Genomic DNA, 288358 nt, shown 5'->3' with positions numbered 1-288358 from the left:
ATCCACAGGGATCCTCCAGTAGCGCATATCTCCTGGCGCGTAAGACCCCAAACCACTCCTCATAGGAAGGCTAATTTCAAATAAAGGATTTCAGCTTTATTACTACTGCGTTTTACTGCTTTTTAATGATCCATTTACCACACTAAGAACAATACAGAAGTGTTTACTAAAGAGCCTGTGAACTATTTCATTACTTCCTGGGGTATGCAGCTCTTCAATTCATCTGTGGATTGTTCTTCTTTCAGGCTTCATCTAGGTTTGTGTCAACACAGTAGCCAAACTATGTTCTCCCACACAGTTTGAGATTTCTAACATAGAAAACAGAATTCATTCCAGGGTGGCATGTGCGCCCCAGGGCTGGCACCATGCGAGGAACTCCAGCAGCCACAGTCAGGCTCCCCTGCCCATGACCTGCTCCCAGAGCCAGGACGTGAGCATCAGAAGTTCCTGAATCATCATGCACCCTCCTAGCCTGTCCCACCGCTTCAGACAGCAGCCTGTGTGTGGCAATGTGCTTCTCCCTACACCCCACACTCCCTCCAACATGACATTTGTTTCCTGTAACCCTGCTCAAGTGACAACCAGCAGTGGCAATAGATGTTTCTGGGTCATGATAGCCACATCCAACTCAGTTTGGGGAAGATGGACAACAACACAACAGCCAAGGGCTAATCTGAGTCATCTGAGCAAAAAGCACCCCCTCATTTCCCACCCAACCACATTGCTGGTCAAGGTCTGACTCAAACTAGGTTTCTTGCACACATGTACCCCTTTAGACATAGTCCTGGACTTGGTCAACAGTTTAAGTTTGGATCCAGCTGCACCTCGACTGCTCTCTGAGAAGGAGTTTAGAACACAAGAGGGTCCTTTCTGGTCCTTTTGACTCAACAGGAGGGTCTCCCCACCAGTTTAGTCTGACCTTACCTTCTGTGTAGTAAAAACCCAAGTGCACTTCCCAGTCAGACATCACCCTGGTTAGAGAACAGCACAGGAACCAAAGTGGAAGATGCAGTAAATGTGGGGTGGGGGAATAGACATGTTCCTTTTACCATCTTGCTTTTCTTGCTCTCCTCCGTAGTGATAGAGGATATATTTAAATTAGGTATCAGGAAGAAGTTGTTCCCTGTGAGGGTGGTGAGGGGCTGGCACAGGTTATCCAGAGAAGCTGTGGCTGCTCCATCCCTGGCAGTGTTCAAGGCCAGGCTGGATGGGGCTTGAAGCAACCTGGTCTAGTGGAAGGGGGTTGGAACTGGATGATCTTTAAGGTCACTTCTAGCCCAAACCATTCCACAAATCTATGATGATTCTATGACACAGTAAGTGTAAACTCAACATTAGCAGACTGAAGGTGTCTTAGTCCCCAAGGACCCATTTAGAGTTAATTTAACCATTAGTAAAACCCAGAAATCGGGAGTAATTGACATTTTGCAAATCCACTTGGATTTCCTCCTCTGAGTGAGGCAATCTGATGCACTCCTTATGCATCACGTCAATGCTTCTGTAAAGTTGGTCCATGTGCTCTCAATAAACCACTTTGTAACACTTAGATACTGGGAGCCTTATTAATTATATCTTCTGAAGGCTTAAACTCAGTCTGTCTGTCAGGGCAAGAGCCAGGTGGATTCTTAGGACCATCACTGTCTGATGGAAGGCCAAGAAAAGCTCCGTCAGCATGCCTGTCATGCTCATCCCTCCTGCCCAAACTAAGCCGGTGGGTTGAATACAATCTATGTAAGAAATTTTTAAGAAGTGACAGGGGTTTCTTTAATCCCCATTGATTTGCTGTGAAACAGAAAGCATCAGAATAGCTTCTGTGGAGACGTGGATTATTTCCTCAAATCTGTCCTGCCCTTCAGTTAAGTCTGGAGGGGAAAAAAAGAAAAAAAAAAGAAAAAAAAAACCCAACAAAATCAGTCAGCCTTTTTTCTTAGAGAAGGAAAGTTTTCAACCCGTACAGCTCTAAAACAGTTTCTTTCTCATACCCTTTTCTAAGGTGAAATTGTTGACTCATCACTCACTGCCTGGCTGGGCATGAGATGAAGAAAAGAAATTAATCACTTCAAGTCCTGCCAGTGCACTGCTTGGGCAGATCACACAGTGTTTCTGCAAGGCCATTAGGTTGGACTGGGAGTAGGCACCTCATCCGAGCCTTGCCAGAGCCCTGCCGCCTTTCCAGTCATCGTGCCTTAGTTTCCCCACCTGTCAGCATACTTGGTGACCCTGTCTTCTTTCCAAGGGCATGCTGGGCTCTGCAGATTAACAGTGCCCCACAGGAGAGAGTTTCCTTCTGTAACCATATGGCACATTTTACTTCACTGCAAAGGAAATAATAAAATGCAAGTTTGAATATTACAGTCTCCAGGAAAGCAAAACTTTGCTGATGCTCTGTACAAGGACAACTCAAGACCCACATGGTCCAGCAGATGTTGGTCTCAGGTGAGGCTGCCCAGGGGAACACTGGTGCTCCATGCCAACGATGTTCCTGCAGCCAGATGCTGAATACGTGCTGCTCCTTGACCCTAGCACTGGGCAGAGCAAGAGGTTTGTGCCCAGGGACATTGATCAGGCCTGGGGGAACATGCACATCTCAGAACAGAAGCAGTTACTAAGCTCTGTCTCTAAGAAAGCAGCAACATGGATTCCTGTGTTTGTCTTTCCCAGAAAAGGCTGAGGAGGGCTTAAAGGCTTTAACTGGTCCCTTGAGGCACCTGCTGGCAGATCAGCTGAATCACAGGACTGGTGAAGATCCCCACACACCCTCCTGCTCAGTCTGTCCCAACCCAGCAGCACAGAAAGCTGCCTCCCTCCTCTAAGGAAGAATCCAGAGCCACAACACTGAGGGCCCAGCTCCTGTGATTAGACTCCAATTTCTGCTTAGATAAATTGTGGAGAGAGAATTCCAGGGAGAAAAGCATGGAAACCCATCCAGTCAGTGAGACAACCACAGAGTAGCACCTTAGAAAGACAGGAACAGAAGGAAAGTGAGAGCCTCCAGCTTAAGGCTTCTTGACCCCAGGTGAAGACTGACTCATCTGTTTCATAAGCCTCAGACATCTCCAAGCCAGCTTGTCCCGTTTCATCCAAGCAGTTCAGTAAAGATGCTTCAGTCACCCTCAAGCACATCCCACATCCCCAGCTAGCAGCTCTGGCAGAAAAACGGGTGATGATCAAACCCAAGACCTTGCAACCTGGCAGTTACACCCTACGCTACACACCACACAACTTTACCAGCTGGAACAACACACTATTTCCAAATGATGGGAAGTATTTCCCTAAGCTTGGGTAACCCTAAGACAGAAGCTGTCACCCATACCCAAGATAGCAGGTTCCTACATTCTTGTTCCATCACACATGCAAAGGCTTCTTCTCTGTCAGTACAGTTTAGCAGTGCTAATGCTCCCCAGCAGATGAGATTTTTAACTCTCAGGTATCACCCAGGTCTTGACACCCAAAGGCTTCATTTGCTGACAAACTGCCCAGGCTGAAAACAGGTCTTTATGGCTCTTACTAAGAATTTGAAACTCTAATCACAGTATAGTCACTCTCTCAATAAAAAAGCCAGGTCTCTGCTGATGCCTGGATTTCCAGAGTGCAGTTATGACAGAGATGTTCTTGCCAAGCTTCCTTAAACCCAATTCTGCCTCAGTAGCTGCCTTTCATTTGGTTAATATAAACACCTCAGTGTAAGAGGAGAGGGTAGGGGAGGTAGATTCATGCACACAACTAGCCCACTGCTTATGTAAAAGGCAGAGAAGTCACAACTTACATTTCTTATCAATAAAAGCCTTCTGCAATTAATACTATGCAGTAAAACACATGAAATGGTTGGGCTTTTCTAAGGGACCATCCTTTGATATTTAAGCTGATTTAAATTTGTCAATTTTCATTAAAAAAAAAATACGCCAGTGAAAGCAAGGCTTATTTTAATGCCAAATCCTAAAAATATTTCAAATCTCTCAAGCAATATTTACCTGTTTAGAATAATATTAGAAATGATTATGCTAATAAAAATCAATGTGTGACAATTAGTTAACTCCTACCATTCTTGGAATTAGAAATTCATGTTATATTTTCTTCTGCATCAAGTAATTGATTCTCATATGAATTAGAGTTACACCAGCTCACAAAATCCACAGACTAATTGAATAGTTAACCAAGTGTTCAATAGACTTCACACCTTAGTATCATGCCCTGCTTAATTAGATTCTGTTCCTTTTATAAAGAGCTGTAAATGGAGACAGCTTACTTTCACTTTTCATTTAACTTTATTCTCAAAGCACATTAATGAAAAAATTCAGTGCTTATCTGATTTCTTTACTTTTTCTACAATATAGTGCTGATTGCAACAGCTGAGAGGTTATAAAATATTTTTAAGTCCTTACCAACTGGCTCTACTACAGCAAAAGTCCCCACGAGCACAGAACTTCTAAACTTAGACTCTGCTCTGCAAAACAACTGCTCAGCCCCTGCTTAAGCTGTTAGTTATATTAGTTAGGAAAAGCACATTTACAGCATCAGGGATTGCAATGGGCTTTATTCCTTAAGCCTTTTGAGGACTTTACCTTCTGTTCTCCATATCCACACCTTATCCATCCCTGTAATATTTAATTTACCATTTAAAAATTTATTATATGATGTTCTCCTTCCCCATTTACTTTCATTATTATTTGAGCGGAAAAGTGTTTGTGTAGTATTTGGGGTATCCCCACTGGCCCCCATCTTTCCACCAGAAGACAGACAGAACAATTCGTCTTTTCAATCTACAGTGGGAAGGTCTCCGCAAACTCAGGCAGACGCATTCCTATTGGACACCCCTGATTACCCGACTAGAAATTTAGCTTTATAAGCTATTCATCTTAACAGCAACACAAGCCATACAACCACTCATTTTGAGTTTTGACAATCTATTTTCTCCTATTATTTTTCTCCTGAGCTTCTGGGTTCTCCAGACACTGGGTCAGGCAGTGGAGATGGCCAAAGAACCACCAATGTTCAACAGCTCAGCCCAGGCAGTGAATTTGCCAGTGAAGTACGCTCCACCAGGAGATAAGTATGTAACACCGAAGAAGCAAGCAGAGCAGCAAGCAAAGCTCCTCACCAGTTTGACCAGAATTAAACTTTCTCAGCCCTTCTGGAAGTTTTCACAGGACACGAAAGCAAGACCAGCCAACCCAACAGCTAAAAGTCTGCGTTACCTCAGTGCTGGGATCCACACTTTCCCCTCAACAGACATGGGTGCTTCACAAGAAGGCTGGGTAGAAGTTAAAGCACAGAACAGAAACCAGCATTCCCCTGGGACAGGAGTCCCAGACTCCTAGCTGAAGTCTAGCCCCCCATGCCTGTTCGCACTTCACAGGAGCGCATCAGCTTCACAGCATGGCATGCTCCTTCCCATCCAACCCTACTATCCAGCCTAACAAAATCTGTACACAGCCTTTACCTGCATCTCTGACTTCATCATACACCAAGACACTTTCCAAAGGGTCTTCCAAGCCCACACACTGACACCAGAGTCAATATGGAGCCACCTCCTTTCCCATACACTTGAGAGAGCATCACCAAGTTTGCTCACCCCCCCAAAAGCCTTCTCACCCAGGCTGATGAGGCAGACAACAATTAGCAGAGAGGTGATGACTGCCCAGAGCCTGACCTGTGGCCACACTGAGCTGCAGCACAGGAATTAGCCATAGTCTGAGGCTCATCTCTGCTAAATGCTTTGTCAGGTGTTATGTTTATTATTAAGTACTACTCCTCCTCTTAGTTTTGACATTCGTCAATAGTGTAACTGGTATAGGAGCCTCAAAGCTATTAGCTCTTTAGGGAAACCATTACAAATTCACTTTCCCCTAACATCTTATAGACATTGCTCACATTAGGTATAAAAATTTTAAGGAATGTACTAAGTTGGTGCACACACCAGCAGTTTTTCAAACATATACATCTTGGACACTTTAAAGATATTTCTGAAGACCAAGCAGCATTTGGTCACACTGAGAACTGCACGCCAGGAAAATAGATATTTCAATTAAGTTTAAAAAATGGTCAAGCACAGCTCTAAAATAGGTTTCGAAACTAGACGTATATTGATTTTTTTAGCCTATACAAAAATTCATTGTGCAAACAATGTGCTTCTGATATAATTAATATTGTATCTTTCTAGGGTATTGATATAGCTGCTTCAGAATAAAGAAGTTAGTAAGGAAGTTGGAGTGGGATTCACTTACACGCTGAAAGCTGCAGGAGGCATCACCAGGGCAGCACGCAGCTCAGGGTGCTGGTGGCATCACAAGGAGACCTTGGGCAAATACCACGCTGATGCCTAACAAGAATACCTGAAGTTTCCACCATGCCTCTGGGTGGGAGCAAGTGTTAACATAGCCTGGGGTGCATTAATTCACCACAAAGCAGCTGGCCACTCCCTTGTCCTCTCTGCAGAGGGCACATAGATGTGTGCACTATGGGTTGTCTCAGTGAAACCTGTGTGTCTGCAGCTCCTCTGTGCAGGAACATACACAAAAGCTAAGTGTTAAACACAGTTTGAGGTGAATAAATCAGAGCACTCTCAGTAACAGTGTGGATCTCCTTGTGTAAAAGTGTTTTAGTGCTTTTAGCTCATGTGTAGCTTAATTCTCCAAATCTATGTTTGAACCTTTTATCTTCTTATTTTCTCATGCCTCCACTGTTTCTTATTCTCTTTCAAGAAGGATTTTGAAGAGATGCTCAGCCTTGGTCATTACAAAATCTTGCATGCAAGAATCCTCAGAGCTTTGTAGCAAGGTGAACAAAGTTGATTTTTAGGACAGCATATTGCCCTGAATAATGATATCAACTGGATGCATCCTCTCCCCTCCCCAAAACCAGCCCCAACTCCCTCTCCAACTTCAAAGGGGTCTGTAATTGCTCCTGGATTTCTTACTGATTTTTCACATCTGTTCTTAATGAAACTCAGGAAGTGCCACCCATGTGCATGGGCTGGGAGACGAGGAGAAGTCAGAGCTGCAGAGCATAGAAGCGGCAGGTACTAGGGCACCAGAGCTGTAGAGGATGGAGAAAGCCAGGTTCCCTTCACTCCTCTATGGGTACAGATGGGCAGCCCAGGATGTGCCAGCCTCTGCAGCACAAAGCCTTGCTGTGATCATCACGCAAAAGAAAGCGTTAAGACTGATAAAGGGCACAGTAACTGCCCCTCCTTGCAAGTAATTACAGTCAGCAATAGAGGAAGGGCCCAGGACCCTGAGCCTACAGAAGCACCTTTAAATGATACAAGATTAGGCACTGGAAGATATAAAGTGAATACTGAATGTACTCAGGAATGGTGAGGTAGGGCAGAGCAGTGTCAGGGTGGTGGGTCCCTTCTGCGGGCCTGCCTCATTGGGAGAGCTGGCAGGGGACAGGGCACATCCTGCCTGCAGAGCTCAAGGGGAGGTCTTGCATGGCACCTAACCCACCTGAGGCTGAGGAGGGTCTGGTGTATATAAAAAGCAGCTGGGAGGGTGGGCAGCATAGGGCTGTTTTGCTCTGCCCTTTTTTGCACTTGCTCCTTTGCTTCTGATAGAATAAAGGAGTTTGCTTATCCATCAACTAACCCTGGCAATAAACTGGCACAGTTTCAAGGAACCCTAGCTATCTGGGAGTGGCAAATCCCTGCACAAGCACTGCCTGTGGTCCTCGAGACCCTTCAGGAGCACAGTGCAAGCCCTGCTGCTAACACCAGGTTAGACACAGGAGATGCTCAGGGACATACCCCAGGGGACCAGCATCCTGTCAGACAGCCAGGCGTGCTGTGCTAGCAAGCAGTGAGGACGTGAGAAACAACCTCCTCCAGCACATGCCATTTTCAAACGGCTGCATCACTGTGAACAATCTCAGCCTGATAAGGACGTGGAGTCTGCACAGCACCCAAGAGCAACCAAGGTCTCATGCAGGGACTAAGCTGAGTTACACCTCTGCCCATCAGTTACGCTATCTCTGCTCAACCCATATTTTTTTCATATCTACATTTCAGTAAGGAGTGAGTTTATTTCCACTCGCAGCTTTACATTAACATTCCTAAAATTCCACCTGTTCCTCCTGCAATCTGAAATGATCAGCAGCGTCAGTGGAGGGAATGGTTAAACCCTGCCATGTAAATCAGCACTGCAGATCACTTTTTCCTGATGCCTGAGTGACCTTTCTCAAATTGGAAATATTATCAAAAGTAATGGGAAGTTAAGTGTGCAGCTAGTTTCTGCTCCCAGCTGGAGAAAGGAAAACAATTAGCCCTGGAAGCTTTTTTTCCTAGGGAGAAGTATCCTTGGCTCCTTTTATGCTGCCAGTAATGAGTAGATTTATATACAACAGCATGTGTTAATGACAATAACGATAACTAAACAAGTCTGGTAACACTTGACCAAAGCTGGTGAGTGCTCAAGAGATGAGCCACACCAGAGAGAAAGAGGATCAAAGCCAACTAGTGTGTCTATTTACTAATTTCATGAGCTTGAGTCAAAGCCCACTAAGCCAACGCCTTTTCCTACTGATTTGCAGTGATGCCCACTGAGGATAGAGTGAAAAGAGGCACTAATTAATTATTTTAGTGTGTTTCTGTGAGAAGCTTACCAGTGGGTCCCCCTATGAGCATCATGAGCACTGGGATGGGACACTAAGGGGACCTTTTTCCCATGCTCTCACAGTGCAGGGTCCCACCAGCTGTCACGTCTCTGGCTGTAGGTCAAGCAACGCCACTGATGGGGAGGCTGAAAGTGTCCACCAGACCATTAAATATGAGCACAGAGAGTATGCTGCCTTTCTGCTCCTGCTGCCTTGCCAGAATGGTCCTTTGTCTGCTCCAACACAGCAATTTTAATGTCTTTCTATGTTGGAACAGCAGCCACCAGATCCAGCTGAAAGAGCAGTCTGCCCTTCTCTATCATTTCAGGAATATTGTACTTGTTTATGAACCCAAAACAAAATCAAAGAGTAAAGAACAGGGTATTCTTCTCCATAAGATATGCTAGCATTGATTACTGGTTGTGTCCTGTATTAAAAAGGATTACTCAATACTGCCAGTTACAAGCTTTAGGTGTGCTGGGAACAGATCATGGGAAGATGAAAGACATCTGAGCAAAAGGTAAAAGATGTTAAACGAAAGAAATAAGGTATTTAATTTTTTACTACCTTGCTTTCCTGAACCCCCTGCACAGCAAATCTGGTCTAGTGGAAAGTGTCCTGCCCATAGCAGGGGGAATAGAACTAGGTGGTGTTTAAGTTCCCCTCCAACCCAAACCCTTCTGTGATTCTATGAATTAGTTGATATCTACACTTAGTTGGTGTAAAACACTTTATCCTGCAACTCACTTCCAGCAAGTGCAGCAAGATGAATATGGTGATACCAGGTGGTGTAATGGGGTTTGGATATGGGAATATGTATTTGGATATGGGACAATATGTAAGCAATCTTGGAGATTACGTTGGAAATATTTCTTTCCCGAAGACTTCCATAGAAAATTTTGAATGCTTTGTCTGAACCTAAAAGACAAAGAAATGATTGAGGGAAACAACTGGCACAGAAAATATTCAGTTCACAGAGTTAAAAATTTGCAAGGAAAACCAAATCTCACATTGAAAATGTTGACAACGATAATGCAAAGCTATGCCACATGCCTGAGCTACAACTTCATGCAGTTTTACAGAAATAAATGTAATGAGTTCTTTTCCTATCCCTTATACTTTGGAACAGCACTTTTTTATTTCTTTGTCTTCTTTCCCTCCAGATTCAAGCCAGAAGCCACTACATATATATAATATATATAGTCACTACTATATATATACACATATAAATATGCTACAGTTAATAACATGAACATGTAAGGGCAGAGAAGACAAACAGTACAGCACCCTGCCACATATAGTATACGAAGATTAAACATTTTAAGATTAAAAGTAGTATTCCGGTTAAAAATCACCTCAGAGTAAATACCCGTATCATAGAAGCATAGAATCACAAAATGGTTTCAGTTGGAAGGGACCTGAAAGCTCATCCAGTTCCAATCGCCTGGCATGGGCAGGGACACCTTCCACTAGACCAGGCTGGTCAGACTGATGTTTAACCTGGCCTTGAACACTGCCAGGGATGGGGCAGCCACAGCTCCTCTGGGCAACCTGTGCCAGTGCCTCAGCACCCTCACAGGGAAGAACTTCTTCCTAATATCTAATCTACATCTCCCCTCTGTCAGGTTAAAGCCATTTCTCTCATCCTATCCCTACAGACCCTGGTCAGAAGTCCCTCTCCAGCTTTCTTGTCAGCCCATTTTGGTACTGGAAACTGCTCTAAGGTCTCCCCAGGCTCTTCTCTTCTCCAGGCTGAGCAAGCCCAGCTCTCTCAGCCTGTCTCCATAGCAGAGGTGCTCCAGCCCTCAGAGCATCTTCGTGGACTCCTTTAGACTCAATCCAATAGGTACACATCCTTCTTACATTTGGGGCCCCAGAGCTGGACACAGTTGGTGTGGTCAGTGGGGTCAGTATGAGCTCGATGGCTATGCCATCACCAGAGACAGAGAGATTCCCTCAAAAGCTGCCTTGACAGCAGGCAGGCAGATTTCCTTCAGCATGGGCATCAGGCATGCCACAAGCCCCACTCCTCTACATTCAGCAGACTTGCATCAGGAATGCAAGTTTCCCCCATACCCCACAGAAATCATAGCTGGTATCTCCCTGGGCGTATACAGCCCTGTGTCTTGCCCCAGGCTAACCAGCCCAGAGAGCAGACAAGTAGGAGGAAGCCTTTACTGAGTCCCTGCCTCTGCACTGAGGACAGTCGTTACCTGGGTCAAGAGCTTTTTATGGTGCTGGAGGCTCAGGTTAATTACCTCTTCAGTGAGCCGGTGGAGGCAAAGGTCTTAAAGACAATGTGATTAATCATTAAAACACGTCTAACCTTGGAACGTGCCTGCAGCTTTCCCCAGGTTGCCTCACGTGGTGGTTGCTGCAGGAGGAGTCCCAGTGCATGCTGACCCACAGTGCTCAGAAAGCAGCCACTGATGAGAGATACCTGTCTTGGACTAACAGAGCCGTGGTCCAGGCCCTGCTGTGAAGCACCCTGTTTCATCTGGGGCTTCCAAAGCTATTTCAGAGGAGACCCCTACTTGTACTAGGCCTCAGGTAACAGTGCTGTGCATCACACAAAGCACAGATTCGTGTCTTTTCCACAGAGACTGTTATTCTCCTGCATACCTTCTGTATTCTCCATCAACCAAAGCTGTCCTGTCCTAATCCTCGTCCCTCACTCTTTTACCAAAACGTTCTCCTGAAGAGAAGTAGCTGCTCAGTACGCCATCATCTGCTGTAACACCCCTCAGAGTAAATTTCTCTCTACAGCATCAGCATATCGGAAAACACACTGCAGGCAGCTCAAGGTATGTTCCTTTTAAGTGTTTCACTGCCATCAGTAAGACTTTGTTTATATTTCCCTTGCTATTAATGCCCAAAATCAAACACAAAAAACAAGGGAATTTTTCTTTGTTTTAAGCTTTTCTTTTTTTCATTTCTGCAGCTGTCTCAATATGGCAACATAAAAATTAAGCGAACACCTTATTAATCAGAGTAGCAGATGCAACAGAAAGGCCTAGGCAGTACCCAGGTGGGAGATGGGGAGTTTGTAAGCTGGTTTGATACCTCCTTGATACCAAGGAGGTATTAGGAGCCTGGTCCTGCCAGCACTGGGAGCACCCACACTGCCACCCCTGAGGTGCAGGCCATCTGCTGACATGCAGAGCTCCACAGGCTCCCTCCAAGGAATCTGAAGATGCTGTAAACTTGTTTTACAACCTTAATTTGCTACCACACTGGCTTCATAAACACCCTGCCCTCAACATAGGGAAACTGCACATCTTCTCCATCTGTATTTCCTAGAGACACACTGATGGCTAAAGAGAAAAATCTTGAGAAAGCCTGCCTCTACCTTCATTAAAAGCTCCAGAAACTTCACATACATAACTTGCACAAACAATTCAAAGAAAGAACTCAATACTCATTGCAGACTATGCTCAGGGAATAAACCCCACAAAAGCTAGTAAAACCTATCCTCAGGTGAAACCCCTAAAGAACCGCAGAGGGGAAAACCTCATCTAGGGCAGAGATATCCTGCAATACTCAGAGCAGAGACATGAAGGGTACTGGCCTAGCCTACAAAGAGAACAACTCTGGATTCAACCAGGGCTCTACATGAGGGACAGGGAAGTCCAGACTCAAGGGTTGACGGTTGGTGCAGCAACAACTGTTTCCAACCCTACACAGCTCAGCCCAGCGTGGTATTGCAGCCTTGCCATTGACAGCACGTTCCATGTGTCAGAGGGACCCAGTCTGGAGCATCAGCAGAGCTGCAGCCCAGAGAGCAGATCCTGCTCTTGACAACCACATATCTCCCAGTGAAGCAGAGAGAAAGGATTAGAAAGTAATGGGTGGCTTCACTAAAGAGGAGAACCTCAATGCTAGACACTCCATAAACAGACTGCAGAAAGGCAGTCTCCATCCTTAGAGAGTTTATAGTAACATATGGCCTGGGAGATAATGCCTGAGCATGGACAGAAGCAAAGAAAGCACAGGAGGTTTACTGATCAGAGTCTTGGGGCACTCATCATCAGTCTTCTGTCAAGTATTTTTGTAGGGATCACTGTCCCTGTGAAGGATTGGAAAGAAAGAAAAAGCTGCCCAGACACTTCTAGTGATGTCTTCCCTTCATGGGGGAAAAGGAATGAGTGGAGAAGTGCATCTCCATGAGTGAGCAGTTCAGCAAAGCAGCAAGCCACATGGGACTGAAGAGCTGAGAGGGCATGTGGATGGGACTGAAGCCATATACAGCACCAAGGTTAAAGCCAACAAAGTGCCAACAAGGGCAAACAACTGAGAGACCAAGCACTTCCTTCTACTCAATGGTCTGGAGGAGCTAATGCCCAAAGCACAGACACAGGAAATGAATGGGAAAGCTAGACAAAAATTTTTGTAGCTAGACAAAAATTTGCCCACTTGACATACACAGCAACACAACAGGAGTATGAGGTATGACCGGTTCTGTAAAGGCTCTCAACTTTCCATACAAACTCTAGAGACAAAGTTGGAGCCCATTCATTCCCAGGCCCCTGGAGAACCATCAGAGAACATCAGGGACTGCTAGAGCATGATTCAGATTTTGGATGGCCTGAGTTGCCCTTGCCTGGCCCCCAGTTCATTGTGGCTTGCATAGGAATACAAGGTGACCAGTGTCTTTAATTAGTCCACAAGTGCCTTGAGACAAATGAGACAAGTCTGCTCCTTGACACTTGTGGGTAGGAACAAGCCTATAAATGTGTTACCAAGGTATTTCTTAGGGCTTGTTCAGGGCTCAGTTATGGTAACAGACTATAAATCCAAATCCAGTCCCTCTTTTCTTGTTCTGCTGCCAGCAACACACAGCAGGAGGGTAGTAATAGAAGTTGCTTAGCTGATGGCTAAGGAAAGCAGACAGCCCAGTGCAACCAGCAATCAAATCAGTATGATACACTGGGAAGCATGTCAGACATCACAGTACTGCCAAACCAAACCCATAATAGTGACTAAAAAAAGGATTTATAAACCATTTGAATAGTTAATTTTTTTATTACTTTTTTTTTTTAGTTCCATTTTGGTTTCTGAGCCTTTTATCTGTACAGCCCCTGAGGAGAGTAAAAATTTGAACTGCCACCTGTATGAATTCAAATTTGTATTTGGAGAAGAGTCTTAAATTATCCCATGACTAGAACATCAGGATTTCAGAAAAACAGGTCATAGTGTTGTATTCATGAAGGAAGTCACCCATGAAGAACACTAGAGCCTTTGGATACACTTTGCTGGATGCATTTTCATGCAGCTAACCTTCCCAGATCTTGAAACAATCTCCACATTCCTGTCAGGCTGCAGTGGGGATACAGGTTTGATGAATGGGTCTTGGGTTGGACTCAATGCTCTTGAAGGTCTTTTCCAACCTAAATGATCCTGTGATTCTGTGGGTAATCAGCTGAGCAAATGACCTGCAGTCTGAGATGAATGCCTTCCACTATCTCTTGAAAAAGCACACTAGCATTGGCTGAGTTAGAGAAATGTTTGTACACGTAAATGTACAATCACAACAGAAAGCAATGCTGGTGGACGGACTGCAGGAGGTCACCTTGTCTGTCGCCCTGCCTAAGGCAGAAGCAGCCACAAGCCAATTTCTCCTAATGCAGGTTTCTCAGCAGTCTGCAATAGTGACGACCATGCTGCCCACAGGCAGCCTGCTCCAAGGCTTTGTGCACTCTGCTGCTCTTTCTGCTTCTGTACTTTCAGCCCTAACCACAGCAGAACAGATTAGTCCTGAGAAAGCACATGACATTTTAAAATATAGGCTTCAGAAAAAGAAACAAAAAAGGGCAATGAATCACGACACCAGTTTGTTAGAAGTCTGATTTACACTTCAGCACAGTGGGTGGATTATTTTTGGAGAAAGCTTCCAGCAGTCAAGACCTGCAACCACTTAAAACTTTTTACTGGCGAAACGAATCGACCTGCCAACATTAAGCACAAGGTATTTAACAGCATTAACCACCCCATTATCCATTTTCTCACTTATCATGTTCACTCGTATATAGAGTTTTATTGTGCTTTTGCTTCCAGCTCCATTAAATGCTGGTGAAATCACTGTCTTTGAGATCGAAAATGCCATGCTGCTAAGGACACAGGCAAAAGGAACCCAGATTATATTTAACTCACTTACAAATTTGTCATTTAAGCTGCTAAGACCATTAATTTGAAGCCATGATATGCCCATCATTTTAATTTTGGTTCATTTAAGCTACGTGTACATGAAAGAAATAATTCCCAGGCTTTCCTTCATGTTATCACACAAATGCACTGCAGAACCAGTGCTAAAAGGCTACTAGAGCAGGCACCCCTTAACTTTGCTGTAATGTAACAGAGTGATAATTAAACTCAATCTCATAGCATTAACTTGCTCTATGTGATGCAAAATAAATTCTGAAAATAGCATTACTTTTTAACAAATTAATGGTAAAAGTTTGAAGTCGGCTTTACCACTGGAACAGCCATGCCATGGCACTGACCCTGAGGGAAGAGGAGCACCCTCCTTGCTGCCCTGTCTGTAATGCCAGGCCACGGAATCGCCCACTGCCTTCCCTGAAATATGTTCAAAGGTGTTCAGGGTTTACACCACCCCACCATGAGCTCTGGGAGCTGGGCTGGTGCTCCTGTTGTTCTCTATAGCCCTCCAATAGTTACAACTCCTGGTTGTACAACTCATCCATACACCAGTGCATGAAGGGCCACTTCTAGAGAGCCTTTTGGGTCAGAGAAGATGCCTTAAAGGTGGAGCTGAATTACTCACATCTCAGCTACAGGGAACTTCAGCAGGATGCAAACTCCTCAGGTGAGAAAATCACAAGCCAAAAATATAAAGAATTACTGCAGAGCACTACTGCAGAACAAATCCTTCCCCACCTGCCTTCACACTAGAGCATTTCTTTCAGCCAAGACCAGAAATTTGTTTTATGTTATAGGTTCGAGGCCTTGACTGGGAAGGTGTGCAAGAAGAGCTGGCTGTCTCCAGCCCTGGTTGCAGAAGAAAGTGAACCTTAGGCACTTCCCCTGCAACCTGGCCAACCTTGATGCATCCTTTTTCTCCCTCTTGTTATCCAGTGTGAAGACAAAATCCTCCTCTAATGCTTCTGCTTCCTCTGAACAGCAGACCTTTGAAATGACCATTCGTATAAGCAATGCTCCAATCACTATTCATGGGAAACTCTTTCAGTAAAACCATAGCTACAGATATCCTGCAAAATTCTAGGAGAAATCTGACAGTTGTTGATCCATTTCTTAATGTCATGTGCTGTCAATACCAGATGCACACTCTGCCCTGATAGACGTTGGAGGCTGCAAACATCAATCACTTCTTACGGCAAACTGCCAGTAGCTTTTATTGAAATGAATCCTTTGATCACAGTAAAACTTTTCTCTCTGTGTGGATCATTTTTAAATTAAATTTAAAATAAGGTAATTGCCCACTTCAGTTGTTAAGATTCTCTGGGGGACACTTACAATAATAACCACAATTACCTAACATGGGGATTGCCATATGCAGTGTTCCAGATTGATCCACAACGGGGCACGTTAAACATCAAAACCCAAGGAGAGATTACTGTTCCTTTGCCAATTTAACATCTTAAAATGACTGTTTAGAAACTTCTAAAGGTGTAATGAGACATGTGCATTACGGCTGATGAAATAAAAGCTAACACAAATTGTTAGATGGGAGGAGTATAAAGTGGTCTGGCAGAAGTAGATGGACCCCAGTCCCAGCTGACAGGTAGACCAGGCACAAGATCTTCAGTTTCTTGATCTCACTGCCTTCCACCAATGACTTTCTACCAGATACCAGCAGCTGGTTTCATTTGGAGGGTTTCGTATGAGTACTGCAGTGGTAGTCAGAGGAGCTAGAGCCATGTGCGGTTGCAGTGACTCCAAAACTGGGCTGTTGCAAGCTCAGTGAATCTGGGAATACACAGGGTTTTAGCAAGGAGATAATTTGAACATCCAAACTCCATTTTATCAGGGTGTTATACAAGAGAATGAACTAGAGCCCTTCATAACTTTGCAAGAACCTAGGATCAACAAGCTCTGCCTCCTGCCCCTCTGCTTCAGGTTGCTCTTCAGAACATATACACCACAAGTAGCTAAATTATTTATTTCCTTGCTATGTGCAATCAATCTGTAGCACCATCATTGATAAAAAGTACCCAGAAAAGTAGGTTTAAGAGTACCAACACTGAGAATGACTACTTAGGCAGTATATACAGCCTCATGTCTTCAGTGCATATCATTCCTTCCTATTAATGTTACGGTAACGCTAACAGAGAAATAATGGAGTTAAATAGTCCTATCACTGGAATCAGGATTTTTGGTGCTAAGGAACACAAAATATAATACTTCTGCTCTACTTCTGAACACATAACACTTTTGGACAGAGCACTTGAAAACAATATGAAATACAGAAGATACCTTCATGTCACCACATCCAATGCCTGTTCTGAACTGGTACCACCCCATTGAAGCTGAGAGCAAGTAACTGAGTGATCTTGATAGATTACAGTGGAATAAGGCACACTTTCAGTATCTCATGTACTGTTTGGTATTCACATGAACCTTCTCCAGTATGAAACCAATAATTTTGAAAGGCTTTCCACCAGAGTGCTGAGGCACACTCCTACAGGCTGTGGTATCTATATGCATGTGCTCACTTCTCCTTGGTTTCAACATGTGAAAAATCAGCACTCACATGAAGAAGAGTATCTGAAAAACAAGAACCAGGTTCCTAAAGGGGAGAGGCTGTTTGGGTCCCTGACACCTTCTCTGCTCCTCTTGTTACGCAATAAAGGTTTGTCCTGGGTTCAGCAGTAGCAGTCATGTTTCTCCTTCTTAGTAGCTGCAGCGCTGTGTGGTTTGGCTGCTGTGGAGATGGCAGCCTACGAAGAGGTTCGAGCTGCTTCGGAAGTGATTGGCACTGAAGCGCCCCTCCTCCTGGCGCCCTGGTTGCCCGTGCTGGGTGGGATGTTCAAAGGCAGGGTCGCCTCTACGCATCATGCAACCGCTGCTACATGGAGTAAGTGGGCTGCACTAATTACACAATGCACTGGGGCTTGGTCTATGCTTACAGAGCCCTGTTCAACACTATCCAGCACTTTCAAAGGGAAAAAAATATCTCTGGATCTGATGGCAAAGTAATAGACAACACAGCTAATCCAATTCCAAGCACAGCAGCTACACCAACCCCAGTGACAAGTACAGCACCTACCCAAACCCCAACAACAGATACTTCAGCCACTCCAACCACAGTGATAATCACTGCAGCTAAACCAGAGGACCAATTCGTGCCAATATCGGTTGCCCCTGTACACAAGGGGAAAAGCAAAAACAGAGGCAAGAAAGACGAAGCAAGATGAAGAAACAATGAACTTACTACCCAGGACAACATCTGATCAGGAGTTATTGTTACATGAATCAGAGGAAGAAGAAGAGGTGACTTCTTGACCCCGGACCTCAACAGAGCTACAGACTATGTGAAAAGATTTTACCCATCAACCAGGGGAGCACATCATCACCTGGTTGCTCCAATGCTGAGACAATGGGGCCGATGGTCACGAGCTAGGAGGTAGGGAAGCCAAGCAGCTGGGATCACTTGCTAGAGAAGGGGAAATTGACAAAGCAATTGCAAGAGAGAAACAGTCCCTCAGCCTTTGGAGGTGACTCTTGGCAGCTGTGAAAGAAATGTTTCCATACAAGGATGATGTTATGAGTTGTTTGGCCACATGGAGTACTCTAGAGAAAGGCATCCAGTCTCTGAGGGAATCAGCCATTGTAGAGATGATCGATCTATCCAACTCCCCACATGTACCAACCCACGTCTCAGCTATTAACAAAAGGCGTCCTACTGCTTGAGAGAGAAGATACAGGAGGTATACGCCAAGGACCACCCTATGGTTTTACCTGCAGGATCACGGAGTAGACATGAGCAAGTGGGATGGAAAACCCACCTCAGATCTGGAGGAATGGGTATGTGAATTGGAGAACAAAGGTCAAGGGTGGTCATCCCATGAAAGCTGCGGCTTCAGTCTCTGGTGAGCAGGTTCCCAGATGGAGTGGAAGAGCTGATTTTACTCCAGCTCCTGTGATAAAAACTAATTCCTGTCAACAAGACATAAGTGACCAATGTTGTGATGACTATTAGAGGGGTCCTGCCTCCAGCCAGGTGGAGGTAGGGGAAAATCAGATTTACTGGACTGTGTGGATCAGATGGCCTGGCACATCAGTCCCACAGAAGTATAAGGCTCTAGTAGATACCGGTGCACAGTGCACTTTGATGCCATCAAGCTGTCAAGGGGTGGAACCCATCTATATTTCTGGAGTGACAGGAGGATCCCAAGAGTTGACTGTACTGGAGGCTGAAATCAGCCTGACTGGGAGGAAGTGGAAAGCACCCCATTGTGACTGGTCCAGAAGCTCCATGTATCCTTGGCATAGACTACCTCAGGAGAGGGTACTTCAAAGACCCAAAAGGTACCAATAGGCTTTTGGTATTGCTGCTTTGGAGACAGAGGAAATTGAGCAGCTGTCCGCCTTTGCTCCGTGTGAGGATCGAACTCACGGCCTTCAGATTATGAGACTTGAAGGTTTCCATCTCCAGTAGAGAGGTCTACACAGATAGCATCAAGCTGTAAGTAAAGAACCCCTAAGGTATTTAGGGAAGTAACTCTTCCTGCTCCTAATCCTGCCAACACCGATTTCAGGTAAAAAAAAAAAAAAACATAAACTCAGCAGTTTCTATTGGAATGGATTTAGTTATTATGCTAGTACGGGGGGAGGGAAACAAAAAACAAAGCAGAAAGCTAGCAGGAGGATGCATGTTTTGATTGTGACTCATGGGGTTTTCAGAGGAATAAAGGAAATTATCCCCTCCAAATTCCTTTGGGTGTGCTTTACGTTACAGCACCAGGCTATTAACTGTGTACAGAGAAGAACAGAAATGAGCTGTGCCTGTTCTAGGGAACAATTAAACAGGGAAGTCATCACCCTGATTTAGAGCAATGCAGCTAATAAAAATCATAATGGCACCATGTCTGAATTTCTTTCCCCCCAAAAAAAGAGATGGGAAACAGTAAGGTATTCCTCAAAGCTCTAAAATCCCAGCAAGCAGCAGAGAATGTAATGGTATGACACCTAAACTTGCTGGTAGAACAAAGAAGCAGTATATATAGTGTAAGGCACTAGGAAGCACCAGAAATAAAGGAATTTTACAAGTACTTAACCTGCTCTGTTGGTTTTGCATCAAAATGAATTTAATTTTGTTGGGTTTTTTTTTGGTTTTTTTTACATTTTAAGGGTTTTTTTAATTTTTCCTTTTCTATTGCCTCCGTTTGGAGCATAATCTAAATGTAGTACTGTCTACAGTTACAGAGACCATCATCAGACCATCAACCTTGTTCCGCGTTATCCCTCTCCTCCAGTAAACTGCAAAGCTGCTATATAATCAGAGAATCATAGAATAGTGAATACATAATAATGAGTTACAGAATTACAGAATAGTTTGGGTTGGAAGCTCACCCAGTTCCAATCCCCTGCCACAGGCAGGGACAGCTTCCACCACACCAGGTTGCTCCAAGTCCTGTCCAATCTGGCCTTGAACGCTGCCAGGGATGGGGCAGCCACAGCTCCTCTGGGCAACCTGTGCCCATGCCTCACCACCCCACAGGGAAGTAATCCTCAGTCAATAATTTCTGTGTGTTGATTTGAAAGCATGGGAAGAGGAATCACTCTCAAAATCTGCTGTCAGTTTTCCAATGTCACCTGGTTTCATCCCTGTCAAGCTGGAGGGGACCTCCTCACCAAGGCTTGGATCCACTTAGTGCCCTCTGTGCTACTTGTGAGTGAAATCACCTCTGCACCTGTCTAAGGGGAGTGCTTCAAGAAAAATGTGAATGCCATCACCTACAGAGCAGGAGAGAAACCCACTGCACAAACAGCAAGAACAGCTTCTCTTGTGAAACCTATAGTGGAGAGAATTGCTTAATAAAGAGGTCTCTCCTTCCACAAACATGCATGTGTTTAACTATAGTCCTGCCGCAATCAACAGCGCTTTTTGTGGATATAAAATTAAATGTTTGTGTTTGTGCCTGTGGAGCCCAAGCACATAAGCATTTATACCATCTGAAAGTTGTATTAATATGGAGATCATTGTGGAAAGCACAAGGGATATTATGCTTTTATTATATCTAACATATGGAAAACATTTTATTATATGAGACACAACATAATCATTATAATTGAATACTATCAAATGAAAAATCCCATATGCATCTGAAAACTGTGCACCACTGTAATTACAAATGGAAACTAAGAACATTAAGAATAAAAGGCTGGCAAAAAATTATTGGTTTGCTCCATTTTGTTATCTTTGTAATCCGGGCAACGTTCCCTCAGCAAGATAAGTTCTTGCTGAAAAAGCAGTTAAGAAGAGCAGCAAGGGAGTGGAAAATGTTTTATACAAGGAGGAATTTTACTTTTTAAACTCCAGATATGTGAGATGACAAGTGGCCCATCAAAACCTTGCTCTTGGAATGAAAATTTACAGTGGCAGAGGCCTTGATTATTTTATAATGAACTTACAGTCTCTTCTGTCCTTGCTCTGTTCGTTCAAAGTGATACAAAAAAACTAAAGTGAGATGGGTTTGGATCAAAGGACTAGTCTAATAATAATTTTGTAAAATACGTATTTCATAAATTCCTAGCTCAGCGTACTCTCATACCCACACAGCATAGTGGGAACATGCCCCAGGGTGATGCAGCTATGGAGTATTCTACTTACAAGTGCTGGGGTGGGAGGTGCAGCAGATACCCAGGCCCTATTCCTGCTGTAACTGCACCAAAACTATACTGGCAGAGCTCTTCTCCCTTCCCATGCATGCCAGTGGTACAGCTGTAAAGGCAATGAGCAAAAGCAGGGCAATTGAAATAATGGGAGATGCAGTTAACAGAGAGCTTGGTGACGTAGCCAGCAGGCTGGCTCTCACAAACAGTGAAAACTAAAGTGAGAACTTACTAAAGTGACACTAAGGGAGGCAGAATGTATTCATCATTGTAACCTGCACGAATACAGGGAACAACAAAATCCCCTCACAAAAGAAATGTGCCATTTAGAAGACCAGAGGCAACTGCCAGGACTGTGAAGCAGGAGTTTGAAGCTGGCAGTTTGTTTCACTCTAGACAACCTGGCATTTACATTAAAGTAGGATACAAGGTTTCCAACAGCAGGGTTTGTGCCACCTTCGGAGGTTTCTGTTTCCTCATCACTGTACTGTCTTTCTTTTCTCCTCTCAGCATGGTGACCCCAATACACGGGATTTATTCTTCAAAGATGTAAAGGTGGGAAGAAACCACGACACATCTACAGCGAACTTAAAGTATTCCCCACACCTGCATTTGGCCAAGTGCTGTTAGGAAGCTTGGTTCCAAGCAGCTATAAGGTAGGTCAACAGTGGGATGATCCAAGGTGAAGTTCAAGACATTTGGAAAACATTACATACCCTCCTCAACCTGTGCAGGCGCCTCTGCACTGCCCGTTCTGAGGTCACCCTGGCTACAGGGTAAGTGCACTCTCTCAGATGCTGGCTGAGTTCCTGTCACCTGATTTTTGCTGTTTGGGCTTATGGAATCACCAGTGGCAAGAGATCAGCTTGTCCTGTGCAGGCTTGTCCCAGCATATTCCCTCTGCACTGGCAGGGGACGGATCACTGGAGCTCCATAGCTACTCCCCAGCTTCACCAGGTGCCTACTGCTCAGGCAGATGCAGCCTCAGCTTAGCACAACCTCTGCACCCACAGGCAGGTTGGGTATTTTCACAAATCATCTGAGTTATAAATTTCATTTCAGTTTGGATACTCTTGATTACTGCTTGCAGTAAAACATAATAATTAACTGCATTAGAGAACTGTCACTCAGGCCCAGTTTTGCTTCACTCAAAGTAAAAAATGACCACTTTAAAGACAAAAAATTGGCAGGCACTTAATCTTCTGCGCTGCTGTCTTTTCCCCTGCTTTAAAAAAAAAAAAAACCCTGCTTCTCCATGTAACCAGGTAATTATGTTTCAAGAGTATTAGCCATCCTAACTCACAGTGATTTATCAATGGTGATAGAATGTTATCCCAGTTTGACTCTCTAAGAAGAGGAGGATGCCACCAAGTCTCTTATGAAATTAATAGCAACAATGTCAGCCCTAAAAGGCCTGTAGACTTTTGCTAAGACTGACCCACATCCAGAACCACTTCAAGACCACTTTCAAAGGGCACATAAAAGCTGTGCTTTTTAATCTTACAGCTAAAGCATCAAGACTTGGAGGGCACAGAGGGGGATTGTTTGAGTAGATCTTATTCCCAGAAGCAGAGCTTCTTTCAGCCCTTCTCAGCAGTAAAGGTCACTTCATTAATGGATTAGCAAAGAGGTAAATTCTTCTGCAGTGTGTGAGCATGGAGATCCACACTAACTTGTTGTGTGGGCATACTGACATTAACCAACTTTAGGCTTCTAAAAATTTTGCACTACACCATTTTCCATGAAGGCGGATGGAAATTTAAAGGAATGATAGTGCACTGATGTCACTGGATTCTGCATTTCTCTGCTGGGCACATCATTCTCTGAAGTAGAAGCTGGGTAATGATACAAGAAGAAATGTTTCCAGGAGCTGAGAGCTAATTTGCAACTTCGGATTTGCCATATCTTCCTTGAGGCCAGACATACAAACAGCCACACTTCACTTTGTTGTGTCTCCCTGGAGGAAGAACATACTGTATGTGGCATTCTACCCAAACCAAAATAGTAGAAAATTGAGTTTCACAAACAGAATTTGCAGATTCAAATCTCAAAGAAGACCATTGCTAAAATAAAAAGCTGGAGACTCATGTTGATTTTGACTCTTGTGACTCTGATGCTAAAACAGCCACTCTTCTCAATGGAACACATAATGTAGGACGTTTCCCAAAGGGAACTGTTTAAGCAGTGGACTTACTGTTAGTCCAGCCCTTTCCCTACAACCAAGGCTTCCAAACATAGAATCATAGAATCATAGAATAGTTAGGGTTGGAAAGGACCTCAAGATCATCTAGTTCCAACCCCCCTGCCATGGGCAGGAACACCTCACACTAAACAACATCACCCAAGGCTCTGTCCAAGCTGGCCTTGAATACTGCCAGGGATGGAGCATTCACAGCTTCCTTGGGCAACCCATTCCAGTGCCTCACCACCCTAACAGGAAAGAATTTCTTCCTTATATCCAATCTAAACTTCCCCTGTTTAAGTTTGAACCCGTTACCCATTGTTCTGTCACTACAGTCCCTAATGATTAGTCCATCCCCAGCACACCTATAGGCCCCCTTCAGGTACTGGAAGGCTGCTATGAGGTCTCCAAGCAGCCTTCTCTTTTCCAGGCTAAATAGCCCGAACTTCCTCAGCCTGTCCTCATATGGGAGGTGCTCCAGTCCCCTGATCATCCTCGTGGCCTCCTCTGGACTTGTTCCAGCAGTTCCATGTCCTTTTTATGCTGAGGACACCAGAACTGCACACAATACTCCAGGTGAGGTCTCACAAGAGCAGAGTAGAGGGGCAGGATCACCTCCTTCGACCTGCTGGTCACTCTCCTTTTGATGCAGCCCAGGATAAGGTTGGCTTTCGGGGCTGCGAGTGCACACTGAGGCCGGCTCATGTTAATTTTCTCATTGACCAACACCCCCAAGTCCTTCTCTGCAGGACTGCTCTGAATCTCTTCTTTGCCCAGTCTGTAGCTGTGCCTGGGACTGCTCCGACCAAGGTGTAGGACCTTGCACTTGTCATGGTTGAACTTCATAAGGCTGGCATTTGCCAACCTCACAAGCGTGTCAAGGTTCCTCTGGATGGCATCCCTTCCCTCCAGCATATCAACCGGACCACACAGCTTGGTGTCATCGGCAAACTTGCTGAGGGCGCACTCAATCCCACTGTCCATGTCACCAACAAAGATGTTGAACAAGAGCGGTCCCAACACCGATCCCTGAGGGACACCACTTGTTACTGGTCTCCAGCTGGGCATTCAGCCTTTGACCACAACTCTTTGCATGTGGACATCCATAACAGATTCCATGGTGGATGTAAGGTCCATTCAAGTCTGTGGTATGGGGAAGCTTTGCTTGAGTATGCGCTAGTTCATCCTTTCTAGGACTGTGAAAGCTCAAATAAAAATAAAGCCACCGGTGCATTTTAATTTGGGAATGGAGGTAGAGTTGGCAAACTTAAAAAGAATGTTTCTGAATAACAACATGGCAAAAGACACCAGAAGTGCAAATGATTTGCGTTAACGGTAAACATAGGGTGGCTTGAGCAACAGCCTGGAGTTCACTTATTCCCATCACCTCTCCATATATGTCCTGGGGTGAATTATTATTGAGCAGAAAGAATGAAAACAAGTATTAAACTGCAGAAAAAGGTTTATTACCCTCACAGTTGGAAAACCAATACACTTCAGAAAGGCACTTTTAACTTTAGACAGTTTCAAATTAGAATCTTTATTCATCTGTCCATTTTGCAAAGTAACTTCAGTCCATGGAAAAAACATTCAATTTCAAATGCTTCAGGACACCGTCAACAAGGCAGCCAAAGCTGCTTGCTATCTTCTTGCTGCATGCAGAAGCCTTAGAAAGCCTGGCTGAGAGCACCCCACAGTCTCTTCCTGCAGTAAGCACATAAATTGATCTACATCAAAATTACTCCCTGTTTTATGAAGTGAGGCTGTTCCGAGGATAACGTCTATAGGTACTGGTTCCTGAGGGATCCTGTGCTTATTCAGACCTGAATTTGAGATTACGGGTTAAAGGATAATTAATATATTGTTTGGAAGAAAGTGAAATGGTGCCTCTATCAAGAGAACAAACCACATGCCTTAAAACAGTGTCATTTTAGGATGATGTACTGAAGATATTTAATCCAGTATGGCATCACATTTCCTGTTTCACCTGATAAATGAGTCTCCTTCTACTTCTAATCTGCAGGGGAATTAAAAACTTCAGACTATCTGTACTACCACAAATAAATTACATGTTTGTTTTAGTGACTTTGAAATTTCCCTCTGAAAAATTCTAAAGGCATAAATAATCTCAGAAGTCTTGCAGGAAGATAAACAGTCATGCTTTAATAATCATAAATTCACAAAGCAAACAATGCTTGGCTTTAAATCAGAACACAGCATCATTCTGCCAAAAGAGGGGAAGAAGGAGTATGACAGTATCCTAAGCACATCAGGTTCACATGAGTACTAGGGTGTGCAGGATGCACCCTGAGATGTCTGGATATAATTTATGGGTCCCAGGGGAAGATTTTTGGGCAGCTCCCCCTCCTGCCAAAGCTTCTGCATTGCAGCTCAAGGGGCAGAGCACTGTGGAATGGATTGCACAACCTCAAATCAGAGCCAGCTTGCCAAAACTAACTTCTCACTAACATGACATGAAGGACTAACTCATAAAGCATCTCTTTTGGGAAATACAACCCCCCAAAAGTGACCACTCTGTCTTTATCTCATTGTCTCTACCATGAAACAGAAAAGCAGAAACAGCATCTCTCTGCTTGGCGTCCAGCCCTCCTTTGTGTATGGAAAGGTAATTAAGGACAAATTGCTCCAAAGGTTCATTATTTTCTTGCATAAGAAGATGTAAAGTAGTGTGTGTACTGGAATAATCCTACGTTTCACCCCTGGCTGAACAAGGAAAAAGAATCCTAAAAATAAGACCATCTTGATGAGCAAGGGAGAGTGCCTCACAAACCAATCCTGCAGCAACGATGGCTTTCCTAGATTGAGTACCATCTACTAGCTGAAAAGGAGAACAAAGTAATCTATATACAAAGTAATGCAAAGTACTACTATATGCAAAGTAATCTATATACTAAGTTCTTTCTTCCTTACCCAGCTTCCCCACAGTAACTCTTTCCTAGTTTTACACTTGAACATAAGATCAAAATAGACCTCACCATTTACCCTGAGGGTGGTGGCACAGGTTGCTCAGAGAAGCTGTGGCTGCCCCATCCCTGTCAGCGTTCAAGGCCAGGTTGGATGGGGCTTTGAGCAACCTGGTCTAGTGGAAGGTGTCCCTGCCTGTGGCAGGAGGGGTGGAACTAGATGGGTGGAACTTTAATTTCCCTTCCACCCAAACCATTCTCTGTCTCTATGAAATACATTTAATTCACCTTTCAAAGACACTAAAACCAAGGTGTGGGCAGATACACAAGGCTTTCAAGAGGTACTGATACTCAACAGAAAGATTGGGGCTGCAGGCTGCTCCTCCTTTCCTTGCACCTACAGCCTCCATGTCCATGGAGTGCAGGGCCTTGCTGCACACCACAAAGTGTTTGTTTGACAGAGAAAGGCATTATCCTGCTCCTGGTTTGCAGGTGATCACCCAGTGCTGTAGTCCTCTTCAGGCAGGCCGAGCTGTTGCCACGTTGCAAACTAAGGAGTCACCCAAACCAACTTTTGGAAGCGTGGCCCTCTGCTGTTTTGCCAGGAAGGAGCAGGTCTTTCCAACTGTGCCACCAAGTAAACTTGGGTTCTCCAGAGCTATAAAGCAGGAGCTACTCCTAATTGCTGTAAGAAATCACTGCTTCTTAAATAAGACCAATAACCATACAACTGAAGACACCCAGTAACATGCACAATGCAGTCAGGCTTATGAGGGCTGGCGAGGGCAAATAATTGTTTCTAGTAGAAACCAGCAGTTTTCAACATCAGTTTTTCCCTAGCCATGGTATCAACACCAGACCTTTCTTACTCTTCCATCCCTGAACACCTTCTGAAGAGCTATCAACCTTTAGTTTCAGTGAGGAAGAAGTGCAAAATGTGATAAAAAAACAAGGCTTGCCTTCAAGAGCAAATAGAAACATTCATCTTTTATTGGCAATGAAGTCAATTTAACCAAAGGACAGATTTTTACCAGGTTATTAAATCCAGAACTCATAGTATTGGATAACTCAGTTGCCTTTTATTTCTGGTTTTGAACCATCACATGGCAGAACAGGAAATGAAAATGGCTGTTGAGTCTTCCGTGGACATAATGGTCCATTAAGTAAAATTTTAAACCAACTTGTCTTTAGCTCTCTATTGCTCAACTGCAATTCTGTTGCTATCCTTCAGGCTGTTATTAACACTTTTGTAATGAGTAACTAAAATAAAACTCAAGTGAATAAATATGCTCAAGGCATTTTGTTATTTTTGCAATTAGAGACAAACTGCCACAGTAAAGCTAAAAGCATTTGGGAAATTATATTCAAGGAAACATTTACCATAACTACAGTAATCCTTGGGCTGCTCTTAGCAACTGCAGCAAATGCTGTGAAGAAGCTGGGTCCCTGTCATTAGCCACTGTTAAAGGACAATTTGTCATCTGCTATGGCACTGTGCAGGATGGCAAAATTCAACAGTGATGAGGACTGAAGTTCTGCAAAATTTTGTATTGGCACCAATATTTATAAATTGTCATGCAGTTTAAAAAAAGAACCCGAAATTATTTATTCCTCAGAAGACAAGCATTTGCTCTGGTGAGAAATGGTTCTGAAAGAGGAGAGCCCCTTAACTAGGCCACCTACAATGTCCAAGTGCAATCCCCAACACATAAAATACATACTCTGAATAAACCCCGACCTGCCAGTTGTTGAAGTTCTGACTTGTTTTATTGATTATAAATCTTAAGATAATCAGCAAGAAGATGGACTAAAGACTTTTTTCATAGAATCATAGAACAGTTAGGGTTGGAAAGGACCTCAAGATCATCTAGTTCCAACCCCCCTGCCATGGGCAGGAACACCTCACACTAAACAACGTCACCCAAGGCTCTGTCCAACCTGGCCTTGAACATCGCCAGGGACGGAGCATTCACAACTGTCCTGGGTTCAGCAGTAGCAGTCAGTTTTTCTCCTTCTTAGTAGCTGGTGTAGCGCTGTGTTTTGACTTTCAGTCTGGGAACAGAGCTGATAACATCGATGTTTTTAGTTGTTGCTAAGTAATGTTTATTCAGGCTGAGGACTTTGTGAGTCTCATGCTCTGCCAGGGACGAGGGGAGGCCGGGAGGAAGCAGAGACAGGACACCTGACCCAAGCTAGCCAAAGAAGTACTCCATACCACAGCACGTCACGCCCAGGGAGGTAACTGGGAGTTACCTGGAAGGGTACAGGCTCTCTTCGGGGGGGATCAAACTCAGTCAGCAGGTGGTATTGTATTCTTTTCCCTTGTTATTTTCTCTTATCATTATTATCATTGGTGGTAGCAGCAGTGATTTGTGTTATACCTTAGTTACTGGGCTGTTCTTATCTCAATCCATGGGAGTTACATTCTCTCGATTCTCCTCCCCATCCCTCCAGGAGCGGAAAGGGGGTGTGGGGGGGAAGGAAAGAAAGAGGGAGGAGTGTCAGGGGGGAGTGAGTGAACAAGCTCTGTGGCTCGGTTTAAACCACGACAACCTCCCTGGGCAACCCATTCTAGTGCCTCACCACCCTAACAGTAAACAATTTCTTCCTTATATCCAATCTAAACTTCCCCTGTCTAAGTTTTAACCCATTACCCCTTGTTCTGTCACTACAGCCCCTAAGGAATAGTTCATCCCCAGCATCCCTATAGCCCCACTTCAGATCCTGGAAGGCTGCTATGAGGTCTCCAAGCAGCCTTCTCTTTTCCAGGCTAAATAGCCCCAACTTTCTCAGCCTATCTCCATACAGGAGGTGCTCCAGTCCCCTGGTCATCCTCGTGGTCCTCCTCTGGATTTCTTCCAACAGTTCCATGTCCTTTCTATGTTGAGGACACCAGAACTGCACACAGTGCTCCAAGTGAGGTCATACTCCAAATGAAGTTTTGACATGATAGTGATGATGAAGACAAGACTATGCATGCAGTGCACTCTGACCTCTGGTCTGTGGGAGTTCTGAGGGGTCCCAGTACTCACCATTCTATATGTGGCTTTGAGCAACCTGGTCCAGTGGAAGGTATCCCTGCCTGTGGCAGAGGAGTTGGGACTGGATGGTCTTTCAGGTCCCTTTCAACCCTGACTTCTTGGTGACAACGTTTTATACCAGATATCAGAACTCAGTGTGGTGAGCCTAGTACTACATGCCCCCAGGGCACCATGCCAGGCACTGCAGATAACTATTGCATTAACTTAGTAATTATTTATTACAGCAAAACTCCAAGGGGATTTGTTCTTGGAAGAAAAGATGGTAGAAAAAGGAAAATAATTGGCAGGCAGGCTTTACAAAAACCTAATTTTCTTCTGTGACTAGCTAACAGGCTTTCAGAAAACAGAAGACAGTAAATGTCATTTATTTTGACTTTAATAATGCTTCTGAGACTTTTTGCATGACATTTCCAAGCAAGATAGGGAAACATGGTCTGGATGAAACAAAGAAGAGGGAGGAAGCCAGAACATCATACTGAGAGAGCAGTTATCCATGACCCAGGGGGCATGCTGAGTGTGCTTCTGCATTTCTCTTGGTCCGATGCTATCTGACATTTCCCTAACGGCTGGCGTGAGAGAAAACAGCATAAGTGTCATATGCACAGCTGAGACTGACCAGGGGCAGCCTGTAAGTAGCTTGGTCAGCCAGACTGAGGATTCAAAAGAATCATGACAACTGGAAAGCAGACTTGTAAAAACACTTAAATTGAAGAATGAGAAGTAGGCAATATTGTGCAAAGCAGTATAAGCTGCAGAAGTACAGCTTGGGGAGAAAACGAGCTAGCCCAAAGCTCCTCAGAAAGGGGCTGGGTTTACAGTGGAGTGCAAGTGAGCTACAATATTAGTTAGCAATTCCCAGTCATTAGGGAAAAAGGCTGTGGCGCAAGAACAGAAGTGTGCTCAGAGAGGGCTGTGGAGCCACCTTGGTCTCTTCAGCATCTTTCCTCTCTGCATGGTATGGCCCCACAGAAGTCTCACTTTCTTTGGCACTGCCTTCCAATCTGTGCCTGCAAACACCTGATTTTCCACCAGAAAATCTTATCAACTTGTCTAAAAAGCTTCTATCCAATAGACGCAATCCAGTTATAACTGCTGTATGCAGGTGACTTCTGTCCCTGATTCTGTTTTCAGGAAGACATCAGGAGCACAGCACAGTTGAGTCACTACATTTTTAACACATGTTGATGATGGACTCTGATTGCCTCTATAGTAATTTGGGTTGTTCTTTCATTTTATGGGCTTTACATAAATTTCCTTAGAGCAAACTGCTGTCTGGGAAATTAAAGGGCTGTTCCTTTTCTCTTTTAGATTCAAATCTTGAGTTCTTAGATTTTGCCTTCTCCCTTTGCCCTTAGCAAATCAAGCACTTTTTCAACTTTGACAGTAATTTCTCTTCAAAGGAGAAAATAATTGATCAGGAAGCCATTTGCAAATGTGTTTCAAACAGAGTGTAATCTGCATGGGAACATCTAACTGCATGGAAGTAGAATAGCAAAAGCTTACCGGTAATTCCTATTTCCCCAGAGTCAGTAAGGATGGAATTTCTGTGTGTGCCAGCCCTCAAGCTGGGTGCCCTCATGGACAGCACCCAGACATCTCACAGCTGATGCACATCTAGAAGGGATTTGATCGTTGCTTCACAAGAGCTGGTATCCTTCAGCCCTTGGATAACTCCTTAGCACTCTCCCTCTCACAATGAATACAGCTTGTGGCAGGCCCACACAAGACATGTTTATTATGGCTTTACAGGATGAAATGTCACTCATGGCAGGGCTCCCGTGAGAGGTGTACTCCAGGGTATTTGGAAGGCATCCCAGCACAGCCACAGCTCAACCTGCCCAATGCCAACCTGAGCACGAAGAGTGGCTTCTCACTCTGACAGTGAAAACAGGAGCAGAAAGGGGAAACCAAGCTGAATGCACGGGATATGGCCACGGTCGGGAATGAAAGTTTCAGAGGCTGCAAAAAGCCAGTTAGAAAAATCAAAAGAAAAAAAAATCCATTAAGAACTGTTAAGCAAAAAGATGCCATGGCTAATTCAGAAGGTCCCTAAGCCATAACGTGCTGAACGCTAAGGGAATACACTGCAAAATCATCACTATACACACACACACACACACACACACACACCCCACCATGGTTTTACCTTTTCCAAAGCAGCTCCTACTATTCTCCATTGCCAGAGGTGGGATGATGGGCTGTACGGACATTTGTCCAGGCACAGTGCAGCTGCTCCAAAGCTCTTTGGAGGTAAAAGCAGGCACAGTGCTGCTTAGGCTGCAGCAGCAGCCTGGACATACTGGTGGCACAGACACAGGGAACGGAAATGACAAGGTCTCTCCTGCATGTCTGCTAGCTAGGCTACAAAAATAGAGCAGTAACTGGTGTACATTGCTGGAAATTAACAACCACTTTTAGATTAATAACAGCTTGAAACAGGTAATGATGTTGTATTTCATGCTATGGTCTGCTGGACATAATATGCCCATGATCCACACAAAAGTTGTTTCAATAATCAGTTAAGAGTCATCAAAAGCAGCACTAATAATAAATGCATTATTTTTAGCATTAACGTATTACAGCACTTTAATCCCAAAGAATTTTGGTTTTATCACTTACAAATGAAATCCTTTTCTTTCCTTGCAGTGGTAAAACACCATTTTAATATGACAGATGTGAAATGCCCTCTGTATTTTTCTACTTACCACGTTTTTGCTGTCAGATAGAATCACAGAATCATAGAATAGTTAGTGCTCGAAAGGACCTTAACATCATCTAGTTCCAACCCCCCTGCCATGGGCAGGAACACCTCATACTAAACCATGCCACCCAAGGCTCTATCCAACCTGGCCTTGAATACTGCCAGGGATGGAGCACTCACAACTTCCCTGGGCAACCCATTCCAGTGCCTCACCACCCTAACAGTAAACAATTTCATCCTTATATACAATCTAAACTTCCCCTGTTTAAGTTTTAACCCGTTACCCCTTGTCCTGTCACTACAGTCCCTAATGAATAGTTCATCCCCAGCATACTTATAGGCCCCCTTCAGATATGGAAGGCTGCGATTAGGTCTCCAAGTAGCCTTCTCTTTTCCAGGCTGAACAGCCCCAACTTTCTCAGCCTATCTTCATACGGGAGGTGCTCCAGTCCCCTGATCATCCGCATGGCCTCCTCTGGACTTGTTCTAACAGTTCCATGTCCTTTTTATGTTGAGGACACCAGAACTGCACACAATACTCCAGGTGAGGTCTCACAAGAGCAGAGTAGAGGGACAGGATCATCTCCTTCGACCTGCTGGTCACGCTCTTTTTGATGCAGCCCAGGATATGGTTGGCTTTCTGGGCTGCGAGCGCACACCGAAGCTGGCTCATGTTCATTTTCTCATTGACCAACACCCCCAAGTCCTTCTCCGCAGGGCTGCTCTGAATCTCTTCTCTGACCAACCTGTAGCTGTGCTGGGATTGCTCCGACTCAGGTCTAGGACCTTGCACTTGGCTTGGTTAAACTTCATGAGGTTGGCATTTGCCAACCTCGCAAGTTTGTCAAGGTCCCTCTGGATGGCATCCCTTCCCTCCAGCGTATCAACCAGACCACACAGCTTGGTGTCATCGGCAAACTTGCTGAGGGCGCATTCAATCCCACTGTCCATGCAGAGACAAAGATGTTGAACAAGACCGGTCCCAACACAGATCCCTGAGGGACACCACTCGTTACTGATCTTCAGCTGGACATCAAGCCCTTGACCACAACTCTTTGTGTGTGGCCATCCAGCCAGTTCTTTATCCACCGAGTGGTCCATCCATCAAATTGATGTCTCTCTTTAGAGACAAGGATGTCATGAGGGACAGTGTCAAGCACTTTGCACAAGTGCAGGTAGATGAAGTCAACTGTTCTGCCCCATCCATCAGTTCCATAGCCCCATCATAGAAGGCCACCAAATTGGTCAGGCAGGATTTCCCCTTAGTGAAGCCATGCTGGCTGTCACCAAGCACCTTGTTGTTTTTCATGTGCCTTAGCATGCCTTCCAGGAGAATCTGCTCCAAGATTTTGCTAGGCACAGAGGTGAGACTGACTGCTCTGTAATTCTCTGGGTCTTCCATTTTCCCCTTCATGAAAATGGGGGTCATATTTCCCTTTTTCCAGTCGTCGGGAACTTCACCTGACTGCCATGATTTTTCAAATATGATGGCCAGTGGCTTAGCAACTTCATTTGCCAGCTCCTTCAGGACCCACGGATGGATTTCATCAGGTCCCATGGACTTGTGTACATTCAGGTTTTTAAGATGATCTCGAACCAGATCCTCTCCTACAGCGGGCCCAAGGTCTTCCTTCATTCTCACGGTCCCTGCATCTGCCTTCCAAGACTTGGGTGGTGCAGTCAGAGCCTTTGCCAGTGAAGACTGAGGCAAAGAAGTCATTCACAACCTCAGCCTTCTCCAAATCCTGTGTAGCCGGTTCTCCCAACAGCTTCCGGAGGGGGCCTACGTTGTCCCTAGTCTGTTTTTTATTCACTACGTACCTATAGAATCCCTTCCTGCTATCCTTAACATCCCTAGCCAAGTTTAATTCTAACTGGGCCTCAGCTTCCCTAACCTGGTCCCCAGCTTCCCAGACAACATCCCTGTACTCTACCCAGGCCACCTGTCCTTGCTGCCACCTTTTATAAGCCTCTTTTTTCATTTGAATTTTTCTCAGCAGCTCCTTATCCATCCAAGGAGGTCTCCTGGCCCTCCTGCTGCACCTCCTAACTAAGGATGCAACACTCCTGAGCTTGTAGGAGGTGGTCCTTGAATATCAACCAACAGTCTTGGGCCCCCCTGCCCTCCAGGGCTACATCCCATGGAACCTTACTAAGCAGGTTCCTGAAGAGGCCAAAGTCTGCTCTTTTGAAGTCCAGGGCAGTGAGCTTGCTGCACGCTCTTCTCACTGTCCTGAGGATCTTGAACTCGACCATCTCTTGATCGCTGCAACAAAGGCTGCCCTGGAGGGTCACATTTCCAACAAGCCCTTCCCTGTTGGTGAGCACAAGGTCAAGCATGGCACCTCTCCTTGTTAGCTCCTCTGTTACTTGCAGAAGGAAGTTGTCTTCCACACAACCAAGGAACCTCCTGGATTGCTTGTGCCAGGCCGTACCGTCCCTCCAGCAGATATCAGGGTGGTTGAAAACCCCCATGAGGACAAGGGCCTGTGAGCATGAGGCTGCTCCTATCTGCATATAGAGCGCTTCATCCACAGAGTCCTCTTGATCAGGCGGTCTGTAACAGATCCCCACAGTAATGTCTCCCACAGCTGTTCTCCCTTTAACCCTGACCCACAGACTCTCTATTAACTGATCACCCGTCCCCAGACAGAGTTCCGTACTCTCCAGCCTATCCCTAACATAAACAGCAACTCCCCCTCCCCGCCTGCCGTGCCTGTCTTTTCTAAAGAGCCTGTAACCTTCCATTCCAACACTCCAGTCTCAAGAGCCATCCCACCATGTTTCTGTGATACCAGTGATATCATATCCCCTGTAGACATGCACACACCTCTAATTTCTCTTGTTTGTTTCCCATACTACGGGTGTTTGTATAGAGGCATCTGAGCTCAGCTCCAAATGAAGATGGCTCATTTGCTGGAGTGGCTGGAATACCTCTACATTGCTCCAAGCATTTATTATAGGTGCTGGCAACTGGGACTGTTGGAATGGAATGATGCCCTCTTCCCACAATACGTCTAGTTTAAAACATCCTTGACCAGCCTGGCAAGCCTCCTACCAAAACCGCTCTTCCCCTTCGTTGTCAGACCAGCTCCACCAGCCTCCAGTAGACCTGACCTCCTAAATTGAGTCCCGTGTTCTAAATACCCAAACCCCTGACTATGGCACCACTATTCCAACCATTTATTAACCTGGCCAGTCCTCCAAGACTTTTTAAGGTCCTCCTCTGTATCCTGGAGAATTGACGAAAACACAATCTGAGCTCCAGAGCCCCTAACCACCTCTCCCAGGGCTCTGTAGTCCTTCTTTATGTTCTCCAGGCTACTACTATCTATATCCCTAGCACCCACATGGATCACTAGAAGTGGGTAATAGTCCATGGGACTTACTAGAGCAGGCAGCCTCTCTGCAACATCCCTGATCTGTGCCCCTGGTAGGAAACACCTCCCTTGAGACTGGTTCAGGCCGACAGATGGGTGCCTCTGTGCCTTTCAAAGTAGAGTCCCCTACTACTACGCCCCGCCGCTTTTTCCTCACAGCAGCAGTAGAGATCTCTACCAGTGCACCAGCCGGCTGCTTGTGGTGCAAGTCCGTTTCCTCATCAGCCCCCTGCAGGACAGCAAAGTGGTTCTGGGTGGGGACAACAGATTTAGGAGGAAGTCCCTTGCTTTTAGTTGTCCTCTACCACTTTTTTTTTTTGTTGTTGTTGTTTTTATTTTTGGTGGGGTTTTTTGTTGTTTTTGTTGGGGTTTTGTTTTTGTTTTGTTTTGTTTTTCTGTTACTATTTCCCAGCTTCCCGGGTTAACGGCCTCCTTCTTCCCTCAGTGAGCTGGAGGGGACCCTTGAGGCCCCTGCAGAGTTCGGGCCTGGAACAAGCATTCCTGCTTCCTCTCAGCTTCCCTGACATCTTGCCGCCTATTGACAGCGTCCCCCAGCTCAGCCCCTGCTGCAGGAGGACCTCCCCCAGGGAGCACCGAGCGCAGCCCTGCCCATCGTGCACCGTTCCCTCACAAGCCCAGTGCGGGCACCCTCTGCACCCCGAGCTCTGCCCTGCAGCCTCCCCTCTCACCGGCTCTGTCTGGGTGCCTACGCTGCCACCGCCGGGGCAGCCAGAGCAGAGCTCCCGGAGCGGGCCCTGGCCATGAGGCGAGCGCTCACCATCCCGCCCGCGGGCCCCCACAAACGGCCTCGTCCCGCCCTGTTCGCCGCGCTCCCTGGGCAGGTTTTTACCCGGTCAGGGCTGGTGCGGCTGCTCCTGGCTCCGCCCCCTGTGAGTCCCTGCTCGCGTCCGCGGAGCTGCCGGCTCCTGGGCAGGGCCTGTCGAGGGCTTGAGGCTCCCTCGGTAGCTCTGGCCGCTCTGAGTTGCGGCTCCTGGGCGCTGATCTCTCCCCTGCTCCGGTGTAGAAGGCGCCCTCTCTCGAGCCACTCACCTCAGCAACTGACAGACTCCTTACAGCATAGTTCCTTCAGGTATTACTGAAAAATATGCAGAAAATATCTGGATTCATATTCAATCACTCAAAATAGCCATTCCATATAAAAGGCTAGTTTCAGTTTAGGCTTTAAACCTAATCAGACTTTTTCCAGGAATCATGACTTGCTCAGGCTGTAGATGATACACACAGAGGCCATATTTGCTGAAAGCCAATGGCTAACATAAAATTCTTGAACAGTAAACTCGTATTTTCCATCGTACTGGGAATGATGCCATTGCCTGTCACCTCCGGGTTTGAACTTGCAATAGGCTGAGGCAAAACCTGGTGCAAATATGCCTAAAAGCATCACGCAGACCACCAAGAAAAGACACAGGAAAAAGGAGCTGAGTCTCCTCCTCCTAATCAACACCATTCTATGAGACCTTGAGCAAACCTGAGAGGCTCAACCACACCTGGCAGCACAACATCCAGGTTAAAGCAGTTGTCACTGGATTTACTGTTTCCTCTAGAGCATGAGGAGTGTAACTTGTTTCTGTCCTTCACTGCAACCAAGTTTGGTTTGCTGCCTATTTCAGACTGTCTGCCCTGAACAGTGATGCATGAGGCATGGAAAAGCACTCTCACTCGGGAATTGAAAGTGCTGCTCTGTTGACTGTAAGGTGTTGGAGGGTAAAGGTCCAGTAGGGGCACGCAGCATCTGCTGCTCCTGTGGTGGATGTTGCATAGAGAGATCGAAGGGACAACTCAGTGTAATAGGCAGGATCTGTATTTCCAGGGCTACATTTGCAGGGGGCTCCAGCCTTACGGCTGAAAGTTTGCAGTGAGCCAGTAAAAGGTGTGCCTGGCTGCAGCAGAGACATGCTATTACAGTCTTATGTGATGTGACATATTATCTGACACATTTTATTTGGTATGTCATACCCTCACTTGCAGAGGCTAACAAATGAAATCACAGCTGTCAACCATCCAAATTAAAAATAAATCACTCTGCTGACCCCTGAGCCCAAGCTGACAAGTCATTCCCCCACCCAACGGCATCGCATTCGCTCTCAGTTTCCACTCCTCTGCTATCATCCCTGCCTTGATTTATTTTTCAGTTCTGGCCTGGCAAAGCCAGCTCTACCCACCTTTAGCTGCCTGGGTGCAGCCTCCATGCACTGATCTGCAGCCATGGTGGGGGGGCTCCTGGGAGGTGAGACAAATGGGATGTGCTGGGACCAGACTGGAGAGCCCTGGGTCTGGGCACAGCTCCTGCTTGATGTAGGTGTGCTGTTCAGGTGGTAGTTTAGGGAGGAAGAACAAGGGGGATCCACAGAGCCAGGTGAGCCCCAGCCTAGTGCCCATGTACCCAGTGGATCAAGCCCTGCCTGTCTGGCTTCTCCAGGCAGCTGGAGAACACCATACAGACAGGCCATGGTCCTCATGGATCACTTTAAACACTATCTGCCTGATGGGCACTATGGCTTGCTGAAAGCAATCCATGTCACTTCTAGAGTGTATAAAAGATAATTCCTTGATGCAAGTGATGGATGAAATGACCAGGGTAAATGCTCTGTTGGACCTGCTATTCAAACAAGGAAGAGAACTGTCTGATGATGCAATCTTAGATAGTGACTGTGAGAGAATGTGGAGTTCAAGATACTAAGAAGAATGAGGAAGATAAACAGTGGCAATAGAGCTGTGGGCTTCAAGGAAAAATCATTTTAGCCTTTTCATGGACCTTGGCATCAGAGCTTGGCAGGCTCTGATGAGAATATGCCCCAGGGGGTAGGAGGGAAAACAGCAAAGGAGCTGAGGAGAGCTGGCTAATGTTCATGGCAGCCTCCTTAAAGCATGAGAATGGTTCATTCCAATGCACCAAAAGTCAAGCAAGTGTGGCAAAAGGCCAGCATGGATAAATGTGAAGCTCCTGACTGAGCTCAGACACAAAGAAATACACAGAATGTGGAAGTGGGGACAGGCTGGTTGGAAGGAAAACTGAAGACACAGGGATAAACACAGGAAAGCCAAAGCTCATCTGGGGTGGAAATGGGCAGGGCAGGGCAGGACACAGCCAGACAGCCAGGTTTCTGTAAGTACACCACTGGCAAACGGAAGGCGAAGGAGAACATGGGCCCACTGCTCAGCAGGCAGGGGAGCTAGGGACAAGTGATGGGGGAAGGCTGAGGACTCAATGCCTTCTTTGCCTCAGTTTTCACAGGAAAGGCTTTTCCTCAGGCCTCCCAGGTCCCTGTGCCTTCTAGTATGTTGTGGGGCAGAAGCAGTACCCAAAGCAGAGAAAGAAAGAATAGCTAATCATGTAGCCTACTTGGATACACACGGTCCATGGGACTTTCTTAGGGCTGCAGCAGCTAGTATAGACAGCAGATCCAGAGAAGTGAGCCTCTGCAGCACTTGGAGCCGCACAACTGGAGTCCTGTGTCCAGCTTTGGGCTCACTTGTGCAAAAAGAATACAGACATACCTGCTGCCAGACAACATGTACACCAAGCTTATTTCTAGTTATCTCACTTACTTGTTTGCCTTTCTGTCCTGTAGACTGATGCTCTGAAACCATAGTCACGTCTCTCCATAAATGAAGGCAACTGAGAAGAACCAATGTTTTTAATAAAACGATTTCAGACTGTATCCACAGAAAATTATATCATGGTTACAGAAGAAAAGCCTGAATTGTTTTCCATTTCAGACACATGTTTTGAGTAAGAAAAGAAACTCCTGTATATTTTTATAGTGAAACTCATCAAGAACTCATATTTTCAAGTAAACTGTTGCTAGGATGTTTAGCAGCATCAAGAAGACCTTCAAATAGACTATTTAGCAAATAGCCTTGCCTATGAGAGCTGAAAGATTTGGTAACATTTAGTAATTTATATCCTGCTTTTTCCAGGGGTAGGTAATAAATCAAAGCAGGTATTTTACCTGAAAATATGGAGAGAGAAGGTACTCTCTGCTCTTCACCTTCATTATTTGTCTTCAGCTTCAAAGCATACAGTGGTTGAAAGCTCCAAAAGGGATAGATAATGATGCCCCATAATCAGCAGAATAATCATGAGATGGCTGTGTTACATTATTCTCTCCAGAATATTAACGGAGTGAGGACATTACAGGCTGATGTACAACAAGAGTTTAAAATCCTTCCAAATGGTTTCTTAGTCTATTGTTTCTGATCCTGTGCTGCTCTGCTGTCAAGCCTGAGAACAGGAGAAGGAAGGCAGCCACATGCTATGTGCAGACCGTTGAGATGCAGTGCAGTCTGTATCTCCTCTCTGCTGCATGTCCCTTCTTCAAAGAGCCACACATACAGAATTAATCTACAAGCAACACGGTTTTGACTCCAGGACTGATCCTGCACTTGCTTAGGCTTTAGGCTCCAGCCAAGTAGCTGGAGATGAGAACATCTGCCACAGGAAGTCAAGGCATACTCTGCCAGTAGTGAACCTGTGGTCAGCCGTTGCACAAGCATCCACACCACCTTTTGAGCAGCCCCTGAAGGGCTGGGCCCTGGTGTGCCCACCTCCACATGTGGTGGTAATGGTCTGGTCATGATGGCTGCATCCGATTCAAACAAAGTAGATTCTGGGGAGACAGCACTGTAGACAAGAGCTAATGTAATCAATACACCCACCTAACTAAAGTGATAGTCAAGGTCCAACTCAGCCAAGTTTGAAAGAAACTAACATCTCTAATTGGCAGGCAAATATGACTGGGTCAGTGATCTCACTCCATAACTTACGGGCACCCCAGGGCCTGTGGAGCTGTCCTGCACAGCAGCAACTGCACATCAGGAGCCCTCCTGGAGAAGGGATGCCTCTCGAGGTTACTTCTCAAAGCTGAGAGATTCCTGACCACAACCGATCCTCAGTAAGTGACCGACAATGTGCTGGACTTTGAAATCTTGCCTAAGTGATATAAAAGATTGGCTGTGCACCTATAATCCTTTAGGTATAAACTGTTGACCACATCTGGGACTAAGTCTGGATCCAGCTGCATCTTGACTGCTCTCTGAGGAGTTTAGAACACAAGGGTGTCCTTTCTGAACCTCATGACTCAACAAAAGGGTCTCCTGATAGTTTAGTCTGACCCTGTCCTCTATGCAGTAAATACTCAAGTGCATCTCACCATCAAATCTTGTTAAACCACTGTTGCATTTACTAACAAACTCTGTTAAATTGCTGTTTTATGTTAATAAACATGTTGCTACTTCTCTCTTACCAGCGAAGTGTGTCGTTCCATCTGTGACACCATCAGGAAATCAGGGCTCTACGGGACACACTAACAATAAGGGGGATGATTCTGTGGACAAATTTTAGGTCACTGCCTTCTGTTCAGAAGCACAGGTGGTCTCCCAGAGGACATCAGATATTTTATGCACTGAGCAGATACCCACACATTTCTGCTGGGAGAAGGGGAACCATCCCCAGCACTGGGCAGCATTAGTCAGGGACACAGGAAGGTGACATGAGACTTGGGAAAGACAACCACTCTTTGGCAAAGCATCTTCACAGGTCCAGATCCAAACCACAGCTCCTTTGGTACTGTTCAGCTGTACAGCTGGAAATGCAATGGAAAAGCTACTCATTCTGCTTCTATCCCTCTGTCAGGAGGAAGAGGATGTACTAATGCTAAGAACAACAGCTGGATTATCCGTATTGTAAACTTCACCTTCACTATAGAAAATACTAATTTCAAGTTAACTTTACAGGACATAGCAACTCTTATTTAACAATAGCATACAGAAATCCACTCTAGTTACTGCAGAGCAGCAGCTGTGGTGCAGAACAGCGCAGGAAGAGCTGGGGACGCATCTGCAATTCTCCTGGTTCTGCTCATGGCTGCTGCTGTCACACTGTGTGCCATGGGGCCATCCATAAGGAGAGGGTCTGTGATGTGAGCAGGGGAGCCAAGACAAACTCACGTCTCTGTCCTGACTGCTCTTTTTCAATGAAAGCCTATTTTCAGAGATAGTATTCAGAAAAAAATTATTGGTTTATGCTGAAAGCCCTTATTCTCGCAGCATTTCAGCTGGCATTAAAGGCAAAGCATGCCAGCTAGAGCATGTCAAACAAAATACTTTCCATCACAAATGTTGCTGTTGTACTTAGTACAGCCATCCAAATACATGCTAACACCACCCCACCTATACATCAATCCCCCATGCACTATAATGCCTCACATAGGAAGAGATGCCATGAAATCCTAACAAGAGGGACTCACAAAGCAAAATGGAATATTAACCCAACACAAACCCTGCTCTTAAGAGTCAGCATGACACAACGCCCTGGCAGCTTTTCCAGCCTTAGCCAAATGTTTCTGGTTTTCAGGTTTTGACAGGAAGTTGAGGTCATCCCTTGACACCTCTTGCAAGAAACTTTTTCAATTGCCCCCCTGAAATAATCACAGAAAAAGTATTTTTTAGAAATTTATTTTTGAAACCTATTTCAAGTTAATTTGTCAGGGAGGTGAGGTTTGTGGCTTCACTGTGTTCTGGTTATTTCATTCAGTGCAATTCTCTAGGTAATCAGTACTAATAACTTTATAACTCTTGCCAACTTATTTTCTTCTATGAGTCCGAACAGGGGTGGTCAGCAGAGTAACACAGACTTGCAGGGATGCTCTCTGACCTCTTTATCTTCACTCCAGCAACATCTCTGACCTCATCTAATGTATTCTCCACAGAGGAATAAGAAAAAAAATACGAGAAAGAGCAAGTCAAACTGCTGGGGAGGCTTCACAAAGCTGAAAACCGGTCCACAGGCTCCCACTAATTGCACCTTACTGTCCTTGTCTCTTTGCATGCCACTTTGACTCCCTGACAGGAAGGCATTTGCAGAGGTAAGACAATACAAAAGACAACCCTGAATGTTCTCTGAATTGCATGTGTTGTGTCTCTGTGCCAGCAATGTGGGTGCTGCTGTGGCTGAGTGCTGTGCTGATGCCCTGCAGCCTGCTGTGCCCACCGAACCCCAGAGTCCTGCAGCAGTGGAGCTTGGAAGGCACCTCTGGAGCTCATGTGGTCGAACCCCCGACTCCAGCACATCCTGCTCTGGATGCAGAGGTGGGAGTTGCTGGCACCAAAACAGATTTCACCAGCTGAGAGCTCACATCCCCAGGAGTCCCCAAAGCACTTTCAGGCAATTTCAAAGCCTTTAAGTGCATAGAGTGAAGTAAGTGGAGCAGAGAATCCATCACAACCTACCACACTGCACTTAGGACACTGCTGCTGAGGTGAACACTGACTGCTTGTGTTGATTTTAAAGCCTGATCCCCTGTGGGATGAACACTGTTGTTTCTTCCCCAGGGTGGAAAAGGGTGGGAGGTCACCTCCACGGCATATCCTGCCCGGCGAAAACGTTTACATTAGGATCCACAAGAGGAGCTGACACACCTCGTCCCACCTGCCTTGTGGTGCTAAAACAAGTGGGAGAAACAACTATTTTCTGTCCTCTCCAAGTTGCTTCGTTGCTGCTATTAGCGTTGGTCCTGCAACTGCCGCTTGGCACTAAGCGGGACACGAAATGAAGGCTGTTCTCGCCACCTGGTGCTACTGATGGTTATTACAAGAGAGCAGTTACAGAATGCCCTACTCTGATGCTTCGCCTGCCTTCCCAGGGAAGTTGCACACGGGACTGGTCTGTTGTAAGTGCCGTCAGTAGAGCTAGATGGAGAGAATGGTGTTGGAGCCCTGTTCAGTGCCACAAAGCGACAATGCCGATGACAGTCTTTTGAGAGGAAAACAAACAGTTGCCGTTTCTTCCATTTGCATCAGTATTGCAAAGCAGATGGCCTGGGGTATGTGGTTTGGCGCAGAGGCATTCCCCAGGCTGGGCATCTGATTTGTTTTCCCAGGCAAATCTGCTCATGTGAAGGGAGCTCTGCATGTGCAGGAATGGACCATCTTCTAGATTCCAATATGCTAAATACCTTCCTGTGGTTACAGAGTGCTTTTGCTGGCACTTTGTATGTGTCTGTGTGCCCACCATGTACATTCCCATACCCATTATTGAGAAGAAATAATTTCAAGCCCCTTGAAGCTAGCAGAACACCTGCCCCTAATATGAACTGGCTCTGCATCAAGGCTCCAGTAGTTTCTGACTCTGAATTGCTCTGGGACCACAGGCCAACCCACATCTAGAACTCCTGTCTCCCTCTGCTACACAAGAAAAAACATTCCAGTATTCCTGCATGACACAGGCTTAGCCCAGGAACTGGCTATACAGCACTGTGATACACACTGGACTGTTTGCCAGTCTACCACCAAAGCAGGAGAAACTCTAGCATACAGAGACATGATTATCTGCATATAAGTAGCCACTCTCCTCCTGCCTGCATACAGCATAAAGGAGTGAAGCACTGCTGCCTCATGGCAAAGAACCACACAGCCCTTCCACCTGAAATCCTCATGTCTCCTCTCCGCCACAGCACTTTCATGCATTTGCTGTTGAAATGGCCCCTTCAAACTGCAACAAACAAATCCCAGAGTGTGATTTTCTTGGGAACTTTTACACTGAGACCTCTCAGCATCATCCCTATGTGGCTTCAGGGTGACAGTGACATCCTAAGGATTTTATGGATTCTCTGAGTTCCAGTGGTTTTAATTTCTTCATTCCAGTGCTGTGCACTCTATACCCTGACCGCAGAGCTGGGAAAGGATCCCAGGGCTACCATCATACACAGTTCAGATCACCTGCAGAAGGCCCATGAGGTGTGAAGGCTGCAGACAAGGGCGGTCTCAGGGTTGCACCACATGTACTAGCTCTCTTCCCCACTGGGGACTCTGGAGCCAAAGTGTCCACCAGCAAGAAGGCCAGCTAAAAATCAGTGCATGGAGCAGACCAGAGAGTGGACTTTGGCCCCCTGCTATTAACGCCACTGGATTTGACAGGAAAGAAAGCAGCAGACAACCAAGAGGGCAGAATCAGCATCTGGAGCAATTCGATTTGAAATTAATTACATGAATTATGTAATGAGAAAAGATTAGCTAAATTAGTGTTTCTGGGTGAACTCAGAATGCAGATAGCATGACCACAGCCTGTGTCTTGAGCGCACTCCTGCTCTGCAATAATACTCTCCCACTACTGCACACAGTATCTCATTTGGTGTATTTGGTGACTGAAATATTTCAAGTTTCAGACAAAGATAAATTGAGGTCTGCAGCATTTGCTCTTTCCCCCTGGTTAAGCTCCTGCCAAGTACCTGATGGCACCTCTGTGACACCAAGACTGTCAGTACAAGTCACTGCAGAGCTCTAAGCTCAATGCGAGTAAAGCGTCATCTTGAGCTGACACAGCCGCATAATGGCTCACCTTGGGCTGGTTCTGAAGAAAATGAATTGGCTTACAGAAGTAGTCAAGTGGAAAGCTGAAACTATCATTTTCCAAAGATATTCAAGGTAAAAAGCCTCAGGGACAATCTTTTGTCAGTTTCTGAGACTTGATTAACTGCCTTAATTCCCTATGATTAATGGCTTTCAAATCTCAGGAGACCTGAGTCTCTGTACACATCATATGGCTGGAGTGTCTTCAAAAAAGCCTGTCCCCAAAGACCTCTATTTGCTGCTCAAGAGCCACGGTCACCAGTGCCCCCCACAGACCACACAACCGTGTGCCTTCCTCATTGAAGCTTTTCTTCTGCTGCCCCACCCACTTCACAGACAGAAGGGATGCAGACAGAGATCACAGTTCACATGATCTGGGAAGAGCTTCAAACATGGACAATAGGAACATCTCTTTTTGCCAGGATCAACTCAGCCAGTACAAATGGCTACCTCAGCACCAGTCTTGCCAGGAGACGAGTTTGCTGGACTTTGGTAGATAACCACAAGACACAGCATCCCTCTATGTATAGGAACCAGGTCTCTTCTATTTTGGGAATGTCAGGTTCTCTTCTGCTCTCCAACAGAAATGGCATTAGAGTGTAAGAAAAGTGCTCAGAGTATGTCTGTATTTCCATGTCCCTCCAAGAACCATCAGGTTCTTCAGCGACCCTGGTAGGCAGACTGTTGTGCTGCCACTCCAGTTCTGCACTCATTGATCTTTAGAACCATAGCTTTTGTGTCACTGGTGACACCTGTACAAGAGATCTGTGACACAGAGCAGAATAAATAGTGGAAAGAAACCTTAAGAATTATCAAAACTCTACTGAAGAGTTAGCAAAACCCTGCTGATTACGGCTGCTGTCCTTGTGCGCAATAATGGTCAAAACCAATTTCATTCTCTTAACTGATCACTAGCGGATGCTCCGAAACAGTCAGGAGTGTGTGTGTGTGTGGGGGGGGGGCTCTGGCAATATGCTTCAGCCTTGTGGCCTAAAGTGGTGGCTAAATTACAAAGAGGAGAATATGAAAAGAAAGAAGCATTGGCCTCATCACCTCCTATGACTTGTCACATCAGCATGTGTCCTACAAATGAATAATGCCTGTTTCACAGTTCATGGTAAATCTAGTGATGTTGAACATTTGGACTTATTATTATAAGCAAGATCAAATGAATATATTGAATAAGTATGAAGGGGTTAAGTACACATGCACCACACAGGCTTTATAAAATATATCAGTAAAACACTGGTAGCTGAATCATTAATCACTTGTCAGAGGTTAAACCAGTAGGGCCTCCAGTAAAAATGCACGGTATCTTATGCAGCACACAGTCCATAATAGATAAAAAATTTATCCTGCTTCTGCCCTCATTAATAGAATGAGAACTGCATCTATAGGATCTATAAATAAACTACCAAGGCTGACTTACTTCTACTGTACTTAGTGGCAGGAAATTGCATAAAAGAGTTGCCCAGGCAGCCAGTGACCTTGAAAGTTGATGTGAAGAGAATGCACACGGGCTGACGGTGCTCTCCTGAGACGGGCTTCTGAGCAAGACTATCACAGCAACTGTAAAGCAGAGCTGCAATTTTCTCATTTGTGTTACAGAAAGTCAGAATGTAGCTCACATGAACTGAACGGAATTGCACATGGATTGGATTATTACTTGTATTTATATTTATACAGGAAATGGAAGTGCTGCAGGGATCAATAGAGTTTGTATTCTCAGAGCAAAACACAAAAACTTGTTCTGTGGAAACAACTATTGAACTTCATTGAGCACCCATTTGTGCACTCAGTTATTTGTACCGTTTTCCACTAAATGTCTCTAATCTTCTATTAAATTAATCCCTGCTGACTAAGGCACAGGGCATATAGCTTTGTAACATACAGGCAACAGCTCATCTCTGTAGTAGTGCTTCACTGCTTTGGGCACTTGTTGGACTTTCCCACTATGCCTACATATGCAAAGCAAGCAGAAATCCCAACACACTTGGGAGAAGAGCTTGAGGTTGAATTCATGATCCTTGCCTGGGTGTTTCTTGACACAGCCCCACAGTGCCCATATCTGACCCTGCTCTCCAGCAGGAAAAATATGTGATAAAAGGAGGACACCATTACATACAAGGAAGTTACTTGCTGCTTCCCCTACAGTACCTTGTTTTCATTGCTTATGCCTCAGATAAGCTTTTGGCATGTCAGTTTACAATTTCTGTGCTCAGTCAGGCCCAAGCTGATCTTTCTGGAACATTTGCACTGCAGCAAGTAGGCTATTTCTAAGAATGACAGTAGAGAAAAACATGAGGAAGGGTGAAGGCCCAAGAGCAGGCTGAGAAGCTGGGAGACGGAGGATGGGAACTAGAAGAGAAAGGAGGGAACAGGGCTGAGAAACCTGAACGGACCAAACTTATTTATAGAAAAGTGCAGGAACTGGAAGGCACCTCTGGAGCTCATGAGAAAGGATGAGGACGAGCAAAGAGAAGTCTCATCTCATCTCATCTGCTATAACTAAATCACCCAACTCATCCAGCAATTGGTTCACATGTTCCTTATTCAGCTTATTATTGCTAATCTAGTGGTAGAAGCTTTTCTTGTTGCTTTTGTCAACTCTTGCAAGTCTCAACTCCAGGTGGTATTTGTCTTTTGTGATACCACCCCTATGGCAGTACTTCTAAATTCCTCCTTTGTAGCCTAGCTCTGCCTCCACCTCCTGTGTGCTGCCTTTCTGACTCTTCTGCTTACCCAAGCTGGTCTTGTCTCCTGATGCATCTCCTCCTCTTCTGGAGATTGAGTTCCTGAGCTTCCAGTTCTTGTGCTTGAAGGGTGCCCTCCTCACAGTCCGGCCAGCTTCCTTAAACTCCTTTGTCCTTCAGAGCTGCTTCCCACGGGACCTCACCTATCAGTTACCCAAAATACAAAAAATCTGCTTTCTTTTAGTCCAGGTTCTGTATTCTGATACTCTGTCATTGCTTCTTTCATGATCTTGAATACTTCCTGGTTGGTCTGGACAAGGCTGACACTGATAACCACATACACATTAGCAGTAGTTGAGCTCTGTGAGACCTTGACCATATTCTTGACCAGACTGGAACTGCATTCACTAACAGCTTTAATGTTCATAAAGAAATAGCCTTTTTTTTTCCTTTTTTTTTTTTTTTTTTTTTTGGCATACGGTCGAGACTGTGCAGTGGCAAAGATCTACAAATGAATGCTGCTTTGTTGTGCCCATTGCAAAACCTAGGGATTCAGTGTTGCTAAAACACAAAGCAGAAAATTACAGGAACACAAACCTGAGCTGAAAGAGCTGCAGACTGTAAAATGCCATTGCCTCGTGGAACCTAGAGATAAAGTTAAAAAGTGCGCTTTCTCTCCGCTGGCTCCCCAAACTTTGCCTGTATCTATCTGCACTCCATACTGCCTGTATGTATCTACTGACTCTTGTATCTGCAGGGAACCATGACTGCAAGTCAAATTCTGCTGTTTCACTAGCAGATTCTCAGTAGCCTTTGAGACCCCAGAGGAAGCTGACACAGCACCTGATCTCCATTGTTTGCTCCAGAAATGCTATTTCCATCTGCCTTCTGCCCAACCGTGTCTTAGAAAACAGTAACCACGAACACTTTCTGCTGTTCCTACAATAGGAATGTTTCACATCAGCAGGGAAATGGCCCTCTGTGGACACCCAGAAAGATAAAGCTGCTTTCCCCTGAAGCCTGCTGCTGACTGCAGCACTGCCTGCAGGCTCCCTGAATTAGTCACAGCAACAGCTCCAGCTTCTGCAAGATCTGGTAATCTGCTGCTCTCTCAGGGCACTGTCTAATTTTGGAATGTCAGCTCCAATCCAACAACCATCTCTCAAAACTAGCAAGACAAATTTTAACCCTTGGTTAACAAATGCCAACCCTTTGCAACACAAACACTAACCTTTTAATGAGTCTTACCCCTTTAATATGGAGTGAACCTGGAATTTTTAGAATACTGTGCAAGAGCAAGGAAAAGATGTAACTTTCAGTTTCACAGATATGTGGGAAACAAAGTCATCCCCAAATACTGCATGCAGATGGTCAGTGCAGCATGGTGGGACGGGCATCGATACGTGCTGCCACTGGTCAGTTAGATGATTTTGGGATGGTCACTCTTGTACCCCTAGCTGGGCTCCTCTTCCAGAAGATAGTGCAGAAAAGGATCAGTGACACTGGACTCCCTTGCAGCATGCTGGGGGAACTGCAGATGGTGAGCACTGAGCAGGCTCAGGTTTCACTAATGCAGGGTGCTTCCAACAATGAACTGGTCATTACACTGTGCTGTTATCAAAGTCATTCCTCTTTTTCTAGGCAACACGGATCTCACAGAGACAGAAATGACTGTCCATTTGCAGTTTAGAGTTACCACAGGCTTTTTATGACCACAGCACTGCTTCCCAATCCTTGCGCTATCATGAGTTTTAGTGCCAGCCCAAATGAAACTCATTTTACAATATGTATACATTTCCCTGCTTCTTAATAGAACAATTTGGAAACGGACCAGACACTCTGAACACTCTGAACAGCACCGCTATTTTTTCTTTATGGCAACAAAATGGGTGCTTTGCCTTTCTTTTCTCAGGGAGAGCAGGCAGCAAAGGCAGCACCCCAGCTTGCACAAGGATGTATTTTTTCACATACTGATTGCACACAAACCTCATCAGCATTTTAGCACTTCCAGTCTGTCATTTTGTCATGCTACTGTCTGTTAATTACATTTATAATTCTTTATATGCTGGGGGGCAGAAATTGAATATCAGGTGAAATTTATTTTGTCTCCCATGTAGTGGGCAAAGAAACTTTGCTTATCTTATTGTAATTTCACCACACACAGCATGAGCTGGTGTAAAAATTCCTCAGTAATGTTCCTTATCACTGACATGGAGCACTGGACTCTGCCTTTAACCTTTGCTATAACCAAGGCTGTAGAAAGGCATAAGGACACATGGCTAGGAACAGAGAGTCTGTGTCTGGAAGAGAGCCAATGATGCTTCCAGGTGGAACAGCTCCCGCTTTGCTCTCCCTTCACGCTTCCCTCTCCATACCTTAAATACACCTATGTCTATTCTTTCATCATAACTTTTTACAGCTACTTCCCAGTCTTAACTGATAAACCTACTATGTGATACTCTGATGATTTCTTACAGGTATCCCAAACTATTTGGGGAGAGAGAGTACACTGAAATGAAGAGAACACAGGGACGAAATGATCTTCTTATTGTGCCAAATGTCACTATGAATAAAGACCTTGGAAGAAAAACTATCATTAATGCAACTTAGTGATATTGCTTTTGCAGGTGTGCCAGCATCAGGGGCATACACTACAATGAAGGTTGGTTTTCTCTGCTGAGGAAAGAACTCAAAAGAGTTGACAAGAGATCTTGTGGAAATTCAAATCAGATCCTTCTCATTTTGTTTCAAAATGGCTCTGTGTCCTCAGGAGTGCTGCACAGCCTGCTGCAGTTCAAATGCACAGTTCAAACAAGTCGTAACTCTGGCAGCATAAGTGGATAAACAAAAACCAGAAGGAACTTGTCCCATCATTATTTCACTCCAAAGGATGTTATTGTCACCAGAGTGATGATTCAGCTCTGACATCTGTGGCACTGAAGGCTTTAAATACACATAGACAATTTTAGCGAACAGGAGTAAGGAAAGTGATTCTTGCATTCACTTTATAGGCAGGACTAATACAGGAAGCAAGGAATCATTCAAAAGATATTTGCTTTTATGCATTAGGTTCCTGCCCCTGCCTTACAAGGCTGCTGACATGCACAGTGTGTGTACCAAGTTGTCTGTCTACTCTCACATAAAGTCCTGCCAGTGCAGAGAGCCCAGTCCAAGATTCAGACATCCCACAAACACCCTGACACTAGTCCCAGTCTCCCATTGCTCCGGGCTACACTGCTCCTGAGGACATAGTGCCGCTTATGAAAAAATATGAAGGGGCTGTTCTGAATTTCTTATCTAAAAGAACAAGTCAGAACACATTCCCTATGGACCCAGGAATTCTTCTGAGGCAGAGAAGTGTCTCTTCAAAAGCCAGTCAATCCATGTGTGATGGCTCCCAGAAGAGAAGAGCTGGCGCAGACGGATGAATGGGGACCTGCCCTGGCCGTGCTGGAAAGGCCAGGTAGCTGCAGTATCCCTCTCCACAGTTCCCTGTGGAGACTTGTGCCAGATGACAAGTGATGGCATGGGTCCCAAGCAGCCACCATCCACCGGCACAAAACAGGGTTTGTCACCTCATCTTCCAGCAGCTGGATCTCACAAATACATCATGGGTTGGACAGTCCCTGGCAGCTCCCCATCTATGAGGGGTCTAAAATGCAATGTCATTTAGCAAAGCAAACTTTAGCTTATAGTAAAATTAATGTGAGGCAGCTGTGAAGATATCCCTTAGGAGGATCAGCCACATTCACCACAGTGTTAAATCTTGCTGCCAGTGCACTGTGAAATAAGATAAAAACAGATTGGATCTGATGACAGCCAGCACTGCCTGCGTGAAGCAGTCCTGCCTGCATCCCACATGCTGAGGCTGGTAAGAGAACAAGATGGCATATTTCTGCTTCCTCAGATCTGCTTCTACTGCTCTTCATGTTTAAGAGGAATACTGCAAGTGAAAGCTGAGCTATATTGAGATTTCAGTGGTTTACAAAGCAGTAATTTCAGAGAAAAGCATGTACCATGAAGTTGCAATGTTCTGAAATCCTTCACAGCTGTGAAGGAAGGTAGCTGTTTGCCCAATTTAACTCATCAACCCTGAGGAAAGAGATCTTGCAAGGGATGCTCTCCTCTCAGTAGAAAAACATAGATTTGATCTGTCAGCATCTGTATCAATCAAACGACAGTTCATGCCTTTATTTTGCCAGAAGGGATCACTCTGAGTAACTGAAAGGGCACCACCAGACAAGTTTTAAGCCTTTGTGAAAATGAAGACCTCCTCCTTATTTCAAAAGACACCTCCAAAGAATAAAACCACTTTCAGAAAAAGGATCATTTATCACTTCCTAAAATAGAACCCTTTGGTTCTGCAGCATCTAAAAGACTAAAATTTCAGAATCTCTTTTTATACCTTTTACTAATTCTTTAAGAAGAAGCCAGAGAAATATTCAATAACTTTCTACAGCCAGTCTAATATTTGAATTCTATTCCTTTTCTTTTTTTTTATTATTTTTATTACTTTCTCATAAGCAGAGCTGATTTTGCGTAATGAAAGGGCGAGAATTAGGAGTACTCAAAAGAAATCCAAACCAGCCCCACCACAGATTACTTCATGGGATCTAAAGTTTGGAAACACCATTACAGGCTGCTCAGCACAGGATATACCCAGGACCCAAAGGATGTCCTTTGCACACTCACCCTTACCTTTACTTGAGCACTGTGCCGCAGACTCTCACCTTATATATCACACTTTGCCTGCCTCAGAGTGCACAACCTCAGCCTAATGTGTTGTTCAGGTAACTGCTGCTTTGTTCTACCTATCTGTCCTGGTTTGGGCTGGGATGTTTTCTTCCCAGAAGCTGGTGCAGTGCTGAGTTTTTGCTTTAGTTTGGGAACAATGCTGATAGCACGCCAATGTTTTAGTTGCTGATCAGCAGTACTTACCCTGATCAAGGACTTTTCAGTTTCTCATGATCTGCCAGTGAGGAGGAGTGCAAAAGCTGGGAGGAAGCAGAGACAGGACACCTGACCCAAACTAGCCAAAGGGGTATTCCATAGCATAGCACGTCATGCCAGTATATAGCTGGGGGAGTCACCAGGAAGGATAGATCACTGCTTGGGCCAGGCTGGGTACTGGTCGGTGGATGGTGAGCAACTGTACTGTGCCTCACTTGTGCTTATTGTTTGCTTTTCCTTTTCCCTTTTAGTTTTATATTCTCCCCCCTTTTTATTTCCCTTACCGTTATTATTGTTATTAGTAGCAGTATGTTGTGCTTTAGTTATTAAACTGTTCTTATCTCAACCCATGGGGTTTACATCCTTTTGATTCTCCTCCCCATCTGCTCAGAGAGAGGGGAAGGGGAGTTAAGCGAATGGCTGCATAGTGCCGAGTTACTGGCTGAGTTTAAACCACATCACTATCTCACAGAGTAAACACCAAATTAACTAATAACCATTACTATGATGTTCTGAAAAGTACAAGAAACCCTGAAGATCTGTAATGTATCTGGCTCTAGCAATGTTTTCACAATTAAAAAGTATTCAGAATGTATTTTTCTACATTTACACAGAAAGACCTAATGTTACAAAACCCTGGTTTCTACAGAACAGCTCCACAGTAAACAATGGAACAAAAATTTTTATTTTGTATTAACCCTATTCATTAGAATTAAGAGCACTACACAAAGGTTTTCTTGTCCCAAATATCTTTCATCTCTGCCCATTCTTCAAACATCTTGGGCTTCAATTCAGTAAACAATAAAACATGACTAAGGCACATAGATGCACTGCCAAGCCATTATTTCTGTCATTATTAAGGTAGAAAATTGGCACCCTTAGCCAATTTGGAGTACCAAACCCAGTGACTGGTAAACTGTGAGCCATCAATAATTCCTGACTCCTTCCAGGTTTTTTTGCCAGTTGTCTTGAAGCCAACAAAAATAATGCAGGATGGTAACGAAGATGTGTCATCTCTGCTGTTCAGATGTGAGCCTTATCTGCCCAGCCAGCTCATCTGTTTGAAAGCAAACATTGCCTCATGGATGGTTTGTATTCCTGTGTCTGCTCCAGGAGCACTGTGTTATTTAGACCCACACTCTGAAGTTTGAAAATAAGCTACCACTGAGCTTCTCAGACATTTAGTGCCCTATGCAAGCTGAGGCAGACCAGACATCCTGCTTGATACCTTCTAACTGGGTATTTCAGGTGCACAAATAGATGAAAACATATCAAAAATACAGAAGAATTTTCAACAAGTGAGACAAGAAACAGAGAACACAAGAGACCAGGAACAGGATAGCAGATTGCTGTGGATTCCTGCCAGAAACCCTGGCTCCAACAACATTGACACTGTTCTCAGACTAGCCAGGATGACCACAGCTTGACAGCTTTCTGGTGATCAGTGGCCCCAGAATTAGGGTTCAAGCCTTATTCTGCCTGTAAGAGACCCTGCAGCACAGAGCTGAATGCCCATGCTTTGAGGACTGCAGCAGACCTGATGTACCATCCTTTTTACATGGCTCAGTCTTGCACAACAGCATCCTCCTCTAGGTGATATAGAAAGGGACCCAATGTCATTAAACACAATATTGGTATTGAAATGAGCTGTTATGCAGTAGCTCACTGTACAGTCCAGCCCTAAACAGAACATATGACATTCATGGTATGATACCATCCCCAAAATCTCTGTAAGTCGGGCTCTGTGAGTAGAGATCTGTGTTAATGACATCTTTTTGACAGGACGCATTTTCTGTCTACCCATTCCAGTTTTAATACAGCACCATATTACCAAAGCCCTTCCTAGCATTGGGGGAACATAGGACTTGTCTAGAGGGTGTAAAAACAAGTCTAAGGTATTTATAAAAATCCAGACTAGTTCTGAACAAACTTCTCTGCAGAGCAAATTAGCTGCTAAAGGCCTGAGTGCTAACACAGGCATCTTGTAGCGGCAACTGAGTTCTCCCATGCACAGGAAGAAGGTACCAGCCAGACATGGATCTGCATTCCTACAGTAACGCTTATTCCTGCCTATCTCCCCTGAACATGTATGTCATCTGAGCCCCACCTGGCTGAGAGCAGGCACAAAGGAGGGGTGTTTTTGTGGTGCTACTGCTTCTCCTGGAAACTGAATAACAATTTTAGAGAAAGATTAAAGAGTGTTTTAATCAACTTCAGTCACACAACAGATGTTGGCTTTAATAAAAAAGAGTTACGAAAGAGAAGGGAATAACAAGAATTAATTAGACTTTGCTGAGCAAAGAAATAAAGTCCAGAAATCTGACATTTCCTCACAATTAGTTTATAGATTAGCATCCCCTCAGGACAGGTGGATACTCTTTCTATACTTGTTTTTAATAAGGACAGTATCACGTTGCTATTACCAGTATAGAAAGCACAGATCATCAACTCTGCATTTTAGCAGTGAAAAAACAGCCCTAAAAGTCATCACTCAGCTCCTAGGATCATCCCTTCCTCAGCCCCACTGCACTGGATACAAACTTCACCACAGTGGCAGTAAAGGAAAACCAAGTTGCCCACACCAGGCCAGGAGGGGAAAGGGAATACTGGTCCTGGTACCTTGGGCAGCAAGGTATGGGTAATCAGCAGAGAAGAGAAATACTGCCAAATGAATGACAGAACACAGACAGACTGTGGATTTATTTTAGCAACAGCTATCGACCCTGCTGTAGGTCCCTGAATGACCTCCTCCATAGAGTGACTTCCACACACTAATGGTGAAGAAGGATCAGTGATAGACACTACTGAAATTACAGACTAAGGCACAAGCCATTCTCTGCATAAACTGTAGTACCTGCAGCAGTCCAGAGCTCTCTCCTCTAACATGGAGAAGCAGTCCAGCACAAAATACTGGAGTGTGAAAATGTTCATAATAAAAGTAAAACGATATCGAGAAGCATCAGGTATAAAAGCAGTACAGAAAGCTAAACTTACCGCTTTCAAAACACATGGACTTGGAATAGAAGACAGAATGACTGTAAAATATCGTAGAAAGGAAAGTGCTAAGGAGTAATTCAGAATTATTCAATGCCCCAAATGACCTTTCCCATAGGCAGGACAGCATGGGATGCCAAAACTTCAAAGAACCCAAAAGGCTTTGTTCAGCCCATTATTTAAGCAGAGTGTCCTGGCACAGTGGCTAACAGCATTCGTGAGTAACAGGCCCAAGGAACACAGGGACTCACCCAGAAGGATTCTGAGGGTATAACCTAAGGGAATCTCTCACCAGAGGGAAACCATATCCTTTTGTACCCCACTCCAACATAGACATCCAAAGTTGAAAAATTCCTTGAAAATCCAGGCTCTGATGCTGGTTGGCATGATGTGGCTGGTGACATCAGTGTCACTGGAGTAACTGGAGTTCCAAGCCTGCTGGAAGTGCTCTGCTAAATGAAGGCTACAAACTGAGATGGGGGGACAGGTGAAAGGGTAGTGCTGCAGGAATAAGGTCTCACACAGCAGAAATGTCACTGGGGAGGTCCCAGTTTGGCCAGAAGCACAGCCCTCGCCCTGTGCACATTGTTGACCTCTAACCAAACAAGGATGTTTTCCATCATCAGAAGCAAACACCAGCAGCTGGCCACAACAACAGTCTTTGACAATTGTGGCTAAAAGGACTTAGTTCCCTGAAACATGAGGGTTATAAAGACCTGACCAGTTTTACCCCTCCTGCCCTGATCAGGGCACTGATCAGCAGCAGCTCTGACTCAGAAACCCACCACGCACCCTGCTGAACCTCCCTGCCCACCAGTAAGCGGTTCTCTTCATCTCCATGAGAATCTATCCCAAGCAACAAAGGGCACTGCCCTTGTGGATAACACCATCAGCTCTAGCTCACCTGCTAGAACTTTGCTAGACCCTTACTACACCCATTGCTACATGTGTTACTCGGGGCATCAAGCTGTACCCAGGTCTGGTCATCTTATGGTCACAACACTGTTACCAGTGACCCTTGCTTTGAAGTAATACAACACAATGGAATGAAGACATCCAAAGGGACACTGGAGCAAGATGTACCAAGTAGCCATAGCAACCCACAGTGACTATCTATTTTCCTTCTTCCTGCATTAGTGCTTTTCTCTTACGCTACTGACTTTCTATCACAGTGTATAAGCCAGAGGCCCAACTGATCTCCAGCCAGCTGTGATGCTAACATTCTTTGAAAATGATTTAATAAAATAATTTTCTTCCTGTCATCATAAAAGTGTTGCAGTGAACTTGAATTTTATCTGAAATAGAGAAAGAAAGGTAAAAAGGTGCCACCAGTGCTTAGCTCACCAGAGAGAAAACTGGTAAAACCATTTATGTACGTGCAGAGCACCCGACCACAGGCAGCCACAGGCGCCTCCTCTGCCCTGTGACCAGCTACTGGCCCTCTTGGAGACAGCAGGAATAATGGTGGCAAGACTGCAGTTAGTCATGGGCCAACAGGGCACAGGCGCTCCTTTAGGCAAGTCACACAGGAAAGGCAGGACTCAGCCTCTGCATCTTATAGGAGCAACGGAGGCAGCCAGCTCTTTCAAAGCTTCACCCATTGCACTTGTTGACTTTTTCCTCCTATTTCACTTCTGCAATACAAAGGGCTTGTATAAAGGTCAGCTTTGATCTGTGGCCCAAGCAGATTAACTTAGTGCAAAATTAGGACAAGAGGAAAACTATGCAACTGACATGAAAGTTCATAAAAAAATAGACTGACGAACCTCACCCTTACAAAAGAGGCAGGTCACTGTTGTAAGAATTAGCCGCAGCATCTTAATGACTTATTTATTTACTATTCTTGTTAGTATGTGAGGAAGAGGAAAGGAGTGAAGAAAAACATGAAAAGCATTTGAAATTTATAATAATGTGTATCTGTGCCACATGGCATTAAAGTTCTGCCAGGCAAGCACTAAATTGGGTTGTTCTACAAGGGTTAACTAAATGTGAAGAAACTAATGTGTCAGTTTTTGATACCTAAGGAGCTGGAACACTTACTGCAGCAAACAGTCTGCTGTCAGCACATGTATTAAACACCAGCTGTGCCCTGATATTGCAGTGAGTCCACATGTGACACTGCAGCAGCAATAGCTACCACCTCCCCATAGTGGAACTTACTGCATGTTACCATCGCAACATGAAAGTAACCCCACTTTTTCTAGATAAGATTTTAACTAGAAAGGAAACCTTCCTCCTTCAGAGCAGATTTGGGCTACTTAGGTTTTGGCAAAGAAATTATAACTTCACTACAGAAAGGAAAATTTCACTGGAAAAAAATCAACAGTGCTCATTGATGAATGGGACACGCAGGCGTGATGATCCCTTGCAACCTGTGACAACATGTCCAAATCACACACAGAATCATAGAATGGTTTGGGTTGGAAGGGACTCGGCATCACTGTGTGAGGCCACGGCTAAGGCATGTCAGAGAGACAAAGTGTTTCAAGACCTTTGTCAAGCAAAACCTCTAAGTAAGATATATGAGACAACCATTTTACCATGTACTGCCTAGAATGGCACTGGGTAACATTTTATAGAGGACAAAATTAGCTAACCTCATCTCCTGAAAGGGGCTGTAAATTAGGTTTGGGAGTCTGTAACTACCTTCTAACTCTTTATGACTTTAAGGGAGTGGAAGCCTGAAACTTCCTTAAATTGTGACATGGGGTGACATGAGGGAAAGGGTTACTATCTATCACTACAGAATCACAAGTTGCTGTCACTGAAAGGACGCATGACTGACAACTACTGAAGTTTAATTCCTTTAGATACTTATTACTGGGACCCCCCAGAATCAAAAATACAAACATTTACATCGCCTTTTCATAGCTGCTTCATGAAAATAAATTGCCAAAAAGCATATAAATGCATTCATTTTAAAAAGGCTTGTTTGCACTGCTTCCCTAAAGGAATTTGAAAATGTTCTTTCTCCTTCCCCTTTAAATGGCACTTTGGAATTAGTATGCCATTGTGTGGATCAAGGCCATTTGCACAAATATAAAATATTCAATTAATAAGACTCTGGAATATTTAATCATGACATTGAAATGCTAAGGACTGCATTAACATTTATTATTCTCTATAAAGGAATGGTGCCCAGCACTCTGCCTGCAACTGTTCTATAATAGCTCTTTGGAGCTCGATGTGGGTTTTTGGTCTCTTTCCTAAACCAATGCTAAAAGGCAGTGTTAATGCAGATTAAGCTAAATTTCATAACCACTAGAGTAACACTCCAAGAGAGAGTGAAATTACTAGCTCTTAATTTAAAAAAAAACTGAGAGAAGCATTTTTTTCCCCATTTCCAATTAGCAGAGCTTACTTAGACGGCAGAGAATTATGCTCAGAGAAGTTGTGGCTGCTCCATCCCTGGAAGTGAAGCATACACCTCATGCCTGTGGGATGTTATTTAAATAAAGCTATGCTGAACCCCTAACAGAAGTTATGTGAGCAGGTAACTTGATTCCTCCATCTAACTTTATTAAGTCTGTACAGTATTTAGGAGCTGTCTTCTGACTGACAGCAAAACTGACTCTAGACCCATACAACTGAAATGTAGAGTTTCTCCTGTGTTGCAAGAGAATGAAATTCAAACCCTGGAACAGGCTTCCTAGAGTAGTGGTCGATGCCCCAAGCATGCCAGCATCAAACAGAAATTTGGACAATGCCCTTAACAACATGCTTTAACTTTTGGCCAGCTGTAAAGTGGCCGGGCAGAAGGAAGGATCCTCGCAGGTCCCTTCCAGCTGAAGTAGTCTATTCTATTCTACTGGAAGCAAAAGATACTACAGATTGCTTTAAATACCTTTTTTAGAAGAAAACCCAGATTTTCCTAGTAACAGTAGGCCCCAGATAGTGCACTTATCATGTACCTTCACTAATGAATCACCAAACCAAAAAATAGCAATAATATTTAAACCTTGGTATTGATAAAAACAAGAGCATGTCAGAGACATGCTTGAAACAAGTGAAGAATCGTGGGCTTCATTCAATTAAAAGGTCTGTAAATACAGCTCTTGATCTCACAAGTTTCTTGTTAAAGCAACAAGCTTAAGAAATCTGGACTGAGGAGTTTGTACCCATTGGTGAAATGAAAAGTCTGAAAATGCTAGAGCAAGCTGAAACCCAAGTAGCAGTATTTATAGCAGCCATTTTTCAAAAAGGATACTGGGAATACAGCATCTACAATTGCTGCTTTGAAAATTGGTGGAAAATATATGGACCATGTTACACCTTAACGAACGCACAGGGAAATACACAGGAATGTCAGAACTGTCAAAATCAAGTGAGTTCAGACCTCGGAAATGACAGAAAAACACCAGCAAACACATCAAATAAAGCACAGAACTAACCTGAGCTGGGGAAATTCTCCCAGCCAGCTCTGGCCATATATTAATATTAATATTAATACTACTATATTGATGCCAGGCTTGATCTTTTAAACTGAACGCTTTAGCAGGATTTATTAGCTTTGGGAACAGGGCCATTCTGCATCTGTCACCAGGCCAGCCAGAGCCGTCTCCTGCTGGATGAGAGATTCCTGCACCACAATCACAACATGACCCAGGCAGACCCTCAAAGAGCTTGCCTCGTTTCAGTCAGAAAAAAGAAAAAAAAGGCTGTAAGAGGGCATTTTTCCTCAGTGCATTCAGGAATACAAACATCAGGGAAGGAGAAGTGATGTTAAGACTAAAGGCAAAACTGCTTACACAATACCAAATGGTATAAAATAGTCATAAATCCAGGCTGGAAACCTGAAGATATATAACACCAATGGCAGTGAAATTGTGAGACAGCCTCTCAGCAGTAGTGGTAGAGATAAAAAACCCTCTGCTGTGGTTTAAGATGTATTTTCTCAGCCCACAGGGATAATTACACAAGAGGAGCTTGTTAAAAAGGTTGACAAGGACGTGCAAACCAGAACTATCTTACATCAATGCTAGTATTAGAGAGGTCCCATCGGGATGCCAGGTCAGTACATGGTTACCTGTATGTTTACAGGCAGTCCCAGTGTAGCAAAATTGCTCGCACAGTTAAAGTCAGGCATCTGCTGAAGCCAGATTTATGCCACCACACAAAACTCAGCTGGTAATTCACACTGCCAGGAGTTTGAGGCCAGGAGGTTGGCTATTTTCTGGATCACCAAACAGCTGTCTACACTTCTACTTCAGTTTTATGGTCTGAATGGAGTTACTGATTGGAAAGGTTTCTTCACTGCCTCCCACTTTCACACCAAGCAACCCCAGACATTAATCACCGATTTTATTCTAGAAAAGGCATGAAAAAAACTTAAGTTCAGTTGCAAAGTAGTTACATGGGGAGAAGAGAGGCAGGAGAGACATCTTGTGATCTTGGCCATACTGTCAGCTTGCCAGCATATGCTTCTGCTGCTCCCCTGCCCTCTCATACTGAGCTGCTAAGGGAGCACACCACAGCCCAGGGGTCAATACTTGGGCTAATACTGTTCACCATCTTCATGAGTGACCTGGATGAGGGTGCAGGGCACAGCTCAGCAAGCTTGCATATGATACGAAACTAAGGCGTAGAGATGGGCATGCTGCCATTCAGATGGAGCTAGGCAGGCTGGAGAGGAGAGGCTGGAGAGAAGGCTGAGAAGAACCTCATGGAATTCAGCAAAGAAAAGCAAAGTCTCATAACTGGGGAGGAATAACCCCATGCACCAATACATGCTGGTGGCCGACTGGCTAGAAAGCACTTGGCAGGGAAGGACCTGGAGGTCCTGGTGTACAACGACTCGAACATGACTCATCAGCACGGCAAAGACAGCCGCCAGCCTCCTGGGCTGCATCAGGCAGAGGTTGCCAACAGGTCAAAGAAGGGGGCTCACATGGAGGGATCCCAGCAAAGGCCCACCAAGATGATGAAGGGAGAGCAGCATCTTTCATATGCAGAGAGGCTGAGAGAGCTGGGACTGCTCAGCCTGGAGAGGAGAAGGCTCAGGAGGGATCTCATCAATGTGTATGAATACCTGATGGAGGCTGTAAAGGAGACAGAGGCAGGCCCTTCTCAGGGGCACCCAAGGAAAGTACAAGCGATAACGGACATAAACTGAAATACACACAATGTTAGCTAAACATTAAAAAAAAACCAAACAAAAAAACCCAACTGCTTTTGGGCCATGGTGATTGAACACTACAACAAGGTTGCCCAGACAGGCTTTGGCATGACCACCCTCAGAGACAGTGAAAAATCGACCTGGACACAACCCCGGGCAACCGTTCAAACTGACCCTGCTTTGAGCAGGGAGTATCTGCAGACATCACCCCAGCCCCAGCTCCTCTGTGATTTATTCAGGTCACGGCTCTAATGCACCATAGAAACTGCACCAGGCTGGACTGCCTGAGCAAAGCAGCCCAAGAACGCACTGCAGTTGCTCGGAGAAGTCCATCTTCCTGCATGGAGAAACTGCATTTTACGAGCTCTCCGATCTGCAAGAGGCTTTTTCCCAGGCAGATGCCTGAGCAAGGCAGTGCATTTGGCAAACACCCAAAGGACTTGTAAAATGATGCACTAAAAATTTGGCACCACCAATTTTAAACTGTTTTAAGTGCTCACCTGTGAATAAGCTGCAGGTAGAAAACATCTACTTTGAAAATGGCTTTACAATTTCTGTTAAGTATTAGCATGCTGAAAAATTCCTGCATTCTACCTGATCAAAATGGTGATAAAGTGACAAAGTGACAAAACCAGAAAGCAGCACTGAAGAACTCATCTCTCAGACAAAAAGAGATCACTTTCCCTTCTCTAACACACAGTGCATGTGTATTTTAATTACAATTAACACCCATAAGTATCGATATTATTGCAATTTGCTATTATTGAAAAGCAGCTGAATATAATTCACAGGCATTTTGCCTTTCTTTTTAAATTGTTTAAACTTTTTACCACATGCCTTTGCCAAGGGGTCAGCCTGGAACAGTGTGCAAGGAGAGGGAACGCCTCCATCCTTCCTGTGCAGCAAGATGACCAAGACCCATGGTTCAGGGAGCTCCTGTGAGCATCAGCCACAGGCACAGGAGAGCACAGGGGTGAACAGGCTGAATTAACCCACTCCAGGCCATGCTAGGGTCACTGATGAGAAGCTATTATTACTCCCCAGCTAAGAGAGGCTCAGTTGCTGTTCGTAGGGGAAGGGGATACCCACCCCAATTTGTCCAGTGCCGAGATGAAAGCTGGCTCATGGAGTGCAGGAGTCATGGAGGTTCTATACGTTCTTCTCATGGCAATGTCAAGAAGCTTTTTGTGTGCCCACAGCTTCCACCCCACAACCCATGCCCACTAGAGGGCTCACTGCCCCACCAGCAACACCAAGCCTGTGTACTCCAGCAATTAGCATTACATGCTGTTAATTTTGTGGAGCCCACTAGTTCACTCACAATAATGCTAACATGCTTTTGGATTTCTCTCTTTTCAGCACTACCTGTCAGGCCATCATGGCCTCTGGCTCCCGGGAGCTGTGCTCCTCCACACCTCCCAACCTGGGAACACTTCATTCCTCTGCTCCCACCTTGGTCTCACCTGCTCCTGCTGTGAGCGGCCCTTACTCTCAGCCCTTTTCCTAACCCTCGCTGCCTCCCCTGAACATGTCATTGCCGCATCACACAGAGAGATGCAGGTACAGAGGGATGAGGTGCTTGATGTGGCTTTAAGGCAACAGCAGATGCAATGCCAAGACCCACATGGCTGTCTCAGTTGTAGAAAAAGGCTGATCAATTAGAAAGGGTTCAACAGAGAGCCAGGAGAACCAGTAAAGAATGTTGAAGTTTGTCTTAGATTATGAGACTTCAGAAGCTGATCTGTTTAGCCTTCAGAAGAAGATTAGGGAAAGACATGCTCGCAATCTATACAAATCAGCATGTGAATGAAACCTGCAAAGCAAACTCTCCTACATAACAGGGCAGGCAAGGACCATAACCTGCGTTGGACAGACAACCAGCTCCCCTGATCCTGACCTGTCCCTTTCTGCCCTCACAACCCATTTAATAATACAGGCTATTTTTTTTTTACACTCCTTAAGATTCAAAGCCTCAAGGCTGAAGTTACACAACTTCAGGATGTCAGTAACTGGAAAATTTTACTAGGCAAAGGGGGTGGCAGGTAGTTGGTGGAGCAGCAGAAGCACGGATGTGATGGCGTCAAGAACATGAGCACTGTCTTGCAGGTTGAACCTTGGCCACCCTTGACTCATCTCTACTCATGGCAACAGGGGAAATACTGTCTGGTGGGGCAGCAAACTGGGCCACCCTTTGTTGCCTATCCTCCACCCAGCACCCACCACCACTGAACCAGGGATGTCAGCAGGTTGGCCCTGACAGTTCCAGTTTGGATTGGTCTCTGTCAGCAGTGATTTGCTATTATCCATTCAGGAACACATCTGATCAAAATGGAACAGAGGAGCTGATTTCCTCACATGAGAGACTGGACTGTGTGATCACAGTCACCTCCCTCTGCCCTCATCAGCAGCGAAAATACAGCTCTGTGATAAGTGCTTCTCAGGGACACTGCAAAGCAATTCCAAGTGGCTCCAGGGCCAAAGCAGAGCAAACACAGCAATGTTGTTACACAGCTCACGCATAAGAGCACCTCACACCAGAAACCTCTTCTGGGTAAGTATTTCTCAAGTGAAAAGAACAGACTTAAAAGCACAAAGCCATGCCATAACCGTAATTTTCTCAGAAATTTCTGCCGTCTACCTCATGCCCTGCCCTATGACACTAATGCAAACAAAAATGCACTTCAAGAATGGTTCTGGACAGGTAGATGGGTTTGTGCCCTGAGACCATAGCAAAGAAGCACCCCTGCATGCTCCCCTCGGTGCTTATTCATCAACTAAGCTATTGGCTACAGTCAGAATAAGGGCACTGCCCTACAAGGACCTCAGCATCAACCCACAGTGAGGCCATTGTGTTGCTTCTAAAACACTGGCCTGAGGCCGCTAGCACTGTCAGCCTCACATCAGTCCCTCAAACTGACTTGTGAGATGGGGTCATCTTTATTCTCTTTGATCAACAAGGCTGGAAAACCTCTGGGCCAGAAATTCACTTACTGGTCTTTGTCCAGCATTTAGGACAAATTACCTTTACAACAATACAAGAATCAAAGGTTTGTGTAGCTCAGTGCCTGGCTCTGATGCTGGCCTAAGCAGGCATCATGGAAAAAAATACAAACCCAGGAAAAACACCAAGTATTCTGCCTAGAGCACTGCCCTAGTTTGCAGCCTTTTAGGTCAGGGACTTCTTCACAGACACGTAAGTTTCGATATATTTATTACTTCCCTTCCATGAATGGAAATACTGCAACAAAAATAACTGCTAGGAAATTATTATTGCAGCAAAACTCAGTTTCTGTAAGACAGCACTAATTATGAGCCACGAGAATTCTTCAACTCCTGTGTTACCTCTGGATAACTTCTTGCAAAATTCTGGGACAGGATACCCCTCTGTGAAGCCACCTTACCTTTGAGGGAAATAATGTCACGGCTTAACCCCAGCCAGCATCGAAGCTCCACGCAGCAGCTCTCTCCCTACCCGCAGTGGGACGGAAGAGAGAATTGGAAGGAGGGAATTGAGAACAGTCGTGGGTTCAGACAGGGCCAGTTTAATACTGGAAATAAAATAAATAATGTAATAATAATAATAAACTGTAATGAAAGTAACAAAAAGAGAAACAAAAGCCAAGAAAAACAAGTCATACAGATGATAAACAATTGCTCAGCACACATCAACCAATGCCCAGCCTATTCCCAAGCAGCGGCACCTGGACAGCTTTCCTGCCCCCAGGTTCACACGGAGCATGATGCCATATGGTCTGGAATGTCCTTTGGGTCAGTTGGGATCAGCTGTCCCAGCTGTGCACCCCTCAACTCCTTGTGCACTCCCAGCCTCCTTGCTGGTGGGGTGAGAAGCTGGAAAGATCTTGATGCTGTGTAAGCCCTGCCCAGCAACAGCTAAAATACCAGTATGTTATCAACATTATGCTCAGACTAAAGCCAAAACACAGCATTGGACCAGCTACTAGAAAAAGAATCAACTCTATCCCAGCCAAAACCAGGACACGCTATAATCACAATGTGCTGTTTCCTAATAACAGGCATAATAAATATGTCTCTCCTAAATAAAAACCAGACATACTTCCTCGCAATCCATGGAGATCACTGGAAACAATTACATATGAAATTCTCACAAAAGGTAAGGAAAGTTAGAATCATAGAATCATAGAATAGTTAGGGTTGGAAAGGACCTCAAGATCATCCAGTTCCAATCCCCCTGCCATGGGCAGGGACACCTCACACTAAACCATCCCACCCAAGGCTTCATCCAACCTGGCCTTGAACACCACCAGGGATGGAGCACTCACAACCTCCCTGGGCAACCCATTCCAGGGCCTCACCACCCTAACAGGAAAGAATTTCCTCCTTATATCCAATTTAAACTTCCCCTGTTTCAGTTTTAACCCGTTACCCCTTGTCCTGTCACTACAGTCCCTGACGAAGAGTCCCTCCCCAGCATCCCTATAGGCCCCCTTCAGATACTGGAAGGCTGCTATGAGGTCTCCACTCAGCCTTCTCTTCTCCAGGCTGAACAGCCCCAACTTCCTCAGCCTATCTTCATACGGGAGGTGCTCCAGTCCCCTGATCACCCTCGTGGCCTTCCTCTGGACTTGTTCCAACAGTTCCATGTCCTTTTTATGTTGAGGACACCAGAACTGCACACAGTACTCCAGGTGAGGTCTCACAAGAGCAGAGCAGAGGGGCAGGATCACCTCCTCCGACCTGCTGGTCATGCTCCTTTTGATGCAGCCCAGGATACGGTTGGCTTTCTGGGCTGCGAGCACACACTGCCGGCTCATGTTCATTTTCTCATCGACCAGCACCCCCAAGTCCTTCTCCGCAGGGCCGCTCTGAATCTCTTCTTTGCCCAATCTGTAGCTGTGAAAAAAAAAAAAAAAAAAAAAAAAAAAGTCGAGTTTCCTGCATTTGGGGAAATCGCAGGGGTCAGCACACCCGGAGTGCAAGGGATGAGCCTTGTCCTGGGAAAACCACCTGCTTGATCATGGTGTCTCCCCTGCCAGGTAAGTTACAGACATAAGCAAAAATAAACTCTTTCCAATAAGGTAAAGGGCAACAAAGATGTTTTAAACAATAACAGGGGAAATTATTGTAATAATTTACATCCATTATAGGGAATGAATACAGTAAATATTACTGTTAGAGAAAGCATTCAACAAATATTCATCTTCTGTGCACATAAAGACACTGAGTGGGGCATTCCTTTCTTACAGTAATTACAAAATATTTCCTATTCAACAGTGACTGTTTAGCTGAGCAGATTATTAACCAGCCACAACCAAAGCTAATCACAACCAATTTTCAAGCAACTTTAAAGCCATTTTTGTGAGCAGTTTTTAAAAGCATTCCTTGCTAATGACAAACATTTATCAAACCTTGGCCCCCTCAGGAGAGCAGAGTGCTATAGTCACAGCACTGAAAGGGGCAAGTGGATGCCCCCAGAAACTCCAACATGATTAATGTGACAGACTGGACAGGCAAAATAAGTCAGCCTGATAGTGATGGAGTTCGGGGGGTAGGATTAATTACCAGGATGTGTCAAATTGATTGGGTTTTATAAAAACTAGACGTGAATAAGCCAAATTCTGGTGTAAGATGTTTCAGAAACATCTTATGCCAGAAATGCAATATTAACCAAACTGGAAATTCTCCCATTGAACTTCTGAGGACACGCAGAGAAAGATGCTCCCAGTAAGGACATGAAATTCCTACTTCTGTGCAAGCAAAATGCTGCTTTCATTAGAGAAGAACCGAGTACAGCTCTGATCTTCTGCCCCAAAAACACACACTCAAGAGACAAAGTGGTGCAGAAGCAGCAGCAAAGGGACATGACTTAGTGCTTCAAGCTGAGACAAAGGCTGAGACAGACCGTGACTGCTCCCTAGAGATACACAAGGGAGAAAACAACAGTGAAATGCAAGAATTCAGTAAGCAAAGCCAGCACAAGAACCAGAAGTTATAAATTAGCTATGAATACACTTAAACTGGAAACAAGAAGACAGCATCTAATCACTACAGAAGAAATACTGAGGAATACACCCCTATAGCAATACGGCAACAGGAAAAATAAGCAGCTAGTTAAAAAATGTGCTCAGCTTATGACAGTAGCGGGATAGAACTGAAAGTAACTGCTCAAGAGTCCTTTACAGTGCATGTTCCTAAGGAAAAGTCATGGCTGAGCCCAGGGGAAGATGCTGAAGGATTAGCTCAGGTGTTTAAGAAGTGAACCCTGGATGAACTGAGACTAGGGGGCGGGACAGGCACTGCTGGTGTATACACCACTAGAGACCATCTTTTGTGAGAGGGCTGAGGACCCAGGATTCAATCTCCAAGTAGCCTCCGTAAAAAGAATGGGAAGATCCGAGATATGGAAAGCCCATTTTGCACAGGGAGATGAAAGAAGCTTTTCATATTTTGCTTATCAGAATGAATAAGCTCACCTGCATGGGCTGAAAGTTTCTGTCATTAGACTACTCTTCATTCTGCCTAACAAAGGAAGTGCCTGGAAACTGGAGTGAAACCATTTCAGATAGGAGGTGAAGTACACAACTTTAACACTGTGGTGACAGCCATCAGAACAACTTCTGTAAGGATTATGGCTAGTTTCTTGACCAGAAATCCTTCCACAGAAGGTGCCAAGTTCTCCTACAAGCCAACAGCTCCAACAAATTAAACAGGAAAGTAATTTCTATGGCTACCCGACAGCAAAACTCAGGCTGCATAGCCAAAATACCCCTCTCGTCTTGAGATCAAGAGCAGAATGAAGTGGCAAGAGGAGGCACAGATTTCCAAATTCAAGGCAAACTTAGCTGTGTCCCACACAACGCATTTCCCTGAACTCTCACTCACGTTTGTATTCCTAAGAACCACAGACGGGAGCAGATTTAAATGCTCAACATCGTAAGCGTTATGTATAACTGTTTTTAGCAGAACAGGCAGAGCTGTGTGCCGGCCAGGGACAGAGCCGGGGGAAGCAAAGAAGGCAGCTCCTGCCATCTTGTGGACAAGAGCTCTCGGCTGCGCTACTCCAGCATCACACATCAGCCGGAACAAAACCCAGGGCTTCTTCAGTGCCGCCGCTGGGATATGCTTGGCAGTCGGGCCTTTCCACCTGGATGCAGAAAGAAACGTTCTCTCACCTGAGGAACACCCCTACCAGTGCACCTTCCATGTATGGCATCAAGGAAAAATGCGTGCTCCGCTTATGGATTTTGGGAAATACCTGACATCTAGCAGCTGATCCCAAGAGCTCAGCTATTTTTGCCTCTACACCTAAGACAGTGGAACTGTTACAACAAAATCCAGTTCTGAAAGGTTTTATGAAGTAGATAGTCTTTAAGCCTTAAAATGTTTTAAAGACTCTTCTTATACCTTACTTACACAAAATGTTTCAAAGGTCAAACAAATGTTCACTTTTTGTACATCATTCAAATGTACCTTCATAAAGCAAATTATGAAGTAGCTCCTTTTAGGAGTATACAACTAAAATCTTGATAATATTTGAATAACAGCACTAATTTAGTTGGGTTTTTTTTAAAATGTGTTTAGCCAAATTAGCACATTAGCAGCTTAATACAGTAGCTGAACATGTTAAGCTCATTAATGAGATCTCAACGCACCAAACAAAACTGGATCAGAGTCCATACTGGATACTTTTCCATCATGGCAATGAATAGGCCTTGGAAATTCTAACTAGCATACTTAACAAAAGCAATTTTAAGCTTTAAGTGGTTTTGCTTCATCTGTAAGTTACAAATTGCCAGATGACCCACTATCCCCTTCCGAGTCCACTCCTAAGCCAGTAACACCCAGAGCTCTCAAGCTGTGGAATCACAGCATGTACATCTTCAGTTAAGCAGACACTCCTTATTCCTGCTTCCTTCTCCTTTCTGCCTTTCCTGCCTGGTTCTCAGTATCACCTGAGCTAAAATCCACTTGTTCTCCAGCACTTTTTGCTGCTTGCAGCAGTCACCTGTTGGTACTCCACTGGTCCTGTCCTTGGTCCTAATTTCCCTTCTACACAAGATTGGTTTCATTCAGATGCCCAAATTCAGCCACCATTTCTCTATGCTAGTTTGCAGATTGGGCAGTATATAGGCATCTACCTAATACTACAACAAATGGATCAGATAGGGGGTTTTTCCCCTCCTCTCTGGACACTACTATTTTCCCTCCAAACTTGAATTTCTCCATCAGCTGTGACTGACACAAGCAAATAAACCATAAGTCTTTGACCAGGAGTATAAGAGAGCAACAGATGGAACAGCAGTATGGCTGCAGAGACACAGCACACCAGCTCATCCTGCTTCCTTATGAAACCAGCCAAAACCCTTTATATCTAGACTACAGGGAAGCTGAAAGCACTGCTCACCACCCTGACCAATGCTGCCTCATTGCTTTCCTCAGTTCCATCCCATCCACCTACTGTCTTCCATCTTGTAAGTGGATTATATGCCTCTAGAGCACTTTCATACAAGCACCTAGCATAAGCAGCCCTGACCATGACTGTAAGTTATAAACAGAATTCTAATAATAAACCAAGTCTGCCCTAGATTCCTGAGGCATTTTCTCTTAGCCCTGATTTGCTGAGCAGATGCTCTGAAACAAATGTATTTACAGATTTTGTAGTTCTTCAGCTTATCAGTCACGTAATCAAGCTATCCCAAGCACTCCTCTGGAGGTCACATTTATTCCTCTATCAGTATTCCTGTGATGATTCACCAGAGAAAACTAGTGAAGTGATACACAACCCGCAAGTAACACCAAGTACAACCACCTGGTAAAAGCAATTCCAAGGCTAAGGGAGAAATATGTTTCTTATCTCAGTGTGACCCTGCCATCAAGTCAGTCTGTGCTACTGCTTGGCTCCAAGATTCATGAAATGGCTTTCCTGTTGGAGCAAGCCAAGGCCAGTGATGTGGCTGTAAATGCTCCAGCCAGTGCAGGCTCCCTGCTGGGCACATGCAGGGAGGAATTCACTTCACCCAACTTCAGCCATCTGCAGCAGACTTTTACACCTACACTGACCATCTCTGCATACCCAATGGGAAAAAACCAAGTATTCGGACACCTGCTTTCACACGGCTTCGCAGGCTACTTCAGTTACCTCTCCCTTAACTCGAGAGGAAACCCAGGGAAACAGGTTCTGTGGGCGTCTGACAACTCTTACCTGCAGGGGGAGCCACAGCCTTAGAAAACTCATGCCCGCAGGAGACAAAAGATACCCGTGATCTGTTCACGGGTAGGGAGGAGAAGAGTGAGGAACCCTCTTTGATTGGAGCTGTGTAGACTTGCAAAATGGAACTTTTAGTTTTCTAAAGAAGGCGTTGACAATGGGAAAGGTGTGAAAGGGTGAAGCACGTTGGAAGTGCTTGTTTCATTGAAGCCCGGAAGGTAATTATCATTGGAGACTTAAACACAGCCAACCCCATCTTCCCTGCTGAGAGTTGGCTTAATAGATGAAACTCTTTTCCTACAAATACCCTTGCTCAGAAGAATGAGGAGTAATTTGGTATATCTGAACACTAACTGCATGTCCGTTCCAATCTATCTGCAAGGTACTCTATCTGGTCCAGTTTTTCTCTTCTGTATCTTAGCTGTATCACAGCTCTTCCCCACTTTTTCAGGTCTTTGATCTATTGACCAAAGATAACAGCATCTCAAAATCCAGAACCTGTGAGTCTGATGCATAACCTGTGGATGTACGAGAGAACCGAAGAGCTCAGTGTGCCACCTAGCCACCCCCCTCAGTGCCTGCACTTTGCCTCTTTCCTTTCTGCTCAGCACTGTGGGTTTTGTTCCTGGTCAGCCCACCCACTTCGCATCAGTCCTTCTGGCTCCTTGTCTTGGAATTTACCTTAACATACAGGTCCTTCAGCCTCCAGATATTCAGCCAAGAGCCCCGATCATGCTTCTGTGTTTGATTCAACACACCTTTGGCTACTCTGGCTTCTTGCTCAGACCTTAGGTCTTAATTTTGCCTTTGGCTATCTTCCTTCGCCTCTAATCTTTGATCTCAACTGCTCTCAGTTCACCTGGGATTCCCTATTAAGGAACTTCCTCCCCAGGGTTGCAGGGTATCTCACTGGCTTTAGTGAGCCAACCCTAGCCAATCCTCCATAATGTCTTCCAGGAAAGCATTAGTTATGTTTCTAGGTTTAAGTTTCATGAAAAGGATAACAAATACATCATCAAATGACAGGGACACAGTAGAGGAACTTAAAAAATTAACAGGGGCTATTAAGAGACTCATTAAAGAGCAGGTTGCTCAATGAAATAACAATGAAAAGGATGTGAGTGGTAATTAAGGAAGATGGACCCAGCACTGCAACAGGTGATATTGATATGCCAAGCAGAAGAATAGACAGGAACAAAAATAAAAGCCCTAGAGAAAAGCACACAGTTCTGAGCACCATTTCTAAATCAGCAGGAGAGTCCACAGAAACCCAATTAACAAGGCCATAACCAGGAAGAGCAGACCAGAATGTCAATCAGCACATGAAACAGCCAGTGTGAAGATGGAATGTAATACACATCCAACTCCAATGTGAAGTACAGGCAAGCAAAAGGAAAGCATGTGTAGTAAGAACAGAAATGGCTGGCTATCCTTGAAGAGTTAAAAATGCTCTGAAATGCTTGAAATGAAAGAAGGAATAGAGCAGCAGGGGCATAGCAGTGAGAGCTGTACAGAGCACTTATCACACTAACCACAGTCTAACCCATGACAACTGCACAGACTTAAACAAAGTTCTTGGGATAACTTTAGCAGCAAACTAATTTTTGTGCAGTCCAAGAGCATTCCTCAGAGCTCCTGACAGTCTCCCCTTGACTGAAGAAGCTTGGCCTGTTCCGGGTCTTTCATCAGTCCTGGTCTCTCTCCAAGCTCTCACAGCAGATAATCCTATGCCTTCCTCATGCTCCTACAGACTTCTCCCACACATGCCAGAAGACCCAGATGTATTTCACATATTAGCTAACCAATCACATTGCTTCCACGCACCTTTCCTCCAGAAGGCAATTCTTTTAATCAAAGGCAGGGATGCAAAATGACCCCCACTCCTCCTAGGCCAGATCCTTTCTTACAATAGCAGCACCACCATCAAAACACCTCTCTTCACAAAAGAGCAGACCTTTGCTAACAGCACAGTGAGACAGATTCCCGATGGGCACTAATTAATATCACCTTCTCTGCTGATGCTGACATCCTTTCCAGCAGCTCCAGAACTGGTCCAACAGCTTTAAATCTGGTTGCTGATTTTGACAAAAAGAGCCAAGCACCACTTCAATCACTAGTCCAACAGCTCCATCCATCTTTCCTGAAGGGCTCGGAACAGAAGCATGTTTCTGAAAGTAATTTTATTTTTAAATGTAAATCCAAGTGGTCTGATGGTATGGTGAAAAGATCATAAACATCGCGAGCATTCCATCTGGGAAGTCTTATGATAAGGCAATACAGAACCAGACCCACTTCCTACTTTTCTTATTATTTCATGACATGCACCTACTGCAGAATACTCCAAAGAACAACATGTTAGCACTTGGTGAATACAGTCCATGTGATTCAAGCTTTCAGTCCATTATTTGCCTGAATATCTCTTCAGACATGAATAAAACTTTAATATACAGCAAACCTTTCACAGCAAAACAAATTAGTTCACACATTTACATTCAAACCAAAATGACTAACCATGAACAAGATGAATGCAAATGAATTCACTGTTAATAAAATAAGAGCAAGATTTATACACCAAATAATAAATTCCATATATTCACTGCTGAACAGTACTGCCTGCAAAGCCCTCTTATGGTGTCTGCCTAGTGATTTACAGTTGTCAAAATCTCACATCAAGTTTTACTTACCATAAGGCAATACACTGCTCTTACATGACTACAACTGCTCCATTAAAATAGTGTTCACAGTAATCTTTCTTAATATTTTACATGAAACAGAAAAAAGGCTACAATAGACACACAGTGACGTGCTGCAGCAGGACAACACACCAGTAACAAATAGAACAAGGTTGGCTTCAGTGTGGTCTCTACTTGTCAAAAGATTCTGCTTCATGAAGAACCTGATTCCAGTGGCAGTGGGAGCCTGAGGAAGCAGTGTGGAAAGCACCAGCAGAAGCGTTCAGGGTCTCATGGGAAACTTCACCACATCAAACCCATAGTATCTTGCTGATCACAACGCAAAGACACTGATTCTTATAGCACTTGTCTATCCCAGATCCACCTGCAAACAACAACAATCCAGTTTAATTTCAAAGTAAAACTATGACATTTTCCAAATAAATACGTGGCCAAAGAAAATTTTTCAAAAGATTTTCTTCACATCAGCTCCTCTTCTCACCATGTTAGAGTTCTGAACAATTCCACATAGCCATATACACTGTGTTTAAGTGAAATAGTAACTACACTGAGGAGGAGCTCTGATGGGCTGTTGTACAGCTCTGGATGTGACATCAGTGTGAGACCACAGTTTTTGATTCCTTCATTTAGAACCTGTTTCCAGGAGCCAGCACAGCACTGAGTAGAACCACTTATTTTATGTGGATCACATTTCATAGAATCATAGAATAGTTATGGTCTTAAGGTGCTTTCCAGCCCTCAGACACCTCACACTAAAGCATGCCACCCAAGGCTTCATCCAACCTGGCCTTGAACACTGCCAGGGATGGAGCACTCACAACCTCCCTGGGCAACCCATTCCAGTGCCTCACCACCCTTACAGGAAAGAATTTCCTCCTTATACCCAATCTAAACTTCCCCTGTTTAAGTTTTAACCCATTACCCCTTGTCCTGTCACTACAGTCCCTGATGAGGAGTCCCTCCCCAGCATCCCTATAGGCCCCCTTCAGGTACTGGAAGGCTGCTATGAGGTCCCCACGCAGCCTTCTCTTCTCCAGGCTGAACAGCCCCAACTTCCTCAGCCTATCTTCATACGGGAGGTGCTCCAGTCCCCTGATCATCCTCGTGGCCCTCCTCTGGACTTGTTCCAGCAGTTCCATGTCCTTTTTATGTTGAGGACACCAGAACTGCACACAATACTCCAGGTGAGGTCTCACAAGAGCAGAGTAGAGGGGCAGGATCATCTCCTTCGACCTGCTGGTCACGCTCCTTTTGATGCAGCCCAGGATACGGTTGGCTTTCTGGGCTGCGATCACACACTGAAGCCGGTTCATGTTATTTTTCTCATCGACCAGCACCTCCAAGTCCTTCTCTGCAGGGCCGCTCTGAATCTCTTCTTTGCCCAACCTGTAGCTGTGTCTGGGATTGCTCCGACCCAGGTGTAGGACCTTGCACTTGGCTTGGTTAAACTTCATAAAGTTGGCATCAGCCCACCTCACAAGCGTGTCAAGGTCCCTCTGGATGGCATCCCTTCCCTCCAGCATATCAACCAGACTACACAGCTTGGTGTCATCGGCAAACTTGCTGAGGGTGCACTCAATCCCACTGTCCATGTCAGCGACATAGATGTTAAACAACTCTGGTCCCAACACAGATCCCTGAGGGACACCACTTGTTACTGGTCTCCAGCCGGACATTGAGCCATTGACCACAACTCTTTGTGTGTGGCCATCCAGCCAGTTCTTTATCCACCGAGTGGTCCATCCATCAAATTGATGTCTCTCCAATTTAGAGAGAAGGATGTGGTGTGGGACAGTAGCGAAAGCTTTGCACAAGTCCAGGTAGATGACATCAACTGCTCTACCCCTGTCCATCAGATCCGTAGCCCCATCATAGAAGGCCACCAAATTGGTCAGGCAGGATTTCCCCTTAGTGAAGCCATGCTGGCTGTCACCAAGCACCTTGTTGTTTTTCATGTGCCTTAGCATGCCTTCCAGGAGAATGTGCTCCAGGATTTTGCCAGGCACAGAGGTGAGACTGACTGTCTGTAGTTCCCTGGGTCATCCATTTTCCCCTTCTTGAAAATAGGGGTTATATTTCCCTTTTTCCAGTCGTCGGGAACTTCACCTGACTGCCATGATTTTTCAAATATGATGGCCAGTGGCTTAGCAACTTCATTCGCCAGCTCCTTCAGGACCCGACTGCATCAGGTCCCATGGACTGTGTACATTTAGGTTTTTAAGATGGTCTCGAACCAGATCCTCTCCTACAGTGGCCCAAGGTCTTCATTCTCACTATCCATAAAGCCCATTAGAAGAGCAAACAATTGGGAAAACATTAAGAAACCTCGAATTTTAATAATGGAATATTTTTTACTTGTGGAAAAGTGGTAGAGAGCTGAAGACCAGAACACAGAGGAATATACATCAAGTTTCATTTAGGACTAAACCAGAGTGAGGACTTCGAGCAAATATGAATGTTATAGCTGATTTTTCATGATGAGGAGGGGACAGAGGGGAATCTGAAAACTTCCAGGTAAGAAAAGCTTCATGTTCCTTAGAGGAACCTTCAGCCAAAGACTTTCCTGCCCACACAGCTTTACAGAGGCTTACTACACTGCATACACTTGTGCACACTCAAGTTACCCCAGGGCAAGCACAACTGGTTTTACCCACATCAGCTGCTCCACATTGCTGCCTCCGCCTATCCTGACCCCACTCCCTCAACACAGAAGGAACTATAATTTTTCCACTGGATATGAATATGGTTTTGAGAAGCAAATTTCTCACACTGATTTGCTGCATCAGTTTTTTAAAAAATGTTAGCACCTGCTCATAAATCCAGTGCTGTTCCAAACAAATGAAATCCAGATCTCTCAAACCTCACAAGTTCCTGGCTAAGGAAAAATCACAAAGCTGCATTGGAAATCACAGAACAGTCTCTATTATGCATAAGCTATTTCTGAAAATCACCCAGCTTATTTTGATAAGCAATATGCATTATGACCTCTGCCAGGAAAATCATCCTTCAGTCACATATCAGAATAAGAAAGACAACACTGGTTCAAAAGTTTTATTCCTACGGGCTTCTGAAAAACTCCTTACAACAGGCAATTCAGGAACCACAGTTACCACAGGTAGAAATCACTACATGGTATCAAAAGGTATATCCAGACTCAAAACACTTTAGTCAGTTTTCATGATGTCATATGCTTGAAGAGTGACATCTCATTTCTTCATCAATTTAATTATTCTTCTGATATCCCTAAACCACAGCCATCTTTTCCACTCCCTTTGAGCTGCCGGCTGAGAACAGAATGTTACACCATTCAGAAGAGGCAAAAGAATAAACTATAAAAATAAGAATAACAAAGAAATGAAACCTGATGGCAGCAGCCCACTGTCACCTGAAGACTAGTGTGGTGGTGCTCCACCAGTGACAAGTAGTTCTTTCACTCAGAAGTGTTTGTACAGAAAAATCTGTATTTGTTTACTGCTCAAGCTGGCAGACATACAGATTCACAAAAGACATCTCAGCTTTTTCAGTTGATAAAGCACCTGCTGCTGTGAGCAGCTAACACAGTTACCATTTGTTTCCACACCACCTTCATCCTGATGGAGTATCAGTGGAACTTTTCAGACAAATCAGACATGTATTTGAAACTTGGATAATTCCAAACTGTGCTAGATTGAACTAACAAGAAAAAAAAGTCAAACCAAACTTGTTAGACATTTTGCAAACACTGGAACTTAAAAAAGCCAACTGGATCGTTCTGGTGACAAAATCTGGAACAGCTTCTTCACTCTGGTTCATGCTCCCAGTACTGAGCAAGCCCTTCCAGAAGCCCCATTTTAGCCAAGCTGACTATGATCCTTGCCAAAGGTAACCACCCTGTCACATGCTATACAAAGCTGTAGCGCACTCCTGAAGCTGTTGGGTTTCTTTCTGATCTTCCTTCAAGGGAACAGTAGTGTTATACACATCCATACAAACAAATTCACTGTGTTGAAGAGCATTTAAAAAACTCAAACTGGTATGAGAGAGTCCCCTCAAGCACACAGCCTACTCATATAGAAGATTTAATTCTCAGTTTTGGAAGGTTCTTCAGAATTTATCCAAAGACATTCTGAGCCTGACAGATGGAGAACAATGCTGATGAAGAAATGCTAGAGAAGCTGCTCTGTCAGACAGCTAAATATCACTATAGTATAAAAAAAAAAGAAGGAAGGTTTTTACCAAGACCAGAGTTCTCAGGCTGGATGTTTAAATCTGTGTATTACATTTAGAGCAAGGGCAAGTAAAGAAGCTGATCCTGAGTGCACTTCAATTAATCACCATCTTTTAAGTGAAATGTCATATCTGATCTAATTTAGTCCAGCCTGAGCGGAGACAGCCACCACTCCCTGGACACTCCATCCCCGCAGCTCAGCCACATCTATTCACTCCAGCAGGTCTCAAGTGTTTGGGACTTTTAATAATCAGGCTCTCAGGAAACTGAATATCTTCTGTAAGACTGCCCATGAAAAGATTGCTTTAACACACTCTGAGCTCTGTCAGGGAATACTTCCCTGCCTAACCACAAGACTGGTTTTCCCTTAAGGTCTCTTAATGCACTGAATGACTTCCAACCCTCTGGAAACCAAAGAAAGCTTAGATAAGGATTCTACAGCTAAGCTTTATGGTTCACTCAACTGCCTCAAAAGCACCCTATACAGAAAACAGGAAAGTAAAACAAAGGCTAGAGATCAGAGATACAATGAAATCTGTCAGTCATTTGCAGCAGCAAAAGGATTAATTCGGTTTAATGATGATTATTGTGTATTTCTGCATTTTAAAGCGAGTAAGAAATCACCCTGTATATACATATATGTAAATATACATGAAATATACAAGTACTTTCTTCTGCCACCACTCCTCCCCCCCCAAAGGGTGCAGTAGGGGTTTCTTTCACCCATAAAAATAATTCAGATCACAAATGAAGATCACTGAATGGAGAATAAACTGAATGATAAAAAAGTGTGGAAAATTAAAACAAGCATTGTTTTTCTCCCAGAAATGAGAGTACACCTTTCATAAGGCAACAAGCAAAGCACAGTAATGACACTGCCAGAAGGTCCACACTAGTTCCCCAGGCAGATGGGTAGATATGACCAACATAATTGCTAAGCTGCCAGAAAAACAGCTCCAGAAAGAAAAGGCACAATAAAAGGCTAAGCTCCGTTCAGAGAGATTCACAATAACTACAGGCACACAAAGCAGAAAACCCTGAGGACTAGATGACATTTCTTTTATTATCAACAGTATCCTACCTTGACTTAAATAGGATACAGCAGAAGATACAAATTTCAAACACATTCCCTCCATTTGCTCTATGTCTCCCATTTGGAACCTTGTTTTGGGATCACAGAACACTTGGCATTCTCTCACAGGTGCTGCAGATGACAAAGGCCTAACAGAATCTGTTGGTCTTCCACCTACTTGCTATCTCTCCAGAACAAAAACATGATGCAGAAGCGTGATTGCCAGTCTGCACTGAGGTAAAGCCATTTGGAGGATTCCAGACATTTATTCTCACAGCTCTATATTGATATATAATTTGCAGGATTGTTTCATTGACAGCACCTGTTAAAATGAACCCACCCTCCCCCCCCCCCAAAAAAAAAAAAAAAAAAAGAAAAAAGAGAAATCCTCAAGTATTTCCTGGCAAAACAAATATGAAGAAACATGCACCCCTCAGCCAAACAGCATGCAAGGTGTGCGTTTAGGGTTCTTTCCAGTTTAAACCCACACTACAGATCTGGCTCTGAGGTTACTGGACTTCGCAATCTACAACACACTTGACTTGTAATTTAGCAGCTGCTGCCAAAATAGCTTATATGAGACCCATCAGGAGAATGGCACTTTAGATCTTCACTGGAAAGAACATTTGATTCTCTAGCAGCAAGCACAGGATCATTGTCTGATATATAATCCTGGCTACTAATTAACACCTGCATTTCCTGTAAGAAGCCCAAACACTTGAATTATCAAAAAAAAAAAAAAGTCACAAAATACCAAAGAGAACCCCAAAATATCCAGCATTACTAGGCTTTTTGATGTAGTTTTTATTAACAGGCATTTTGTCAATTACAGTAAATACTGAGGTAATTTCTTACGCAAAATTGAACTTCCCATGAGGCACTGGCACAGGTTGCCCAGAGAAGCTGTGGCTATCCCATCCTGGGCAGTGCTCAAAGCCAGGCTGGAAAGGGCTTGAAACAACCTGATCTAGTGGAAGGTGTCCCTGCCCATGGCAGATGGCTGGAACCAGATGAGCTTTAAGGTCCTTTCCAACCCAAACCATTCTGTGATTTGAAGCCTACCTACTAGGGCTAATCTTTAATCAGGTACACCTGATTCCACAAGCTATTCACCATGCCTTATTAGCTGGAACAGCCAGGCTGCTGGGTGAAGATGTTGATTCATTATGCATTAATACATATATTCCATGTATTATGCAAATACTTCCTTCGTTTTCCACTTGAAGTATCTAAATCTACCACTAAGTCTTTCTGCCACGACAGAGAACAGCTTGTTTTCAGAGCTCTAGTTACACAGAAGCTAACGGCTATAGACTGGAATCATTGCTGTCTTTTAGAGCACACTGAAGCTAAGGGCTACGGACCAGAATCATGGCTGTCTTTTAGCGCATCTGCACGCAGCTGCAGCTCGGGTCTCTCCGCAGAGCCGATTCCAGCAGCGCGCCCGGACTGCGCTCCACCGCGCTCTCCCCGCTACTCTCCCCGCTGCCGTTCACCCTACCTCTGCCCGCTGCCTCAGCCCGCCGGGCCCCAGCACCTGGGGCTCTCTGCTCCGCCCCGAGCCGCCCTGCTTTCCCAGGGGGGCCCATCCTCCCGACGCGGAGCTGCCGCACGTTCTGCACGGACCCGCTCCGCTCCCCCTCTTCCCTGCAGCAGTCCCACCCGGCTGCCACCTCCTCCTCACACGCAGCCCGGCCCTGAGGCGCACCCACTCCACCCGGGGCCCGCCTGCACCAGCGGCTTCCCCCAGCCCGGGGACCCTGCCTCAGGCAGCGGCGCCGCCACATCCGGGAGGCGGCGCCTCTCGCCTCCCGGCGCGGTGACGTTGCGGGTCCTCTCCGCCAATCAGCGCGCGGCGGCTGCGCTCAAACTCGCGAACAGTTAAGGCGCCCTGCGCGCGCTTGGGGCCGCGGCGGAGCGGGAGGCCGGGCGGGCCTGGGCCGAGGCCGTCGTGAGGGACGCCGGCGGGATGATCGGGACCCCGAGCCGCAGCACCGGCGGCGGCCCGGCCCGCAGCCGCGGAGAGCTGCCTTTCCGGTCAGTGCCTCTTAGCAGCGTGCCCGGTATGCTGACCCCCTTGAAGGAGCTCCTGCAGGGCCGGGGCTTCCACGGGGCCGCCGCGGAGCCGGTGGACTGCGGGGATGGCTGCTCGAGGGAGCCGGCGGCCGGCAGCGCCTGCGGCGGGCAGCCCCTGGATGTCAGCGAGGTCGGCCCCGGCCCCGGCCCCGGGCGGTGGTTGAAGCGGCCGGCGTGCGCGCCGCCCGCCAGCGAGTCCCCGGCCAAAATTTTCCAGCGGATGAAAGCCGCGGCCCGGCAGCAGAACCGGGACCTGGGGCTGCCCGTGGGGAAGGCGCCTCCGAGCAGCTGCGCTAGCGACCTGATCCTGACGCCGATCCAGGCGCAGAAGGGCTGGAGGCAGAAGGGACTGGCCTCTGCAGAAGGCTGTCAGCGGCCCGCCGAGGTGCGCGGTGCGGACATCCAGCCGCGAAAAGGTGCGTCCCGTTGCTGTTCCGAGAGAGCTGTCTCCTGTTCAACCTTTCGTTCGGTATGATCTCTGCATTTAGCTTGTGACCCTTCCGGGGACTGGGAGAAGTACCCAGTGCATGTTTGCAGGCGTAGGAAATATCGGTACCGGTACTGACTTTCCCTCAGATAGCGGGTAAAGAAAAGTTTAGATTATGGGCTTCTTAATGCTAAAACGTGCCTGTGGCATAGTTGATTTTGCATCCCCTTTCTTTAGCTTTGAAGAATCCCTTTCGTGGTATCTTCTCCCTCTTTTAGCTTGGCTTTAACTCCTTCCTCTGTTGTGTTTGTGAATGAAAGGGGTCGACCCATTGCAATGTCTTGTAAAAGAGAGAATTACACTTTGTAAATAAAAAAGTCACAGCAAGCAGTTACTTCTGCTACTGGTTAAGACTTTATTAATGTGAAACACATCCCGCCTGTAGGGACCTCCAAACTCCTGTAGATCCATGTGGGTTGGGTTACATCAAACACACCTGAGGGTGTTTCTAGCATGCAGCTGAGGCAGCATAACAGCTATAACCCCCTGAAAAAAAGCGAAAGGTGGCATTGAGCATCCATCTTAGGAAAGAAAACATGTTGTATAGCGGAGATTAGTATTTAATGAAGTATTTATGTTGCTTCCACTGCCTCCCACAAGAAAAGTTTTTGTTCCCCAAATTCAGAAATACTATTTTTAATACTGTTTTCCAGAATTACTTTGCACTCACATTCCTGAGCACCAGATCACAAAAGCTGTAGACCCTCTTGTACTGGAAACCTGTCAGAAATTCTTCTTGCGTATTAAGAAGAAACTGCAGGAGCAAAAAGGTACTTGGTATTGCTCTGAAAACACTTCAAAACTCCCTTCAGGGTTTTTGTTCTTCCTTATAATCTCTTGTGCACTTTGGCAGAGCATCACTCTTTCTTTGTAGTCTGGGCACAGTGAAAATGGATGAAGAAACTTGCAGATGGCACTGGGCTTGGTTTAACTATGGCTTAGGGCTGTGGACTTCTGACCTTAAAGCTTGACATCATTAGTCCATTTGAGAGCACTAACTCCTCTAACAACAAAAGCCATCTACCTTCAGGCGCATGATGTGGTTAAGAGTTCTGTAGTGACTAGGTATGATACTTTGCCATTTAAATAAGAAACTGGATGGAAAAAATCCTAAACCTCTTGTTTGTTGGCTCTGCAAGAAATTCTCCTGGGGTTTTTTTGTTTTTTTTTTTTCCCCCATGTTGTTACTTGATAGCAGCCCTATATACGCTTCTGTCTGGTAATCCAGTTTGGAAAATGCAGATGAAGAAAATGATCACTGTCAAAGTCTTAGTAGTGTTCAAAACTGAATTTATCTGAAAACTCAAACCTGATGCTTGTGGCTCCCAGCCTAGCAGAAGCAGGGTTGCAAGCCCAGATCTTGTATTCTGGGAAGATGGAAATATTTGAGATTTGGGGTTTTGTGAAATGATTTTTTGTTCTGCCAGGAGGTTTTATTAAAGACAAGACACTAAGAATGGTAAAGAGATACTATTAATAGATATGGTGTGCATTTGCTTGGACATGGAACATCTGTAAGTCTTTAAAGGCAGAGGTATTGATGTGGTGGTGAGGAAAACGTAGTTTGAACAACTTTAGAGGCTTCAGTTGATACAGGCAGTGCTTTCACAGCTGTTGTAGTACTAATCAATACAGCATCCTCTTATTAAAAATGGAGTTAATTTACGACCATGTTTATTAGTTCTCAAATATCCCTAATTTCTTTGTTCCTTTTTTTTTTTTAATGGGCAGGTTCAACACCTTCAAACCCAACCAAGCAGAACATTCCTCCTTCCACAGCTACAGAAAAGCCATTAGCCAAATCTGCTTTTCCTGAGCAGCTTGGGAGTGATCCTTCACAGTACCTGGCCACTGATAAGGATAGTCAGGATAATTTCATTATGGAAGCAGTGGATGCTGATGATGAAATGTCTCAAGATACAATGATTAATTATGTGAATTTAAACTCTACCCCTTTTAAAAATGGGGATGAGTTAGAAAAAAGGTGGGGAAATAGAGAAGCAAAACCAACTGAACCTCACCCAGGCAGAAAAGTGCTGCAGGCAAGTAATAAGCAAGCTGCTCATGGAATAGAAAAGGTGCTGGAGACTAATTCTCAAAAGCCATCTCAGTCCTTATGCAGTATTACGTGCTCTTCTTCTGAAGTCAACGTTCTGCAGAAACAAAAGGCGAAAGAAGGCTCTGAAGTCCCTTTGGATAAACCTCACACAGACCAAGTTGCTGGCAAAACAGACAAAGAGGTGGGAGAACTTAATACTTCAGGGCAACTGACCTATTCCTGTGGGCTGCCTGTAGCTCTGAGTTGTAATTTATTGATTTAGCTTCTTTTCTATGTCAAGAATAACGAGCACTCAAGATTCAGAAGAGAATATATGTTATCGTATTAGATCTTACTGGTTGTGGGTTATTTTTTACTTTTCTTTTTTGTGTAAAAGAAGCCTTTTTGGTTTTGTGTTCACAAGCTACAGTATGGGCTGAAAGAGTTTTCCACCTGAAGGAGCCTCCTACATCATTTCTTTAACATGTGAACTGCTGTGTGTGGGTGTGATGGACATAAAAACAGATCACTGGCCAATCCAGCTCTTGGCTGTCAGTGCAAAGCCAAGGAGAAGAGGTCATTCCTGGCTGTAGGCTGGGGATGGTTCTTAGTTAATTGAACCTGTACAGCTGGTGAGGAGGTAAAAGTCTTGGCTTTCCTACAGGGTATCCAAACTTTCATTAAATTAAGCAGGACAAAAATTTTCTAGAAGACTAGTCTGCAGATCTTATTTTGAATTCAAGACATGCTTGGTGGTATTTACATCTTGCTGACTAAGTCTCAAGGAAAGCAGTGGATTTTGAATCATGTTGCATCCCTCAGTGACTACCCTAGGAGGCTGGTGGAACCATACCTTCCCAAGGGCTGAGTTTCCTTTCTTCCCTGGAGAAATCTGTGGAATTGTAGTCCTACTGAAGTTATGCAGGTTAATTGCTTTGTTCTCCCTCACCTTTGCCAAGCATGTTTGATATGTTTCCCTGTATTTTTATTTTTAAAAAAAACTTTGATTTAGGTAAGACACTGGAACAGGTTGCCCAAAGAAGTGATAAATGTTCCACCCCTACAAGTATGGGGGTTGTGAATGGGGCTTTGTGCAACCAGGTATACTGGAAGGTGTCCCTGCTCATGGCAAGGGGGTTGGAACTAGATGATCATTAAGGTCTTTTCCAATCCAAACCATTCTATGATTTGTAGCTAAGTAGATGTTGGAAGAGATGTTGTTATTGGACATGATGGGTCTCAGCATCAGAAGATGCTGTCTGTAGGGTTAAATCATTGGTAACTTCTTCAGTGAGGCCAAGGCTGATGGTACAAGGGCCAGTGTCATCCAAGACAAGATTGGGAGTTGATTAACTGAAGTTGTGAGGAGAAATAGTGATGGTTTCAGATGTTAAAAATTTCCAGGGAGCTTTTTCTAAACAAAGGAGTATGCTTCACAGTTTTCCAAACTGACTCGAGTGCAGCTGGCTTTTTACTGCAAAATGAAGGCTTTGCAGGATTGGATATAGCCATTTTAATACTGTCTGAAGTTTAGCAATAATGTAACTAATAAATACAGTTTCATTTTTTCACGGATAATTTTGGACAGTAATGGAGGACAGATGCCAAAGTGTAAGAGGTGTGGCATAGTGTCGGTATCTTTTGTGAGGAGCTTTCTGGATTTCCTAGAGGTCTTGGCTAATGACTTTGTCTTCTGAAAGTCAACATTAAATTACTCAAAGTTTATACATTCAACTTCAGCTTGATTATGCTTCAATACTTATGTGTATAACTGTGCAGTTTCTCTGGTCCGGAGAATGATGCCTAATATCTTGGTTTATGCATGAGTTAATTTCTATTTTGCTAAAGCCTTGGGGATGTTTCATAGCTCAGTCTAATCAAACAGTGATGTAATTATCATTATTAATTTTTTTTTTAAACAGAAAAACATCTGCCTAACCAGCTGGAGAATTAAAGTGATGGATGGCAACACTGCAATATGTGTTGAAGGAAAACGGAAGTAAGGAATAGTTTTTTAATTTAAATGCAAGGTAAAACATGCTGATGTGCTTTCAGCATCTGGGCTAGAAAGGTTGCACCACCTTTCCCTGGCTTGAATAGCTGCTGGTTTGAGACTTCTATTCTTGGAGTATCTTGCTAACTGTTGGAAGCACTTCCACATGTTTTTGCTGCTTTCCCCCCAGCCACAGGGAACACGGTCCTTTGCTGCATCTGAACCCTTGTGGCAGTGCTGGCAGCTCTTACTCTTATCTTATAACCATAGCTGTCTAGCTTTTGGTTAAGCACACTGTACCCGTTTGCTCAGAGCCTGCAGGATGGCAGAGCTGTGCATGTGGGATGAGTGGCTGCGCAGCTGGATGCTGAGGAGTACTGGGAGAAGGAGCCACGGTTGTCCTGGAGCTGTGCCTTCATGGAACTTATTCTTAGGCTTTGGTAAATACAAAGTGATGTTATCGCTTAAACTTCTTTATCAAGGAAGAGACTTACTTCATTTATGGGTGCCAGAGGTAGAGTGTCTATATTCAGGAAACTGTGGGTTAAATAATTATTTCAAAGTCCAGTCCCAAGTCAGTCAGAGAGCTTAAGAGGCATAAATGTGTTTGGTAGATCCCCCAAACTGGTGTTTATTTGGGGTCTTATGAGTTTCTATTTCATTTCACAAAAATTGTATTTTGTGGCTGCTTTAAGTCAAACTTGTTGCAGACTGCCATCAGTCAGGTATCCCTCGATATTATTTGTGATGGCACCATTACTCCTACAGCAGCACCTGTTCCATCTGAAAGCTGACTGTCTGGGTTTTTTTGTTATGGTTTTGGTCAGATTGTATTCAAACAGCTGGAAGACAAATGTCAGTAACAGAGTTTTAGCTTGCAATAAAGTTGTTTGAAGACACTGAAAATAAACCTTGAGGAAAGAGTGTTCTACTCTTTCTGTAGTTAGTAACTATTTAACACTTATCTACTGAAAACTCAGAACTTATCTCAACAGCAGTAGTACCGTCAAAGGAAGCAATTCTATGGGCTTACTGAGGATGTTGCGGAACTGCATGCCCTATGGTAGGGTTTGCAGTAAGAATTGACATTTGTTTCATGACTGTATGAAAACAACGGATCCTCTCACCCTACACCCTTGACTACTAGCAACATACCTCTTTTCATCTGTGTCGGTGTGTATCCGATGCATGTTGCTTTCACATACTTCTTTTACTTACTTCACAGACTCCCTGAATTGGCTTGTGACAGGTTATACAATTGCATGTTTTCACTGTCATCTTGGGTTTCAATGTCTAATACTGTTCTGTAGTTTGATCTGTTGGTTACCGTTGCAAAAGTATGTTTAAAAATACCCCCCAAAAATACCTCAAACCCCCCAAATACAAATTTTTCTACTTTATGTTTGAGTCTGATTTTTATTTCTCATGGAGAAGTCCCTTAATAGTTTCTAAGCAGCCCTAATTTTTGTATACATTAGGGCTCCTTCTCCTGCTGTTCTTGTCTTTAAATGAGAAGGTCAGAAATAAATACAATATTCCTGGGGAAAATACGCATTTGAGCTGTTCTGTAACTTGCATAATGGTAACACTGCAACAATGAGCTGGATGGAGAGAGCCCTTTAGTTCATTCTGCTTCTGCAGCCTAACTCTAAGCCCATTTTCTCTGGCTAACATTTGCAGTAGCGGACACGTTTGTTCTGTCTCCTGTCCAAGTATTAGACAAGGCCAGAACTGTTTCTCTTCCAAGCTAACAAAAGAAAACCTAGCACAGTGTTTGTATTGCTCGTAACATATGTTACACCGCCAGTCTTATGTGGAATATCAATAGTCTAGTTTTAAATTATTTCTTCTATAAAAACGTTTGATTTCTGTTCTTCATGTTATCTGTCTTTTCTTAGAGATATGAAAGATGTGGTTTGGCATAGTAATGCCATTATTGAACGCATAGCACGCAACCAAGTTAAAACATCAACTGGCAGTATCTACTTGCTACAGGGAAAAATTAATTCAGCTTTGATGAGAAAAGAAGGTAAGAAGATGATTGTAACATTACAAACTGAGGAGGGCTTTAGATTTATGACTGAACATACTACTGTAGTGAATGCTTTGTCTTGGCCTGCTAATTGGGCTCGGTGGGAATTCAGCGCACGATGGGAAGTAACTCCAGCAACAGAGTTCTGAACACTACCTATTGTTAATGGTAGCTGGCAGTTTTAGGGTGCTGCAGTTACAGACAGGGCTTTCAGGGCATGAAGTTGGCTAATAAGTACATTCTTCTGAAGAAGCTGTTTTTGCTAAGATAGACTACGTAATTTTAGTTAATATTTTGGCACTTAAATAGTGCTAAGACATTCAAGTAGGGATTGTTATACACTAGTGAGATTACTCTGGTGCTTGCATTCTATCTGTGGCTTACTAGTTAGTAAACAACGACTAGTTCTGCAACGATACATGGTATTTCTGTTTGCAGGCAGTTCTGATGTCAGTGCTTTATAATGTAGTAAACTGATCCACCTTTAGGGTCTAAGTGGTACGTTACACCAAATCCAGCTAAGCATCCTGCTCTAGATTATTTTGAAGCCTGTGGAATTTTAAAGGAAACTTAATCTATACATAAAGTTAGGTCAGGCTTTATTCTTCTTGCTTCACATGCACCCTCCGTCATGTTCACTAGTAAATGAGCTGCCATGTTAGTGCTTATAGGCAGCTCTGGGAATGTAAAGATTGTCCATCTCATAGATGGAGTAAAGGTGTGCCTTGTGTGCGATCACACTCTTTAAAGGAGTGCATATGCACTCTTTGGTCTTTCGGTCCAAGCACAAGGCATCCAGAGATGTGTCTGTGGCTTTAATATTTTTCTTGTCACTTGCCTTAGTGGGATGCATTCTGATAAATACCTGACTTGGCTGCTCTCTGACTTGATTTATTTATTTTTATTAGTTCTTCTGCTAAATACTTGTATTTGGTTTTATTTCAGTATTTTGGGAAAGAAAGGTGAAAGCAATAGACTTCTGAGCAGAGTGATCAAGTACCACAGAGATTTCCTAAGCCTAAGTGGTAATCGACTGCTGGGTCAACTCCTCTGATCTTTGGACTTAGTGCAAATTGCCCTTCCTTCTCAGCTTTCCCTTTGTCTCCTAACATACCCAACACACAAAACCCTACCATGGGGCTTGTGTGGGAAATACTCTGAACAGATTCAGTATGGATATATGAATCAAAAGAGAAGTTAAAGACAAGCTAAGATGGGTAAAGAGGAGAAGAAATGTTGCAGCTAAAGCCGAACATGAGGATTTCCCTAAATGGGCAGTGCTTGCAGCCAGGAGAGGCTGGAGGGGGCAGCAGTGGAACCATCAGTCTGTGAACAAAGCTGCACTGGTACAGAGGTTCTTCCCTGTGGAAAACATTTGACTGATGTATGCCGAGATTGCAGGTGACTCTTCAAAGCACTGAAATCATTAATGAAACACCAACAGTAACAGCACTGGCTAGGCACTTGCCTACTTCTGCCTCGTTATTCAAAGTGCTGTTCACAATCTGGTGTTCCAAATGTGCTCCCAAATCTGTCTGCTGGTCACTGTTGATGAAAACATGTGAGGGACAGCACAAGCTATTATCTGTCCATGCTCTGCTCCAGGAAAGACGTTGTCTGTGGCTGATGTCCCACAGTCTGCCCCACAGCAGGTTTGAGGTACACAACCTCTGTGGTACTTGCTCCATTCCAAGCTATACTTCTGCAATGGCACTTGCTGTGCTTTGCCTAGATCCTGTCCTGATCTTCAGGAAATGTTTTATCCAGTCTGTGTAAAGACCAAACTGATGTGCTGCTCTTAAGGGGCTGAAGGATGAAATAACTAGGATGTAACACCTCACAGGAAACGTGCTTTGATACCTGTAGGCCTGAAAGGTGGCTGATACAAAGCTTTATAAGAAAGTAAGTTGTTTCTCAAGTCCCTTGAAATTAAGGAATATGGCATTTGGCATTCATATGGGGTAAACCAATAGAAACTAGTATTGTGTGGGATTGATGGAAGTATAGTGAGATATTGAGGCAGATATCTACACAGATCATATGGATGAAGTAATAGCTCACAATGGTGAAAGACTACTTTGGCAGGGTCTGTACACTTTCAGCCGGGTTAAAACTTAAAAAGGGGAAGTTTAGACTGGATATAAGGAGGAAATTCTTTCCTGTTAGGGTGGTGAGACACGGGAATGGGTTGCCCAGGGAAGTTGTGAGTGCTCCATCCCTGGCAGTGTTCAAGGCCAGGCTGGATGAAGTCTTGGGTGGGATGGTTTAGTGTGAGGTGTCCCTGCCCATGGCAGGGGGGTTGGAACTAGATGATCTTGAGGTCCTTTCCAACCCTAACCATTCTATGATTCTATAAGATTAGCAAGGATAAAAAGTATTGATGTGATGAGAAGGAGGAGCCTCTGTGGGTTTAAATAACAATATAAAATGGGAGGAATAAAACAAATCTCATAAGCGTGTGGGCTGTGGAGCAGAAAAGAACATGAGCTGGGAAGCAGCAGCTGTCACCTCATGCTGCTAAGTTTCTCTGGGTGGTAGGGATGAGTGCTGGCCACAAAGCATGTTGTAAGAGCTTTTGAGAGGTCGTTCAAATTATGACATTCAGTCTCGGTAAATGTAAAATGTTGCACAAGGTGGTGGGGAAAGGATATTTTTACATCTGTCACAGAATGGTTTTATAGTTAGATACAGGAGGGAACTTTAAAGATCAATTTAGTTCAAACCCTGTGCAGTTAAAACAGCTAAGACATAACTGGAGCCTGAAAGCCTCAGGCTTTCTGTGGGACTTGTGGTAGTCTGCCAAGAAGACTTCTGTCAATGCAGTGAGATGAACAGGAAAGTGTATGCTCCTGGTTCCTGGAAACTCCAGTGCTGCCTCTAGAGACTTGACACTTGTAACGAGTGTAATTAGTCAATTCTCAGTTAACTTTTCTATGCTGTTCTCTGCAGCCTGTGTCTCTAGTGTGTTTAAAGATGCAATTTGCTTCTGAGGTACTTACAAAACCATGATTGTGCTGGATATTATTGCTACCCTTTGTGATTAAAAGTATTGCTCAGCTATTTTTAATGCTGATTTTGTTTCAAACAGGATTTCCCTACCGTTTCATCAAAAGATTTACATACGGTTTTTCCCAAAAATGGAAGGAATACATGGAAGATTTTCTTGAGGAAAGAAGAAGGTATTTCTTTGGAGATTCTGTTTCATTGCAATATTCTCTTTAGTATTCATTGAGATTTTGCTTTTTAAGAATACTGTACTAGAGGAGTATAAAGGATTGTAGATGTAGGCATGAAGACTATGTTCCAGGCATATACTTGTTCCTTCTTTGGAAGGATACCCTTTTACCTTTCAGATATTTTATTATTTCTTTCCTCCAAATTGTTAGGAAAGAACGAAAACAAAATAGTGCTGAGAATGAAGATGAAGAAAGTGACTCAGTGGTAGGTGCTGATGTGTTGAGAAAAGGAAAAGACTCAGCAGGAGGTGTAAAGACACCTGAAGCCAGGAACACCACCTATGAAGTATTACCGAAGAACAGTGAAAACACTTGTGAGTACTTAATAATCCTTGCTTCAGAAAAAAAGTTGGGATGCTTTTGAAAGCTCTTGTCCCCATCAGAAGATTATCCTGTTAATCAGGCTGTATGGAAGTGTAACAGACTAGTTGGGTGGAGTTTTTTATTTGTGTTCCCTTAGACCACAATGATCAAAAGCACCACTGACTTGTCTTCTTACTTCTGGTATGCTGCCGTACACCAAGTGAGCTGGGGCTGCCCTCAGGGTTGACCCTGGGAAAGGAGCAGCAGCCTGGTTGGTCTGTAGTAGCTGAAAGCCATGACTTCAGAGCCATTTATCCTGACAGCAAACTTGACTGAATTTTTTTTCTAGTTGCTATTTGCATAATGTATGCTCTTCTTAGTCCCTCTGGGGATCGCTGTGGGATTTAATATCTTTATCACAGCTCCATCCTTGGACTCCTCCCTGCAGTGCCCTTTTCATCTGGGTTAATTTTAAATCATGTAAAGTCCTTGAGCAGGTTCATTTTATGGCATCTTAATGGTTTTGCCACAGTGGAGGCATAGGGAGTGCTAACAGTTGGGGATGGATGGAATTGACTGTGGAAGAATTCATGGCATAGGCTTTGTTTCCAAGGGAAATGGGTGTAAAGCCATAACCTATTGATCCTCCTGTTTTTTCCTTTGCCTTGTAATGCAGTCTCAGCTTTGTTCTGGACACAAATAACTTTTGGGTTTAACTTTGACTTGTTTTTAATGTCTTGTCATAGTTCCAGCAAGACTTCTGGCAAACTTCCTGGTACTATCTGTTAATACTGTAATCAGGTTTTCTTGCTAATATTATAAAAACATTTTTCTTGCATTTTTTCTCTCTTTACATTTAGGATATGTTCAGTGTGATAACTTTTCTTTATCATTCTACTTTCCTATATGACTTCTACAATATTTATAAACTTCTAAACAAAATAAAGTTCACAAGAGTAAAATCTATAGTTTGTGAGGATTATAACTTCAATCATGTTAAGCTGTGCCCAGTGCTAACCTGAGCACTTCTAAAAGGGCAACAGAACACTGTCCTAAATTTTATATTTTCTATGTAGTCAGTGCAAATGGGTTGGTTTAAATGCAACATTGCTGCTATGCTTGTGAAGTCCGCAAAGCTGAATTTTTAATACAATACTGGGGACAAAACTAGATTCCTTGTTTTTCCTTGCAGTTACAACACCAAACCAGAAACCCATAGTGAGTGACCAAGTGTACACTCGGAGTGGCCGTCTTGTTAAACCACCACTGAGTTTTTGGTGTGGGCAACGCGAGTTTGTTGATCAGGAACTAAATGTTACTATACGGTATGGTGGAACCGATTATTTGAGCATGGTAAGACTCTTATTTATTGTTTACTTAAATGTATTTTAAATATAATGAATATACTTGGCTGGGTATCTCACAGAAAGAGTCCAGCTCTTACAAGTACCTGAAGAGGCAGGAAATCTTGAAAGCATTGTAGAAATATTTTAAAACAAAAAATAGTCTTAATCTCTGTACTATCAGGTAATTGTTGTCTGTAGAATGGGAATCACTGGGAATTACTTCTGGCAAAAGTGTTCTTTTTTGAAAGATAAATCTGTCTGAGAGGAAGTTGCAGATGGACTGGTTTGCATCATTGGGGTTCACAAATAAAATGTTTCCAGTAGTACCATAACACTAACTCCCTGCCACAGGGTTGTCAGTGCTGCCATGGTGCACCCCTCCCCATGTGGGGTTTCACATCTGTTAGGACCAGATATTTCCTCAGTTCATTAACCACCAACTCAAGCAGTTCTAGGTCTTGAGATACTAGTTTGGGGCTTAGGCCATTTAAATTTGAAGGAATCCTGGCTAAGTTGCTTTGGTTGTATGCATTTGCATAAGCACCTGTGTCCTTCACATAGTATTTAGTAGATACCAGTCAATGTAGGTGACTTTTAAATCTACCAGTCCTTGTAAACATTTGGTGTTTTCAGATCTGGCATCAGGCTTTATATGTAAACTCTTGCAGAAGTTTACATTAAATTGTTTTATTTTGAAGCTGTATAGTAGTAAAAATTCCCAGACGAGCTCCATCTCAAAGAAGAATAAAAGAAAGAAACTAACGAAGGCCACAGAAGAAATGTCAAAAAGACAAAGTAAAGGTAAAAAATGTTTTGTGGGTTTTTTTTTTTTCTTTTAAAGTTATTGACTAGAATCAGTGGGATTATGAGTTGGGTGCTGGAGTGTTATGGTGATGTCCTGTTAATGTAAAGAAATTATTTTAGTCTTTTAATGTTAATAGAAGCAGCAGTCAACCAATTACCAAAGTAGTGTAAGTGCCCAGTTTTACACCTCCAAATATAAACCATGTTTGTAAATCATGTTACTTACTAATGGGAACAGACTTCTTACCAGAAACTGGAATGAAAGGATTATGAGTGTTCTGAAGTTCCTGCTCTTGTAGTCTGGATCTCAGTGTGACTGTTACATGCAGCTGGAGAGAAACTGAAGAGAAGCAGAGTTCACCAGTCCAGAGAACTGCTGCTCTGGCTTTACTTTTTAAGTTGGATGAATTAAAATAAATGAAATGCCTATGTAGGCAAAAAAAGTGTATTAACAGAGCTTTAAAACATTTACTTTTAATAGAATTTGGGAAGTAACAGAATCCTGAAAACATTGTAAAATATAAAGCAGAAGTTTCTCTTGTAAAGCAACTGTCATGTTCCCTGCAGAAAAGTTCTGTGTGGCACAAGTAAAGCTTTTGGGATGTCAGTGTTGCTCAACCCCAGCCACTGCATTTTAGCAACATTTTCTGTTTACTATTTTATTCTCTATCTCTTCAATAATTTAACATGGTTTAGTGTGAGGTGTCCCTGCCCATGGCAGGGGCATTGGAACTAGATGATTGAAAGGTCCTTTCCAACCCTAACTGTTCTATGATTCACTTTTGAAGCCTTGATAATCCTAATCCTTTCAGTCATCTGGGGGCAATCTGTCATGGAAATGAACTGGGCAGGTAGAGGATGTCTCCTGTTGGCGAGGAACCCTCCCGCTGCTAGTTGCACTACCCCTGAGCAGGGGGACATTTGCTCAGTGTGAATCCAATGCTTATAACCAGTTTTCTGTGATGTGCTCTTTCAAAAGCTGTGTAAATGGATTTTCACTTCTTGACTGCCATGCAGTGGATTGGCCTGCCTGCCGGGATATGCTGTCATGTCTGTATTGTGTACCCTCTTGTTCCTGAAAAACTGAATCCCAAATACATTGGATTGCCCTCTGTGTGAGGGCAGAGGCCTCTACTCAATCCTTCCAGGATGCGTGTATGAGAAAAGAGGTGTGGTGATTTCAGGAAGCTTCACTAGTTGCTGGTTTTACTCAGTCATGTTTGATAACGTTAGGGGCTACAGCCTGTTGTAACAGAAAGCAGTTGGCAGATCTTAATGAGCGTGGGTTGCCTGGTATCCTGCAACAGGCTAGTCTTTGCTGGCCTGAGAACACAGTAATGATTTATGTTACAGTGTGTGGTGTTATACTGACATCATCTCTTGCAGGGAAAAACGATGAGAAAGGGGTAAGTTCCAAAAGAGAAGCCAAATCCACTGGGAGCAATAAGGCCAGGCACTTTGTTTCAAATGATGATGCAAGTGACAGTGCAGTCAACAGTGCAAAAACTAAACAACAGCTTTCTGCTAAGCTGACTCCTTTAAATGCTGGAGCACTAAACAAACCTAGTAGCAGAACCTCAGCAACATCAAAGGAAAATAGAGGAGTGGAACATGGAGAATTGACTATGTATCAGGAGGCTTACAAGTACTCTTTAAGGTCAGCCCAACAACATCGGCAAGATAAGCGCTTAACAGAAGAACCATCAAGCAAAGATGAGGAAGAGGAATCCAGTGAAGATATCCCACTGTCTGTCAAAAGGAAAACTAAACCTTTATTGAAACCAGAGATTCACAAGTCTAAACCTTCCTCTAACTGTAGAAGGTCACGGGATGATGCAAACAAGGTGTCCTGTGAGCAAAGGACAGTAAAACACATGACTGCCACCTATAATGTGCTGTTGAGGCAAAGAGTACCCAAATCCAAGGATGGTTCTGATTTACTTGAAGAAGAAACACCTACTAGGTCTAGAACTTACCACCTGCCTGATAAAGCAGTGAGGACAACAAGCAGAATCAACCTGCCAAGGTTGATTGAACCTGACACTGAGTCTGAAAGCAGTGAAGAGGAGTTTCATGTAAAAAAGGATTTAAAACTATCTGATAGAAAAACAAACTATGAAGTTTCTAACACTGCCAAGCCTTCAGCAGCAAAATCAAGAGAATCTGAGAGGGAAAAGGTGCAGAAACCTCTACAGCTTTTTCCAAGGGCAGGTGATGCTTGGTCTGAAAAGGAATTACAGAAGCTCTACAGGCAAGTGGTTGCGCTGTCCTCACAGAGCAAAGGTTCTCTTGGGCATTGGGAGGTATATGCTAGGGGGGTTGAGTAATATGTATTTGGGTTTTTAGGATTCACACTGTAGATGAGTGAGCCTAAACCAGCTCCTACAGTGATCAGTGTGAAGAACACAGATATTAGGTAAAATTTTGTGAATCTATTCCTCTACCTGTTTTTCAAAAATTGTACTTGTTAAAAGTAATACGCATTCCTAGGAGTAAAACCAAAAAAAAACAAGTAGGCGAATAGTACAGTGAAAGTGTTCATATTTATGACTTAGACTGTATGTCAGAGGGAGCGTATTCTCTCCCCTAATGGAATAAAATGTTAAACATGATGTGTTTATGTATTTAAGCTTTGTAAAGGAGAGATTAGCTGCCAGAATGCTTAATTAAAACATCATCCAATTACTTAAACTCTTGGGCAGTATTTAATACATACACCAAGTAGTAAAATGACCAGTTTGAGCTTGTTTCTTTTCGATTAGAAACCTGAAAAGGCATGAGCTCCTGTCTTGTGGGGGGAGAGGCTGCAAATACAGGAGAATAATAGGTCATGGCGACGTTACCTTAAATGGTCCCAATAAATTTGCATGCTTTAAAGCATCTGAAGAAGATACCAGCGACATCAGTGTCCTTTCCAGGGAGGGCAGCTGGTCTCCCGATGCTTTCCCTGGCAGTGCTGTGCAGGTCCTGCAGTGTGCTGAAGGCTGTGGCTGTGTTCTCTTGGCAGGGCCATTGCATCATTTCCAAAGCACAGGAATGGCTTCTGGGTACAGGTCGCCATGGCGGTGGGGTCTCGCTCTGCTGATGAGTGCCAACAGAAATATGCAGAACAACAGGCAACAGGTTCCAAAAGGAAGGCCACAGCTTCAGGAAAATCAGAACAGAAAGGTACTGACTTCTTGTTTTGGGGTATTTTGTCATTTTACAATAATCTAAAATTCAGTATTTGTTATGGAATGACAGATACAGACATAAATGCTCGTCAGGGTCTGACAGTGAAGACTCTTATCTCCTGCAGTGTAAAGCTTTGTTGCAGAGCTTGGAGAACAGCATAAATGTCTGTGAAGTAACAAGAAGACAAAGGATATTCTTAGAGTATTTTCAATTTTTGCGTGATGGGAAGTCTTAAACTGGCCTTGTCACCTAAGGTACAAACAGCTGTTTTCCCATAAGAGGTTCTTGGAGGCCTAGTAGATAATGAACTACTTATAGAGCTGTCTCTCAAAAAAAAGATAAGGGGCACTTGGATGCACTAAGGGCAATGCAGAGTAATAATAGCGAGGTTGAGTGCTGGGGTGTCCGGCACTGACATGCCTGTTGCTGTTTTGTGTCCAGTTCTGAAGTTAGTAGCTCATCTTTGCAGAGAGCAAGTACACTCACTCCAAAGTGAAAGGCGTAAGATCTTCAATCCAGTTCTTTAATGCAGGGAATAAGTGCCTAGTGAAAGAAAGCTGTTTGATAGCAGCTCCTCTCACTGACAGGATAAAAGTGGGTATGCTGAAGCCTGAGATGAGCATTCTATAAACCTCGTGCTGAGGACACTACATTGATCTCCGCGCAGCAGAGCGTTTGTCTGAGCACTTTATTCCTCTTGAAACAGGTGACAAGCCTTAGGACTTTTTTCTCTGAAATGCCAATGCATGGATAGTTCTGTTAAAATCATAACAAAATGGGTGAGATATGACACTTGCAACAGCTATGTAAGGCTCTGGAGTAAGCTTCCACTTAAAATATAGTAGAGAAGTTCTTTTTGAAAGCATAAATTGTTTAAGAACTCAAAGGATCATAAACAAGCTGAGACATTGCCACAGAGGACAATCACTAGCACTGGACTCTATCACTAGCACTGATTTGTATTTAGTGAATTTTAAAGTGATGTCTTTAGAACAATAGAACAATTAACTATTTTGATTCATGTAGATAAGAAAGAGCCGGTTACAATAACTGCCAAAGTGGGAACGTTGAAAAGAAAGAAGCAGATGAGAGATTTCCTGGAGCATTTGCCAAAAGACAACCATGATGATGTTTTCACTGCAACACCCTTTCAGAATAGAAAAGTAAAGGTAAATCTGGGAAGAGTGTATATATGAGTGTGCTTTTTTGGTTGAAAGGTGTGTTACAAGTCAGCTGGTTCAGCTCCATCAATAAAATCTTGTGAATTTGGGGAAAGAAGCTTATTTCCTTAGTTTGTTATTGTAATATTTGAATTGCTGGCTGTGGGAATGTGTGGCTCCTGCAGACAAGCGCTGCTGCTGAATGGATGTTTAAATAGGTCTGGGGGGGGGCATCCCTTCTGCCTCTGTGCGGGAGGAACTTGTGCTGCTGGGAGGGTTGGCTGTGCAGTGATACTGCTGTCCTGGGAACACCGGATGTATCCTTGTGCTGCAGAACCAGGGACTTTATAAAGTCAGGCTGATACTCAGCATGAAGTAAGGTAATATCTTCTTTCTTCCTCTTCTCAGCACATCTAGCATTCAAAAACTCAGTGCTGCCTGGGGGTGGGTTTCTTTGTGGGAATTCTGTTATACTGTTGTCCTGGTCCTTGCCTGTTGTTTACTTCCTCTCTTCTGTTTGGGCTGAAGAGCTGCCCTGTTTCCTTGGTTAGGTTCAGTTTTAGCATCTAGTGCAGGCTGGATGTGTTTCCACCCTCTCAATGTGCAGCCCCCAACTGCACCAAGCACCTGGTGCCAGAGCTGGTGAGTGCTACCATTTCTTTGTGATAAGCCTCCACTTCACTGTGGTGAAGCGTATGTACTCTCCCAGTGTCATAGAATAGAATCAACTAGATTGGAAAAGACTTATGATCATTAAGTCCGACCATTACCCCAGGACAGCAATGACCACCACTAAACTGTATCGCTGAGGGCCTCATCTACATGATTTTTGAGCACTTCCAGGGATGGTTGATTCACCCACTTCCTTGGGCAGCCTGTTCCGATGCCTGACCCACCCTCCCTGTGAAGAAATTTTTCTGATCCCCAGTCTAAACCTCCCCTGCCACAGCTTGAGGCTGTTACCTCTTGTTCTGTCACTTGCTACTTGGGAGAAAAGACCAATCCCCACTTCACTACAACCTCCTTTCTGGTAGTTGTAGAGAGTGATAAGGTTCCCATTCCCCCTGAACCTTCTTCAGACTAAACAACCCCTGTTCCCTCAGCTGTTCCTCATAAGACCTGTACTCCAGGCCCTTCACCAGCTTCCTTGTCCATCTTTCAATGTCAATTAACTCTGTTTTCATTTGTAAGGAGAAAGCCACTTAATTAGCAAGAGAATTATTTGGGTTTTTTTTTTCTCTGTAGGGGATTCTTTGCGTATAGTCCATGATGCATCTTTGCTGTCCTCTGCCCAAACTAGCTCTGCCTATTAAAGCTAGTGCCTCAGCTCCAGATGGACGCAACGGCACCTCTGTATCTCCTCGTATAGTTATTTGTTGGTGTTTTTTTTTTCTTAGCAGCAGTGCATTTCTTACTCTGGAACACATCCGTAAGTGGAGTAACACTCATGGGGAAGTTAGAATTTAAGCAGTGGTAATTGCATTGCTTTCCATAAGCAGTGCTGTGGAGAAACCCCATGATGAGTATGAGCGGGTTGGCCACGAAAAAGTCCATGCATCCTTGTCTGAGACACCCTGGTTCTGTAGAGGGATTCTACAGGAGACTCCTCTTGTGGCAGAATACAACTTCAGCCAGTTGTTCAAGAGTTTCCCCCCTTTTTTTTTTTTATTTAATCCTTTCCCTCCAAAATTCATTTTTCCTGGCTTGTGCCGTGTGTAAAATTAGGAGTAATTTGTGGATGGATTCCTCTTCATGTACAAGACCAACTCCTCCTTGAACCTGTACAGCCTCTTTGCACCTGCAATTTCTGGTGCTAAGTTCCAGCAGCTCCTGAGTGGGGGAGCTGTGTTTTTTATCATCATGTCTACTTCCCTCTGAGCCTTTCCAGTTCTCTCTTCAAAATTAAAGAAGTGCACTGAGTTATCCTGAAATCCTCCTCCCAGGTAGTAATGGTCAGCTTTGAGCTTGTAATTTTTAATCAAAAATTATTTTTGAATGTGTAGTCACAGCCTAAAAGACCAGGAAAATGCTGGGCATCAATGAGAAGAGTATTAAGTGCTGGACAGAGGCAGTGTGTGGCCACTCTGTCGAGTCCTCGCATACCTGTGTTCTATCTGCTGTGCACATTGCTGGTTTCTGCATCTCCAGATGTCAAAAAAGCAGCTGAAGTAAGCAAGGGAACAGAACAACTGCCTGTTGAGGAGAGAATAGTCTGGAGCTCTCTGTGGGGAAGAGGGACAACATCATGGTCCATAGTGTTGTGCAGGGCCTGTGGCCTATGGCTGCTGAGCCAGACCTGTGAGGAGCCTTTTCAGCAGACTTCTGTTACAAAGGGCAGGTCACTGATTGTTCTGCTGTGACTTTGTAGTTGCCAACATTCTGGGGAAGCCAAGATGATGATGATGATGCTTTTGCACTTACGGACAACCCAATCACACCTTCCTCAGCTGTCCTCCCTACGGCAAAAACCCCTCAGTGTGAGCATATCAGCCCTGGTATGCTGGTACCCATCAACAGGTAGGAGCTCCTACAGCTGGCTATTCCTCTGCTAATCTCTTCCTTTCCCATTTTCCCCAAGGTTGTTTTTTGTCACCCAAGAAGATCACTCTTCGAACTTTGACACCAGTTCACTTTCAGACTTGGAGCACACATAGCAAATCCTGTGGTCCTTGAGGGATATGTTTAATGAAAGCCCTTTCCTTTGGCAGTGTGTCCTTTAAGCTACTCAACTAAGCATGTGCAGCAAAACCCATGTCAATGTGTCCTTTTACTCTTGAAGAAGGCAGTGATTTGGGCTTCAGCCTCAGCAGCGGTTTCTCTGCTCATTTTGAGTCTGACCCCGTTAATCCAGGTGCTTCAGGCTTTTCTGAAACAAACTGAATCATCTTGAAACTTGCTGTGTGAGTGGTATTTTATCTAATGGACAAGAAATGAACCTCACCTGGGGAGCTGGTGAAGCTTTGCCTGGTACTTGCATTTAGAGATCTAGCATGTGATCTGATCCAATGCTGCTGTGGTGTTACACTCCCAGAGCTGCTGTGATATTTAATTGCCCAATGACTGTTTTTAATGGCAGTGCTGAATTAGAGTTGCATGTGTAACATCTTTAACTGTGTCCAGCAGATTCTGTGGTCAGCACACTGGTGACACTAACTTGCTCAATTACACCTGCAGGAATGATTACGACAAGTACGTGTTCAGAATGCAGAAGAACACGCAGGGCAGCAGAGGCACCTGGGACAATGTCAAGAAGAAGGTGATAAGCCTGGTTTCCTTGAATTCCACCTAACAGTGCAAGGTTTAGCTAAGCAATAGGCAGGAGAATCCCAGGACCACAAACTAGTGTATATGTGCAAGATGGAAAACAGGAAACTTCCCCTACTTCCTCCCAAACTGCTGGGGTTTGTATCTGCTTTTCTCAGAGAAAAGCTTTTTATGTTAGAAAAGAGCTATTTATTGTCAAATGCTTTTCAGGATTTGTAATGGTGATCTGTAGGTACATATGAAGTTCCTGTTACTTTTTTTTTACTGTTCTTCTGTACTGTAGGAAACAATAATTCTCACTCTGTATCAGTTCCTCAATTTATATACTTATTCCTTCAGTATCCTAAATTTTGTTATTTCTGACCTTTCCATGAAAAGGTGAGATCACAGAAGCTAAGAAATGTCAGTGACGGCATTTATGGCAGCTGAACAGTTCAAACCTTTAGTGAAAATGTAGCACAGCAATAGGGCAACTGAATTTCAGCACTGTTCAGAAACCAAGTCAGACCCTGGGGCTGTGCTGCCCATCCCGTGCTGCATGTGGTCTCACCAGGTCCTTTCTGTCCTTCTGTCAGGCTGGAGGTGTGCTTGGTACGCCAGCATCCCACAGGACCTTCCATACAAGTAAGTAGTCGCCCGCATTTCAGGCTCCTTCACATAACTTTCAACATTGCCACTGGCTTGTTGGGTTTCCCCAATCTGTGTTTAATAATTTTTCTGCAGTGTGTTTCTCATAAGCACCTTTGCTTTTCGGACTTTCTGTAACTGCTTATTGAGCTTGGGCACACACACTAATAATCCTGTTTTTCTTACAGAAGTGACACAGCCCTCTCTGCCAGGGAAGCTCTTTGTGATGGAGGCAACAGACTCATCAGATGAAGAACAGGATGCTTCCTCTTTCTGATGAACTTTGTGGATTTCATTAGCTCAACACTTACTGTCCCTCTCATATGCAGCAAACGGTTTGGCCACCCCTCTGCAGCAGCATTCCTGTGATGGTACAACTTGGGCTGCAGTGGTTTTACGTGTTTTAGCACCAGGCTTGTCTTGCTGCCTCTCTGGCACTATGTGTCATTTCCCAGGTGTACACAGTGTCTCTTCTTTGCTCAGGCTCCTCACTGCTGTTGCCCTGTTCCTCCTGAGGGAGGAAGAAATGTATATGTATAGCAGTTTCTGACAAGTTTGGTTAGTTGTAAGATAAAGTATGTTCCTGAAATACAGCTATACAATAAATGTATAACAGGAACCAGCTGCAATTGCTTTTTAATTTTCTCTGCTGAGAGTCTGAATTTTTACATTTCCTTAATGTAATAAAAAGGGACAAGCTGATTTTACTCACATATGACCTGGACTCCTTTGCACTCCTTGGAATCTTTACAAGCTGCCTGTCAGCCTTGTTTATATTGTTACCCCAGTCTGCAAGTTTTCATCCCCTCTTTTGTTCTTAAATAGGCATGAATGGCTGATAAACAGCCTGCTACTGGTCTGTTAGACCCACACAGGTCATCTGCTATTAGGTTATTTATCTTGGTTCATTTCCCTTACTTCTGTACATGCTCCCAAACATGATACGAAGACAGAAACTTCCTTTGCTAGGCAGCCACAGTGTGGCAACAACCTGCCACCTGTCGCACAGCAGCCAGGCTTCACCTGGGGTGTCTACTTCCATCACCACAGTTATTTAAAAGGAGTTGTGGAGTGATCAGACCCAGATCTGCTCAGAGCCATGTGTGTGGCACAGCTGGCAAGGGTGGGAGGCAGAAGGGACACAGCCTTCCATGAGGTAACAACCGGAAGGGGAGGTAGCATGCCAAAAGCCCCTCATTGTTCTGCAAGGATTTATTTACATATTTTATAGAAAATCAGAACTCAGTAAAGTGCAATTAAAAAAACAAATGGCCTGGGGCTCCAGAAGGCAAGTTTCATTCTCCTCAGCTCCTGGCAGCTGCACTGCTTTTCCCTTTAGCGCAGAGGTTCTCTGGTAGCATCTGCATGTCAAAACCACAGTGGAGGTAGCGGTAGATCTCCTCGGCCTTCTGCGGGCTGACCTGAGCAGCAGTGGCGATGTCAATGGGAGAGCTGTAAAACACCACAGCAGAACATCTCACCTGTGGCTCTGGAGAGCAGCAGGGGATGCCTGGACAAAAGGGGAAACTGCCAGTGGACAAGAAGCACCCAGTGTGAAGAGAGCAGTAGGAATACTATGTGCTGCTGGCAGTCACCTCTCCCTGCATTTCTGAGGGCTGTGAGCACACCAGGCTAAAGAAGCCAAAGCAAGCTGCAGTGAAAACAGGAAATGCCAGGAAAGGAGAAAGGAAAAGGTACAGTAGGAGGGATAGTGGAAGCACAGCCCACTTGGCTCGAAGAGATAGAAAGATGCATGAAGGGCAGGACTGGAAAACTAGGAGCTCTGGTAGCAACAGAAATGTGCAGAAAGAATCCACCTGAGCAACTACACCAGCAGGAGGCCCTGGAGGAGAGAGGAGTGAAAGGGAAGTGAGGCCTCAGAGCACCTGCTGTACATCACAGCTGTTACCTGTTGGCCATCTTCTTCACGGAGTCAAAGCAATGGCACATATTGAGAGCAGCAGGGTAGCTGAGGTTGGGAATGCTCAAGTAGAAGTTGAGCATTTCCTTTTTGTGACCCTCCAGCTCCACTGGCACGCGAATGGCAGCATTTTTCCTTTGCTCCACCAAAGCCAGGTCTTTCAGCAAACTGGCAGTTTCCTCTTGGCAAGAGCTAAACAGAATTCGGATGCCAGCTTGGACAAAGGCTGAGAGCATGCTGTCATAGTACTGCGTCCTCTGGAAAAATCGGGAGGTTTCTCCTGCAAAGTAAAAGTACAAAAAACTCAGTGAGATTTAAGGCCTAAATTACTGTGAAAAAAAGAACATGAATTACTTGCAAAGCAAAGTGGCTCAAAGATCCCCTGCCTTGAGAACTCACAACCAAAAACAAGATGAGGAAAAACATCTCAATGAAGCAGGAGGGGGCAAGGAGCAGAATTTATTCAGTTTTACCTGAATAGAGTAGGTAAAGACTCTCTAAAGGTTGAGTTTAGGAAGTAATACTGAAATTGCAAATTAAATGCCATTAGGAGAAACATGATAGGTGACTGACTGAGTCAGAGGAGGTTTGGTAAAGCTACAAACATAAGAATGCACTTGAAAACTGTCAATAACAAACCAGCAGCACTCTGGAAAGTGTGTCATGATAAAAACTGCGCACAATCAATGAAAATGGGTAAGACCCCCAGCAATGGGGAAATAAAGCAGATCAAGGGCTCATCTGCAACCCCTCTGAGAAGCTACACTGCCAGTGACCAATTCTATCGTTGTTTTCGTATGTGAACTAGTGATAAACTGGATTTATTCACTAAACCAGAGCTGCATCCACAATTTGATTTCAAGTAGTGGAGTTTTACTCCACTAGAACGTCTGTAATTCAATAGGAGCTGTGAGCTCTAGTTCCCTCTTCTGCAAAGCAGGTGCAAGCAAGGCACCTCAGTTATCTTCCACATGGCACTGAGAACAGCAGTGTTAGTAAAATGGTTTGATTCATAATTTGGATTTTAGGATTAAAACAAAGGGCTTGTCCAAGCTATAGAAATTCAGGAAACAGTTGAATTTTCCACAAATGTTTAACCAAGTCAGGAAGTGTCTTTGTAACTCTGTTCTGTGCCTTGTGATGCAAGGTGATAGCTCAGCTGCAGCCTTCCCAAAATAACTCCTTGTAGGAGTGCTGCTCTTTTCTTCTAAAAACTGATTTCATTCAGCTGATTACCTTTCACTTGTCCAAGCAGCAGCCAGCATGTGGTTTGGTGTCTCCAATTTGGAGGTAGAGTTACTACACAGTGTGTAGGTGGTGTGCCCAGACCAGTAGTCATTCTCACTGGGTCTGGACTGTGAGAATATTCCTTTTCAGTGTGACAGAGAACTCACTTTTCTTGAGTCCACTATTATTTTAGGACAGAGCATGGAAAAAAACTGTGCTTGTTCCTTTATTCCGCTGTTCTCACCTTTGCTGAAATCTGTCTTGAAGTTGGGGGTTTTGGACTTATGGTCATAGAATAGTTAGGGTTGAAAAGGACCTCAAGATCATCTAGTTCCAACCCCCCTGCCATGGGCAGGGACACCTCACACTAAACCATCCCACCCAAGGCTTCATCCAACCTGGCCTTGAACACCAGCAGGGATGGAGCACTCACAACCTCCCTGGGCAACCCATTCCAGTGTCTCACCACCCTAACAGGAAAGAATTTCCTCCTTATATCCAATCTAAACTTCCCCTGTTTAAGTTTGAACCTGTCACCCCTTGTCCTGTCACTACAGTCCTGACGAAGAGTCCTTCCCCAGCACCCCTATAGGCCCCCCTCAGATACTGGAAGGCTGCTATGAGGTCCCCACGCAGCCTTCTCTTCTCCACGCTGAAAAGCCCCAACTTCTCAGCCTGTCTTCATACGGGAGGTGCTCCAGTCCCCAATCATCCTTGTGGCCCTCCTCTGGACTTGTTCCAGCAGTTCCATGTCCTTTTTATGTTGAGGACACCAGAACTGCACACAATACTCCAGGTGAGCTCTCACAAGAGCAGAGTAGAGGGGCAGGATCACATCCTTCGACCTGCTGGTCCTGCTCCTTTTGATGCAGCCCAGGATACGGTTGGCTTTCTGGGCTGCGAGCGCACACTGAAGCCGGCTCATGTTCATTTTCTCATCGACCAGCACCCCCAAGTGCTTCTCTGCAGGGCCGCTCTGAATCTCTTCTTTGCCCAATCTGTAGCTGTGCCTGGGGTTGCTCCGACCCAGGTCTAGGACCTTGTACTTGTCATGGTTGAACTTCATAAGGTTGGCATCAGCCCACCTCACAAGCGTGTCAAGGTCCCTCTGGATGGCATCCCTTCCCTCCAGCATATCAACTGGACCACACGGCTTGGTGTCATCAGCAAACTTGCTGAGGGCACACTCAATCCCACTGTCCATGCCAGAGACAAAGATGTTAAACAAGACCGGTCCCAACACCGATCCCTGAGGGACACCACTCGTTACCGGTCTCCAGCCGGACATCGAGCCATTGACCACAACTCTTTGTGTGCGGCCATCCAGCCAGTTCTTTATCCACCGAGTGGTCCATCCATCAAATTGATATCTCTCCAGTTAATATGGTCAGTTAATAATGTCTGAATTAACTTGCTTTTCCCTGCCTCAGCAACTGGTAAGCAACATATCCAGCTGGATCCAGTGTGCCTCTATTAAGTGGCCCTCAGAAGCAAAATGAATTTTAACCTTCAGCTGGTGACCTTATTAATGTAATGCTGCTACAGAGACTACAGTACAGGGTTTCAATCTGCTTTCTGCCTGTGCCATACACAAAGCCATTGTGGCCAGTACAAGCCTTGAGCAGACACCGGTGCATCCCCCACCCTTGGAACACCTACCGGGTTTTATCTTATCCTTTTCCACAACAACACATGTTCTCTCAAACATGCTTTGAAGGCGCTGAATCCTCTGGGTGACTTTAGCCCTATTCATAGAGTTCAGTAATTCTGACAGAAACATCCTTTCCACTGCCATGCGGTTGCTCACGACGTAATCGCTGCTGCTCAGAGTGCAAACCTGCACCTTCACAGCATGAACTGCCTTCAAGGTGGAAATCACCTCTGCTCCAGAAGAGATCTCTCGACTATCTACCAGAACACAGAGTGAGGGCTTTTGCTCCAGAGGGTCTCGTGAAAACAGAGCTGTAGCTGAAGAGGGGGTTCTGGAAGCAGAACAAGATGGAACTGAAGCGCTTCTACTGGCGTTCTTCAAAGAGCTCGCCACCTGTAAATGATGCAAAACACACTGTATTTCTCAGAAATCACAGAAGCATAACACCAAAGAACAACATGCCCATAAAGAAAATATGTTTTTCAAATACTGATGCTTAACAGATACACTTTGTTCCACCTTTTTCTTTTTAATCCAATTATTTAGCAGCTTGAATGACAAAAGCATGCAGCCTTCACAGAGTTGTAGAATTATTTAGGTTGGAAAAGACCTTTAAGATCAGTTCAACAAAACCTGAATCCTGTAAATGATAGAAGTCAGGCAGAAAAGTGTAAGAGGTCAGGAATCCAACCTCAGACTATGGAGGCTATTCACTTAGGACAACAAGCAAGTATTTTATAACTACAAACCCCAGATAATTAGTGGACACTTTCTGCAATTTGAAATAGATCCATATTCCGCCATGATTTTTATTACTGACTGCTAAGATGATACTCTCCAGGTCACCATGTGAGTACAAATGCTTCCTGCATCACAGAAAAGGGAGACTGTGCAAAGCAGTACAAGCAGAACAGTTCTGCTCCTTTACCACACTGCTGACAGCCCTCAGAACAGCAGTGCAATACACCAGGGTTCCACCAGGGTTGCTTCTTTAGAAAACATGAGGTGAGAGGAAGGCCCTTGCATTGAATTAACACCAACCTCACTGGAAGTCTGGAGATTCTCTTTCCCCAAAGCAGAACTAGTGATGGCTGGTGAAAAGCGTGTGCTCCTGACTTGATGGTCTGGGTGAAAATCCAGCATTTCAGATACTGAAGCTTTCAAGCCAAGAAGCATCTTGCTTTTATCCTCTGTAGAATGATGGACAGTGCTTTTCCCAGCAATTACTTTGTGCTGCTCAGAAAAGACTGAAGGAAATGACTTGGGTAACTTAGCATTTTCCTGTTGTGCCCTGACACAGTCTGTTTTCATGGGCTTGTCATTGCTGACACTTGTTTCTTCCCCACTAGAATCACTGAGAACAATAATTCGGGACAGTTTCTTCTTTTGCATTGGGGCTGAATAGTTCTCTTCCATCCTGGCCTGGTTTACTTTTTGTCTGCGTCGAGTGAGGTACTGTTTTCTTCCATTAGTAAAGTTCTCATTGTTTAGGAGATCAAAATTAATGGACACTTCCTCCTCACTGGATTCACTTTTTTTGCAGGTTTCCTCTTCCTCCTCTACAACACAGAAACTATCTTCTGCATAAGCCTGGTCTTGCTCAGGAATCTGTGGGGAGAAAAAACCCAAACCCAGACCCAAACCCAGTAAGTTTTGAAATACTGTAATGATTTTGCTCCTCCTCTCCATAAAGCACTTTGCTTATACAATCCATAATGAACACAGGTACTGCGGAGCCTGGGGCTTCCCCACCTCCCAAACCCTCCCTTGCTCTGCAGCTCCTGAGCTACTTCCCAGAAGGGCTCAATATATCCTTAGCTGAGCTCAGAATGAGCATACACTTGACTTTGATCAGGCCAAGGATTCATCACCAGAAACCTTTTAATGCAAATATTAATTGTAATATCACCAATGAAGCAAGACTTGCTTGCTAGCACTAACACCAAATGAGCTGAATTACAGACAGGAGTATCTCCTTCGCACACGTGTGCACAGGGGGAAGGACACTGAGCCACTGCTCCTGCGCAGGGAGGCTGAGAGAGCTGGGTTTGTTCAGCAGCTTCCTAGTACCTAAAAGGGCTGACGAGAGAGATGAGAAGGGATTTTCACATGTGCATGGAGGAATAGGACAAGGGGGAATAGCTTTAAGATGAAAGAGGGAGATTTTGATTAGATATCAGGAAGTTCTTCCCTGTGAGGGTGTGAGGCACTGGCACAGGTTGCCCAGAGAAGCTGTGGCTGCCCCATCCCTGGCAGTGCTCAAAGGCCAGGTTGGATGGGGCTTGGAGCAACCTGGTCTGGTGGAAGGCGTCCCTGCCATGGTAGGTGGTTGGGAGTGGATGGTTCCTTCCAACCCAAACCATTCTGTGTTATTCTATGATCTATTATTTCAGGAGCTAACTTTCTAATTGCTAGACAGTTGTTATCTCTTGTCACTACTGCTTGTGTGGCATCAAGAGCACAGGGCAACCTGTCATACAACCATGTAACATTCAAACCGTTACACCTCCATTTGGGTGTTGCTTGTTTCACCAAACTGGGAAGTTGGGTGAGAGCCTCGAAACATCACATGCTGGGTCAGAGGCTTCATCCTTAGGATGTGGCAGTTGGCATCCTTTGTGACAGTGGAAGACAGTGGACAGGGGGAGATACATTGCCAAACCTGGAAGGACTGTGCTGTCCCACACTGATCAACAATGATCACCTTCAGTGAAAAGACAACTAGGGACTGGGATGCTTTTGCTTCAGACTGATGGACAGCCTCCCTCCAGCTGAAGAACAGGGTGTGTATGCTTCTATCAAAGCATCAGTGTCTGCACACATTAACTTAAAAACCAAAATGAAGTCAAAACCAAATGAAGTCTTGTGTTAGGACCTATTATTTATCAACTATAGGCTGAAAACTACACTTCAAAGTAGGATTAGAACCTAAATAGAGTCACACACCACAAGAATTTCACAAGGACAGATGTAATTTTGTTTCATACCTGTGAGAAAATCTCCATGGCGTTGAATTCACGATGAACCATTTTGTATCTATTGCCAAGAGCTGGACTACGCACAGATTTCAGGTAAATTCCTTTCATCTCGAAGTCTGCATTAAAAAGAGATGATAAAAGAGAATACAGTATTATTAAGGGTACATTTTTAATTCATTATTATTACACTAGTTCCTTTATAGTCTCCCACAAACCTGGAGAATTTGCAATTCTCCAGACAACTCTTAAAATCCTGAAGCGAAGGACTAGGTCTACCCATGGTGCTGTCATGAGGACTGCCATGGAGAAGGCTTTCTCAGCAGGCAGAGCCTGGGATGGCCATGGCAGGGACAAGGGTGATATCTGCCACAGGAAACCTCAATCATTCAGTTTTCCACATTGCAAGTCTCTCCCAGAATAAACACAACTTATTTCAGAGACTGTATGGGAAAGGGATGGGTATTTTGAAATCCACACAGGCTCTTACAGGGAACAATTCACAATTTCAGTGGAGGAGGGAGTTTCTTAGCAACATCTGGGCATCTTAAATGGTAATAAGATGATTCCATCATGCAAATATCCCAAGGAAAGACAAGGATCGTAAGCACAGGGTAAGTAAAGCATCTCAGCCAGAAAGCAGCATTATCTTCTCAGCTCTGTCAGTACCAACACTGTAATGTTATTCTATTGTTATTTCATACCGTATTTTAGGTTTCTCTTTAACAGAACACCTGAGAGGCTCAGAAATTTCTACATGAACTGGTAAATTATGTTCAGTCACAATGGCACAGGAGGGGGTGGTTGAGGTTTAGTGAGGGTGATCTCCTGACCCACAATCCTCAAAGAACTGCTTCCAGCCTGCCCAAAGATACCACATAGTAGAGACTCCAGTGAAGAACTTACTACATAAGAAACCTACGAGAATAAAAGAAGACCAGGTACAAACATATAATGGAAAGCATCTGATTTGCCACAGCTGAGGAGGTTACTGCTAATTAGCTGACTGAATGTCCATGCCTATTCACACACGACTTTCTAAGCAACACTCCTGATCTTAAAAGCGTAAAGAGCTTTTCACATTTACCATTTAACACTTGTGTGATTTCCACATCATCATTCAGGAACTGAACAAGGGAGGAGTTCAGCTCGTTCTCGGCATCATCAGTCTCATCAGAAGAAACACAGTCTGCATCCTGCTGGGACAGCTCAGCTTCTTCATCTAAAAACTGTCTTGCTGCAGTCTAAAAAAGAAAAAAAAAAAAAAGAGGAAACCAAATTTTAGTTAAAAGCTGGCTCCCAATTAACTAATATTGCATGTGAGTCCTCCAATTAAATCAGCTTATTACTTCACAGCATCAGCTGCTTCGATGCTCACAGATATCAGGCTCCTGGCTTTGAAAACAGAATCCATCACTGGTAAAGCTGATGTAAAGAACATAAAGTTCAGTGCAACAAAGGACAGCACACAAACATCTGCCTACCAGTGCAGGAGGGTGAAGCTGGTTTCCATTTCAAAGCCCTGGCCAAAGGTAACTATAGTGTGCAGCACTGCCTGCTAGTTAACAGCACAGGCAGTTTACAAACATAACACGTTGTAGCTGAGCTACTCCAAAATGCTTGTTTATTTTGTGACTTACAAGTGTAGTTTTACTCATTTTATTTTCTTTCAAGAATCTGATTTGATTTTGAAGTGCTGCATTACTTTGAACCCAGGTCCTCTAAAAACTTCAGATACAGATTTCACACTTGTTTGCTCTTTTCTGTTTATGACTTGGGATTATTTCATAAATTCATAAGACAATGCAACTCATTGAAAAAATGCTTGTCTTTCAGGGAAGATGAGGCACTTCACATGTGAACTGCAGCCCAGGAGACACGATACAAAACTTGGTACCTAATTCCATCAAAACCAGACAACAAAATGTTCACTAGAATGTACATGGAAACAAAACGAATTCAGGAAGATGTTTTGTCAGAGAAACTTCATATTCAGCAAACTTTTTCTCTTATGATTTCAGCTATGAAGTACTAAAGTAAAACATGACACACCCCCCCCCCCCCCAAACCATTATGTATCCCAATTACTCCAAAGGAATAATTCTTTGCCTTCAAAATACTTTGAATAAAAAGCAAAGCTGTGAATTTTAGTTTAGTACATGGAAGACTGACGTGAATTGCGCTACAGTGACACCTCCGATTTTCAGGTTTTCCAAGTTTTAATGATTTGCTTAGACCAATTACTAAGCCTGAACGACAGGCATTATTACTAGCTCCTTCTCTAGAACAGTTTTGACTATTCTGAAACACACTGGAGGTCACCTGTTTACAGGAAAGAACTCTCAATGCTATTGCCAATTAGTCTTAATCCTTCTTACTTGTGAAGGACTACAGAGGGGACAAACCCTGCAGTGTGAAAAACCCTGTGACACCAGAAAAGCAGTGTGACACCAGAAACTGAGAGTCACGAGTATGATCACACCTGGGAAACAAGTTACCACATTCTTCTATTATTTATTGACCCTCTGAATTCAGTGCCAGTCACTATTTCGGTCACCTTGGGCTTCTCATAATCTCTGTTATTTTAACTGCAGATCTATCCTGCATTTACAACTCCATTACCTGAACTTCTGACAGAACACTGTAACTAGTGGTGGACTGATCAGAATGATTTTAATGTCATGAACCTTCTGTGGATCTGGGATTCTGACATGTTCATCACTGTTATTTAGGTAAGACAATACGCCTTCATATATCATCTTACCTAAACATCGGTATGCTTAGGTAAGATGATAGGTGAAGGCAGAGTAGAATTTTGTAAGTATACAAGGCTCTTTCTCCATGAACCTTTTGGTCTCACATTAAAAAATATGTTTAAATAAAATTGCAAAATGGACTTTTCACCTACCTCTTTCTTTATATTCCAGAACATAAAATATTGATGCTATAGGGAAGTCTCCATAATGAAGATTAGCTTTAAAACATTAAAAATATCCAACATAATGTGCCCCGGAGCCCTGATTACGGTAATTTTTGCCCAGCAGAACCACATCTATGCATATTTAAGAGCTATTAAACTTACTATATGATTCTGTTCTACATCCTCTCCTGCATTCAGTCCTGCTGCAGTGACAGATTAAAGTGTAAAGCACTAAGTTAAGATTTAAGCTTTGGGGTCAAGGGACCACCTCTGTCTTAACGTATCCAAAGGTGAAAACCACTAGAGTAGGTGGTAAATCCATATGATCGAGTATCCTAATAGCCTAAATTCTAGTCAAGAACCTAAGCTTCCCGAGTTTGACTAATCTTTGAGTTCTACTTGCAATGTAGATTGTTATTTTGCTTGTGATTATTACGCAGATTCTTCTGAAAGTCAGGCAATGGATGTGAGGGTTAAGATCCTTTATCCAGTGTTTCAAGATTTCACCTAAAACGTTTGCAAGAAGCTTGTGTAACACAGCTCTGAGCCTTGACCCACCTAAACAATGTCTTAAAACCAAAACCTGCCCAATTGCATGCCTACTATGATACAGTTTTATCGTGAGATCCTACAAAGGCCACAAAATAGACAAGCTCCATTTTTTAGGCCATCAAATACATATGAGCTCCAGAATGAGTCACTCAATGACATGGTGAATTTTCATCTTAAGTATTGCGAAACCAGTGCTCAACATTTCTGTCATTTTCATATTTTAATTTGTTGTGGACTTTTTTTTTTTAAAGTTTAAATACAGACAAATTAGAAAATGTTTTCAATTCATTCCTGCAGTTTGGAAATGAAGTAGAATTTCACTATGTCTCCTTCTGTCTCCTTTTTTGTTTTGTTTGGTAACATGATGTGCTGCTCGTGTTCAAAGACCAATTCTTCTGACCTAGACTTTGTAACTTTACCAACGTGCACATACCTCCATACACATATATCAGACAACGCGTAGCCATTATCTACATCGCCATTTAAACACAAACCACTTCAAATACAACCTTCAGCATATTAAGAGAGACGTAATGCACAGACCTTGTTTGTGACACTGCTCTTGACCTTTGGCCGTTTTGTACTTCTCAGCTGGTTTTTGTTAGAGGCTGTGGAGTTATTTATGGTCCTGTGAGAGTTGTTGTGAAAATCCATGCTGTCATCACTGGACATGTCTGACTAGAGGAACATTTCACAAACACCTCAGTAAATAAAGACTAAAGCAAGCAATACTTTGATTACACAATCATCCTTCGACAACTGGGGGTTTTAAGCAATACCTAATTTTTACGTGGCTGATCTGCTATGGCAAAATAATGCAATCATGCTAATTACCTTAATAAACACAAAAGGAACAGAAAAAAAAAAGGTTAATTGGAAGAAAAACCAGGTCAAATGTGACACGAATTGTAATTTTTTTCCCCTCAAAGCTTTGCAGCAAAGGTTACTTTACTGCCTTCCACAAACGGAGAGGCGCAGCTCTCCTGCCTATAACAGTATCTCACTGCCAAAAACCACCTACAAAGTCATCTTTGGAGACCTTGAGAAAGAACTGAAGGAAGGAAAGCAATTACACTCTAATACTCCTTAGGTCAAATGGCATAAAATAGTTCTATTAGAACACTTGCCTAGTGACTGAGAAAGTAAATGTTTAAATATATACTCCAGAAAGGAGCTTGCATTACTTCTTGCCCTTACCATGTTACGTGGGTGCCGACGTTTTCTCCTGGCACAAACTGGTGATTCAAAGTCACTGTCATTCATAACCTGTGTAAACAGAAATAAGTACAATTGCAATGAGGGTTTTGGGTTTGGTGTTTGATTTGGCGTCTTGCTTCTCTTTTTATTTTGTTTTTGTTTTTCTTTTTTTCTTTTGCTCAGACTCACATCGGGAGACTTCAAAACACTCTTTTTTCTCCTGTTTTTTCTCCAGAAAACTACCTCTTCTTCACTCTCGCTGCTGGCTCCTACAGAAAAAAATAGTAAACAGCATTCACAAGAAAATGCATTGTTCAGAACACAGTATTTCTGTAACTGAGCAATCAAAATCAAAATCTGTCTCTCTTATAGAAGTACCTGCAAAGGAGATTACTTATTGATTTATGTAGCAAATATTGTTCTCTTTAGCCTTGGTAATCAAAATAAATAAACTCCAGCTGAGATATACAATAAATCCTGCTTCCCTGGAAAGTCTCCGAGTGAAAGTGATTATCCCAGGCAGTACAAACACAGAAAAAGGTGTCTTGAAAACAAGAGCAAAAGCCCTTTAAAGTTGAGTAAGAGTTGTACTTCTGGAAGCATTTTGTAACACATCTCCCTTTGAGTCCACTGAACAAGACCAGAGCTCAGAGAAAAGTCCTCTTTCCAATTCCTTTTCAAATGACTGCAGCCTTTTTGGTTTTACAAAGGACTGCTTTTATAAAAGACACGATCTTCCTTTGAGCACAACAAAGCTCGAGTTCTGATGGAGAGACCCTGGATTTGGTGCCTGTTCAACATCCTTCCTGCCCCAAAGCAGGCTTGATGCTACTTGCACCTACAGCACTCTCTTATTTTTCCCTCTGTTTCTCTAGGCGTATAGCAAGATAGGGAGGGAAAGAGAGCTGGTTCTGACTGAATCACTCGAAGTTTTAATTTTGTTAATGAAAAGTACAAAATACCCAAACTTTCCACTTCTACAATAACATATATAAAAAACAATAACTATCCATTTCAACAACATACATTGCCTGGAGAGGTTTTCAAGACCTGACTGCACCAAGCTCTCTAACTCAGTGCCTGTCAGGCCACACCTGGAATACTATGCTCAGTTTTGGTCCCTGCTGTACAAAAAAGATGCGGACAGGCTGGAGAGGGCCCAGAGAATGGCCACAAAGATGTTCCAAGGGAAACTGTTTGAGGAAGGGCCAAGAGAGGTGGGCTTGTTCAGCTCAGAGAAAACAAGGCTCAGGGGAGACGTGATCACTACATTCCAGTATTTAAAGGGTGGCTACAAAGAGGATGGAGACTTCCTTTTACAAGAAGACACATGGAAAAGATGAGGGATAATGGGCACAGGTTAGTCCTGGGGTGATTCCAACTGGACACAAGAGAAAAATTTTTCACACTGAGAACAACCAGCCATTGGAATAATCTCCCTGGGGAAGCGGTGGATTCCCCAACACTGGACACTGTTAACATTTGACTGGACAGGGTGTTGGGACATCTAGTCTAGGTCACGCTTTGACAGAAAGGTTGGACCAGATTCCAACCTTGAGGTTCCTTCCATCCTGGGGTTTTATGAAACAACCTGATCCAGGTTCACTATTAACCCTGCAACGCTAAAACAGCAATTTGTTTCTTTTTTGTAGTTTTGGGGTTTTGTGTGGGTTTGTTTTATATTTATTATTCTTGCTTATTAAATCAATTACAATTTTTAAATTCCGCAAACTGACATAGTCACTGGAAGGTGTGATGATTCAGGAAGAAAGGTGGCATTCAACAATCAATCAACTTCAGAAAATACATTATCAGACAAATTCAAAGAGAAGGAGAAGAAAAAAGATGTTTTACCACCAAAAGGACTGTTTCTGCTTTGTTTCAACGTCTAAGGACAGTAACAAAGCCATTCCAAACACCTCAATGTGCCTTATGAATCAGACCAAGTACCATTATGTCTCAATTATTTTGAAAGCAATTCAAGTTTGTTAAGAGAGAAATACAACAAAGGGTGTGAATATGACCTGTAAGTGACCTACAAGTGAAGAATGACAGACACTTATATATTGGCAATATCTGAATACGTAATACCTTTTTTTATGGTATGTTGGTCCTAAACCAGAGAAAGACAAAACTGGGGGAGAAAAGGGAGGAAATAAAAATTGAATAGAGCCTACAACAATCAATGTCTTTAAGACAATCCTGGCTTGTGCTGAAATTATAATCAGAAAATTTTGAATACAAGTCACTTGTCAACAAAACAGAAATCAGTAGGTTTGACTCCTCAGGAACAATGATAGGAAAATATGAAGGCATGGATTTGGGGATCAGAGTACAACAGATCCAGGTGATTACAAATCAGACACTGGGAATATTAAGAAACAGCTTTAGAGGCAGCTAAAGTGGAAAGTCTCCCCACTGACCCAACTTCTCATATTTAGAACAATTTACATTATTCCCTTTCCCTTTCATCCTTCCCACCTTAGTCATAAAACTAAATTGAGGATCCAAAAACTATGGGATTCTATTAATTTAAACGTGAAGGTACTAACTAACTGTACCCTTGAAATTCCTACCTTCAGTAGGAGACACATGTGAACTAGGAATGTTGGTGTGGTCCAGGTTTTCAGTTCTTCCCAAATGGGAATGAAATGCATCCACAGCTGAACTCTCAAAGTTCTGCCTACATAGGCTTTTATTTCCTTTATCTGTAAGAGGCCCCTCTGCAATTTCTTCCCTGGCACTAGAGAAGATATTCAGAGGAATTCTTCTGTTAGCTTTAATATTCATAACCTTTCTACGTGGGGTAGAAAGTGCAGGAGCCGAAGCTTTGGGTGATCCATTTCTTTCACCTCCTGACTCCAGGAAAGGCACCACAGCAGAAGCACCCCCAGCTCCCTCCCTGCCATCTAAGCTCCTACTGTGGAATGGCAATGGTGTGGAAGCATCTCTTTTCTCAAGACCTTTGCAATCCCGCTCAGGCGATATTTCAAGTTTGGAGCTATCATTCAGTAATTTTTTTTTATCTTCAGTGGATTTAACATCTGCATGACTCCATAAGGTACCATTTGATTTTCTGGTATTACTTGTATCAATATTTTCTTCAAAGATTTGATTCTCAAACTCTTCAATGGAAAATCCCAAATCAAAATTAACAGAAAATAGTTCTTGAGAACAGTCATAAAAATCATCGTTACTCAGAGACTGCTCACTCACACTAACATCACCTAGCATTTCCATGGCTGTGGTTTTACTGCTTCTCAGCTGCTCCTCACAGGTTGTATCAGTGCTCCTGCAGCACACCTTGGAAGGAAACCACTCAGAGCCCTGCTCTGCAACTGGCCCAATAGCACTCCCACCTGAATCTGACCCGACTAAATGCTTATTGCTTGTAGAAAAACTTTTATTATTTGTGTCATAAAGGTGCTCATCTTCAAATAAATTTATACTCTTTTCTTCATCCACTAACACTTTTTTCTTGTCAAGTTCAATATCTTCTTTTTGAGCAAAATATTGAATCTCTTGAATTTCAGTGAATTCTTCATTGTCAAATAGACTATCAAAGCCGTCATCCCAGTGAAGCTCCTCTTTAGCTTTAACAACAGTGGTCTCAGAAGATGACACAGTTTTTGAAAAACAGGTACTTAAAGAACCATACAATTCACTGGTGACTTTCCCTTCAGGATTTTCAAGGTGCAGCAGTGCATAATCAGCTTCTGAGGGTGCAGGAAAGACTTTGTCCTGCAGTCTTGCTGAATAACTATCAGAAATAACTTTTTGAAAAGGATGTATTATTTCTTCATTTCTCACCACATTTTCAAAATCATAAACTTTATTCAAAGAGGGAGGAGATTGTGATAAAAGCCTTTTCACATTGGAAAATACTTGTTTTAACCAAGACGGCTCCTCAAGTGGTCTCACAAGCGGAAATGAATCCACATAGGATTCCGGAAGATAAAATAAGTCAGAGGACACAGGTGATTTCTCAGCTGTGAAGCTACTATAACCCAGATCTGTGTGGTTTGTCTCCAGTGACCTACAAGCTTTATCTACAGTTATGTTTTCCTTCATTGCTGCACTTTCATCAATTACAGTACTGTCATTGTTGTCACATAGGTCAATAAATCCATTTAAGTCAAATGTCACCTCTAGTTCCTTATCCTCTTGACTGCCCTGGTCAGCATTTTCAACCACAGCAAGCCTTCCTGCTGTGTAAGAAGCGGAAGTATTAGTATCTGTAGTTAACACAGGCACTTCCAGATTAGATCTGGAAGTTCCTTTTGGAGTCTTTGGCTTTGTTATTTTAAATGTGGAGAAGAATTCATTCTCATTATCATCTGTATCAGGTAAAAATGGTTTGACTTTTGATCTGTGTGCCACCTCTTTTCTAGATGAGCATGCCTTCTGATCAGATGTGGAGCTGGTCATGAAGGGATGATTTTTATTCCTTTGAACATTAACATCTTCAATATGTAAATGAGGCTGAATCTCCAGTTCATAGTGGCAATCACCCTGGTGACAAACACAGTATAATATTTACTATAAACACATACAGGCTTACAAGGCGTTGTCATAAGGGTATTTAAAACAAGTGACAAAGGTTTTCTTACTCCTAAAGGTTATTAGAAAGGAGGCAGGAAAAAAAATAGCTTTTTGGTTTTTATTTAAAGTCACAACTTGCAAATAAAACATTTGCTGGCAGTAACTGCAAATCCACGCTTGAGTCGTCAAGACTAAATGTTTTAGAAAGACTGAAAGACACTATGTGTAAATAAAGATAGCTTTTAACAGAGCACCAACACACAATGTTCAGTACTGGGCAACGGTGCTGTGCACAGACTTAAGATGCAGTTCTCAGAACATTAACAGCAAGCAATTTCACTAATGAAATGTGCAAGGTGTTGTGTCCTCAGAGAGGCTTTACCAGCTGTACTTCTGGGAGGACTAGCAAATAGAGGTTAGGTGCTTTGAGCAGAAGAAACCCTTATTTAAGCACAAGTAAGCCTGGAATTCTCCATTCTCTTTCTACTATCATTTCTAATTTGGCCATTGCCATTGATGGCCCATTAAGAACTTCTCATTTACATACTCTGAACTTATTTTTCTTCCCCATGCATGCTTACTAATCTTCTGTTCAAAAAGACACTGACCTAGGCAACTAGCTCTTTTCAAAATACACTTGGAAAAAGCAGAATAGACTTTGACATCATTCTCAGTTAGGTATCCATGCAAGGACTGTCTGGATTGAAAAGCTATTTATTTACTTATTGTCTTTCTCTCTCTTTTAAATTAAGATCTCAAAATGAAGGCATGCAGTAGATAAAGCATACCATCCAGTATTAACAGTGTTTTTTTCACTCTCAATACAAATAATAGCTAAACAAATTGATATTTAAACTTGATCACTAACTTCATACATGCCACCAAAAGGATAATGAGCAGAACAAATAAGGAAGAATGTGTGTATAGGTTGTTTTGGGGTCAAGGACACAGCTGGTTCCAAATCCTGTTTCCAGCAATGACACTTGTGTCTCAGTGACAATGTGTGCAGTCTGTGGGTAGTCAGCACCAGAGTTGTCCAGCAGGGGAAGGAAGTTCAGCTGCTAGAGACTCATCTTTAAAGGGCTCTCAAACACCTACTCCGTATGTCACTATAGAAGATGCTACTCACCTGCTACATACTTCGTGCCTATGCTTAGGCTATCCATTTATAAACGCATCTAAAGTAACTAAAAGTAAAGATTTTTAAAAGAGATCTCCAAGGAGATCCTCACAGTACACCAGCTGACCTTTCAACCAAACCAGCTGACCTGAAAACCAAAATAGCAAAGAAAACAATTGCTATACGAGGTTAAAGGATGAGTTCCATACGTGTGGTTTCTAAATAATTAGTTTCCCTCAAGCTCAGTAAAAATACAGCATCAAGATAGGAAGGCTTTGGAGGAAATCGAAGAGGAATAACAAATACTAACTAACACAACTTGATCTAATTAACTTCACAAATGTAATCTGAGGAGATTACACATTTGGTTGACAGGATAACGGCATTAATAATGATACATAAGTAAGGACTGAATGTTGTGCAACATTTCAATTAAAGCATGTAAGCACTGTAAGAACACAATATATATTAAATGGATTAAAGACTGACTAGCTGCCAAACCACTAAACCTTATTGGAAGAGAGTAGGTGATGCTCTTGTCCACCCAATAGTTTAAAGAGATTCAGTGCAGATTATTCATGGCCCTAAACTGTTCTGCATTTTTTAAAGTAACCCAACATAAAGCAACACAAAACTAATCAAACATGAAGGAAAACAAGAGAGTTTTGAGTACATAAAAGAACAATTCAAATCACAACTGGACCAGAGGTAGAGCAGATAACAGCAAATCTTATGCTGGGCCTCCCAACATAAAAAGGACATAGACCTGTTGGAGCAAGTCCTGAAGGGGCCATGAAGATGGCTGGAGCACCTTTCCTATGGAGACAGGCTGAGAGAGCTGGGGTTGCTCAGCCTGGAGAAAAGAGGGCCCTGGGGAGAACTTAGAGCAGCTTCCAGTGCCTAAAGAGGCTGACAAGAAAGCTGGAGAGTGGCTTTTGACAAGGACATGTAGGGATAGGACAAGGGGGAATGGCTTTAAACTGACAGAGGGGAGATTTACATTAGATATCAGGAAGAAGACAGATTTCTTTAAAGAGACCAGCAAGAAAAAAACCACATTGAGATGCTCTCATGCATACCATCCTCCAGCTTTCTGACAAGCCTTCAGAAAGTCCCTGCCAAAACCTTTAAAGAAACTCAGAGAGAGCAAAGCAGGAAATTTTTTTGCATGGATCAATAAGAGTACAACACAGAAAACAGGAGGAATGAGGAGTTCTTCCACTGAAGAATTTCATTAGGCCACTGCATATAACCATGATTACATTCTAACCTGACGGGGAAAGAAAAACAAAAGTCTAGTAGAACTGCTGTGTGCCAGGACAGCAGTCCAGAAGACAAATTTAGCATCTAGGACAAACTTCAGTAACCTGATTTCAAGCTTACATGGAGTTACATAACTGTTCTAGTTCAACTTAGTCATTCAACATACTTTCTTCCAAACAAAATACTTTCTCCCAGTGAGCTTAGTTAATAGAGTGAAAGGTCAGAATTATAATTATCACATTTTAGCCTGAATGTTACAACTTGCAGAATCTTACATTTCCTGATCAGCTCTTCTATAGCCTAGTAAGCTCCAGCGTGTACCAGCTACTCAGCAACTAGGTCATGCAGGAATAGAAAAACAGGCATCTCTTATGGTACTAAATCAATGACCTTGCTTAGAATTACTGTTCAGCTTAAAAAGCAATAGGGTTTTTTAGTATCAAAAAATAAAACTGAAAAAGTAAACAAGATATTAAAGTTTTTATTTTGAATATATTAATATACATATAAATACACACACACAGAAGCATATTGTTTTCAAGCATTTAAAATTAAGGCATCTACCAAAATTAAAATTAACCTCTCCCCTCATAAGCTGCTTTGCATGTACATTTTCTAACGAGATTCAGATGTCTGCCAAAACCCTGGTGATTTTGCTATTTAGAAATTAAAAGCTAAGTCTATAAACACATATAATATAGATTTTTAACAATTAGAACTTCTTTACTTGAAAGCGTGATTGAAATGGAGGTAAAACTGCTGTGCCTCAAATGTTTGCAGCCATGACCATTCTCCCCTACTCCCCACGAACACTTTTTTAATGTTTACAAATATCTCCTAGGCTATAAACATTGCTTTTAATACACTGGATACGTTAACACATACTTGCTAAGGAAGCTAAGCTGCACTTCAACTGCAATGGAAGACTTCTGGAGGACAGAGAAATCGAAGTGTGCAGTCCTCCTCCAGCTCCTCTCACTCCTACAAAGAGAGCTTCTGCCTTTGGAGGAATCTTGCTCACTTGCCTACAAACTGGGTTGTAGGCACTAAAGTCCTGTGTTCCTCTGTGAAATGGTTTAACATAAAAGTATGCACTACAAAGTATTTATCAGTGCTCAGTAATAAGACTGAGGCACAAGAATGCAAGATGACAAACACTCACAGATGCTGGCCACAGGCTGCTTCAACCCAGCATGTTTCATCTGACCAAGAATTGAAAAAAGCATAGAAATAAAGAAAAGAGAGAATTCTCCTTCCCCAAAACATGTCCCTGTGGCCACCTAGGCCACTTCATGTGAACTTACACTGGCTAGACATTTCATCTACACCAATAGCCGTAAGAGCAATGGATGAGCTTTCACTATACACAAGATACAGCCATACAACATATTTTGGCTCTCATACAATGCTTTCTGCTTTATTTTATATTCCTTTCTTACCGACTTCTGAAATTCTAATCAACTTTTTGGGTGACAGTGATCACTAATATTTGCACAGAAGTACCTAGAACAAATTTTTCCTGGCTAAGGCAGCTTTCTCCTTCCTTCAACTTTGAACTTACTGGGACAGAATTTAATTCACCAGCTTTTTAGATCTTGCTCACAGGCTAATTCTTTAGAAAGTTTTGTCATTCTTTATGACCGTCTTTTACTATCAAAATAATTTTCCACTCCTGTAAAAATTACTACTTCTCCAAACCACTTACAAACAGGTTAAACATTTTGATGCTTATGTGATTTCACTGCTTACCTACCAGCCATCTGAGTACAGGTCACTGTTTATACCTTTCAGGAATGGGTTAATGAACAGAATAATCCATCCATCCTATTCCACGATGGCTTAGTTTCCAGAAGATACTCTAGGGGAAGGAAGACTGTCAAAAACATTTTTTGGAAGTTCAAGTGCATTACATTAGATGACATTTCAAAATGTGTGGAGCTGATTCATAAAATAAATTTAAGGGCCAAAGAAACCACAATTTTCATCTACAAAAGCTGTGATATTTCTCTTCCTAACACATCACATTATTGATGTACCTACTAATTATATTGCTTTTTTGCTTTCAGGCAGTTTGCCTGGAATGAATCACAAACACTCTCATGCAGCCACCCAACACCTTTCTTCAAAACCCAAGTCAGTGTCTGACACCTTGTACTCCTGTGACACCCAGGCTGGTCTACGCAGCTCACAACTCTTGAAGAACCACCATCTGCTCCTGCCTAGCAGCAGCTGGCTACTATTCCTCTATCTGCTTGTTCTTACTTTGCTGATGCTCTAATTTGAGAGAGTGCCTAACTATACAGCAAACAGCTACACAACAAAAACATTTGAAAGATCCCTGAAGATTTATTAGCAAAACATGCACTATGTACCCCAGCAATAACACGAATGGCTGTCATTAAAGAGGCTAGAATGTTATAATGCAAAGAGTGCTTGTTCAAGAACATCTAAAGTGTCAGAAAATAAATTAATCTATGGTTTAGTAACTGCTTATTTTATAAAAATTCCTGGATAGAAGTGACAGCTAATGAGTACTAGAGGTGTCTGACCTGGTAACTGCAGATTATTCTGTTATTTGACATTACAGATAGGTGAAAGCTGATATTTCCTATTTGACTTCCTTAGCTTTGGATGTCCCCATGCTAAGAGTTATAAAAATGTACAGAAGGAGGGAACCCCCCACATTACAGAGAGATATAAAGCAAGAACCTGGGTACCACTATGTAATTTCCATGAAAATACGGATAGCAAAACATTCCTGAATCCCAGTGACTATTTCTTAAACTTACTGCATTTCCATGCCAATACTAAAAATACAAGCAGTAACAGCTAGATCCAAACAGATAGCAGGACTGCTGCACCTAAAAGCAGTTTTTCAACTACAGTAACAGTTCAGTGTTCTAAATAAATGTGATTGTCACCAATGCATTATAATTATTATTATTATTATTATTATATTAAAAACAATTTTAAAATACTATCCCTCTCTCAAAACAAAGACATTTGGTGTAAAATAGCTCCTGCAAGAGTTCCAAGACTATAAAATGCTGGTTTACACGTGGCACCCTTATTGTAAAAGCTTTGCCAAATCAGTCTTCTGTAAAAGCTTAAAGAACAACCTACCAATTATTCTCATCCATAAATATGTTGATGCTTTGTGAAAAGCAGCATACAACTATTTTAAATACAGAAAACTAAATGCAAAATACCTGTATGGCAGACACCCCTAAGCAAATCAAATAACAATGGAGCAAACCCAAGAGAAGTCAACAGTAGCACAAATTGATGCGTGCTCTGGCTGACTGCAAGGAGGGAGGTGGGGAGTGGACACCTTAGCAATAAAACCCCACAAATGCAGGCAGCTGTATACAAGGGTGTTAGATACACCACACCACAGAACCCACACCAAGTTTCTCTTGTCCATAGATTTAAGTTAGCAATCCTATATCACATACTTAATATTTCCCGTGGTTTCCATAAAATGTAATATTATGCCATGTTTCCCAGAAAACTGAGATCACTCAGCTTGGGAGGAAGGAGTATTTCTGGCTGGTGTGACTGAACCCTGTGGCACTAGGGCTATTGGAGGCTTTCATGAGGTGCTGTACAGGAACACCAAGTCACCCTTAAACACAGCAGCTACTCAAATTAACACAGCTAAGCCCTTCCAGGTGCCACACAATCGGCTCAATGCCCTTGTCCCTTGCACATAGCTGACACCCCAAAATACTTTGCCTAATTACTCTTATTTCTCTGTTCTCCCTGTGAGTACAAAACCCTGCAGGATCATTAAAAACAAAAAGCACCTGCAATTAAAGGTCTGAACAATCTTAACACAGGTCTCAATTAGCATTCAAACTCAAATCACTTGTCAACAAGATCAGAAGATCAATACAGCACAAAGAAACTATTTTAATTGTAAAGCTGAGACTTCTGGTCTTTCAGGTTCTCCCTAACAGCATTACCATCTAAGAAGAAACATCTTTCATGCTTGGAAGCATGTTCCTGTTGGGTTTTGCTGGAATAAAGAATAAGGTAGGCCCCCTCTGCACCACTTTATTTTGAGAATCCCAAGAGAGAGTATTTGCTTTGATTATCTGCTCTCAGCTGTTTAAGCCAGATTCAGTGTCCCACAGTCCGAGCCAGCAGTTCCACAGATAAATTAGTCCACCTGTCATAAACACCTTACCTAAATGCTATTTCCTGGCTTAAATTACCCCTGAAAAAATGCACTTCCCTTTAATATTTCATTTTACTTATCCTCAGAAGCCTGCACAAATGTCATTTCAATAACAACAATTACTTCGCCCTGACCTTGTTTATAAACAGTCTGATTTAATTTTCCAAAATGCCTAAAAGCTATTGAATTATTTTGCATAAGGACAACTTGATTTGTTACCATGTTATACAGAAAATCCCTGCTCATAGCTAGTCCAAAATCCGACCCCATCTGCCCAATTCTTGTTGCTGTAGCAATAAAGCCACACAGGCATTAAAGGCTTTTCTGTCATGGATGTGCTTGTCACAGGATTCATGTTTGGGATTTCTTGTACTTTTTTATTTTCTTTTGATTGTGCCAATTTCCCAAAATTATTAAGATAATATAAATAAAATATATATAAAAAAAATGAGCATTTTCACTCTATCAGTTTAAAAATATCTAAGCCTTTAAAATTACCTTTTATCTATTATGCAAAACACAACTGCATAGGATGCTGTTCAGTGTCACTAAATGAGTACAAGGAAAGGGAAGCTACAACATCAGTGAATTCCTGAGCCTGCTTTTGTAATACAAAACACCCATGAGGAAAACACAAATACCTCCTGAGCTGGCTCGTATAAAGTTATTATGAATATCTAAATAAGATTCTTCCCAAGAAATAGCTAGTTTCATCAGAAACTTCTAGATCATTTGGTTATTCCTAATAAAACAATGATTTACCTAATTATATTTTTATCCCTCACTAAGAAAATAACCAACAGAACTGTGGTTTGAGGTTCAATATCTTATTTATTTAAAGAAATAGCTTGCATTTGTCTTAAATCCTTCTGCTGTTAAGAACTATAAATTAACATTGGACAGATTAGCATGGTATATTTGGCAATAGAACACTTCTAGCAGGAACCTGGATGCACAGTGAATTTATGCAAATCGCTGGATTCACTGCTCAACCAATTACTGCTTGCACCCACTTATTTTCATATCAGAATGACATTTTAGGAAGTTTTTAGAGGCTTCATTTCTGCTAAAAGTAAATTTTTCAGAGGCTGGAGAAATATCCCCTTACACTATCCTACTGTTTAATGACGATGCTTTTTACAATTTCAAAACACATCTAAAAACACTAAACAGAGTTAAATTAAAATCCAGCAGAAAAACATGACTTAAAACCTCATGGTTTTCAGTCTTATGTTGAACTACTCATGAAAAGAAAGTGGCAAAAAGCCTGTGGAGCCAGTGTTACACAGCCCTGCACTTGCGAATACAGGCAGATCTGGATGTGAATGTGTTGGACTGAAGCCAGAGGAATCCATAAAGATACTCAGAGGGCTGGAGCACATCTCCTACAGAGGCTGAGAGTGCTGAGGTTGCTCAGCATGGAGACCTTAGAGCAGCCTTCCAATACATAAAGGGGCCAATGAGAAAGCTGGAGAGGGACTTTTCACAAGGGCATGTAGGATTATGACAAGGGGGAATGGATTTAAACTAGAAGAAGGGAGATTTAGATTAGATATATGGAAGAAGTTCTTTCTGTGCGGGTGGTGAAGCACTGGCACAGGTTGCCCAGAGAAGCTGTGGCTGCCCCATCCCTGGCAGTGTTCAAAGCCAGGTTGGAGAGGGCTTTGAGCACCCTGGTCCAGTGGAAGGTGTCTCTGCCCAAGGCAGAGGGGTTGGAACTGGATGATCTCTAAGATCCCTTTGAATCCAAACTGTTCTGTGATTCCATGATCTTTCTGTCAGGGGAATTTCACCCTTACAGCTACTCACGCATATACACAGCATCAGACTCAGGAACAGAGTTGAGACATACCCACCTACATAAACATGTTTTAGTATGTGTGTAAAAGTCAAAATGTTATGTACAAAACTCTAAGTTCCTTTAATTTTGCTCTACTTTTGCATTTTTAATCAATATTTTCTTCTAAGAACAAGCACTCTACAGTATGAAAAAGAATCAGTGTAGTAGTTACTGTTAAAGTAAACCATCCACACTTCCCCATAGGTGTGGCTATGGGCAATGGAGCATAATGAGGTTTTGGCAAAGCTTGCTTTATTTTAGAAAGGTCCTGATGTAAACAATTTCATACGCGTTACCGTTGGGAATACTCTATCACAGGGAAAATTCAATGTGTGAAATCAGAATGCTACACGAATGTTTAATGTCTTTGAAATTGACGTTTAAAGTACAAACTTCAAATCGAACTAGTAAGAACACATTCCAGTTTTCATGACAATATCCCAAAAGCATGCAGAACACATAAGGATCAAGAATTCAAGACTAGCTTTTATGAAGATGTAACCAGCTTTGTGGCAAGAGAAGAGCAGTTTACCTTGACTTTAGCAAAGTTTCTGGAACAATCTCATAGATACACTTGTGAGATGTGGTTAAATAAGTCAACAATTGGCTGGACCTCTGTGATTAAAGTGGTCTGAGGACTGGTATGAAGTCCACCAGTGGCTGGCTGCTAGGAGTGTTTCTCAGAGGTTTTGAGTGCTTAACCTTTTTATTACTGATAGTGATTATAGTACAGAGTGCACCTCCAGTAAGTTTGCAGATACCAGGTGAGGGGAAGCATGGTTGAGGGCAGGGCTGTGGTCCAGAGGGTCCTCAGCAGGAAGACAGAAACCTCAACAGAAAAACGAGACAGCAGTGTGCCCTTGTGGCAACAAAGATGATCACACTCAGGCTCCATCAGCAAGAGAGCTGCCAGCAGGGCAAGGGAAGGGATTATTCTCCTCTCTTCATCATCTCTTGAGACCATATCTGGAGAGCTTAGTCTAGGTTTGGGCTCTCAGTACAGTGCTCAATGCCAGGTTGGACAGAGCCTTGGGCAACATGGTAGAGGGTGAGGTCTCCCTGCTCATGGCTGGGGGTTAGAACTAGACGAACTTAAGGTCCTTTCTAACCCTAACTACTCTATGATTCTATGAAATATCTTGGACTGGATCAAGTCCAGCAGAAGCAGACAAAACTGCCACAGGGCTGGAGCATGAGGATGCTCAAGGAAGACAAAGGGAACTCTGTTCAGTCATAAGAAGAGAAGATCTTTCTACCAGCTTCATCTCACTTAAGAGCAGAGTGAAGGCTGAGCCAGACTCCCCAGAGGTATGCTGAGTTAGTGCACACAACACAAAACAAGAAAAATTTCCATTAGATATTAGGAGAAATTTTTCCGCCATGTGGGTGATCAAATGCTGAACCAGGGGTCCAGAGAAGTGGTGGGATTCCAGCCCTGGAGATCCCAAAGACTTGACTTGTCAAGGCCCCAGCTGCCTGATCTACACAGGTCTGAACTGGATCATAGCTCTCAGGTCCAAACTGAACTGCTCTGTGGTAATAGCGATGGCCCTCAAATACCATCGACTAACAGAAATGTTTTAGAACAGATTTTTTTAGAAAAAAAGATATTTTATAATGAAAGTTTCCACGGTCTGATTCAGTCTATAATTATACTCATTTTTCTCTGTATGCCTTTTCTGATTCACCAGAATTGAAGCTTGTAAGAAGACTGAATTAAGAGAAGACTGGTGGTTACAGGAAACAAAACCACCTCCCCACACTCACACATGCTCTCCCATTAGCAGTATGGAAGATTATTCTCTGCCAAATTGCAGGGCAACAAGTTTTTGCTGGTGTAATCTGTATGATGAGTAAGGACTGCCACCACACAGTGACTGCTCCAAGGCAATTACACTGTAAAAATAACATACATCATTCACTTTCATTCCCTTTGGTGCATTTCAGTGGGAACGTATCTTGCCTTGGGAAGACTGCGCATTTCCAAAAAGTCAAGGATGACTTAAGAAAATATTAATAACATTTGCAAACAAGAAATCCCCTGTCAGTGCTGACAAAATAGATGAAGACATGTTGCATCTTTGTTTTTTGTGAAATGATTATGGTGAAACTTTGATGTCCTTGCACCTTGACAATTTTATTTAGATAAGAAAGAAGCCAACAACTGAAGTTTAAAAAGTGGGTGTCAGTGCTGATTACAGGTTCTGTTTTGTCAACCATGTCAGATTACTGCTAGTGCTCTGTTTTTCCCTGGAAGGATTCAACAGGCTGGAGTGATGTGTCATGTTGCAACCTCTCCTATTCAGTGGAGTCATTACAAGGTGATTGTGGTATGCTAGTGACATCCCAATTATGATTTCTCTAACAGATGGAAAAGTTCAGCATCTCCACCTATGACTAGTTAAGACAGACCAGAAAAAGCTGGCAGGAAATCAATCCAGATAATGCCTGAAACTCTGAGCTTGTTGCTCTGCCTCCCAAAATAACAGGCAGTCCCAGTCTTTCGACTGTGAGAGCATTACCTACAATATATCACAATTAAATCGACATTTAGCTGTTACATTAGAAATAGTGAAAGGCAACCGCTTATCACTTGTTATCGGTTAATAGGTGTATCCCTTCTTTTCTGACACACATCTTCCAGCAGTTTGCATTGCTGTTTGAAAGCTCTCTGTAGCACTGCCACAGGCTGCAAGCAGGACTGCCCTGCAGTACCCAGGGCGAGACTTTGTGTGCTACTGTGGCACATCAGCAGGAATTCTGAGCAGAGAGCTACACAGAGAACACAGCACCAACACATACTGCTTGTGCTTGCTGGCCATCACTGAAGCTAAGCAAAACATAAAGTGATGACCACAGTGTGAAAAGACATAGTTTTGGGCCTCCCCATAGTTTTGGGATGGAACAACCTCTCTATTCTCTGCACAGCAGAGAGCAAAGGCATGTGAGCTGGGCTGTCTCACTCCCATGAGGGACAGTAGTTAGACCTACCTCTATAAAGTTCTGTAAATGCTTCCTTGTGAAAGTAAGCATTTGATATTCTGTTTTGCTTATAATTAATGGCACTTACTTTGGCAGAATTTGGGGGAGAAGACTGAAGACTTGCTTGGTGACTAACATATTTGCTTTGTAGACTATTTTAAGGGTGATAGATGTTGGTTTAGCATCTATAACCCTGAAGGTGCTTGGGAACCTGAACAGACTTCTGATATTAATGCCGTTTCACAAAAGGAACTTAAGTCACAAATACTTCAAGTGCCTGATTTTGTGGTGGGGAGGGAAATCCTCAAATAGAAGAGCAATTCTATATTTTGTAATGATTTCTTTACCTCTTGACTTTTCAGTTCTCCATAGCTGAACTATCTCCAAAGTCCTTGCTCTGCCAGTATGTTCTTGACCCTAGCTTGGGAACACAGACTCTCAAAGAAGTCAAGAATGCCACTGTTCTGTGATGAAGCAGAGAAGCTTATCTTAGCTCTGAAAGTTTTATTTACAACCTTCCATTAATACACTTCCCTAGTGAGAAGTACAACTACAATGTTGCTATTCTCTGCCTTGATTAGTCTTGTTATTCAGGAAACCTGCAGCTTAGCAACAGCTCCTGATGACCTAGAAAACTTCTACGCCCTAAAAAGCAGTATTTGTGGCACATAGAAGAGACAAACTGGAGGAAGAAAAGAGCATGGTGAACAACTAAAGTCTTCAGGCACTGTCAACAGATCCAACCTCTACACACATTTTCTTGTTTGTATCTTTCACTACAAAGGCATATCTGCTATCTATAACTGTTAGTAAACAAAATTCTCATCTCCCACATGGTTTACATCCATGTTTGTTTGACTGCCCCCCTCTTATACTTTAATTCTTAGAAGCAATTAGGTTTTTAATTAAAGCTTTCAAAGAAAACAAACCAAAAAGCATCAAACCACAACTACGTTCAAACATACAATACATTCCTGAAATATTTTTATGAAGTGCATTTGATGTACATACAGGATACAAAATTATTTCCAATTTCTATTATACTCTAGAAGAGTTTTAATAGTCTTGGTGACTTCACTCCTTGACATATGTAGTTTTTTTATTTAATGTCCTTTGTAAAAAATTGATACTTGGATCCATTAAAGAAGGGATGATGTGGGGTTTTTACTGTATAGGGAAACGCTGTTTTGAAATAACTTCTGTGGAAAAAATTATAAATAACAGAATACCAGTAGGAGATATTTCAAGCCAAAATTAAATACACATTATTCACTTCACAATGACTAACGTAGCCCCACACAAATACTTTCCTGCTTTTTGCTTCAGCTGACTAGACAGAACTAGAGCATTCGTTTCTTAAATATTCTAATTGTGCATTAAAGACTCGCGCATGTTTCCAGCCAGCCAAATGTAAACCCCTTACCTGTTCATGTCTCATCAGTTCTATCATTTCCATAACACTGATAAAATGGTAACAACGATCTGAATGATCAACCACACATGTAGGAAAAGGACGACTCTGCCAAATTCTCCATTCGGATAAGGAAAGTTCACGCGTAGCCTCCTCTTTGTGCTTCTGCAGTTTGAAATGAAGATGGGTTAGGAGATTTTAATCAGGAAATTGTTTCGCAAAACCATTTCCACTTCTCTGAATCAGAAAAGAGATTGTAAAGCTTGAGGTTTTCTTTCAGTAACTCTTCTACAGTTCAATAAGCAAGGGAATGAAAAAGTGTTGATACAATACCATCACAAATACAGCATCCTGCATGAAATTCATAAAAAAAGGAACAAAAGTTTAATGGATACTGAAAGACTTCTTATTTTTTTTTTTTTAATTTACAGATCTAACCCCAAAACCCCATTTCAAACATTTAATCCTAAATTCTTAACCTCAAAAATTTACATATAATTCTCAAAATTACATTTTAATATAGACCTCCTTCAGCTTCAGGGTTAATTCTGTTACTTAGAGTATTCTTTAGGCTTCATGTCAAAGGAAACATCACATTTCAGTTAAACTCACTGGTATTTCTTCCAGGTTTTCTAAGGTTTCAAACTGAACTCGAGGTAAGACCGGCTCCTTTATTCCATCACTTTCCTTAATCCTGTAAAGTCTGTCCCATATTTCAAATTCCTCAGACGACAGAGACCAATTCTCATGACAATGCATTTGCTTTTGGCCTATGGCGGGAGGGGGAAATAACAAAAGGAAAATGTTACCTGCTTTAAGAAAAAGGGTACACAGAATAAAAAGAACTTTGTATGATACAGTCAAAAGAAAAAAATACCTTTTCTGTGCCACAAGCAAAACCAGATACAGAGAATCTGATGTCAGAAACAAGTATCAACACAGTGCTGCATGTTTTATGTGTTATAATTTGGATAAATTTATCTATTAAATAATTGTTTTGGGGGGCAGGCATCATATATGCAAAGATCGAGGCAGGCAGATTTAAATAGATATGTCGAATACATAGGCCCTGAAGACAGTGTAGCAAATAGGTAAAACACATGGCTCCAATTTCTAAACATGTTTATACAGGAAAGCAACATCAATTTGTTGTGGCAAAAACATTTGTTAGTCATTAGAGCAGAAACAAAAAGAGTAGCAAAATTCCCCAGGAGCAGGGAAAGAAAAAACCAAATCTCATGAGTTTTATTTAGACTCATATGTGCAAGCAGGAGTATAGGTAAGACCAAGAAAAGTGATCATATGGCAACTGCAGACAAGGGTCTGAGCAAGTACACTCCAACAACGATGAGGAAATGAAGTCATTTTTGGCAGTCTCACAACAAGCCTTGATACCACCACTATCCAAAAAATGACAAATCCCTCAAAACAGCCACAATGTGAATAGCAAGGGAACATCCGAAGAATCAGTGTTAAGAGCACGCTAAGAACGTGACTGCATTCAGCCCAGATGTATGAAGCTTAGAGTAAAATAATGAAATTAATTTAACAGTCACTCTGCAGACAGGACTTGGGATCAATCTGAAGCGAACACCCAATTCTGAATTAATGTCATGTAAAAGGAATTGGCCTGTACCTCTCAGTCTTCTCAAGTTACACTTGCCAGAGACTGTGCATCCACAGGATAGCATGACAATGTTTATTAGACTCAAAAACAGAACCCTGAGAGTTCAGAGTACTAGGTTTAAGTCCTATTCAGAAAAAGTCTTTCACTGCTGGAAAAAACTAACCAACACAGAAGTTCTATTAAGGCCACTGTTAAATAAACAACAACAAAACCAAACACTAAAAAAAAACCACAAACAAACCCAGAAGATCAATATTGCTACTAAGATAATTTTGACTCAAGTCTAGGAGATGGTTACACTCCTTTCTAGCTAACACACTGTTCAAGGACCCGGCAGAGGAAGAAAAGAGACATGAAGAAAACTAAAATTAAGAATGCTTATCAGAAAATAGCCTTTCCTATTGTTTGTAAGAACAGTTAAGTATTAGGTTTGCTCCAGCAGTTAATACTCATCACCCACACACCAAGACAGAGTATGTCAACCTTGGATTAGCCTAGAAATCTGGACAGTATTGCCTGGACAAGGTAGAAAGTAAAGGTCAAAGAAAGTCCACAGTTGTAAACAAAAACTAACACCCTTGGCCAGTTCAAAGTGACTTCTGCTGCCTCACTTAAGACTTATCTTCACAACCAAGAAGGAAAAAGATGGCCTACCAAGGAACCAACAATGTATTTTCAAACAGCAAGTTTTTAGGTAGGAAAAAACAGGGTGTAGAGGAAAAACTTTTGAGACAAACAGATCTGATTTGGGTTCTGCCTTGCTCTTAAGGACAGATGGTAATCCAGACAGTGTATCAAAACTTTCCCAAACAGCTCAGGTGGCCAACTGCTACCATCCAGACATGTTCAAGGAAACACCAAGAACAACAGATAGCTTCAGTTCTCTGTGGAGGAGAGGACAAGAACTTTTGACAACAACAAGGGGATCCTACAATAGCCACAGTGCAACACTATACAGGCATGAAAGCCTCCAGCTGCTGGCAAAATTCAGTAACAGGTATTTCTCAAAAGCTCTGGGCTTTCTGCTTCTTTTTCTGAGCCAAGCAATTATTTCTGGCTGTCAAGAAAAAAGACAGTACATGAAGAAAGCACAACAGATCTCCCTGAGGGAAACGGAAAGAAACCCCCCTGGCTGGTAAAGCAGACAAGCAATGTGGTCAAGCAGGTCAATGCCTAAATTACAGGTTGCTCAACTTTTCCCTTCACTAGAAACAGTAATTTCTTGCAGTGCAGAGAAAGATATCTGGCTAAAGTAAGAAAGCAGGGACTGAACTCTACTTTTAAACTCTTTTTCAGTCACACAACCTAGTTGCTGTTACACAGGGAGGGAAACTAAAACAGATCTCACACTGAAGGAAAATGACCTTTAAGCAAACTATTCTGCAAGTTCTCACTTCTACATTTTAACATTTTTAACCCTCGCCATTGTTGTTCTACTCAAATGAGGAAACACATTATAAGGTCTGACAGGACTGAGGTCGTACATCAAGCGAAACCTAACAAAAAAGAAAAGAGACAGGGACCAGAGACTAGAAGAAAACTTACAATAATGCTAAAAATGATTATTCAGACTTCCAGCACTTTCACCTTTTCTATTATATTGTGGGATTGTTGTTCTCATTTTGTAAAGTAAGAAAAGATAAGCATAAAAAGATAAGCATAAAAAGATAAGCATAAGCAGGAGTTAGCAGGGCTTATTGACAGGGCTTTAAACTAGTTAGGAAGGGGGGAGGGGATTTAACTGGGCCTGTTGGGGACAAGCCCAAGAGGAACATGCTAGGGATTGAAGGATGGCGGGCTAAGGAGGACTATCAATCTCTTGTTTCACTTGTGGGAAAGGATAGCTCTTTAGACCCTGTCCCCCAGGGGAAAAAGGGTACTAGGACTGGCTCCCTGAAATGCCTGTACACCAATGCACGCAGCATGGGGAATAAACAGGAGGAGTTAGAAGTCTGTGTGCGGGCTAAAGGTTATGATCTAGTGGCGATTACAGAGACATGGTGGGACAGTTCACATGACTGGAATGTGGTCATGGATGGCTATGTCCTTTTTAGGAAAGATAGGTCGGCAAAGCGAGGTGGTGGAGTTGCTCTTCACGTGAGAGAGCAACTAGAATGTATTGAGTTCTGTCCGGGGTCGGATGAGGAGCAAGTGGAATGTCTGTGGGTACGAATCAAGGGGCTGACTGGCACGGGTGATACAGTTGTGGGGGTCTATTACAGACCTCCTGATCAGGACGAAGGAGTTGATGAGGCTTTCTACAGGCAACTGGAAGTAGCCTCGCGACTACATGCCTTAGTCGTCGTGGGGGACTTTAATTACCCCGATATTTGCTGGAAGACTCACACAGCCAGTCATTCACAGTCTAGGAGGTTCCTTGAGTGCATTGATGATAATTTCTTAATGCAAATGGTGGACGTACCAACTAGGGGAGCAGCGCTGCTAGATTTAGTACTCGCCAACAAGGAGGGTTTGGTCGAAGTGGTGACGGTCAATGGCAGCCTTGGCTGCAGTGACCATGAGATGGTGGAGTTTAGGATCCTGTGTGGGAGGAATAGAATACCTAGCAAAGCCACAGTTCTGGATTTCCGAAGGGCCAACTTTGGCCTCTTCAGTCAACTGCTAAGGGAAGTCTCATGGGAAAGTGTACTAGGCGGTAAAGGGGCTCAAGATAGTTGGTTAGCATTCAAGGACCGCTTCTTCCAAGCTCAGGATCGGAGCGTCCCAATGAGTAGGAAGTCAAGTAAGGGATCTAGGAGACCGGCGTGGTTAAACAAGGAGCTGCTGGGCAAACTCAAGTGGAAAAGGAGAATCTATGGATTATGGAAGGAGGGGCTGGCCGCTTGGGAGGAATATAGGACAGTTGTTAGAGGATGTAGGGAGGCAATTAGGACAGCTAAGGCCTCCTTGGAACTCAATCTTGCTAGTCGGGTTAAAGACAATAGAAAGGGCTTCTTCAAATACATAGCAAATAAAACTAAAACAAGAGGCAATATAGGCCCACTGCTGAACGAAGTGGGTACCCTGGAGACAGAGGATATAAAGAAGGCAGAGGTGCTGAATGCCTTCTTTGCCTCTGTCTTTACTCCTGCAGACTCTCCCCGAGGGCCCCGGATTTCTATAGCCCCAGAAGGAGTCAGGACAAAGGAGGAGTTTGCTTTGGTAGATGAGGATTGGGTTAGGGATCAGCTATGCAAACTGGACATCTGTAAATCGATGGGTCCGGATGGAATGCACCCACGGGTGCTGAGGGAGCTGGCGGAGGTCATTGCTAGGCCACTCTCCATCACCTTTGGTAAGTCGTGGGAAACGGGCGAGGTGCCTGAGGATTGGCGGATGGCAAAGGTCACACCAATCTATAAGAAGGGCAAGAAGGAGGACCCGGGTAATTATAGACCGGTCAGCCTTACCTCCATCCCTGGAAAGATAATGGAACAACTTATTCTTGACTCCATCACTAGGCATATCAAGGATGAGGGGGTCATTAAGAACAGCCAACATGGTTTTATGAGGGGGAAGTCATGTATGACCAACCTTATAGCCTTCTATGAGGAAGTGACTAGGTGGAGGGATGATGGTAGAGCGGTAGATGTAGTTTTTCTTGATTTCAGTAAGGCATTTGATACTGTCTCCCACAGCATCCTCATAGATAAGCTAAGGAAGTGTGGGCTTGATGATCAAGTAGTGAGGTGGATCGAGAACTGGTTGAAAGGAAGAAGGCAGAGAGTTGTGGTCAACGGCGCAGAATCTAGCTGGAGGTCTGTGACTAGTGGAGTTCCTCAGGGGTCGGTGCTGGGACCGGTGCTGTTTAATATTTTCATCAATGACCTGGATGAGGGAACTGAGTGCACCCTCAGCAAGTTTGCTGATGACACAAAACTGGGAGGAGTGGCTGACACACCAGAGGACTGTGCTGCCATTCAGCGAGACCTGGACAGGCTGGAGAGTTGGGCGGGGAGAAACTTGATGAAATTTAACAAGGGCAAGTGTAGAGTCTTGCATCTGGGGAAGAACAACCCCATGTACCAGTACAGGTTGGGGGTTGACCTGCTGGAAAGTAGTGAACGGGAAAGGGACCTGGGGGTCCTGGTGGATAGGAGGATGACCATGAGCCAGCAATGTGCTCTTGTGGCCAAGAAGGCAAATGGCATCTTAGGGTGCATTAGAAAGGGAGTGGTTAGTAGGTCAAGAGAGGTTCTCCTCCCCCTCTACTCAGCCTTGGTGAGGCCGCATCTGGAATATTGCGTCCAGTTCTGGGCCCCTCTGTTCAAGAAGGACAGGGAATTGCTTGAAGGAGTCCAGCGCAGAGCCACAAAGATGATTAAGGGAGTGGAACATCTCCCTTATGAGGAGAGGCTGAGGGAGCTGGGTCTCTTTAGCTTGCAAAAGAGGAGACTGAGGGGTGACCTCATCAATGTTTACAAATATGTGAAGGGTAGGTGTCAGGATGATGGAGCTAGGCTTTTTTCAGTGATATCCAGTGATAGGACAAGGGGCAATGGGTGTAAACTGGAACATAGGAAGTTCCACGTTAACATCAGGAAGAACTTCTTTACTGTAAGAGTGACAGAGCACTGGAACAGGTTGCCCAGGGGGGTTGTGGAGTCTCCTACACTGGAGATATTCAAGGCCCGCCTGGACAAGTTCCTGTGTGATGTACTGTAGGTTACCCTGCTCTTGCAGGGGGGTTGGACTAGATGATCTTTTTAGGTCCCTTCCAACCCTTGGGATTCTGTGATTCTGTGATTCTGTAAAAACCATGTCCTATCTCCAAAGATACTTGTCCAGAGATTTTTCCTTCAGTGAGTACAAGCCATTTTAAGCACAAAAATATTCTCTCAAGTGCTTTGTGATTTTACTGCACTTACTAAATATGCTCCATTTTAGCAAGCTCTTTAGAAAAACAGAGTAAAGAATCTCAGTTTAGAAGAAACAATGTAAGAAGACTGCCGAGTAATGGGATTTTTGCTCTTGTTGCTGTACTCTTCGCAGAAAAGCTCCTACAAGTGAAGAACACACCGGGTTAGTGATGGGGCAAGACAAGAATAATGTGTCCTTCTGGTACTGACAAACAGATACAATTTATGAAAGGGGTTTTGAAGCGGAAGGATAATGTGCAATTAACAGAAAATAAATTCAAATGAAGAAAACCAGGAGATATTTAATTTTAACTAGAAAAGAGGAAAAACACTTGAGATTGCTACAATACTTCTGCCCATGGCACTACAGTATCTGTGCAGATGTATTCTTTCAAGGACAAACCTGAAGATCAGCTGAACAAGTGAAATGTAAGACTGCATAAATAAAAACATACACAGCTTATTCAGTACCACTACTTCAATTTTCTAATGTGGAAAAGGGCACTGAAATAAGGAGAGAAGAAAATGCAAAAAAAAAAAAAAAAAAATAGAGATTTCTTTTTTTTTTTTGAGATTTATCTCAAATATCATTAAAATCAGAAACAGACTCTTCATACACTAATGAAGGGGACTTCAACACGAAGCTGGTGCTTAATGATTTACACTCAAGTAACACGTTTGCAAGATGGGCAGTTGATAGTGTTCACCTTTGGCAACTGATAGATCTCCACACACAACGTGCATTTCTGCTGTGGCAGCTGCCAACCTCTTTCACACAAAAAGAACCTGGTAATTACAGGCTTGGAAATGCTCAGCAGGAAACATGCTCAGCATATTATTTTCTTTATGTACTTACTGCCTCTCATTTCTGTTTTCTAGGAGAGGCTTATTTTAATTCCATGTTTTCCTTTGCTTGTTTTCTTGAAAGTTGTGTCTGTTTATTCCACCACTCGTTTTCCTCACTGGCCTCCATCGGGGTTGTGCAAAAAACGCAGATAAACACGAAGGCACCAGAGGCATATCAGGAGACAGCATGGGCAGGATCACCATCACAACTGTGCCACAGCTGTGTCTCCATACATGCATCCTTACGAAGAGCTTGGGCTGAGGATGGCATGGACAGATTGACTTATCAACACTAATTCTTCCCCATTACATTTCTACCCTGCAAAATGGGAGATAGCATGAACCATTTTGGAGGCCAAAGGGGAAGTGGATTTTTTTCTGCATGATTTTGTACCTTGCTTCCCCTTTCTATGTTGTGATCAGAAGCATTTAAAAACCAGGAACTCTAAATAGTCTAACTACTCAGATACCAAAATACAAAGTTTCCCAAGGCTTTCAGGAGTTTCAAGAGGTTGCTATTGGTCTTTACAGAAAACACTTAACCAACGAGATCTGGCATGCGGACTTCTAAGTATTCAAAAACCTTAGCTCTTTCCTCCTATCTTGTAATTTTGTTCTATTTACTGAGCATTTCAGTGCCATGCAACTGCATCAGCAAAAGAACCATTTCTCTTTTTAGATTAATTTTCCTCCAAGGATGTGTGCAATTCATAAATATCCCACCCTCGATTTCTCTTTTTCCTCCCCTGAAAATCTTTTTCTTTTCAAGCATTTCTGCTTTGTTGTGATTTACAAAGGTATAAGACATACTGTTCTTGCATTAAAAAAACCCCAAACATTAAGCCTAACTGTTAAATCTCAAAACCAGGTTTGGTATATAATTACCACAAAACATTTAAGTGACAATGATAAAGCATTGATATAGCAGAAGTCTTCAGAAGACATCATTTACATTTGCCTCTTCTGTTTGTAGCTAGTTTCTGACCTTCAGTCATTGACTCCATGAGAAGCTCAATAAAGATGAAACACATCTGATTTGAAGTACAGGTATTTAAGGACTGAACTGTGATTTTAGGATGTTAAAGGATGAGGAACTGAAGCAGCAGCCAGCACACTATCACAATTTAAAGGCTACAGCTGCCAAAACCGACATTTTTGCTAGAGAACCAAAACTCACATGAGCACACAGGTTTGATATAATGACATGAGATAGCAGCTTACGTAGTACTTAGGAAAGCGTCATAATCCTCTTACCAGTGACACAGGAAAAGAGAGCAGATTTATGCTGGAGGGAACTAGACCTTCTCTCTTTGGAAAAGATTCTTGAATTGCTTGGTTCGTATTTTTCAGCACTAATAAACATTTTATGCATCTTTGGATTTATGCCTTCTGGAATCATACGTGGGCTATGCTGGTAGAAACGAAGCATTTTGTTCGCTGAAATAGCTTTGTCGATGCTCCTTTTGTTCGACTGGCTTTGATTGTACGTCTGTAAAAGAGAAGACAAATCATGTTGTGTGACTGTTTTTTCACATGACTTGAGCAAAAGTAAAGGAACACTTGAGTGTCTGTGGGGCATCTCATTACTTTATTTTCCCTCATCAAGATAGTTTTTGGTTTTGATTTTGTTTGGGTTTTTTTGGGGTTTTTTTATTCTCTTCCCTAAACACAACTAAATAAAATACAATGCAAGGTCCCGAGAGCCAACAGTACAGTTGCTTCTTCTGTGAATATCATCAGTTAGGTCAACGTAACTGCTGGTTTAAGTTATTGAAGTTCAAGACCTGCTGGATGCCTCCCATTATGGTAACCAAAGCAAGGAGGGGAAAAGAACTGAAGGACATAGAAGAAAACAACAAGACAATGAGACTGGATTGAAAATCTGGCAACAAATACATTAAAACATAGCTACTAATTTCCTTTTTTTTTTTTTTTTCTTTTTGAAGAGCTTCCATACTCAAATATCTCAGTCAAATTCCATTTGAATTATCACTGTTTTGTGCCTAGGAAAAACAATGACAGCAAATGTACAAAAAAGCGAGGAAGTACCAAAAAACAGTGATTGTTCTTTAAGTTCCAAACAATACAAAGTATAAAACAACATACAGCTTTTCATACTCTGTAAATAGATCAAAAGTAGCCACAGCACCTGAGAGAACGGAAACAAAGCCCTTGCCCTGGGGAATGTACACTGCATCAGATATAGGGATGATGTAAATTAGATTACATAAGCAACAAGGAAAGGAGGTCAAGGAAAAAAAAAAGGCATAAGATTATTTGTTAATGTCATATGTGCTCCGAATCCTTTCAATTACACTCTATTTTTATTGCACAACACAGACACCAAGAAAAAGATGGAGGAACTAAGGGAAGAAACTGGTCCCCCTTCTGAAAGAGGGTCTCCCCACACCACCCTGGGTATTTCTTGTCCTAAGACTCTTGTCAAAGTCTCTCCAACAGTTCACCAATGGGGACGGTATGCCCAGTTAGTCTGCCTAAGGGCTCTTAGTATGACAGTATGGCAGCTATGTTCTTTTGAGAGATGATCTTTGGAAGCTGAATTTAGAGAAGTACACAAAAAGATGCTCTCTGACTAAAACTAAGAGGTTAACAGCTAGCTCTAATGAACCATCCCTCAGGCATTCCAATAGATGTATTTTTAGTCTTAGAACAGGCAAAAATGTCTTTTTTTTTTTTTGTTTGGGGGGGGGGGGGGGATGGGGTATGTATTACCAATGCATTACTTAACAGAATTGCTACTGTGCTGTACAGGCAGTATGTTTCCATTTCTTTTGTTTCAGGGAATGTCAGCTGGGCCCAAGAAGAGCCTGGGAGGCTGTGAGGTTCCTATGTCTCTGAGCCCTTCCCTTCCTACCAGTTCAAATCAGCAGCTAACAGTTCTCTTCCAGGCTGATGTACATACACCTGAGCTTTCCCAAGATGTAAAAACACCTGAATCAAATGCAGCATATCTTAGAATACAGCCAAGGTAGAAGGTTCATAAGCTGACGGCTCAGGGAAGCCGGGTGCCACCATGTGATGTGCAGTGCCTGGCTGAGACACAATGCACTTCCACACGGGATGGCTGAACCAGGTGCAGAAATGCGTGGACCAGAGCAGAGTAATGAACACTTTGTAACAGAAATTCTTGTCAAGCCTCAAACTTTCAGACCTGCATTTGCCAAATTTTCCCAATAAAATGTCTCCAAAAGCTTTATAAATGAAGTGGTTTGATTTAAAACAAACAAATTCTCATGAATTAACATCAGACCATTAATTACTTAGCTGCAAACTATATGATGGGGAAGAATCTCCACATTGATAGATCTGAAAGATGACTCCATCAAATAATCAAACAAACAAACAAACAAAAAAAAAAACCAAAAAACATTTATTTCACAGTCTCCAAAAAACCCTCAAAAAAACCTCCAAAAAACCCCAAACAAAAAACAAACCACAAAAACTTCCACCAAGCCTAAAATTACTATCCTACCTAGGAGAAGGTTCGGCTTCAAAGATTTCTGAGAAAATCTGAAGAGCCCAATAATCCAACTACTTAAGTCAAACTCCAAGGAATTTAAGGGGCTATTTTAATATCCCAGTACAGGGCAGAGCTTTCAGTAGTAACCTGTCTTCATAAGCAGCATCGGAAAACACTACAAATACCATTCACTTTTTTTGACTTTTCATCCCTTCAAAGCAACTTTTTTTTTCCCCCTCAGGCAAGATTCTTTGGACGCTCATTTAGAATTAAATCCCTGCTGCCTACAAATTTAAACCACAGGCAAACAGTGACTGGAATAAATGAAATAAAAGCAAGACTCTGAAATCTGGAGTTTACAACTAGCTTACACAGACCTCAAGACTTCTCTGTCATGAAACCTGATCCAACTCAGAACCGATCTCACTAGTAAAAACCAGCAAAGAACGAAATCAGTTTGCAGCCAGAACAGTGAAGTGCACTCTAAAAATGCCTTGCATTCAAACAGCCATTGCATGATGAAGCTGTAAAGATGCAGGTTCATATTCCTCTGCAATCACCCTCCCCAGAGCGATGTCAGCAGGGATTGCCTCCTCCTACCTAAACCCTGCGCTGCCTGCTTCCCTGGGTCAGGCTGCAAGATGAAGCTGGGCAGCAGCCTGGTACAGCTGAAGATCAGTTGCCACAACTCACAATTCAAGGCTTAGACTTCCACTGGTACATTGATTTCCCAAGGGGCAGCCTGCACTCAGAGATGATTAATTATACTCCAAGTTGAGTGCTGAGGTTCAGGAATTTAGCAAAAGTAGATTTCCACTTAAGCTGATCTCTTCAGACCTCAGACGCAAGTCTGCTACCACTAAGTACTTGTCTAAAAGCATAGCGTCATCAGCAGTTCAGGGCAAGACGCTTCCAGCCCTCCTGTGCTCAAAGCTCATCTCTATCTCTTCCACATGTCATGCTGCACCCTTGGCAAAACCCCTGTATATTCTGAGTTTCATTTTATCATTTACAAAATGAGAGTTACTAAGAACAAAGGCTTGAAGCCCTTCACATTGAGAAAGTGCAAATGCTTTCAGAATAGTATGGAGTACTACTTCCCTATAAGACAATTAAAATGTTGCTAAGAATGGTCAGGATTGCTGTGGGGCTTCATGCACAGTGTAGATTTTCCTGGAACAGGCTATTTTGTTTTCCCAGTGAAAAGCAAGCTACACACTCACCCTTTCCTCCCGTCCCTCAGCGAGGATGACCACAATCCTGCCTTGCCGCCTGCGCCCCGTTCGGCCCATCCTCTGCACGAGGCGGACTGGGCTTTTCTGAGCGTCAAAGCAGATGATGAGATCAACTTCTCCAATGTCTAAGCCTTCTTCCCCAACACAGGTAGAGACCAGAGTGTTATACCCACCTTCACGAAAGCGTTTCACCACCTGAATAAACATCATTATTACTATTATTATTATTATAATAAAAAAATAAAATTAGATTTAGCAGGAAAGCCAGAAAGTCCTTTATACACACTTTGCAATCATAGAATCAGTACTTCTAGCTTGAGACAGAAGCTTAAAAAATTAACTTCTATTTTAAAACTGCAAAGCTTGGTGTTTCTGGATTTGTTGCATGCCAATGTTAACATCAACATATCAGTCCTTCAATTATATATATCAGTCCTTCAAAATAAAGGAAAAAAGAGCACACCTTATTCTGACTCCAACCATGACATCCTTCTAAAATTGATCTTCCCAACTTTGCAGTTAAATATTTGGGTTGATTGGTTTTTCTCTGGTGATTGGGGTTTTTCTTTTGTTTTTTTTTTTTTACTTTTCTAGATAAAAATTTAAGGATGTATCTTATTTTTTCTACCTAAAAAAAAAAATTAAAAAAATCCCCAAGTATTTAAATATTTCTCTAGCTTCTCAAATACATGAAAATTAGCAGTTGCTAATACAAATGGTTAAAAGGGTGGTGTCACAGTCAGGTTTTTGGGTGTCTTGAACACAGGACCCAAGTTTGTAGGCCAGGTCTAGTGGGGGCTGGTGGAGCTGATTGATAAAAGAAAGGGAAGACCGGTTTTGGTAGGAGGCTTGCCAGGCTGGTCAAGGAGGCTTTAAACTAGATGTGTTGGGGGAGGGGGGCATCATTCCATCCCATCACACCCAGTCAGTTGCCAGCACCTATAATAAATGCTCGGAGCAGTATAATGATATTCCAGCCACTCCAGCCAAAGAGCCAGCTTCATTTGGAGCTCGGCTCAAGATGCCTCTACACAAATGCCCATAGCATGGGGAACAAACAAGAGGAAGTAGAGATGTGTGCACATCTACGGGGGTACAATATAACAGGCATTACAGAAACATGGTGGGATGGCTCCTATGACTGGAGTGTTGGAATGGAAGGTTACAGGCTCTTTAGAAAAGACAGGCCCAGCAGGCAGGGAGAGGGAGTTGCTGTTTATGTCTGGGATAGGCTGGAGAGTATGGAACTCTGTCTGGGAACAGGTGAGCAGTTTACAGAGAGTTTGTGGGTCAGGGTTAAAGGGAAAACAGCCATGGGAGACATTACTGTGAGGATCTGTTACAGGCCGCCTGATCAAGGAGAACCTGTGGATGAAGCACTCTACAGACAGATAGGAAAAGCCTCACGCTCACAGGCCCTTGTACTCATGGGTGACATCAACCACTGTGACATCTGTTGGAAAGGCGGTATGGCCTGACACAAGCAATCCAGGAGGTCCCTCCATTGTGTGGAAGACAACTTCCTTCTGCAAGTAATAGAGGAGCTAGCAAGGACAGGTGCCATGCTTGACCTGGTGCTCACCAACAGGGAAGGGCTTGTTGAGAATGTGATGCTCCAGGGCAGCCTTGGATGCAGCGATCATGAGATGGTTGAGTTCAAGATCCTCAGGACAATGAGAAGAGTGTGCAGCAAGCTCACTGCCCTGGACTTCAAAAGAGTAGACTTTGGCCTCTTCAGGAGCCTGCTTGGTAAGGTTCCATGGGATATAGCCCTGGAGGGCAGGGGGGCCCAAGACTGTTGGTTGATATTCAAGGATCACTGGCTACAAGCTCAGGCGTGCTGCATCCCAACTAGAAGAAAGTGTGGCAGAAGGGCCAGGAGACCTCCTAGGATGGAGAAGGAGCTGCTGAGGAAAATTCAAAGGAAAAAAGAGGCTTATAAAAAGTGGAAGCAAGGACAGGCAGCCTGGGAAGAGTACCAGGATGTTGTCCGGGAAGCCAGTGACCAGGTTAGGAAGGCTAAGGCCCAGTTAGAATTAAACTTGGCCAGGGATGTTAAGGATAACAGGAAGGGATTCTACAAGTACGTAGCAAACAAAAAACAGACTAGGAACAACGTAGGCCCCCTCCAGAAGCTCTCGGGAGAACTGGCTACACAGGGTATGGAGAAGGCTGAGGTTCTGAATGACTTCTTTGCCTCAGGCTTAACTGGAAAAAGCTCCAGCCACACCCCCTAAGTCCTGGAAGGCAGACGCAGGGACTGTGAGAATGAAGACCTTGGGCCCACTGTAGGAGAGGATCTGGTTTGAGATCATCTTAAAAACCTGAACATGCACAAGTCCATGGGACCTGATGAAATCAATCCACGGGTCCTGAAGGAGCTGGCGAACGAAGTTGCTAAGCCACTGGCCATCATATTTGAAAAGTCATGGCAGTCAGGTGAAGTTCCCGACGACTGGAAAAAGGGAAATATAACCCCCATTTTCAAGAACGAGAAAATGGAAGACCCGGGGAATTACAGACCAGTCAGTCTCACCTCTGTGCCTGAGAATATCTTGGAGCACATTCTCCTGGAAGGCATGCTAAGGCACATGAAAAACAACAAGGTGCTTGGTGACAGCCAGCATGGCTTCACTAAGAGGAAATCCTGCCTGACCAATTTGGTGGCCTTCTGTGATGGGGCTACAGAATTGATGGACAGGGGTAGAGCAGTGGATGTCATCTACCTGGACTTGTGCAAAGCTTTCGACACTGTCCTACACAACATCCTTCTCTCTAAATTGGAGAGACATGAATTTGATAGATGGACCACTCGGTGGATAAAGAACTGGCTGGATGGCCGCACACAAAGAGTTGTGGTCAATGGCTCGATGTCCAGCTGGAGACCGGTAACGAGTGGTGTCCCTCAGGGATCGGTGTTGGGACCGGTCTTGTTTAACATCTTCGTCGCTGACATGGACAGTGGGATTGAGTGCACCCTCAGCAAGTTTGCCGATGACACCAAGCTGTGTGGTCCGGTTGATATGCTGGAGGGAAGGGATGCCATCCAGAGAAACCTTGACACGCTTGTGAGGTTGACAAATGCCAACCTTATGAAGTTCAACCATGCCAAGTGAAAGGTCTTGCAGCTGGGTCGGAGCAATCCCAGGCACAGCTACAGATTGGGCAAAGAAGAGATTCAGAGCGGCCCTGCAGAGAAGGACTTGGGGGTGCTGGTCGATGAGAAAATGAACATGAGCCAGCTTCAGTGTGCGCTCGCAGCCCAGAAAGCCAACCGTATCCTGGGCTGCATCAAAAGGAGCGTGACCAGCAGGTTGAAGGAGGTGATCCTGCCCCTCTATTCTGCTCTTGTGAGACCTCACCTGGAGTATTGTGTGCAGTTCTGGTGTCCTCAACATAAAAAGGACATGGAACTGTTGGAACAAGTGCAGAGGAGGGCCACGAGGATGATGAGGGGACTGGAGCACCTCCCGTATGAAGACAGGCTGAGAAAGTTGGGGCTGTTCAGCGTGGAGAAGAGAAGGCTGCGTGGAGACCTCATAGCAGCCTTCCAGTACCTGAAGGGGGCCTATAGGGATGCTGGAGAGGGACTCTCATCAGGGACTGTAGTGACAGGACAAGGGGTAATGGGTTAAAACTTAAACAGGGGAAGTTTAGATTGGAGATAAGGAGGAAATTCTTTCCTGTTAGGGTTGTGAGGCACTGGAATGGGTTGCCCAGGGAGGTTGTGAGTTCTCCATCCCAGGCAGTGTCCAAAGCCAGGCTGGACAAAGCCTTGTGTAGGATGGTTTAGTGTGAGGTGTCCCTGCCCATGGCAGGGGGGTTGGAACTAGATGATCTTGAGGTCCTTTCCAACCCTAACTATTCTATGATTCTATGATTCTATTTCTATTTCTACATTCTGTTCTGTGAGTATAATTTTGGACACCTGGAAGGAAATTGAACTACACAGAAAGTCAGTAATGACACTTTAAAGTTCAGTCACTGCCACACTATCTCTATTGATACAAACTTAGTAATTTACACATTTAATATTTAATATGTGTATCTTTACTACTATTTCCTAATACAAGTCTCATCTTATCTTTACCTCAAGTTGTTCCTTCTGTGTGAAGCCTTTTGTGCTCTTGCCTGTGGAATGGCCAACAAACGTCATCACTCGAACCACCGGAGACAGCCGGGAAAGCATTTCTGCAATTTCTTGCACACTGTCCCGAAATGATGAGAAGATCATCACTCTGGTACCCACAGCATCCACAGATGGGCTTCCAGTCGTCACTTGGTCTAGTTCATTTTAAAAAGCCAGAAAAGCATTTTTATGCACAATTTTAAAATAATAACCAATGAAACCTGAAGGACAGGTCATCCCACAAGCTACATTCAGAGCTCTCACCTCGCCTCATGGGAAGGTTTTTTCCAACTACACAGCATTCTGATTTTGTCAAATAAATTCACTTTAAAAGAAATTTCATTAAAAATATAATAAATTAATAAAAATAAATAAATAAATCCAGTAAAAATAACTGACTATTAGGAGCCTCACAGACTGCTTAGACCAAACCCCTAGAAATTGCTCTGAGATATACCTGCTGGAACAATTCCTCTTTGGAATCAAAGCAGTATCATAATTTTGGAGAATTTACACCATGGTGAGAGTGTCTTACGTCTGAGGTACCATTTCTAATGTTACTTTGAAAAGCTCAGGTTTGAGGGCAAGTGTGTTGAAGTTTAAGATACCTTCTTCCAAAGAGCCTACAATGTCACTTTTAAATCTGCTACTTAACTGCCCATAGTCAGCTGAGGTTAGCAATACACAGGAATTAAACCACTGTTACCATTAGTCTAGGATACAGCATAGTGGAATATAAGAGATCTGCATCAACTTTGTATGATTTACTACAGCAAGTTTTCGCTAGTTTTACAGCTTAGGATCCTCACGACAGCAGAAATATGCAAAAACTTCTCTTAATACAATAATCTGTTGGTTTTGAAGGATCTGACATTGCAACTGGTTATATCTGTCACTTCAGGAGAAAAGATTACTTTCCCTTTTCAAAGAAAGGGGGGAAATAATTGCATTGATAGGCAGTTTCTTAACAAGGCGCTTTTGACCAAAACCACGATTCTTATGTTATACCATCGTGGATTTTGTCTTCTGGGTACTCAACTTGCTTTTTCTTCTTCTTTTTTAAACATTTAATGATCTGCCCTCATGAGAACAAACAAAAGCTAAGCAAAACACAAGTTTTGAGCAGTCATCTTCTGTTTATCCCATCCAAACGCTAAAACAAGACACACATTACTGCATGCTGCAGAGTCAAACCAGAGTATCTTACAAAGGGGAATCTCAAAAAAGATACAGTGAACAACTGAAATTGGCACAGTTTGCATGCCTTGCTTAGACATAGCCCTCAGATAAAATCAAATAGATTTCTAGGGATAAGGGTCTCCTCTTTCACACAATTCTTCACAAAACAGCTTTATGTCATTGAAAGAAAGGTTAGATAAGGAATTAACATTCTCAAGACTGAATATAAGCTTTTTCCCTGGAATATAAAGAGGAGGCACTTGGTGCTTGACAACAGTTGTACACTACGCCTTTAATTGCAGTATCAAGCTGTTTCTTGATGTTAAAGCATTAAGTGTAACAGATAAGTGTGTGTGTACATATATCTTTCTGACCAGCTACCAGAAATTCCAGTATAGTTTTCAGTTGTATCTATCTACATGCAGAAATGCTTTCAGTATCTCAACTCAAAAAGGAAAAGCTGAAAAGAACCATTTTTCCACATTTCTTTTTAAGATGAGTACTTAATTCACAGGTAGATCATGAAGGTGGCTTCCTCTGGTCAAAACTGATTTCACTCTTGAGGCTGACAGCCAAGGACGTTAGACATGGGGATCTCCAGAGGTCCCTTCCAACTAGTCTGAATTACTCTATGACATACTACTGCAACACTGATAGAATGTGTTCTGCATAATTTGCCATCCTGAGCAGACTAACAAGCTAAATATTCCAGAATAAGTGCAGGCTGGATATATCTTACTCACATGAGTTCATATGATTCTCCTCTTCTAAATTTGTTCTGAACAACATTTATTCTATACCTACTTTTAGCGCATTCTCATGACATGAATAGCAATAATGCTCAATATTATCTGTCCCTGTACTGTAAAAACAAAAAAAAAAGTTACGCTACTGCCATTACCTCCTTGACCTTATCCAAACACAGACTTACAAAATTCAAGACATTAGCAGCCCATAATCAATCTGACAAGTAATCCAGGTATTGAAGATAAGCTAGAAGAAGCTCATTATGCTGAGCCAATGTTTCTTAAGGTCTGGCCAGAACATTCACCTGAATTGCTGGTAAGTGCACCTTGCAGAGCAAGGGTAATAGCTACATGGTCAGGAAGCTCAGACTTAACCTGGTTTATCACTAGTTAGTAACAGTTCAGTTTGCACAAGCAACTTGGCACTACAGCCAGATGCTCTCATCTGAGAGGTTGCGTTTCAAATGAAGAGCTGCTGCTGTTCCTCATATAGCTAATGACTTAGGTTACTAATACTCCCTTTTCCATCTCAAATGCCAGGCTTTTAAAGGAAAATGCTTTGCAGAGTAGTTATTCATTAAAAAAAAAAAAAAAACACCTCAAAAATACCCAACCAACCAACCAAAAAAAACATAGTCATTCACAAAGTAAATCAAGATTCTGAGTAGTTCAACAATGTATAACTGGAACAAAGCACAATTAAGTTCAGGGGGTTTGTTTGCTTTTGTTTGTTTGTTTTCCCTAGAGATACCACACACTTGCATGAGTTCCTGAAACAAATGCTGAATGTATTTTCCACTGCTTACCTAAATGATTTAGGCTTTTTTTTCAGAGCCTTATGATGGAGCAAAGATACATGTGATTATGCTTGGAATCTTAATAAATACTAAGGTTTTTATTGACAGACTTGTAATAAATTCTTGTCTGGAGGAGGGAGAAGTCAGGACATGGGTTGTACTCTATTCTATCAGAGTCCAAGCCTGGCATTTAGGGTGTAGTTACTTGTGTATGTATAAATTTAGTTTACCTGCAAGAAACAGGGAGTAAGGGTAGAATCATAGAAACACAAAATCATAGAACAGTTAGCGTTTGAAAGGACCTTAAGATCATCTAGCCCCACCCTCACTGCCATGGGCAGGGACACCTTCCACCAGGCCAGGTTGCTCAAAGCCCCATCCAGCCTGGCCTTGAACACTGCCAGGGATGGGGGAGCCACAGTTTCTCTGGACAACCTGTCCCAGTCCCTCACCACCCTCACAGGAAAGAATTTTGTCCTTATATATAACCTAAATCTCCCCTGTTTAAGTTTGAACCCATTAACCCTTGTTCTATCACTACAGTCCCTGATGAAGAGTTCCTATAGTCCCTCTCCAGTATCCTCGCAGCCACCCTTCAGATACTGGAAGGCTGCTAAGAGGTCTCCACGCAGCCTTCTCTTCTCCACGCTGAACAGCCCCAACTTTCTCAGCCTGTCTTCATACAGGAGGTGCTCGAGCCCCCTGATCATTCTCATGACCCTCCTTTGTACTTGTTCCAACAGTTCTGTGTCCTTTTTATGCTGAGGACACAAGAACTGCACACAATGCTACACAGCTGAGGTCTCACAAGAGCAGAGTAGAGGGACAGGATCACTTCCTTTGACCTGCTGGTCATGCTGCCGATGATGCGGCCAAGGACATGGTTGGCTTTCTGGGCTTTGAGCACACACTGCCGGCTCATGTTGAGCTTTCCATTGACCAACACCCTCAAGTCCTTCTCCGCAGGGCTGCTCTGAATCACTTCTCCACCCAACCTGCAGCTTTGCCTGGGTTGGGCACAAAAGTACAAGTTTTGCCCAAAGGGTATCATCAGAGACGCTATGACACAGTAAATAAGAAGGCAAATAGAGAAGTTCACAGTGCCTCACTGTTTCTGTCTGGTGCCCAGTGCATTTGGGTTGGAGATGCATAAGCTTAGTCACTAGAATGCCTGCAACTCTGATCAGACTGTGAATTGTAAAGTGCTTTCTGGCCTTGCTTTAGACACAAATATGTCAGGACTGCTTGTATTTGCTTTAAATTTAACTGCATACATCTAGAAAACTGTGGTCAGAATGTTGCCTTATATTCCCTATGGCCCTGCCTTGCATATTAGTTATGAGGATAAAAGAGGTTACAGGGATCAGAAAGAAGGAAAGAAGGAAAACCTGACATATCTAGCTCAAGGTATGACTCGGTATGCTACCATAGTTCACCCATTATGCTATAAAAGTTGATGTATTTCTTCCTGCAGTTACTGTAATTTTGTATTTAGAACAGTAAAGATTTATAGTTCATGCCTTCTCACGTCTGAGGTTCATGCACACAGACACAAAAACCAGAATTGAAATATTTGTAATTTATTACCTGTTAATAATACTAAGAGACATGTCTGACCAACACTGCAAGGAAAAAACATATCTGATAGGATTCAATGACAGCAAAATCCATGCTACCAAAAGAAGATGGAAGAGTATTAAATATGAAACTCAGTTAAAGTAACTCCAGCACAGAACACAGAATTTGAGGCAATAGCTTAGAAACATGTTAGAGGAAACAAGACAGAGGTGTGGAGGGAGGTAGGAGAAGGCAGGGAAGACAGAAAGAAGTATGAACAGGAAGAGAGGATGGGGAAGAAGAAAGTAAGTGGATTAAATACATTTGGACATATTCGAAGCTAACAAAAGCAGAAATGAGGAAACTTGAAGTTGCCTACTAGAAAGCAGAAGTCATATAAAGTGTATTCTAACAGTCAAGCATCTGAGATAGGGGGAAAATCCCAAAATAAAACCAAAATACACACACAAATCTTCACAAAACAAACAAACACACACCAAAACCAAAACACCAAAACCAAACTAACAAATAAAAAACCCCAACCTGAAAACAAAACAGAAGGGTGGGTCAGAAATTATCACAACTTCACAGAGCACAACAATCCAAACAGACAAGGGAAAAAGTGAAGAAGTCACAAAACAAATTTATAGGTACTGCTGTCATCATTCCACAAGCAGCAGCTGGATCAAGAAGCTGAAAAGAAGTTTCCAGACATCTGAACGATTAGAATTCTTTGCTTCATAATCTCATATTAAAGTATGACATGTTTTTGTTCTCCCTTTCAGTCAACATGAACACAAATGAAAAACAGACAAATGTAATCAAAAGTTTTAAACTTCAAATGAGTGCCTCAGTTTGTTATGCTTGGCAACGAGGCTGGATATCAGAACTTTTATCCTTAAGATCTATAAACATGTTGCATCATAACTTTTCAGGAGGCAGTAGCAGCACTGCACTGAGCAATGTTTCCAGAACAAATTAAACAACTATGGAAATCATGAGACATAGTAGCATTAGGAATGAGTTTACTATCACTGTTTAACTAAGCTGTTAGAACAGTTTATATGAAATAAATAGTGATAACTTAGAGAAAGTTTTTCTTAACGCAATGTCATGGTATAGTTCTCAAGAGAACTTCTCCACACAGAAGATATACAAACATACAAGACAATAAAGAAGCACTTGAAAAAATTAGAAAATAAATCAGTAGGAAATTACTAGTTTTCATGCACAGGTTCAACTGTTCAGATACTTTTTCCCTGAGTTGTTGGTACTTACCAGAACATCCCTTTTTCCAGGACTTGAAGTGTTCTATTACAATTTCCTCCAATTTCTTCAGTTTTGGATGGCTATAGATAAATTCCTTTTTATTTTCAAATACTGAAAAGGAAATAAAGTCATTAAAGATGTAACTAAACCTGCAACAAGTATGAAGGTTTAGTGAACTTCATTTCTTCCCATAATTATCTGAGTCAGACATATAAATCTCTGCCACTAGTTCTTACTGCATTCCCTAAGCATATTGGTAAACTACTCATGAAACTCATTTGTTAAACCCATTTTCTGAGAAAGTGTGGCTATTCTTGTTAGAGTCACACTGCAAAAGATGCATTGTCAAACAGTACTATTTTAACCTTTCATCTTAAATCAAATTTAAAACTTCAAACATAGTAAACTTGTTTGAAGGTAGCTAAAACCACCAAAAGAAGATGGATATATGGATGGACACATGGATACATGGATATATAGATACAAGTCTGGAGAAAACAACCTAGAATATAGAATACTAGCTGAAAATATCACAGCAAAAGCATTCCTGCATCTACAAACTATGTAGAGGTACCTACTGTTTCATTTAAACAGAATGTAAATATTCTCCCTCTGAAAGGGAAATACTGACCTGTTTTACTCTTGTAAATATTTTCATTCACTGAAGATGTGTCTGAAAACATGTCTCTGAGATGCTGATAAAGCTTCATGAAGTCCTCATTACGACCAAGTTCATTCTTCGTGCGGGTTAACCCTTTGTAAAAAGTTGAAATAATTTAGTATTCAATCTCCAGAGCCAATATATTTTTTTCTATCCAAAAGAGAAGCTTTCTCAGAAACAGCAAGCTCCTTTCACATTAGCTTTAGAAAATAACATTGTTTGGCACCATTTTTTTTTTTTTTAAAGGAAGACACCAGTACAGAATTTAAACATAAAAACCTTAACTTAAGCATGAAAACTGTAGTTATAGACAGAAGCCTGGTCCTACTACTGGGACCAGGTAAACTAAAAAGTGTTACATCAACCATTTAGCACTAGAAAAATCATACAATCCACAAACAGTGAGGGCAGTGACGCACTGGCACAGGTTGCCCAGAGAAGCTGTGGCTGCCCCACCCCTGGCAGTGTTCAAGGTCAAGTTGGATGGAGCTTGGAGCAAACTGGTCTAATGATAAGTGAGTTTGCCCATCGGAGGCGGGTTGCAACTGGATCGTCTTCAAAGCCCCTTCCAACGTAAATCATCTTTTGAGACTATGAAATGCTGCCAGATACCCAAAGCTTAAATTCAGAAGTTTCTTGAATGATTTTATGTCAATGTTAAAAAGAATTTCACCCTGCTCAAAACAGAAACCAAACTTAGTAGGACACCAGTACAGAAGACCTACTTATTAGAACTATTTTCCATCAGTCATCTTTCAGTAGCAGACACCTATTTTAAGGAATCTCAGGACCTAGGAAATTTGTTGTAGGCAAATTAGCTTTTTTAAGTTACCACACAGTTACACAGTGAAGTATAAATCAAAATGAATCAAGAAATCAGACAGCCACAGCATGGGCTAATCTAAATAGCTGGTACCTTCCTCTCCCACACTCAGTGTTTAAAAGAAACTTGCAGTTGGACTGACATTGCCATGTTAAAATTTATCCCCTCAAAAAAGGTATCAGTACCAAACCAGGTCTTCCAGGTAGCAATGACAACCCATCAGGTCTAAAAAGGACCGTGGAGAGTTGCAAAAGACTCACAATAGTCAGTGATAGAATTAGGAAAATAAACTGAGGCCAGAACAGAAAGTATCTTTGCATCATTGTATGAATTCATGCTGTACCCACACCTGGAATAGTACACACAGTTCTTGTCTGAGAAAATAAGAAGAGGTACAGAGAAAGATCACAACTTTATTTTTTGCTTAGTGAGCATGGAAGATGTTGCACATCTGGGACAGAAATATCTGGTGTGATGTGACTAAATCTGCAGTCTTCTGGCAAAGATGCTTAAAACTCATGCATACATGAGTTTTGCTGCAGGAGGACAAATTGCTTTACAAGACCAAACGATTTCTCAGTTTAAATTGTTTAATGGTTATTCTCTATCTTGCCAGAGATATTACTGGCACTTCCTCCAAGTTCAGTTTGTCTTTATTTTTTTTCAGAACTGCTGCCATAAAAATACATTTACCATCTCAAATGTACTCTGACATTGTGCTAACACATTTTCTATGGGGATGAAGGGGAACAAAACACCAATCACATTGGCAACCCACCTGTTATATAAACTCTTTTGTGCAAACCTAGCCACGCAGGTGAGGTAAATTAAATGAGAAGTACTGGAAACAAAAGAAAGGATATTTCTAAAGACATCTCACCTTTTGATCCATCCACAATTCCACAAAGGTAGATAAATAATGACCGTACTCCCATTTGTAGTAGCAGCTCATACCCATGATATAAACTGATACAAAGTGCAAAGTCTCCTTCAATTACGCCTTGATGTATTCCCTGTGAAAACAAAACAGACTCATCATTAAATTAGGAAATCAATAAGCAGCAGGAATTATACCACAATTCTCCTGAAAAAATCATTGACAACTGAGAAATAGAGCCAAAGCACAAACTAATGCAGAGTGAACAGTCATAGAATCATAGAATGGTTTTGGTTGGAAGGGACCTTAAATATCACGTAGCTCCAACCCCCTGCCACAGGCAGGGACACCTTCCACTAGACCGGGTTACCAAAAGCCCCATCCAACCTGGCCTTGAACACTGCCAGGGATGGGGCAGCCACAGTTTCTCTGGGCAACCTGTGCCAGGGCTTCACCACCCTCACGGGAAGAGTTTTTCCCTATGTCTAACCTAAATCTACACTCTTTCAGTTTAAAGACATTCCAAAACCCTCACGAAACACGTTACACAATTCTTAATAATCAATGAATACAATCTTTTCCCACCTCCAAAATGATCTCCGAAATACCTGTATTATCTTCCAAGACTAGCTCATTACTTTCCAGTGTAGCAACACTGAAAATCTGAGAGCTGAACATCATTATTTGGCAAAAAAAGAAATTTCTGACACAACTACCAAGGCTACAGAATTTCAGTCAGAAAAGCTGGCTTGCCTACTTCAAAGAGTATTTCCCAGTGTTCTTTTTTAAGCACTCTTTTTTCTTTTTTACTTTGATTTATTTTTTAAGTAATACTCTTTAAGTTTGAAAAATCTAAACACTCTTGAATGCACAATTTACAGAAAAATGGGAGCAGCAATGTAGTTTTGTGGGGAAAAGTTTAAACTTGGCAGCCAGTAATTACTTAAGAAAGTAATTACTTACGTTCTCAAAACAATTTCAGTTTGGAAATGGAGTTCTTCGCCTTTTCTTTAACTCCCTCGAATTAGCATCAAGAAATGTGGAAAAAGTAGGTATATTTTGTTGTATATTTTATTTGAGGGCTAAAACCAGAATGTTACAAAGGAAATCTAACTTAAAACATATCATGAAAATTTGTACACTATGGAGTATTACTATTTATTCATTACTTTAGTAACATGAAATAAAGACATTTACCGCACTTTGTGAAGAAGGGTTTTTTCTGTATTGATCTCTTGCTAGAATTATCTGGTACTTTGTAAGGCTGGGAATATCCCGCCTTGCTAAAACTCCTGTTCTAATCAGGCGTCCAGCAAATGTTTCTAGCACCTGCAAACAAAACACAGAACAACACAAAAGATATGAAGGAATGCCTATTTAGCCCACTGAAGGAGTTTTATTTTTAAAGATCCTTCACAACAGAACACAAGCAGCAGCTCATTTATTTTATTTAAAACACGGAGGTTTTCAAACCAAACTGCACTGGTTTCTGAAAAATGTGTTACTGTACCAGATGACGGCCGGTGTCCCTGTACCTCCCTGTAACATTCTCCAGTATCAGGAGGTTTCTAGGATAGTTTACAAAATTTTTCTTAAAGCCGTAGAACTGTTACAGCTCTGTTCCCTAAATAAGGATTTGTGCCCTCTATTCTACAGATAAACATGCTCCTGCCCCCAAGATAACCCCGCATCAATCAAATGACTGAGAAGTGGAAGCACACGCTGTGCTTCTGTAATCACACAAGTACCAACAAAGCAGAGAGGCACCAAAATGGGATGAGCAGCCAGCTAGTGAGTTCCTGCTGCAGGTGGCTCTTGGACTGGTAACCCTAACTACAATGGCACTGGTGTCAAGAAAATCTGCACCGAGGTTTGAGAAGTTTAAATTATCACAGGCAAAGGACTAGTCAACAGGTTAGAAAGTTGTGTGGGGAAGGGACAGGAGTCAGGAGAGGTGAGCAGAGAGGAATAAGCGCACAACAGCAGCAAACCCTGTTTCCTTTGGAAACCACACCAAAAGACAGCTTGCTTTTATACATCACATGTACCCGTTTTCCACATGGGTGAAACAAGGAAACTGACCTGCACTAATTCATCTTAATCCTGTTTTTCCTTTTTGTTTCTCCGCCTTAGGTGGTCAGGATTTTTTTCAGACTTAGTTTTGCATGAGTGCTAACTCTGTAATAATTGGAGTAATCAGATTTGTTCTACAAAAATTACTTACAATCTGTTGGCCCACTTGGCTAGTAGCCCCAAAAACATCTTAGTGCACAACAACAAGCTTTTTCAAAGGCAGTCTTGACATAGTTTGACAGCAGATGGCTCCCGATAGCTGCTTACATCCAATGCATTTCCCAAGTTTTCTGGGTATTTTAATACCGGTTCAGCTGAACTGCACACAAAGGCTATAGCATAACAGATGCCTAATCCGTTTACTGCTGTTCTTCCAGCCCACTGACAATCAAGTCTAACTGAAGCAATAAAAAAACAGGTCTAACTTTCAGGCCTCAAACAATACTGATCTAAGTAGGTCTTCAGCTTGCAAAGACAAAATAACAGGAAAATAAAGCCAACTGTGAAAGTGCAGTGTGTGTTTATATATGAAGCGACAACACTCTGTCCTCTTCCCACATGTGCTGGGTTATTAGAGCCTGTCGGGATGCACAGACATTACTAACAACCACATTCTACTCATACCCTCTCAGTGCAGTGGCAGCTTAGTTTAACACATTCTCTCTGCTTGCTTTGATTCTTTTTATAGTTTGATATTCCTTTAGCTTCTTACTTTGTGTCCAGTGCCTATGTGGCATTAAGTGGCAAATACTGTGAAAAGGGTGGGGAGGAGGGATAATTGCCATCATCAATTACCCCAGCATTAACGCCCCAAAAAAACAAAAAACAAAGAGAACTTTGGAATGGTGAAAGAAAACTTGTGAAAGCACCAGCCAAACTGGAGAAACAATGTGCTGGGGAATTTCCACAATGCCCCCAGCTCCATGCCAGCAGGACTTTGGAAAACAGCTAGCTGAAGTCAGCAGGCTAAGCTGATTATAACAGATAAAGGCTGATGAGAAATAACAGAAACAAAGCCTAAATTACGAATGCTTTGGTGCATCTCAGGTTGCTCCTCTTCTCTACTCTGGGCCTTCTGACTGGCAGTTTCCTGCTTTTGCTGAGAGGAGCCTAGCTCGGCTCACTGCTCCTGGCTGAAGGGGATGGGAGATGCTCACGGGAGCAATGCCAAAGGCAGGATGGTGCTGAGGAACACTGCCCACCACATGCATCCCAGGACAGTCGATGTCAGACCTGCTGCAGGGGCTGAACATCCATCTACAGCTGAAGAGCCCCAGGACACTTCCAACCACCTTGATCCCCAGGAAGCCTGGTGATGGCCTCAGGCAGCTCCTCAGGCAAAGCAAAGCAGTCCCCAAGCACCCCTTGTAATTAAGACTAATGGATTAATTAGACCAAATAAAGCGCTTGTACCACCACCAATAAGCAGACACCAATTGGAAACCACAATATTGCTGGGAATTTCCAGAGGAAACGGAAAAAAAAAAAAAGAATATATTTTCTTAAAATAGAGTCAAAAACTTTCACTCAGCCACCTGGAAATCTAGATGCACAATAACTTAATTTCTCGTATTTGTTTAGTGTTAAGAGTTTGAAATTCAAAAGTTCATCTTTTACCAGTTTGCTATTGTTATGTTGTTTTTAAATCCGGCCTGTAGCTGAAAAGTCATTTTAAAAAGGCAGAGACAGAAATATCTATGCCAGCTTATAAAAAAAAGTCATTTAATATCAACAAAAAAAGGTTAACCATGCAAGGGATAACTCAGTGCTCTTTATTTTAATGGGATACCACTGACATAGCTCTCTAACCTCCCATCAAACCCTAAAGAGCTGGACATGAGCACAACTGAAATGCTGAAGATGAAGCTTAAACTATGCCTCAAGTAGTGGAAATGGAGCCAGTCTCTGAACACAAAGATGTTTCTCTAGAAAAGAAATTAATGTTTTCATTGAAAAGTAATGGCCACATAAGTATAATGCTCCAGAGCTGGTTTATTATTTCTTGCACTTGTTGCATAGGTTTTTTAAAAAAAGAAATTTCCATTACATGTACTTTTCCGATTCATCCCTTGACCTAGTTTATAATATGTAAGAAAATTACATTGTCACTGTTCACTCAGTGTACAGCCCTGTCTGATTTAATCATCTTTTGCAAAACAAACCAAGGAAGACTATTATGAAAGACAGCAGGATCCAGTCACCTGGAGCCTCAAAACTAATAAGGAACAGTAAACATAACCTACTTAGAGGAGATACAGAAACAAGTGCTGCTCAGAGTGATTACATTTATCTTGCCTCCATACCTTTATTTTTAATTAAAAAGATAATACTTCTGGAAAGTCTGCTCACTTTTTCCAATACATTCAAGTCTTATGTTACCTATTTAAAAACAGAACTGTAGAATTCAGTTAAATTAATTGCTTAGTAGGACTCAAGGCTTATCTCTAGTTCACAGAGTTCAAAAAACTGACAGATTTACTACCAATATATAAAAGACACTGGTAAAGTTATCCCATACTGCATTAAACGTGCAAGAACATAAGGGGGTTTGCTGAATATCTTCCATAGCAAATCACACTAGTTTTTTGAAACATGTACCTGAGATTAGCTTAGGACCTGCTGTTTGGAGCTACATTAGCTGAGGAGCACCATGTGTATTACAAGCACAACTGGCAGGGCAAAGAACTGTTGCTGTTTCAGCTACACCTCACCAAAACCTGCTGTTAATTGGCACAATAAAAAACAAAGGCTCTAAACAAATTACCCAGACTAATTATTTCACTGCAGATTTGCAAGCATTCTGTACCAAAGACAAACAAGAAATCTGCCAGGCATAAACAACTGTTTAGAATGCATTTATTTCAAAGTGGGGGAGCAGGTTGAGAGAAAACAGCCTCTAGGTAGACTGTTCCTTTGCAAAACAAAGACTCAGAAGGTCCACTTCTGTCCACAGGAAAGGCAAAGTGCCAGGAAACTTTCTGAGTGCTCCCAGCCTTGACTGGCAGATCTGACCAGGGGTTCATAAAGTCACACTGTACGTAAAAAGAGCTGCAATTTCCTTCACCTCCTTCCCCCGCTCTCCCAGCCAACCCAGCTCCAGTGTTTTCAATGCCCAAATAGGCCACAGACCCCTTCCAAATGAGCTGGACAAGGTGCAGAATTGGTGTGGAAGAAAACCATAGAATCACCGACTGTTCTGAATTGGAAGGGACCCTAAAACTCATCTAGTGCCTGGCCACAGACAGAGACACCTTCCACTAGACCAGGTTGCCCAAAGCCCCATCCAACCTGGCCTTGAACACTGCCAGGGATGGGGTAGCCACAGCTTCTCTGGGCAAGCTGTGCCAACGCCTCACCACCCTCACAGGGAAGAAATTCTTCCTGGTATCTAATGCAAACCTCCCTTCTTTCATCTTAAAGCCATTACCCCTTGTCCTGTTACTACAGACCCTTGTAGAAAGTCCCTTTCCAGATTTCCTGTTGCCCCCTTTAGATACTGGAAGGCTGCTAAAATGAAACTGGTCTGTGTGTTGGTGAGGCAATGTCACACCTACAGTTGTATGGGAACATCAGCACGCTCACTGGTCTGACTTAACAGAGGACCGTTAAAACCAGGAGTAGGGAAATACTTCCCTCACAGGCAAGAACTTCTTCCTTGTATCTAACCTGAACTTTCCCTGTTTAAGTTTGAACCCATTACCCCTTGCCCTAGCGCTACAGTCCCTAATGAAGAGTCCCCCTCTGGCATCCTTAAACTCACTTTAAACAACAGGGAGGAAAGTGCTGTTTTGTGTGAGCATTCATTCTATTGACGCTTTCTTACCTTTCCAACAACAAAAATAAAGTATCAGGGACACAGCAGGGTACACCAGTTTTAAGCAGATACTGGAACTCTCCCAAACCAATACTGATCAATCTAGTAACGATCTCGGTGCCTTTGAAAGTTTTGTTGCTAAGTTTATATTCACTTCTTCATCCTTCACAGTCTTCCCACTCCCCAGGGAGCTGTTCACACTGAAGATACATGGTTCTTCCCTAGAAGCTGGCACTTATCAAAAAGATACGGTAGTTTGGCCTCTTCTACCATCTGCTTTCTCCTATTACAGCATTTTTCACTTCTTAGAAGTTTCAGAAAAAGCAGGCCTGCACTTTTTACCTTTCAACTAATTTCACTGAGAATATTTTTACTCTTTAGCTTGCAAAGTTATAAGAAGAATGTTTTTTTCTACATCCATCTGCCACTCAGGAAATGTCATCACTTTGCCACAGCACAGAAAGCATCGTACTGAGGATGTTTCATATCCTCAATTTGCAAGGCTGAGTATTTGTTTTTCTTTTATGTTCAGCAATAGAACCTGCCAGAAAAGCACAAAGAATACCAAACTACCAAAACCATATTATCTCAAGAGTGACTATGAGCCAACAGTCACACATGAAATTACAACAGCAAATGGCTTTGTTCAACTCCTATAACAGTTACTCTGTTATCTGAGCTGAGAGCAACATCTTCTTCAGTTCTCTATCAAACACAGCCCTTTGCCTGTAATTACTAAGCACATCGCAAAACAAAGTCAAACAAAATACACACACAGTAATCTGTGCCGAGAGATCTTTAGAGCATGATCTGAAGCTCCCACCAGTCTCTTTCTCACAGGTAACCAGTCAAAACTCAGTGGCATTTCTCACAAATAGAGAAATTTAGCTGTGATTTTAGACAATTCTTCTGGTTGTTGTTTTTTCCTGAGTTTTTCCCCCCAATCTCCACAACAATGCTTAGCAATCCTCTCAACAGAAATAATTAGCAACTATTCATTTGCATAATTACTGCTTGAACAAACGAGTTGAGGCTGTTTTATATGAGAAAGTGCCAGAATTATTTCTGCAGGAAAGCAGAAGAAGCGCCTCTACAGGTTGGCTTCAAAAGGTCAGCTCTTCTCAAAAATCACAGTTTCCTGGAAGAAATCACCCAGTGCCAGGGTGCCCTCACTTGGTAGTAATAATCCAACTTCCAAAATTGCATGAAAAATACCTTTCCCACAAAAGTGAAGCCACTGTGTGCACTCTACTAACATGTGATTAGACATTACCTGTGATATGGACTGATTCCCATTGTGCCTTCCTTCAAGGTACCTACCCATGGCCATGCAGCTGCCCCACAAGAGAAGTTCAAGGAACTTCCTTTTGAGAGAAAAACCAGGTTAACTGCCAGAAAATACAGTGTTTCACCATGATTTCAATGAATCCTGCAATTCTGTACACTGGGTAGTTGACATTGAAATCAAATCATAACCCAACCAAATCCTAAAGCATTATTGCCAACATTTGGAAGATATGCCTTCTTGGTGAATTTCAGATCAGAGAAGAGCCTGTGATGCTGATACACTGCCCACAACTAAGAAGCCAAACATCCTTGCAGTAGAACTATCTGCTTCACTTGCTGCACACAGTGCATCCCACTTTTCTGCAAAACATACCCACATGCTAAATCCACTAGGTCAAGACTGTTCTTTCAGGATGTTCCCACTGGTAGTTGTTCCTCCATTTCTCAAAGAAACAACAGTCCTTGGCTGGTCAGCTTTGACTAACAGAAGAAACACTTTATAGGAACGGCAGGATTTCAACCTGTATTGTGCACAGCCAGGACTTGCACAACTCTGGCTTCTGGGGCAATTAACACTTCATTTTCACACCAGGATCAGGCTCTGGGGAACCTCAGCTGAAAGATACTGGTCAGAACAGAAAATAAAAGTGGAGGGGGAGAGATTAAGCATCACATCATAGAGTCAACAGTTACATCCCTAGCCCTTGGTATCCTCCTGCAAGCATCTCAATAGTGGACACGGGAGGACTATTTTCCTATTATCCTAAAATTCTAAAAGCTCAGAGGTTCCCCTTTCCTACATGCCCACTCATTTCACATTAAAGTTGCAATGAAAGACAACTACAAATAGAATTACAGACTTTCACGTAGAGCCCTGATTCAAATTCAGATCCTACTTTAATTGTCATAGCCATCCACAGGACAGGTCTGCTCATGCCCCTCTTTCTCAGAGAGGTTTGCCTCAGCAATGGCAAAATCATGTAACTGTTAACTTCCAAAGCTAGACTTTCAACAATGAAATGACCCACGGCTTTTGCACTCCAGACTGAAGCCAGTTTGGAATGACCCCACAGACACTCCCAAAGTGAAAAACTTGTATTTCAAGCTTTATTTGAAAACATTAAAAGAAAGTCACAAAAATGAAGGACTAACAGGACCTGAAGAGCAGCAGAAAGAGATTAAGAAAATAGCTAAGAAAGAGACTTAATAGCAAAAAACATACGAAACAAACTTCGAGATCTACACTGCTTGGATCCTACAACACCAAGGACGAAGCTACAGAGCATCAGGCTGCCGGGCAAAGTAGCGCCGGCAGTGCCGTGCTCAGCCAGCCCGCGCGGGAGGGCAGTGCGGGGCCAGCGCACCTCCCTCTGTCCATCCCTCTCTCGGCGGGGGCCGCCCCGGCGTGTGTCAGTGCTCCCCCCCCCCGCCCGCAAATCCCGGGGCAGGGAGAGCCCTTCATAAGCCGGCACGGCGGCAGCAGCGCGCCCAGGGCAGCTCCGACCAGCCCAGCTCGCACCGCTCTCCTCCTGGCCCGGCGCGATGGAGACGGGAGGGTGCCGCATGGGCACCGCGGAGCCGGGCGCCCCAGCGATGATCACGCTGGAGGACCTGGACGGGATGGCGGAGGAGAGCGCCGACTCGGCGTACCACAGCAACGGCAGCAGCCCGGACGAGGAGGCTGCAGAGCGCATGGAGGACGAGGAGCAGGAGCGGCTGCTGAGCTACTGGCAGAGTGTGGGCAGGGGGCACCAGGTGGACGTGCCCCGCGGTAAGAGCCGTCCGGGCCGGGCCGCGCCGCGCTCGGGCCGGGCTAAACCGCTTACGCCCGCAGCAGCCGGCGGGGCTTTAGGGGCATTAGGGAGGCGGGATTTCCGAGTTTACCGGCCCATACCGTAACCTTCCCGGCTATTCCTGACCTTCAGCCGCTGGGTGACCCCCTCCAGCCCCGTGCGAGACGCTCCTCGGCGGGAGCCCCGCGGCCGTTGCGCGGGGCACCGGGCGGCAGTGGCAGAGCCCCTGCCAGCCTCTCCCACCGCCGCAGACCAGAGAAAGCCTGTCCTCGGGGCCGGCACCCTGCCGGTGTCCCCAGAGAGCTGTGGGGAAGGGCCGGGGGCAGCGCGGCGCGGCCGGGCACGGCTGGTACAGGCAGATGGGCAGGACGGAGGGAGATGACGAGCCCACCGCAGCTCTGTACGCTTCCGAGGCATAAAGTTTGAGCAAAGCTTTGCGCGGGGCACTTAGAGAGGCGTTTCTGAGAGAAGTAGATGTAGTAGTAGGGGACTGACCTATTTATACTTAAAAGAACTGATGTGAGATTTCAGTCTGAATATTTAAATTACTACCTACAAAACCATTCTTCTTAATATTTAATTACTACCCGAAAAAGCATTAATTATTAAGTTGACTACATGCAAAAGCATTCTTAAGAGTATCTCCTGTACCTCTCCAAAAGGTTAGTTACAAAAGTTAGTTGGACCAGTTGATCTTTGAAGTCCTTTCCAACCTCCATCTATGATTTTATGATTACTGAGCTCTTTAAAGACGGTTCAACTGAAAGTGCAGAGTAAACAAGTAAAAGGATTGACCTAGCTTTCTGACAGTAAGCCTCCCAGGCTTGTCTAATTCGGAAATGGTTTACTTTCAGTTTAAGAAAAACTTAATCTGAAAGCCTGTAACCAGTCAGATAACTTACAACAGGCAGCAGGGTAACTGGAAACTTAGCTCACTGGGAGACTTGTGAGTTTGCAAGTTACTTTGTGTCCTGCACAGAAGCAGAGATCGGTCTTCAGCGGCTCCCCTGTTCACCTTCTCAGAGGCCAGGAAGCAGTAAAGCCTTGAGCAACATCCTACTACATATGACCACCGTGAAACAACTGTTAAAATTTTTCTGTATCCCAACATAACAAAGAGGGTACAGCCTCCTATTCAGTCATGCCTAGAAGCCTTATCTTCTCTTTCTAACTTTTTAACAATTAAAATTAACACCCCATCAGGTACTAAAAGAAAGTCTGAACAGTTCTCTGGCTTGCCCTGCTCTCCCTGCCCCCTGGGGCAGTCCCACAACAGTGGTGTCATCCCATGGAGTTCAATATACACCACAACAGCTGTGGGTTTGCATGTGACCAGTGCATCAAACCTGACAGCTTCACCTTCTAGGAAAGGAGACGGGCTCCCAATTTAATGCACAGATAGACTCTAAGCTGCTCCTCAAGAGAAACTTTGTGTATAAGAAAACCAGATTCCTTCCCATAGAATGATCTGGTATTCCAACACATGAAACAAGGGATTGAAATTCCCAGTATCTATTAGACAAGCTCTCAACTCTAAAAAACACATCAGAAGTAGTATTTTATCACATTTTAGTTACTGTATTATAAAAGGTTTACTTTGCAATGCCAAGCAATCATTACAAAAATCTAAATAGATTTTCCTTCAGCCTCTGTTCAGGGATGCATGTCACAAGCTGGTTACATCCCAAGTGAAACTAATCTGGAAAACCCTTAGGCTGTTCACATGGTCCAGTCAAAGTTCAAGTCATCTGTTAATATCTTTGTTTAGCATCCAGTCATCTGTAGTGTACTTGAGCCTCAGGGAACAGAGAGGCAACAGAGAGGACTTTTCAGGGGAGAAATCCTCCCTGGCACTCAGGAGCAGAGCGCCACTCTGGACTAGTGTGCCCCAACCAAGCTGCTGGCCCCACAATAAGAAAATATAAGAAATTTACTTGGCTGACTACTGACTGCCAGTCTGGTAACTGCAGACACGCATCCTGTTGTTAAGGTCTCAAGTGCTGCATCTCCTGTAGTCCAGTAGTGAAGTCTGCAAAACAGGAATACTGCCAACCCTCTCATCAATAGTTCCACACTGACACAGGCTTTTACACCCATTTCATTCAACAGCATACCTTTCAAAAAGGTGACTTGCTTTGTAGCTTGTTAACACCTTTTACAGTTAACAGCAACACTGCAAGCATTCTAAAAAAATAAAACCCTAAGCCTTTGGGAGATGTGAACAACAGGAATCTATATGGCTGTCATTGCAATTTACCTCTGCTAACAGGATCTTAATCCTGCAGACTGACTGACCAACCTATGCCAAACCTTGCAACAAAAAGGTAAATGAAAACAAAGGGTGCAGAAATGTATAACCTAACTTTCTTGGCTTGAAAACTCTATTTTATGTATGTAGAGTATGCAGAAAACATACTACAGTGGTTATTTTTAAATTCCTGAACTCTAGTTTCTATACAAAACCATTCATTAACAAGCAAGCTCAGGGAAGTTGCTGCAGGAAACATGCAGGGAAGGAGGGGAGTCTCCACCCCTGGGTCACTGCACTGAAACCCAGTCCCAAGCCTGCTGCCAAGGTGGGGCTCGCATGCACCTCTCTCTCTCTTTCTCTCTCTAAGGTGCAGTTCTAGCAGTTCTCTTCAGCATGAAGATTTTGGTTCCCTGCATTACAAAGGGTGTCTCCTCCTCTAGACTCACAAAGTTCTGTGTGAACTTTGTACATTATTAAGGGCACATCTGACAAGTACATCCCACATCAGTCAGACTCCCAGCAGGTCCAATTAGACACCAATTAAATTATGCCACAATTTAAATACTGCTCAGTCTTGCAGCTATGAATGTGTCTTGTCAAGCATGCCTCATCTCTATAAATCCCTTTGTAAAGATTTGCCTCATTCATAATACCCATAGTAGCAACTGTCATTACAAGTTTTAAATGTAATTAAATCAAACCTTTACCTACCTACATGGCTCCAACTCCCTTTGCCTTTTTAGCCACACCTGTATTCAAGTTCGCAAGCAGGGACTGACAGATGACATGTAACCAAGCAGCTCATTTGCTTTGGGGCAGTATTATCTCAAGTATTTTGCAGGTTAAAATATTTCTAATCCAAATGTTATCCTGTCGTGCCTAACAGACATGGATTCACCAACTGAAGAATAAAACTCCTGAAAGGACTTTAATTAGTTGTAATCCCCCTACCCCAAGCATTAATATGGAAGAAAAACGGAAAAATATAACACCTCCCTGTATTTATTGGTAAAGGAATATGAAAATAGTTAATTGTTCTAGAATCCTAAAGTGTTTACTAGTTCTCTGCAGAAAATTCAGTGCTGAAGTCTAACTTACTTTCAATTTTCTCTCAGTTATTACTTACATTTCAGTCAGTTATTACTTACATTTTAAAACTTTCCCAAAGACCTAAAAAGAAAAAAACAACTAAAATTAACTAAAGTGCAGCTTTCTCCCCTTTATTAAAAGGATCTTTAATACTCCAAATAGTCTTAGAGCAAAAACCCCTGCACTGGATGCCAGGGGATGTAGGTTTGATTCCCAGCTCAGCTACAGATATACTAAGCAACCAGCTTAATTCTCTTCTTCTCTGAAACACGGATAAGGTTCTCTTCCTCCAGCATCCTGCCTTTTCCACTGAAAATAATGTGGCAGTTAAAACACCCAAGAGAACGGCTCTTATTTCATTGAAACTCTTCGTGTATGTCCAATATATATCACAGAAATCCACATCCACACTTTCAAACACTACACATGAAGATTCAAATTTCTAATCCTCTATCAAAGTACACGAATGTCTGTATTACTTCAACTTTGAAAAGCAAGGGACTAACTCTTCTAGAAGAGAGGCTTTCCATTCTTAAGACTAACCTTATATTCAGAGTTTCAAAGCCTGTCTGTTGGGGATCAACTTTTAAGCAGAATTTGTTTCTGAACTGCAGCTAGAATTGAGGTCAGGGCAATCATAGTTGCAAATATACCTAATGCAATCATATTTAAATGACAAGACTAGAAGTACTAGAATATGCTACTATTATCTCTGCAAGTATAATATACTTGCTCCTTCTATCCATGTGAGCTTGGCTGAGAAAAGTAACGGTTACTAGAGACAGAAGGATTGCTAGCATGACTATACCTGGTAACAGGAGAGGTTTGCTCCTTCATTTCTTATAAAGCATGAGAATCTTTCAAAAAGTCGCTGCACATTTCAGCTCCATCCCAGTACTGGTAAGTGAGCATGCAGGTGCTTAGAGTTCTTCAGTAACAGTCAACTATTAAAACTCTCCTTTACCTAATGATCCGCAACCAAAACGTGCACACTGAGACCATAGGTGACGATACATGTCAGACTGTGCTCTTGAGTCCTTCTTGTTCCAAGGAGCAAGACAACAGGCAACAGCAAGCATAAGCAGCATGCGAAACAGTGTCCCTATGAGCCAAATAATGTTGCATCCAATTTTATCTTTACCAGTGCTTTATGGTGAGTGTGACTATTTGAGAATTTTGAACCGCTCTATGTTCTCCTGTTATGCGCAATGTAACCTGACAAAAAAAAAAACACTGAAACTTGTTTTGCTCTACTCCTGCCTTTATACAAGTTATGCTTCAATTTTTCTAGGATGTTAGTACTCATTCTAAGTCAACAGTCTTCTGTTCCTTCCAAACAGAAATAAAACCTTTCATTTAGTGTATTTGGTGTCTAATCAGACAGTACACAGGCATAAAACAAATATGCAACAAAAAGCAATTAACACAAATCTACATTCTATTTTTTTTTTTTTTGTTAAGCATTCACATATCTTTTTAAGATACAGTTCTTCAATGAAATATACATTGGTAAATTTTAACAGGACACTTCTCCCCTCCCTTATCTACAGTTTCTGCACTTCAACCCCCCACCCCCCCCTCTACATCCTACCTTCACTTCCCCCCCTCCAGTGTGAGCACATCAGGTCCTCCCAGCCCCTCCCATGCTTCATCCTGCCCTAACCAGCTGGGTGGCCCTCCACTGAAGTAACACCAGATGATTAGTAATGAAATGTGCATAATACCAAATGCTGAAGTAAAATACTGGGCATAAAACACCATGTGGAAATGCAAAGTCTCCACAGTAGTATTTCTTTGAACGTGTGAATGAGAGCAGCAAACTCAATTTACTTCCTCATGTGGATACACATGAATCCAACACTGAAAGAGTTTCTGAAATGGGCAGCATCATCTGCACAGAGCCAGAAAACCAGTTGCTGCCAAAAGCTTTCCATGGATGCCTGTATAATTGCAATAAATGAGGAGAGAGTGAATCTGTTCCTAACAGCACAAATAGAAGCCAGTTAACCTTTTCTATCAACACTGAAGAGTAAACTGAAATTGTTATAAAGTCTCCTGAAGTTTAGCTAAGAGAAAGAATGGAATGCATTTCATCCTTATTTCTCCAGCCTGATGACTAAAATCAGAAATGTTATTTTGTTGCAGAAATGGCAGAGCCAATTCAGCAGCTGACTAGAAATAACAATCCCCAGGAGAGACAGACTATCCCATTTACTCTGATCCAACGCAAAGAAAAGGTACCGCTTTCCTCCCCAGCAGAGATTTTGACAGCGTTTTCAGTATGCATATCTAGCTTCCAGAAGTATGTTTCTTTATAAAGTTCCTTTAACCATTTAGGATGTTTAACATCATAAGTGCAAAGCATTCTAACTCTGAGGAAAGTCAGAAGATAGCCAGGAATTACAGTACTTGTGACATTTTATAAATAATTGAACCAAAAGATACGTCATATTTTTATATACCTGTTTCCTGCATTTAAATCAATGCATTTGTTTCTTTACACATTCATGTTAATAAAACATTAGCAAAAAGTACTTGAAAAAGATAAATATCTTAATTTAAAACCAAGCATGTACTTTTGCATGATGAGTTATAACCAAACAAAGCAGCAATTTGTCAACCCATCTAACCAAAACAATCTTATCCTCTTAATGAAAACAGAAACTGGTGCCCAGCAAATTTTTTACCTCTCAGGAAGTATGCAAACAAGTGTCTATCCTTAAATACATGACAAAACAAGAAGACCTTTACTAACCATATATAAAGTTTTCTTGTCACATTTATTTTAAATAAATCCATGTAATGCAAATTTATAAATATCTCTATTTGATTGAGTGTATTTCATCTAAACAGTTTGGGAGTCCTCACTGCTGCCATTAAATTTATGCAGGACAACACTGTAAGTCCAAAAGATGACAGTTTCTTATTTTAAAGGAGAACTGCCTAGAAGTCTGTTGAAATAAATTCTGGACCAAAATCAGCAGCATCTCCCCTCTTAATTTGTATGAGAAAGGCTTAAAATTAACATCTTCCTTTCAAGATCCTTTCACTGACAGCTGAAAAAAGATGCAGTTATTCTTGTAAGAGACACACGCTGCATTGGTTTTGGATGCCCACTTCTGCCAGCTTGTAGCTTGAAATGAAGCACATGCGAATTATGTGTTAAAAAGTGTGCACTTAAGGTAGAGGCTGGCGTAGACTTAAAATCATTCTCATGCTGGTCATACACCTAGAGAAGCGGATGTCTTGATGCTGTAAGTAAAGCACTGAAATACTGGTTGATTTTTGTTTGCTCAGGGGTTTAGATTATTAACTTCAATTAAAAATTATCTTACTGTGTTTGCAGCTTGGAGATCTGCTTTATGAAAAACGTCAGTATGGAAAAGCCAAATGGGCTTGTATAAAAATGAAAGAGAAACAGTACGAACAGAGCATATGCCTCGGATTCATGAAGCTGATGAGATACATTTGCGAGCAGAACTCCTCAGGTAACTAGTACCACAATTCCACATTAATGTTAAAATGTTACATTTATGCACCACCTCCTCCTAATGTGGGAGACTCTTATTTGCTTTTTCTAAATACCCCATCCTGTTTATTGGGACAGTTTCCTGTAACAGCCTCTGCAGCAGAGTCTGAGCCAAAGGGCTGCTCCCTCTGCGTACAGGCAAGAAGCAAACATGTGGGAAACCATCCCAGTTTCTAGGGTATTGTCACCACCACAATTGTCTGGGAATTGTCACTGGCTATTTCTGTAGGCTGTCAGCTATAAATTAGGTCTTTGCTATGGAATTTTAGTGGGTTAGTTTTCCCAGCAGTGCTGAAGTTGCCTATTCTAAGAACATATTCAGAACATAAGCCAAAATAGATCATAATATTTTGCATCCGTCATTTTACTTCATGATTTTCCAACTGCGTGTGTCTGAGTGGACACCGAAAAAGCATGTGGTTGCAGCCTGTTTTCCATGAAGATAACCCAGTTTCAACTCAAGTATTTTAAAAAAATAGCAAGTCCACCATGTCTTTGATAGTTTGTGCCTGCATGACAAATGTGCACCTAGCTTCCAATCTGTCTTAATCTGGTTTTGTCTTCCAGACATCATTTTTTTCCCTATTCTCCAGTTGATTCAGAAGTTTTGCAACACACAGTGGTTTGTTCTGTAGTAGTACACGTGCTGTAATCAAGTCAACCCTTTATCTTCTTTCCAAGAAACCAGAAATACTGATCACACAAGCTTTTCCTTAGTTAGGTACTTCCCCCACTCTCCCCATTCTTTTAACGCTGATACGGATTATAAGTAATTTTGGCAACAGAACATTGCAGTTTTGTTTTCAAACTGCGTACAGAAGCAAAGTTCCCACTCCTAGTCATCACTACTACTGCACAGGCAAAATAGTCAACCTTCTCCTACAGCTTTGCAAAAATACAGCAACATTTTTGGTAGCTGCAAATCCTAAATGAATTTACAATGCAGCCCCCTCATCTTACTTCCTATGTTGTTCTTTGTTCCTAAATATTTAAAATGCAACACAAGGTCAGTTTACAAGATAAACACAACCTTCTCCTGAGGGGGAAACAAGTCAAACTCCCTGCCTTATACAAAGACAGAAGAACTCACAAAATATTACTTTCCATACACACAGGCACACATATTTGCACATGTAGGTTTTTTTTACATATATATACACACATATACACACAAACTATAAAGCATAATAAAATGCTTGTTTCAAGTTAGAATACACAACTCCATTTTCTAAAACATCCTACTGAGTTCCTGTCTGTCTCCTCAGGACTGTACTTGGGGATAACAATACCCATTGTGACCATAGTCCATACGAACGAATCTCAATCTGAGATGAGACAGTCAGTGACAGTAGCATACTACCTGCCTGAACTGCTGCAGGATGAACCACCTCATCCTTTTGACTCTGACATAATCATTGAAGAATGGCCTTCTACTATTGTTTATAGTAGGTAAGAAACATTTTAATTTTGTTATAATAAAATCAGTAAAGAGATGCAGTTTTCAGTTTGGGTACATTACATCTTCTCAGTCAAGTTCTAAAAGCTAACAGTAAAACTTGTCTTTCAGTAATTGTTAAAAGCTGCCTGCTTTATGAAACAGGGATATTCAGGAATTAATGGTTGCCAGCTTACTTGGTAAAACAATGCATATGTAAATGTGAGCTATAACAGCATGTCAAAACACAGACTACTCTGCATAACTGGGAACAAAGCACCAGAGGTATCACTGAAATTTTAAGAAAAAGCTGTTTGCTGTTCAAGATCAGTAACAGTTAAGTAGTATCATGTGTGAAATATGACTAATTTAGAACAGACATTCATATGCTCTGGAAAAAAACTGTGGATTTTAAAAAGAACTTGATATCCAGTTGATTGTTACAGGAGCTTCAGAGGAATCACCAATGAAGACTCTATAATGAGAGAAATAAACCTGTTGGCGGAAATTCTGGAGAGCCCTGAGTTATGCTTGCAGGATACATTCATCATTGCAGGATACACAAATCCAGCTGCTGCCAATCGGCACAATGAGATATGGTTCCTTCAGAGACCATAGCCTCCCATTTCTGATGCTTGTCAGTCACAAGGTTCAGCTCTGATTTACTGGCAGAATCTTACAGGTGAATTACAGGAGACTAAATATCAAACCCTCAAAGATTTTATAATGTGTTTTTTAGCCAGATTAGCGAGATAACCACTGCAACCTGATAATTCAACAGAGGTAAACACCCAAAACACACACTTTTCCATGTCTGCTTTTACAGGTTTTACACTATTTTTATGGAGATCTGTAGCACTTTAGAAGCTAGTTCACCTTATTTCCATTTTTTTTTCTTTTTTTACAAGATAAGGGAGGCAGAGACCACTCTCCTTATCCATTTCTAGTACCCCTAGACTGCTTGTGGCTTGGGACAGCCCTCGGGAGCCTTTGGCCTGCTGTGGGCACCTGGTACTGCACCAGCTGCACAGAGACCCTTCTGGGGCTGCCCATGGAACACATGAAAACCACCCCACATGTGTAGGCTCTGCTTTGGAAAAAGAGCATTCAGGTCTTCATTTCAGAAGAGAACTACCAGGTTTAGACCACTGGGATTAAACCAGGGACTAAGAGTAGGTCAGTGCTGACTGCTTTGAATGTCTTCATCTGTGAAGCAGATATTAACGCTTACCTCAAAAAGCATTCAACCAAAGTACTTTTAACCTTGAGAAGAGGCTGAGGTAGCAGAATAGACCTAATGCTCATTAAAGATTTGATAGCAAAGGTTACAGGTTACCTTAACCACACACTCGGAGTAATCTCACTACTGTATCTGGCATTCTTAAATAGAAAGTGGTTATTCCTAACACTTCAGTTTTCTGAACACTTTCTTCTTGCAATTTTGCTGAATGTTAAAACACTGCAGCTGAAGTAATTTGTTCAGTACTTTTTGTGCTCTTCTGGCCATTTCACACTATTAATGTTATAAATAACATAGTATTTCACAGAATTGCACATGAAATTCCCAGTCTCTAGCATTGACCTGGATCCAGCCCTCTGCTGAAGAGAGGCCAGTGCTGCTGGCACAGCAGACTGCCCAGGGCCTCACAATTTGATTTTGAGTATCTCCAGGGACAAGGAGCCCATAACCCCCCTGGGCCCTGTGTTCCAGTATTTGACCACTCTCACTGTGAGACTCTTTTATTATTTCTGATAGCTAAATTGCGTGTCATAGTTTGTTTCTTTTATCCTTCATCCATATGGTAATTCTTCAAGTAGACAACTGCTAGTCTAGCACGCTGTGATTGAGAGAGAAGCTCACAAAGTCCTACACACATCAGAAGGTCTGAAAGCAGCATTTGTGCTTTGCTGTTTACTACAGTTACAGAACACCTCTTAAACTTCAGAATCAGGGTAGCAAACAGTGTTGCTCTCAGAAAACCTTTCTTCATGTCTCCCCTTGCAGATATGATGGGAGAGTTTAATCTTCACACTTCACAAAAGTAAACATCTTTTTATATAAAAAAAAGTTAGTATAGCATCAGCATTATTTGCCAATTACAGGATTTAGGCTTTAAATAGAGCTTTTGTGTTCTTCAGTTACAATATACAAAACAGCAGCCAGAGCCAGTGTCTGTCAGCCTACAGTAAATTGGCAAACAAACTGGATTTATGTAGTCCATTATGAGGGAAGTCTAAATAAATTTAAGCCTCCTGGTTCCATAAGGCACTCTGCTGCACAAAACTGGCTTTATGCTTAACCTAAACCCACTGGCAGAGCAGCAGGATCATAGACTGTTGGCTGGCCCTGGCTGAGCACCCCTAAGCCTGACCAAGGTTCCCTCCAGTGCTGCTGCCCACAGAGTCCTCAGGGAGACAACAAGGAGAAGGGAGGGCATGGACTGGGATGGAGAGAGAGAAGAGCCTTAGTTTTAATGCAAACAAACTGAAAGTCTTTTGTGGGGAGAGAAAATGATTTTTAAAAAGCAATCATCTCCACCTTCTTCTGAAGGTCAGCTATCCCTGATTGTCCAGATACCCTGCACTAACCCAGCACAGACACTTGTATGGCCACAAATCAACCGGATGATAAATTGATGAGGGGGTGGATGACAAAAATATTTGTAGGCTTGGAACCTTTCTTATTCCAAACAGAAAGCTCTCAAATCTGGTCTGCCAGGTGACAGTGCAAATGCTGTACCGGTTGTGGCCACAACTAGGACTCACTTTGATGTGCCAATTTAAATGCATGTCAAAGTATTTATTTCTTAAGGACAAGGCAATGAAGGTATCTGTCATGTCTTTTATCCTTCTCAATTTATCCAAGATACAGGATCAAAGCTGGGGGAGGGGGAAAAAATATTTAAAAGCAAAACAAAAAAACCCAAAACAAAATTAAAAAAAAATCCAACCAACAACCAAAACAAACCCAAAACAAACCCACCCCCCCCAAAAAAAAACCCAGACTTCCTTTTCACTATCTTGAATTATTTATTTCCTGCTTGATTTTTATTCATTTTGCTTTTTATTTTTAACATTTCCTCAGACTGAAATTCCAGACCGTATTGATGTGAAAGCTAGTAAGTTAACGGAAAACAACAAGAAATTTTTTTAAACTGATTTGCGTAGAGAGCCTAGGGAGCCATCAAATAACAGGTTTTGTTCTGCCCTTGGCCCACTCCCCCCAAGGATTTTTATAAGAGCAAATTAAAATGATTTTCACCTTTGACAATATTTTATGGCAAATTAAGAAGTTTCTGCAATTTGATTGCTTTCAACAGTTAGAGAAATCATTTTAATGCTTTGGCACATCAAATATCAAATAGTCATTGAAGTAGTTGAATCACCTCACACTGATACAGTACATACATACAGTACTAGGCTGTATCTAGTTTACATTTTAAGCATGTACCACAAAAAGCATTTGCTGTATTTTATGTCTCTTTCCATAGTCAATCTTCACCTAAATACTGCTTTGACTCAGCTAGTTGTGGGTATGTTACAGATACATTCTTGTTAGTCAAATATAAGAATAAGGTATTTATCTGAATGTGCTGATATCCTAACTGCAGCAAAGTGTTCAATGTTGTTTTATGTAAAACTGTGAATTTCAAGATAGTATTTATTTTGACTTATGTTAGACGGCTTCTGCTGCTGATAAAGAACCAATTAATCTCAAGTTTGAAGATACACTTTATGGCTATGAAACATTGTACCAGCTTCTGTAACTGGCCCTCACAAGCACCGGCACAGTGAATTGCCATTTCTAACTGACACACAAGAAAGTTTACTTAACAGTTAATCCAGTTACTGCCAAGGAAAAGTTACTATTACTCAAAACCAACATTTCAGAAAGTTTATAAAAATCATATCGAGCATAATTACCTAACTCCTGTTATCAGTATAGGTCTTGTTACCCACCTGTGGCTCTACTTTGTAAGCCATTAGTTACTGGATTGTCATTTTTAATTTGAAGTTATTAGACAGCCACCATTTAAAAGAGAGAATAAAACAGAATTCACCCTTTTTTTTTTTTTGAAGACTAAATGATATAGCCTTAACAGACAAATGTTGTCCTGCATACTGTGTATTTTTCAAACAAGCTTAGTGCCTAAAAAGTTTATTCCAGCTATTGTGATACTCAGGGCCTTGCTTATTGTATGTATACAAATATAAATGTGTTTTTTCTGGCATTGTTGCGTTGTGCTGTTTTACACTGTCCTCCTTTTTCACTGGAATGTCGTGTTGTTTACTGTTACTGTTTGTCAAAATTAAAGATAATCTTATTGTGCAGAGTACACCTGGCTTTCATTTTTGTAACAGACACACAAGTATATGTCTTTCCTTTGAATAGCAGTAGTCACAAATTGCTACTTTGATTTTATAAAAGCTGTTTAAGCCCCAAATTTGAAATGGTCACTCTAAGACCCCCCAAAATTAACTGACTTTAAAACCCCCATGCATTCTTTGAAATAAAGATGCACAATTGGAGCTATGCATTTACATGCTGTACCCAGCAGGTCTGCTAGCAAACTTACTGCTCCTCACTGCAGAAGCCATCTGCAACCCATTTTTTGTCCAGCATCAAGCACAGCCTCCCACAGTCCTTACTGCAGCACAGACTAGGGTAGGACTGGTTTCAGAATCACACAGAAACAAAGCAGTACTGAAAGAGCGATGTATGTATTTGAATTTCCCCCCAGATCCTGTTCCCATTCAGAACGTGCTTCACAGCCTATTCTTTTGTCAAGAGACAAGGATAATGCAACATGTACTTGATGAATAAGTAATTTAAGTGCAGGGCATGGCCCAGGTCTATCGCTGTGTTGCGGGAAACTGCACAACTACAGAAACTGAAGTACAGAAGCCACGTTGCTGAGGTCTCCAAGACTAAGGCTTGGCTTACCCTCAAAAACTGGAAAAGGCTGGGGCACCATCTTTTGACACCCTCTGTGCTGTCACAAGTTTCTAGGTAAAGCAGTAGCAATACAAATGTAAATATCAGATCAAAGAAAGGAAATAGAAACCACTGAAGCCGCAATGACAGTTTAGTCAGCATCTGCCTGTACTCCCCAATTACGCCAGCTTAGCCAAACCTACCTGCTTATTTCAGCATAAGTCTCACAGAGCATAAAACACCTCAAATGAAATTCCTGCACTCAGTACAAGCATTCGGAGGCACCTATAGTGATAAAAACTATCTTTAAAGTTTTTGCTATCTTCTCAGTGGAACTTCCTCATTTAAACAACTGGTTTGAAAACAGCTGACCTACATCAATCTAGAAAATGAGCAAAAAGTTTGCCTTCCAGTGGTCTTCACAAACTACACCAAAATCATTTAACTTTAACCAAAAGCATACTCCAAGGTCACTGTCTGATACTAACCCAATCCTACTTTTTTTTTTTTCAATGTTTTTTATATAAAAACAAACAAAAAAAACACCAAACAACAAACAAACAAAACCCCAAACATAAATTTTGAGCATTTCAAAGTAGTATCTTATGTAGCACCATCTGTCTTCCAATACCTTACCAAGATGACAAAGACCATTAAGTCATCATTGACTAGCCAACAGTTCTAGCCCCTGCTAATCTGTCCTAAAGATGGACATTACCTACTGGTAAAAAGGAAAAAAAATAATCTCTAGAGAAAAAATAACTAAAACCCCAAGACCGAAACAAACACAAAAATCAAGGAGAACTAGGTACCCTCACAGGTGAATTAAAGATCTACAGAATATTCTTAATCAGAGAAAATGCTTCAGTCAATATACAGTTTTCACAAGGCTACTTCTCAACATCTTAATCCTACTAAACTCAGCCAAATTGAGAAACCGCCAGTTTAGGTTTCATTTTAATTGTGAAAGGACTCCTGAAAGAGGATGAGAAAGCTAATTCTACTCTAAGTTTTCCACCAGGGCTTTTTAAGTGATTGCAAGGTAATAGGTATTACTGGTAGAAAGTGAAATAGCAGCTGCTATAGCTGAAATCATGGGGTTTTTTTCTTTGCCTTATAGTAAAAGGTGAATTGCCTAAGAAAGTGTTACCTTTAAAAGTTATTGCTAGTCTAAACAGAGATGTTAAAATAGGAAGGGAGATTATATATTTAAAGACACTGCCCATTTAACAACAAAAGAAGTGCAGCAACTCACCTGGATGTAAGCATTTTGAATTCCTACCAATTCTTCACCAAGCGGAACAACAATTTTCTCAACTTGCCGCTCATGAGAATAAGGCTGAATCTCTGGAGAATCTTCAGCACAAAGCTCTATCTGAGCAATGAGTAAGTTGGAAATAACTTGCTGCACAGCCTGTTTGGGAAGCCACAAAAAAAAAAAAAGACCATGTTTACTAAACACTCCAACAATGCACATTAGTATTGCAGGAAAGCAATTACTGCCATATTTTAGTAGGCCTTGAATACAATTGTAAGGAAAAGGTAGCTCCTACCTACAAATGGAAATACGAGAGACTCTCCACTTAAAGATCTCAAACAGTACACAAAGAGCCAATATGGCAAGTTCATAAATGCAAAAAGCATGCTATGGCATGAGGGCTGGAGGGACAGACCTCTCTCTTTGGCTTTAGGTTCATCATAAAAACACCTAATGAAAAATAACCTGGAGCTAGAAGCTTAATCTCAATTTGGATGACCATCTGCCTTTGACTAAAAACTTAACCTTTACATTTATTTTTACCCAATATATCTCACCAAACAGAATACAAAAGCCATTTTTCTTTGCATTAAGAGTATGCTATTTTGGTTCAACTAGGTTTGCATGCTTAAAAAGGTATTATTCCCTTTTAGAAAGGTCAGGAAATAAATAAAGCCTGTAATATGAAAAGGTGAACCCTTAACAACTAACAGCTTGTAAAGAGGTTCAGTTTTTATGTGGAATTCTAACAGACTTCCGCATCCCAGTTTAATACCAAACTGGTACTAGACACAGCTTCTACTGAAACTTTTTTATTTCAACAATGCAAGTAGGTCTGACTCACCTTTGTGTCACTGCCTGGTGTGGCACTTAGGGCCAAGATCCGAAACTGATTTGTGTATTTGCTTAGTTCCCTTACAACCTAAGAAAGGGAAAGTTGCTGTCAATATCCTTAGAGGAGATTATTAGCCTATACAAACTATAACAATGAAAATACCCACAAAGTAGAAAAAATTTAACAAAATATTCTAAATAGTGTACATCTAAAGTCAAATGGGAGGCAGAGTGTTCAGTTTACAACTATTTTATCCAAGAACACTTAATCTTGATGAAGCGTGTTACCCCAGTCCCATTCAGCAGAACAACCTTGGTAAGACATGAAATTATTTTTCACTTACTTCACAAAAAGATTAACAGCATGCTCACTCAAGAGGGCTGCCAAAAGTAAATCATGGATGATTAGTTCAGGAAAATCCAAACAGAAACTGGATGACAACCACCATGCCAACCAGCATTCAGTTGAGTCTCACTTGAAAATGTTGCATTAGCAGCTGGGAAAATTGTAAATATTCCTTAGACTTCCCATGTTCTTGCTCTATAACCCTCCCCAAGACCAGACCTGGGACAAGTACAATAGCTGCTGAGATTTCAGCACAACAATACTTCCTTCCTATTTCATGTTCCCATATAGCTGAACTCTGCCGGTGCCATTAGTGAACAGTGTGCACCTTGACCAGCCACCCTGTGTGGCACAGGTTGTGGAAAAACCAAAGAGTTACAAACAATGGAACACAGCATAAAAGATACAGAGAAGAAGTGAACAGAGACTAAAGAGGAATTCAATTTGTGCTGATAGTTCTGCTGAAAACCACGCAAACACACAGATAAAACAGAGAACAAAGCCTGCCAACTTCATAGCCATGGGGACTGACAAAGGGGGATAGAAGATTTTTCTCACCTATAGCCAAGACAGCACAAAAGCTAATTAATAGAAGTCTTTGCTCTGTATTAGAGGGTGAAAAGGTTCGTATATAGTATTTTGAAGCAAAATAACCTATAAACTTAAATTATTTGAAAATTAAAATGCCACAGTTCTGAAAAACAATATAAGAAAACTGCAATGCTGGCAAACACAAAATTTTCCACCATGCAAAGTTAGACAAACACTAAAAACCTGCATTACCTGACAGTAGGCGTGATTTCCAAGGGCCTTGTGAGCTTCATCAATAACCAAACATTTAATCTCTACAGCAGGACATGTCCCACGAGAAAGATCATTCACCATTATTTGAGGCGTAAGGAAAAAGACTCTCTTGGCAGTCCATAGGTCCCTCCGACTGAGAGCCTGGGTACCTCCTGGAAATGAGAGAAATAACGTTAGCAACGGTTCTGCTGAGAACAAGCCATGGCCTGAAAGGACAGCAGAAGGCTGACAGACATGTCAGCTTTGGGAAATGAGTGCTTTTTAAAATAGCAAGCACCTTGATGCTACTCCTATTTTCAGGGGGAAAAAAAGATGGATACAATGACTAGGTTGTTTTGTTGTTTTTTGGTGTTTTTTTTTTATTAAAGTACTAAATTCAGAAAACAAGGAAAGGAAGCTCAAGATAGCCCGCAGCCACCTGCGGCCTTACATCTGATCTACACCACCTTTGAGAAAGGTTTGCACTTAACAATAGGTTATTTTAAGCCATTAAGGTAATTACTTCACTAAGCAATAAACTGCAGTGCATGGTGCTTGCAAAGACTTTAAGAAAAAGAAAAATAAGCCATTCTTCCTCGGCTTCATAGAAAGCGTATTTCCCACGCACTCACGCCTCTGTGCAAGGCACTGCGAACCACAGGGCGGCACACCAGAGCTCCAGAAAATACGTTCCAACACTTCATCGTGCTTTGTAATAGTATCCTGGGGCTTTAACTGTTGCAAAACCTGAAGTCAATGCCTTAAAAATCTTCTTAACCTAAAAAAAGAGCTGCTTTCCTCCACTGGGGCTTTTCACGCTTCTTACCATTGCCTCTAAGCTAGGAAGCCTTGATGTCTGCGGCCTCTCCGAGGACGTAGCTCCCCGGAGCAAGCCCGCCCCGGTCCCTGCTGCCGCCCTACCTGTCATCTCGGCCATGTGCCGGAGCGGGATGCCCATAACGCGGGCGCAGGCCTCCATCTGCTGAGCCACCAGCGGCTTGGTAGGGGCGAGGAACAGCACCTTGCCGGAGGGGAACCAGCGGTAGAAGTTGTACATGACGACGGCGGCCACGAAGGTCTTACCCAGCCCGGTGGGCAGACAGACCAGCGTGTTCCCCAGCAGGGCGGCGCGGGCCATGCGCACCTGGTAGCCGCGCACCGGATAGTTAGTGGGGTAGATCCAGATGGCCCCCGCGGCCGCAGAGAAACCCGCCACAGGGCTCGGGTCCGGGTCTGCCACGGCAGCCGCCGCCAGCAGCAGGTCATCGTCTGCATCCGCTGCTTCCTCCTCTCCCTTCTCCTTCTTATCCAGCGCCTTGCCGCCCGCCGCCCACCAGGCCCGAGGTAAAGTGCACTGCCGCCCTCCGCTCATCCTCCCTCAGGGCGCCGCGGCGCGGAGCGGCTCCCTCCTGCTCTGAGGTACAGTACCCGCCATCTTCTCAACGCCGCCGCTTGAAAGCCCCGCGGGCGCCGCCGCGGAGCGAGCAGGCGGGGCGGCGGGCACGGAACCACCGGTTGAGGCCCCGCCCGGCCGTGCCGGCCGCTCCCGCGGGCATGACGGGAAAGCGGGGCGGTGCTTGAGCGGGAGGTGGTGGCGGGCGGGAAAATGGCGGCGGCGGCGGGCCCGGCGCAGCCCTGGAGCGCCGAGGAGCTGCGGAGCGAGTCGCTGCCTAAGAAGGATATTATCAAGTTCCTTCAGGAGCATGCAGCCCAGGCGGTAAGGGCGGGGAAGGGGCGTGGTGGTGGTGTGTGTATGTAGAGGGGTGCCTCTCCGTTGTTCACCGGCGTATCTTGCAGTTCCTGGCGGAGCACAAGCTGCTGGGGCAGGTGAAGAACGTGGCGAAGACGGCGAATAAGGAGCAGCTCATCGCGGCCTACACGCAGCTTTTCAACACGCAGGTACGGGGCCGCGGCGGCGGGACCGGGGGCCGGGACTCGGGCCGTGGGTGACGGCTGCCGCTCCTCCTCATCTCCTCTAGCGGTTCAAGGGCACGGACGGCGCGGAGAAGGCGGCTGAGAAGGCGAAGCCCACTAAGGCGGAGGAGGCCAAGGGGAAAGCAGCGAAGCCTGAAGAGGCCGTGGAAGAGGTCGGTGCGGCATCTCTGCTTTGTGTTGCCTTGGGGATTGCGTGGGGCAGCCAAACCATCTAGGTCCTCAAAACCTTGTTACAGCAAGAAGTCTGGTGTTTGTATCAAACCTGAGCCTTGTAAACCTGTGGCTTAAATTAGCAGTGGGCCCTTCTTCCAGATGTGCGTTTCTCCCACAGCTTCAGTCTTTGCTGAAAACTGTGTCAGTGCTGCTGTATTTGTGCCCAAGTATGACTGCTCCACGATAGTACATGAGCATGCCATTTGCTGACATTGCATGTGTTCCTTTGGTGCTTCAGCTAAGTGGTGGTTCGGTTTTGAGTGTGGTTGGTCTGAGCCTAGTTAATGCAGCAGTCGTAACTCTGTTTTTATAAACTTAGGGGCCTCCAAAGTATACAAAATCAATTTTAAAGAAGGGTGATAAGACCAACTTTCCAAAGAAAGGAGACACTGTTCATTGCTGGTATACAGGAAAGCTACAGGATGGAACAGTCTTCGATACCAATATTCAGACAAGTAAGGTCATATATATACTGTTCAGCTTTTGTTGTAAATGCATGCAGAGGAAATTAGCCATTAGTGTGTGGTGGGAGTCCTGATGAACTGCTTTTACCATCATCCTGTTGAGCTGAGTGGGGCTGTCCCTGCAGCCACTCCTCATTTTCCATGAGGCAATGCAGGGCAGTATTTTGGGACTGGCTGGTGTCAAGTGACATTGCTGTATCTTGCCAGACCTCATGCTTGGCATTCTCCAGGCCACAGATAATGTGAAATGCACAGATATAGTCAGAGGAAAGATGGTTCCTGCTTGGGGAACTTCCCTTACCTATGGAACTTGACCACCAGCACTGTACTTACCTTCTCTAAATAGCCACATCATAGTGTACTCCTGTAGTAAATCTTTAAACATGGGGGCACTGTAACAAGAGTGATATGAGACAGTACAGTGATTTCAAGTAGTCTGCGGAGAAGTCTGCTGGTATTTTTGTAACAGTTTGTAGATCAGAGGATTAAGTGATATGAAATCCTGCAATACTAGAAGTGCTTTTCCAGCAGTGATATGCAACACTGAGTGGAACAACAGGGCTATCACTGGAACACTGAGTCATTGCACATGTAGTATGATGTTGTATATTCCCTATAGAGTTATTTTTGCTTCACTAATGTATTTATGACTTGTATCATCAATTTCAGAAATTCACAAATGAGTCTTTGAGGTTCGCTGGATGAGTATCCAAAAGATGCTCAACAGCTTCAGATCTTGGTGCAACTTCAACATTTAATGTTTTTAGTGCACAGCCCTACATTTTCCCCTAAATATCTGATAGTGGGCTAAAAATACTATTATAATTAGATATTTGTATAAAGCATGATCCTAACACTAATTTTAGATAGTAGAGTGTTTGCTGATGTGATGTTAAAGCAAATGGATGTAAAACTTGTCTTTCAGGTTCAAAGAAGAAAAAAGCAGCTAAACCTTTAAGTTTCAAGGTTGGCGTAGGAAAAGTAATCAGAGGCGTAAGTAAAACATTAATGACTCCCTCAGAATCCCACAAGTTTTAATTCTGCAAGATTTATGATCAGGCTGCACGTTTTGAGCTGCTGTCTTTGATTCTGGTGGAGGTAAATGGCAAGTTGAAAGCATTGCTGACCACAGGATGTAATATTTATTATTTACAGGTGCTTTCATCCATCAGCAGTATCACTCCTCTCACAAAGTGGTGCGTGGGGAACAGTGTAACAACTGCATGTTCTCAGGACAAGCAGTCTCTTGCGCATGCCTGCAGCTTTGCGCAACAGAAAAGGTTGCAGGTTCCTGGGTGTCCCATCGATCACTGTGCATTCATAGAGTCATAGAATTATAGAAAGGTTTGAGTTGGAAGGTACCTTAAAGATCATCCAGTTCCACAACCCCCTGCCATGGGCAGGGACACCTGGCCTTGAACACTGCCAGGGAGGGGGCAGCTTCTCTGGGCAACCTGTGCCAGGGCCTCGACACCCCCATAGTAAAGAACTTCTTCCTAATACCTGATCTAAATCTCCCCTCCATCAGTTTAAAGCCATTCTCTCATGTCCTGTCCCTAAAGGCCCTTGTAAAAAGCCCCTCTCCAGATTTCCTGGCAGCTTCTTTAGACACTGGAAGCTGCTCCAGTGTCTCCCCAGAGCCTTTTCCAGGCTGAACAATCCCAGATCTCTGCCTTTCTCGTTCTGTGTGCTTTAGTCTGTCAGAATATTGTTTCTTCTCGTTTTTTTGTTTGTTTTTTTTTTCATATTTGCCTCAGGGCCTCTTCACACTTGGTTCAGTTCATCCTTTAACTCTGAATTCTGAAACTCCAAACTCTAGTTGCTGTCGTGCACTGAAATGGGTTGCAGTTTTGATGCTGTAACTCCTCTGCCGTGGCCAGCACTAAGTGCTAAAGCAGCACAGGTAGAAGCTGCATAAGGAGGGGTATCTAAGTAGACCAAAAGCACTCAGCAGAAGAGTGTTTTGCACACCCTGTTAGCTTACAACTTGAAGTCACGGACACTGGTGCGAACTTGAGAGTGTCCAGGAGGTTCTGACTTATGTGCAAAGTAAACAAGGTGCTTAACTCTGGCAGCAGCTGCTGCATGGTGAAATTGGTGTCTGCCTGCACAAGGTAAGGACATAGGAAGAATCTTGTACTTAACTGACTTTAAAGAACAAAACAAACCCAACCCAACATAATCTTCCATGTTGCTGCTGAGCAGGGAAGAGGCCTTTATGGGTGACAGGAGTGTACTGGGAGGGGAAAATGTCCCTGGGCCTTGTGGCCAGCACTGCAGCAGCAGCTGCCTGGGTTTTGCTTCAGTCCTTTGGCATAGTGCTTGTGTCTGTGTCAGTGCCAGTACCTTCTTTCAGCTGTTAATCAGACATGGGCAGCAACTGTTCGTTGTGAAATGATACAGTGCCACTTCAGATACGGGCTTTGGGCAGCATGAGTGGGTCACAGAGCAGGACAAGCACAGAAATGAAACCAGTCTTTATGCATCAGCCTTAAACACTATTGATGCAGCAGAATGGTGCAGAAACACTGGGCACAGAGACAAGCCCCTTGGTATTGTGTGCGTGGTTGTCTTCTGGGAAATGTGTTCTGAAACTGGGAATACTTCCCTAGCAACAAGCATCATCATGACAATATAAAGGTATGAATAAATGGAACGTGAAACTGCCTAACTTGCACGCTGGGGTGGGCTAGGGGGTTGCAGAGAACAGTGTGGTGCTGCACAAGTATGTGTGTGAGCAAATTGGAAGAGCATATGGAATATGGTGGTTCTGTGGTTGGTCTGAGCTTGTTCTGTTTTTGTTTTTCAGTGGGATGAAGCCCTCTTAACAATGAGTAAAGGAGAGAAGGCTCAGCTGGAGATTGAACCCGAGTGGGCATATGGCAAGAAGGGCCAGCCTGATGCCAAGTATCCTTCCACAGCCGATTTCCCATTGAGTAACTTGAGAATGCTTGGTGCAGTCAGGCACTTTACAGAGAGAGATACAATCAGCAGCATACACTTGTTACTTGTAGTAGGCTTAGAATGTTAACAGCCTAAAGAAACTCAAGTGCGCTTAATATATGGGGAAGGAACAGGCCTGGAGGGAGCCCTGCAGGGGAGAAATGAAGACAACACTCAGGCAGCTCAGGTGAGACTCAGCTGCTCCTCTTCTGAGGAACAGGAATAAGGAGCAGCACAGCCTCATGAACTGGGACTGCACATCCCATAACAGCTCACATCAGACAGCAGCTGTGGTTCTGTAAGGATTCCACAATGTTTGAGTTTACCATAAGGTGGTAAGTCATTCACCAGTGAGTGATGCCTATAGAGGGGGCAGGGTGTGAGGTTGTTTTTAAGCTTCCTTAATGTGTGCAAACAGGATTCCACCAAATGCAAAACTTTTCTTTGAGGTGGAATTGGTGGATATCGAATGAAACAAAGCATTTCCTTTGCTGCTGGGAACCTGTTTACGATCAAGAAAGCTTCTGTCAATGCTCTTGCAACTCCTGGATACAGTTACAGCTGTGGCCTTGTACTTGAAATCATGTTTGTTGTCCCTGCCCCCAATGCTGTACAGTAACATACCACTAAAGAAAACATAGTTTGTACATGCACGTGCCTTCAGGTTTTTGTGTGTATGTATGTTCACCTTGTAACTTCCTTCTGTTACTTGGGAGGGGGGAATTGCACAGACCTCCAGCAAACTGTTACAGGGCAAGAAGTCCCACCTCAAACAGCCAGGTGTGGTTTTATTATCCTTCCTGGGGCTGAGCAGTCTGTTACAGAGGAACATGTGCTTCAACACCCTGCTCAGGCCTTCAGCCATATACTTCCCCTCACCTTTTGGGGAAGCTACTGCATTTTACAGAAGCACTTGGCCAACAATTTTAGTTAACCTAAATAAGAAGGAAACATTTACATTTATATCCCAGGCATTTGTTTGAACAGGAGAGGGATGGAACTGAGAGTCCAGAGTTCTTACTCCTGGCTTGAATGAGGCAATCCAAGAAAGCTCAGAGGACTACTGAATTCCTTGCTTTTATTATAAAAATGGGAATGATCACTTTGATCAAAATGAAAAAAAGTTTGCTCACACTGTGTACATGAAAAACTCTGAATACAAAAATCATCCCAAACACAGTTTGTGCTTTTAAAAAAGAATGCAACATCATTTTGCACTGCATTTTAATTTTTGACCCCCACAAGGAATAGAAAATACGTACCACAGCTTGCAAAGGCTGCCAGTGTCATCAAAGTTTCAATCTTAACACCACAAAGAAAGCAGTCTGGCTCATGGGCACAGAGAAGATGTCGTGATAGAAGTAGGTCATTACATGCTGCTGGAGAGCAGAGCAGGAGAGGAGTGCTGTGCACCTGAGCTGCTGCATCCTGCGGCAGCTGGCGTGGCACAATGGCCTTGGGGGAAACAGAACCAAAGCAAAACCCCTACAGCTTTACTGGTTAAATCCACAGCATTGTCCTGAGACCAAAACAATTCTTCAGATACCTCCATAAATTAGTGCAGGGAATTAAAAAACCAAAACAAATGCATTTATGGTAAACTAGAGTTGTACAGAGATACCATTTATCAGTTACCAGCACACAGATCTTGCTTCACACATACCCTGGGAACACCAGCTCACTTCACATGCAGAAGACCAAAAAGCAGGTATTACAACAGTTCTTTCACATCCCTAATTTAGAAAAATATAACTTCTTTGTATTCCATCTTTGTTGAAACCGCAGCACTCACTCTTCGGATCAAGTCGCATGATAGTACTGTCCGTAATTCCACGCGTTCTGGTAATTGTACTGGAAAAAAAACCCCAAGAACAGGATAGTGTAAGTCAGAGTGCCCATGCTCCATGCAGAATCCCCAGTGAGCAGCTGGCTGCCATTCCAGAAAGGAATGTTATATTGCAGTGGCTAGCATGGTCACCATGTCACAGCCACCATAGCAAGGTCTCTGCACCGAGGTCCTGCACGCAGCTGGTGCCTCAGGCTGGCGTGGAAGGCTGAAGGACACCCAGGGATGCTCCCCAGCAGCACAAGGCCCATCAACTCCTAACCACCCTGACCCCCTCCTGCAAGGCATCTTTGTGAAACAAGTGGCTGCAGTCACAAGACCAGGGCCAGACTTGTACCAAGGGCCAGCATGGAGGGAGTACTGTTGTCCCTCATGGTTTTAATCACTTTATAAAGACTCAAATGATGAGTCTTCCAGTACAGGAGAAGTCACGGGCTCCCTCTTGTTCCTCAGATATCCCCCTTGGTACCTGCTCTGCAGCTCCCCGTCACTTCCCTGTCAACAAGACTTAATAAAAGGGAGGGAAAAAGAGGGAGCAGGTGGTGAGGGACGCAGGAACAGCCTGTGTTCTGGCTCCATGTCCCCCATCACAGTATGTCCCTCAGGGTAGGAGCAGCTGAAGCGCCCCAACACCACTCCCTCACACTGAACCCAGCTGTCTGCAGCCAGCAGAGACTGTCACCAAGACAGTTCCCATGGCTACACTGCCATGAGCTGTGCCCAGGCAGCACAGCCTTCTGGGGACAGCAAGAACACACACCTCTGCTATTCTCAAGCAGACTGTAAAATGCACAGCAGGCCGACGGTGATGGAGTTACTGTCTCAACCACAGGACACAGACCAGCAGCACTATCAGCCTGCCACTCCCATCATTCTGAGTTTGGAAACTTGCAGCATTTTTCCCAGCCCAGTGCTGGGCAGTCTTTCCATGCTGAGGGGGTGAGGCACCTTTCACTGCCTGACTTGGAAAGAACACTTAACCTTGACACAGGCAATTTTTAATCACAGTTACACAATGGCTGGGTCAAGTCCCACCTGCAAATGCTGTTCTCACTGGCTTGGCAGGCTCCTTACAGCCTGAACAACAGTTTTCATTAAAATGCTTGAAGAAAAGCTTCAGCCAGGCTCCCGGTTACTCATAACTCAAAAGAATTAAAATTACAAGCCTTCATTGCTCTCATCCCAGCTGAGAGGGCGACAGCAGCACCCACCTTTACCTTGCACAGAAAGACAAGGCTCTACAGCCTGCCCCTTGGACAAAACCACACTATCAGTCTAGAAGGAAGCAGGGCACATGCTGGAAGTTGCTGCTACTGCAACAGGAAGAAATCAAGGTGTGGTATTACCAGTTCCTTCTTTAAGCCCCTCAAGGGGACAAAAGTGAATGTCATGCCAGAGCAGACTCATGGGCCAAGCTGCTGAACGGACCAATTCTGTATGGACACTGTACCAGTGCACTGGAACCCATACCAAGACATTATGGGAACTACTAGTTAGAGAAGTTATCTACCAAAACACACAGTAAACTGGAATCCCAAAGTGAGTTTCCTGGGCAAAGCATTTTGCCCTCAGCCAGCAACGTCCCTAACAGCTGTAATGCACCCCTTCACCAAGCTGCTCCTCCTGCTGCATAAGGAGAAATACCTTACACTTGTGTAACAGGCTACAGGGGAATCAACAAAAACAGAAGCTAAATTTCTACTCAAAGCTTCTGATGCTGGGCCACAGAGTCACAGGGAAAAGCACGACATGTGTGCATACAGAACATGCACGGTGAGTGCAGCACCCGAAGTGTGCACCCACCTGGTACCAGGCATTGTAGTTGTATGCTGCCTGATTGACTTGCATGTCTCCATCCATCATCTGTGCCGATGAAAGTGTTGGGTCATCTGTTAGCATTTTCTTTTCATCTGGCTCCTCTGACCTGTGAAGTTAATACACACTTGTAAATGGGACCTTAGATTAAATGTTGAGCTTCTGGGTGAGAAATGTTGTAATGGATGAAGTTAAGCAGTATTTTCAGATGTGGTGCCCTGTCCAAACAGGGAAGCAGAATTTAATTTAGAGAAAGACAGTAGTATATTGTGCTTCAGAACAATAGTCTGGGTTTTTAACTGTTCTGGTGAATCCAATGGGACAGCAGAAGCATGTTTCTGCTTAAAGATTGAGTTATTTTTTCCCAGTATTGTTTAGCTTTCCTGAGAAACAACTCAGAAAGTTACTTTCCAATAAATCCATTTCCAAATATTGAAGCCAGCAGTACAGCCCTATTTAGTGTATTTTAAGTGATTAAAAAAACATAGTGGTTTTGCTCTAGCAAGCAGCAGCTTTAAAGCTAAAAAAAAAAAAAAAAAAGGTGTGTATATATATATCACAGACTAAAGAAAAATACAGTTTCCAAGACTGTTCTCTGAACTATTTTTCAGTTGCTTCCAAAGTGCTTTGTACCAGCTACAGCTCAGTGTCGTCTATGTCCCAGCTACCCTGGAGACTGCATCAGCTATCGATCCAGCTTACACCCCAGGTGAGCAGACTGCCTACCCGTTCTCCGCTCTCCTTTTCAAAGAATCCTGCTCCTTGAGAAGGGCCTGATGTTCGTCATAAGCATCCAGAAGCCTGATGAGGCAAAAAGGAACAGAGCTTTGCCCACCGTTTTCATGTAAACATTTAAACCATTTTAAAACATCTACTTGAAGCTGTAAAAATGCAAAACAATTTAAACCAAACTGAATAATAATCAATTCTTTATCGGTGATCCACAACAGAGATCGGAAAGCCAAAAAAATTAATTTGACTCCCCAGCGCATCGTGAAGTATTTTCTGTTAGCTCAGGAATCCCCAACTTGCTTGGCTTTTATCACACTTCATGTGGTTTTTAAGAAGTTCCCCTTTATAATGAAGTTTTCTTAAACTTACTTGTGATATGGCTGCTCCTTCCAGCACCTGCATTCCCTCAGGTGCATGTTGATGCCATCCACAGCAGCACCAAGATTTAGCAATCAACATTTCTTTAAATACTGGCAATTAGTATTACACAAAATTATTACAATTCTAAAGCAGCACCTGTAGCCTTCTGCCAAACAACATGGGAAGAATGTGTATTCTGTGCAGCACAAAAGAGTGCTAGCTAAAATTCCCACTAATAGCAAAGTATCATTTCCCAAAATAGGAAATACAATTTCATCTGCTGCAGACCAGTTTATGAAAACTGCTGCTTCTGTTTGTATTGCTCTTGGTGGAAACAGTTTTTTGTGTTTATTCTGTGCTCTACTATTATTTGGGAACTGAAAACTTCATTTTGTTTGGTCTGTTCAGGATCCCAGGCTGGCAGCGCTTGGCTGCCATGCCAGTTAGAATGGTCAGAGTCAGCAGAACTAAGGACAGCTATTGTTAAAAGCACGCAAAGCAGAAAAACTAACTTGTGGTTAGCTCTTCCAAGTTATTCAGCAGCAACATGTAAATAAAAACAAGAGCTTGTTTTGCAATAGAGAATTATGAGGAAAAAAGTGTATCTAGTATTTAATTTAAAAGTTGCAGTTCTAGTACCTGATCCCCCACATAAGCACATGGCATTGTTAATACTTCTGAACACAGAACAATCACATCAATGTGGTTTTGGAAACCTCAAGCAGGAGCTCACAGGGTGTAGAACATCAAATCACACCCTTGTCATAAACATGTTCCCTTGGAAGAGCACCCTCCTCTAAGACTTAGCAAAACCACAGTAAGAAGTTACAGGCACTATAACATCTCAAGGATTAAAAAAAAAAAAAAAGAAGAATTTTCTGAAAAGAGATTCCAATTTTAAAAAAGGAATGTGGTTTTGAAAAGCAGCTGTCCCTCAACAAAGAGCTGACAGCACACAGGAACCATCTAAAGGATGCTACTGATCCAACCCGTCCCTACTCCTTCCACAAGTGCTCTTTGGGTGACCCTAATTTGGCTGTTGCACAGATCACATCTTACTTCTTTACATCGGAACCAAAATCTTCAAGGAATTCCACTTTTCGCTGAGAAAATGTAATCCTCATTTTTATAGACAAGGCGCCATTGACAGCTTTATCAAAGCAGCTCAGGATGTTTTCTTCGTTCTGCTTGAGATCACCGCTGTACTCCATTTCAAGCAAGTTGAGGTACAGCTTTGTATTTTCCTGTGCAAAAAAATGTATCAGAAGTCGCAGAGCTGTCAGATTTGGTATTTGACACTGTATCTATGTCTACCAGATGCAGAGCAGAATGTTTAAACCACGAATACAAGCTAGAATAGTCAACAACTTTTCCTTTTTACATTCGTCATCTTTGACCTGGTCTGTTTCACAAACAGAAATGACACTTCAAAGACATGTTTCACAAACAGTGTGATACTACAAAGACAGATGTCAGACTTTCCTAAGAGTAAGCTAATAGTATTCAGAGTGCCAAATGTTTCTTTCTGTGGTTACACAAAACGGTCTGCAAGTACTGCCTACACTGTCCATTCAGTTCACCTTAAGATGTGAATATGCCTATATTTGAGATTGTGGAAAACTGGAAGTATGAAGCACACAATGCTTCTGATTAAAAAAACCTGCAAACTTCCAGATCTTCAAGCTGCAAGTATGGCAACATCAGGTTAGAGGGACTGTTGTCTCCATGCAGTAAGGGAACACCACATCCAGCTACAAACTCGTCATCATTGTTGCCATGGTTCAGAAAGAGAGAAAAATACCAGGATCTATTTTTTGGGGGTGTTTTTAAGACAGCAAAGAGGAAACACATACTTTGTCCACTTCTATGGCTTCTGACAGCACTTTTCTTGCCTTTGGAAGATTTTTCTGTACTTTGAAGAGGTGTCGAGCTAATTTGATGGCATAAAATGACGATTCACTAACTGATTTGGCATTTCTAACAGCTTCTTCAAGCAGGTGTTCAGCATCTTCCATGTTTCCATGTCTGCGTTCTAAGCTCACTCTTCGCAAGCGAATCATTGCTAGCCCTAGAATACACTCTTCAAAGGTTTTCAAGATTCTTCTTGCTTCGTCGATGTTGCCTAAAACACCGGTGAAGATGCTTTAAGATATGAGACATCCACAGCCTCTTAAAAACAGAATCCCTCCCAGGAAAAATGACTGCTGCTCTCACCTTGCTGTTCCTCAAAGGCAGCCCACAGCATATGAACCATTGGTTTCTTAGGAAGATGTATAGTGCAAGCCCTGCTGTAGACATGCCTCACGCCTTCAATACTATGATTCTCCATGTATTTGGCATACTATAGTTGAAAACAGAGCAGAGATTGGAAAATTTAAAGCTTATAGTTGTTTTAAAAACATGACAGAACGATAAAATTCTTTTGTTTAAACCCATTCAGCACCTTTATGGAACCACTAGACTAGTTTCTGTAAGGAAGGACGTAGAGAGGCAACGAAGTTGGCATATGCAGCAGTCAAATCTGGTTGCAAGCAGACCATCTCCTAATGCAACAGATATAGTTATATATGAACAACATTCCACAAGAGTACAAAAGGTTAGTCACTAGATCAATGTATGCCATCGGCAGGAGATGGGTGGTAAACCCCTTCCCTTACCTTAATCCAGAAGTCCTCATAGAGGGCACATGAAATAACACATCTTTCAAAGAGGACCACAACTCTCTCATGAGTGCCATTTTCTATCTCAAATTCTAAGTACTCTTTCCAGTTTTTCAGCTGAATTTTCTCCAGAGGTTTTACGTGAAAGTAAGGCCTCTTTATCTGCAAGAGTCACAGCATGGGAACTTGTGACTAATAAGCACATCATCGAGTTGCGTTAAAAATAAACAAACAGCCACAATACCATTCAAGTAACGCCATTTAAATAAATGGGACATCATTATTCACACAAGTCTGCTGGGGTTACCCAAGTACTGATCAAGACATTTTGCCAACAATTATACTCTGTGCTTGTAGCTTGGCTTTTCTAGGAAGATTTTTGAGTGCAAGTGTGTACAGAACTGAGGAAGAACTCACCACAGTTCAGCCCTTGCAAACCTGTGGTGACAACAATTGCTATTGGTCACATACACATATACATACAACTGAAGTACTTACTGTTGTACTAGCGCATAGCCTACAAATTAAATGCAAAATTTGGTTGAGAATCACGACAAAGAAGACGGAGCATTGAACTGAACTTCACATTAATTATGTGCATGAAACTGGTTATTCCAAGATTGTGCATTTTCTGATGCCCACAAGAGGAGCTGGATGGGACAGAGTTCAGCATAGCAAAGCAAAACACTGCTTTGAAGTAACCACAGCAAAGCATCCTTCCAGAGATCTTGTGCTTTTTCTCTTCTTCACCTTTAATGTTACCTGATCATTTCTCTCCTGTACTGCAGTATCTCCGATACAAATAAATGAGAATGGATAAAGAACTTAAGGTAATCAAGGAGTAACATTCAATTCTTCAAGGCCATCTGAAACTTAAAGCCATTCACCCCCACCACACTCCTCACCGAGCTCTGTAAGAGAACCCAATACTCTTTTTCCACTTTGGCAGATTCACATGCACATTGTTCCCACTAAAATAACAGTAAAACTGGTCTAAGCAGCTTCCATCACTTATGTGATATCCTGTTGCTTAATAACCTCATTTCTGTCCATTATGAAGACTTCTTTAACTTTGTATTTTAAACTCCTCCCAGATCCAGCAAATTGGTATCTAAAGAGCAGATACACTCTCTTGAAAGTACCGATTCTGGCCAGCAGAAGAGAGGACACCCTCTTTCTGGCATATTTTCTGCAATGTGTCCACAGTTTCATCATTCTTCCGTACGTCAATCATCTGTAGCTACAGTTTCTCTTAGTCAAGAACACCTTACTCACATAACCATTTTCCACACATCTGCATACCTGAGTCTTCCATACTCAAGGGACCCAAGACAGGTACCAGTACAACAGCAACCCTGTGACACAAAGGGCCGTAACAGCCCTTCAGGCTGCTTTGGGACAGGAAGGGCAAAATGTCACCACCCCCACGTACTGCTACTGGCCACGTACCATGCTTTCAAGTTTATATCAGACACTGTTAAGATCTGGGTGGACAGAGTGGTGAGACACTTAAGCCTATGTATTGCTTTTCTAGAAAAGCTGGACCTGATGACCCTTGAGGTCCCTTCCACGACACCTGTGGCTTACAAGGCATCTGTACAATGTACTCTTTAAAACAAAAGTGAACTTAAAACAAGAACCATGTTATGCAACATGATATTTGCCAGGAAGAAAAAAATTAAAAAAGACAGAACTAAAAACTCAGGTTGATTTTCAAAAGTAACCAAACTTCATTCTACATAGAAAAAAATCTGTATGTAAAGTGATCAAACAATTCACTAATTACTGTTAACACATTACACACAGGAGCTGCACATTATGATTGCTAATTTTGGAAAACAAAACCTAACTGATTTCAGGTTTAAGGCTGCAATGTTAAAACAGAAAACCACACAAACTTCGTTCTCCTTTTAGGACAGGCTTACCTTTTCAATGAGAATCATCTTCTTGCCCATAATCTGCATCACCCCAGATGCATAACGCAGCACTCAGTCAGCAGAGTTTTTCATGCATGCATAAGGGCCACTTACTAATCACCATACCACCCTGTCTCTCTCCAAATACCACTTAAAAGATTTTTAAGCCATCACGTGACAGAGTTGACCTCACAAGTTGCCTTTTCACAAGAAAAATGGCAGAGAAGTGAAACTTTATCTTTGTTCAAAGCCCACAAGAGTTTAAACTGTGTGACCTGTTACTCCAAATTCCTAGGCTCCCAGGCCTCTGTTCAGAGCTCTCGTGCACGCTGCCTTACACAGGAAAAAAAACTTACCGCTTCTTCAAACGTCCACCTCTTACTGACTTCATGTTCATTGTGGTTAAACATTTCTTGATGGATTTCAATGATCCTGTGCCTCATGTTTTCTATCTCTGTGATCAGCTAAAACATAATTTTTAAAAAGATAACTCAGATAGACACCATATCACCTTTGTAAATGCATTTCATGATGACAGTAATATGCAGAAATTAAAACTACCACAGGTGCATTACACTGTATCCTGAAAAGCCAGGGAAAAGGATGGGACACTGCCCCCAGCACAGCCCTGCTGAACAGGGTTTCTATCTGAAGTTTTGCTCCTATGCCACAGATGACTGAGATCAGAGATTAATTTGGATCCCAGTCAAACTTAGTATGTGTTTGTTTTCAGTCAGCAATTCCTCTGGATAGTCAAGTTTTCATATGCCCATGAAGGCTCTGACCTGCAGAGAACATTGCTGATGAGGACCTTTCTCAGACCACAGTTTCTAATCTCTTAATCTGGAACAATTAATTAATTCCTAATGTTTTGCACATCACTTATTTCACTTCTAAATTCCATTTCTTTAATGCCTATGAAAACACTGGAAAGGTGCATCTTGTAGACAGTAGTAGTTATTACACAAGCCAAAGAGCAGTGATAAGCAGAACTATGGAACACCTCAGCTACAGATACGCTAAATTCTCTGCAAACAAACTTGTCTCTCAGGCACAGAGTAAGGAACAAAACACTAATGAACAACCCCCTGCACCTGTACCTTGGCAGGGTCAGTTATGTCTTCAGCACCAGAGGGTAGGTCATCATCAGGCTGCGCGTCCTCCCCGCTGTGGCCATTCACAGACGCTAATTCTCTGCGTAGCTGAACAAACTGCTCAGTAGTCAGAAAGTCTCTAGGCAAGTTGTTCTGTATGTGTTCTTTAAACCTAAGAACAGTTAGAAACAAGTCAAGTTTCATGCTGCAACATTCTGCTTAACCAGAGCACAAAAACAAGTCCCAATGCGATTCTGTATTCCTTTATTAATATAGAGCCACATCAAGAATGCAACTTCTGACAACACATACACACAAAATGCAACTTCTACCACCTATTAGACTTCAAAATTCAAAGAGAAATGGAAGGATGATGAACTGCAGTGACAAAGACAAATCATTTACCATGTAAAATTAATGGCTAAGGACAATCCAGAGGGATACTTTACTTTCAAACACAAAAGATCTGTAGCAACTATGGGAAAGACTAGTGCTTAATTTAACTAAGGTTTCTCATTTCCTCTTAACCAGCCCATTAATAACGCAGAATTCCTGTCTAAAACTTAACCAAGCATTTCTCTCTTGTCAATTAGTTTCATGTGAGCACTGCATAAGGAAATAAAGTTCAAAACTGCTCACTTTGATTTTTCAAACACATCCTCTACTCTTCCTCACAATTCCAAAGCTTTCCTTTATTCCACAGCAGAATTTGTGAATTTATAAAAAATCTAATTCCTACAATGTGGATGAGTACTTTGAAGCACTTAAATAACTACATAAACTTAAGTAACTATTTCAAGTTCTTGTTCTGAGTGAGCACTTCCATGTCCACAGAAGTAGATTAGTGTGTACTTAAGAAATGCACAGCATTAAATCTTTGTTTTCTCTTTACCTCTGGAAGTGATGACTGTACAGCTGCGTTGGAATTCCAAGGATGCGGTCATAGATGGATGTAACTTCCCTTAGGTTTCCCTGTTCATTTTCCCAGTTTATATACATTTCCCACAGTCTGTCAGAACGGAAATCTGTCCCAGCAGCTAAGACTGCGTGTTCATAGGCACTGAAAAACAAAACAATTTTACAGTTGTTTCTAGATGCAGTGACAGAACAAGGAAGAAAACTTCTGGCTCTTACTTAAAAGATTATGAGCAGCATCCTCTTTTACTTGAAACCACACTTACACTCATTATTTACATTCTTTGAAGTCTTTTCTAGACATCTGTAGCAAGATCTCTACAAAGTTCACACTCACTGCTTTTTAACTCCAGCACTACCACAACAGAACAAATAAAGGCAACATAAAAAGCTACTTGCAGGAATGCAAGACATTAGGGAAATACACAACCTTTTCCACTTTTGTCTTGTAAAGATTCTAAAGGCCTTACTTGAGAAGTTTAACACACAAAAGTCATACATCTAGAAGCTTCAGTTAAAGCTCAAATAAGGTTTGGGATCAAGCTTCATAGAATCATAGAATAGTTAGGGTTGGAAAGGACCTCAGGATCATCTAGTTCTAACCCCCCTGCCATGGGCAGGGACACCTCACACTAAACCATGCCACACAAGGCTTCATCCAACCTGGCCTTGAACACTGCCAGGGATGGAGCACTCACAACTTCCCTGGGCAACCCATTCCAGTGCCTCACCACCCTTACAGGAAAGAATTTCCTCCTTATATCCAATCTAAACTTCCCCTGTTTAAGTTTTAACCCATTACCCCTTGTCCTGTCACTACAGTCCCTGACAAAGAGTCCCTCCCCAGCATCCCTATAGGCCCCCTTCAGGTACTGGAAGGCTGCTATGAGGTCCCCACGCAGCCTTCTCTTCTCCAGGCTCAACAGCCCCAACTTCCTCAGCCTATCTTCATACGGGAGGTGCTCCAGTCCCCTGATCATCCTCGTGGCCCTCCTCTGGACTTGTTCCAACAGTTCCATGTCCTTTTTATGTTGAGGACACCAGAACTGCACACAATACTCCAGGTGAGGTCTCACAAGAGCAGAGTAGAGGGGCAGGATCACCTCTTTTGACCTGCTGGTCACGCTCCTTTTGATGCAGCCCAGGATACGGTTGGCTTTCTGGGCTGCGAGCGCACACTGTCGGCTCATGTTCATTTTCTCATCGACCAGTCCCTCTTACTCTAATGAGGACCACTGCCACCAACAGGTGAGGTCAGACACATTCTAGCCATACCTTAAAAACCTCCAAGAAACTGAATTCCAAAAATTCGATGGAGAACCTGCTCCAGTTCCCCACAGAATACTGCACAAAGCATTTCCTAATGACTAGTCTGAAACTCTCAAGCCACAACTTCTGACCCCGGTACCACACTGTATTGTCCACCTATTCTTAGGGAATATGGCTCTATCATGTCCTAAAAGTCATTACAGTAACTAGCTTGCCCCTCATCTTAAACATATTAATGTGATTATACTGCTATATAATGCACATACAGGCTTTCTGTATCACTTAGTCTGCATTCAACTTACCCTCGAATTGTACTGTTCGTTTCAGGATCAGCAGGGTCCAAGGTCTCCTTTAAGAAGTTTATATAATGTATCCAAAGATCGACACTAAGAGGAATTGCCTGAAGCCCTCTGCGATAAACCTATGAAGAGAACATGAACTGTACTTCAAATACGTAATGGTGTCCCAATAGAGAGGCAACACTGTGTTATCCGGTGAACCTTAGAAATACTAATTACTGGAATTTTGTTTAAATAATCTACCATTACCATTTGGGTGGAGGTTGGATAGAACATGGCAATGTTCTGATCTCCACGTGCAGAGTCTTGATCTTCAAAGCGCAGCGGTCCCTGCATTCTGACCAGGTTGTGTGGGCAGGCTTTGGGGTACAGACCATAGGGCACAGACCCATTAGAGCATCATTGACAGCGTCTGACCAAAAATGCAATAAGATGCAGCAATTGTGACCAGCAAACCAACTATATTGTTTTGAAAATGAATAATAAATGTAAGTGACAGAAAAGCCCTGCCCTACTTGTTAAGCTGCAGTGTAATACAGAGGCTTGCACTGCAAAGCTTGACAAACTGTAGAGGTTTAACGCACCTGCCAACAAAGAGAGAAAACATTAGCTACAAATGCCACAGATGTGACAAGTGCAAACAAAATCCCTACAAACCTGGCCACAAATGGCAGGTACTGGCAGCCAAATGACTTGCGGTAGGTTAGTCATTGTTTGGCTAACAGGACCAATGGCAATAGCTGCACCCAGCTACCTACATACCTCGTCAGACTGCTTAACGTTGTCATGTCGCTTCTCAAGGTCTGCATACTTTTTCCAATATCCATAGCAATATGGATAATGTGTGAAAAACCTGTCAAATGCTTTCCTGGCAGCTGGTAAGTGGTTCTGCAAAAAATACACAATAAAAGCAATGAATCCTTTCCTTTAAAAACCATTCATGTTATTTTGAAAACAATTATTACTTTAACATTTTCTTAAAAGCAATAGTTTTTATTGTGTGATCTCTGCCGACAACACTGACAAGGGCAACTTCTTCAAACAGTACCCATGAAAGCCCAGTGTACAGTTCTAGACCAGTCACTGGAATATCCGTAACTTGTTTGGGTTTTCTTTATTTCTTGAAGGCTAAGGAGAATGGGATGCTGTACTAACCTCCTGCTCTACATACTGCAGTAGATATACCCATCCTGTGAAATCCTGGGGATTGTCCTCTACTACTTTCCAGAACTTGTCAAAATCTGGAGGAAAGCCAGCCTCAATATCTGTTGTCTGTAAACTTTCAATATCGGGAATTTCACTCTCCTGCATGTTCTCTGCATTCAGGTCAGGGGAGCTATCAGGTGATTGTTCCATCTCAGTGACACCTATAATTTCTGTACTGAAGTCCATCTGCTGTTCTTCTGTTGCTGTTTCGGCGCTATTGTCTGTGTTCTCATTGCTTACAGTCGGTTTCTCCTCCTCTGTATTTTCTGTGTTGTTCTCCATAGCCGAAGTTACTGCTGTTTTGTAGTACTAGATCCTGTAGAAACAAAAAGATTCAGTATTCTTGCAGCAAAGATTTAAGTAGAACTTGGGCTTGAATTATCACCTAAGATTCTCCCAAATGCTTCAGGCATTCATGTATTTCACCACAAACCCCTGGCAACCGGATCTGCTTCCCACATGAGCCTTATTCGCAAATAAGATATTTTACAATTAATAGCCATCCTACATTTTAACATCTGCACATACAAATCATTGCAGGTTTTCTAAAAACCTGTCACAAGTTGCTATGGAGGTATAAAAGTGAACCAACACAGCTTTCCTATGCAAGTTGAACAGTTTATTCCATATAAAGAATTACAGTCAAATTTATTCAATTATCCTACTTAATACAAATTAATAATTTCTTTGCAAAAGAAATGTATGCTTAACTGTTCCCTCAAAGCCAAGCTGAACCAGATTATGTGGCAACTCTGCAAAGAAAAGAATTCCTGTCCTCACTCAGTCCGTATGTAAGATGCCTAGATAAACTAACCAGCAGAGGGCCACATACTGTTCAGGCTAGCCCCTGACACTAGTCACTCACCCCCACACAACACTCACTCATCCCGTGCTTCCTCCTGCCCCTCAGGACAGACTCCATCTTCCTCCCACTCTTCATTTTGATCTTCCTGACAAATGCTGCTGCCCAGCCCTCCCCTCCTCCACAAACACCAGTCCAGCCTCACTGCCCAAGGCCAGACCACAAGGCACAACACTGGACCTTCTCCACATTCAAGCCAGACCATAATGACCTATGGGTTAAAGGTAATGCAGCACCCACATAGAATACAGTAGCTTTGAGCTGTGAATCTATTTTGGACGAAGAACAGCGTGAGACTATCAGCCTCAAATGCATTGTAGCAACTGCCACTCTTATTTCCCTTCAGTCCTCAGAGCAGAAGCAGGTAAGTTTGACATTTAAAAAAGTTCCCACCCCACTCTGCATTGCCTGTCTTTCTCACTGAAAGCCTGAAAAGAGAACAAAACGTTTACTTTCACTTCAACAAGTACAATGATAGGTCATCAATAACATAACAGGAACAAAATTCTTGACAGGAAGGAAAAAACTCTCTACCCTATCTCTAGCAGCTTCAATGCATGAGATAAAGAGTTCGTTCTTCCCTAGTTCACCAAGCAGAGTTACCTTGGTGTAGTATTGAAAAGTCCACATGGTCCTCTGGAAGTTTTCTAGTAATTGCTTTTTTTAAAAGTAATTATTTCTGTTCTCCATTGTATATATCATCTGGCAATCCTAAACACATAATTTCTTTCCTTTAACATAAACAGTTCATAAGTTTGCAACTTTATGTGGTAACTGCAGATCGCTGCATCACTGAAAACAGCCACTACCATTCAGAGCTCATCTGTAAGATCATAAAATCAGGGTGTCAGAGGCATGTGCTATACAAACAGCAGCCCCAACTCCTGAAAAACTATACCTTAAAGGGTGTTTACAGCTCTAAATTTTTGAGAAAAATGCAATTGTTTTTAAATACACAATAATGCACAGCCTAAAATTATTCTGGTATTTGACAGACGTTTTCTCTCTCTAGCCAATTCAGATGTATTCCAGCTTAAAAACCTACCCCCCAAATCCATGCTGTCTTCACATTAGGGGGAAAGTAAAAAAAAAGAGGGAGGATGGTACTAGACTACCTCTGCGTATGAGGCTTCAAACAAAATGTGAAAGTCTGCTTAGTAGTTTGCTTCCAACTCAAGGTGCTCTAAACCCATCCCCCGGAAACCAAGACATCCCCCAAACTCACTAAGGGTTACAGCTGCTGTGAGCAACTGGTTCCTGGAACTAGACAAATGCCCTTGCTCCAGGGAGCTGCGAAGGCAGCAGGCGCAAAGCCAACACATGTCAAACACAGACAACCATGGAGCAGAGTAACTCAATTCCAGGAGTTTTTACATCACTCAGGCTAAATAACTAAATAAGTATATCAGATAACCATATACCCTAATTTTAGATCATTTATGCCAACATATATTATTTAAGCTGTTTCAATCAAACGTTTATTCTTTGCAATACTGGCATTTATAAATATGAATTAATAGGAAAGCATCCCGGAAAGCCCACAGACTGCCAACCACAAGGAGTTTCCGGCCTCAGCTCACCCCTCCGCCCAGACCAGTGTCACAGCCCTGATAAGGAGCCGCCTGGAACCTGCTGGCGCTGGGCTACGCTGCACTGGCACTGCTGGCCCGGACCATTCTGCCCAACCACTAACACTTCGGCGGCCAAAATCATAGTCAGAGAATCACAGAACGGTTTGGGTTGGAAGGGACCTTCCAGTTCCAACCCCCTGCCATGGGCACTTTCCACTAGACCAGGTTGCTCCAGGCCCCGTCCAACCTGGCCTTGAGCACTGCCAGGGATGAGGCAGCCACAGCTTCTCTGGGCACCCTGCGCCAGCGCCTCACCACCCTCAGAGGGAAAACAGAGAGGGGAAAAAAAAAAACAACAGGAAGTAAAGAATAAAGAAATACAATGACAATGTAACAAACCGTGAAGCACTTAAAGGCTTTGGGCTGGTCTAATGTTTGCCCAGAGGTCTCGCAGTTGTTACAGCACGTACAGACTACACGGGTTTCCTTACTCGCGACATCCGTTCCGTTAAGCGCCAGCTGCGCGCTGCTTTACTCCGAGCGCTCGGCAGCCGCTGGCCAGGGGAGCGGCTGAGGCGGGAGCGGGTGCCGCACGCCCGGCGCAGCCCTGTCCCAGGCCTAGCCCAGGCCCTCAACGCCCGACTCAGCCTCCCGTTAGGTTGGGCCGAGGCACGACGACCCGAGCCGAAGGCGGGGGCCCGGCCTACCCCTTGCCTTCCCCCTTGCAATCTGGAGCTCCCCGCAGCTGCCCCATTCCCGGTTCCCGGTACCTGCCACACGACCAGGAACCGCCAGGCCGCCACACGCTTGCCGCCGCTGGGCCTCAGGAAGAGCGCACTGCGCGTGCGCCGCTCACGCTGCCCCTCCCTGCCGCCAAATGGCGCTGCTCCCTGCGCTCCCGTTCGCGCCTCCCCCCTCAGGCACGGAGGCGGCGCCCAGCGCGCTACAGAAATAAACTCCTTTATTCGCGTCAGGGCCCGTGCAAAACGCGACAGCCGCGGCGGCGGGGGACGGGCCGCGTACCACGGCCTCCGGACTACCCGTGCTTCCGGGAAGGGGAAAAGGGAAAGGCTTGTTTCGCTCACCGCGGGGCCGTGCTTCCCTGCGAGCTGCTGCAGCCGTGCGTTCAGTACCGATAAGCATGCACAGCCAGCAAGCAACGTTACAGTACCGCACCAGCAGCCACAGCACGCTAATACCGCACAACTGCAGACGGGGGTTATGAAAATACGTGTTCTTCACAACTGCTACACCAACGCGTTGTGCCATTTAACTGTCTCCAGGAATTTCTTCCACTTACCGATGTAAAGATCAGTGCTAAAACTAAGTCAAAACGTGTCAGATGTATTTATTCATTACTAGACCTAGGGTGTTGTGCTGTGGCCTCTAGCGAAACATGCAGGAGAGCAGGGGTGACTTCCCCATCCCAGCACCTTCCATGCTCTCCCAGCAAGACCCTTCTCCACTAGAGAAACCAACACAACAAAAGAACAGGGGATGGTGCGGTGTGTTTCCATATAAACAGCAGTCCATCTGTCCTAGCAGCTGATGGAGCTTCATGCACGCACAGGGATCGTTACTTCAGCTTTGTGTCTCCAAAAGTTCTTTTAAAGTCTTCTTGATGTGTGGTGACTGAGCTGCAGCGCGAGTTAAGAGACTTGGTCCCATCCGTGCAAAAAGTGCTTTTGACAGTTTTGCTGTGGCTGTCCGAATGTTCCCTCCAGTTCCAGGCAAAGAGCCGCTGTTTGTCATGTTTCCCAGGAGGTGCCAAAGGACAACTAGAACTTTCTGCTCCACACTCTTAGGCTTCCGGGGGTATAACTCCGTCACAATATCTGCAAGAAAGACAGCAGGTCATCAGTCGGTGTTTGAAGACTATCTTTAAAGCACAACTCAGAAGTGATGCCCTGCTTTGAGAAGTGTGTATTTCTCACAGATCACTGTGTAACATCTCATATTTTATGATTTCCCCTCTGTCTATGAAATACTCAGTAGGTTTTTTGAGTTTAAGGAACAAAGTAGCCTTACAAATATTTGCAAGATGAAGCCTTTCCCTACTTAGACAATTGCATCAGGAATTAAGTGTTTCGTTTGCAAATGTTTGTCTTTTTGCTAGAATGGACTCCTCTGATATACAATACAAACTACTCCCCAAAAATACCAGCAAGAGATGAACTGTTTAAAAGCTGATTACACATATAGAAAGCAGAAGTTTAGGAATATTCCAAGAACAGACCGTCCATTATGTTTAGTTCAATTTCACAGCTACTACATACAGAACTACTCTGAAACTAAGCCAAATATACCGTTTGATCCAAGCCTATTTCCCATAAAGATATCTCTTGTTCACTTAAAACAGCAAAAGGAAATTCAGCACTTCTGCTAGTAATAATCCCCAATATTAAAATGTGTATATAAATTTTAATCCAAATTGGCCTTCAATTTTTGAGTAAATTTGTTCTTAAGCTTTAGGAACATGACCATTCTGAAGTCTGACATCTTTGTGGTGACTGCAGCTCAGCTTGTATCCTTTATGGCTCAAAGCCAGTACGTATTACTAAAAGCCTTAAAATGAGAACAAGAGCAACTGCGAAAAGCAAAAAAGGTACAGAAGTGAAATTCAGGAGTTAATAGGAGCCAGCCTTAAAGAACAGTGTATTTTCTGTGCTGGGAAACCCCAGAAAAAGTAGATGCTCATTCTTCAAGGCCAGGCTGGACAGGGCTTTGAGCAACCTGGTCTAGTGGAAGGTGTCCCTGCCCATGGGTTACGTGGGAACTAGGTGATCTTTAAGGTCCCTTCCAACCCAGTGTGATTCTATGATTCCTAGTAAGCTTATGTGGATGTGAGTACTGCTCCTCAGTCAGCTCCATGCCTCCTGCCCTACACAGGAAGAGGTGCTTGCTGACCAGGCAGAGGGCGGCGTGTGGGTACCCAAGTCTTGATACTGACACAGTGAAACTCATTACAAAACAAACGTCATTCTCTCTGATTCCATACTGAATTATAAGCTTAACGTATTTATAAATATCTTCCAGGTATTTACACATCTTCCATCTGACTCCATAATAATAAGCTATTGTTTGATCAGCAATAACTCCACCTTGCATTGGAAGGAGGTGAAATTTGACAACCACTACATCATTAATGCCCACAATCTACTGCGACAGAAGGGAAGATGTATAACCATCACCATCCCACAATGAATTTGCCTAATAAGGATAGTACACAAACAAACACCCAAAGTAAAACATCACTTTACCAGCAAGCTTTTCTGTTATGTCTTGTTTGGCTTTTCCATTTAGAAACTGGGCTTTTGTGCAGAATGGCTGAAGGAGCAAGTAGTTGTCTAAATGCAGAGAACAAAACATGTTACAATTGTTAAACAGAAAATTAAACAGTCTGGAAATAAACAGAATATTCAAAAACGTAAATAAGAACCTTACTTATATCAGCTTCAAAAACCACAATGATAGATTTAAAGGCATAAAAGCATAAAAACATAATCTTTTAACAAGGCCTAACTCCTAGAATCTGGTAGAGCATAGCATATTCTTTTACTGAAAACGCTGAGATTCTGCTCCAAAGCAGAAACAGCTGAGGAAGAAAAATGGTCATGGCATACACAAATCAGCGAGAATCTAGTTCTTTGACATGTTGGAGATTAAGCAGTGTGAAAATATTCTGGATAATGAAACACAGAATCACAAGAAATGGTTGAAGTGGGTGAAGGACCTCTGGAGATCATCTGGTCTAACCACCTGCTCAAGCAGAACCTCTGCAGCTGGTTGCCCAGGACTCTGTCCAGGCAGCTTTTGAATATCTCCAAGGATGGAGACTCCATAGCCACCCTGGGCAACCTGTGCCAGTGCTCTTTCACCCTCACAGCCAAAACCATCTGCTATGGAAAAAGAAAAAAATAGCAAGCTATATTTCTGTATTGGATCAGCAAAATACTGAGATGACCTGTATGGCGTAGAAAGTGCGAGAGTAAAGCCAGTGATTCATTACACAATGTAATGATTGGGTGCAAACCTGGAAAGAATAATTCTTTAAATTTAGAATTTAATACAATTAAAACTCTTTAAAATTAAGAGGGAGTAAATTACTGACCTACGTGTTGACACAGAGCCTGAATAACTTTTTTGGCAGCTGCATAAATCCCTGGGTTTCTGGAGTTCAGGTTGTTGTCGACCATGGCGGGAATTAACATGTTGATCACAGGTGATAAATTGTCTTTTAGCAATGGAATTATCTGGTGCATCGTCTCCAAAGCAATCTGATTTACTTTGCTATTTAAGTCATTTAAGCGACACTTGAAAGCATCAAAAATCTGAAAAAGCATCCAAACAGCATTCATCAGAATTAACAATTCATATTTGAGGTAGATACTACATTTCCTGCTTTATTGTTATACTTTGATTGTCCATCTTAGCAAAAGATGGCTCTCATATGCAAATACCTGAGATACTTTTTTGAGCAAGTAAAGTAACATTTGGTATCCTTATACTGTGTGTTATTCAACTGTGCCTCACTCATCTGAATTTGCATAATTCCTGTAAAGAAGGCAAACTAGCCATCTGTAACTTTCAGTATAACTAATATTTTCTGAACGCAAGTATTTTTAGCAAGACACAGCTGTATTTAGTAGAAAGTATGTTTTAAAGATTCCAAAACCATTCATATTTAAGATACTGTGAAGTTCCACGGAAGTATTCCATAGTTCCACAGCAAAGATGCTGTACTGTTAGAAGACAATCTTGGTTTTCCTTTCATTGTATCTGTCTCTAGTTTACAACTCTTGGACCTCATCATAGTATTTTTCCCCTACAGAATCTCCTTTCCTATTACAAAGGATACTTACTGTAAGCTTTATCATAACAAAGACCTTTCCTCACATTCTCCTAGGCAAAGCAAGCAGGCAGAATTTGCAGCTGTGTTTCAGTTTTTCAGATCTTGATTAATCCTTGCTGCTGTTTCTGTAAGCTGTTCCAATATTTTGATATTTACTCAGCCATGGCATGAAAACTTGCCTGCAGTATTCCAGGAATAAAGAGTGCTATCTCTAAGTGAAAACTTCCAGCTTCTTCGTCCTATTTACTTCCTTTACTACCTTTGTAGCTTGCACAGCTCACCCTGGACCATATCTCACCTATTCCTCACTATTTTCCTGTTAATCAGACATTCTTATTGAATGAGTGAGCAAAGATTTTTATCAGAAAACAGCTTTAAAGACCCTTGAAATAAAATATTTTCATACAGTTACCTTCACGATGTTTGCAACAACAAAGCCTTGATTATTCTCTGCATCAAATAACAGCTGCTTAATGCCACGTATTCGATCACGGAAGTCCTTTGCGTTCAATAAACCTATAATGTCTTTAACATATTCTTCATTTTCTAGTAAATTACGAGGAGCTGTTTTTCTTACGACTTCAGAGGCTTCTGTAGTGTCTCTGTTGGAAAGGAAGAAGTTACTTAGTGAACACATAAGTGAGCTGAAATAGGAGTTTTAACCTCACAAAATCTCAGTGTTTTCAGTAAAAGAATATGCTATCCTCTACCAGAGGAGTTAGGGCTTGTTAAAAAGAATATATTTTTATGGTTTTATGCCTTTAAATCTATCACTGTGCTTTCTGAATATATGATAAGTAAGGTTCTTATTTACATTTTTAAATATTGTGTTTATTTCCAGACTGTTTCATTTTCTGCTTAACAATTTTAACGCTTTGTTCTCTGCATTTAGACAACTAAAAAGCAACACAGTATCATCTGAAACCTTCAGCATCCCCAGTTAGGATCTAAATACTTGCTGTCCAGGAAAGTGCATGGATAATCTGCATTGTGGCTACCACTAGAGATATTTTTTCTATAGAGTCTGAACAGCAATATCTTTAACTGATGATAACATGGACCTACTATGAAATCCAAGTGGTTTGTCCACTGTGTGTATATTTCATAGGCAGTCAATAGGCAAATTAACTTCAAAGTGCAAAAAGCTATTTTAATATTACCAATTACCCCATTTAAAAGAGCTTATCTGGGACATGTCAAGTTTTTCCATTTCCTCAAGGTACGTTTACTTTTCACAGCCCTGTTGGGAATGCTTCTGTGCTCTCTGCTTGCAGTAAGGCTACTGTCCTAGAGTGTAAGTTACTAGCAAGGTAAAACAGTGAAGATGATTACCTGTCAGTGATGTTGATAGTATCTCTCAAACGTCCAACAGTACTAGTATGGGAATGTCTTCTTTTTGCTGAGGGTGTATCTGATGGCAGCCCACCCAAACCCTGCACAGAGGTACAACTGTTAATTAACATGGCTGGTACAGTTCTGCTCTGCTAGAGTTAAAAAAAAGCTATAGAAAGCAGCAAAGTAAGTCTCATTCAGTGTATCTGCAAGCAGTAAAAGCATGAAAAGGGCAGCTAACAAGCAGCACCTTGCCATACTGCAGTTACTTGATTATCTGGCTTTCTCTGAATGCTCTGCCCTCCTTCACTATACGTTCATTGTCTACCCCTAACTGCCACTAGTATGCATTTACATTTCTCAGCTGTTAAACAAGAGCTTGTCCACATACCTTTTCACGTAGGTTGATAACAGATTCCCTAATATAAGGCAAATCCTTGGTCAACACATACTTCTCAATTGTTTTATCAAAATCAGGATGAGTCATCATACTGAAGAGCATCTTTCGACCATAATACCTGAAGGGCAACAGACCACAACATCTTCAGCTGTAAACACGGATTTGCTTTATATCTCTATTAATAATTATAGATGTGTAATTCCAAAATACTAAAGTACAGATAGATTGCCATCTATAGATATAGGCACAGATTTCATTCTCCCACAAAAAAACTGTGCTCAAGAATCACTATTTAATCAACAACTGAGCAAATTAATGAGAACAATCTTCCATTTCAGATGTCTTTAAATAGGATGGTCAAGCCTTATCAATCAGACAGCATGGATTCCAGTGCCAGCAATCCCTCTGTGTCCTGCATCTCATCTGTGCCCAACAGAGGATGCTCTTTGAGTCCCTTGTACTATGTATGCTTGCAGCCCAGAAAGCCAACCATATGCTGGGGTGCATCACCAGCAGCGTGGCCAGCAGGTCGTGAGAAGGGATTCATCCCCTCTGCTCCACTCTGGTGAGACACCACATCCAGCACTAGGGCCCCCAACATAAGGAGGGCATGGACCTGTTAGAGCAAGACCAGAAGAGGCCAAGGAAGATGCTCTGAGGGCTGAAGCACCTCTCATATGGAGACAGGCTGAGAGAGCTGGAGTTGTTCAGCCTGGAGAAGAGAAAGCTCTGGGGAGACCTTACAGCAGCTTCTAGTACCTAAAGTGACTGGTGAGAAAGCTGGAGAGGGGCTTTTGACATGGGCATGTAGGGGTAGAACAAGGGAGAATAGCTTTAAATGGAAAGAGTGTGGATTTAGATTAGATGTTAGGAAGAAGTTCTTCACTGTGAGGGTGGTGAGGCACTGCACAGGTTGCTCAGAGAAGCTGTGGCTGCCCCATCCCCGGCAGTGTTCAAGGCCAGGTTGGAAGGGGCTTGGAGCAACCTGGTCTAGTGGAAAGTGTCCCTGCCCATGGCAGGGAAGTGGAACTACATAATCTTTAAGGTCCCTTCCAACCCAAACCATTCCACAATCCTGTGACTCTATGATTCACCCACCTGGAATGTGCTTATCTTAACTATTAAACTTACTAACCTTGTTTGTTGTGAACTATCCTGTGTAAACCTGACTATTGCAGGAAAAAGCCGATCAGCGACAACTTTGGATCCAGACAGAATCCGGTCCAGGCCCATACATTCTACAATGTCTGAGAGGTGCTGAGCTGTGCATCTTCTCACAGCTGAATTCAGGTGGCTAAAGAAAACACAGCTGCTTAGTAAAAACTCCTCACAGGAGTCAAACAGCAATATTTATGTGCTCTACCAAATAGATTATACAAGTTTTCTTTCTTTTTTCATCTTTAGCATAATCTGCAAGTACTATACTGGTGAAACGCAGATCCTTATTCTGGTCATATAGAGACGTGGAACACAGACAACTTTATTAAAAAGGGTAATCCATTTGATTAAATTTAATTTCATTCACTTAAAATCTCAAACACCTATGCTGATGAAAATGAGAGAAAAGCTGGAATTAAGTTTCAAACTTGTGTAGCAAACTAACCTTTCATATAAATTCTGCTATGGCTACTGATCCCACATTTCAGGGTACACAATTCTGCAAATTCAAACTTTTCCAATTTTATTTTTATCTTTGGATTAAAAACTCCACTTTGAGGTCAGTATCATTGCACAGTCAATGAGACGTGTATGGTGCATCAGGAAATAGAGGTTTGAAGGAGAGCTGAGGCACAGAATTGACTTTGAAGCCACATCAGTGGCTCCCAGCTTTTCTGTTTGACATTAATGTCCAGTGTTCTTCCTGAATAACTGTGTTCCCATTTCATCAAGATTTCATTTTCTCTGGTTCCACAAATTACCACAGCCTTACTGGGTATAAAACTATCACTAGATTATACTACACAAAGCAGCTTCAGTTTGCACAAAGACAACTAACTGGGTCTATTCCAACTGCAAATTGTGGCAGTTCAGAAGACACCCCAGGCTGCAAAATCTCACCAGTAGTGTAGCAGCTCCCATGCTGAGCTCCCTGCTAACACAGCCATCCTCTCAGCTGCTGCTGCACTACCAAGTTTAAGACTAGCTTAAGACTAGTTTTGGTTCATGCTTAGTACTTGCAGCTATGTCTACATAGCAGCCACATGTCTCAGGAGAAGGGAAACGGTAACAGACTTAACTCCTGCTGCATGCACCAAATGGAAAACAAGAACCATGAGGTGCAAAGCCCTCACTCCGCAGAAGCAAACAAGCCCCCGTTCCCCATGAATGCCTGCTGCTCACACAGAATAGTTAGAAATCTTTTTGCATGCATGTAAGACCTTAGAATTAAACTAAGTTCATACAGGTAAGAAACACGATTTTAAAATTTCTGAAATACAATCAGTTTGAGATTAGTCTCGGACTCATGCTCTTGGATCAAGCACCTGTTCATAGAGGAGTTTACAGCAATAGTCCAGTATCTTTAGAGCAAAAAGTGCCCAATTCAGAAAATATATCCTTTGTGCAATTGTAGTTGTGTCCAACAGAACCTTTCCACCTCATACTGAAGACATAATTTTTCTCCCAAATTTCCACTTTGAAAGGTAATTCTCACTTTCACTGTTACAGCCTCTAGAGGCAACAGCTCTGACTGTGCTGCATGGGCTTTGTTGCTCATACAGCCAGAGTATCGTGAGGCCAATACTAGAAAAGCTGTAACTCACAGTGCTAGTTAGGCCATCCACTGATGTGTTACACATTAAAAACATACTGTACTCCATGATTTAGACACCGCTTTGACTGAAGTCTTCTTAGCTGTGAAGAATTTAATCCCTTCTTTAAATGCTGTATTTGGGCTCACTGCTCAGATAATTTTGATGCCTTAGATATCCGAGTTCACAAATTGGATAGGTCAAACCCTTATAAGTCTAGAAATTCTTAAGGATAGGTCAGTGTATTTGAATCTGTCACTGAAAATGGGGAGATCAGATGCAGCCAATTATGATCATAAGTATTGCTTGTCCAAGGATTTCTGAAGACAGGATGAAAGTACATGAACAGACCACTTTATATGGCTTCTGAACTAAAGCAGTGTGCAGTAACTGCCTGCTGCTCTTAAATTCACCAAAAAATCCAAACCAACTCTACATATAGGCATGATTGATAAATAATTTAAGTCCTGAGGCTGCTCAGTTTGAAGTTCAGGTAATTGCAGTATGGTTCCCACTGGCTTTCAGGAGACAGAATCAACATACCCCACAACGACCAGCTTCCCAAGAAACAAAATAGGAAACAAAACATTTTGAATCAAGGCTAAGTCTTAGATTTTCTGCACAGCTACAAATCTTAAGGATTGATTCATAATGTGGCATCTGAAATACTTAATGGAAGGGATGAGAACTGTAGCCTATTAAATGTCATCTAAGTGATGATAGAGAGATAAAAGATCAAGTACATATATATACACCTAACATACTGGAATGCTTGATTAAGTGGATATATGAGGATATAAAAGAAAAAGAACGACATACTTTACAGGGAAAGTGAAAGAAAGGAAGTAAACTTCTACTACAGACTGAGGCAAGCTAGAGGTCAAAATCAAAGCATGCAACCAGAAACAGGGGCTTGTTGTGTTTCAGGTACTGAAGAAAATAATGGCCATCACCACTGTAAAGGAAATTAAAATGCAGACAAGAAGACTATTAACCAGTTAAGGGTAGAGAACAGGAAATCAACCAAGACAGCTGTAGCTAGAGAATTGTAAGTTATAAATCATCTTTCTGAATAAAAATTAGTGCTGAAAACTGAAAAGACAGTCATTTTTTTGCAGAGCAAATGCAAAAAGAATGCTATGTGAGCTTTACTAGGCAAAGCAAAATAGCAGTTTCCTAAGAACAGTACACTGAAAGCAAATAAAATTACTTAAGTGTTGCAAAATTACAAGAAAATATAGCAAGCTCCAAAAATCAATATCTAGCTTTTAACATAATGTATAGAAAGAGAAGGTTGGGGGCCTACATTTTACTTCTACACCAACGAATATTGCCCTGGGTAGAAGTTTTGCAGAGCTGACTTACTATATTTTCAAATTTCTGCCTATTTTTTTCTTTAAAAAAGACTACATTAGGTAAACTTAACCTATTCACAAGTTATTTCTATATAAAGTCTATAAGAATTACCTTTGCCCTCCATCTATAAGAGAACAAAGTGCACGTGCTGGAGTCACATTATTAACCATAGCCTTCAGTGCTTTGTCTACCTCTTCCCTTATAAATGTGTTGGATTCACCAGCTTTGTGCAAAAGGATTTTTACTGTATAATCTAGTTCTTGATCCATGCTCTTTTTCAGGTAGGTGAACAAATCCCCTAAACAGACCACAGCAGCTCGAGAAACACCTGAGCGTAAATTCTTGACCTGCACACAGGAAAAACCCAAACAAACAATGAATAATGTTTATAAAATATACTTTAAAATAAATAAAACCTAATGTTTCCCTTTGTAATTTTTAACTAACATTAAAAGCAACTGATAAATATATTTCTAACTTGATACACAATGTGTGAGAATTAAAATACATACACATGAAAAACATTATTGTTATCTAAATATTTTCAGTCTTTTAGCAAATCAGTTCAAGTGTTGGTATCTTAAGTATGAGCTCCTTTGCTGAACACAAGCTCATCCTTACCAGATTTCAGCTTATCTGAGAGCTATACAATACATACACCCACACAGTCAGTGAAATACTCTGATAACAAAGTATAACCTCTTGAGCCACAGCCATGCTTGTTTCATGTAGCTTTGCAGTCAGAATAGTCGCATGGTAGGCAGACAAACATCTAATGAAGTTCAGACCTTCCATTTTCTTCTCCCTATGTAAAAAAACAAACAAAAAAATTAATTCAAATGCAATTAAGTAATTCAATTTGCAAATTTTTATAAAAATATTAAACCCTAGAATTCCAAGAAACGAATGGCAAACAAATTAGATTGTAAAATTAAGCAATGGCATATAATGTACAAAATTCTTTCAACGTGAGTCTTTCTTTCGATGCAGTAGCAGAGGTATTTTAGTATACCAGTCTCTCAGTTCTTTCCTACAGTTCTGTTCACAGCTTGCACTGGTGGCAATTAAGGCATTACTTTCCTTCCCTGAGTTAAAAAGGTAGCAGCATTGTAGCCCCATTTCACCAGTCAAAGCCCACTGAAGCCTTATATGTGACAGGAAGATATTGATGGGGGCCCTCTCCAGATCAATGCTTAAACTTACACAGGTCCAAAAGCCTCTGAAAGCTTATCTATCAAGCCTCAATTTACAACAGTCACAGTTTAATCTAGGTTTAGACTGAAAAAAACATTTTTTTTCTTTTTTTCTCATGTATGACTTGCAATCTTTCTCACTACTTTTTATGTTATGTCCTTTTTGCTGTTTTATTTTGGGTTTTTTGTTTGTTTGTTTTAACGTTATCAAAATAAATGCCTTCTACATTACATCCAGGTTGCAGACAGATGTTTACACCTACCAGTCATCACCAGCTAGAAGTGTCAAGGCTTCTGTCAGTGCTGTTTCCGGTTTTGAAAAGGGCCACAGTTCTGATGTGTCCATTAATCCTGTGACTTGGCTCTTGTCTTTATAGTATCCTTGTGCCCTAAGAGAAACTTCATCTACGAAGTCATGAAGCATAAGAAATAATTAGCATAATCTGAAAAAACTAATTCATTCCAAGGAAGAAAATATAAAAAGTTTGAGATATAGACTGCTGCTACTAAGGGAACAGGTTTTCAAAAGGACAGCTTTCCCAGTTACAACCTTGATCACTCGCTAGTTCATTCACATGAATTAATTTTTTTTCAAACAGTCACCACTTTAAAGAGTCACAAACCCAAAAACAGTGGATTGTTTAGTGCAAAACTAAATGCACATGTTCATGAATTCAAATCTCCTTCACCACCACCCCAAAATTACTAAGCTTCTAGAGCACCTCAGGACTGTCTGTTGTACAAATAACTCATAATAAACCCAAGTGTATTTTGGAACTGCCCCACTCCACACATCCAAATATTTTAATAGCATTTAGTTAACTTAAACAGCTTACCAGACTGTAGCAAGGCTGGACGTTTTGTGTTCTTGAAGCTGGATGTTATTTTTAATGAAGGATTCAAGGCCACATTTTCTAATGACAAGGATAGATTAACATCATCAAGAAATGTATCCCCACAGAGATTTAACTCTAGAAAATAGTAGGAAATGTCTGAACTACAACAACAACTAACCAGAAGAAACAAACAAACAAAACAAAAAAAGCCACAAGTATTTCCAGTCCGAATATGTCTTCTGAATTTTTTCTTAACTAGTCTTTCAAATATTTCCCATAAGCACTTTATTCTCCACCATTTGCTTTATAAGGCTGACCACAAATGACTAAAGAGTAAACTACAGTGTAAAATTAATTCTAATAATACTCTATTCACACTAAACAGTCACGATTTTTTTTGTGGTTAGCACAGAATTTTCATGTCCATTTCAGCAGCATTGAAAAGTGTATTATTAAAGACAAACACTAATTCTCACTTTCTGCTGTCATTATAATCTCTGGTCCATTCGGTTCAAGGTTTTCCCAAGGTTTTTGATCCTTTCCCCCGAGGTCTGTGACATCCTGATATTCTTTATGATTGCATTCTTTTTCTTTTCTTCTATTCCGCTTCATCTTATCATGGGTAGATTTTGACAAGGTAACTCTATTCTGCAAAAAATTAATTCACCCATTATAGTATGCAATATAATGCACAAATGACTCAGTAACTTACCCAGTTCTTTATACTTTCTAAGGTAAGCATGGAAAATTATTATTTTCACCATTGTTCTACAGAGCAAAAGGAAATTATTCACACATATATTAAATCCAAGCCCCAAAAGCGCTGAATACATGCTTTTTGCACAATAAATGGTCCTACAGGCCAAAAGAAGCAATATTCCAGGGTTAAACATTTAAGGGAAATAATCACTTACTCTAGAATTTCTGAGTAGTTAGAGAAGTAAGGTCTATGAGAAAAGGTCTTCTATTCCTTGGCAGCACTGTGTAGTTTCCTGGAGTTTTAGCTAACAAATACACAGGCTGGGCTAACACACAGGGTTGTTCGGTGCTTTTTTTAACAGTGGTCTTTTAACAGTGTGATCTGACCCTGCTTTTTTATATGTTTAAGACTTTTGCGGCTCCTGATGAAAACTTAGTAACATTTAACATATTCCTCCATTTACTCTGTCAAATTTGATCCCTCCAAGTATTCATATCTTCAGTGGAAACCAGAAAACTAAGACGCTGTTTACCATTAACTTTTTAGTCATCTTAAAATATTATTTTAAATGCTTTCAGAAAGACTTGCGATTTAAATTTCAAATGTTCTGAAATTTGCATCACACTTCATTCAGATAAAACCTGTTCCACTTTATAACAGATGTAAACAGCATTTCATAAAGCAGTGCCACTCCTCAGGAAGCCGTATTATGGGACAGATATTCAGACATTGTTTTTTAAAAAAAACTTATGAATGGAGCCAGATTAATGCATCCATTGAAAAAAAAAAAAAAAAAAGACGATCAAAACCAGCCAATTCCTTCTTCCACATTTCCATGTGCTGTGGGAGTCAAAGAGGACATTTTCCAGCTTCATTATCTCCTGCAGCCCTTCTCCCAGAGACATCCAAGTTAGGTGGGAAGCTTCTGGTACAGCAATTTGCTGTTATATCCAAGTGGAACCAAAAAGAAAAAGCAGGGAGAAGCAGCTTGCTGGCTATAGGCTATTTTAATCAAACTCTTGTTTACCACAACATAGAGACTACAAAACTGTGTTGAGCTGTATTCATACACATAAAACCAGGAAGCAAGACAATAAGAAAGTTCTGAAATTCTTACTTCTTCTTCATTTTCAATGTAGAAATGAGAAGCTCTGTTCTGCTGCATGCTTCTCCCACAGGTACCTGATGACTGCTCACTTGTCTCATTCAAAGCCTGGTCATCTCCATTAGCTATACATGCTAGAGACTGTCCATACACTTGTGCAGGAGGATTTTCAGAAACACCTGAAAGGCATATCATGTTGTGCCCTCACCAAAATAACCATTTTATTCAGCAGAACTTAGTAAAGCCTAAAGAAAACCAAAAGCAAGTCAAGAAAATAAATCACTGCTATTATACTATTAGTGCCAATCTCCACCCGTAACTACACTTACTTTATTCTACCGAGTAGAGTGGATGTATGTACATGAGGGTACACCAGACTGGAACCAAGACCTAATCTTCATAACTTGCTGCTATTCTTTGTTGTTGGAATAGTACAGCATATCCAGTAACTGCAAAACTTTGAAGTGTAATTCTTTATATTTCCATTTAAACTGGAGATTGTTTGCAATCTAAAATGTACAGAATCTATTTTTCCTTTTCCCACTCTATAAAGGTACATCTTCCCTCATTTTAATAACATTATGAGATGTAGGAGATAATTTTGGTTATGTAATACCTTTACCAACAATTACGACTCCATCTTGAGACGGGACACTTTGTGAGATGAAATCTAGATTGTTTGTCTGTGGAAAACTAGATGCTGCCTCCTCAAGACCTTAAAAAAAAAATAAATCACATAATATAAATAATGTAGTTTATGCTTTGGTACATGTTTTATTCTTCTAAAATGTTATACACTGACATCTGAAGTTATCACTTTAATGAATCAGTGTCTTTGCAAGTTACTGAAGAGGAATTATTAAATATTTATATCCCCAAAACCATGGAAAGCATATATCAAACAAAATTGCTGCTAAAAGATCATAAAGAAAACCAATGTTTGCAAGAGGATTTTTAAGCCAACTTATTCCACTGAAAAAAACCCAAAACAAACAACCAGAAGTTCCTAACTCACTTACTGGAAGGATAGCACTGTTTCTTACATGATTCAGCACAATTGAATCATAATAGAATTTGCTAAAATATTTTCTCCCAAGCAGCACTTAATGCTTTTTCCCACCTAAATCAGCAGTCCTTCAAATCGCCCACCGAAGTGGATGACATATATTATGTACTTCTATATTGGCTGCACTAGTTGCAAGTAAAAATTATAGTTTGTGACAAAAGAAGGGCACAATTTACTTTTAGAATCATAGAATAGTTGGGGTTGGAAAGGACCTCAAGATCATCTAGTTCCAACCCCTCTGCCATAGGCAGGGACACCTCACACTAAACCATCCCACACAAGGCTTCATCCAACCTGGCCTTGGAAATAGCCTTTTGCTATTTTATTAATTTATTATTGCTATTTTATTATTAAATAGCCTTTTGCTATTTAATCTGGTTCATCTGAAATTTCTCAACAGAAAAGATGATTTAGCAGAGCCTGATTACTTACTTTCTACCAGAAGGTGCAGAAATGAAGTCAGGGGACTACTGAACCATCTCAGCTGAGAAGTATTCTGGTAAACTGGGAGCGCCCCATCTACATCTGCTGCTGCTGCAAAATGCCCTTTACCAGGCAAGCTGCAGCATCTCAACAACTTGGGACTCTTGACAACTCTGTTACGCTTTACGCTCTCATCTCAGGCTTTAGTTTGACAAAAATAATCACAGGTAAGAGTCTGGCAGATAGCTCTTTACTTTACAAATTATCTGATTCCATAGTTTTAATTTTGGAGCTCTTTTCTATGCTTTATGAGAAGAAAGATAAGTCAAGAAGGGTTTCTCTTGAACGTGTTACTTTGTCCTCCCACAAACCTGATCAGAGGTGTCTGAATGTTCCAAGATTTAAAATCCAAGAAAGGTCAGAATTGGTCTTTTGGGATTTTCTTGAATATAAACTTGAAGCTTCATGAGCAATTCTGTCTTAGACCATAACTGACATACAATGCTGGATCTCCTTCGGAAACTACACCCAGATCAGAACCTTCTGTCCTAACCTCAGCTTCAAGCCCCAGAACTTAAAAACTTCAATTTCACAGCATTTTACGGGCATCACAGGATAAGCAGGTGGTGGTGTTCTGATTTTCTCTGTTTAGGATTTACAGATCTGATTATAAGGTTTACTTCCATTGCTCAGCTCCACCATTCCTACAAAACAGACAAAACTGCCCATGTTTAATGTTGAAACAAGATATGGAGAAAACAAAGTCTTACTGGGACAAAGATCTTCATTATTCAATGTTTATTTAATTTTCTATTTGTCACTAAAACATAATTACGTGATATCTATTTTCAACACTTTTAGGGAGCTGTGAACAAGAGACAGTGAAACTGTGTGCTCCTTAAACTAACTTAGATAGGGGACAGTAGCTCCTAGGATGCATTAAAATGACATAGTTAAAAATGAAATGTTTAGTGTAGTAGCTTAAGTTCCTTAATTTTACCAATGAACAGAGTAATTTAAAACCAAACTTATTTTTACAGCTGTTAATTTATTCAGACTGAGATATATAACTTGTTCCCTTTTTTCATGCCATGTATTATCACTTGACTTATAATTTTAATTGGCAGTCTAATTTCAGTTAATGTCAGGAAAAAACCCAACTTGGCAGCATAAAGACTGGAAATGAGGAAACCACACTTGAAATGTATTTTCTGTACAACCTGGTTTACAAAAGACAAGATATAACCTCAGTTTTTGACATGAGAGCTCAAATGAACAGCAATATGGCAAACTCACAAACCTTTTGAATGCTTATAATTTCTTTGGTGTTCCATATTTTGACTTTGAAAAGTAGTACGTGACAATTCTTGCTTCTTGTCCTCATAATCTCCACACATGTTGCCACAGTTCAAATGCTGGCCAACTGTGCTAACGTTATCACCAAATACTGGCCGTGCTAAAAGAAAGAAATCAAATACTAAAAAAAATTGATCATCCTTGTGGCCCTCCCCTGGACTTGTTCCAACAGTTCTATGTCCTTTTTATGTTGAGGACACCAGAACTACACACAATACTCCAAGTGAGGTCTCATGAGAGCAGAGCAGAGGGACAATGATCACCTCCTTTCGACCTGCTGGTCACGCTCCTTTTGATGCAGCCCAGGATACGGTTGGGTTTCTGGGCTGCGAGCATACAATGCTGGCTCATGTTAAGTTTCTCATTGACCAACACACCCAAGTCTTCTCTGCAGAAGGAAGCAAGTTACTTCACATCAGTGAAGCAAGGTATATATTGAAAGGGACAGTGCTATACCTGTGCTTGTGTTATGTTCTGCCACATTAGGGTCTCTGTTTCTTGCAGAAAATGTTCTTGCAGTCTGTGATTTTCTGCCAAGTAGCAGAAAATTGTCTGACCTGTTAAAATACAAAGCAAATCTTTATAGCTACAAGTCCACATGCTAGTCAGAGTTCAGATAAATAACGCTATGTAGCAAACCCAACAGATTTCAGTTTCTCCTCCCCAATGTAATTTATGGACAAATATTTCCAGTATGCTTCCACAAATGTTCACTTGAGTAGAAAAAGAAAATTAACTCAGTAGAGATTATTTGATGAGCAGTGTCTAGCAGACATTCACCAGAAAAATGCTGTTATTTACCAAACAATCTTGCTATTTCTTGTTTAAAATGATGTGATTGAATGTTAAAGCTGACTGGAAAAGCCCTGCATTGTTAAATACTGTGCCTAACTACATAATAGTCACATGGAAACAGCAGCTCTTCCACTCTCTGCTAGGACTGAAATACACAACTAGAAGGCTTGCTTTTAAGATCCTGAGGAAAGCTCACGCTCCATAAACATCACTAATACTAGTGCCAAGCTCCCATTTCTCATGGCAGCTTACCAATAGATAAACTGATCTTTCTAACAGTAAATGCACAAAAAAAGCCTACATCATTGTTGCCAGATTTTGTCTTCTGGAATATATTTTGTTACTTTTACAAATTCAGTCTTACTGCCAGATGTCCCCTCTTTTCCTTGTTAGTTCAGAATTCCTGTCTGTGAATCCTGTAAAACTTTCAGTTTGTGTATCACTGAATAATGGAAAAGGCATGTTGGTTAGAGTATGTCCTTAGCCAAAACCCTGCCTAGAAGAACATTATACAGAAGCTTATACTCTTGGCTTTTTAGGTATTCTAGCATTTTAATATATTACTTTAAAGATTATTCTTAAAACCATGATTCAGCAGTAATGCATATTACTACATATATGTAGTAATACATATAAATTAGTTCTGAGGTCACACAACTGTGCAAACCTTCTGTTTCTGAATCCTTCCAGTCTCTTTGTCTTAAAACCCTTTTGTTTGCATGGTCCTTCTCTTCCTTCCTATTTTGTCAATACAGTTGTATGCCAGCAATAAAAAGATGCACTTAGTACACCAAAAAAGAAAAATATCTTCAGAGCAGAGCTACAAGCAGCTTTATCATGGGCTCCAAGAGTAGAAAAGGAGATTCGGTACTGCAAAATCTGCAAAATTCTTCAAAACCTTTTTTATTTCATTAGAAAATAGTTTATACTGCTCATAACCAACTGGGTCATTGTTCTTTAAAGTCAGAGGAGGATGTGTCATCATACAATTTCTTTTTAGAAGAGGTCTGTGAAGGCATTTTAAATTAACAATAGTCTGTTAGGAATAAAATGGAAACAGTTCATGATTTGCAGTAATAAGAAACACATCTACATTGTCTTCCTCTTATCATAAAAAACCCCAAACCATTCCTTCTTCAATTTCCAGGTTATAATAAGCAAACTACATCCTTCCTTTTAACTCATTCTCCTTCTTACTCATTTGTTTAGGCTATGGTTCACATACCTTCTAAGGCAGACTAAAGTCTTAATAAAATATTCACTACTGCTGGCAGCACTTCACTGCACTGTGTTACTATGGCTGCACCAGGAAACTCTTGCAAATTAAAAGTGAGCACAAACTAGAATAACATAATTAAGCAACTGCCGTGTACAGCAGCTTATTTTCAGATAGGAAAATAACTCACCTATAAAAATCAAGCTATTAAGCAAAGCAATCTTATATACAAATATATTACGGGTTTCACTCCCTTTAGTATTTAACTAACACCAGCAGAGACTACGTGTTAGAATTTCAGAGTTAACACACAAGTTCAACTCACATTATTCTCCTTCTGTGGGGAACTGTGGACATGGGTGAAGTTAGAGACTCCTGGCTGTAAACACCGCTTTCGCTGTAGGCATCCACACTCGGGCAGGATGTGTGGGAGGGGGAACCCACAGATAGATCAAGTTTAAGGGCAGAATCAGGACTTTCAAGACCTGAAATGTTGCTGCTTAGCTCTGCCCTTTTCTTAGCTGCACTGTTTCGTACAGATCTTAATGAATTCTTCATCTAAACAGGATTGAAAACAAAATGACAGGGTTTATTCAGTGCACAGAGAAAAAAAAAAAAGCTTCTGCAAACAGAAGAAAGTATGTTTCTGAGTGTTCAGTTCAGTTCACAGGAGTGCACATGCCCCTGTTGGGCAATGTGGCCAACCATTTACAATGCAATATTATAACGATCTCTTTCATTGTTTTACTTCACAAGAATAATTATCCTGCAAGTAAATGCACAATGACACTGTATCCTAGCTTCATTCTGCAAAACACAGGAAGAGATTCCTGAAGAAATACATCAACTCTTATCTTTCTTTAATAGACTAAAGGAAGCCATTAATAGCTGCAAGTACAGGCAACTGGAACCTCAGGCTTTTCGCACAAGTTGCAAAATACACAGAAGCCAATCCTGAAAATGGTGCCTAGCAAGCAAAGCTCCCACTCAAATAAGCAGGAAAATCTATAATCACTAGAGATTCATGTTACTGCATATTCTACACTCTTTTTGCTGAATATATTTGATATAAAAATAATTCTTCCCCTCTCTGTTTACCAACTCAAGTTACTTTCAGTAGTGACTGAAGTATGGAAGATAAAGGCAGTAACGCAAAGACATTAAAACCTACTGCAAATGCTCTCAGATGTACAGGGGCTAAAGACAGGACCTGAGATTCAGGCAATCTATGAACTGTGACAGAAATTAAGGATGTGTGGCATGGGACCATGTGGGGAAGACCATAGCAAAATCCAGCCATGGTGATACCTATGCTTCTCCTGTAATTGATCCTGTAATAGTTTAGATGTGTACTGATGTGGATGCTGGGGATACAGCTCCACCTCCCCACCATCCCTGGAAATAGTTACAGGATCACAGAATGGTTTAGGTTGGAAAGGACCTTAAAGCTCATGCAGTTCCACCCTCCCTGCCATGGGCAGGGACACCTTCCACTAGACCAGGTTGCTCCAAGCCCTGTCCAACCTGGCCTTGAACACTGCCAGGGATCGGGCAAGCCACAGCTTCTCTGGGCACCCTGTGCCAGTGCCTCACCACCCTCACAGGAAAGCACTTCTTCCTCATATCTAATCTAAATCTTGTCCTGTCCCTACAGGCCCCTGTCAACTTTCTTGCTGGCCACTTTAGGCACTGGGAGCTGCTCTAAGGTCTCCCCAGATGTTTCTCTTCTCCAGGCTAAAGAACTCCAGCTCTCTCAGCCTGTCTCTATAGCAGAGGTGCTCTAGCTTTGTGGAGACCATCTTCGTGGCCTCATCTGGACTTGTTCCAACAGGTCCATGTCCTTCTTACATTGGGGTCCCTGAAGTCACAAGTGAGAACAGAAGCTGTATAAAGGCCCACAGTTTTGCTCTGGTACTACAGTAACTGAAAACATTACTACTTCAACTCTGAGAAAAGCAAGGGAAATTAAGATGTCTGGAACATGGGAAGTGTGCTTCCACATAAGTTTTTATTGCTTTATTTAGCATCTATCAGACACCCCATGGTATCTCACGAAAATCTGCTTACTGATGACAGTGTCACAAAACTTAAGTCAGAAACATTATTTTCTGGCTCTTGATTGGAAAAAAAACCCTCCACAATTTATATGCTGTATATTTAAACTAACCTCTTCCCGGTCCACTTCCTCACCATCCACATTTAACTCTGAAAGATCAGCTGCTGCAAGCTTCCCATCTGCTTTATTCAGCCTCATGTCCTTGCAGTCTTCATTTCTCCACTTTGTCACATTTAATTCAATCTTATCTGGCAGCAGGCGGGGAATGGGAGGGATGGGTTTTGTCCCATTCAGGCCCCTGCAGGGGGCTGGTTGCCTCACCAGGGTGGGTTTCAACTGCAGAGGAGCATGTTTCTCCTGCAAATTCTCCCCTGGAGGATACACAAGCAGATGTCAGTCCTTCGTAGGGGTGGGCAGGATTACAGCACACACCAGAATAAACTTGATGTGTCATTTCTATATTACACCAGAAAACGCCCTTTACAATGAGATGAGCGTTAAAAAAAGCATAGAGAATTTAACTTACTATTATAAATACATTTCAACAACATCTTGTTTGGTACCTTTAAAAAGTAGTGACAAATTGTCCTATAAGCTGCTGTAATGACAATAAAGTTACTCCAAAGAAACAGGAAAAATAACCCCAAATGAAATGCATATGGACAACATACACAAAATCAGCAAGTGATGAGCACACAAGCTATTTTTAATCTAATATTAGATTCCCTTTAGTAAGTATTTGAAAGAAACCAGCTAAATTGGTAAAGCAACTGTAATTAAATCAACTTAAAACTATTTCAGGTTAACCAAAATCTACACGAGGTCTTCAAAGACAGTAAGTCAGACCATAAACAGCAGTCTCTACCACTAGCTGTCGGTATAAATTGTGATGAAATCAGCACAGATTCTACTTATTAGAGACATAGTTGTTTGTAAGCAGGTTTTAAAGAGCTCTTCTGAGTGTGGAGAATTCCATATTTACACTTCCAAATGCAAATAAAGAGGCAAGAAGGCCAAATGCAATGAGTAATATTCTTGCACAGGTATTAGAATATTAGAAGTAACAGGTATTTCTATATTGGGTTTCTTGAAAAGCATTAGATTTTGGGGTTTGTTTTTATCTCAGTTTGAAGAAAAACTTTTCCCTGATTACAGTAAAAAAATAGAGCTGTAGCATATTATGCTTTATGACAAGGCTTGAAGAGTTCACTTTTTATGAGAAGCCTCCAGTGATGTGGCTAGACTAATGAACCTATAAAGCTCTTATGTTTTTAATTGCAATTGGGGCATTTAATAATTCCCCATTTACCTGCCACTGTCGGTTTTCTGACCACTTGAGGTCACTCAAAATGCAAAGCTGAGATGTGTTTCCGTTATATTGCCAACCTTCCTACCTTTATTGTCTCCTGACTTTTGACTGAGAAGCTATTTCTGTGAGCTAGGTTTAGGCAGTCCTTCAAAGCTTTTAAGAAGCCAGGAATTGAGAAGCTCATGGTATTACCTTGTGGCTTCCTTGAAGAGCCAACTGGGGAGGACATATGCTTTGGGCTGTTCCTAGGTGATGACAGAGGGCAAGTTGGCAGAGTGAAGGTGCCCTGGCTTGCATTAGGACCTTGGAAGGGCATCGTATTCTCTGCTTGATTGCAAAAACTTCTCTGGGTCTTGCTGGAAAAATTTAGGCTGGTACCACCTGAGCAAAGAAGAAGAAAATTGTATTTGTGGTAATTAGCCTCTTTGACAGCTCTTGTAATAAAAGAACACACCATTTTCACAGTCAAAAACTGAAGGTCAGCATTCTACCCACACAAACAAACAAATCAGCTAACTTTATTTTGCAAATTGCATTGTCCCCCAAAACATCAATTTCCTTTTTTTTGCATTTGATCAAATGAGTTTACGACTATGCTGTTTCCCAGTCATGTTTTAAAGAACTGGATTTTTAAAAACAAATTATGCAAGAGGATTGAACAGTTTTGTTGCTTGCTGCTCCATATCCCAAGGCTGCATCGCATAAAATTTGCAACCATCACTCTCAAAACTCAGTGATACAAGAGTACAAATAAAGCACAAATATTATAAATTCTACTTCCTTAAAAAAATATATTTTTTTTCCAAAAACCAGTAGATCAACAATAGAAAGATAAGTGTAGATGTGGAACTATACCATTTTAATTGCTTCCCATAAAAAGCAGACACATGTTCCCCCACACGCACTTAAGCATTTAACCATGCAAGTGAAAATGAGGACAAGTTTTAACAAAGTTCCTGATGGCCTCTGGAAGGATCATCGTATGCTGGGACACCTTAGCAGTCTTTTTGAGAGAACAGCCCTGCAAACAATTCCACTGGCACAACCAGAAGAATGGAAAAGCATAGCCTGGGAGTGAGAACATGTGACAATGTGAGTCGCACTCAGAGAGCCTGTTAGTCATCTGTGTCACTCCAAAGCAAAACATTCAATTGTGCTTTTAGTTACAGCACACACACAAAAAAATCTCTTTAGAAATCAGATCGCTACAACGTCTCTGTCTCCTGCTGCTTTCCAAAGCTACAGCATCCCAGTGCTCTCCAGGTATCCTGAGGCAGCAAGACTAAGCCAAGTCAGGTGTGGGCTGTGCTACTGAAGAAAGGCTCAGTTAACAGTAATATCTGGCACAAAAACTGTTCGCAGAGAAATAAATCAGCGAGTGTGGGCAAAGTACCTGACAGCCTTCTGAAGACCAAGGCTAAGAGAAGAGAACATTAACTACAGTTAGAGAGGCAAAACACAAGGAAGAAATTTCTCCTTTATTCCCACCAGCAGCGAAAAACACAGCGTCTAGAGCCCACCAGTGGCTAGCAGCAAATGAAGTTCCTACACATCTTCCACCAAGGCTGTCAGCTCTACCCCTTGTACGACACATCTGGACCGCTCAAAGTATCTTTGTCCATAGATTTGGTATCATTACCATCTATTCATAGACTCATAGAATCACAGTGTGGTTTAGATTGGAAGGGACCTTAAAGCTCACCTAGTTTCAGCCCCGTGACATATGCAGGGACGCCTTCCACTAGAGCAGTCTCAATTCCCTAGTCTCACTTTTGTAGCTAGCAGCAAAACCCACCTAACACAGCAGCACCCTGGTTATGTGTCTAGTGAAAACTATAGAAAGATGACCATGAATTAAAAGAATTAAAAGCTTTGCATGCACCAACGCAGTGTCCCTGCAGCACACCAAGCTCATTTTCCCATACCTGCTGTGCTCAGCAGAAAGGAGTACCCTGTGCCTCATCGTGCACAAGCTTCTGCTGAGACACCCTGCCTGCTCCCACACCCCAGAGGGGACCAAAGGGGGTACATTAACCATGGCAAGGCTCAGCCCGGTCTCCTGCTGTTAAACAGTTGGGACTGAACTGACCTATAACAGTAACATAACTCTAAAAATCAACTCTTCAAAAAAAGTTCCAATTCTGTTACAGTGCCACTTTCTGTACAGCACCCTGACATAGGCAGATACCAGACGTGTGAGTTGCAAATTAAAACAACAAATGAAAATCACTACATGGGAGGAAGGCACAATCTGTCTGAATAGGGATGGAACAACATTTTAGCAATAGGTTGGTTTTTTTCCTTAAGGCAGCATAGAAATAGAGACTTTTCCAAAGTAACATGCACTGACTTATGATACAGTTAGAACCCATATACCTTTGTCTTGCTGACAGTTACTTAATCCTAAAAACTGTAGATCAGATTCTACACTACCACTCTTTCCACGTGTCTGTGTGTATCCAAGTGTTCCACATTTCCCTGATATTTGCAGCTGATGAGAGCCCACAGGACCTTTCAAAAGAAAAACACAAGTAACTAGATAAATACTTAATATAGGGTACTCAACAAAAAATTGTCAATAATATTTAATAATGCATGAAGACTCTTTGTCTAACTTCCAGTGTAAAATACAACTATTTTAAAACTACTTAATTCAAGAGCTTCTAAGCAGCCTCATAATACTGTTCATAAGCACAAACTGGAAAAATGGCTGGCCGTTCTTCCAGGACACTTTTCCAACTGAGAATTGCAGGGGTCAAAAGAAAAATCCTGAACAATGCCCCCCCTTAAGACAACACCTTAAAACTCCAAAACACAAAGAGTTTCTTTAGACTTCACTCACAGCATAACAGTGAGCAAACTTGGCATGCCACACATGTCCGTGCCTCTCAGAAAAAACTGAGAATACAACCTCCTGCCAAGTGAAGAGAGTAAGTCAGGCCCGGTCTTGCCCAGTTCTTTCACATGCCTTTTGGCCATTAAAATACAAATCACTGAGCCCATGCTTCTAGTGTAAATGAAGTGGAACACTATACTGACAATCTTCTACAGACCTGTTTTTTAAAACCATGATATTTTCCTTTAAAACAATCTTTAGAGCCCAGTCTAAAAATTCTGGGTCTCCTTTTAATTTACGTCTTTATCTGCAATTCATATTGTATTTTACAGTGTGAGAGAACGTTGGCTGCGTTACTCTGTTGCTGACCTACACGGTACTACTTTTTCCTAATTTTGCAAACGCTGCAGCAAGCTCAGGCCTTTTGTAGTTAGGGAGGCAAAAACCAAGGAAGGCTTTTTGTTCCCCTAACCACACTATTTCTTTTTGTACTTGCCATCTGCAAAAACTCGGATCTACAAACACTTTTGGATCTATCTAAACTAGTGGAAATCTGTGGGTGTACAGCAGGACTGGAAGAGAACATTCTAACTTTTGAGATGGCATACACTTCTCCAGGAGCACAGATGAGACAACTGCTGCTTGCTTCATCTGGAGGCATAGCCCTGTGCCTGGTACTCATCTCTTCGTAGTAAATGAAAATAAATAACAAACTGAATAATAAACAAATGATAAATCATGCTCATGAAGCTACAAATTTATACTCAGTTTCTTCTAAATCTGTTTTGCAAATGGCAGATCGAACACATTTCTGTGTTAATACTTACCAGCACAGACAGAAGAATGTTCCGAGTTAAAATCTATGCTATTCTGAATGAAATTCCCTGAAGTTCTTTTTCTACTAAAATGTAACTCATCACTGACTGGTACTCCTTGAGAGGGCCTTAACTCTGGAAAATGAAGTAAATCACTGGATGTAGGGAACTGTAGGAAAAAGGAAAATAATAAAAAAAAAAAAGCATTCATGTGTGTGAAATGAATGGAGAAACCTTTTCTGTATGAGCAGCAGATTGACCCACATAACTTTGTTATTGAGACCCCACCACAGCCCAGACCAGTCTCTCTTTACAACAAAGCTACACAAACCGCTGTCAATACGTGTAGGGAGACAAAGCTGATGGAAAATAAAGGGGTTTCTTCCCTATAACTTAGACAATGAAAAGCAAGAGAGTGTGCACATGAGCCTTATCTGTCACCCACAGAAGCCAGCAGGATGCATGTATATATTTGCAGAGAAAGCACAATGAACAAGAGAGCAAAAAGCCAAAAAGGTTTCTAGAGAAAACCAAAGCAGACATCAAGAATGGTGCCACTGGGCCAGAGCAGAAGCTCCCAGCTGCAGCTGTCCCAAGCCTTCTGTGCATTTATTGCCTGTGCGCTGCAATGCAGGTGGACAGGAACCGCAAAATGCACTGAAATGATGGCCCATGGACAGAAACCACTTGGGCGCAGGCACATGCTCTAGCAGCCTTGTTCTGTTGCGCCCTGGGATGCTGGCTGCAGGGATGGCATGAGAGCGTGGAGGAGAGGAGAGCTGTCCCCATTGCCCTGGGCACTGATCAGGACTGGGACATGGCTGCGTGCCTTCCACCTCATCCTCTCACAGCCACCTTGAGGCGGGCAACTGCCTAAACCCAAAGCACTACTTGAGTTTAAAAAATAACCTAATTCTATTTTCCAGCATTAAATAGTCTTGACCAACCCTTTATTGCAAGATTGGTAACATACGATGTGAAGCCTTTCACTGCCATGAAACCAAGCATTAGGTTTGCTGCAGTGTGGCCAGGTCAGCAGTTCAAAAATTCAGATCTTTCACATAAAAGAGACATGTTGGAATTTTTTAAAACCTTAATATTTAGCACTGAGCACCATGGTTCTTCAATGCAAACTGCCAAGACTTCTTTTGTTTATAAAAGGCAGTTGATTTTTAAATGCAAAATATTTGGATGAAAGTTTTCCCAGCTATGCAATAGTTCATGTATTTTAAGCATTTTATAGTTGGTTTCTATGTCTTACTGTAATACAGTTTCACACTACTCACACAGAGGGGAAAAAAAATCCAACAAAAACTGGTAGAGAATTGCACTAGCTGTCACTTTTAAAAATTAAACATGAACATTCTGAATTATGTACATTAGCTATGTAAGCATTTAAATAGCAGCTATTTGAGGCATGAAAAGAGCATGACTCAGATTTAGTCTAAAAGCTGTATCTGGTAATATCAGTACCTTATAATAAGAACCTGTTATAGGTGAAGTCTGAGTAATATAAAAACTTAGCAAAGAAAAGTTAATGTTTTAAATAAAGGTTTATCGCTTTCTGATTTAATTATTAAAAATCAGTAATTTAAATCATTTCCAGGCTATGTTAACTCTGGTCTCCCCTTTTACAGACAAGGCTCCACGCAGAGGCCAAAAGAGAAGACTGAACAGAAATGGAAATATTTATGCAGTATTGAAAAGAACAGCATCATCTGAAGTCTAAAAAACTCCTTTCCTCAATATACTGGTTGTGTGAGTAGAGAATTTGTAGTCTAGCACATACACAATACATTCATTTATAAAAATATGGTGGTTTTTTTCATTTCACTGAAGATGTCTGTTCACAGTAAAGATGGATTCACAATCTGAGAACTTCCCCAAAACTCTTGCAATATGAAAGTGCAGTTCTCCATTAATCTGCAATTCAATTATCTCTCAATTCTCAGCCCTGCCCACACAATGCAAGTTGTGTTTGACAACACAAGGAGGAACCAGTCAGTGGCGAACTCCACACATACAGGGTCCAGCCAGCCCTGAGGTCTGCTAAATGTTCCATGCATTGCGATAAATCTCATGGCCATTTAACAGATTACAGAGTCTTGAAAGTTAAATGATAGGGTCGAATAAACAGCAGCTACATGTTCTAATTTAATATCATGATGGGATTTAATTTAATTTAATACTGTAACAGTGTTTCAGAAAAGCGTCACAAAATAAAGCACAGACTAGAACTTGAAGCAGCACACTCAGGAGATGAGTAGCATGATTCGGAACAAACACTAACTGTATTTAAATAATTGTAACATTTACTTTGTTACACAGTATCTTAAAAATAGAATTGTTTACGGTTATGGAATATAGACAAAAACCTAAGAACTTCAACAAAACCTCTAAGTCCCTTCCAAGCGGAAAAGATTCACAACATGTTAGCAAGATACACATACAGCCAAGAGAAATCTCCACACTGTTCAGACGAGACTCCTCTTGGAAAAATAAATTTCACAATTCAAACTTTTAAACTATATATTTCTAATTCTCCTCCCTCTAAGACTGGCCCCCTGTAAAAACAAAAAACCCCAAAACTTGGATATGGTATGTATCAGTAGTAAATAAATCAGTGAAGCAGCAACGTGCCTGTATTCCCATTTAGTGCTTTAAAAACCCAACCAACTCCCAAAGGGATAGCTGCTCAGTGTGCCGAGTGCCAAGGTATACAGCTACGTGGACACAGGCTCTTGAATGAAACACTTCCCTGTTCCTGGGAGGGGTTCTGTGGTTAACAAAAATGGCAAAAATGTTGTCTTTGCTTACAAAAATGCATGTCCCAGTTTACTGCTACACACTGCATTTCGCAGGCTCCAAGCTCAGCAGAGAGCATTAAAGTCATCCCCGTAACAAGTCAAAGTCTCGCGTCTGAAGCATTTCAAGCAAATCCACCAAAATGCTCAAAATCTTAAAAATTTACATAAAATCTTCCTCTTTGAAAGCTGGTGCTAATGCAGGACCAGACTTTTTAATCAGGCATCAGGGATTAGACTCTCAGAGTATTTGCAGACAACTGCTTAAAGTACAAGGCAGCAAGGGAGAATTTAAGCAACCTTGATATAAAAAGGATCAGTCTGAATCCCATTTTTAGTGGAAGATGGCAGAAGGAGTCCAGCAGGTATGAAATGATTTAGTAAGACCAGAACAGGGAATATGAAGCTTTGAAAAGAGTAAGAAACAAGTTCCAATGGCTATACAGCAAGAAAAATGGCTTCAATCACAGCAGCTGTATCAGTTAACACTCGGCATTGCCGGCTTTCTATCACCTTAGTGACACCAGTTTTACTTTACAAATGAGAAAAAAAAGAACAGCAGGTTCCAGGTTAATACAAATCAGGATAAGAGAGGAGATGAGAACTCAGCATTCTGCTTCTGCCATCAGCCAGCTAGAAAACGCCATTTTCAATCTACGTATCCTTCGCTCCACTAATAAATGTTAGTTGTACAAATTCCTTACACCCCATTTCTCCATATAGACAAAACCAGATCTGCAGAAGCAAATTACACAATGCTGACATGATTGCACAGCTTTGCTCAGTTGTTCCAATTCTAGCTACAGGAATAAAAACTGCTTTCTTGTATGCAAATTCCAGTTACAGCAGTTATAAATTTGCTAAACACAGGTATGCAGGCTGGTGGCAAATAAAAGCAAACCCAAACTGACAGATTTTTCACTGAAGTAGATGACAGAACCTGGCAAAGGGATTTCTTAAAAGGTTTCAGGTTCATTTAAATCCCAATAGTACTACCAATGTCAGAAAATATTTGAATCTATCCACCAAAAGAACTATTAAATTGGTTACCAAAGCACAACCCTTGTAACGGACCCATCACTGACAAAACACTCTGTTCTTACATTCACTTCACAGTTGAGCAGAGGCACTTGGTGAAACAAAAGGTGCTCTTAATCAAAACACACTCGCAAGAAGAGAGCAACAATAAAACCAATATAGAATCATGTATCTCCAAAATACTCTCCTAGCCTCCAGAAAAAACACAGCTCAAATCCCACTTCAAGTTGCAATGAAAGGAAGCTTTATCAGAGACACAGGCCAACCTCCATGTCCCTTTAATTCTTGCTATCACTGCGGAAAAGAGAGAGCATTTGTTTCCCAAAACTAATCTCACAGATCATTTGAAAACTCACTAAGTTCTTCATAAAGTCCAGCTATTAAGTTCTCTGGTTATCAGGTCAGTATGTAAATGGAGAAGAATTCCACATATATTGCCAAGCAGGGCAGTTTTGCGAAATTGCATATAGTTATAGTGGATGCTTCATAACATAGCTTAAAATATCATTAGAATGTTCAAAAGCTTTTGCTTCCCTCCAAAGTGCAGGGGGAAGATGCACTATTTTCAACAGCGGGCACAGGGACCCACAGTGTATATATTTCACAGGGGACAGGATACTAGTTGTCAGAAATAAGACCCACAGATCTAATAAAGACTGGTATAAATGATATATACCCCACAAGTGCCACATTTTGGTAAGTGCACCTCAAGGCAGAGCACTGCTGAGCTATGCCACTGGTGCTGGCTCCCTTTCCAGCAAACCTCCCTGCCTGCATGACTTATTCCAAGTTAGCCATAGCAGTGGAGCAAGGAAGCTCCTCAGGTGACCAAACAGCCCTCTCCAGGCCTTTGATGGCCCTCTGGCTCTGAAACAGACAGCTGGAGTCACTAGCTTCCTGAGAAAGACCCTACAGTGTTTACCTGTCAGTCGTTTTCTTCTCCCATTACAAGCAGGGAGAAGACTTCTTTCTGAGCACACAAGGGCAGCCCCTGGAAGTTGAGGCAGTGGCAGAGCAAACACCTCCTACTCCAGGATTTCTCATCAGGGTTGTTTATAAGGTTGAATATAGCTACAGTCTCATGCAGACCTAACAAATAAGGAGGAACTCTGTGCTGGCACCTCTGGTGTCCAGCTCACCACCAATAGCTGGTGATACCACCACTACTAGAGGTGGCAGCCACATGTGTCACCACAGTCACAAATGGACTTTACGCTGTGCAGAAACTCGCCATGCAGGACGGACTCACAACTCTTGGTTGTGTTTGTCAGTGTCAAATTGCCCTTCTAAGTCCTGCATCATAGCTGGTAACTGTCAGTTTGCAGATGGGGACAAAACAAAATCACTTTCAAAGGACTTTGGGGATTACAGAGAAATATTTCATTTAACTTCTCTGACAGAAGCTGCATTTAGACAAACCTTTGAAGGCAATGTGCTTTAACTACAGTATATTTTCAGTACACATTAACTTACACATGTTCTACTTCACATCTTATCTGATCAGGGAAGTCTAGACATGGCCTTGGACAATCACTGTGGAATGTGACCCTAAAAATACTAGTAGAAAAAAAACTTTAAACATTAAGTTAATTTCATGCTCCCTTTCAGACACAGAATAACTCCAAAAGTTAATTCTTAAGCAAATTCATTTTAAAGGAATGTCTGAATTAATTATTAAACTTTTACATTTACTTACAAGTTGAACACCTGAATTTTATGCATGATATACCTTCCTGAAAATAGTTCTGAAGAGATACAGGGCTAACTTACTTTCTCCCCCCCATTTTAACTGCTAAATGCCCCAAGGAAAAGAGCTCTATTTCTAGAGCTTACAGCAACTCCTTCCAGTTAAGAAGAAATATCTTCAAGTACAGGAAACACTGTACAAGTTTACTTGTCCCAGTGTGCCTTAAGTGAAAACACAGTTCACTTACTGGCATTGCAGATACAGACATGCCACACGATAAAAGCAGTTTCATGGCACAGATGTAACAAAACAAGCACCATCAAGAAGCCAGCAAACACTGTACCAAAAAATCACAAAGCCAAATAAAGTTATGTCCCCTGCCCTGGAGAGCTTTATAATCTGTTTAGACAGATCTGAACAGTAAGGTAAAACAAACGATCAGGATGTGAAGACAGGGTAACAAAGCTGTCAACCTGCAGCAATCGGACAAATATTTCAGTACTTAAACCACAATGCTGTTTAAATTTCCTTTACAGTAAATGTGGAACTAGTCCCTAGAACCCAAAAGTCTCAAACCCAAAGAAGCCGTGGCTGTGCCATCCCTGGCAGTGTTTAAGGCCAGCTGGAGAGGGCTTGGAGCAACCTTGTCTAGTGGAAGATGTCCCTGTTCATGACAAGGGGGTTGGAACTGGATGTGCTTTAAGGTCCTTTCCAACCCAAACCATTCTGTGATTCTATGATATAATCCAAAAATCTTTTACCATATTAGTACCAAGGATGTTCCCTACCAAACAGAGTACTTCATCATCACTGACTTGAAGCCATGAGTATGTAGGTACTTCCCCGGGTCAAATTTAAGTTCATATCATTGCTAAATGCACTTTACATACACAGCAAAACAGAAACCATAAATTAATTGCTTTCTTTCCCTCTTTTCAAGGTTGGAAACTTCCAGCACTCCCCACAATTTACAGGGATAAATACATATTAATAACTATTACTTCTACAAGTTGTATTAGTTAATACTGAAAAGCTGTTAATACTGAAAAGAAAAAACTTCTCACTCTAGAGATGTTTTCTATATAACTTGTTTTCCAGTCCCCATTTGCATTGTAGATGGCCCAAGAGAACTTAACTGCCTGATTCATCAACTGAAGGAGATACAGATGACTTTAGGAGTTTGAATAAAGGCAATATATACAACAAAGGAGGAAAAGAGCATGTGTGCATACATGAACTTCAAGGGTTTTACACTACAATAGTGTTAACTCACATTTCCTTATATTAAGAAACTTTAACAGCTAGCCTTCACAAAGTAGCACTGTTTGAGACCTCAACCAACACAGAAACAAGTTACTAAGCAACTAAGAATTAAGTTCCAAATATGTAAACGTGTTAGTGAGGAATTCTACTCTACACAGCTTTCGATCTTACAAAAAGATCTACTTGCTTAAACTCACCCACTGGAGATCAAGTTATGATAAATGAAACCTGCCCAATTAAAAAAAAAAAAAAAAAAAAAAAACAAACCACACAACAGAAAACCCACCACATACAGATGCACTCCTAGACCTTACATCGCACTGATGGTATCCAAAACAGATGTCACAGAACAGAAAGCCAGAGTAAAAAGGTTCCTTCCCTTCACAGTTGCTGATATGGTCAGTGATGAAAATCTAAGCTCAGGTCAATGAGAACTGCTATTTCAGCCTGACCTACATTCTTCCTAGTTAAATCAGACTGAGAAACAACAGACATTTGGCAATTCTCTGGCTTTGTTTCAGATCTGGATGCTGCCAGGAAGCCCTAGCCCCAACACACTCCAGAGCTCCGCCTTCAAAGCCCAAGTTGAATTGTCAGTTTTCCTCCAAACAGCTTTGTATTTAGGAAAGGTTTTGCAGTCAGGAACTTTCAAATGCAAATATACAGACATAAGCTCTAAAATAGCTTCCCCATTCCTACACTCATTCCCTGGGTTTTAGCTGGCCATTGTCAGCAACAAGTCACTATAGTTAGATGTAAGGAGTGCCTCATGAAGTCCCGCTAACTTCAGAAAAAGATTTATTTTTTTCTAAGTGATAAGTTATCTAATTTGTACTAGTTTGAAATACAACATAAGGAGTTCTCAAACCTTCCCAGACTGATGTATGTATAAAGATCTTCGCACATAAAATATTAGAGCCATACCTGTCAGTTAATCAACCTTGACAATTTTCACATTTCCCTTTGAAACATGTCTTAGGACATACAAGTCCAGTGAGGTATAGGTACATACCTGCTCCACACCCTTTGTGACAGGTATCTTCACTCCTGAAGCAACTTCCTTGTCTTCAGCATGCTCACTTTCCCAAGGCAGTTTGTTTTTTCTTTTATATGCACTCGAGACTTTTCTTGAACATGCTACTTGATTGGCACCTGCACTGTGAGAACTGGAGTACTGCAGAGCATCAACCCTCACCTCATACCCGCAGTAGCTGTGTGCGCTCTGAGTCCTGTCACACATCAAGAGCCACTCTGTATCTGCTCCTGGAGGTAAACAGGACGCCCTGTTATGACAAGACGATGGCAAGGGCACAGCATACTCTACAAACCCTTGGTCAGCAAGCTTTGGCAAAATCTTCCTGGCCAGCCTGGCTTGCACTGCATGCATCAACCCATCCCCATTGTCCTTCAGTTCCATAGCATCCACCGCCTTGAAGAGAAGGGTGATTTTGCCTGGGCCCATGGCGGACGCCAGCACAGCAAAAGCTTCCATGGCAGCATGCCGGACTCTGTGCTTGTTGTCCACCAGTGCTGGAGCGAGCTCAAACGCCAGCTTGGCCAGGTCCAGCTCCTCACTCGGGTGAGTGAGAAGGGCCACAATGCACATGTTGACCACCTCCTCGCGGACTTTGGAGTTCTTGTGCTGCCGGTACTCCTGCCGCAGCAGCAAGTTCAGCACCTGCTGAGGACCCACTGCCTTCATGAGCCACCGGAGCAGGCGGCTGTAACCCTGCCTGACGGCCAGCTTGCTGTTCCCCAGGACTTTAGTAGCAGCAGAGAACAGAGGTGTCAGGAAGGCCTTGACTTGGTTGTCCAGGCGCAGAGCCAGCAGATAGATCACCTCCAATGCTCCGAGCACCACCTTAAAGTTAAAGTCACCGAGGAGAGTGCAGAGAAGGCTGATGAATCCCAGGATGCTGGGGGCGGGCACGGAGGTTACCGCGGCCTGGCTGGCATCTTCAACCACCCTCTTCAGGTCCTCCACAGCTTGCATACGGTTCCTGTAGTCCTCCTGGTCCAGCAGGCGAGCGTGCAGCTCCGGCGCCAGCAGCCCGAACCTGAGGCCGCTGCCGCCGGGCTCAGCGGAGGGCAGCGGCGCCGTGTCCTCACCAACCGGCTGCTGACTGCCGGTGGGTGGCAAAGGCTCTGCTCCAGGCCCTTCCTCCCGCCTCCCGCGGGACGCGGGGCCACCCAGCTGAGGGGCCAGGCTGGGGCAGAGCTCACCGGCACCGCGGCAGGAGACGGGCGGGCAGGGGAAGCAGCCGCTCCCGCGGCGCCGCTCGCGTAGGGCTTTTCCACACAGCACCGGCCGCAGCCCCCACGGCAGCTCCACGGCGGCGGCGGCGGCAGCATTCCCCTCACCCGCCCTCCCGGCGCGCTCGGGGCCGAGTCTTGGCGGGATCCCAGGGTCTGGGGGCTCCTCCATGGCGCGGGCGCACGGCCGCAGCGTAAGGGCGGCCGCCATGCGCGGCACAAGACTAAGCCATCCCGGCAACGCCGGACGCTACACGGCTACCGTCGCTAGGAGCCGACCCGCACCGCACCCGCGCGGCACCGACCACGGCGCGGCGGGCGGGGGAGAGGCGGAGGGCTGGCACACCCCCCCGCCACAGCCACACCCCCATCCGCCGCCGGCGCTGGGGGAAGCCTGTGCGCTGCTGCAGAAGTCGAGACTCGGGGAGTGCAGCGGCCGGTGACAGGCTGCGCCGCCCGGCGCTAGCGAAGCAGAGCCACCGTCTCCCCCTCCGCGCCGTGAGGAGTGACACCGCCCGTGCCTGTGAGGTTGTCGGTACGCAGGACTTCGCCGCCGCTGACTGGCAGAGAGCGCAGGGTGGCGGAGCCCGGAAGTGACGTCTGCCGCTGCTACCGTGCGAGTGGAGGCGAGCGAGGCGGCGGCGATCGCGGGCCGGGCCTGACTGCGGCCTGCGCCCCCTCCCACCCGCAGGTGAGCCCGGCGCCGCTCCGGAGCGGGCCCTGTGGAGTTAGGCGGCTCCGGCTTGGTTCGGCTTGGCCGGGGCCGCCGCGGCGTCGGTAGCGTCCCCGCAAGCTGTTTGCGGTGCGGTGGGGAGTGCTGTTTACCGAGTTGGTCTGTGGAGTGCAAGAGGGAGGGAGCGCCGGCAGGTACAGGGAGGGGAGAGCGGCCGCCGCCTGACCTGGGGAGACACTTGCACAAGCAGAACGGCGACAGGAGGGTGACGGCTCCGTCTCGCAGCTGTCGGCAGGGTGGCTGGCGCACAGACGCCGGGCGCGACGTCCCGCCGGCTGCCTAGAGGGGCGGGGGAGACGTGCTGCTCTCTGTTGAAGCCGTATGCTCGTCCGGCCGCTGCTCTGCGTCTCTTTAGCGCGTGAAACGGGCTGGGGCCGGAGAGCACGGAATTTCATCAACAGACCAATTCCTCCTTGCACGTTATACTTTGCTTCTTTTTTTGGCATGCAGTAAGTGGTTTTGTGTGGTCTGTCTGGTGTTTAGAACCCAAGTTACCTCTGTACTTTGGGTGGGTGCTGCTGAGGTTTTAAGCTCTGCTGTAACCAACCCAGGCAAGTCGCTTGCTGGTCCCAGTCATTCTGTAGTCTAAATAAGGAACTGGCGAGCACTTAAACACTACCTTGGAACAGAAAAGTGCCTGGAGCTCTTCCTGCTGTTTTCACGTAAAGAAAATGCTGTGTTCTACATCTTACCAGGCATCATCACATACTGTGGTTTGTAGAGGAATAAAAGCTCTTCAGTAAGCAAGCTTGGGTATTTACATTTTTGGTTAAGTCCAATAACTCTTTCACTGCTATTCAGACAAGTTTTACCGGCAGACTGTGAACAAGATCTGATAGTCCAGTGCTATGGGACAACAGCTTGATTTGCATGGTGAGCAGACGTTGTTGGACTAGCATATGTTCTCTGGGGCTGGTAATGTTCCAGCTTCTGATTTCTTATTCAGCAGTAGAATAAATGCATGCAAATATGAGGTGTGGGTGAGCATTGCCATTCAGGAGATGCACATCAGTAGGCATCTCTGTCAGGTTTGTACAAAAAGTTTTATTTCTGTGGAATAACTTAACTGTCATTATTTATAACTCTTCTTACAGGCTTTGGCATCTGAACTGTAACTATTCCTTTTTACTTCCATGTGGTGTTACCTTGTATTTTGTGATTTCTGTGTATATGTGCAATCAAGTTACAAACTGAGTGTCAATACAAAAGGAAAACAAAGTGGTTTAGCTTCTGAACAGCTCCTTTTTCCCCCCTCCATGCCCTCTCATATAATTTATGCTGCATATATATTGTTATATGGAAAATGTTATTGTATGGAACCTTGCCTTATGCAGATACACTTTAAATACTTTCTTTTAGATACATTTGGGGTTTTTTTCCAGTATAGAGTTATAATAGGAAAGGGATGAGCTTACTTGTCTTTAGCGGGTAAGAGGTTTTCTGTCTCTAGCTGTAAGCCCTTAACTTCTTTGTCAGTGCTATTACATTCTATATTTAAATGTTGGCAACAAATTTTATTCTTTCAGATTAAGCACTTTGTAAGTAGGCTCACTGCAAATTAGATGTCAGTTAAGGAGCTATAAAAATGAACTCATTATTAAGATAAAAGTAGTGAGATCTTGAAGTGTAGTCATTCAGCAAATCAAAATAAAATCAGGCTTTCAGTTCAGAAATTGAATTGTTGCACTGTTCCCTGCAGAACAATAGTTATATTTCTTCGTGGTCCAGGATCCTGGCACATCCAATACCCTCCACCCTCTCACTGCTATAATAATTCAGTCAGAATAAAGACCTGCTGCTCCAACAGGTAGTGGTGGGCAGCACTGTTTGAATTTTAATGATGATGAAATTAGAGCAGGTATCCTTAATGCCTGCTCTAAGTGCCTTGAACTGTCATGATGCAAACTAAAATTCTTTGAAAGAAGCGTTTGTGGGTTTTGTGGAGCTGTAGGTGTGAATGAGGATCCTTTTCTCTGCCATTACTGGTGATGTGGGGAAGCATGGGTAGCTGCTGGTGCTGTGTGGACATGGAAATAGTGATAGCATTTCTATCAGCTCAGCATGTCTAACTGGGATCCACGTGGTTGCTTTCCCTGGGAAGCACCACCTCACCAGCTCCTACCTCTTGTCTCTTGATGGTGGGTGTAGGCCTGGCTCCTGGTCTTTATCATGATCATTGGGCCACGAGGATGATCAGGGGACTGGAGCACCTCCCATATGAAGAAAGGCTGAGAAAGTTGGGGCTGTTCAGCCTGGAGAAGAGAAGGCTGCTTGGAGACCTCATAGCAGCCTTCCAGTATCTGAAGGGGGCCTCTAAGGATGCTGGGGAGAGAATCTTCATTAGGGACTGTAGTGATAGGACAAGGGGTAACGGGCCCAAACTTTAAACAGGGGAAGTTTAGATTGGATATTAGGAAGAAGTTCTTTATTGTGAGGGTGGTGAGGCACTGGAATGTGTTGCCTAGGGGAGTTGTGAATGTTCCATCCCTGGCGGTGTTCAAGGCCAGGTTGGACAGAGCCTTGGGTGACACGGTTTAGCATGAGGTGTCCCTGCCCATGGCAGGGGGGTTGGAACTAGATGATCTTAAGGTCCTTTCCAACCCCAACTATTCTATGATTCTGTCATTGAATCATAGTGTGGTGGGGTTGGAAGAGACCCTGAAGATAATGTAGTTATGCCACCCCTCATGCCACAGGCAGGGATGCTTTCCACTAAACCAGGTTGGTCCAAGCCCTGTCCAGCCTGGCCCTGAATACTGCCAGAGATGGGGCAGCCACAGCTTCTCTGGACAGTCTGTGCCAGTGCCTTACCACCCTCACAGTCTTCCCCAGGTCTGACCTCTCCAGAGGGTGGGGGAATGTCCACTAGGGATTTCCTGTCACAGTAGAAGCCTCTCAATGAGGTGAAGCAAGGATCTCCTTCTCCTGTCCTCCCCTTACTGTTCAGAGTGCAGTAACCTCTGTTCCAGCACCTCTTTCCCTGCAGCACAGGGCTCCAGTGGCTCTGTGAGTCTTTTTTGCCTCTTTGTGCAGAGTGAGGGATTCTCCTCTCCTGGGTAGGGAATGTGGCCCTGCTGACTGCCCAGAGGTGGAGGGGAAGCACAGCAGGGCTTAGCTGCACCACAGAAGCACTGAGTAGGCTGCAAGGCAAGTAGCAGAAAGTAGTTAAAGAACTTTTAAAACTTTGTCTTAAGTAAGTCAGTTCTATTCTTTATGCATCTCTATTTTTGTTTCAGTCACTGTTCAATTCTCTCAAATATCTGATATACAATCCTGTTATGTATTCAAAGTTTCATATGATATACATTTTATTCCAGGACAGAAAAATAAAAAGTGGTGCTTCTTTTGTTGGGTTTTAAGTCACAGATGAATATAACATGCACTATTAATAAACATTTGATTATCCTGTATTTAACTTGCATGAAAAAGCGTAGCACATAAGGATTGGAAAAGTAAATTGGGAAGTAATAAACGCAATTAAGATGAAAGCAAAACTGGAAAATATTTTTTGAATGTTATGTGTGGCATGTCTAAGTAACATGACTAATGAAACTGTTGAAATGAAGCCCTGAGTAATGCCTTAAAAATTCTGTTTGTCACAGATGGACCAGTCGTCTCCAGCCTACATGCTTGCCAACTTAACCCACTTGCATTCGGAACAGCTTCTACAAGGCTTGAACCTCCTTCGTCAGCATCACGAGCTCTGTGACATTATCCTTAGAGTTGGCGATGTCAAGATTCATGCCCACAAAGTGGTGCTTGCTAGCATCAGTCCTTACTTCAAAGCCATGTTTACTGGGAACCTTTCTGAAAAGGAGAACTCAGAGGTGGAGTTCCAGTGCATCGATGAGGCGGCGCTGCAGGCCATCGTGGAGTATGCCTACACAGGAACCGTGTTTATCTCACAAGACACTGTAGAGTCACTTCTCCCAGCTGCAAATCTTCTCCAGATCAAACTGGTAGTGAAGGAGTGCTGTGCGTTTCTCGAAAGCCAGCTTGACCCTGGTAATTGCATTGGGATTTCTCGTTTTGCAGAGACCTATGGATGCCATGACCTCTACTTGGCTGCTAACAAGTACATTTGTCAAAACTTTGAAGATGTTTGTCAGACAGAAGAATTTTTTGAGCTTACGCATTCTGAATTGGATGAAATAGTTTCCAATGACTGCTTGAATGTTGTGACAGAAGAAACTGTTTTTTATGCACTAGAGTCCTGGATCAAATATGATGTGCAGGAGCGGCAGAAATACTTGGCACAGCTGCTACATTGCGTTCGGTTGCCTCTGCTGAGTGTGAAGTTTCTTACGAGGTTATACGAAGCAAACCATCTCATTCGCGATGACCATACTTGCAAACACCTGCTGAATGAAGCCCTAAAATATCACTTTATGCCTGAACACAGACTTTCCCACCAGACCATGCTGATGACACGACCTCGCTGTGCTCCTAAAGTTCTTTGTGCTGTAGGAGGAAAAGCTGGACTGTTTGCCTGTTTGGAAAGGTAAGTAATGGTAAAGTCATTGCATTGAATTCAAAATAGATTTTGATTTCATGAGTAATCTTCAAAATTGCAGGGTTTTGTTTGTGCCAGCAGAAATAGCTATAAAATCTTTTAATTCTGTTGATTAAAGAATTTGGTTAATAAAAGTGGTTAATAAAAGGTTTGTATGTTACTAGTTTGTTGTTGTTTCAGATCTTTTCACTTTACATATTTTTTGCCTGATCTATTATTTTTCCAGACAATAAAATCTTAAAATTTAACCTAATATATAATAAATATGCTTCCTTGAAAACTTGAAAGTCCTTGGGATTAAGATAGACTTAATCAGAGAAGAGTGAAGAGGTAATTCTTAGAAATAACATGTTCTTGATCATAAAGTAATCATGACTTCAGGCTCTGCTGCTGAGTAGGTATCCATGTCCACCAGGCTGAGAGAGCTGGGTTTGTCCAGCCTGGAGAAGAGAAGGTTTGAGGGAGATCTTGGAGCAGCTCCCACTGCCTAAATGGGCCAACAAAAAAACTGGAGAAGGGATTTTATAAGGGTGTGTTGGGATAGGACAAGAGGAAATGGCTTTGGACTGGCAGAGGGGAGATTCAGATTAGATACTGAAAGAAGTGAGGGTGTGAGGCTAGTGAGACACTGGCACAGGTTGCCCAAAGAAGGCCAGGTTGAATTGGGGCATGGAGCAACCTGGTCTAGTGGAAGGTGTCCCTGCTTGTTGCAGCAAGGGATTGGAACTGGATGGTCTTAAAGGTCCCTTCCAACACAAACTATTCTACAAAATACAGTCTATGGAGTAATCTTAAGACTATGCCCTTTGATGCTCATTTGCACTTCACAGAGCTTCAGGAGGTTAGGTATGCTCATGTAATCTTTGTTTTTCTATTTCAGTGTTGAAATGTATTTTCCCCAGAATGACTCCTGGATAGGCCTGGCACCTCTTAGCATTCCCCGCTATGAATTTGGAATATGTGTCCTAGACCAGAAAATATACGTTGTAGGAGGAATTGCAACCCATGTGTGTCAAGGCATCAGTTATCGAAAGCACGAGAATTCAGTGGAGTGCTGGGACCCTGATACGAACACTTGGACGTCTCTTGAAAGGATGTTTGAGAGCCGGAGTACTCTGGGAGTGGTGGTTCTGGCAGGAGAGCTCTATGCCTTAGGTGGCTATGATGGGCAGTCTTATTTACGAACTGTAGAGAAATACATCCCTAAAGTGAAGGAATGGCAGTTAGTGGCCCCAATGAACAAAACAAGAAGTTGTTTTGCTGCAGCTGTCTTGGATGGAATGATATATGCTATTGGTGGTTATGGTCCTGCCCATATGAACAGGTATGTACTTTTGCTGTGTGTAGCTCAATGTTATAAACTGGAAATCAGAAAAACTCCCTGTTAAGCTTGTGTTTGGCAGCCAATTAAAGATTATTCTAAAATAGATTGGTAATCCACAGTGGACCTCATTAATCCTTGTTCTGCAGCATCAGTCTAATAATTCAACTGGGAAATCTTTCAACTTACCTTTACATGTTCCAGCTCAGAGCATGTGTGTTTGGGGCTTGGGGTTTTTTGGGTATTTTTAATCCTTAAGAAGGGAAAATGGTAAAGACAAAGACATATATGCGTATTACTAAGCTAAGGTGGTACATGACACCTGACCTTGTAGATACTCAAGGTGGTTAACTCAGCAGATTGACATTGAGAGAGCTTATTTGCTTAGACCTCCAGGTAGTGCACTTATAACAATGTAGTGGTGCTGCACCCTGGTTACTGAGCTCTCAGGAGAGGGCTTGCTTAGCACTGTACCAGTGCTGTGTGAATCCTTGTATCTCAAGCCTGCAAAACACTAGGATGCTGGTTAGCTTTAACGTTTAGAACACTGACTGGAAACAAATAGAGGCTTAATATACACAAAATAAATATATACCTCAGATGGAATCTTAAAGTAGTCTTAAAGATAATAGTGAAGAACAGGGGCACTTAGTTGTGCAAAGAAATCATTTGTCCTCTCTTTATTAAAATAGGAACAAATCAGCCATTAGTCCACTCAGGAGGCAACTTAATAAATTAGAAGTCTAAGTAACTGAATGAAGAATGAAAATGAAAACCTTGCTTACAGGAAGGGATACACTGATTGTTTAAAAGTGTAGTGTAACATCATAGCACTAGTCATTAATGTTACTTACTTTTTATACTTGATGCGTTTTTATCTAAAACAGTGAAGCAAAGGATTGTTTTCCAAATGGGAAAGTGCAGCTAATTATTTTTATCTGGAAAATGCAAACAATTTTTTTAGATCATTAAAATACAAAACAGCAATAAGTTAAACTCAGTTGTTTATGAAACTTAGTGGCATTATTCTAATTTCTTATATTTTAGATTATGAGCTGTAATAGCAGTTGAAATACTTAACAGACCAACAGACCATGTCTAAAAGCTTTCTGTTGGCTCTAGGATTTCTTCACATTGGCATTTGACCTGGAATAATTAAGCTGCAGTGTTGTCTGTGTGGTCACTCTTAGCTCTGTACTGCCTCTGGACCATACAGAACTATTGGTTTTAGGAGTAGCTTAAAGCAGAGTTGGTGGCAGAGTAGAGCAGGTTCTGGGAGTTGCTGTGGGACCTGTGGGATGTTCATTTAACTGCAGCCCTGTTTCACAGACTAACAAAAGGAAGATAATCAAGACCTCACTCTTGCCCAAAGTGGTCCCCAGAACTTGAATGCTTAGTGTGGTCACACAGGCCTTTGGAAGGTAAACTCAGTAATTGCCTTTCAGGAAATGAAAGATTTAGCACTGGAGCAATAGGAAATGTCTTTATCAAATGGGTGCCTTTAGAGGGAAAGCTCTTAACTTTGAAATTCTGCACTAGCCTCAGTCAGAAAGTAACTGCTAGCAGCTCCTGGAAAGGAATCTGACATTTCATTATTTGCCTTTTTAAAATTAGTTCACTTTTTATTGTATAATTTTGGTTTAATTATTCAAGAGTGCTGTGTAATTAAGCACCTTTTCTCCAGCTACTCTGTAGTGCCGCTGATTTTGTCATCCCCTTTTTTCTGCCCTCCTCATGCTACTGAAGCTACAATTGGAAAGGGAACGGCTACATGCTATGAGAATGTTAATGACTGACCATCTGTACAGCTCCAGTGATTTGAAAAAAAAAATAAATAATAACGACAATTGTAATTAATTTCCATTTTATCCTGAAGATCTGTTCTATCCTTAGTATTTTGATCAAGCCTCTTCACTGCTTTTCCTGGGGAATATGCTCTCCATGTTTTTTTCCCCTCTCTGATCTTTTCAGGCAAGCCTAAAGGAAGTTTTTAATTCAGTATGTTACCCAAATAGACACACTTTAGATCTGCATTGTGTTCAGTTGTTCATGAGTTGCCTTTTTTTATAAATAGCAGCAGTTACTCTTGAAGGAGCTTTCAGTTCTGAGGCCAGCTTTGAAGAATCTTGCTTTGTTTCCATATGTAACCTGCAGATGAGGGTAGTGGCACGAGGACATTGGAGAAGTGGCTGAACTGCAGTTGCTGCATCAGGATGAAATACATTAAAACTGCTTTTTTAGCAGCATTCTTTTTGAGAACCTCCAGCTGCATGAGTTGCCAAAGGGCCCTAGTTGATGCTTATGAGGTGATAACACTGGCTTTATTGTCTTGTGTCACTGGGTAGTACAAAGCAGGATTTTCCATCAGCTAAAGCATTTTCTGATGCGTTTTAAGATTCCTGTGTGTGGTAATAGTGGTTGCCAGAACTAGATGTACTTCTGAAAAATGCAGATTTCTTGTGGAGTGAAATTCCAATGTCACTAAAATCCAAGCCTCACAAGTTGTTTGTTTGTATTTGCAGCATGGAGCGTTATGATCCAAGTAAAAACTCATGGGAGACAGTAGCTTCAATGGCTGATAAACGAATAAACTTTGGTGTCGGTGTCATGCTGGGCTTCATTTTTGTAGTAGGGGGACACAATGGTGTGTCTCACTTATCAAGCATTGAGAGATATGATCCTCATCAAAATCAGTGGACTGTATGTCGACCCATGAAGGAACCCAGAACAGGTAGGGGCATACAAAATTCTCAGCAGTTAACTTGGATATTCTTTTAGAAATAAACTGCCGTTTGACCTGATAGAAGCTGCAGTAAAGTTGCAGTGACTTGTCTGCAGAGCCTTACACTTCGTCTATGAATGAAGATCATTTAATTAGCTCTGTGAAAGAACATTTCATAGAATCCCAGGTTGGAAGGGACCTCAAAGATCATCTGGTCCAATCTTTCTAGGCAAAGCATGACCTAGACTAGATGCCACAGCACCCTGTCCAGCTGAATCTTAAGTTTCCAGTGTTGAGGAATCCATCACTTCCATAGAGAGATTATTCCAATGGTTGATCATTCTCACTGTAAAAAATCTTGTGTCCAGTCGGAATCTCCCAAGTCTAACTTGTGCCCATCACCCCTCAGCTTTCTCATGGGACTCCTTATAAAAAGGAAGTCTTTGTCGTAGCCACCCTTTAAATACTGGATCATGGTGATCAGGTCTCCCCTGAGCCATTTTTTTCTGTAGGCTGAACAGACACAGTGTTCTCTCAGCCTTTCCTCACATGGCTTCCCAGTCCTTGGATCGTCTTTCTTCTAGATGATCCTTCTAGTCACCCGTCTCTAGACCCTCTCCAGCCTGTATACATCTTTTATTTCTCTATTTTTAATTACAGTCCAGTTTATTAATACTGAGCTGTAATAAAAATAATCTGAAGTAATATTTCTACACTGTTTTTTACTATTTTTATTGATTTTTTTTTTTTGAGTGAGTTTCAGCAATTCTGTGGTTGCTGTTTTATTTTATTTTACATCGAAACTCAGTAGTGCATATTCTCTTCTGTGTTTCTGACAAAGAGTATTGGGACAGAAGAGCATTGCTTTGCCATAGGGAAGGGTGTGAGAACAGTAAAAATGAGTGCAAGACCTGAATAGGAAGGGACTCTTCATTTAACACCCATTTTCTTTAAAGGAGAGTCTGGGGGAACTTTTCTGTTCAGCCTTCAGGAGAAGGAGAGAGGCTGGTTCCAATTAGGAACAAAAATACTACTTATTTCCACACTTTGTGACTTGATGGTGATGCATTCTTTTATTTTCTTTCCAACAGGAGTTGGCGCAGCTGTAATCGATAACTACCTTTATGTAGTTGGAGGTCATTCAGGCTCATCCTACCTGAACACTGTACAGAAGTATGATCCCATCTCAGATACCTGGCTGGACTCTGCTGGGATGATGTACTGTCGATGCAATTTTGGTTTGACTGCACTTTGATGTAAAGCAGGACTTCACAGGCCCAATGCAAAGATGGAGCTTAATCTGCTTGAAAAGAACCCCTGTTGGTGGAGGCCATAAGCTGCGTTTTCTGAAGCTGGAAAATTGGAATAATGTGATGTTGGGATTGAAATGAGGAAGGATTTGTTTTCTTCCGGCAATTGGCCTTTGTTGCGGTAGTGACACAGGCAGGAGGAGTAGAAAGCTTATTTACCAGCTGGGTTTAGACAGCATCTTATTAATGGCAGTGAATTTTAGGGAGTACTGTACATGCCTGGGATACGGTTAGAAAACTTACTGTATATCTAACCCTTTCACTTTCTAGAGCTCTTCTCTCTTCCTCCTGCCTACTATGAAATACGAAGTTTACTGTGCTTGGGGTGAAAGATGTGTGAATGTGTTTTACGGCTGGACACTTTGCTGATAATTGTCTGGTTGTGTCTTCATATTAAGAAAATGCCAGTGCTTCATATTTTTTTTTTTATGAACAGTAATTAAAGGGCTGCCTTGTTTCTGTATCTCAAGGTTTGTAAATAATAAATGCCATAGTGTGTTGCCTGTACACTCTCCTTTGTCACCTGCTTACTGGTAGGAGGGCCGGGATGATAATTATTAACTACTTAGAGATTTACGAGGCAAATCTATTGCCTCTTAACAAAGTTTTTTGATCTCATGAAAAGAAATCACATTTTTAACTTTCCCTTGTATTTCCTTTTTGTGGATAAATGAGTGCTAGATTAAATTACTTAATCTTGCAAGCCTGCTGTGTGTTTTCAACTGTCATGCAAGGAAAAATGACAACAGTAATGCCACAGCAGCATTCATAGCATGATATAAGATAAATACTTAAAAATTAATCTTTCCCATCCTTCTCCCAAGCTCACATGCGTTCACACTTCATACAACTTCCTTTTTAAAAGAATGTATGATTGCTTTCTCAGAGTGTTCAGACCTAAAAATGGTGCTAAATGTAGGACATAATGATAAAGCTGTTACTGATTTTAGTGCAGTATGCATAAAGCATGATTGTTTTGATTGTTCTAGTGTTTTTGTTTGTTATTTGCTGGATACATTCGTGCCTATGAAAACTGTCAAGCATAACAAAATGCACAGCATGAGCTCATTTGTTACATTGTTTTTATATTTTGATTTTACAAAAGTCCTAAGTTTATTGTTCCTATTCTCACAAGTACATAAATAGGGAGTGAATAGTGAGATCCTGTCTCTGGTTCTTCAGACAGCCTTGCTTCTAACACAGGTTGCAGTGAGTGGATAGGGTTGCTCATCCCAAGCATGTGTCCTGTATAATGGAACACTGAAGGTCTGTTCCGGTGACTAACCAGAATCTCAAGAGTTAGAACTTTCTGGTAGGCCTAAACTTAGTGAAAACTTGGGCAAGTAACTAGAAAGCAATGCTGTGGGTCATAACCATTATTTAAAATAGATGAGTGAATAACTAGTAGCTAATTTAAAATGTTCTGGTTTGTTCTGATTTTTAACTAGGAATCACGGTTATCTTACATTTCTGTTTTGATGTCTGTATATGTGTTGCCAGGCCTGGTACTGAAGAATTTTTCTGCCTCCAGGGTTACTTTCTCCTTGTTTTAATGTTTTACATTGATGTTTGTTTCCGTTTGTTTTTCAAGCCCATATAGTATTATTTTTGAAGGTGCAATAATATTTGAAATAGTTGCTTTAAAAGCCATTTCTTTAAAAGTATGCCTAGTGGAGGAGTTTGAGTGTATTTGATTTATTCTGAGTTCCTGCAAAGCAAATTGCAGCCAGGCAAGCAGTGGTGTTTCTTGTTCTTCCATACGCTAACATTCAGATTTTAAACAGTCAAGCAGGCGAAGGTGTTTTCACCATAAGACATTATTCATAGATAACAGGTGTTTGCACAGGTTATGAAATCCTGCATGTATTCTTCAGATTTGGTAGAATGAAGCAGGACTTTATAAGCTAATAAAGGTAACAATAAATAAAAGTAACAATTCCAATGTTTTCAATGCAGTTTATTTGACCCACTAAGGATTCTAGTTTTATAGCAATAATAGCGTAATTATCCCAGTGAATCTTTTGATAGGACACAAGTAGCTACGTGCTTGTACGTGGCATGTTTGTGTATGGGGAGGAGAAAGAAGGGGAGGCAGGCTGGGGACTGGGGAACTAATGTAGTTATTTCAGCCCATTGCAGAGATTGCCTTCTCATTCCGTTCAGGTGAATGCACAAGCTGAATGTTTTTGTGTGCTGTTTCACTTCTTGGTCTGTTTCACAGAGATGCCATTGTTTATCATATTTTCCAATGTACACCGGAGGTAAAAGATGCTTAAACTAATATTAAAATAAGAAAAATTCCTTATGTGAAAGAGAAGTTTATGCCTTTTACTGATAGGAAGCTTTCCAGGCAGTTCAGTATATGCTGTGCTTTTTAAGAGTTTTAACACAGATAGAATTCCATGAATGAAGATGCTCACAAACCTGTTCTGATTAGAAGTACACTGTTTTCAGTTGGTAGAAAGTGGTGCAAGGTATAGAAATGGTTTTGACTTCAACAAAAAATCCATAGGTCAGGATGGTGGTTATTCACTATTTACATAATGATCTTTTGTTGATGGAAGTCAAAGCACTTAAAACTGCAAAACGTTTTATTCACTTTACCTAGGCAATGGCAATGTTAAATCAGGGCATAGAGATGGACCCCAGATTGTGTAATGTGGCATTGCTAAATTTAAGGTAGCAGCATAAACAATTTTTTTAGTAAGCAAGCTTGGTATGAAGAATGGGAAAAAGGCCTAATGAAATACAGTGAAGATCAGGTGATCTGTTTAGCTAGAAGTGAATCGAACTGGATATCAGTTATGGGATCATGTCACTTAAAATCATGCCATCTTCATTTTCTGTTCTGCGTACTTGTTGTCCTGTTCACTGAAGTGCTTGGTTGTAGAAAGGTCAGACACAACAACTGGTTTAAATTTGCATCTAAAGAGCAATGCTCTCATTGTAATGTCTGTCTTGCAGTGTAAGAATTAAGGACCTTCAAATAAGATGTCATACAACCGCAAATTATCATCCAGTTCTATTTCATAGTCACTCAAAATTGTCTGTAAAGCACTTAAAAGTGGGTATGTGTTTATATGTGTACGTACAGTTCCTGAATTTCTGCTTTTTTTCCTTTTTAGAGCTACTCATTTGTAAGCTTCTTGACACTCTCTCCTACTACCAATGCTTCTATTTCAGAAAGTCTAGTTGGAATCTCTAGAGGGCCAAATGTGTCCAGTAGGCGTGACGCTTAACTTCTTCTTTTTTTTTCTGGGAGATAATGTGTTGCTTTTGTCAGTTTGCCATCTGTAAGTCCCCATTCACTATATGAAACAATGCAAAATGTCCAATCTTGCCTTAAATTCTTGATATTGAACTGAAATACAAAGAACTGGATGATAATTCCTATTTTTTTTGCCTTATGCCCTGTGCTGTATTTTAAACCCAAGAATAACTATTATTTTTAGCAGGATTTAATAATTGTACAGAGAATACCAAATTGTACTTGGGCTTGACCAGAGTGCTTTGGTTGAGAGTATAAAATGATATATGTAGTTTTGCGTACGTAGAGTGTTTTTACATGTACATCTTTTCTAGCGGTGATGTTCTGGTTTTGTTACTGTTTACAGAAGTGGCATTTGAGTTCAACAAGAAAATAACTGTAACCTGCATTCTCGGTCTTTACGAGTGTTCTCAATGTGTTTGCTCTTGTGATAATGCTCTGTAAGTATTGTTGTAAGTATTTCATTGAATGTAAAACAGTTTAGTAAATAAACCTGGGGGAAAACTTATTTTTACACTTCTGTTGGATGGTGAATATGAATACGCTGTAGCTTTTGTCTTCTCATGCTGCAGAAGGGGTTTGCAGCTAAATAGTTTTAATTTACTGTTAGACAACCCTTCACATCTGTGTTTTAGGTGGGGATTTCACTTCACATGGTGGATTACATGGGGTAACAACAGGCACCCCTCTCTGCCTCCATTAGTGAAATAGAAATTTAAGGTTTGGCAATTCTGCATTGTAATTTTTTTTTTTTTTTTGTGGCTTTAATCTAAATGCAGGCAGAAATAACTTATTTATTTATGTAGTTAAGAGCAGAGATTAGTATGTTGAACTTACTTTCTTGCCCAGGTGAGAATTGAGCTTGTGGTTGCTGCTGTAGGAGATGCCATTTACCTCTGGTACTCACAGGTATTCAACAATACCATCCATAAAGCACAGTTCCGTAACCTGTGAATTCTGGCTGCAAAACACTGACTTTTATAGTCTTAGTCATGCTGAAGCTGGCACAAAAGGAAAAAACTCAAATTATTTTCTTGGGGGGAGGGGGGTGTGTGTAATTTAATAAAAGACTTTGAGGTAATATTCATGCAGGAGTTAATTTCCTCTTTCCCCAAGTTTAAAGGTTGTTATTACACATGATGTAGCAGGTACTTAATGGGACAGATAGACCAGGCAGGTGAGGATTTTTTCCAATTTATTTTACCATAAAGTTACCCATTCACGGAACTGTTGGAACAAGTCCAGAGGAGGCCACGAGGATGATCAGGGGACTGGAGCACCTCCCGTATGAAGACAGGCTGAGGAAGTTGGGGCTGTTCAGCCTGGAGAAGAGAAGGCTGCGTGGAGACCTCATAGCAGCCTTCCAGTACCTGAAGGGGGCCTATAGGGATGCTGTGGAGGGACTCTTCGTCAGGGACTGTAGTGATAGGACAAGGGGGAACGGGTTAAAACTTAAACGGGGGAAGTTTAAATTGGATATAAGGAGGAAATTCTTTCTTGTTAGGGTGGTAAGGCACTGGAATGGGTTGCCCAGGGAGGCTGTGAGTGCTCCATCCCTGGCGGTGTTCAAGGCCAGGTTGGATGAAGCCTTGTGTGGGAGGGTTTAGTGTGAGGTGTCCCTGCCCATGGCAGGGGGGTTGGAACTAGATGATCTTGAGGTCCTTTCCAACCCTAACTATGCTATGATTCTATGATTCTATGATTCTATTTTTAAAAAGAATATGACTGATTGTGTCAAAAATACCATCACCTTGCATGGCATTTGGCTTCAAATCACAATAGGCAGTACAACATAACACGGCTGTAGTCATCCTCTTTCTTTGGGTCTCAAGTATACTTAATACACAGACCTTAATTTTAGGAATGATCAGGAACATAATGGTAAAAGGAACAAAATTTAGGGGGTTTTATTTGTCTAATACTAACTAGAAATGGGAGGGGGGAACAACTTGTGCTTCAGTAAATATAGTACAGAAAAAAGACATTTCTAAGCCCACTGTAAATGCATGCAGTAAGCATTAATTTGGGAAGCTGCAGTGCAGTGCTTTATTGAAGAGCAAGGCACCTTCTAATAAAAGTCGGAAAATAAAAAGTCTGGGGGATAGCATCATCATCCAGTGCAGGCATCTGCTGATGGAATACATGCCTGACAGGCAGCTGCTCTCACCAGCAAGTCATCCCTGAATCCAGCTCTCACAGAGACCTGTCATCCTGTGACTGACATGCAAGAGGCAGGTTCTGCCACTGCCTCCTCTCTGGAGCTGATAAACACCGGGGTGAAGATGCATGTTACAGCTGGTGAGCAAAGGGACAGTAGGGCTGGGGAGGATGGAAGGGGAAAAGGGGAGAGCTTTGGTTTCAAAACCTAGTTTTTCAGAATAGGTAGAACAGTGATTAACTTGAAGGGGAATAGCCTTTGCCCTTTGATTCTCTAAAGGAGAGAAAAAAGCCCACACTTTCTTTTTTTCCCCTCTCTGACAGAGGCATGCAGTGGGTTGTGTTCTTAGGTGGTGCTATTAACAATTCAAGTCCTGTGCATTTTGAAGTAGAAAAATGATACTGCTTTTGGTGATGTTACTTGAGAGCTAGAGCTGAGTGCATACTTGAGTGCTTTATTTAATTGGAGACGAAATTCAAATACCAATAGCTTTGAGCTGCAGATTTGGGTACATGTTTTAGGCCTAAAACCTCAAGGTTGTGCAGTGGTTGTTTGATCCATTATAAATGTTGTGATTTATCAGGTGTGTCATTCTCATGTGAACTGGTGTTTACTGAGCAGAATCCCTCCATGCTTGTTGAACAATGAAGAGAGATCACATTCTGTGTTATTAATAGGTATATTCCTATTAATTCCTATAACTAAATGCAATTGTCTGTATGCATCTGTGGGAAACAGTAACAGTCAAAAGCAGAAGAAGTCTCCTGCTGAAGACAAAGCTAATTCAGGAAAGAGCCTGGGTAACAGCCTGATCTGCTCCTCTGGCCATGGGAGCGATTGCAGCTCTTTACTGTTGGTGAGCAGAGTGTGGGGGACATGAGCGTCGCTGAGCAGCCTCCTTCAGTACTGCTTAGGAGGAGGGTAAAAAGGGGAAAAGAACTCTGCCCAGGTTGCTGCTGTTGGACCAAATAAGCCCACTGATGCTGAGAGCATCCCTGGGGGTGGCTAAGGGGTTGGGGACCTTCCTGTCAGGGAAGTTTGGCCTCAAGCAAAACACAACTGGATTGTTGAGTTTCTTGTAGATGGGAAGCATCAGCTTGGCTGCTCCTTGAAGAAAGCTGTATATTGATGACCTTTACTGTGATGGCTGCCAGGATTGCCAGCACTGTGGGATGAGCAAGGCTGCTGGAGACAGAGAAAGCTGAAGGGATGAGCTACTTGAGTGCCCCCCCTCTGGGAACGGCACAGCCCTGCAAAGAAAGGCAGCCCAGGCTATTTCCCCTGTATGAGTGTCATAAACCATGTCGTGACAGGTTTAAAAAAAAAAGCTTTCAGCAACATGGAGCTATGTTTGGACGCACTATTCCTTTTGGAGATGTCTCTGGGGTTGTGCTGTAGAAAAAGGAATGGGGGGCACATAGCTCAGCCCCCAAGCCCTTCCCCATGCCTGGGTTGTGTGGAGAAACATGGCCTCCCTGCACATGCCTTCAAGGGCAAGAACTTTGGCTATGACTGCTTCCCCTGTGCTGGGTGCTGGCACTCCAAATCTCAGTCAGTGCCATGGAAGGTGCTCAGGGCCTCAATGGTCCAACCTCTGGGGGTGCCCATGGAGCCATCCTGTCACCCCTGCTGGCACCAGCACCCTGAAGGTACAACATGCTTTGTTTCCTTCAGGAAAAGTATTCGAAGAAGCAAGCTGTGTTCAGTTTTGGTCCCCGCTGTACAAAAAGGATGTGGACCGGCTGGGGAAGGTCCAGAGAAGGGCCACAAAGGTGATCCAAGGACTGGGAAGCTGTGTGAGGAAGGGCTGAGAGAGCTGCACCTGTTCAGCCTACAGCAATGAAGGCTCAGGGGAGACCTGATCACTATGTTCCAATATTTAAAGGATGGCTACAAAGAAGATAAAACCTCCCTTTTTGCAAGGAGCCACATGGAAAAGGTGAGAGTTAATGGGCACAAGTTAGACCGGGGGAGATTCTGACTGGACACAAGAAGAAAACGTTTTTACAGTGAGAACAACCAGCCATGGGAATAATGTCCCTGGGGAGAGGGTGGATTCCCAAACACTGGACACTTAAAATTCAGCTGGAAAGAGTGCTGGACTGTCTAGTCTAGGTCATGCTTTGCCTAGAAAGTTTGGACCAGATGACCCTTGAGGTCCCTTCTAGCCTGGGATTCTATGATTCTATGAATAAAAGGATTTGAAAACCTTTTCCCAAGTGCCCCAGCCTCTGCCTGCACCAGTGAGTAAAGCACTGCAGGGGCTGCTTTGGTTTTGCTAACAGGGCTGCATGTGTCTGACCTTGTGCTCCAAGGTCCACTGCTTCAGCATGTCGGGTTATAAACCTCCCCCAAAGCTTTAATCTGAACAGCACTTTAAAGCAGAGTCTCTGTACATTGCATGCTCTCCTTCACACCCATGCAGCCAGCATCCTTTTAGATCCATTTGTTATACAGCAGCCCTCCAAGTAATTTTTTTAGCTGAAGCCTGCCTCCATCTCAGTTGCAGATACCAGGGCTGAGCCAAAGCAGGGGAATGGCCCAAATAATGCACAGATCACTCAGGCAAATGCTGCTGCAAAGTCAGCAGCAGCATGGAAATAATACAGCACGAGTCCTTCTGCAAGCAGAGGAGGCCGAGCAGAGGCAAACACTGCCTCCTCAGCAGAAGCGCAGATCTGCTGCCTTGTATCCAGCTGCAGCGATGAACCAGAGCTACAGCAGTGAGCTGAAGGCAAGAGCCAGGCTGCAGGTGGGAGCAAAGGCTCAGAGCCTGTTAATAACACGCCAATCCCCGCAACCGCTAGTGCGTGGTCCTGCCTACAGAACAGATGCTGCATCTTGAAAGAGTGGTAATGGAAGGCTCCTCGTAGCAGCTGCTTCCAGATGAGCCTTGGCTTTGCAGGACTTGGCTGCCCCTCACTGCCTGCGCTGCCTGTGAGAATAATGCATGCACACGTGTACTGCATGCCCCGGGAAGCTGTGTCTCAGAACATTAAAAGACCAAAGCAAGATGTACCCATTGCTGCTTCTGACAGTAGGGGAGTGTTATATCTGTTATGCCATGATTGGTGCCTACACCAATGTCTCTGCTGGCAGGCAGAGCCCAGGGAGCATGTGGGCAGTGGGTCCCTGTCCTCTCGGCTGACATTGCTCTGTCCTGTAGGAGAAGCCTGGGGATGAGAAATCCCTATGGCTGTCCCCACTGGAGCTGAGTGCCTCCCCTCTGCACCCAGCGAGACCCCTGATCCGAGCGGGAGGACAGCTCGGGGAAGGGACATCACAGCATCCCCAGAGGGAAGGGGTGTATGGCCAGGGCTGCAAACCTCCATGTGCCACCGTGGAGGAGCCTTAAAGCACGGATGCAGCTGAAGTGCAGCTTGTTTTTTTTTTTTTTCCCTTATTAGTCTTCAAAGCTGCACCTCCGCTGTTGGGTTGCCTTTTCTCCAGGGAGCCTTACTCCCCAGCATGGCAAAGGCAGCCTGGCTGGGTATGACCCAGCTAGGTAGAGCCAAGGGCCCAGGTTTCTCCATCCTGCTTGTCCCTGCTCCCCAGCCTCAGTCTCCCTCTCCTGCCCTGCCACTCTCACCCTTCCCTCCTGCAGGCTTTTTAATATTGTTACTGCTAAAAGTAGCAGAGGCAGTGGGAAATACATTTGATGTTATTCCATTTGTGCCTTATGCCTTTCCGAGTGTTATTGTCGGCTGAATTTTAAAATCAGGCTCCCTGCGGTCACGCTGTGCCTCCTGCCGTACCACTGATCAGACGATTCGCCTTGCTGCTGGGCTGCCCCAGGCACCGGCTGTCTGTGGCAGCCAGGATGGCATCCTGTGCCATGCACCAGGGTGGCACACATTGGCTTGTGCCACTGCCATGCTGCTGGTCCTTCTACCGGGTCCAGTGGTGTTCACACAGGCAAAAGCTTTCAAGCTTCAAACTGCAAAGGTCAAGGTTTCCCAGAAGACAAGCTAATTTAATTTTACAAGCAGAGAAAAGGCAAGACGAGGAGGTAAAACAAATCAGAAATAAGGGCTGGCTGCAGACAGCTCAGCCTGTCCGTCATGGGGGAACACATGCGCTGCCCACACCGTGCAAGACTGTGGGTTCCTGGGAGAGACAGTGATAGCAGAGGATGCCTAGGCAGAGCCAGCCTCTTCGGGAACACCCCACTCACCTGGATTCATCTATCCAGAGAGCTGCAAACCTGTTGCTGCTCCATGGACAACTGCAGCAGGCACAGGGTCTGCATGATTTTACACTCAACCAACAATAAACTTAACAATAATACTCATTACAATTACAAAGCAAAACACAGAAATGGCCAGTAGTGATCACTGAATGCTGGCCTGTGGGCCAGTTCAAGTCTTTTTCATACGTCAGAATGCTGTTGGGTGCCAGGCAGATGGGATGTATGGGGTGGTGTGGGAACTAGGCTGGGTGAGGGTGCCTGTGTGCCTTGCTGAAGGGTATTGCCCGACCATGCCAGGGAGGAGCAGGAGAAGAGTGGCTGAAATCTGTGCCAAGGGTTCCCCCATCAGTGACTGTTGCTTGCTCACTGGTCACATATCTGATCATCTCCATTCCCTTGTCCACCCAGCTGCCTTTCCTAACAAACTGATGTGCAATTTCCATCTTGAAATAATTTCAGCACAACAGAAACAGTACATACTTGTCAAGGACAGATTAAACCTGTATTTTGCAAGTTTTCTTACTTTAAAAGGGGTAAACTTGAAAATGCCAAGAGCAAGAAGTATGAGTTTAAAATCTGACCATCACTCCCTCGATAATTCTGACTCAGGACAGTGGTGATTCCTGCCTGGACCTTGCCGTGAAGCAGCAGCACTGGAAACATCCTTCCTCAGAAGCCAGGGGGATTTCCATATAATTCCAGCTCTTGGAAAGGACTCGGATTAACTAAATTTACTTTTAGACTAAATCCCTTCCAAATTTTGTTGCAATTAAAATCAATGCTGAGCATAGCATGGCGACGTTTGGCATGGCAGGGTACTGGTGGCTGCTCTGGGTGCGCACCATGCTGCGTGCTCCCAGCACAGGGTGATACCCAGGGCCATTTCTTTTGGATCATTGTGCTGAGCGTCATCAGGCTGGGTTAACTGGTGAGAGGCAGGCATGCTGAGCCCAGTTGTATGGTTAAAAATATGCACCTGAGGCTTCAGGCATCCCTTTTGGTCTGTCTGAGGAATGAACAGATGGATGTGTTTCCCTAAATACTCTAAATAAAAAGTTAATGTCTTCAAATAATATGCACATTGCCAGGAAAAATACAATGAAAGTGTTTGCTTTCCTCTGCCCCCAGCACACACAAATGTTTGAGTCACCAGGGGATGCTGAAAGCCCCAATCTGTCAGCTCCAAACTGCCCATCATATGCAAGCAGGCACACAGGGGCTTACAAACACTGCTGTTTCAGCCCAGGGAGGGTGGTTCTGGCTTGCCCACAGCACAGCAAGCGGGGAGGTGGAGTGAGTGTGTTTCATACTCGTGTTTATACTTTTTGTACTCTTATATTCTCAGATGCCAAAACACTCAAGCTTCAGGCTGTAGTCTATTACATGAAGGATGCTATGAGGAATGCTGCTCTGCTGCATGAAGCATGCTGCAACAGCTTCAGCGCTGTGGCTGCATCAGATGCACTGCAAAAGGCAATGCCCCAGTGCCATCAGGTTCAGAATGTGCGACAGCCCCGCAGGCTCAGGGATGTGTTTTGGGGGCAAGAAGGGGAGTTCATCTCCTTTATCCTCAGGTGAAGCATGCTGTGCAGAGGCTCATGCTGCTCCCCTGCCTTTACAACTCAAAGATCACCTAGGCTTTAGGGATAGAAAGGTTTCCCTGTCCCTGCCCAGGGATCTGACCCCAGGAATGAGAGACAACACAGTGTGGGGGGATTTACATGACATCTCAGGGCTGGGGTGCTGCAGCTGCCTGACAGCTTTAATTCATTATGCTTAGAAAGACTGGAGAAAACGTGAGCGTTTCCGAAGGAACCGCCTTTCAAAGGCTGGACTCAGGAAAACGAAAAGCCTTTTTCGTGTGTGTGTGTGTGTGTGTGTGTGTCTGTGTCTGTGTGTGTCTGTGTGTCTGTGTGTGTCTGTGTGTGTGTGTGTGCTGGTGGTGGTGTTTTTTGGAGTTGCGAGCTCTTTGCGCGGCGGGGGGGGAACACAGACCTGCAGTGGGGCTGGCCGGTCACTGGATGTCAGTATTGACTCACGCAGGGACAGGCACAGTTTTGCGAGGGCCCCCCCAGGCAGGCCTGGCCTTCCCTCTTCCCTCCCCAGTCAGAGACCCCACTTCCCAAGAGCGGCCGCCGGCGATTCCAATAAAAGCAGTCAACGCTGTACTCGCTGCGCGACTCTTGCTGGTGGAGGCCATGGGCATGGATGTTGGGGTGTCCCTGTTCCCACCATCGCTGCGCCATGCTGCCAGGGCTTGCCCGGGGCCTCCCCTGAGGTCCAGGGGTGAGCCCTGCGTGCGTTTCATACCCCATTTGCAGTCCCCCAGCCCACGGCATGGCTTGTCCCCAGGCATGCCTTCCCCTACACCCATTCCCATGCGGGAGCTGCCGTCCCTGCAGCAGCACGGCCGTGTGTGCCTGGGGAAGGTGGCCTCAGCAGCCAGTCCTCAGTAGCAGGGCCACTGGCCGGTAGTGATTTGAGGAGTGGAGTGAGGCCGGCCCCCTCAGTCAGCGAGTGCTCCTGGGCCGCAGGGAGGTGGGAATGTGTGTGCAGGAGCTGGGCACTGCTGGGACTCCTTAGCCCCGGGATGCTGCAAGCCAAGTCCTGGCAAGGTGTCACAGCAGCACTCAAGCAGTGCTGGGCTGCACAACGATGTCTCTCTGCAGAGCTCAGCTGTGAGACTGCCCTATGAAGGCTGAAAAGGAGCCTGAAACAGCACGGCAGGGTCAGAGCAGGACCCTGCAGCACCAGCCCCCAGACCCAGAGACCACTGTGGGGATGGAGACATGAAAAGCACCTCTTCTTGACCTGTGGTGAAAGGAGGAGGAGGGAGAATTGGGTCCTGCTGTGAGAACAGTGCACTGGATTGCTGCAGTGAGGGCCAGTGCCTGTGCTCTTCCAGGCTGCAGGAGGTTCTGACATCTCCGAGCATCCCAGTACTACCGCTGGGAGAAGTGCTGGGATAGGGGCGGTGCTCCCGCCCTGGGGGGGTTCACCCTGCTACAGACTGCCCCTCTCTCTCGCAGAGCCCACCCCCAGACCGGGGCCCTGCTGGGTGCCCCAAAGCGGCTGATGCTGGATTGTGGGTGAGGGAGATGATGTCTGCTGGCTTTTAGCAGTATTAATGAACCACCGATCTCCTGCTGCAAAGACTTCCACTGTGGCAGAGGGATTACGAGGAGGTTTTTCTCCCCCTTCTCCTGCTTACCCGCAGAACATACTTTAATGAACCAGGCTCTTCCCAGCTGGAGTCGCGGCTCCCTCCCCACATCCCCAACGAGCTCGTAAGCCACTCCAGCGGGCACCACGGATTCCCTTCCACAGATCCCCGCTCCTCTCACTTGTGCCTGGGCTGGTGTCCGGTGTCTGGTGTCTGTGTGAAGACAGAAGCTTTGCAGTGGATGCAGAGGAAGGGAGATGGCGCTGGGGAGGGCACACCTGGAAATTTCCATTCTCCCAGCCTCTCTTACGGCCACGGTTAATATTTGCTGTGCTCCTCGTAGCTGCCAGCTATCTGAGCTTTATTCCCACTGCTGAAGCCCTTCCATCCCAGTTTTACCATGTCAGAGAGGTGGTAAATCTGGAGGCAGAGACTGGGATTAGTGGGAAATAATTCCAGGGATAAAATGAAACAGGCTGGTGACATTTCATCCTTTGAGCCGCTTCCCTTCCTGGCAGCTTCTGTGGAAGTTTGCAGCTCATTGCTGCGCTTTCCCCTGCTGAAGGATCCTGTGCTCCAGTAATGTGATCTGTACAGCAGATAGATGAGGGGTGTCTAATTCTGCCTTATGTGATCTTCAGGGCCTGTGGGTCCTGAGGTATGTTTGTGTTCACTGATGGGGTTGACTCATGACGGCTTTACCCTATGTTCCTTTAACGCTCTAGTCAGGCGTAAGGCTGAAGGGGGCAGCATCAGCATAGTGTAGGTTTATGGTTTTGCGCTAAATTTGCCACTACCAATTTCACTTATGACTCAAAGCTGGATTTTCCAAAACCATCCAAAATTGTTGGATAAGCAGCTAATTAGGTGAGTGGGAAAGGTTTAGATGCTCTTTTCTATTACTGTGGTCATCCTCATGTTCCAAGTCCTCATGAAGGCTGGTAATGGCTTGCTGAAGAGCAAAATATGCTGATGGTGATGTAGAAGTGTTTGTCACCTGCTCTGGTGGTGGGCATTGGGCTGGCAGAACCTCCATACCCTCTGTCCCCCAGCTGCTCAGCCTCACCGCTCCTGGCTGGCATCTCTTTTGCACAGGGACCCCCAAATACTGACCCCTGAGAGGCCATGTTATATGTATTTGAAGACATCAAGGTCTGGTTTGTGTTATGTTACTAAAAAGCTGTCAAGAAGCTATAGAGTTGAAAAGCCCATGGTTAATCCTAGGAGGCACCCAGGTATCTGGCTTTTGGTCCCTTTCCTCATGGTGGCTTTTTTTTTCCTAGAGGTATCACATTTTATCTGCATTCAGATTATTGCAGGATAAAAACCAGCCCAGCTGGTTTAATTTAAAGTGACAGACCTTATCACACATTGTCATCCTGTATTTCCAAGAGGAAAAAGATAAATAGAGTGAGAAAATGGGAAAAAAATCATTTTAATACTCTCTGGAGATGCTGTGAGATGAGCTGTGACATGAGGGTAATTTGGGAGACATGGAGCCAGCGCCGGGCTCTGCCCAGTGTCAATGAGCCCCTAAGCAGCCTGTTTCAGGGATGGGGTAGTACTGCTTTGTAGGAATTCAGGCTGGGAAAATCCAGGACGGACCTGGTAGGGGGAGTCCATGCAATGAAACTGCTGAAGGCCCCTGCTTGCCCTCATCAGGGGTTTGCTTTGCTTTGATACCGCATGTTTGTGGAGGCTCTGTGTGCTCCGTGGCTTCTGGTTAGTGTCCCTTCAGACACGCCACCTCCAGGTGTCATGTCAAAGTCACCTGAGCATAACTGAAGGGGTTTGATGCATTGATCCCATAGCAAGGGCAGGGGCTGGGGTGGGCACAGAAAACCCCGTGGCAGGGTGATGGGCACACAGCGTGGGTGTCACTGTCCCCTCCAGGCTGATGAGCCCCAAGGCCAGCAGAGCCTGGCTGGCAGCCTGTGAACCAGCAGCATGGCTTAGCTGAAATGTAAATGCTGGTGTGAGTAGAGGGTACTGGAGCTGTGTGAGGGGCGACAGCAGAGACCTGAAGGGATCTGGGGTGGTTTCTAGCAACCCCTGAGAGAATACACAGCATTAAACTCAAAAAATATCTTATGCTGGAATGAAACGAGGATTTTCCTTACAGGTAAGGAGGACTTTGTACACAGTGTTTTCATGTGAGAGGAAGATAAAATAAATCCCTTGCTATCTTCTGGCATTATTTTTCTGCCGTTTTTTAAACAATGCATCAGTGTGGAAGTGGAAGAGGTCGTGGATGGTGAGGGTGTTCAGACTCAACCTGTGCGATAGCAACAGCACAGGGGGCTGTCCCCTGCCTCAGGGTGAGCTCTTTGGGGTTGGCCACACTGGGTGGATGGGGAAGAAAGTGGGTTCTGGCAGTATCAACTAAAGCTAGGGGGCCACAGAGGATACACTAGGGATATACGGAGAGCCCTCCCTACCTGCCAGCTGGGCTGTTTGCTTACCAATGAGACTGTCATGATTTTAAACCAATTTGGACAAAAGGATTTTAAGCTCTGAAGGGATCTTACATGTATCCCTGTGACATTTGACATGCTAATCTTACGGAAATAGATTAATTACAAATGCTATTTCTGTAGGCTTAACTTACTACCATAAGGTCATTGCTAAAGGATAAAAGCTGATGAGATTGTACTGAATAATAATGCAAGCCACAGGATTTCTCTGAATGATCAAGCAGTGAACTACAAGTTTCACAGGAGGAAGACGGGGCTGGAATTAGCAGGGAGCTGCACCTCCTCCTGCCTCCGATGTCCAGACATTTTGGAGCAGCTCCAGGAAGCCCGTGTACAGGGAGAGTCAGCTCCCTGCCTGTAATGCTGTGATATGTGGGGAAGATTGGTCTCCATCCCGAGGGGCACGGGAGCCTGCCAGGCTGGTTGGGGTACTTGCCCCAAGGAGCACTCCTGGTGCTGGTGGTGGGGATGCTGAGGGCAGGCTGAGCCCCACTGCCCATGGCTGGGATCCTGCTGAGTTCAGCATCACTGGCCTCAGCAACCTGGTGCAGTAGACAGGAGATGGGCAGAAAGGACAAGTGATTTTCAGTTGAAGCTGAGGACAGTTGCATTCAATAAGTGCACACTTGCTTTGTGGATTTTTCTCTCCCTCTCTACTTACCTATCTAATTCCAGGGGAATAATGCATGCAGATGGGCCCTGATGTTGGCTCTGTCACTGGAGCAGATGATGGAATTTGCTTTTAATCATTTCTATTTCAGTTTATCCGGTGTCTGTGCTGCAGCAGCATGTTGCCATGGGAATTGCCATGTGCAGGCAGGCAGCAGGCATCAGGCACATGAGGGGCACAGCACAACCACAAGGGCAGTGGGCACTGAGGGGCAGCCAGGGACCCTCTAGTTGGTGCTTGCCAGGACTCAGCACCTTGTGGTGTTGTCCTCATATCTGCACCAGGAAAGCTCTTTTTTCCAAGCACTAGCCCAGGGTGTTTGCCACCCTCCCTTGACATCACTCCATGCCTCAAATTTTCTGGTTGATTCAGAGATGGATGGAGTTGTAGGGGCTGCCCAGGTGGCACCACCCTGCTGCCTGGTCCATCACAGCGCTGGTGTGGGGTTGGGTGGCTCCACGTAATGAGGTCTGTCTTGTGCTGCACAGGAACTGCAGTGGGAAACAGGAGATGGGCTTTTGGCAGGAAATCTTGTGAAGGCTGCCCATGGCTTCCAGAAACTGCACTGTTCCCCTGCACTTGCTCTTGCTGGGTGTCAGTCACTCAGAGGCATGAAGCAAAATGCATGTGGCTGGGACAGTCTGTCTCGTACAGAGGTGTTGGTGGGGCTGCCACAGTGGCATCTTGGCTGAGAAATGCTAATGCTCTTTTAGGAAATCCGAGTATACAGAAAGCGCAGGTACCTACGCAGCACTGTGTGGTCAAGGAGCAGGAAAGCAGGGCAGGGATGGGTGGATGCATTCCCACCTTGCTTTCAGAAACCTGTCTGCCATCAGATGTGTCTGGTCCTTGCAGCAGTAGGAACAAGGAGTGCTGGTGGGCTTGCTGGAATGTGACATCTCCTTGGAGACGGCCCCTTGCCCTGTGCCAGGGGCTGGATGCTGGTACCAGGGCCACAGCAGTCCTGGAGCTGGAAGGTGTCTCTTAACAAGGGACAGAGTGGAAAAGTGTTTATTACATGTTGTGTGTTGGCACTGGTGTTCGTTTAATGGGGCATCAGTAAAGCACTTCTTTTAATTCTTAGTGCTTCTGTCTAATTTAAAACAGGTCAAGGGGGTGTGTGATTGTGGTGGGCCATTCATGTGAACCTCTGCTGGTAGAGTGACTTACGTGAGGCTTGGCTTTGCCTTTGAGAATTAAGCCAAGGGACAGGTAACGCTTCCCTTCATCTGGCCTCAGGCTCCCAGGCCTCAGAAATACGGAGGGGCTTGGAGGTACCCTGCAGATGGTAGCAAAGCTCTGCTGCAGCCCATCGGCCTAGCAGCAGCCTGCAGAGCAGCCCTCCTTGCCTTGAGCTAACCTGCTCCAAAGGCGCGTCTTGCACATCTTTCTAGAAAGGAAAAAGGTGCCTTTGCTCGGTCTCACCCAGAAACATGTTGTCAGTCTTGCTGCAAGCCCAAGTGGGACTGAGGAAGAAGTCCATGGTGTGGACCCTGGGACTGATGGCACTGACTGCTGATGAGCAGCTGGGATTTGCCTGGAGGGGTCACTCCAGGTAAACTACAGGGGGTTAAGCATCAACTCCTGAACTCCCTTACACCTAGCCAAAGCAGATGTACAGCTGAACAGCTGAGCGCTGGCAAGCTGTGTTGGTGTGCTTTGCTTCATCTCCCAACCTGCCTTTTATTTCCCAACCCTGCTCAAGTGATACCCATCAGTGGGAATGGGAATAGGTGCACCTGGGGTGGGATGACTGATTTGGGCAGACAGATAACAACACAAGAGCTAAGGGCTAAACTGAAAACCATGCACCACTAGCCCAACCACAGTTCTGGGCAAGATCCAATTCAAACCCAGTTCCTACAGTTGGAACATGACTGTGGGTCACTGATCTCACTCCATCACTGGTGGCAGCCCATGGCCTGTGGAGTTCTCCTGCACAGCAGTGGCTGCACACCAAGATCCCCATTGGAGCAGGGATGTCTCCTGAGATTGCTCCCCAAAGCTGAGAGATTCCTGGCCACAACAGGTCCTCAGTAAGTGACTGACAATGTGCTGGACTTTGAAATCTTAGCTAAGTGATACAAAGACTTGATTGTGCACATGTAATATGCATGACGTAAACCACTGACCAAATCTGGGACTAAGTCTGGATCCAGCTGCACCTCAGCTCCTCTCTGAGTAGGGGTTTAGAACACAAGGGTTCCTTTCTGAACTTTGTGACCCAATGGGAGGCTGTCCCTGACAGTTTTGTCAGTCTCTGCCCTCTGTGCAGTAGCCACTCAAGTGCACCTCACCATAGAATCTTGTTAAACCATTGTCGTATTTACTAACAAAGTTTGTCAATCATTGTTTTATATCACTAAACATGTTGCTACTTTTTTCTTACGAGTGAAGTGCACCACTCCATCCAGGACCTAAGTATTTTCTGCAGCAAGAAGCACTGTGACACGAAAAGACATTTTCAGTAGCATGTGACTCTCCCAGTCTTTTTAAACTAACATTAGGTACGAGGTTATTTGTTATTTGATACCATGGTGCTTGCAGGAAGCTACACAGAACAGGGCTAACTGCTGTGGGGATTAGGATTTGTGACAGCATGTACAGATGAAAATCACTGGCAAACTCAGCTAGCCATGTTTTTATTAATAACACTCCCACATGGAGCACTGCTGCCAGGCCCACGGTCATGCAGATGTTCAAGCAGAAACCTCCTGCCGTGAGGGAAAGCCAAGACCCAAGCTGGGGCCATGAAGCCTCCCACTGGGGTATTGATGGGAGATGGATATTTAGATTGGATATTAGGAAAACTTTCTTCACTGAGAGGCTGGTAAGGCATTGGAACAGCCTGCCCAGTGAAGTGGTGGAATCAGCATCCCTGAAAGTGTTCAAAAGCTGTGTAGATGAGGCCCTTAGTGACATTGTTTAGTGGTGGACTAGGCGGTCCTGGGGTAAAAGTCAGACTTGATCTTAAAAGTCTTTTCCAACCTAGTTGTTTCAATGGGGCTGCCCCTTAGAGTGGGCAGAGTGTCTCATCAGCTGTCTCCCTCCTTTGTTCTCACTGGGGCACCCATGGAAGCTGAGCTGCATCAGCACTGCTGGCACATGTGTGTGTGTCAGGAACAAGGGTACTGGTTTCACTTTGAATTGCAAAGATGTGATTTTCCTCATAGCAAAAAAATTAGGGTAATGGAAGAGGATCTCATTTGGGAGGAAGGATGCTATTAGTTTCAAAAAAGGTTATAACAAGAATAGAAAAAATAACCACTTCCAGTGGTAATAATTACAGATACTTTATTTTTCTCTATTTGAACATCTTAATGACTTTTAAAGCAGAATAAGGTGTTTTTTGTTTTTTTTTTTTTGTTCTTTTCTTTTTTTTCCAGAACATTTGAAACCTCAAGAGGTCTTTTCTCCCAGTCTTTCATTTTCTAAGGAAAAAAAAAAAAAAAAAGGAAAACACAAACCAAAATGTGGAAATAACATTTCTGGAAAAGTGCTAGTGAGAAGCCAGAGCTGGGCCATTCCCTTGCCCCATCTCCAATGCCTTTTTATCCCTTGGAAATATCAGCTCAGATTTTGTTCCAGTAAAAAACGTGTGAGGCAGGGTGAGATAAATACTTCCAATTACCTGGTAACAAAGGACTGATTGATAGGAGAAAACGATGAGGCAAAGGAGCTTCTGTTAGTGTGACATTTCAACCCTATTAGTCAGATTAAAAATCAGATGCATGGTGCTGCTGAGCAAGTCTGTGTCAGGGACTCAGTGCATAAATTTACCTGAGAGGATGTAAAACCAATGTATTGAGGAAACATATTGAATGTGAGGACCAGTGTATGGGAGAAAGGGGCACCCATATGTCCCTGGGCCCCAGACATGGCACTGGAGATGTGTGTCTTCGTACCACAGAAGGAGTGAGAGTCTAATGTAGTCACGCTTTTCTGGATCTGGCCTTTGAAATGAGAGAGAGCCCATATTTTCAGATAAAGCTGCCAAGGCTCGTGTCGCTCCCAGCATCCTCACGCCATGTGCAGAATTTCACGGTCTCTGTGTCCTGCCTCTGCCCTGCTTTTGGGTGGACAACTGGATATGGCGTCTGGCTGCATGCCATGCTGTGACTGAGTGCTGATGGACTGTCTGGGGGTGCACATCAGCCGTGCACAGACCAGCACCCCAGGGTGCAGGGTCCCTGAGTGATGGGGTGAAGGAAGCGTAACTGGGCTTTCTTCACTGGGTATCTGCATGGCCAATGTCCACAGGCAGTCATATAGTTCCTACCCCACTTATGGTGAGGATGGACTGTTTAGAAACAGGGTTAACAACGATCTATCTGCCACAGAGAGTGCTCCAGAAGCGGCTGGTTCATGCAGCCCGTGAGAGGGGGTGTTCATTCTCCTGACACTCTGCATCCTTCCCTGAGAACATCTGCACCCACTGCACTTATCTGGGAGCGAGGCATGGGCAGTATTCACCCTGCCGTGTGCTGTGTGTGAGGAGGCAGGACAGAAAATAAGATTGCCTTGCTCTAGAGTTAGGATTTGATCACTGACAAATTGGCCCCTTCACTGCCCTTTTGCTGGAGCCAGGTTTACAAGATCATGTATATTAATAAACTCTGATCTCTCCAAAATGTGATTACAAAACCTGTGTTTGCAATTCATTTTGTGCAGTATAATATGACATTGTCTGAGCAGAAGCATCACTAAGGGTTGCGTATTTCAGACACAAGGTTTGGATGAAAAACTTCCCAGGTCCTTTGGCAGCTGGCTGTGACCTTCAGATTTCCATCAGGCCACAGACTGCTGCCATGGCCAACTGTAGTGTGCTAATAATAGCCTTTAATCTGCCCCCAGAAGGTTCACAATTATATTTGAGTGTCCATAAGCCAGCGGGGCTGCAGCCACCTGCCTGTCCCCTTTACATCTGAGTGTCCTGGGACTTTCCTCCAGCTCTCACTGGTGGAACAACCTAGAAAAAATTCCAAAAAAGGGCAGAAAATGGGCATTTTTGCTGGAAGAGCAGCTGGTGGGATGAGAGCTGAGGATGTCCCTGGGGACATGGGGGAGGAGGACACAGAACTCAGAGGTTCCAGCAGCTGACATGATGCAGCGTCAAGTCTTGGCTTGCATTGTGGAAGTTGATGCACATGAGCTTGTTCCCAGCCCTGCAGCACCGCTCTCACCAACATTTGTTTCCTGAACTGAGAAACAAATAGCTGCCGGGCCATCAAACTGAAGAGACTTACTTGTGGGTTTTTTTCTAGTTTCCTGCAGATTTCTTGCAGAACAGAAGTGGTGACACTGATTACTTGTTGCGCCATTAATATTTAACAACTTGCCATAATAAAATATTTAAACTCAGATATATTGATTTTTAGCACTTTAATACAGTTGCCACACAAACAGGATTAGCAAGGTCTCATATGCAGTTCTTTAATTAAATCCATAAACCACACTTTTTTAATAAGCTGGCACACAAAACTTAGTTTTAAATAGATGATTTAAAATAGGGAGGATATTCAGGTGAAAAGGAGGACAGGCAGGACCTGGGAGATTTATGGTTGACCTGAGCATGACTCAAGCTTGCAAGTGGGGAATCCTACCCATCATAGGACCTCGGCTGAGATTTTGCCCCCCTCCAAGCAGTTATCTAAATGTTGCCCTCAAGAAAGAAATGATAAGAGGTTTAGCTAGAAATAATGAGAGTTTAAGCTGAGGTTCTGTGTTTTGCTGCCTTGAGAGTATTAAAAAGTCCCCACTGATCCCTACGCAGGGGCTGATCAACCCTGAAGCACAAGAGCAAGTATTTTTTTCCCTAGTATTTACTACTGACAGTAATGCCAAGCATCCCTGCAGCCCCCAGCATTCATGGGCTGTGAAGGGCTGTTGTGAAGGACTCTGGCAACTTTGTCATTTCCATATAGTGGCTTGGGTAGGCTGTAGAGAACAGCGTGAAGGACAGCAAAATAACAAAATAACAAAGCAAAGTCCCACCACATTATATTCTTCTTTTGAAAGTCTGCATGCAAAGTTTATTTGCAATGCCAGTCTCTGTCTCTCCAGAGGCTCCCCAGACAACTGTTTTGATTGGCACAAGTTTTGAAGCCGATTACAGGTTGTGGAGGGCTTTTTACATTGCTTGTTTGGTTTCTGTAGGAAGAGAAGCTGGAAACAGCAGTGATACATCCCATGGGGCTGAGACGGGTGACACATTAGAGATTTGCCTACTGGGGAAACCAGTCTTAGAAAATAATTTAATAGCGTTGCTGGAAAAGCCTGATTAAGAGAGACAAGCCATTATTCTTTCAACAAAAAGGCTCAATATGGACTCTTGGGTTCAGGCTTGTTGGAAGCAGAATTAAATGGTTAAAATGAAAGCCTGACAGCTCATCCCTGTCTTGGTATATGCTGTTTGTGGGTGCCCAGCTGGGTGTGCAAGGGAGAGGGGTTCTGCCCAGCCAAAACCCCATGAGTGCTAAGGCCTGAGGGGATGCTCTGCCCCAGGACTGAGATTTGATAGTCAGTAATTTGGGGAAGTGTTGGTGTACTTTTTCCTTCCAAAATATTAATAACAGAAGATGATAATATCATTTGTATATGATTATAATCATAGAATCATAGAATAGTTATGGTTGGAAAGGACCTCAAGATCAACTAGTTCCAACCCCCCCTGCAGGGACACCTCACACTAAACCATCTCACCCAAGGCTTCATCCAACCTGGCCTTGAACACCGCCAGGGATGGAGCACTCACAACCTCCCTGGGCAACCCATTCCAGTGCCTCACCACCCTAACAGGAAAGAATTTCCTCCTTATATCCAATCTAAACTTCCCCTGTTTAAGTTTTAACCCATTACCCCTTATCACTACAGTCCCTGACGAAGAGACCCTCCCCAGCATCCCTATAGGCCCCCTTCAGATACTGGAAGGCTGCTATGAGGTCTCCATGCCGCCTTCTCTTCTCCAGTCTCAACAGCCCCAACTTTCTCAGCCTGGGAGTTTTTGTTAAGAGACAGAACTGCTGGAAATAGCATGCCTATGTGTAATGCAGAAGTGGTTTCCAGGTGAAAATTCAGAGGGTTTTTTGTCTCCTGAGCAACAGGTCCGTTGGAACAGATCAAATCTGGGTACCTAAATCACATACAATAAGGACCTAAAGTGGCAATGAGATGTTTGTGTGTATTCTTATTTCAGTATTAATACTGACATATTCCTTCTCCCACAGAACACCATGCAGGTTGCTCCTGTGGCCATGCATTGCTTTGGTGTTTATGTTGAGCCTAAGCCTATGCATGTGGCTTGGTTCCTCTCCTTGTGTTGTTAGTGCTGCTGCGTTGCACCAGGCAAACAGAGTTTGTGTCATACTGAGGAATCTTCTCCCTTTTGCTGAAATGGTTGGTGCAGCAATCTTGAGGGATTGACTTGCAACTTTTCTTATGGGTTTTCATCTTCTTTAACTGAAATCCAGAACAATGACCAAAACCCTGCTACTTAGAATCATGAAAAGTTAGATTTGGAAAGGACCATAAGATCATAGAATCATAGAATAGTTATGGTTGGAAAGGACCTCAAGATCATCTACTTCCAACCCCCCTGCCATGGGCAGGGACACCTCACACTAAACAATCTCACCCAAGGCTTCTCCCAACCTGACCTTGAGCACTGCCAGGGGTGGAGCATTCACAACCTCCCTGGGCAACCTATTCCAGTGCCTCACCACCCTAACAGGAAAGAATTTCCTCCTTATATCCAATCTAAACTTCCCCTGTTTAAGCTTTAACCCGTTACCCCTTGTCCTGTCACTGCAGTCCCTGATGAAGAGTCCCTCCCCAGCAGCCCTATAGGCCCCCTTCAGGTACTGAAAGGCTGCTATTAGGTCCCCACGCAGCCTTCTCTTCTCCAGGCTCAACAGCCCCAACTTCCTCAGCCTGTCTTCATACGGGAGGTGCTCCAGTCCCCTGATCATCCTCGTGGCCCTCCTCTGGACTTGTTCCAACAGTTCCATGTCCTTTTTATGTTGAGGACACCAGAACTGCACACAATACTCCAGGTAAGGTCTCACAAGAGCAGAGTAGAGGGGCAGGATCATCTCCTTCGACCTGCTGGTCACGCTCCTTTTGATGCAGCCCAGGATACGGTTGGCTTTCTGGGCTGCAAGCGCACACTGCCGGCTCATGTTCATTTTGTCATAGACCATCACCCCCAAGTCCTTCTCCACAGGGCCGCTCTGAATCTCTTCTCTGCCCAATCTGTAGCTGTGCCTGGGATTGCTCCGACCCAGGTGTAGGACCTTGCACTTGTCATGGCTGAACTTCATAAGGTTGGCATCAGCCCACCTCACAAGAGTGTCAAGGTCCCTCTGGATGGCATCCCTTCCCTCCAGCATATCAACCAGACCACACAGCTTGGTGTCATCGGCAAACTTGCTGAGGGTGCACTCAATCCCACTGTCCATGTCAGCGACGAAGATGTTAAACAAGACCGGTCCCAACACCTATCCCTGAGGGACACCACTCGTTACCGGTCTCCAGACAGACATTGAGCCATGGACCACAACTCTTTGTGTGCAGCCGTCCAGCCAGTTCTTTATTCACCGAGTAGTCCATCCATCAAATTGATATCTCTCCAATTTAGAGAGAAGGATGTTGTGTGGGACAGTGTGAAACACTTAGCACAAGTCCAGGTAGATGACATCAACTGCTCTACCCCTGTTCATCAGTTCTGTAGCCCCATCATAGAAGGCCACCAAATTGGTCAGGCAGGATTTCCCCTTAGTGAAGCCATGCTGGCTGTCACCAAGCACCTTGTTGTTTTTCATGTGCCTTAACATGCCTTCCAGGAGAATGTGCTCCAAGATTTTGCCAGGCACAGAGGTGAGACTGACTGGTCTGTAATTCCCCGGGTCTTCCATTTTCCCCTTCTTGAAAATGGGGGTTATATTTCCCTTTTTCCAGTCATTGGGAACTTCACCTGACTGCCATGATTTTTCAAATACGATGGCCAGTGGCTTAGCAGCTTCATTCGCCAGCTCCTTCAGGACCCGCGGATGGATTCCATCAGGTCCCATGGACTTGTGCACGTTCAGATTTTGAAGATGGTCTCGAACCAGATCCTCTCCTACAGTGGGCCCAAGGTCTTCATTCTCACAGTCCCTGTGTCTGCCTTCCAAGACTTGGGTGGTGCAGTCAGAGCCTTTGCCAGTGAAGACCGAGGCAAAGAAGTCATTCAGAACCTCAGCCCTCTCTAAATCCAGGGTAGCCATTTCTCCCGAGAGCTTCCGGAGGGGGCCTAAGTTGTCCCTAGTCTGTTTTTTATTTCCTAATTTCACCTAATTCCAGCCCCCCTGCCTTGGAAAAGGACACTTCACACCAGATTTACTTCATAATATATAATGATGATATTCCATATGCAGTCCTAAGACCGTTTTCAGATGTGTTTATTCAATATGTTAGGTAAAAATCCCAAACCCAACCAAGCTAACCATCCAAACAACCTCAACATAAAGCTTCCGGAGGGGGCCCACATTTTCCCTAGTGTGTCTTTTATTTGCAATGTACCTATAGAATCTCTTCCTGTTATGTTTCACATCCCTAGAGAAGTTTAATTCTAACTGGGCCTTAGCCTTCCTAACCTGGTCCCTAGCTTCCCAGACAACAGCCCTGTATTCTTCCCAGGCCGCCTGTCCTTGCTTCCACCTTTGATGAGCCTCTTTTTTTCGCTCTAAGTTTCCTCAGCAGCTCCTTATCCATCCGAGGAGGTCTCCTGGCCCTCCTGCCGCACTTCCTTCTAGTTGGGACACAACACTCTTGAGCTTGTAAAAAGTGCCACTGGCACCTTATCATGGGTATCACTTGTGCATGCTGGAGCTGGGTGTTGAGTGGGTGGGTGGGGACATTGCTTGTGCAGCACCCATCAACATCACCTTGTGGTACTCCACAACTGCTGCTGTGTTGCAGTTAACTCCTTAGACTGGGTGGTTGCACATGAGAACTGGCCTAAAGTAAAGGTAAAAAAGGTTGTGGGTACATGGGGTAACCCCACTGGAGGGCTGGTGGAGAGGGAAAGGTTCCCTGGGCAGGGATGGTGGAAAAGAGAGGTCATCCTCTGCCTCCCAGGAAAGAGAAGAGGACCGGCAAGGAAGCAGAGACTGAAGCTTTTCCTCTCCTTCAGACGCTGATGTGCTTTGGGCCATGGCTGAGTAGCAAGTGGTGGCTGGGGGAGTGCTTTGGCTTTCAAGGCAAAGTGCTTATATCAAGATGGAGCCAGAGGATGCCTCCAGGACATGTGTGCTCGGGTGAGTTAGCATTTTCCTTATTTATGTATTTCACATAGCAAAGACTTCGGCTTCATACTTCCCTGTGCACTGAGCTTCAATTCTGTTTAAATCACAATTTAGGACACCATTTCCCTTGAGCATCTTGGTGTCCTGCCAAGCAGCCTTATGATCAGAGGCTCCCTTTGGACTGTCAATGGGGAGACGAAATACATTTCAAGTGTGACTGACAGAGCTCATTACAAGTTTAAAGGTAGTCTGGACTGGGGCCTCTTGAGCTGCTCCCACTCATGGGTTTATGGTATGGTGTGGGATTTGCCAGACATTCAGCAGAGGCTGGTGGCAGCTCGCTCTTTCTTTTCCCCCAAGGATGGATCCCACAGCCTCAGGATTCAGTGCCTCAGTGCTGTCCTACTGGTCCTGCTGCTCCAGGGGAGATGCTCAAATATTTTTCTAGAAGTCCTAGTTTTCCATGGCAATGTAGCAAACGCATCATTTGCTTGGCATCTTCCCTGGGAGCACTCAGAGAATAGGCATCGAAACTCATCAAAACTAGTTTTATGTGCAGACGTGGGTCAGTCCTGAACCAGAGGTGGCCAAAGGGAAGGTGGTGCTGGGTCAGTGGCTGTAGTTGCCCATGGGCATGGGTGGTATTGGTGTTTGATATCAGGTGCTGTGTTGGCTCTGGCCACCCAGGATTTAGGTCTTGCTACAGCTTCCCTCCTTCCTCCTTCTGCCTCAAGCAAACAGGGCTCAGTGGGAATATTTGTTGTTGCTGTGTTTGGTTGGGTTTTTTTGCCTTTGCACTTCTGCAACTTAAAAATGCCGAAACTAATTTAGCCTCCTGCATTTATTTTTATGAAGTTCCTGTGTGCCCAGACTGCTTTGCCAATTACCTTCAGCTCAGGGGCATATTCTCCTACTTAATTAAAGGAAAAAACAAAGCAACCTGAGGCAGCCTGGACTGGAGCAGTGTGAGTGGGGCTGGGGCAGTCCAGACTCACTGCCCATTCCTGCCTGCCTGGAGGCTACAGGGGCTGGACCTGAGCCCACTAGGGTCTGGGAACCTGCTCCAGGGCCCAGGTACCAAGGTGATCCTGCCTGAAGGATGCTCATTGGAGGGGTTTCAGATTTTGCTCAGTATGACCTAAGGACTGGCTTGTACCCATGGCTTAAGCTCCCAAAGCCCTTCCTGGATGCTGCAATTTTCTTTTAGGATTTTCTATTCCAACTGAGGGTACCTTGGAGGAAATTCCTAGCCAGCCCTTTGAACCCCACTAATATCTTCCCAGATTACATCATTATATCATTAGAAAAATGATCTAACATAACCAAGCGTCTTGACATCTACATGGATGCCCCAGGCAGGGTCCCCTGGCCATTTCTGATAAATTACACATTTGGTTTCCTCTTTGCTTTGCAGTGCTTAGCTTTGTACAACGGCCAGGAGGGAGGAAAAAAAGGGAAAAAAAGAAAGAGGAAGCAAAACTTTATTATCATTGTTCATCAAGTTCTTATGACTTAGTTTTACCATAAGAATTATGTTTCTATTGGAAATGAAGTGATATGGTAGCTGCCGCAGGAAAAGAGCAGTTTCATGGTTTGTTTGAGGCTGAGCAGGAAACCCAAGAGCTTGCACCCCTGTGGTGTGACTGTCTGTATGGTATGTTCTGGGCTCAGCAGTAGTAGTCATTTTTTTTCTCCTTCTTAGTAGCTGATGCAGCGCCATGTTTTTGACTTTCAGCCTGGGAACAGCACTGATAACACTGATGTTTTCAGTTGCTGCTCAGTAATGTTTACTCTGACCAAGGACTTTGTGAGCCTCATGCTCTGCCAGGGAGGAGGGGAACTGGGAGGAAGCAGAGACAGGACACCTGACCCAAGCTAGCCAAAGAGGTATTCCATACCACAGCACGTCATGGCCAGCATATAAACTGGAGGCAGTTACCCAGAAGGGCTAGATCACTGGTTGGTCTGTCTGGGTATCGTTCAGCAGGTAATGAGCAGTTGTATTCTCTTCCCTTGTTATTTCCCTTATCATTATTATCATTGGTGGTAGCAGCAGTGATTTGTGTTATACCTTAGTTACCGGGCTGTTCTTATCTCATTCCGTGGGAGTTACATTCTTTCGATTCTCCTCTCCATCCCTCCAGGAGCTGGGGGAGAAGGGGAGCATGGAGTGAGTGAGTGGCTGTGTGGTTCTGGATTGCTGGCTGGGCTTAAATTGTGACATGTTGCAAGGACAGGAAGGTCAGACCCTTTGGAGAATGGACATCCCAGGCCTCTGCACAGCACAAGGCAGATAGCAATGATCCACAGCAAAATAGAATCCTAGAGCCACAGAATGGTTTGGCCTGGAAGGGACTTTTAAAGGCCGTCTAACCCAACCCCGTGCCATGGGCAGGGACACCTTCCACTAGACCAGGTTGCTCTAAGCTCTGTTCGATCTAGACTTGAACACTGCCAGGGATGGGGCAGCCACAGCTTGTCTGGGCAACATGTGCCAGGGCCTCACCACCCTTGCAGTGAAGAGCTTCTTCCTGATGTATAATGTAAATCTCCCCTTTGTCAGGTTAAAGCCATTCCCTCTTGTTCTATCTCTACATGCCCTTGTAAAAAGTCCCTCTCTGGATTTCCTGTTTGCCCCTTTAGGCACTGGAAGCTGCCCTAAGGTCTCCCCGGAGCCTTCTCCTCTCCAGGCTGAACAACCCCAGCTCTCTCAGTTTGTTTCCACAGGAGAGGTGCTCCAGCCCTTGGAGAGTCTTTGTGGCCTCCTCTGGACTTGCTCCAGCAGGTCCACATTCTCTTGTGCTGAGGACTCCAGAATTGGATGCTGTACTCCTGGTGGGGTCTCACTGCAATATAGCATGTGCCCAGTTAGCGATATGTGTTCGGACAAATATGCTGTGTTTATATCATGTAACTTGATTTGGGAATACACAAAGTTGTCTGTTCACAAAAAAAAAAAAAAAAAAATCCCAATCCCAAACAGAAAAAAACCCCAAGCAACAACGGAAAGGAAAAAAAAAATAAACAGTAAAAAGAAAAGGAGCAGCAACTGCAACTGTACAAAATCACATCTTTAGACCTTCTGTGGCCAAGAACATCTTCTGGTTTAATGTGATCATTTATAATCTGAAGGGAGAAGCCTCGTGCAATTTGGTTTACGTGAAAAGAGTCAGAAAAAAAATTTATGAAGCTGGAGAACTCTGAAATGTCAAGCGCAAATGAATTGCCTCGAAGAAAAGGTGTTCTGGGACTTATGACCAGTACCTTCAAGTCCCCATGGCTGGACCAGAAGGCTGTTCAAGGCAGAATTAATTAGTTGTGCTGAGCAGTGAAAGTGCACAGATGGTGCTATGGGCATATAATGTTTCCCTTATTATTATCGGCTAAATCAAGGTAAGTGAAGCCGAGATATACAAACCCAGAGGCAGCTTCACATCTCATATTGGTGGAATCAGTTTATAGATAAGTGTTTCACATGAAGTGCAGTTTTTGAGATTCACTTATCCTTTCTCTATGCAACCAGGAAATGCAGATTCCAACATATTTACCACAAGCAAGCTTTAAATTAAGTGCAGAGAAGAGCACAAGAAGGGTGCAATGAGTGCTTCCCTTTTATAGTCTAAGCTTTCATTTCTGCAGGTCTTTCAGTATCTAATTTTGCTGAAGTACCGGACTATCTTTTGCATATGACTTTAGGCAAGTTATGTTTGCCACGGCCATGCTCCATGGAGTGACTGTGGAAATATGCAAAATAAATGTTATGAAAGCAACATGATTAAATTTTCTGACAGTGGTTGCCACGATGTTCAGAAATGCGCGAAATGAATGAGAATTGTTCGCTGCTTTGTTATCTATGCCAGGTTGCCAGGGAGAAAAAAAAAAAAAAAGAATTGCTGAAAATTAAAATAATTTTTCAATATGTTAGATAAATATCAGTACTCTTGAAGAGGTGTTTCAGAAACATTTCAATTTAAATAAATGGAAAGCTTAATCAAATAGGTGTGCACAGGGCTGGCAGGGGAGGCTGCCTCACTACTGGTGTCCCACCACATGTGGAGGGACCAGTTCATCTCATCCAGGAAGAAACATCCCAAACTAGCTTGGGCTCCTGTAACTTGAAGATTTTAAACCAAAAAAAACCTACTTTTTTTTGCCGCATCTCCATCAAAGAGTGGGGTGCTTGTACTTCAGCTGCTAATATGAGGACCTACGTGGAAACCATGGAGAAGCAGGGGAAACCAACTAAAGCTCTTTGCCTTTCAGACTGCTGTTTTGTGCTAAGCACATGCTGCTCATCTGTGTTATTTCTTTCCCCGTGAATAACCAGGAAAGCCTCAAATGCATTAAAATTGAAAGTGAATTCTGAATGCAGACCAATATTTGCAGTCCAGTATCATGGGTAATTTGCGTGGCCTGAAGCAGAGAAATAGCTTTTGTTGACTGCAATGAAAATAAGGAAAACATAATGCCATGATTTCTTCTTTATTCTGGATGATGGATGTTAAGCTAGCTAGAAACCCATGGTTTAACTGTCTTCAGGAGCTGAGCCAGAGGTCTGAAAAGCCCCAGGTGCTGTTCTGGTATGGGAATGGCATACAGTCCCTGGGGAGGAGGCGGCATTGCCTGTGCCAGCTTTAGGCAGAATCTTGAGAGGACCCTGGCCCTGACTCACAGGAGCGAGACACTTTAGAAGCTTAAAATGTTGATAAGTAATGCAGGAGGAGGGAACAACTGCACAGAGAAGAAAGTCAGTAACAGATCTAGCTCTGACTGCCATGTGTTTGGTGGCTGCCTCATTTTTCTTCATTAAACAGCACCCAGCACTTGACAGTATGTGCTTTTTCCACATGGAAGTTTTAGTAATTAATGAAGACTTGTTTGCTAGGATATGAATAAATCAAAGCAGTGTGTCCCCTGACTCTGTCAGGGTAACACACACCAAACCAGCACAAGACACAGAGCCACTGTTTGCTTTGGTAGGCTTTGCATACAGCAAACATGGTTTATACCAACCTTTCATGGCTCTCAAGCTGTTCTTGAAGCTCTTCTTGGAAGTACCCCATGCCCCAAGTGTATCCTACACTCTGTAGATTCCCGTGAAGGAAGGGATGGCTGAAGACAGTGCTGCTGCTCAGCGCAGCATCAGCAGTGAGCAGGCTTCTCCCTGGAGAATGTATGTCACATCCCTAGAAGTGTTCAAAGCCAGGCTGGATGGGGCTTGGGGTAACCTGGTCTAGTGGAAGGTGTCCCTGCCTGTGACAGGGGGACTGGAACTAGATGATTTTTAAGGTCCCTTCCAACCCAAACCATTCTATGTGTCCTCTCACCTGTGCTTGCCTGTGCTGGGCAGTATGTTCTAGTTCACTTTTTAATGCAATAACTGGGGAGTGAAAGAGCTGATGGGGCTGTGCTATAGAAGCCAGGGCTATGGAAGCTGGGGCTGTGGGGCAGCAAGGAGCATGTGGAGGAAGAAAGTTGTTTCTTTTGGTGAGACAGGGTTGCATTCCCCTGTGCCCTGGCACAGGCTGTGCAAAAAAGCCCTGCTTATTACTGGAAGCAGATTTGTTTTGTGAGGGGGTTCTGATATATCTGTCTGATTTCCTGCTGTGCTCCAGGCAGTTGTTAATGGGCATAAGCTTATTTGTTATGACTGTGGTAGTGTGCGACATTTTTTAATGACTCCTATAAAAGATTTAAGGAGAATGGAGATGAGAAAGGGAAAGCATATTGGCCTCAGATGCAAATCTCAGGCCTTGCAGATTTCTGATGTAGTTTTCCCTTTGGAGGGGAAATCATGATTGAACGTCCTCTGCAGCTTATTGTGGTTTTGCAACGAGTTTGAATCTGCTCCTTTTTTTTTTCTATTTCTTCATGCACAGTTTCACTTTACAAATGCAGTAAAATATTATTTGCCTTTTCCTTTCTTCTGCCCTCAGCTCTGAAGCGGGAAGGACCAGGGCTGTGCAGGGATGGACCAGGGCACGGGACCACACCGAGGCCAGTGCAGTTCGCCCCTAATATCTCAGTAGCTGCATTTTATTCCTGCTTCCCTCTGATCCAGGGAACTGCCTTCCCTTGAGTACTCATCTGGCTATGCAGATTGGTAATGAGCTCTTGTTCTCATTTGTAGCTTGCCAACAGCAAGGGAATTCATGCAAATAGGTCAAATATCACATACAGATCTGTAAATGGGTCAAATATCACTTGCAGATCTGGAAGTCAGGGACATTATTCTGTGTTGGGAAGCAAAACCTTTTAAGGTTATGGAAATGTCTCACCATGTGACTGTGAGCTTCTTTGCTCTGGTGCTGGTGCTGTGAGGATTCCACTTTGCTTGCCTCCTGCCTCCCCCCACCTCCGTCAGGGGATGCTTCCATCTCATTTTAAGAGACAAATGGTTTATTTTGCCAGAGCAATTTTTTATTGAAGTGGAATATCCAGGTAATAAATTATGACAATCTTGAGCAAGCTTTTTCCTTCCAGTGCGGTACTTGAGCTTTTAGGAAAAAAGCTTAACTTGCAAAGTTACCTTGACATTTTAATTTTTGCATACCTAATAAACCATGGCCTCTTCAACTAAAAAGGAGGGATTTTTCCTGGAATATGACCCTTTACATTACTGCATACATCTTCAATTTAATTTGGCATGGGACACATCAACCTTGGCTTTGGAGACAAGGTTAGATGCTGCAGAGGATGAAAATGAGTTCTTCTAAGCATTTTTTTTTTTTGGTCATTTGCTGCTCTACTGCGTGCAGGTTTTGAAAGAACACAGGAGCAGGAGTTGTATCTTACATGGTTTGCTACGGAATTATTAAAGGAGACAGAATTTCTGCCTCTGACGATGTGCTCACCCCAAGCCTGATCTTTATTTCCCTTAACCCTGCTCAAGTGATAATCACCACTGGTGCTGCTAATGGATGTGTCTGGTTGTGATGGCTGCATCAGGCTTTAAGTGGATTTGGGAGAGACAGATAACAACACAATAGCCAAGGGCTAATTTGAGCAACACACTTCCCTACCCATAATGCTCAAGGTCTGACTCAAGCCAAGTTTGGAAGAAAATAACATCTCTAATTGGTATGTAAATATGACAGCGAGTCAATCATCTTACTCCACCACCAGTGACAAGCCAGGCCCGTGGACCTCTCCTGAATGGCCATGGCTACACACCAGGATCTTCCCTGGATCAGGGATGCCTCTCAGCATTACCCATTGAGACTGAGAGAATCCTTATCATGTCAGGTATTTGGTAAGTGAATTGGGAATGTGTGCTGAAACTTTGAAATCTTAGCTAAGTGATACAAAAGATTGATTGTGCACATGTAACCCTTTAGACATAAAATGCTGAACCAAGTCTCACCTAAATCTGGATCCAGCCATGCCTCAGCTCCTCTCTGAAAAGGAGTTTAGAACACAAGGGCGTCCTTCCTGAATCTCATGACCCAATGGGAGGGTCTTTCTGACAGTTATGTCTGACGCTGTCCTTTATGGAACTCACCATCAAATCATGTTAAATCACTGTCACATTTGCTACCAACTTTGTTAACTGACTATTTTACATCAATAAACATGTTACTACTTCTCTATTATGAGTGAAGTGCTTCTCTCCATTCATGACAAACTTACGCAGTCGCAGGATGGCCAGTCATGTCACCAGTTACTTATGGAGGCACTGAGCGAATCCAGGCCCCAGCTCACCATAAGAATGGGCTTGAGACAACTGGCATGATTGGGAAGCCATTGGGGAGCACCTGAAAGTAACTAGTGGCTGCACAAAGGATGGAAAAGAGGAAGGAATTAGCTGTGAGATGCCAGGAGATAATGCTTGAAATGCTCATAAATAACTCCCTAAATAAGTGGAATTCCCACACAGTGGATCACAGGCTGCAGTCATGACACAGCCTGGGAATGCCCCAGCTGGAAAATCAAACCGGCGCCCTGGGGTGGGATCATGAAGTAATACATGTGAAACAGAAAAACAGCAACTAGATCAAAACTGAAGAAGTTGAAAGCCCTGTAAACAGAACATCAAAAGTGTGGCATGACAGACAGAGGAGTGCATGAGCATCGCGTGCTTCTTCGGCTCCAGCCTGACCCCAGCCCAGGGCAGAGCAGGGGCTGCAGTGCGGGTGCACCAGGCATCACTGCCACCCCAAAACCACCAATGTTCTGCAACGGACGATCCCTGCTGTGGCTCGGGATGGGGTGTCTGAAGTCACAGCTGATGTGCAGAAGCAACAGATTCTCTCCAGGAACTGCTCCCCACATAACCCACCAGTCTGGCCAGCTCAGAAACCAGGTGGAAGGTGGCCATTAGCAATTGATTATCCATTGATTAGCAATTGATTATTGGCATCTGAATGCAGATAAAATGTAAATTTAAGAGGTTCTTTGCCAGAAGCTGTGCACACATGGGTGGTGGCGGTAGGTGTAAAAAACTGTATTCTTTATGGTTCCCTTGAAGAAGGAGGACAAAGAGAAGTTTGCTTTTGCCTGGGAGGGAATACACATACTTCTCACATACTGGTATGCATGATCAGAATGATGCACGGCTGGGATCAGTGCAGACTGATCATGGTAACAGCTCTACATGAGAAAATACCCTGTGAAGGATATTTATAACAAAAGTCTCAAAAGATATATTCTCAGAGAAGAACAGTAAAAAAGTGTAGGAAAAAGCTATGAAGAAAAAAAAAAGGAGATTTTTCCTCTAGAATTTCTTCACAGCTGCTTGGATTTTCAAGGCAGTCATATCATGCTTAGTATCCATCAGTAGATCTATTTCTCCTGATTTTGTCTAGACCTTTTGAAACTACTTATAATTTGGTTTCTGCAATAGACTGTGGGGGAGTGTATTCAACGACTTAATTATGTACTATGCGATTAACTCCCCCTTAAGCTTTATTTTCAGCTTAATGCCTAATAATGTCACAAGATAACCCATAACCTACATAATGAAAAATTGCTCTTGCTGTCTGTGTGTCCCAAGCCCCAGAGCTTATCTTCCCACTCTGTCACATCCCATCACCAGAGCATTTATTACCCGGGCTGAACTAAACTGGTCTGTTTGGGCAAAAGCTGTACACTGTAGCTGAGCATCTCTGATGCACCCCTCTGTACATCTTTGCCTCCCCTGCCTTCTCTCTGGAGCACCAGACACATGCCAGCGGTCCGGAGACCCATGCTTTTCTCATGTGTGTCGTTTAGGCTGATGAGCACTGGCTGCCCTCAGCTTTCCTCTTGGCAAGTTGTTATGTTCTGAGAAATGTTTTGTTCATCAACTTCAGTGTTGACAGTGACTAATTTTGATAATTTTGTCACATCAGCAAATATCCCCCCCTTGAACATCTTGACTGAAACATTAATGATGGTCCTGAATGTCTTTAAACTGAAAGAGAGGAGAATTAGATCAGATACTAGAAGGAAGCTCTTCCCTGTGGGGGTGCTGAGGCGCTGGCACAGGTCGCCCAGAGAAGCTGTGGCTGCCCCATCCCTGGCAGTGTTCAAGGCCAGGTTGGACAGGGCTTGGTGCAACCTGCTCTGGTGGAAGGTGTCCCTGCTGTGGCAGGGGTTTGAAACCAGATGAGCTTTAAGGTCCCTTCCAGCCCAAACCATTCTGTGATTCCATGACAAGCTTGCTCACCTGCACATGAGCTCTTGGCACTCTTGCCCTGTGTGATTTCCCCCTCGTTTGCATACTGCTTGTCCTCTTCTCCCCACAGAATGACCCAGGAGAGAGACTTTCCTCTTGTCCTATAACAGGTTCTTTTCTTCAAAGCTGTTGTTGAAAAATGTTTTAGTGCCCCTTATGTTACAATGACCAAATCAGCTTTATGCACAGAGATGTTGGCTTCATTAAGAGGCTACACCAGACTTTTGAGGTATGACTTTAGCTATAAACTTACTTATTTTAGCCTCTTTTTTTAACAGTTTAGTTTTTCTTGGTTCATTTTTCCCACCTTCCTTATTTGCTAGCGGTTTACCCACTGTTGTTTGCCTTATGTCATCTATGGGAGTAAAATTTTACAACTCAGATTAATTATCTCTCATTATATATGTCTTTTTAGCATTGGGTTGGTTCCTTTACAACATGAGATCTGCAATTGCTCTGACTGAGAACTTGCTCTTACTTAAAGCCTATCTCAATACATTTTTGAGTTTTCTAATGCATGTGCCTCAGGCCCTGATTTTGTTGACTTCAGTGAGGTTAGAATTAGGTCAGGAGGTATTTTCTCAAGCTGTTTCAAGATAAAACAGTTAGTTCATATCTGCCCTCTTTTTTTTCATACACAATTTGCAGCGTTTCACAAATACAATACAGAGCTCAGCTGTGGCCTTCTACATTATAGTTGTAATTGGATTCACAAATCCAATTATAGCAGTTTATGGTGAGCACAAATTGAGCACAGATTTCTCTTTTTCATCATTTTTCCACTTTCCATCCTCCACATTCCACAGTCTGAGACTGCTGGATGAGGGGCACAAGTAGAAAGACAAGGCAGATGACAAGCTGCTGTGCTGAGATGTTATTTCTTGGAGGAGTGCACTGATTTCTACAAGCAGGCTTCCTCACACAACCCAGACCTTGTAACTGGAGCAAGCTGGGCGTATGGTACTAAGCGTTCATGAGGCTTTTTCCTATGAAGGTGGACAATGTATAGGGACCAGATGACAGTTTAGGAGCACACATCCATCCTGTAAGCAGATATCTGAGGAGTTTTACATACATGCCACAGCCTGGATGACAGAGACCACTTCTGTGAATACATCAGAGCACAAAGCCAATGGAGACCAGTGTCCATGAGCAGATTGATACCCATCCTCAGTTAAGTTGCATTCTGGGCTGCGCACAGAAACAATGACTGCAAATTTTACTGACTCCAAGGTGATGGCCACATCAGCTTCATTGGAAATCATAGAATCATAGAATAGTTAGGGTTGGAAAGCACCTTAAGATCATCTAGTTCCAACAGCCTGCCATGGGCAGGAACACCTCACACTAAACCATGTCACCCAAGGCTCTGTCCAACCAGGCTTTGAACACCAACAGGGATGGAGCACTCACAACCTCCCTGGGTAACCCATTCCAGTGCCTCACCACCCTAACAGGAAAGAATTTCCTCCTTATATCCAATCTAAAATTCCCCTGTTTAGAGTTTTAACCCATTACCCCTTATCACTACAGTCCCTAATGAAGAGTCCCTCCCCACCATCCCTATAGGCCCCCTTCAGATACTGGAAGGCTGCTGTGAAGTCTTCACACAGCTTTCTCTTCTCCAGGCTCAACAGCCCCAACTTTCTCAGCCTATCTTCATACGGGAGGTGCTCCAGTCCCCTGATCATCCTCGTGGCCCTCCTCTGGACTTGTTCCAACAGTTCCATGTCCTTTTTATGTTGAGGACACCAGAACTGCACACAATACCCCAGATGAGGTCTCACAAGAGCAGAGTAGAGGGGCAGGATCACCTCCTACGACCTGCTGGTCACACTCCTTTTGATGCAGCCCAGGATACAGTTGGCTCTGTAAATCTCTGGGTCTTCCATTTTCCCCTTCTTGAAAATGGGGGTTATATTTCCCTTTTTCCAGTCATTGGGAACTTCACCTGACTGCCATGATTTTTCAAATATGATGGCCAGTGGCTTAGCAACTTCATTCGCCAGCTCCTTCAGGACCCGTGGATGAATTTCATCAGGTCTCAGGGACTTGTGTACATTCAGGTTTTGAAGATGGTCTCGAACCAGATCCTCTCCTACAGTGGGCCCAAGGTCTTCATTCTCACAGTCCCTGTGTCTGCCTTCCAAGACTTGGGTGGTGCAGTCAGAGCCTTTGCCAGTGAAGACAGGCAAAGAAGTCATTCAGAACCTCAGCCTTCTCTAAATCCTGTGTAGCCGGTTCTCCTGAGAGCTTCCGGAGGGAGCCTAAGTTGTCCCTAGTCTGTTTTTTATTTCCTAATTTCACCTAATTCCAGCCCCCCTGCCGTGGAAAAGGACACTTCTCACCAGATTTACTTCATAATATATAATTATGATAATCCATATCCTGCCCCTCTACTCTGCTCTTGTGAGACCTCACCTGGAGTATTGTGTGCAGTTCTGGTGTCCTCAACATAAAAAGGACATGGAACTGCTGGAACAAGTCCAGAGGAGGGCCACGAGGATGATCAGGGGACTGGAGCACCTCCCGTATGAAGACAGGCTGAGGAAGTCGGGGCTGTTCAGCCTGGAGAAGAGAAGGCTGCATGGAGACCTCATAGCAGCCTTTCAGTATCTGAAGGGGGCCTATAGTGATGCTGGGGAGGGACTCTTCGTCAGGGACTGTAGTGACAGGACAAGGGGTAACGGGTTAAAACTTAAACAGGGGAAGTTTAGATTGGATATAAGGAGGAAATTCTTTCCTGTTAGGGTGGTGAGGCACTGGAATGGGTTGCCCAGGGAGGTTGTGAGTGCTCCATCCCTGGCGGTGTTCAAGGCCAGGTTGGATGAAGCCTTGTGTGGGATGGTTTAGTGTGAGGTGTCCCTGCCCATGGCAGGGGGGTTGGAAGTAGATGATCTTGAGGTCCTTTCCAATCATAGCTATTCTATGATTCTATGATTCATTTTCAGATGTGTTTATAAAATATGTTAGGTAAAAATCCCAAATCCAACCAAGCTAACCATCCAAAAAACCTCAAAAATGTCCTAGTAATCCCTGTACGTGTGCATTTTTACTGTGCTCGTTGAAGTAAGAACCCATGTGGCTACTTGAAACATTAAATTTTACTTTCTTGGCAGGGAGTTATTATGATATTTGGCAACTATATTTTGACAACCCTTGGAATTATTTCCTAAGTTGATGAGAAAAAATTACATTGTTGTTGGCCAGTCAAGTGAAGGGGAAATTTTGCCCCAGTAAAAAAAAAAAAAAAACAAACCACATTTTATCCCACGATATCCTTAATGTTATGATATAACTTGGTGGATTTTCCCCTCATTTTCCCCATTTTCTCACAGCCTACTTTCAAGGAATAATATGTCAAAGTGATTGATAGGTACTTTATATATATATACACACACACATATATCTGTATATACAGAGCTATCTAGCTCTAACAATAATAACTCAAAGGAGAAGAGAAAGAGAGAAGATGAAATAATTCTCTTTATTTTATTCTTTTTCTATTGGGAGAAAATACAACCTCAGGACTATAGTCCCCAGCAAAAGCACTTCTGAATTCCCTAGCTGAGGAATGGAGATTTAGTACTCAGCAAGCACAAACAAATTTCCA

General features: G+C 43.2%; 7 protein-coding genes, 1 non-coding gene and 1 pseudogene across 19 annotated transcripts; 4 read left to right on the top strand and 5 right to left on the bottom strand.

Moving 5' to 3' along the window:
* Positions 1-66619: 66619 nt before the first annotated feature.
* Positions 66620-66774, bottom strand: LOC136018033 (U1 spliceosomal RNA; annotated as a pseudogene).
* Positions 66775-80779: 14005 nt separating this feature from the next.
* Positions 80780-102161, top strand: MIS18BP1 (MIS18 binding protein 1). The gene is made up of 16 exons (XM_065686650.1): positions 80780-81402; positions 82127-82243; positions 83205-83713; positions 85434-85510; positions 87403-87533; positions 90625-90715; positions 90923-91086; positions 92268-92428; positions 93120-93222; positions 94612-95476; positions 96233-96393; positions 97426-97568; positions 99928-100076; positions 100734-100815; positions 101399-101447; positions 101639-102161. The coding sequence occupies exons 1-16, from the start codon at positions 80880-80882 to the stop codon at positions 101725-101727; spliced, it is 3414 nt and encodes a 1137-aa protein (XP_065542722.1). The 5' UTR covers positions 80780-80879; the 3' UTR covers positions 101728-102161.
* A 483-nt stretch (positions 102162-102644) lies between these two features.
* FANCM (FA complementation group M) lies at positions 102645-182289 on the bottom strand. Of its 5 annotated transcripts, XM_065686641.1 has the most exons (23): positions 181667-182289; positions 180746-180918; positions 179627-179704; positions 178780-178938; positions 156515-156646; positions 155321-155453; positions 153588-153710; positions 152966-153067; positions 147370-147563; positions 143268-143474; positions 139818-140052; positions 131844-132001; positions 131244-131396; positions 116470-118405; positions 114083-114162; positions 113894-113962; positions 113240-113374; positions 110312-110468; positions 109237-109343; positions 107291-107857; positions 106258-106642; positions 103360-103651; positions 102645-102902 (listed from the first exon to the last, which is right to left on the bottom strand). In XM_065686641.1, exons 1-23 carry the CDS (start codon positions 182115-182117, stop codon positions 102755-102757), a joined length of 6174 nt encoding a protein of 2057 aa, XP_065542713.1. In that variant the 5' UTR covers positions 182118-182289; the 3' UTR covers positions 102645-102754. The 5 variants fall into 5 exon arrangements, with proteins under 5 accessions (XP_065542713.1, XP_065542714.1, XP_065542715.1 ...); XM_065686642.1 differs by lacking the exon at positions 143268-143474; XM_065686643.1 differs by lacking the exons at positions 102645-102902; positions 103360-103651; positions 106258-106642; positions 107291-107857; positions 109237-109343 and adding an exon at positions 110013-110085.
* On the top strand, positions 163881-173996 carry LOC136017922 (heme-binding protein 2-like). Its single transcript, XM_065686659.1, has 5 exons — positions 163881-164262; positions 169770-169861; positions 170971-171112; positions 172419-172602; positions 173035-173996. The coding sequence occupies exons 1-5, from the start codon at positions 164034-164036 to the stop codon at positions 173204-173206; spliced, it is 819 nt and encodes a 272-aa protein (XP_065542731.1). The 5' UTR covers positions 163881-164033; the 3' UTR covers positions 173207-173996.
* Positions 182290-182319: 30 nt separating the features above from the next.
* On the top strand, positions 182320-186947 carry FKBP3 (FKBP prolyl isomerase 3). Its single transcript, XM_065686660.1, has 7 exons — positions 182320-182462; positions 182543-182644; positions 182725-182832; positions 183213-183348; positions 184283-184350; positions 186167-186264; positions 186719-186947. Exons 1-7 carry the CDS (start codon positions 182352-182354, stop codon positions 186771-186773), a joined length of 678 nt encoding a protein of 225 aa, XP_065542732.1. The 5' UTR covers positions 182320-182351; the 3' UTR covers positions 186774-186947.
* Positions 186948-187361: 414 nt separating this feature from the next.
* PRPF39 (pre-mRNA processing factor 39) lies at positions 187362-203709 on the bottom strand. 5 transcript variants are annotated; one of them, XM_065686651.1, is made up of 14 exons: positions 203616-203709; positions 200362-200728; positions 199969-200094; positions 199210-199328; positions 197616-197783; positions 196730-196895; positions 195986-196093; positions 193711-193875; positions 193268-193394; positions 192907-193175; positions 192113-192297; positions 190688-190762; positions 189950-190070; positions 187362-188151 (listed from the first exon to the last, which is right to left on the bottom strand). In XM_065686651.1, the coding sequence occupies exons 2-14, from the start codon at positions 200692-200694 to the stop codon at positions 188101-188103; spliced, it is 2013 nt and encodes a 670-aa protein (XP_065542723.1). In that variant the 5' UTR covers positions 200695-200728; positions 203616-203709; the 3' UTR covers positions 187362-188100. The 5 variants fall into 5 exon arrangements, with proteins under 5 accessions (XP_065542723.1, XP_065542724.1, XP_065542726.1 ...); XM_065686652.1 differs by having other exon boundaries at positions 203620-203701; XM_065686654.1 differs by lacking the exons at positions 200362-200728; positions 203616-203709 and adding exons at positions 199456-199618; positions 199722-199790 and having other exon boundaries at positions 199969-200055.
* LOC136018029 (small nucleolar RNA SNORD127) lies at positions 192746-192830 on the bottom strand. Its single transcript, XR_010614193.1, has one exon. It is a non-coding gene; the product is annotated as a small nucleolar RNA SNORD127 (small nucleolar RNA).
* Positions 203710-204176: 467 nt separating the features above from the next.
* TOGARAM1 (TOG array regulator of axonemal microtubules 1) lies at positions 204177-238554 on the bottom strand. Of its 3 annotated transcripts, none has more exons than XM_065686647.1 (22): positions 237046-238554; positions 229254-229410; positions 227967-228101; positions 225783-225971; positions 224393-224652; positions 222551-222783; positions 220671-220771; positions 220159-220314; positions 217986-218084; positions 217382-217548; positions 216041-216212; positions 215565-215699; positions 214992-215133; positions 214235-214340; positions 213647-213882; positions 210565-210723; positions 209421-209547; positions 209030-209130; positions 208110-208299; positions 206957-207176; positions 206106-206192; positions 204177-204680 (listed from the first exon to the last, which is right to left on the bottom strand). In XM_065686647.1, the coding sequence occupies exons 1-22, from the start codon at positions 238495-238497 to the stop codon at positions 204427-204429; spliced, it is 4878 nt and encodes a 1625-aa protein (XP_065542719.1). In that variant the 5' UTR covers positions 238498-238554; the 3' UTR covers positions 204177-204426. The 3 variants fall into 3 exon arrangements, with proteins under 3 accessions (XP_065542719.1, XP_065542721.1, XP_065542720.1); XM_065686649.1 differs by having other exon boundaries at positions 228024-228101; XM_065686648.1 differs by having other exon boundaries at positions 215565-215642; positions 237046-238553.
* A 43-nt stretch (positions 238555-238597) lies between these two features.
* KLHL28 (kelch like family member 28) lies at positions 238598-252661 on the top strand. 2 transcript variants are annotated; one of them, XM_065686656.1, is made up of 5 exons: positions 238598-238977; positions 242622-243520; positions 244413-244856; positions 247376-247584; positions 248667-252661. In XM_065686656.1, the coding sequence occupies exons 2-5, from the start codon at positions 242622-242624 to the stop codon at positions 248828-248830; spliced, it is 1716 nt and encodes a 571-aa protein (XP_065542728.1). In that variant the 5' UTR covers positions 238598-238977; the 3' UTR covers positions 248831-252661. The 2 variants fall into 2 exon arrangements, with proteins under 2 accessions (XP_065542728.1, XP_065542729.1); XM_065686657.1 differs by lacking the exon at positions 238598-238977 and adding an exon at positions 239034-239468.
* Positions 252662-288358: the final 35697 nt, after the last annotated feature.

This window comes from Lathamus discolor, chromosome 6 (assembly GCF_037157495.1).
Source record: "Lathamus discolor isolate bLatDis1 chromosome 6, bLatDis1.hap1, whole genome shotgun sequence".
NCBI classification, from domain to species: Eukaryota; Metazoa; Chordata; class Aves; order Psittaciformes; family Psittacidae; genus Lathamus; species Lathamus discolor.
The sequence above is the reverse complement of the archived record's forward strand: the minus strand, read 5'-3'. Positions and strand labels throughout refer to the sequence as shown.

Bases quoted from the DNA above. Each gene is read 5' to 3' on its own strand.
- KLHL28 (XM_065686656.1), top strand. From the start codon at position 242,622: ATGGACCAGTCGTCTCCAGCCTACATGCTTGCCAACTTAACCCACTTG. The intron at 243,521-244,412 runs GTAAGTAATGGT...TTTCTATTTCAG, and splicing joins CTGTTTGCCTGTTTGGAAAG to TGTTGAAATGTATTTTCCCC. The intron at 244,857-247,375 runs GTATGTACTTTT...TTGTATTTGCAG, and splicing joins GGTCCTGCCCATATGAACAG to CATGGAGCGTTATGATCCAA.
- FKBP3 (XM_065686660.1), top strand. From the start codon at position 182,352: ATGGCGGCGGCGGCGGGCCCGGCGCAGCCCTGGAGCGCCGAGGAGCTG. The intron at 182,463-182,542 runs GTAAGGGCGGGG...CGTATCTTGCAG, and splicing joins AGGAGCATGCAGCCCAGGCG to TTCCTGGCGGAGCACAAGCT. The intron at 182,833-183,212 runs GTCGGTGCGGCA...TTATAAACTTAG, and splicing joins CTGAAGAGGCCGTGGAAGAG to GGGCCTCCAAAGTATACAAA.
- TOGARAM1 (XM_065686647.1), bottom strand. From the start codon at position 238,497: ATGGCGGCCGCCCTTACGCTGCGGCCGTGCGCCCGCGCCATGGAGGAG. The intron at 225,972-227,966 runs GTATATGGGTTC...TTCTTTGCTCAG, and splicing joins TAACTGTCAGCAAGACAAAG to GTGGTACCAGCCTAAATTTT. The intron at 210,724-213,646 runs GTAATTCTTATA...TGTTTTCTTTAG, and splicing joins CTTATAGATGGAGGGCAAAG to CCACCTGAATTCAGCTGTGA.
- PRPF39 (XM_065686651.1), bottom strand. From the start codon at position 200,694: ATGGAGAACAACACAGAAAATACAGAGGAGGAGAAACCGACTGTAAGC. The intron at 190,763-192,112 runs GTAAGATGTGAT...TTGCCTCATCAG, and splicing joins TTTGGTTCCGATGTAAAGAA to GCTTCTGGATGCTTATGACG. The intron at 190,071-190,687 runs GTAGGCAGTCTG...TTAACTTCACAG, and splicing joins AAAAGGAGAGCGGAGAACGG to GTCAGAGGAGCCAGATGAAA.
- MIS18BP1 (XM_065686650.1), top strand. From the start codon at position 80,880: ATGATCGGGACCCCGAGCCGCAGCACCGGCGGCGGCCCGGCCCGCAGC. The intron at 97,569-99,927 runs GTAAATCTGGGA...GTGACTTTGTAG, and splicing joins TTCAGAATAGAAAAGTAAAG to TTGCCAACATTCTGGGGAAG. The intron at 101,448-101,638 runs GTAAGTAGTCGC...TTTTTCTTACAG, and splicing joins CCACAGGACCTTCCATACAA to AAGTGACACAGCCCTCTCTG.
- LOC136017922 (XM_065686659.1), top strand. From the start codon at position 164,034: ATGGAGACGGGAGGGTGCCGCATGGGCACCGCGGAGCCGGGCGCCCCA. The intron at 169,862-170,970 runs GTACCGCTTTCC...CTGTGTTTGCAG, and splicing joins TGATCCAACGCAAAGAAAAG to CTTGGAGATCTGCTTTATGA. The intron at 171,113-172,418 runs GTAACTAGTACC...CTGTCTCCTCAG, and splicing joins TTGCGAGCAGAACTCCTCAG to GACTGTACTTGGGGATAACA.
- FANCM (XM_065686641.1), bottom strand. From the start codon at position 182,117: ATGAGCGGAGGGCGGCAGTGCACTTTACCTCGGGCCTGGTGGGCGGCG. The intron at 178,939-179,626 runs GTGAGTCAGACC...CTTCCCAAACAG, and splicing joins CACCAGGCAGTGACACAAAG to GCTGTGCAGCAAGTTATTTC. The intron at 102,903-103,359 runs GTAACAGCTGTG...GGTGTTTTACAG, and splicing joins GTGAAGAAGATGGCCAACAG to CTCTCCCATTGACATCGCCA.